The following is a 288358-nucleotide window of genomic DNA, read 5'->3' as shown; positions in this document are numbered from 1 at the left end:
GCCAGTCTGTATCTTTTGGTTGTAGCATTTAATCCATTTACATTGAAGGTAATCATTGATATGTATGTTCCTATTACCATTTTCTTAATTGTTTTGGGTTTGTTATTGTAGGTGTTTTCCTTCTCCTGTGTTTCCTGCCTAGAGAAGTTCCTTTAGCATTTGTTGTAAAGCTGGTTTGGTGGTGCTGAATTTTCTTAGGTTTTGTTTGCCTGTAAAGGTGTTAATTTCTCTGTCGAATCTGAATGAGATCCTTGCTGTGTAGAGTAATCTTGGCTGTAGGTTTTTCTCTTTCATCACTTTAAATATGTCCTGCCACTCCCTTCTGGCTTGCAGAGCTTCTGCTGAAAGATCAGCTGTTAACCTTATGGGGATTCCCTTGTATGTTATTTGTTGTTCTTCCCTTGCTGCTTTTAACAGTTTTCCTTTGTGTTTAAGTTTTGATAGTTTGATTAATATGTGTCTTGGCATGTTTCTCCTTGGATTTATCCTGTATGGGACTCTCTGTGCTTCCTGGTCTTGATTGACTATTTCCTTTACCATATTAGGGAAGCTTTCAATTATAATCTCTTCAAATATTTTCTCAATCCCTTTCTTTTTCTCTTCTTCTTCTGGGACCCCTATACTTCAAATGTTGGTGTGTTTAATGTTGTCCCAGAAGTTTCTGAGACTGTCCTCAATTCATTTCGTTCTTTTTTCTTTATTTTGCTCTGCAGTAGTTATTTCCACTATTTTATCTTCCTGGTCACTTATCCATTCTTCTGCCTCTGTTATTCTGCTATTGATTCCTTCTAGAGCATTTTAAATTTCACTTATTGTGTTCATCATTGTTTGTTTGCTCTTTAGTTCTTATAGGTGCTTGTTAAACATTTCTTGTATTTTCTCCATTCTATTTCCAAGATTTTGGATCATGTTTACTATCATTATTCTGAATTCCTTTTCACATAGACTGCCTACTTCCTCCTCATTTGTTTGGTCTGTTGGGTTTTTACCTTGCTGCTTCATCTGCTTTGTGTTTTTCTGTCTTCTCAGTTTGCTTAACTTACTATGTTTGCGGTCTCCTTTCCGCAGGCTGCAGGTTCGTAGTTGCCGTTGTTTTTGGTGTCTGCCCCTAGTGGCTAACGTTGGTTTAGTGGGTTGTGTAGGCTTCCTGGTGGCGCGTACTAGTGCCTGTGTTCTGGTGGATGAGGCTGCATCTTGTCTTTCTGGTGGGCAGGTCCACGTCCAGTGGTGTGTTTTGGGGTGTCTGTGACATTATTATGACTTTATGCAGCCTCTCTGCAAATGGGTGTGGTTGTGTTACTGTGTTGCTAGTTGTTTGGCATAGGTTGTCCGGCACTGTAGCTTGCTGGTTGTCGCGTGGAGCTGTGTCTTGGCATTGAGATGGAGATCTCTGGCAGATTTTCGCCGTTTAATATTACATGGAGCTGGGAGGTCTCTCGTGGGCCAGTTTCCTGAACTCAGCTCTCCCACCTCAGAGGCACAGGCCTGATGCCCGGCCAGAGCACCAAGACCCTGTCATCCACATGGCTCAGAATAAAAGGGAGAAAAAAAGAAAGAAAGACAAAATAAAATAACATTATTAAAATAAAAATAAAAAAATTTGAAAAGTAATTAAAAAAAAGAAAGAAGGAAGAGAGCAACCAGACCAAAAAACAAATCCACCAGCGATAACAAGCGCTAAAAAGTATACTAAAAAAAAACCCTCAAACCAAAAAAACGGTTAGACAGAACCCTAGGAAAAATGGTAAAAGCAAAGCTATACAGAGAAAATCACACACAGAAGCATACACATACACACTCAGAAAAACAGAAAAAGGAAAAAAATATATATATCATTGCTCCCAAAGTCCACTGCCTCAATTTGGGATTATTCGTTGTCTATTCAGGTATTCTAGAGATGCAGAGTACATGTGTAAGTGTAATCCACTGCCCCTGAGGCTGCTGGGAGAGATTTCCCTTTCTCTTCTTTGTTCGCACAGCTCCTGGGGTTCAGCTTTGGATTTGGCACTGTCTCTGTGTGTAGGTCGCCTGAGGGCATCTGTTCCCGTCCGGACAGGACGGGGGTAAAGGAACAGATGATTAGGGGGCTCTGGCTCACTGAGGCCCGGGGGAGGGAGGGGTACGGATGCGGGGCGAGCCTGCGGTGGCAGAGGCTGGCATGACGTTTGAACAGCCTGAGGTGCGCTGTGTGTTCTCCTGGGGAAGTTGTCCATGGAACACGGGACTCTGCCAGTGGCGAGCTGCATAGGCTCCTGGGAGGGGAGGTGTGTGTAGTGACGTGTGCGTGCACACAGGCTTCTTGGTGGCGGCAGCAGCAGCCTTAGTGTCTCATTCCCGTCTCTGGGGTCCGTGCTGATAGCCGAGTCTCGTGTCCAATCTCTGGAGCTCATTTAGGTGGTGTTCTGAATCCCCTCTCCTCGCTCACAATGAAACAAAGAGGCAAGAAAAAGTCTCTTGCCTCTTCAATAGGTCCAGACTTTTCCCCTGACTCTCTCCCAGCTAGCTGTGGTGCACTAGGCCCCTTCAGGCTGTCTTTATGCAGCCAACCCCAGTCCTCTCCCTGGGATCTGACCTCTGAAGCCCGAGCCTCAGCTCCCAGCCCCCACCTGCCCCGGTGGGTGAGCAGACAAGCCTCTCGGGCTGGTGAGTGCTGGTCGGCACTGATCCTCTGTGCACGAATCTCTCTGCTTTGCCCTCTGCACCCCTGTTGCTACGCTCTACTCCGTGGTCCCGAAGCTTCCCCCCTCCACCACCCGCAGTCTCCGCCTGCGAAGGGGCTTCCTAGTGTGTGGAAACATTTCCTCCTTCACAGCTCCCTCCCACTGGTGCAGGTCCCATCCCTATTCTTTTGTCTCTGTTATTTTCTTTTTTCTTTTGCCCTACCCAGGTATGTGGGGAGTTTCTTGCCTTTTGGGAGGTCTGAGGTCTTCTGCCAACGTTCAGTAGGTATTCTGTAGGAGTTGTTCCACATGTAGATGTATTTCTGATGTATTTGTGGGGAGGAAGGTGATCTCCACTTTTTTGTGTTTTTTTTCTTTATTTAAACAAAGTCACAAAAATTATAATCATCCTCATCAGTTCGCTCAGTCTCATGTAATTTTTTTTCATCTTGATCTTTTGTTAGCAATTTTATGAATTCATCAGTTTTCCATTAGAGTTCTGAAAATGCTTATTTATTCAGTTCAGCAGTAGTCAGTTACCATAATCCTGTACTTGTCAGAATCTTTTCCATGAATTCCTTGAAGATGAAACCCTTTTTTAGGAACATTTTTGCAAAAGCATCAGAGTACACCCAGAACTGTCTGTAAATGACAAAAGACTTAGAAATGACCACGGTTAAAGATTTGATGAAAGTTCATAATAATGCAATTGACAAGGAAATTTGGTTGTTTCTGAGATATACATTTTAACGTAATAACTAGAATTATGACATAACATTATACCAGAATATATAAGATTTTTAGAAATTTCATGTAATGTCTGAAACATTTATATTAACATATTTCCATACAAATAACCCAAAGAAAGTTTACTATTAGTTTTTCTTTTTTTTAATTTTTGAATTGTATTTACTTTTTCATACAGTAGGTTCTTATTAGTTATCAATTTTATACACATAACTGTATACATGTCAGTCCCAATCGCCCAATTCATCATACCACCATCCCCACCCCACCACGGCTTTCCCCCCGTGGTGTCCATACGTTTGTTCTCTACATCTGTGTCTCAACTTCTGCCCTGCAAACCGGTTCATCTGTACCATATTTCTAGGTTCCACATACATGTATTAATATATGATATTTATTTTTCTCTTTCTGACTTACTTCACTCTGTATGACAGTATCTAGATCCATCCATGTCTCAAAAAATGACCCAATTTTGTTCCTTTTTATGGCTAATATTCCATTGTATATATGGAATATATATTCCACAACTTCTTTATCCATTAGTCTGTCGATGGGCATTTAGGTTGCTTCCATGACCTGCTATTGTAAATAGTGCTGCAGTGAACATTTGGGTGCACGTGTCTTTTTGAATTATTGTTTTCTCTGGGTATATGCCCAGTAGTGGGATTGCTGGGTCACATGGTAATTCTGTTTTTAGTTTTTTAATGAACCTCCGTGCCATTCTCCATAGTGGCTATATCAATTTACATTCCCACCAACAGTGCAAGAGGGTTCCCTTTTCTCCACACCCTCTCCAGCATTTGTTGTTTGTCGATTTTCTGATTATGCCCATTCTAACTGGTGTGAGGTGATACCTCACTGTAGTTTTGATTTGCATTTCTTTAATAATTAGTGATGTTGAGCAGCTTTTCATGTGCTTCTTGGCCACCTGTATGTCTTCTTTGGAGAAATGTCTATTTAGGTCTTCTGCCCATTTTTTGATTGGGTTGTTTGTTTCTTTAATATTGAGCTGCATGAGCCGTTTATATATTTTGGAGATTAATCCTTTTTCCGTTGATTCATTTGCAAATATTTTCTCCCATTCTGAGGGTTGTCTTTTCATCTTGTTTATGGTTTCCTTTGCCGTGCAAAAGCTTTGAAGTTTCATTAGGTCCCGTTTGCTTATTTTTGTTTTTATTTCCATTACTCTAGGAGGTAGATCAAAAAAGATCTTGCTGTGATTTATGTCAAAGAGTGTTCTCCCTATGTTTTCCTCTAAGAGTTTTACAGTATCTGGTCTTACATTTAGGTCTCTAATCCATTTTGAGTTTATTTTTGTGTTTGGTGTTAGCAAGTGTTCTAATTTCATTCTTTTATGTGTAGCTGTCCAGTTTTCCCAGCACCACTTATTGAAGAGACTGTCTTTTCTCCATTGTATATCCTTGCCTCTTTTGTCATAGATTAGTTGACCATAGGTGCGTAGGTTTATCTGTGGTCTTTGTATCCTGTTCCATTGATCTATGTTTCTGCTTTTGTGCCAGTATCATATTGTCTTGATTCCTGTAGCTTTGTAATATAGTCTAAAGTCAGGGAGTCTGATTCCTCCAGCTCCGTTGTTTTCCCTCAAGACTGCTTTGGCTATTTGGGGTCTTTTGTGTCTCCATACAAATTTTAAGATGATTTATTCTAGTTCCGTAAAAAATGCCATTGGTCATTTGATAGGGATTACATTGATTCTGTAGATTGCTTTGGGTAGTATAGTCATTTTCACAGTATTGATTCTTCCAATCCAAGATCATGATATATCTCTCCATCTGTTGGTGGCATCTTTAATTTCTTTTGTCAGTGTCTTATAGTTTCCTGGGTATGGGTCTTTTGTCTTCCTAGGTATTTTATTCTTTTGTTGCAATGGTAAATGGGAGTGTTTCCTTAATTTCTCCTTCAGATTTTTCATCATTAGTGTACAGAAATGCAAGAGATTTCTGTGCATTAATTTTGTATCCTGCAACTTTAGCAAATTCATTGATTAGCTCTAGTAGTTTTATGGTGGCATCTTTAGGGTTTTCCATGTATAGTATCATGTTATCTACAAACAGTGACAGTTTTACTTCTTCTTTTCCAATTTGTATTCCTTTTATTTCTTTTTCTTCTCTGATTGCCATGACCAGGACTTCCAAAACTGTTGAATAATAGTGGTGAGAGTGGACATCCTTGTCTTGTTCCTGATCTTAGAGGAAATGCTTTCAGTTTTTCACCATTGAGAATGACGTTTGCTGTGGGTTTGTCGTCTATTGCCTTGTATTATGTTGAGGTAGGTTCCCTCTGTGCCCACTTTCTGGAGAGTTTTTATCATAAATTGGTGTTGAATTTTGTCAAAAGCTTTTTCTGCATCTATTGAGATGATCATATGGTTTTTCTCCTTCAATTTGTTAGTGTGGTGTATCACATTGATGGATTTGCATATATTGAAGAATCCTTGCATCCCTGGGATAAATCCCACTTGATCATGGTGTATGATCCTTTTAATGTGTTGTTGGATTCTGTTTGCTAGTATTTTGTTGAGGATTTTTGCATCTATATTCATCAGTGATATTGGTCTGTAATTTGGTTTTTTTGTAGTATCTTTGTCTGGTTTTGGTATCAGGGTGATGGTGGCCTCGTAGAATGAGTTTGGGAGTGTTCCTTCGTCTGCAGTTTTTTGGAAGAGTTTGAGAAGGACGGGTGTTAGCTCTTTTCTAAATGTTTGATAGAATTCACCTGTGAAGCCATCTGGTCCTGATCTGGTCCTGGTCGATTTCCTCTTTTATAGCTGTTAGCAGTTGCCTTATATATTGAGGTGCTCCTATGTTGGGTGCATATATATTTATAATTGTTATATCACCTTCTTGGATTGATCCCTTGATCATTATGTAGTGTCCTTCCTTGTCTCTTGTAACATTCTTTATTTTAAAGTCTGTTTTATTTAATATGAGTATTGCTACTACAGCTTTCTTTTGATTTCCATTTGCATGGAATATCTTTTTCCAGTCCCTCACTTTCAGTCTGTATGTGTCCCTAGGTCTGAAGTGGGTCTCTTGTAGACAGCATATATATGGGTCTTGTTTTTGTATCCATTCAGCAAGCCTGTGTCTTTTGGTTGGAGAATTTAATCCATTTATGTTTAAGGTAATTATCGACATGTATGTTCCTATGACCATTTTGTTAATTGTTTTGGGTTTGTTTTTGTAGGTCCTTTTATTCTCTTGTGTTTCCCACTTAGAGAAGTTCCTTTAGCATTTTTTGTAGAGCTGGTTTGGTGGTGCTGAATTCTCTTAGCTTTTGCTTGTATATAAAGCTTTTGATTTCTGCATCGAATCTGAATGAAATACTTGCAGCATAGAGTAATCTTGGTTGTAGGTTCTTCCCTTTCATCACTTTAAGTATATCATGCCACTCGCTTCTGGCTTTTAGAGTTTCTGTTGAGAAATCAGCCGTTAACCTTATGGGAGTTCCCTTGTATATTATTTGTCATTTTTCCCTTGCTGCCTTGAATAATTTTTCTTTGTCTTTAATTTTTCCAATTTGATTACTATGTGTCTCAGTGTGTTTTTCCTTGGGTTTATCCTGTATGTGACTCTCTGCGCTTCCTGGACTTGCGTGGCTATTTCCTTTCCCATGTTAGAGAAGTTTTCGACTATAATCTGTTCACATATTTTCTCGGGTCCTTTCTCTCTCTGTTCCTCTTCTGGGACCCCTATAATGTGAATGTTGTTGCGTTTAATGTTGTCCCACAGGTCTCTTAGGCTGTCTTCATTTCTTTTCATTATTTTCTCTTTATTCTGTTCTGTAGCAGTGAATTCCACCATTCTGTCTTCCAAGTCACTTATCCGTTCTTCTGCCTCAGTTATTCTGCTATTGATTCCTTCTGTTGTAGTTTTCATTTCAGTTATTGTATTGTTCATCTCTGTTTGTTTGTTCTTTAATTCTTCTAGGTCTTTGTTAAACATTTCTTGCGTCTTCTCGATCTTTGCCTCCATTCTTATTCCGAGGTCCTGGATCATCTTCACTATCATTATTCTGAATTCTTTTTCTGGAAAGTTGCCTATCTCCACTGCATTTAGTTGTTTTTCTATGGTTTTATCTTGTTCCTACATCTGGTACATAACCCTCTGCCTTTTCATCTTGTCTATCTTTCTGTGAACATGGTTTTTGTTCCACAGGCTGCAGGATTGTAGTTTTTTTTTGCCTCTGCTGTCTGCCCCCTGGTGGATGAGGCTATTTAAGAGGCTTGTATAAGTTTCCTTATGGGAGGGACTGGTGGTGGGTAGTGCTGGCTGTTGCTCTGGTGAGCAGAGCTCAGTAAAACTTTAATCTGCTTGACTGCTGATGGGTGGGGCTCGGTTCCCTCCCTTTTGGTTGTTTGGCCTGAGGCAGCACAACACTGGAGCCTACCTGGGCTGTTTGGTGGGGCCAATGACAGACTCCGGGAGTTCTCACGCCAAGGAGCACCCCCAGAACCTCCGCCATCAGTGTCCTCATCCCCATGGTGAGCCACAGCCACACCCCGCCTCCGCAGGAGACCCTCCAACACTAGAAAGTAGGTCTGGCTCAGTCTCCCCTGGGGTCACTGCTCCTTCCCCTGGGTCCCGATGCTCACACTACTTTCTGTGTGCCCTCCAAGAGTGGACTCTCTGTTTCTCCCAGTCCTGTTGAAATTCTGCAGTGAAATGCCACTAGGCTTCAAAGTCTGATTCTCTGGGAATTCCTCCTTCCGTTGCTGGACCCCCAGGTTGGGAAGCCTGACGTGGGGCTCAGAACCTTCACTCCAGTGGGTGGACTTCTGTGGTCTAAGTGTTCTCCAGTCTGTTTGTCACCCACCCAGCAGTTACGGGATTTGATTTTACTGTGATTGCGCTCCTCCTACCGTCTCATTGTGGCTTCTCCTTTGTCTTTGTTTGTGGGGTACCCTTTCTGGTGAGCTCCAGTGTCCTCCTGTCAATGATTGTCCAGAAGCTAGCCGTGACTCTGGCGTTCTCACAAGAGGGAGTGAGAGCACGTCCTTCTCTCTGCCATCTTGGTTCGTTATTAATTTCCACTTCTTACTCTTCCAGCATGTTGAAGCTCCTCCCCCATACATTTTTGTATGAGTTGTGCATATCACAAAGGTGCCACACCTAAGGTGATACCATTAATATCATAGACATAGTAGATTTGCATATTTATTATAACATCTGTTTGGCAGGTGTAGTCTGTACAAAGGTACTGAAATAGTTAATAATGGCCCTAATATAGTTGATTACCATTGTTATGTCTATGGTATTAGATTTCCCAAGGAGAGAGTGTTAAGAGAGAGGCATGAAAGGCCTAGGGTAGCTCTTTAAGGATCAAAAACAACATTTAAGGAAGAAGTGGAAACTGCAAAGGAGACTGAAAGATCGTGGTCAGAGAAGTAGGAGGAAAACCAGATGCTTATGCTATTTTGAAGGCCAAAGAAAGAGCATAATAAGATGGGCAGAATGGTAAACTATGTCAAATGGTGGTGAGAAATCAGGCAACCTAAGGACCAAGAACTGTCTCTGGATTAGGAGCCAGGACATTGTTGGTTACCTTGGGAATAGAAATAGTGAAGGAAATCTGGCTGTCATGGATGGAGAAGTGAATAGAAGATGATATTTGATTGTGAAAAGGTGAGGTGGCATGGTAACTGGAGGGAGATACAGAATTGAGAGGAGTTTCCCCCTTTTACTAGAGGCAGCAGAGTCATGAATGTATTTAAATGCTGAATATAAGAAGCCAGCAGAAAGGTCAGGTTCCAGGAGTGGAGTGGTGGTGATTGATAGAACAAGGTCTCTTGGAAGTTTGGGAGAAAATGGGATGGGACATGGGGCCTCCTCACATCTCCAGTGTCACACATGTACAACTTAACAGTGTCCTTCTGGAGGCTACTTCTCTTACAGGGCAGGAATTTCAGGCCAAGTAAGTGGAAAAAATTTTGAGAGACAGAATCTTGTGGCCTCAAATTACACACTGTAGATGGTCATCTACTCTGTGTATCGTTAGTCTTAACCAGCTGTTGTCCAATTTACAGGCGCCTTTACCTTCATTAGCTCTGCTCTCTGTGTGTCAATAACATAACTTTTTCGTTGATTTCAAGCTACAGGTACCTTCTAACGCTGCAATTATTTTTAAGTTATCTAAGTTCTCTTGAGATTTCATTGCACACTGTTACTTTCTGCCACTATTTGGTTCCTAGAACCATAAATAAAATAATACCTGGTTTCTACTTTCCAAGTACCCATAGGATATGAATCTAGATGTCTCGTGTCCCATCCATCTAATGTATTATTTCAGTCATTCTCAGACCTATGTCCTTCAAAGTATCAAAATGACATATTATCTTTCTTCCTAACATCAAAAAATATTTTCTCCTTAGTCATTTTATAGCTTGTATAACTTTCAGGATATATAATTGTTTAAAGTTCCTTTCTACATGCTGAGGGGTTTATGTGTGTAGGGCATATTCTCCATAATTCACACATTTGGAATCTCCATAATTTCTTTTAGACCATTTGGGTGCTATTTATGGAACTAGAGTTTATTGTTATTATATGAATCCATTATTCTTTAATCGATTTGAAAGAAACAATGCAGTGTGTATGAATTAAAATTTAATCATGATAGTCTTAGTAGAATAAAAAAGCATAGTTTAAACGGTGGAAGAAACTGACTCTGAGAACAGAAAGAGTTTGTCTCAGAGGTCATTTTAAGAATGATGAGACTGAAGTCAAGAAAGATTGATGACATTGGCTGGGTCACTCAGTAGGTTGTCAGCAGCATTGAATTAGAATTGAATTCAGGTCTTCTGACTCTTAGTTAGAACTGCACTTTTTGTCATGATACTTAGAAAGAAATGTTATTTCTAAAATATGCCAGTATAATCAATTTAAAAGTAAAAAATATAAATAGTATACACACATTTTTGGCTACATAATACCTATGAATAGGTTAACTAACCTTTTTTCCCATCGAATTTTTTTGTTCTAGGCTAATAAACAAACCAGTGACTTGCTGTCAGTTGATAAGATAGAAACTAAAAGTCATAAATTTCTTTCCAGAAGGCTTTCAGGGTAATTAACAAAATACTTCGGCTCCCCTGAAGTTTCACTCTATCCAATGATTTGTAATTTCTTTCATTTCACTGAAACAATATGATGTGCTATAATAAGAATTCAGTCTGTTGTGATATTATTGCCTAGGAATATTCATCAGACTCATAAACTTAGACATGATTAGGTCTGTCCTCTTCAGAGCCTTTCAGACTCCATTTTCCCATTAACTCATCCCTGTTGTGACATTTATGCCTTAGAAATGCCTTTTTATTTCCATAGACTTAAGACAGCTGTTTGTATTATTCATGCCACGATGCCATTTATTTCATGAGCAGAAATCATGACCTTTGTTTTGTGTCTTCTCTTCTGTTATTTTGGTTGGTTCATGAGACTGAGTCATTGGAATCCTGAGGGCAGTGTGAGGTGGGCAGCCTTCGTTTTGTGGACCCTGATTTGCCCTTTGGTGGGCATCCATTCACACATGGTTTTATTCAAATCCCTTTTACCACAATAACCTTGAAAATCTTAATTTTACGGTATATCCTTTAGAAAGAGGAAGCATCTAGCAATTTCAAGTCTGTACAGTGGTGATGAAGGAAGAGAAATAGGAAATTGCATTTTTCATTTGCCTTCTTTTGTTGTGATGCAGTGTAACTGTATCTGAATTTCTCAAAAATAATGCTTGCTAAAAGTTTTGAAATAGTGTAGAAATTCAGAGTGAAAGCAATAGAAATTTGTGCAAAATAGAAGCGTGCATTTTTTAAAAGCAAATTCAATAGGGAAATTTTTGTGTTGGTTGTGGTCACTCAAAACAATCATTTGAATCTCTTGACCCAAAAAGCATTTCTTATTATTGCTGATGTGTTTATCATTGACATGGTGGAGTCAGGCTGGTATTAGTCTTTAGCCATTTTATTAAAGGATGGCAGATGCACTGTGGAGTGGGAGAAGTAGAGCTGGTCCTAGAGAAGTAACAGGTGATTTTAAATTTCTTCTGCTTTTCAGAGAATCCAGTTTCTCCCTCATCTTACACTTACTTTTGTGCTGGCTTGTTAAAGTTGCAAAAATTAGAACTTACGTGAGGGCTTTCCTGGTGGCGCAGTGGTTGAGAGTCTGCCTGCCGATGCAGGGGACACGGGTTCGTGACCCGGTCCAGGAAGATCCCACGTGCCACGGAGCGGCTGGGCCCGTGAGCCATGGCCGCTGAGCCTGCGCGTCCGGAGCCTGTGCTCTGCAACAGGAGAGGCCACAACAGTGAGAGGCCCACGTACCGCAAACAAAACAAAACAAACTTACTTGACTACCTTGCAGTCGAAGTGGATATTGTGTCTTTGTTTTATTCACTATTGTTATCATTGTACTGAATACAGTGGAACATAGTAGGTGGCGCATAAATGTTTGTTGAATGAGTAAATGAATTCTTTTGAACATTGATTTACAATCATTAAACAATCTTCTTTACAATCTCTCTCTCAGAAATAAACCATAAGCCAAGTTCAGTTAGCTGAATAGAGAAGGTCATTACTTGTAGTTTTTCTGGGTTAGTAAAATAAAGGCTTATAATTATTTGTCCCTGATTCTTACAGTTACTTAACTTTCAGGAGAACCACTGAACTGAATGTTTTAGTTTTTTGTTTTTAAAAAAGGTATTAGCTGTAGGAATGGGTTTATACAGATACATGCCCATTTTCCTTTTTCTTTTAAATAGTTGTAAAATCAAGAAATCCAACCATCCATTTTTATTTTTCACTGATTAATACGCAGAGTGTTCATTTTTCTAACAAACTATTGAGATTTCAAGGTTCTCTTATTCTTATGTCCTACTGACACCCAAATTGTCTCCACTTATTTTGATTTAAAATAACTATGATCATGATAACAATGATTTAATAAAATAAGAAGTGCCCTCATATACCAAAGTCAACAGCATTTATGTTGTTGTTAACAGTCTATATTTGAAATGAAACAAAATTATTCTAAAGTGTACTTGAATATACCTTAAAAATTTAGTTGCTATTAGAAGGTTAATATTCTTAGCACATAAAAAGTGTATTATAAAATTGTAGGGTTATATTCTTTTTTTTAAGTCTAAGTTTCCTTTGTTTTATTTATTTATTTACTATTTATTTTTATTATTTTTGGCTGCATTGGGTCTTTGTTGCTGCATACGGGCTTTCTCTAGTTGCAGTGAGTGGGAGCTACTCTTTATTGTGGTGCGCATGCTTCTCATTGTGGTGGCTTCTCTTGTTGCGGAGCGTGGGTTCTAGGTGTGCGGGCTTCAGTAGTTGTGGCTCGCGGGCTGTAGAGCGCAGGCTCAGTAGTTGTGGTGCAAGGGCTTAGTTGCTCTGCGGCATGTGGGATCTTACCGGACCAGGGATCGAACCCATGTCCCTTGCATTGGCAGGCAGATTCTTAACCACTGTGCCACCAGGGAAGTCCAGGGTTATATTCTTTTTTTTTTTTTTGCGGTACGCAGGCCTCTCACTGTTGTGGCCTCTCTCGCTGCATCGCACAGGCTCCGGACGCGCAGGCTCATGGTCCCAGCCACTCCACGGCATGTGGGATCTTCTCGGACCCGGGGCACGAACCCATGTCCCCTGCATCGGCAGGTGGACTCTCAACCACTGCACCACCAGGGAAGCCCCAGGGTCATATTCTTAATGGCGTTTCAAAGAGATTTTTCAATCATGTCATTTGAATCATCTGGTAAAAATTGGGTTACTCTAGAATATATTTTATAATTTATTTTAATTATTGGGGAAAAATACTGATATTAAAACAATATTTATTTATACTTGATAAGCCTAACTCTTGTTCTTAGTGATGTAAAATGCACCTGTGTGCCTTATTCCACTATAGCTTAATTGATTTCTAAATGATGCTGTTTTTGTAGTCATGATGTGATTATTAAAATCTAAGTCCTTATTGAATAATAGATTAAGAGATATCCTTTAGTAATACAGTGTGACCACCTCTGAATATTGTCCAACGTAAAGAACGTTCCAACATAAAAATGTCTTTAAAAATTTGAACATGTTGGGGCTTCCCTGGTGGCGCAGTGGTTGAGAGTCTGCCTGCTGATGCAGGGGACACGGGTTTGTGCCCCAGTCCACGAGGGTCCCACATGCCGCCGAGTGGCTGGGCCCGTGAGCCATGGCTGCTGAGCCTGCACGTCTGGAGCCTGTGCTCCGCAACAGGAGAGGCCACAACAGTGAGAGGCCCACGTACTGCAAAAAAAAAAAAAATTTTTGAACATGTACCTTCAATATTGCCTAGCATCTTAATGTTAAAATTGCAGAGCTGTTGTAAATAAAACGTCACATAGCCTTTCGGATTATGTAGGACATTTGTCTGAAACTGTTCACAAGGAAGCCAAGTGAGAAAGTATGATAGTTCAGAATTCATCACCACTAATGAAAACTTTAAAGTTCATTTGCCATTAAAAGATTAGTAGCATATTCATTTACAAAGGAGAGGGCAGGATTATCTAGATTTTGATTACAGATTCTCTCTCTCTTTCTCTCTGCCTGTTTTGGAAATAATATTTGAGTTAACTTCTCAACTGGGACAAGGCAAAAATATTTCTAATTTAAAAATTTCCAAAATTACCATTTCTGCTCTTCTGTCCTTATATGCAAATAATATTTCTACTTTTTAAGCATTTAGTTATCACCTAGTAGTAAGCTAGGGTACTTTGTGGGGGTGGAAAATAGGTAGATGACAAGGCCCACGAGCTTACAATCTTACTAGAGAAATCTGAAGCAGTTAGAGAACGGCATCATATCATGTAAAACCACATACAGATCACATATAACCTAGGCCTTGGAGAACTGAGAAGTTAACGTGGGTCAAAGTGATCAAAGATGGAACTTGAGTGGGCCTGTGGATTGGGCTGGATAGCTTGGGGAGAAAGAGAAGTGTGTGCCTATATATTGGAGGAGGTGTGTGTGTGTGTGTGTGTGTGTCTGTGTGCGTATGTTTATATGGTATTGATAAGGAATGGAAAACAGAAAAGAAAAAGAGAAGAATATGGATAAATGACAACAGTGCTATATCATAAAATGTCTTATAATGGGGTTTGAACTTGGTCTTATGTATACAATAGAGAGACATTGAAAGTTCTTTAAAGTAAGGTCAAATTCTCAACTGCTTAAAATATTAGCCCCGTCCTTTTTTCCTATTACTTTCAAACTTTTCTAACTTTCCTACAGACGAAGATTTTTTCCCCTAGTATCACTAGTTCACATCACTGGAACAATTTTTTCATTCTCTATCATTTCTTAACTGCCTTCTGTTTGGTGATTATGTACATATGTCCTGCTACATCTTGTTTCTGCTACTAATAGTGAAATGTACTTAACTATATTTTTCTGTCTTCTGTCATAAATATCTAAGGAGAAAGTTGGGTCTGGTATTTTCTTTATAGTTCTGCCTGTTCATTATAATGAACACTCTATAATTGATAATGATTATCAATATAAGTATAGTTGACTAAAAATAGAATAGTTCTTGGTTGAATAGTTATGAGGATCTATTTTATCATGTACATAAAATTTAAGCTGCTCTTAAAATTATAACAGAGAGCACATATTCCTCAGCTAAAGTTAATATAGTAAGAACTGTCTTTCTCTCATACTGTTTTTCTTCCTAAAAATGATAGTTTTTCATGCCCATGATGGAAATACAAAGCAGTGGGGCTCTGGCACTGCAGAAAATGCTCAAGACCTTCTAGGCATAACAAATAATAGCACCACAGAGAAGAATACAGGTTCTTTCTGCATCAGGGAACTGAGTGGCATCATATCTAAAAGCACTGATGCAGTAATTGTACAGAATTCCTAGTGCAGGTTGGGTGTATAAGGGCCACGTAAAAATGGGAACATTTGTTTCCCTGAATTATGAATTTTAGCATGCATGAATATTTTCCCATGCTACCCACTAAATTCTTTATTAGTAGCTAAAAAGTTACTACCATAATAAGAATATTTTTTCCTAGTTCATTCTCTTAAAAGTCAAGCCACTAGACTCAAAATATATAAAAATGATGTATAACTAAATCATTTTGTTGCTGAAAATCAGAAATTGTAAATTTAAATGCACAGTTAATTATAGCCATTTAAACGTAAGCCTAGAGTGTGATTAAAAATAATAGCAAAACACTTTTGTACTGGGTTGAATTTAAAAGCCAGTGTTTTTATGCATGTAGAGCATAGCAAAAACAACTACAAAGAGAAAACTAGATTTGTGTTCATTTCACAAGTCTTTAAGACTAAAACCGTAGCCATACTAGATTCAATTAAAAGGTTTTTAAAGCATACAGTACAACTCGTTGTACACAGTAGATGCTTATTAAGTAAGCATGTTCAGAGATGGATCATTCTGAATTGCAAACTGTGGTGGCATACTAAAATGTCTTCCTAAATTTTAAGTTTCATATATTTGAAACAGGAACTTGAAACAAATGTAGTGGCCTCTAAAAGAAATCTATGAATTATTTATAATTGAGAATAGAACATAAAAAGGAATAACAGGGCACAGATATCCATAATTTGATCGTTCGAAATGGAAGCAGAGCATCAAGTCTGTCTGATTAAAATTAAAAGTGCTATTATGGGAGACCTTCAAGATGGCGGAGGAGTAAGACATGGAGATCACCTTCCTCCCCACAAATAGATAAAAAACATGTCTACATGTGGAACAACTCCTACAGAACACCTACTGAATGCTGGCAGAAGACCTCAGACTTCCCAAAAGGCAAGAAACTCCCCGTGTACCTGGGTAGGGCAAAAGAAAAAAGAAAAAAACAGAGATAAAAGAATAGGGATGGGACCTGCACCTCTGGGAGGGAGCTGTGAAGGAGGAAAGGTTTCCACACACTAGGAAGCCCCTTCACTGGCAGGGATGGGGGTGGGTGGGGGGAAAGCTTCAGAGCCACGGAGGAGAGCACAAAGGGCAAAGGGGAGAGATTCCCGCACAGAGAATTGGTGCCGACCAGCACTCACAAACCTGAGACTCTTGTCTGCTCACCTGCTGGGGCGGGTGGGGGCTGGGAGCTGAGGCTCGGGCTTCGGAGGTCAGACCCCAGGGAGAGGACTGGGGTTGGCTGCGTGAACACGGCCTGAAGGGGGCTAGTGCACCACAGCTAGCTGGGAGGGAGTCAGGGGAAAAAGTCTGGAGCTGTTGAAGAGGCAAGAGACAGTTGTTTCAGGGTGTGCTAGGAGAGGGATTCCTACTCTGTGCTCCCACAGAAGGCAGAGCACCTCCTAAGCAAGCTCCAGAGATGGGCACAAGCCATGGTTATCAGCTCAGACCCCAGAGACGGGCATGAAATGCTAATGCTGACGCTGCTCCCACCAAGAATCCTGTGTGCAAGCACAGGTTACTACCCACACCCTCCCAGGAGCCTGTGCAGTACACCACTCCCAGGGTCCTGAGATCCAGGGACAACTTCCCTGGGAGAACACACGGAGTGCCTCAGGCTGTTGCAGTGTCACGCTGGCCTCTGCCGCAGCAGGATTGCCCCACATTCCAATTATGACTACCATACCCCTCACTCTTCATGGCCTGAGTGAGCAAGAGAGCCCTAATCAGCTGCTTCTTTAACCCCGTCCTGTCTGGGCGGGAACGGAAGCCTGTGGGCAACCTACGCACAGAGATGGGGCCAAAACCAAAGCTGAACCCCAGGAGCTGTGTGAACAAAGAAGAGAAAGGGAAGTTTCTCTGTGCAGCCTCAGGAGCAGCGGATTAAATCCCCACAATCAACTTGATGAACTCTGCATCTCTGGAATACCAGAATGGACAATAAATGTTCTCAAAATTGATGCAGCGGACATTGAGAGCAACTGTAGACTTGGGGCTTGCTTTCTGTGTCTGATTTGTTTCTGGTTTTTATGTTTATCTTAGTTTAGTTTTTAGTGCTTGTTTTCATTGGTGAATTTGTTTATTGGTCTGGTTACTCTCTGTATTTTTAAAAATTTTATTATTTTATAAATTTTTAAATTTATTCTGTTTTCCATTTTTTCTCTTTTTGTGAGTGTGTATGTGTATGTTTCTTTGTGTGATTTGTCTGCTTAGATTTTCTTATACCATTTGTCCTAGGGTTCTGATCATTCTTTTTTTTTGCTTTCTTTTTATGAGTGTGTGTTTGTGTGTTTCTTTGTGTGATTTTCTCTGTTTAGTTTTGCTTTTACCATTAGGTTTGGGATTCTATCTGTTTTTTTTTTTTTTTTTACTTCTTTTTCTTCTGAGCCATGTGGCTGGCAGGGTCTTGGTGCTCTGGCTGGGTGTCAGGCCTGAGCCTCCAAGGTGGGAGAGCCGAGTCCAGGACATTGGACCACCAGAGACCTCCTGGCCCCACATTATATCAGTCGGCGAGAGCTCTCCAAGACATCGTGTCTCAACACTAAGACCCAGTTCCAGCCAATGGCCAGCAAGCTCCAGTGCTGGACATCCCATACCAAACAACTAGCAAGACAGGAACACAACCCCACCCATTAACAGAGAGACTGCCTAAAGTCATCCTAAGTTCACAGACACCACAAACCATAGCACTGGACATGGCCCTGCCCAACAGAAGGACAAGATCTAGCCCCACCCACCAGAACACAAGAACAAGTCCCCTCCACCAGGAAGCCTACAAAAGCCCTTGAACCAACCTCACCCACTGGGTGCAGACACCAAAAACAACAGGAACTATGAACCTGCAACCTGTGAATAGGAGACCCCAAACACAGTAAGTTAAACAGAATGAGAAGACAGAGAAATATGTAGCAGATGAAAGAGCAAGGTAAAAACCCACCAGACCAAATAAATGAAGAGGGAATAGGCAGTCTACCTAAAAAAGAATTCAGAGTAATGATAGTAAAGATGATCCAAAATCTTGAAAATAGAATGGAGCAAATAAAAGAAACGTTGTATTTTCTACACCTAGAAGAAGGACCTACAAGAACTAAAGAGCCTAGAAGAACTAAAGGACCTAGGAGAACTAAACAGCAAAAAAACAGTAATGAACAACACAATAAATGAAATTAAAAATTCTCTAGAAGGAATCAATAGCAGAATAACTGATGCAGAAGAATGGATAAGCGACCTGAGAGATAAAATAGTGGAAATACTGCCACAGAGGAGAATAAAGAAAAAAGAATGAAAAGAATTGAGGACAGTCGCAGAGACTTCTGGGAAATATTAAACGCACCAACATTTGAATAATAGGGGCCCCAGAAGAAGAAGAGAGAAAGAAAGGGAATGAGAAAATATTTGAAGAGGTTATAGTTGAAAATTCCCTAACATGGGAAAGGGTGTAGCCACCCAAGTCCAAGATGCGCAGAGAGTCTCATACAGGATAAATCCAAGGAGAAACACACCAAGACACATATTAATCAAACTATCAAAAATTAAATACAATGAAAAAATATTAAAAGCAGCAAGGGAAAAACAACAAATAACATACAAGGGAATCAGCATAAGGTTAACAGCTGATCTTTCAGCAGAAGCTCTGCAAGACAGAAGGGAGTGGCAGGACATATTTAAAGTGATGAAAGGGAATAACCTACAACCAAGGTTACTCTACCCAGCAAGGATCATTCAGATTTGACGGAGAAATTAATACCTTTATAGACAAGCATAAGTTAAGAGAATTCAGCACCACCAAACCAGCTTTACAGCAAATGCTAAAGGAACTTCTCTAGGCAGGAAACACAAGAGAAGGAAAAGATCTACAAAAACATATCCGAAACAACTAAGAAAATGGTAATAGGAACATACATATTGATAATTACCTTAAATGTAAATGGATTAAATGCTACAACCAAAAGATACAGACTGGCTGAATGGATACAAAAACAAGACCTGATATATGTTGTCTACAAGAGACCCCCTTCAGAACTAGGGACACAGACAGACTGCAAGCGAGGGGATGGAAAAAGGTATTCCATGAAAATGGAAATCAAAAGAAAGCTGGAGGAGCAGTACTCATATCAGACAAAATAGACTTTAAAATAAAGACTATTACAAGAGACAAAGAAAACATAATGATCAGGGATCAATCCAAGAAGAAGATATAACAGTTTTAAATATTTATGCACTGAACATAGGAGGACCTCAATACATAAGGCAAATGTTAATAGCCGTAAAAGAGGAAATCAACAGTAACACACTCACAGTAGAGGGCTTTAACACTTTCATCAATGGACAGATCATCCAAAATGAAAATAAATAATGAAACACAAGCTTTAAATAGTACATTAAACAAGATGGACTTAATTAATATTTATAGGGCATTCCATCCAAAAACAACAGAATACACTTTCTTCTCAAGTGCTCGTAGAACATTCTTCAGAATAGATCATATCTTGGGTCACAAATCAAGCCTTGGTAAATTTAAGAAAATTGAGATCATATCAAGTATCTTTTCTGACCACAATGCTATGAGCCTAGATATCAATTACACGAAAAAAATCTGTAAAAAATACAAACACATGGAGGCTAAACAATACACTACTTAATAACCAAGATATCACTGAAGAAATCAAAGAGGAGATCAAAAATACCAAGAAACAAATGACAAGGAAAACACAATGACCCAAAACCTATGGGATGCAGCAAAAGCAGTTCTAAGAGGAAAGTTTATAGCAATACGTTCCTACCTTAAGAAACAAGAAACATCTCAAATACACAACCTAACCTTACACCTAAAACAATAGAGAAAGAAAAACAAAAAACCCCAAAGTTAGCAGAAGAAATCATAAAGATGAGATCAGAAATAAATGAAAAAGAAATGAGGACAACAATAGCAAAGATCAATAAAACTAAAAGCTGGTTCTTTGAGAAGATAAACAAAATTGATAAGCCATTAGCCAGACTCATCAAGAAAAAAAGGAAGCAGACTCAAATCAACAGAATTAGACATTAAAAAGGAGAAGTAACAATTGACACTGCAGAAATATGAAGGATCATGAGAGATTACTACAAGTAACTATATGCCAACAAAATGGACAACCTGGAAGGAATGGACAAGTTCCTAGAAAAGTACAACCTTCCAAGACTGAACCAGGAAGAAATAGAAAATATGAACAGACCAATCACACGCACTGAAATTGAAACTGTGATTAAAAATCTTCCAACAAACAAAAGCCCAGTACCAGATGGCTTCACAGGTAAATTCTATCAAACATTTAGAGAAGAGCTGACACTCATCTTTCTCAAACTCTTCCAAAATATAGCAGAGGGAGGAACACTCCCAAACTCATTCTATGAGGCCACCATCACCCTGATACCAACACCTGACAAGATGTCACAAAAAAAAGAAAACTACAGGCCAGTATCACTGGTGAACATAGATGCTGTTCACTGGTGAACGTAGATGCAAAAATCCTCAGCAAAATAGTAGCAAAAAGAATCCAACAGCACATTAAAGGATCATACACCATGATTAGGGGGAGTTTATCCCAGGAATGCAAGGATTCTTCAATATATGCAAATAAATCAATCAATATGATACATCATATTAACAAATTGAAGGATAAAAACCATATGATCATCTCGATAGATGCAGAAAAATTTTTTGACAAAATTCAACACCCATTTATGATAAAAACTCTCCAAAAAGTAGGCGTAGAGGGAACCTACCTCAACCTAATAAAGGCCATATATGACAGACCCACAGCCAACATCGTTCTCAATGGTGAAAAACTGAAACTATTTCCTCTAAGATTAGGAACAATAGAACGGTGTCCACTCTCACCACTATTGTTCAACATAGTTTTGGAAGTTTTAGCCATAGCAATCAGAGGACAAAAACTAAAAAATCCAAATCGTTAAAGAAGAAGTAAAACTGTCACTGTTTGCTGATGACATGGTACTGTACCTAGAGAATCCTAAGGATGCTATGAGAAACCTACTTCAGCTAATCAATGAATTTGGTAGAGTAGGAGGATACAAAATTAATGCACAGAAATCTCTTGCATTCCTATACACTGACAATGAAAGATCAGAAGGAGAAACTAAGGAAACACTCCCATTTACCATTGCAACAAAAAGAATAAAATTCCTAGGAATAAACCTACCCAAGGAGGTAAAAGACCTGTACTCAGAAAACTATAAGACACTGATTAAAGAAACTGAAGACGTTACAAACAGATGGAGAGATATACCATGTTCTTGGATTGGAATAATCAACATTGGGAAAATGACTCTACTACCCAAAGCAATCTACAGATTCAGTGCAATCCCTATCAAACTACCAATGGCATTTTCCCCAGAAGTGGGGCAAAAAATTTTATAAATTGTACGGACACACAAAAGACTCCAAATAGCCAAAGCAATCTTGAGAATGAAAAATGGAGCTGGAGGAATCAGGCCCCCAGACTTCATACTACATTACAAAGCTACAGTAATCAAGACAGTATGGTACTGGCACAAAAACAGAAATATAGATCAATGGAACAGGATAGAAAGCCCAGAGATAAACCCATGCACATATGGTCACCTTATCTTTGATAAAGGAGGCAAGAATATACAATGGAGAAAAGACAGCCTCTTCAATAAGTGGTGCCAGGAAAACTGGACAGCTACATGTAAAAGAATGAAATTAGAACACTCTCTAACACCATACACAAAAATAAACTCTAAATGGATTAAAGACCTAAATGTAAGGCCAGACACTATAAAACTCTTAAGGAAAACATAGGCAGAACACTCTATGACATCAATCACAGCAAGATCCTTTTTGACCCACCTCTAGAGAAATGGAAATAAAATAAAAAATAAACAAATGTGACCTAATGAAACTTAAAAGCTTTTGCACAGCAAAGGAGTCCATAAACAAGATGAAAAGACAACCTTCAGAATGGGAGAAAATATTTGCAAATGAAGCAACTGGCAAAGGTTTAATCTCCAAAATATACAAGCAGCTCATGCAGCTCAATATCAAAAAAACAAACAACCCAATCCAAAAATGGGCAGAAGACCTACATAGACATTTCTCCAAAGAAGATATACAGATTGCCAACAAACACATGAAAGGATGTTGTACATCACTAATCATTAGAGAAATGCAAATCAAAACCATGATGAGGTATCACGTCACACCAGTCAGAATGGCCATCATCAAAAAATCTAGAAACAATAAATGCTGGAGAGTGTGTGGAGAATAAGAAACCCTCTTGTACTGTGGTGAGAATGTAAATTGATACAGCCACTATGGAGAACAGTGTGGAGGTTCCTTAAAAAACTAAAAATAGAATTAACATATGACCCAGCAATCCCACTATTGGGCATATACCCTGAGAAAACCATAATTCAAAAAGAGACATGTATCACAATGTTCAATGCAGCACTGTTTACAATAGCCTCGACATGGAAGCAACCTAAGTGTCCATTGAAAGATCAATGGATAAAGAAGATATGGTATATATATATATATATATATATATATATATATATATACAATGGAATATTACGCAGCCATAAAAAGAAATGAAATTGAGTCATTTGTAGTGAGGTGGATGGGTTTAGAGTCTGTCATACAGAGTGAAGTAAGTCAGAAAGAGAAAAACAAATGCCCTATGCTAACACATATATATGGAATCTAAAAACAAAAAAGAAAGGTTCTGAAGAACCTAGGGACAGAACAGGAATAAAGACGCAGATGTAGAGAATGGACTTGAGGACATGGTGAGGGGGAAGGGTAAGCTGGGACGAAGTGAGAGAGTGGCATGGACATATATACACTACCAAATGTAAAATAGATAGCTAGTGGGCAGCAGCCGCATAGCACAGGGAGATCAGCTTGGTGTGACCACCTAGGGGGGTGGGATAGGGAGGGTGGGAGGGAGATGCAAGAGGGAGGAGATACGGTGATATATGTATATGTATAGCTGATTCCGTTTTGTTATAAAGCAGAAACTAACACACCACTGTAAAGCAATTATACTCCAAGAAAGATATTTTTAAAAAATGTTAAAAAAATAAATAATGTGCTGTTATGAAGTTAGCACATGAATAAAGGAGAAGCCTGGTGAAATAGCATTTTAATATGCTATAGATATTCTCTAGCATTGATATCAACAAGCTGGGATTAGTTTGGACCTACAGCTGCTTGGGTAGGAACCTAGTTAGTTGAAATATTGTATGTGAGAATTGGCTCTCAGTGGGCCAGTGTCAGTCATGGGAAGCTCTGTTAGAAATAACCATGTCATTAATGTCCTGGGGACACAGTTGAACCAGATGGAGAAACCATAGATTTGTCCAAGCTGGAGGAATTTTAGAGATCAACCACTTTATTATACAATTGAGGGAACTAAGAAGTCAAGTGATTTGACCATGGCCTATAGGCAGTCAACAGCTCAGTTCCTGACACCCAGGCTGGCACCCTTTTCCACATGGCACAGGACAATTGAATAGAAACTGTATTTACTGAGACCCACACACATGACCAAACTGGAGTAGTCGTATGGCAGTGGCTGTCACTTTAGAAGATGAAATCTCCTTGGTACTGTTACTGGTAAAGTAAGAGATCAAATACAAAGAATGAAGCTGAATTGGGATGGATATAGGGGGTTCAAATGGGCAAAACATCAGCTTTAGAAAATGCAGTGAAGGATCACCAGGCATGTAAACAATGACTATGAGTTAATAGTCATACAAGTGTGAGGACCATGTGGATGCATGAATGCCAAGTGGGCAGGACTCATGAGGTAATTCTGCCATTATATTCTCAATTAATCATTCCTTTACTATGTGTAGTTTTGAATGTTATGAATGCTAGAGTTACAGAAGGCTCTGGAGAGATTTCAGAGTAGGGAAATAAGTGTAAGTAGTTGGGACGTGGCTGGGAATGGTGATCCTGAAAGGTGGACTTTAAAGCGAGACTAGGTAACAGATGCCTTGAAAGGATTTTACCCAGCTTACTATAATCATCCCTTTAAATAAAATCTCCACTTTATATAAAATGTGACAAAACTGATTTAGGACTGAAGAATATGAGCTAGATGTAGGTAAAACTCTCCACATGGTATGAGTTGTGTAGTCCGCTTTCAAAATTTGAGTGATGTAATGTGAGCAATGTCCTTCTAAACATTCATTTGAAAGATCAGATGGATTCTTGTTTCTGTGCTAATATGATCCTACATGAAAGTGGAGAGGGCTGTTAGACAACTGACTACTTACTATTCTTTGCTCCCTTTAGTGGAAAAAGGGAGAAAACAGCAAGGTGGAGCTGAAGTCTGAGGGCTGGAGCTCTTTTTTTTTTTTGGAGCTGTTTCTGCTCAGTCACTTCAGCTCCCATTAATCTCTAACCTTCTTCAGTTATTTTGCTAAAATGAACAATAGCAATAGCAGCGGCAGCATAGCTGATATTTAGTGAATGCTCACTCTGGGCTGCACGCTGTACTAAGTGCTTTACATACATCTTTTGCCTATTACTGTTGGGTTGGCCAAAAAGTTCGTTCGGGGTTTTCTGTAACATCTTATAGAAAAACCCAAATGAAAATTTTGACCAACCCAATACTTAACTTCTCTGTGATTCAGTTTCTTCATTTGTAAAGTATGGAGAATAATAGCATCTACTTCTTATGTTAATCAGATGAGTTCATATATGAAAAGTGTTTAGAACAGTCTTTAGCAAATAGTAAGTATTTAATTAATAATAGTTATTATTATCTCATTTTTTAATCTTCGAAAGTAGTGGTTGCTGCTACTTACTCCCCCATTTACAGATAAGCAAACTGAGACTCAAAGAGTTTAATGAACTTTTTTCAAGATCATATAGATAGTAAGGGACAGAATAAGGACTTAAACTTCCATGTCTTGTGCTTTTTAACCCCTCTGCCATTTTGGTCCTCCCCTTCCAGGCACCTAAGCCCCAGCCACACAACATTAAACTTCTCTGATTAGTCGGATCCTTATGTTGAACACTTCATGAGCTTTCAAGTCTCTATACAGTTTGCTCATTTTATTATTTCCTTTCTCTGAAATAGCTTTCCTAACTTTGTCAAGTAGATAAAATTAAAATTATCCTTCAAGACTGAGTTCAGCTGCCACCTTTTCTCTCACCTTCCTTCTCCCATCTTCACAGAGTTAATTGTCTTGTCTGTGTTTCTTTTACACTTATCTCACATATCTCTCTTTCAGCACTTATCACATTGTCTCATAATTTGTTTGTGTCTCTGCTGCTAAATGGGGAACTATGAGAGAACCAGTAAAAATTAAAATTTATTTAAGATGCTAGACTCTCTTCTAAAGGCTTCATAAGGATGCACTCATTGAGTCCTCTCAATAACATCAGGATGTATGCTGTATTATCCCTTTTTTATTGAGGAGGCATAGAAAGGTTAAGTAACTTGTCCAAGATAATATATGCAGTAGCCACACAATAAATGATTGTTGAATTATATTTAAGTAAAAATGCTTACTAAAAATGATCAAAATTTCTTTTTTTCCCTGGAGAAAATGAAATCTCTCAATTCAACATCTTTTAGGATGGAGGAGAAAAGAACAAACTCCTCTTTCATCTAGTCCAATTTTTTTTCTTAAAGCTATGAAAAGAAACAGCTAATTAACTTTAGCTAGTTGAAGCTCAATTATCAATTCAGCTTTAAGGTTTTTAAATAATATAATAACTTTTTCCCGTGCTGTAGTAAATGACTTACTTCCCATTGATCATTATTCCCATGATCTCGAATACCCATATAAGTTAAATGTTATTTTATTATCTGTTCAAAACTTCATAATCCAGGACATGTATTACAGTGTCAATTTTAATACTGTGTCAAGAACCTATAATTTTCCAAACATAAAGAGAAAAAAGGAACTGTTTTCTGCCTCTAAGCCAAGCTTGAGAACCTGTCTTTCTGAGGATGAGATCCTATGGCACCAGAAGGAGCTAAGGGACTAGCTGTGAATGCCAGGTGTGATTAATTTCAAACCCCAAACCACCTGTTACTCCTTTAAGATCTTTTTTCACAGTCACTCAGAGGGAAACACACTCTTTTTTACTTTGCTCTGGGGCCTTTCAGGGCTCCAGCCCTTGTATTAACTGCCTGATCTGGTGGGAGGAAGACTAGCTTTAAAAGCCTTTTAATCTAAAGGGTTTGAGCAGTTAATAGACATCATCCTCTTGGCAAAAGGATGTGATATAAAAACTGCTTCTCCATTTTAAAAACAAAGTCTTATTTATATAATCCTTTTATAAAGTTAAAGTCTCTTGGTTTAAATATATTTTTTAGAGCTTGTTACAATGCAGTAAATGGCAAAATGAGTTAGCCAAAACAATCTTTTCTCCATTGCCCCAGTTCTCAATAGCCCTTTAGCTTATTTGACGGCTTCGACTCATGGCAAAAAATAATCCAGTCATTTCCAAATGCTCCCTTAGTTTTAACCACTGTATAGACTAATTATGAACTTGTGCCTCAAAATTGAGCAATTCAATCATTTTAATATGGTATAAAAAAAGTTTGTGAGAGAATTAGGAAAGTCACAGAACACTAGCATATCCAGAGTTAAGAACAAAAGAAAAATGTCAGCAGCAAACAATTATCTTTGTAGACCTTGCAATTTCCATTAAAAACATTTATGAGACTATTAACAAACATGAAAATGATGCATTTTTGCATAGAAAAACAGACTCACATGATTCTAGAATCGTAAATAACCCATAATTCTGGTAACCATCGGTCTTGTATTTAGCCAGTACTTGAAACACTGCTATTTGTCATCTTATCTTTTTAATTTTCTTTTTAATATAAAGTTAATATAAGCTGGGGTTTTTGTTTTGCTTTGTTTTAATAACAATATAGTTTATGCTACACGTGGAATAAAGAATGGAACAAAGTAAATTTATCTAATGTAAAGTAAATTTATCTACAGAAGTGAAGGGTTTTGGTTCTGTTTGCAACTGTCCTACAGTAATTCCCATTGCAACACAATGCGCTATTACATGCCTTAGCTGAAAAGGATACGTCTCTATAATTTTAAGTACATTTCATTGTATTTGCAATAGAAGTAAATTTTGGAGGCCAAATAAACTTTTCAGCTGATGAGGGCAGGAGTAGGGAGTTTTGTTGTATCTCTAGTAAGGAATAAGAAAAACATTGAAGGAGTAGCGTGCTTTCATAATAAAAGATATGTACCCTGTTTCACAGGTTATTCCCATCTTTGCTTGAGCACCATGGGAGGCCCCCTGGGAGTTGACATCTTAGTGCCTTCCTTTGATTGCACTTTACCCAGGCATTCTCATGCTAACTTGCAGGAAGGTATGAGTATGGAAGAAAGAACATCTCCCTGTCATTTGAAGGGATTGAAGTATCTCCACATGGAAGTGGACAGTCAGGAGTGGGAGGACTTTAACACTCAGGGTTTGCTGTTACTTTGTGTAACCACTAACAATGAGGGAACTCAGGGTTCCAAAACACAGCACGGGTGATTCATCTAAATGAAATGTGAGCAGAATGGGGGAGCTCCCTGTGAATTGAGGGAGTATGATATATAAAAGATCCCAGGGAATACTGGGAAAGATAGGGGGTAAGGCATGAAGGGAAAATGGAAGAGAGTCCATTTATGGTCATTAATATCAAGTCCATTTTAGAAACATTTACTATTGTAACACTTGTAACTTGTTGCTACTACATATTTAATTCTGTTCTGCCTGTTTTCTACTGTGCTTTCAGCACCAAGCTCAGTGACCAACACATATTTGTTGAATGAATGAATAAATAAGCATTTCAGTTAGTATTCATGGATGTAGAGGCAAATGGATAAGGGGCCATAACCATGTAAAGACAAATCAGTTATTAACCTCTATGAAAAATGCTGGTGTTGAAACCCAACCAGCTAACATTTGAGAAGATAATTCAGTCAATAGGTTGTCCCACAAATTTTAAAATCTAATCACTATGGTTAATTTTGTATTATTTAAATGGAGCCTCCACGGGAAACTGAGCCAGTTACTCACCTCCTTCTGCCTCAGTTATTATCTGCATAGGGTTTCACAGTCACAGACTTAATGCCTAGCTCCAGCCAAGCATCTCACAAATAAATCCACTGTGCACAAAAGGAACCAGATGAGATTATAGACACATCCATGCAAACACATTACCACTGTTAAGGAAAACAATCTAAAGCCTGTTCAACTCAGATGTAATTAGTCCTAGAGGGACACATTATTACTGATAAAGGGTTTTTCTCACAGTGAAGTTGGACTCCCCAGTGGGAATGTATTTTTATGGGTTGAAGATTAGTAACATTTTCAAATTGAATTAGTTGCAACTGTTTTTCATTATTAAATATTGGAATGGGTGCCAAAATAGATAATGTGATTTGGTCCTTGAGTCACTGAAGCAGACTTTTATTTTATATGATTGCTACCATTACTTATTGACTTACAAATAGCAGTGATTAACTGGGGATGTATCTCACCCACTGCTTGCCCCTTGACCTGAAATGCCAAGTTAGTCAAGAGTAGGCTTAAATGAGAGTCACTACAGTTCGGTATTATTCACTGATCATTGGGGTTGATCACTTACCAAAGCTGTTGGAATATGTTGTTCCAAATAGCTAGGTAGAATCAGGCAATCTCACTTGGTTGTTGCTCTTGACTTCCCAGTCTCCTAGTCTTAATCCATGCCTCAGGTTTTTGTGTATATAATGGAGGCCAGTGTTAATAAAACCTGGTCTCTCTGGCCTCAAGATCATTGTTGAATTTTCTACTGATTGCTGGTGATATTTGAACCTTTAAGCGAAGCTCTTTATAAATATAGTCATGGTAATTATGTCTCTACTGTAAACTTTTTGAGTTGGAAACATAATGTTATCCCAATACCTTTTGATAGCATTTCCTTAATTGTATTTTAGATAATGATTTTAGTACCAAAAGGGGTCTTTATTGCTAGATTCAGTTCACTGTTGTACATTAAATTTTGTCTCAGATCCAATCAACTTTGGTATAAAGTAAAAATGAGTTCAAATAGAGTGCTCACTAAATCATGGCTTGAGCTGTCCTTATATGAGCAAAACTGAATTGTTGCATATATCATTGAAATATTTCAATGATTTATTTTTCCTTACTTATATTTATATTGATGTTTTCTTTACAGAAACACTGTAGCAATAAAGAATTCTGTTCCATTAGATTCCTAATCTTAATTTTCAAGTACCAAATAAAAATAAAAACCCCAAACAAACAAAAACAATGAACAACAAACAAAAACAATAACAACTTTTCTGGTTTTGTCATAATGTAATTGTAAACCATTCTTCTTACAAGTTATGTATTTAGAATCCAAAATTTCTACCATGGCCCAAAATAAAATGTGATGTTTATATTAAAATTCTGAACCAACCAACTAAGCAGGTTTACATCTTTAAATATTACTGGCTTTGTAAGAATAAATAGGATAAATACGACAAAAGCTACCAAATAATGCTTTTGCAGATATTATTTGTCAGTTTATCAGCTTTAGGTTCCCCATCATTCATGCATTTTCAGTTCCAGAATATAGTAGCTACAAAAATAAAGAAACAAAACCATAATAAAGCTAGTCTTCCTATTTTGTGCTTGCCTCCCAATTAAAAAAAAAATTAAGTGCCAAAAATGTAAAATTTATTCCAAGAAAAGTAACAGGCTACACAAGTAAATTTTGGCAAATGCAACTTTATATTGAAATTCACACATCTGTATCTTGAAGAATGAGACTCACAGACTCTAAAGTATTTCTGAAATACTAGAAATCATATTATAAGCTTTCACAAGTTAAAACTGAAATAATTTAAACGACCAATACACTGAATGTGCAGAAAGTATAAACAAGACTGTGCCTTCGGTAGAATAAAGGCTTTACAAATTGTGCAGGATGTCATACTAAGGCTGTGGTCTCCCCTTGACAGCTGACTTAAAATATAAACACACATCAACTGCCTCCTTCTTAGAACACACTAGAATGGGTAGCACAACTCAGAAGAAAATCTCATTATCCCAGTGATGTGCACCTTAATTTTCAAACTATGTGAGGAAAAAGGAAAAAGAGTATTAAATGATCGTCCATGCACTTCCAGTTGCATGACCATGACCAGTTACTGATTCAATTTCCCATGACTCCAGTTTGCTCCAATGCTAAATAAGATGAAAGATACTAGATAATCCTTTAAGGCAACATGTGTTTATTCTGCATTATTAGAACTGCTCAGTTGTGACCGGTTGGTACCATTAATGTTGCCTCCCAGACCAGTATCTAGTATTTGTAAAATATAGATGAATTGGAAAAACTTTATACCAAATCAACAAAAACCACATAATACAGTTCGATGCTAGCAATTTCACTAGTAGGTAAGGAAAGTTGTATTTAGAAACAGTAATGTATTAATACAAAAAAAGTAAACTCTAATTGAAACCAATATACTGCTTTGGAATGCTCCCCAAAACTTACAAGGTGATTTTTTAAAAGTGTGGTAATCCAATAATTCATGGCATGTCTTTAGTGAATTACAGTACTTTAAGTCCCCAAATATTTTAGTCCTTGCAAAACAATAATAGTATGAAATGTTTTAAAGTCTTCAAACTTCTAAAATTAGTTTTTATCAGCACATTTACCTCATGTCAACTTAATTTATTAAGATGTCCAATGCTAATTGGTTTTTTTTTGATGTTTTTTCATAAGTAGTGATATACACAGCGTTTAGCACTGATACTTAGCACCTGCTACTTTCATTATCTAGTTTTCAACCACATAAAGAAACTTAGGGCAGTGGTTCAGTCCTTTCTTAATTACAAACCTTCGCCGGCAGTCAGCAGGATCACTCTGAGATTTAAAATAGGATTATAGGTGAACTATTGCAAAGACTGCAGAATGTTGCCCAAATCCTTATAACTGCCGATCCCATTCTTGATTTTCTTCTCAAGAAATGGCTACAGGCCACAATTGCTTAGCAGAGAAGGTTAGTGTTTCACAAGGCTAAAGATGTACAGATGCTCCTTCATATAACACAGTAAGGTTCCCTTGGTAACCTGGATTTTCTGCAGTAAAGAAGGGTTGTGCTGAAACAGCGCCTCAGCTCCCTGTTGGAGAAAATGCAGACAAAAGGATTGATTCCTGCTTGGGCAAAACTCATCCAGACAGCGGCTGTTAGAAATCCCCCTGGTACTACAGGCCCTCTTGCAAAAACTCTCCAGTAACAGGCCACCAGGTAGGGGCCCCACAAGGTTAAGAAGAGAAAAGTCATTATATAGAACATTCTGCTGATTCTTTTCTCCATTTTGAACTCATCTAAGACCAATAGCCTTCTTCTGCTCGTGGTGTTTGCATTTTGCCTGATGCCCAGCAAGGTGGGTGGTGTGGGACCCCTTCCAAATCCTGCTAGCCAATTGGCAGCTGCCTGGCCACTGGCTCCAGGGCCATGAAAAGTCCAGTTCTGGCTGACTGCTGCTACAAACTGGACTGGCTTCATTTTCCTTCGGTCGTGGACAAAAAATATCAGCTTGAGGTAGACAAGCTGTGTAGCTAGGAGGATGAGGGCAAGGAGCAGCATAAATCCTAAGGAATCATTAGCCCTGAAGGAGCGGTGTTGGAAGGTACATTGATCTTCTTCCCTAATGAACGAGTAAGTGCCCACATCCAGAACTGGGGGGAATGCCATGGCCACAGACAGAGTCCACACCATGCAGATCACAGCCAGACACGTCCAAAAGGTCAGCCTCTTTGTATAGAAGCGGTGATGGGCAATAGCTAAGTATCTGGTGACACTGATACAGAAGAGCATGAAAGCAGTGTGGAAACAGGACAAAACCCCCAGAAAGGCAATCACTTTGCAAGTCAGAGTCCCATAAGTCCACGTAGAGCCATTTTTGACAGAGTTGAATACAAATGGGAAACAAATTGCAGATCTGAGGATATCTGAACAGCAGAGATCCAACAGGAAGTAGTAAGGTGCTCTATGCAAGGTCTTATCTTTCACTAGCAAAATGGAGATCAGAAGGTTGCCCACCACGCTGACTCCTATTATGAAACCCAAGGAAGTCAGTTTCAGAAAGGCTGTTAGAGGAGAGAGATTTTGCAAAATGTTGTCAGCTGCATGGCTATAGTTCGCCATAGATGGATGGAGGATAAAGATACAGCCTCAGTCAAGTCTCATGATCTAGATATAAGAACAAGGAAAAGATATATCCATGCATTTTACTGATAATGTAATCCACAAAGAGAACTGATCCGATCTGCAGTCATGCTTCCTCTTTTCTTCCATTTGATTTGCCATCAGAATATCTGGAAAAAAAAAAGAGCTATCAGTTCTAAAGTTAACAAGCAATGATGTCAGGCAGTGCTAACATAAAGCTGTTCATTTATGGGGAAGCAAATAAAGTTTTATTTTTGAATAATATTATTTGCTTTAGTATTTTTGCTTGAGATTTCAGAGAATTGGCTTGTTCAGTTTTCTGAGCTAGATGAATTTTTAAATGTATCTATTTAAAAGAACATACATTTGATTGGGCACCTTTAGGAGAGAAGGAATAAAATGTTCCCCAATTGTATGGGGAATATGCCAGTCCTGGAGTTAATCACTAGTGTTGCAATGGAATCTACAAGATTGCTAATAGGAGACAGAGAAGAGACAGCCCACATTTATCTGAGGTCTGTTAGTATCTGTCAGTGTTTTCCCTGCAGCTTCTCTGCTGATACGGATCCAAAGAACCCTTCCAAAATATATGTCTTTTGACTCAAGTGCCACTATTCATGCTGCATATTATAAGAGGAATATTTGTTGATTCATCTTAAAGCATGATTTCAACATTAGACGTCTAAATTAATAGGAACTTGTCCCAGGATTTGATGTGATTTAATCTTTTGTCTTTCCCTCCCCCCCCATTTTTGGCAAATCTTTTCTCTTTTAAATCCACATGATTATTAAAAATGGTTAATGTAAATATTGGTCAGGGAAACACCCAGAGGAATAATGCACTTACATTTGTAGACCGGGGCTGCCTGAATTCAAATGAATTTAACATGAACCTGTATTTCTTGGGCAATTAAGCTTTTCCCATTTACACTGATAATCTTCGTTGCACATCGCAAGTGGCTTCATTTTAAAACAAAATGCACATTGTCTCCTAGGTGTTGGGGAGCCCCACCAGGGAAATCGGCTTTCTCTGTTATTCCCACCAAGCATGTTTCCTTTGCCACTTCTCACTTGCCCGGAATATGCTGATAGAAGCCCAGGCAACACTGCGTTCGATGATTTTAATTTCCCCACCGGTACATCCCCGGGTAAATACCGATCGCATCATGCAACATTACGAAACCTGAAATCCGCCACCCCTGGATTTATAATGGGGGGGTGGAGGAGGGGGAGGGGGAGAGAGACATGCATTACATACGCGAAGATGGGGAGAGATTGCTTCTGTGCTGCAAGGGAACTGTTCCCGGTGATTCGCAGTCTGATATTCCTCAGTCTTGCAACGCTTTCCAGAAATGGAGCTCTCAGTAAGCCCTACTGAAGATGCATTGTCTGAATGTACTTCCATTATGCAGTTTATTGTCAAAAAACAAAAAAAACAACAAAAAAAAACTCAAGGAGGGCTCTTTCCCGGTGAACCTGCAGTTTCATCAACACTGTGTGCCCCCTCCCCCCAAACTTAACCGAGAGTATATCCTCCTACCTGTTGGTGTTGGATATCCCGACAGACTATAGCTTCTTCTTTCTATAAACTGCTGATTTTTTTTTTGCCTTAGTGCCTTGACTGAACATCCAGGCAGGGCTCGGCGGCGCCTGCGCGCTGGAGCCTCCTTGAGCTCCAGCCGCGTCCTCCCCTGTCGCAGCGGCACCGTCTCCCCCAGTAACGCAGGGGCAGCGGCGGCGGCGGCGGCAGCGGTGGCGAGGGCGGCGGCAGGGGGCTACCTCAGCCTCTGTGGAGCCAACAGGAGCCCCGACCCGTTTCCAGAGCGGGCTGGGTTTATTGAATGTCCTGTCCTGTTGAACTGGCAAAATTGGCCTGTGTCCCCTTGCGGCTGCTTCTGAACTTTTCCCTCCCTGCATTGGGAGTGGGGTTTGGAAAGGCTCGTTCAGGACCTCAGGCCCACCCTCTTCCCTTAGGGCAGCGCACCCCGGAGCCCGGGGTGCCCGCCTCCACCTCAGCTTCCGGGAACCCTCGCTTTCCCCATTTTCCTCCATGCTCTTTTAGGGCGGTCCAAAGCATTGGGAGCTTCTTTCAGCTTTCTTCTTTAATGATTTCCCCAGCTGACTGCATTTGCAGGTTAGCTTGGTGTGGGGGAGAGTGGAGGGGAGGGGAGAAAGAAAAAAGAAAGGAAAAGAAAAAAAAAATTTTTTTTTAAAAAGAAAAAAGGCATAGTCAGGAAAAATCTTGTCAATGGGGAAGAAGGGAAAGCAGGTTAGGGCAGCCCTTTGTTAGTCTTCGTCTATTCTCCAGTGCACGCAGATATGCGTTAAGTAGGAAGAAACTAAGTTCAGAGGAAAGCTGCAAAATGATTTATGTCCATTCGACTTTAACGAATATGACTATAGAACCAGGCTTACACATAACGAATATGACTATAGAACCAGGCTTACACAAATTTTAAATGACTGCTCCTTGCATTCCACCCCACCAAGCAATAGCCTTTCTTTTGCTTCTTGCAAGTAAGGCTGACCAATAGATTGGTAATGTCACAGCAGTTGTATGTATGAGTTTCCTTCCCCCCTTTGTGTTAAGGAAGAAAAATACTAGGAATATAACGATTCATAAAACTTACACCCGTCCAAAAGGTCCGATGATATCACAAGACAGTACATAGCTTGACACCTGGGTGCTTAGGGATGTCTCTGGAATCATGGATTTCCTTATTTTACCATTTCGTAAGAATTTTGTTTGTGGGGGTGGTATAAGATTTTAAACAACTCCACCTCCAAAAACGAGCAGAAATGCTTTCATTAATTCCCAAGGTAAAACGTCTGATTCTCCTCCTGCATGCTTATTGCTTTATAATAATCTGTTAATGAAACAGAAAAAATAAAGATCTTCTCTACAGCAATAATTTGATCTCCAGACAGCAGTAAAATACCTCATTGCTGGGTGGTGAGATTGTGACATTCGGGGGAACTCAAGCCAATCAGCATACAGATAATATGGATTAATTTACATATTGTATTTCTATTGGACATACCGAGGAAAAGCTTTCTCTGTTTAAAGCTTAAAAAGATTAAAAATGAATACTTCACTGTCATAATGTCACAGTCATGTTACAGTCATTACAAAATGCCCTATGTTGGTAATACTGAAATGAAGTTACATTTTCCTGATTTGTTTTGGGATGTCCTAAACCCAGTTAAGAAAAATAGATAATGATTAAAAAAAAAAAGAAGTATCTCCTCACTTTGGCGTTCCCTTAACCTAGAAAAATCAATTCTACAGCAGTACTGGAAATAACTTGAGGGCATTTCGATTCGAGTGAAACATTCCACTTTTTTGCAAAACAAATTCAGAAGTGTTCAAAACTATACGTTGGTTTGCAACTTGTAAGTGAAATGTCAAATTCATTTCTGTGAAACTACAAATCAATTCAGTTTGTTCCTTTTTACTTCCCAATTAGTGTCCCAATGTACTTTGCAAAGTACATTGAATTTAGGGAGAAAAATCTAGAAAATGTAAACTTAAAAAAAAATTTTAACTAGAAAAATTTCTAGTTAAAAAAATCTATAGAATAAGTGACTTAAGTTTCCTGAAAATTCATGATTGGCCCAATCTTAGGTGGTATGGATTAGGGAAGAGCTACTTAAAAGTAAATTAAAAGGATGACTGCACAGCCTGCCCTTGAGGCAATAATTTACTCTGCCAAAAGGTATAGGGCCAAGATCCAAGATTGATTCCTTAAAAATAAGGGAGGGGATATGTGTATGCAATATTCTTTCATATCCACAACTCACGGTATATTAGAGCTATTATTTTCCTTTGCAATTGAGTGCAGTTACATCTATTAGTTCTTCGGTTTTTCCAGCTGTTAGATGAGAATGTCATTTTCTTGCCTCGCAAGGGGGTTTAAGAAATTAGTGAGATATTTTCCATTTACTTCATTAACTCTGCTGGAGAAAACATGGAAGTCTGCATCTTTCATCAACAGAGATTTAAAAAAATATATTTAATACGTTAATGGACAAAAGCTTCATATCATCTACAGATTCCCAAATATAAAATTATCACTTCAGTTGTTCAGATCATAACCTTATTTGATCATAGCTAATTTCTTTTTGATTCCTTATATCACCAAACCTAGAAAAATTGATTTTCAGGTTGAGAGTAAAGAGACAAAGCAAACAACAAAATACTATATACCCTGGGTTTGAAGGTTTCTAAAAGTTTGAAGAAGTGTAACGGTTTTCAAGCTCTCGGCATATTACATTTACTGTATTGATCAGTGGATTAGGAAGACTGATGTAATCTGCTTAATTTGGTTCTTGTAATATATACAGTTTTTATTTCAAGCAGCAATTATCTTCTTTTCAAAATTAATTGGACATGTCAGATTTTTGCCAAATGCACAGTCTCATGATGGACAAATGCAGTATTTTTGTTCTATGCATTATGTGAAAATGTGTCAGGAAGTAAACAATCCTTCACAAATGCAGAGAATGATAGGGTAGGATAAGCTTTCTAAAAGTTTTGTGACCATTCATTTAAAGTACTATCTCTCCCACTTAACGCCTGTCATTAAACCTTTAAAAATATGTATCTTTGATAGTCCCAACTCTTAGTAAAGTCTAAAGTTATATATGAAAAAGAAGCTTCCATAAAATTTCTGGATCTTGGTAAGAATGGCTCTCACCAGGGACTTTTGCGCAGAAACATTTTCTAATAGATTATTAAAAAAAAATTCACTAACCTAGAATAAGTGACCAACAGAAAGGGAGAGTATGCATTTATATTTTGAAAATGGTTTTCACCTGCTAGTCTGTGGCAAAAAATGACTTTTTTCACAGGGACATCTAAGTAACTGAAAGTTTCTAGGGGGCTTTGTACTCATGCTTGAGGAACAGAATGGTGAAAGAATATACTATACCTAAAAAACTGCCACTGGATTTAAAAAATCATGCCTCTGGAGTTTGGAATAACCATAAGTGTGAACACCTCAAACAGTGAGATTTCTTCAGAATTTTAATGAGTTTTTAAAAGATTAAGAATATGGCATGTTTCTTTCCAAAATACTAAAAGTTCATTTGTCAGATTTTTCTCTTTACTCTGTCACAAAACAGGTTCCGATGTGTAAATATAATACATTTAAAATTTTAAAGCTAACATCTCTAAGACCTTCCTTCTCATTTTAAGATCCAGGCTTTTAAAACTTAGCAATTTACCTTTTCTGATCTTTATTGTTCACGGCTTCCTTCTCTCTGAAAACTTTAAAACTTGTTCCTTTATTTAATTCATTTGACAAACATTTGTTGAAGTTACTCTCTAGGAATCACTGTGCTAGATCTTGCAAGAAATGAAAAATCAAGAGATAGGATCAGTGTACAGGCAGTTGCATAATGTAGGAAAAGCCTGAACTGGTAGAAGTTGAGGGGGTGGAATGAACAGAAACAAAGTGATAGATCTGATTGGTAAGAGAAGGTAGAAGCTGTGTTTTTTTGTTTTTTGTTTGTTTTTTAATCAAGTGATTAGATAAGGGAAGCAAAGGAGATTGAGGAGTAAGAATTGACTCTAAGGTTTGGAGCTTGGATAACTAACTGGGAGATAGGAGATGCCATTAACTAGAGGTAGCAAAAGTTAAAAAAGGGGGAGCTGGTTTGGTAAGGAAGATAATGAGTTAATTTTAGACAGATTGAATATGAAATGCTAGTGGAACATTTAAATGCTGATGTCTTATATGCAGCTGGAAGTGAAGACCCCAAATTCAGGAAGTACTTATGGGTAGGTGATGGTGGAAATAGGTTAACTGTTGGATGACATTGCCAAGGGAAAGACTGTTGAGAGGTAAGGTTGAGGTTAAATAAATAAACAAACAGGCCCATCCTTCTCTTTCTGAACAAACTGCAAAGCTAAGATAATGTCTGTATTTACGAAACAAGACGGAACATGTAAGAACCACAGCTAGAACAAAGGAAGAAACATCAGTGTCATAGACCTTGAGGGAGGAGAGAATTTCAAGGGAGGAGTGGTTGTCAGTATAAATTGTATCTAGGAGGTTTAAAAGGATGAAGGATTAGAAGATATCATTGAATCTGGTGGTGAGGAAATCATTAGCAGCCTTGGAGAGAGCAGTTTCAGAAGAGCAAGTCACACTGAAAGGGATTAACAAGTGAGGGGCATAGGCTTAAAGGCTTATAAGGTCAGGTTCAGAAACTATTTTGCTATTAATGACAGCACTGTTAGTGATGAAGGTTTTAATGAATTCTCTTGATGTTTTGTGAACAGTGTTAGTTATTTAAATAAATATAGCATGCCTTCTTCTTCTGGAAGTCTTTAAAACTCTTCTTCTATTACGCACTGTTTAAATGTGATGCTGTGAATGAGAGCAAATGCAAGTTTCCCTACCATGCCTGGTAAAACTTTAGAGATTTGATCAAAAGCCCTTGGTCTATTAAAATATTCTAAGTTGTCTCATTCTTCTTTGTCTTTTTTTTAAAGATAAAGTTAGTCTCAACCATGAAAAAGAGAAAAGTGACCTATGTGGTATAGTTTGAGTGAGTGTGGTCTGTGGGTGTAGGGGTGTGTGTGTGTGTGTGTGTGTGTGTGTGTGTGTGTGTGTGTTGGAGCGAGGTAGGGAGGCAAAGCAAGTGTTGGTAAAATAATTAAGAATTGGGAAATTTAATTTAATATTCAGGTTAATGGAGAGTCATACATATCTTATGGATTATAAATTTTCACAGAATAAAAATGCAATATAATTTTAAAAACTCAAGAAGTCTAAGACATTTTTTTCTTTGATTATTCAGGGTTACCTCAGTAATACAGTGAGTTAAGGCCATTATTATAAGCACCAGTTATATGATAATATGAGTGGATTATGGTTATTTAAGCTTTTGTGGTGTTTAGCTTTTTGATAAATGGGCATTATTAAAACATGGCTGAAAGTAAAGAACCTTAGACTCTAATTTAAGAGCTTCCCATAGTAACTGTCCAGTCCTGCATTCTGATTTTCTGGTTAGCCCTTTCACTTTCATTTCTCCTAATTTTTAAAACTTTATAATTTTCTCTTTACAGACTAATAATTCTATAAAACAAGGACAAACACAAAATTCCCATACTTCATAAACATGGTTACTACTTTAACTTGGTTAACATTTGGTAAAAATAAAAGTGTGATATCTGCCTAATTTTACATCGGAAAGGACATAAGTCCCGGCACAACATTATTTCATTCCTTCTATAAATGTCAGTCTCCATCAGAAAAGGAACCCTATGAGAGTTCAGACAGTATCTTATTTTGCCCTTTTCTTCCTTGCTGCCCAGATCCAGCACATAGAGGGCATTCCACCCTTTTTGTTGAACGGGTGATTATGAACCTACTACATAAAGGGTGCTGTGCTAGGCACTGTGAGGAGGACATGAAAGAAAAAGAAGAAAAAAAACAGTGACACAGGCTCCAGCTGAACTCTATGTTTTCTTAATTTAATAAGGCTGGGATAATTATTTGTATTATGGGCAGAAAGTTTTCTTGGCCAAGGATTTACTCTGGATTTGGGCAAGTTTTGTTTGCTTCTTAGCCTTATTACATTAGCATTTACATGATTCCTTATTTGCCTTACTACTTAATAATTTCAAACCATTTTTTAATAACAGTGTCTGTCATGCAGATTATGAGCCAAGAGCAGAAATTTATGCTTTGAGCTCCTAACCTGGTGCTCACATACATGACAGAATATCTCAGCTTTTATCTGGCTTTGGACTTATGATCATTCCTTTTTTTTTTTGCGGTACGTGGGCCTCTCACTGTTGTGGCCTCTCCCGTTGCGGACCACAGGCTCCGGACGCGCAGGCTCAACGGCCATGGGTCACGGGCCCAGCCGCTTCATGGCACGTGGGATCTTCCTGGACCGGGGCACGAACCCATGTCCCCTGCATCGGCAGGCGGACTCTCAAGCACTGCGCCACCAGGGAAGCCCTGATCATTACTTTTTTAACAGCCAAAAGGGTGGTGTGTCCTGAAAACAAATTTAAATCTGATTTACCAATACAGAAGTGAAAACTTGATAATATAAAAAGAAAATTTTAAATGATGAATACTCTTTAATTTTGCAAATGGATTTTCATAATTATAGAACAGACAGGAAAAGGGTTGACACAGAATCTGGCCATTTACCTACTAAAAGACTTCACAAAGATGATATTACTCTTAGGTGAAAATCAGGATTATCTTTTCTTACACTTTGTCTTCTTTTTAGAAGATATTCCTTTCCCTCCTTTACCAGGCATAAATTAGAGCTGAATATAAGAGGTTCTTCTATAAAATAGTGCTGATTCATCTCATTAATTGGAATACAATAAAAAAAGCTAAATCATTCTTTAAGTCCTCCTAGATTGAACAAAGCCCACAGCTGATGATAGAGTTTGTAATCCTGGAACAAGGAGGGCATAGAAAAATGCTTCCAACAACTTGAAACAGGATGATAGCTCACTTTCAGAAGGTGGTAATGACTGAGAGTGGGTGTATACAATTTCACCATATAGAATTTGGTTGAGATTATCTTTCTCCTTTATCTGATCTAGAATCATGGCATCCTGTATCGACAGTTGGTATGTGATTTATAGCAGTTTTTTTCTGGCACAGCTATTGTTAATGGGTCATTAATCATTTCCATGGGGTATGAGGAATACTGTTGCTTGCATGTATTATGAAAAATGTGAGTCTTGTTTATAGAGATTCAAAATACCAAATGCCTTATACCTCTAAACTCTATACTGCTAACTGTTACCCACCATCTCCTTGAATGTCACTGTGCTGTAGAGAGGTGGGCAGGCTTAACAAGGTGGAAATGGAAATGGTTCCATGCCAAGAGTTCCAATATTTGAAATATTTTTTGACTGTGGATTTCATATCACTTGATCCCAATTAAAACTGTAGAGTAGAGCTATGATTGTAGTTGTTAGTTGTTTGGGCAAGCAGTTGTCTAAGAGGTACAGACCTGTGTTAGGTCCAGGTAAATAATCTGTCCTCCTGTGAGAATTCTTAGTGTGGAAATTTCTGACAGTTTTAATTGGTGTAGTGTCTCCTTCAGTCACTATGGGGTTGTGGTGTGTAGCTCCAGGACTGCTGTCCTTTTATTCTATTTGTATTAAATTCTTTAACAATCAGGAGTCTTTTTAAGCTTCCAGGTCTCTACTATCAGGTTTCTTCCAATGGAACCATGGATCTCTTGAGTTTGTTTCATAGCAAATCAGTCAGTTAATTAAAAACAACAAATCCATCATTTAAAATTTAAAATTCTCTATTCATTAGGTATTCACTGGTTCAGGTATATATACTGTGTGCAGGTCCAGGTGTATTTATTGCTTAGCATTATATAAAACAATTCCACGTACATTGGTCCTTCTGTACCAAGAAGCTTGTAAGTTCTTGAGGCAGGGACTAAAAGCCAGTTTGTCTGTACATAAGACTAGGGAATGTTTTCCACTACACCATGCAGCCTTTTCAACATTCAGCCTCTGTTAAGCCAAGTCAGCATATGCTTAATCTGCGCCCCCACTTACAACCTAAATAGTTCTAAAATTTATATTTAAAAGGCCCTTATCAACAACATATATAAAATGTGCACTTTTATCTTGGGGCTCTTCAAGATTTCACCTTCCACTTAAAAATTTTTTTTACCCATTCATGCACTGTTTTTTGCGGTACGCGGGCCTCTCACTGTTGTGGCCTCACCCGTTGTGGAGCACAGGCTCTGGACGTGCAGGCTCAGTGGCCATGGCTCATGGGCCCAGCCGCTCCGCAGCATGTGGGATCCTCCCGGACCGGGGCACGAACCCGTGTCCCCTGCATCGGCAGGCGGACCCTCAACCACTGCGCCACCAGGGAAGCCCTCATGCACTGTTAATTCCCGTAAATTCTAATGGGAATTAAGCACACAAATCCTTGGCACTTGGTTGAAAAACTAGGAATCATGCAGAGACAGCACTTTTGTATATAGCCTGCTTATAATCCACTCTATAATTGGTTTGTTTTTTGTGCCATCTGGCATTGAATTGGTGAGATTCTTGCTGGTGTTTCATGATGTCTTACTGCTGTAGAAGATCATATATACATTGACATTTGGTGAAGAGATGGACTGAAGGTTTGATTCTACTCACACACTATGTTCAGAATGATGTTTTAGTAAAAAAGTAAAAAATCAGGATTGATACATGCCAACATCACCCTCTAACTTGGGCATATACACATATACTCGATATTTAACTTTGTCTCTCAATAATTTTGATACTGCGTAGCTCTGTGAGTGCAAGATTTCTGTCTATGTTGCTCATCTTTGTGTCCCTGGTGGCTAGAATAGTACCTGGCAAATAATAGGCATTTAGTAATTATTAGTTGAGTAAATATTTCTGTTAAAAACATCATCATAACTAAGAATTAAATGCTTTTTCTTTTACATATATTTCTTCTACTAAATCTCCAAGTACGTATGGTACTTTGAAAATGAATTAAAGAATAATCTCTTCCTTCCCCTCAGGATAGTTGTACCATATATTATGGCTGAATTCTTTTTCTTATAATATGCTCAAATAGTTCTAAAGTACAATATGTTCTAGAGAGCCCCAAGTCAACTTAAAAACTATGCAGTATCAAAATTAGCAAGAGACCAAGTTAAATGCCCAGTATATGTGTATATGCACAACTTTGTGAAAAGGTTGGCATCTATCCTGAGCTTTTTTGACTTTTTACTAAAAGCTCATTCTGAACATAGCCTGCGATAGAATACAAAAAATATGTACAGTAGACTAATCTACTGATACCCTAGGGTAAAGGACTTTAAGTGCTGAACTCATGTTTATCTTGGAGGACTGAAACTTTGTAATGACCATCAGGGTTGCACAGATTTATTGACTTTTAGAGCTGAACAGTTACCAACATTTACCTAGTTTTTATGATTTATAATACATTATTTTATTGAATTTTAACTTCATCCTATGAAGTATCATTCTCCTTTCAATATAAAAAAAGACAAGTTTAGAGATAGGAATAATGAATAGTTATATGGTGTTTATAATGTGACAGGTGTTGTTCTTTGCATTCATTAACTTACTTGATTTTCACAAAACTTTATAAGACAGGTTGTATGATTCATTTTACTGGTGAGGAAACTTAAAGCACAGAATGATATAAGAACCTGCCCAAGGTCAATGGAAAAGTTGAGATTTGTGCTAAGTGACTTACCTCAAGAAGTGGTAAAACCATAAACTTGATTTAGGTTTTTCTTACACTAAATCTGACTCTAGCATCTAAACCAGTCCAGAGATATTTAATGTGAGCCAATACGTAATTTTAAATTTCCTAGTAGCTAAAAAAAAGTAAAAAGAAACAAGTAAAACTAATTTTAATAATACACATTGTTTAAATCAATATATCCCAAATATTAAATCAACATATTATAATCCAAAAGTATTAAAGAGATATTTTATATATTTTTTGTTACTAAGTCTCCAAAATCCAGTGTGTATTTTGCAGCACTTACAGGGCATCTTAATTCAGACTAGCCACATTTCCAGTGTGCAAACCGGCCCTGAGCCATCAAGCCTAAAGTCTTTACATATAGGTAAGAATAAAAAGCTCGGAGAAGTGAATTCCCATACTCAGAGTTAATCAGGTGCATAAACGTCATGTTGGTAACCAGACTTGAAGAGAAAAATCAGTTGCCAAGACTTGAAGCCCGGTGAATCCTCTGCTGCCCTATTGTGTGAGTTATGGCTCTGAGGGACCTCCTGCATGGTTTCTATCAACAGCCAGTCTTTGGACCTAAATACCCAGAATCCACTGTACTACATTCCATCTTCCACACCTTGAAGGCAAAACCAGCTGGTTTCACTCCAGTGAGACACATGTTAAACCCTATTTGTTTATTTACTGTTGCCAAGTTGCATGAAACAGGAAGAGCGAGCCAAAAAAAGTTCAAATCTCCATGGAACATAGGAGCCTTTAAACTCTCTTTTTCCTAGATTCATTCGCTGTTTAACTACAAATGAGCTGTGGAAAGCATATTGTCATAAAGTGCTTCTGTTTGGGAAAAAGGCTGGAATCCTATGGACTTCAGAATGTGTGCTGTCTTAGAGATGTTTCCCTATTTCTTCACAGATGCTGTGGACTCTTAGAGGCTTATTACACTCTCCTCCTGTTGACTGTTTGGAAACCCAGAATAACTTTTGTATTTTTACCCTAAATTTATTCAAACCCTTCAAGTTGCCAGAGCCAGAATTGATCTAAAGATGCATATTAATAAGTAGAAGTTTAAACTAGTAATTTCTTTAATTCTGTCTTAATAATTGTATTACTATATTTCACAGGACTTGAATTTTAGAGGTAAGAGGGCCTTAAAAAGTCACCTGACAGTGGTTTTGGAACTTTTTTCCTTAAGGTAATAGCACAGGTTTTTTCAGATGAGATCATACTTGGAATTCACACATAAAACAGATAATGGTGGAGCTGCTAGGAGTGAAGTAGGATTGGGGCTGGGGCCGTACTCTGTTGGTGTTTTACTGTTTGATTTGGCAGCTGCCAAGGCAGCTCTGTGGAGCCTAGATGTCTAATTAACACAGTGAAAACCACTGCTTTAGTCCATACAAACCCCCTCCCCCCATTTTTTTTCTCCTTGCCAGGCTGATGATAGCCACAGACTTACAATTCTAAAATATTTGACTTTATGAAAAATGGTCCAGGTGTGAGTACTAGAGTGATAGAACAGTCAACGGAAAAAATTGTAATGAGAAAGAACCAAGGTAAATCAGAATTATTGCCTGGGTATGAGAGTAGAACAAGTTCAAACTTGGCTGGTAGTAGATTGATGGGGACACACACACACAGAGGGGGTGGTAGGGGAGGAGAGAGAGAAAAAAAAATCAGACAAAGCATTCAGTTTGGGCAGGAAGATAAGTTTCATTTTAGCAAATGAATGTAAAGTAACAGCCAGCCATTCACATGGCGTCATTTATAAGTGCTAGACACTCTTGAACTGGAGTGAGGAGAGTCAGAGCTAGCCATATGGAGTTGTCTACTCAAAATGGAAGCCCTGGGGCCCTACTCTGAGTGAAGTAATATGGAGACAGGAATTTTCTAAGAAAGAGTATTGGCAGAAGAGAAGGCCAAAGTCTGAGACTTGAAGAATGAATGAACATTAAGGCATCAGAAGAGCAAGAAAAAACAGTTAAGAAGATAGTAAAGGAGTAGCAGAGAGGTATGAGGAAAACAGTCCCACCATTCTCAGCCCCTCCCTGAGGCTCCCTTGACAAAACAACCAGCCTTTCTTCTTAAAGGCACTGTAACAGCCTTGTAATTGGACCAAGTATCTTTTTTTTTTTTTTTTTTGCTTTTACAGCAAATAGAAGCATAAGTGAAAATTAATTTTATCCATACAATTATTCATTATAGTAAAAGATCTTTAAAATGACTATGGATTCTCTTAAATAGAATAACTTCATTCCTTCCTCCCTCCTTTTCTTCCTTCCTGCCTCCTTTTATTTTTTGAGTTCTGTCATTTGAGTACAATGAGATGTAGTCTCCCTTACCAGGCCTGAGGTAGGAGGGGAATCTCTTATTTGGAAGAGTGCTTCCATTCACATAAAAAAATATGAAAGCAACCATTTTATGCCAGTTTTATTTAGAAAAATAAAACATATAAACAAATTGGCAACAGCCAACTTGGTATAAAATCATGAAATGCTCCTTCCTTGCTTTGATTTTATATTTTTATGATAATGCTACTAATTTTGAATTTTATTTTGATTCTACTTGATTTTTGCCAGGCTACCAAAGTAGATTATATTTCCTATGAAATCCTTTGTCATTTAAACCATTTGGGGATTTTTCTATGGACAGAGTCCTTGAGTCAGTCTTCAAATGTTTATTGAGTGCTCTTTATGTTTTATGCTTTATTTTGGGTATTCTAGAATAATGCAAAATAAAGACAAGTTTTCTGCTTTTAAGACTATTGCTATTAGATTGACATGATTAATTTAACGGATGATAAAGCAAAAGTTAACCTTCTTTTAAGCAGGACCAATCCTCAGTCACATGGTATAATTGTCTATATATTCTGGGAGCATTGACCACCCCTGACCCCTCCCCACTTCTGGAAACCTTATCCTTCATCCCTCTTCCTAGTCTCAATCTCAGGAGTCTAATCCCAATTTGGATTTCCATTTGGAAGTTCTTGATTTTAGCTTAAGATGCAGCCTCACATCATGTGATCATTCAGTAGACTCAGCCAGAATACCTCTAGGCCTTTAAGACCCAGAAGAGAGGTACCATTCACGGTGGAATTGCAGGTATCACAAAAATATTGAAGGGTGTATAGAACAGAGGCATTTTGGTTTTGGGTGCTTCCTGCTGGCTTTTCTTAAATCACGTCGTCTATCAAGGAACCACTTCTGCCTTTTTTCAAGGCTGGCCCCACTTCTGGTAACCTGTTTGCCAAGGCCTTCCTTCACTTGGCACATCCTCCATCAAAGAGGGATTCTTGTTTGAAGTTCCTGTCAGTGGAATAGATATGTTGGGTAGACCATTCCTACTCATTTATATTTTCCTTTTACACATTAAGAAAATGAGGCCCACATTAACTTGTAAGTGATTTGCCCAGTGACCTCTAGCCTGTTTGCAGTGCAGCCAGAACTGGGATCCTTATCTCCTTGACTCCTCACTTACTGCTCTTTTCATTATATCACACAGCCTTTCTTAGCCATAAACTTCTGTCACTTAGCACTGACACTGAGGAAAGAAACACTTCACTGTGTGGTTTGCTGTTCATTGTTGTAATAATGATCAAATTAATATGATTTCTTGATAGCTGTCATTATATTGACCACTAACAATAATAAATGTAGGGATCACTGGACAAGTAATGCTTATTTAAATTATGAAAACAGTAAGAATAATCTTGAAAATGAATATTCAAGAATACATGATGATTTTTCTTTTCACTTCGTGTGCTCCCAATTATAGACTGCTTATTATAAAAGTATGCAATGACTCTGGGCCTCTTCTCTAATAAGAGATTTGTTATCTTTTGTCCGTGGGTAGAAACCTTTCTTTCCACATTAGATTTCAAACAGTCTTTTATAAACCTAGACCCCTAGCATATCTGGTACAATACTGTATAGTAACCTCAATTATCCGTCCACTGTTGATTGTCTTTTTTTGTTTGTTTTTCTTCTGGCCACGCTGTGCATCATGTAGGATCTTAGTTCCCCGACCAGGGATTGAACCCCCTGCATTGGAAGCACGGAGTCCTAACCACTGGACTGCCAGGGAATTCCCCAATCCTCCATTTTAGAAAACATGGCTTCTTTAGAGGTTTAAGATAACAGATACTTTACAAATACGTTTGTGTACATATATCTGTCGAATTATAATCTAAAAATTAATATTTAAACATCAATATCTACCTCACACCTGTCAGAATGGGTATCGTCAAAAAGACCACAAATAACAAATATTGGCGAGGATGTGGAGAAAAGGGAACCCTTTTGGTGGGAAAATAAATTGGTGCAGCCACTCTGGAGAACTGTATGGAGGTTCCTCAAAAAATTAAAAATAGAACTATCATATGATCCAGCAATTCCACTCCTGGGTATGTATCCGAAGAAAATGAAAACACTAATTTGGAGATACATGCACCCCAGTGTTCATAGCAGCATCCTTTACAATTGCCAAGATACTGAAGCAACTGCACTGTCCATCAATAGATGAATGGATAAAGAAGATGTGGTATATATATATACAGAATACTACTCAGCCATAAAAAAGAATGAAAATTTGCCATTTGCAACAACATGGATATATCTGAAGGGTATTATGCCTAGTGAAATAAGTCATAGAAGAACAAATACTGTATGTTATCACTTATATGTAAAATCTAAAAAATAAAACAAACAAATGAATATAACAAAACAGAAAAAGACTCACAGATATAGAGAACAAACTAATGGTTACCAGTGGAGAGAGGGAAGGGCAGAGGGGCAAGATAGAGGTAGGGAATTAAGAGGTACAAACTACTATATATAAAATGAATAAGCTACAAGGATATATTGTATAGCATAGGGAATACAGCCAATATTTTATAATAACTTTAAATGGAGTATAATCTATAAAAATTTTGAATTACTAATGTTATATACCTGAAACTAATACAATATTGTAAATCAACTCTACCTCAATTAAAAAAAAGTCAATTTCTAGGCTGGTTCAAAGGATATGAATATCTATTTGGCAACTGGTAAGAATTGCCTATTTTGCTTATTGCAGTGCAGTGTTATCAATAAATGACAAGATGTTGGAAAGCACTGCCATGTCCAGTATTATTTAAAAAATTGATTTTGAATAAATGATGGCAAATGTATGGGATGGAATATTATTTGGTTGTTAAAATATCCATTAAATACTTAAATGTTAAATGCTGGGAAAACAAAATGGTATGTGTGCTCTACCACAGTTTTGTTAAATTTATGTTGTGGAAGGTGGCCTGCAAAAGTGAGAATAGTGTATAATGTGAGAGCACAAAGCTCTCAGACAATTTGAGAATTATCTCCTCAATTGGTTGTTAATTCTGTTTCTGGTCACCTACCTTATTCACAGGGCTCAGCACTGATTTACTTCTGGCTCATTTCCAAAACCAAATGCTCAGTGGTGAAGTCTTCCCTTTGTTGGGGATATTCGAAGGAGCATGTCACAGGCCACATATGCTTTGAGTAATGGAAGCATCAATGAAATTAAGTCCACATTTTTCTAAGAGAACTATTTTATAGAGGCCCAAGCATTTGGATGATCAAGTTGATATTTGAAAGGTGAATTTTATTGCTTCTTTATACCTTTAGTCATACCTGGACACTGAATTGATTTACTCTTCGGAAGGGGAAAGTCATAGGGGAAAGTCATAAGATCCAACATAACAGCAGGGCGGAATCATAGAGTGGCTACATGATCCATTTGCCATGGCTAAGGGTGGAAAGTGGAACCCTATTTGGGGCTCTTTATTTGAGAGTCATCTTTGGAAATGTAGAAGGACTTTGAGCTTCAGTTATCTTTTCTTCTCTTTTTAAATTTTTGTCTGATAAAGGCTTCTCATCTGAATGAAATGTAGGCTTTGACATCACCTATGGTAGCATCATCTAAGAACTACAGTGTGTTGACAACTGTCTTGTGAGTACTTCACAGTGGATGATTTTCAATGGATGACATTTAGAGTAAACACGAACTGCTTTCAGATAGAGTTCACACATTTGTGTGTAAAAACAAAACTCCCGGGCTTCCCTGGTGGCGCAGTGTTTGAGAGTCCGCCTGCCGATGTAGGGGACACGGGTTCGTGCCCCGGTCCGGGAAGATCCCACATGCCGCGGAGTGGCTAGGCCCGTGAGCCATGGCCGCTAAGCCTGCGCGTCCGGAGCCTGTGCTCCGCAACGGGAGAGGCCACAACAGTGAGAGGCCCGCGTACCGCAAAAAAAAAAAAAAAAAAAAAAAAGAAAACTCCCAACCTGCAGTATTATTAAAAAGCAATTATATTAGCTTCAATATCATACCTTTTTCAGCATATAGACTTGTTTATTCAATGCTGTGTTAATTCTTCAAGATTATTTAGGAAATAAATTCAGTGCACAAATAAACAAGTATTTACTGAAACCTCTAACAGTATAGACAAGGTATGTTAGTACTTACAATGATAAAAAGACACAATCTTGATTTCAAGAAATTTAAGATAAAGGTGACAGGGGCAGGGGTCGATGGGAAGGGGAGGGGTTGGTAGGGCTGGTGGTACAAAAGGGACAATAAGTATCTAAATAACCATAAAACAAGACTATAAGAAATGCAGTACTACAGGTATAAACAATGAGCTATGGACTCTGGAGTTTAGATATCATTAACTTCTTTTGGGAAAGACTTCATGGAGGAGATGACATTTATAAAGCAAATGAAATATAAGCATGGAGGCATGGCAAGGCATTTGATTTTGGTAATTCAGGTAGTTTGGTGTTGCTGGAGTAGGAATAAGAGAATGAGAAATAAACAGGAAACATCTTGTGTTTCAAAATGGTGGGTCATTTCTAAACTAAATTAAACAAGTCATTAAACGTGTGTACAATGCAAGATATAAACAGTGTTTGCAATCATTCAGATCAACTAACTAGACTGTATCTTAAAATTTACTAAAATCATGTTCTATAATTATAATTTAGATGTTCAAGAAAATGTTAAAATCTTGCAATGAATCTCAGACCTGTCCTGGGCAAAATCTGAAAGGTTGGTAGCACTGTACTGAGGACATTAAGGGCACACACAGGCCCAGTGAGAGAGTGCCATGATCCACTGTGTATCCTGGGCTGGGGTGAGCCTTTGCTACATTTTGCTACCCTTTGCTACATTAACTCTGTATCATATATTCAGTCTAAAAAAGATTGAGCAGCAATTTCTATTTGCCAGGCATTGTGCTAGAAACTAGGAATACAACAGTGAATTAATGATTCAGTCCCTCTCCTCATAGAACTTGAGGTTGGTTGAGATACAATAGACAGAGATTCAAATACAGGGTGGTATGTGCCTGATGGGAGATGTAAAGAATACTGTGTGAGCGTACTGTAGCCTGCGTAGTTCAGAGAGGAGGGGTCAGGGAAGATGTCCTAAAGAAGTGCTGTCCAAGCCTAAGATTTTAGGAATAAGGCAGGTAAACTGGGAAAACTAGGCCAGGCAGAGGAAGGAACATGCACATGAAGAGAGCAGGGTAAGTGGGGGGAATGAGAGAGAGAGGAAAGGAACACACATGGTGCTTTTCTGGGAAGGCAATAGCTTAGTGTGGCTGAAAGCTAGTGTGAAATTGGTTGAGGGTCATGGACATAGAAGAAACTGGAAAAGTAGGGGAGGAAATAAGGGTAGATGAACAGTGCTAAGGTTTGTTAAGGATTTCATAAAACTAAGAAATCTGCTAAAAAATTTTGAGCTGTTATGTAACAGGGTCAGATTTGTGTTTTAAGAAGTTCACTCTGGTTGTTGTGTTTAGATAAGATTGCAGAGGATTAAGATGGGAGGTCAGAAGACAAGCTAGGGTTCTGCTCTGGATCTCATCCACATCATGATGGTGGTCTGAACTTGGGTAAGCCTTGAGGATGGAGAGAAGTGGGTGGATCCTAGGTATAATTTGGAGCTGGGTTCCATAGGGCTTAGAGATGGACTGGATGTGGAGTGTGAGGGAGAGGAAGGCGCCACACACCCTCTCAAGTGTCTGTCTTGGCCACTGGGAAGATGGTGTCTATTAGCTGAGTCTCACCAGTAGTGCCATAAAGGACTGAGCACACGAAACTTCAAGGTTGTTCCTGGATCCTGCCAGGCTGACTTCAATTAGCGTGTGGGCTGTTTGCTGTGAGTGGGAGTGGCAGGGCTACGGTTTGTTTTTATTCTTCCTTCTTGAGACAATCCCTAATCATACTCATTCAGTACAGAAAATGAGCTGCCCCTGCTTCACTAAATTGAAATCCAAAAATGTACCAAATTACTAGACTACAGTTTTCACTGAAGAGTTCAAAGAGGAAATCAGCTCCTCATGCTGCCATATGAAAATGGGTAATTACAATATTTTTTAACACATTAGACCTTGTTATTTTCGAAATTAGGAAAACTATATGGGGCCACACATTTTTATCACTAGGAAGTCTTTTAGAGATTAGTGACAAATAATTCTACACATGAAAAATTGTGGAGGTTAAATTATTGGCTCAAGGTCAGTCACCTGGTAGTTGATTAATTTCTTTCCAAGTTGTACTGATGTCTTGAAAAGTGTTGATTAAACAAGTGAAAGTGTGCACATGTCGTCACAGGGCCCATAAAACTGTTTTATGTAGGTATCGCAATGCCCTGGTAATTTTTGTGGCAAAGTGAAAGAGTTGTTCTGACAAATCATCTGAAATAGAATATGGTATAGTTTCTGTTCTTGGTGCTCATGCCTGCTTCTAAAGTCTTTTGTTAAGTGATTTATGCACATTTATCTGGAACATAATTATCTTGATTAATATTGAGACATATGGTATTTAAAATCCCAGTGTTTAACGAAGCACTTCATGATTAGCCGTTTAAAAATAATTAACCCTCTTGTATATAAAATTTTGTAATTTCATTTCAGATTATCAAGAGCTAACTAATATTTTCAGAGTTTTAATCAGCCATATATAGTGGATTCAGTGGAAATAATGTGTGAGAGGGGTATTGTAGCTCTGATACTACAAATCAATGAGAAATTAAACCACATTTTAGTGTTTTACAGCAGTCATATTTTTCTGGTCTGCCTTTTGCATTTAGATGTTTGGTGTATATTACTTAATCACAGAAGCGATTTAGAAAAATGAAGTTACTAAAAATTAGAAAAAAACCTTAAATATGCTATTCTGCACACATACTTATTGATTTGGACCTATTCTCACCTAAGAATAAAAATCCTGTCTGGGGTTCGTAAATCAATATAAGGGCTTTCTCTACATTCTCCACGTAGGAAACAAACATTAAACACATTTTATGGTGCTTATATCTTTATGACTTGTAATGAGATGAGATATGTTAAGAGTATTTTTCATAGTGGAATATGGACCAGATCTTCTATTTTCCTGAGCAGAGAGAAGCAAATTCCTTGCATCTCCTTAAATGACCTGGGCAGTTGCTGCTAAGCTTTCATTATGTCACTTAGTAAAGACCCATGGTTGAGCACGTTAGGAATTACTAAAACAGATTCAATTATTTTCTTTTTTTCCTGTTTCTTTTCCTCAGGAGACTCAGGTACAGAAAAGGCTTGAGGAAACTTAGGGAAGCCAAATTTTCTTTTCTTCACAGATGTCTTTGAGTTTTAGCAATTTGTAAGCCTAGAATGATGAGGGGAAAACTATAATAAAGAAAACAGACTCAAAGAAAATGTCAAAGTTAAAATATAATGAACTGTTTAATAAGGTATTTGTTTACATAACTTTCTAAAGATGTCTTCTTTATATATAAATACAGAATTGATGCTAGTAGGTTTTTCTCCCCTTGTGTCTAGAAGATATCTCCAAATACCAATTACAGTAACATCCAGCATGCCAAGTCTTTCACAGTCATTATTTCATGTATTCCTCACCCATCTATGAGGCATGTACTGTTATTTTCCCCATTTAACAGATAGGGAGACAGAAATTTACAAGATATTAAGTGACCTAAGATCACATTTTAAGTGATGGAATCTGGTTATCTATCTAGATCTATCGGATTCCAGAGCTTGGGCTCTTAATCACTATTGTGATACCATCAAAGAGGCTGATATGTATCTCTGGGAGGGAGATGGTTTGGTTCCTATGCAGAGAATTCTCCCTTCATTATGTGTTGCAGGCTATATAGCTACATCACTTTTCCTACCCTCAGGGTTGGAAATGGCATTTGACAAGCTTCTGCAGAGCTTAGAAAGCCTAAGAGGGTGAAGGTACATGTGATGTGTAGCTTCTGAGATTTCCTGGGCCTGGCTGGCTCCTTCACAGGTGGTACATTTGATAGTTTTTCAAAAAGATGCCATTGCACTCTCAATGCTGAGACAAAATATGGATACAGTTCATTTTTTAAACTTCATCTGCACTCCTGCATTCTTGATTGAGCTTATTGGGTAAGAGACAGGAATAAACAATATATTATTGGATGGGTGAAAAGGGGAGGGTAGATGTGAGCGATCCTAGGACAAAGGTCTGTGAGTAAAATTCCTTGAATGGATCATTTACCTGGTGCTTTAATCCCTCCACTCTTTAAATACACACTGAGGAGACTTGTGCTTTCAGGAGGTTGGAGTAGACATCTTTTTTCCTATTTCTCCCACTAAATACAGCTAAAAATCCTGGATATTATTTATAAGACAAACATAAGATTCTGAAAGGTAGAAAGAAGGCAGACTGGCTAGGGACCTCAGGACCAGAAGACACGGTGGTGAATTCTCTAGATTTTCTTTTTGCCTCATAGATCTCTGACTAGGTACTGGACAAGGTGGCAACCCAGAAATGCCAATGTGCTTAGACATGGCCATGGGCCAGTGGAGAACACATGCGGAGTCTGAACTCCTACTCCCACCCAGTAGCCACAAGGCACCCCACCTGCAGGGTCAGGGCACGTAGGGAACAGTAATGAGGTTCCCTCTGGACTTTTACCTCTGTCTGGCAGTGATAAGGCAGACGGAGTCCCAGAAGGAAAGAAGGAGATGTGGTTGAAAGAGTATTTGAAAAAATAATGGCTAAAAATTACCTAAATTTGGGAAAAAGACACAAACCTGTAGGTTCGAGCTGAGCAAATACCAAACAGGATAAACCCAAAGATATTTATGCCAAGACATACCACAGATCACTTTCTGAAAACTAAGAACAGAGAAAAAATATCTTGAAAGCAGCCAGAGAGAAATGACAGGAAACGCACTGATTTTTGGCATTGGAGCAATAGGCTGGTTACCAGCGCTTCCCTTGTTGATTTTGGCTATTAGTCTTCTTTTTAACCAGACTCAACCAAGCTAACATGTACAGAGCATTTACTAGTTATCTGCAAATTATGCTGGGCACCCAGGGGACATTTGCTAATCCCATTCTTCCTGTAATTGCTCCACAGTGGGTATTATCCCTCAGAGCAAATCAAGGAATTTCAGAATTGGAAAGAACCTCAAAAAAAGGAAATAAAAGGGCAGAAGTTTGTAATTTGGGATTTCTGGATGGGCTTCAGTTCTGTGAACTCCCTGAAATTAATCTAAAAAAATGCCAGCATGTATGTGCATTTTTCTAGGGAAAGGACCATAGCTTTCATCAGAGTCTCAAAGGAGCTGGTGGCTCCCAAAACGTTAAGAGCCACCATTAAGAGTTTCTGCTGTTTTCAGGCAAAACTATATAATCCAACCTAGATAGAAAAGAGCTAAAAACAGAGAAGGTATTCCCCATCATATACATCAAAATTCCTGAAAGCCACCTCATGATTCTCTACTTTTAAGGAGAAAATAGGAAAATGGCAGTTTTCTAATTTCTTCTAGGCACTTGTGGAAATACAGGTTTATCAAAGAATGTTTGCCTGTAGTCTTATTTTGAACATTTAAAAAATAGTACCTATAGGTGACTAAATAAACAGTGCACCGTGATTTAAAATGTACTTTAGATTTCCCCTACCCCTGAAGCCATTTTATGAACTGTCATGTACTACCTGAGCCTCCAGTAAAAACAAAAACAGGCTTTCCTGTTTTTAAAAAAAATGTACTTTAGGTATGATTTCTCCCAATGCCAATCAAAAAGTTCAGACATACAAGGAAGCAGGAGCAGCCTCTCTACATCAGTACCAATAGGCTGGTATTTTATGAGATAGGACAAACTGGCCCGCAATCTGCATTCCTTTTTCCATCTTTCAAAAAAAAACATGTAAAAAAGTTCTATTATAAAGCAACTAAACTCCAATAAAAATTTTAAAAAAATTCTATTGATTACACAATGTATAACAGCCAATTTATCAGAATAAAAAACTATTAGTGTTTTCTTTGGTGAAAAAACAAGTATAACAAAAACAGATCCATGTGGTTTCTGTGTCTACAGTGTGGCTGTCCCTCACTCTCTGTACCCTCTACCAAATCCCTCATGAAATCCAGGTCTGCTCACACCTGGAGAAATGCACATTAAGGATTTTCGATTGCTGCTGCCTGTTTTCTGATCAAAATTAAGGCTCCCAGTGTTACCTGGAGAGCTAGAGATGGGATAATGCATTATTTTAGGAAAAAATTTGACTACCTGCTTTCATTAAGACCCTATAGTAGTTTGATTTACTCATACAATTCTATGCTGGCTGCATCTACACAATCAAAGGAATCACTGGAGACCCTTGTTAAACATAGAATTCCAGACCCCAACCTACAATTACTACAGTGCAACCAGGAGAGGAACCTGAGAATCTAACAGTTTTTATCAAGTGCTTTGGGTGATCCTTGGGCTCAAACAAGTTAGAGCAATCTTCTTAAACTTGAATGTGCATATAAATTATCCTGGGTTCTTGAAACAAAAGTTCTGATCCAATTGGTCTGGGTGGGACCTGAGATTCTGCAGATCTAACAAGTCCTAAGGTGATGCTGCTGGTGTGAGGACACCTTAAGTAGCAAGGTCAGGGAGATTACGCCTCATCTGGCTTGTGTGTAAATCAGTATAGGCCATTACATTTTCCTTCTGCATCTGTGGATTCTCTACCAGAGGCCTCTCCCCTCCCTTGATGCTGCCCATTTCTCATTTTTTCACTGATTGTATCTCTACAAGCTAGTGTGATCAGTTAAGGTAAGGCATCCTACTCTTCTCCACTTACTTTATAAAAGTTCACACAAAGATAAAAGCAGTCTGAAATAAACACCACACAGTAACTTACATAATGGGTTTATATTTAATATAGTACTTCTCACCATGGAGATGTTAGCAGTTTATAAAGATTTTTTTGTTTTTGTTAAACGTTAAATCTTTTCTCCATTTTAGTGTCAATATAAAGTATTTTTTTACATTAAATCTTTTCTCCATTTCAACGTTAGATACATAGAATACATTTTCTAAACTTTTTCCCCCACAAAGAGATAAGTTTTAATTTTTTGACCAACTGTATTTAATATCTAGGTACAATATTAACTTGGGAGATAACAAAACAAAAATGCATTAAAAATATGGAGAAAAGACTCCTCAGTGATGCAGGAGGCAGTGATTATAACTAAACAGTGGCAATTTCCTAGGATTCTGGACAAGAGTTTTATTCTTATTGAGAATTCTGAAACTATGAAATATTACTTATGCAGAGTTCAGCCATCTCACTTCTTTGACCTTCTTTCTAACTAGCAAATGTAAATTACAGACGGCATTTTTCAGTGCATTATTTGTTGTGAAGAAAACGTTTTGTTTTCCATTTAACATATCAGTTTGTTCCTATTTATAGGGAAATAACCAAGACTATGAAGCTACCCTATTTACTGTTTCTTGAGAACTTTCAGACACCAAAGCTCAGTTCTGAACCTCAATAGCACAAAGGTTTTCAGGGCAAGGTTTGATTCAGGAGGCCCTTCAAAGTCACATCTGTCCATTTCTCTTTCGTGCATATACCCCCAAACAAGCACAAATGCCTGTAATGCTGAGAACCACACCTAACAAGAGAGCGATTGCATCTCCGGCTTCTACTGCTTCAACAACAGGCAGCACCAGAAGCAATGAAAAGAGAACTAGGAACAATTGTGTTGAAACTGAGATCATGATGTTGAGATCTTGAGGTGACTGGTTCTTAAAGGCTGAAGGTTCCTAGAAATTAAAACATGGAAACAAAAAGGAACCATTAAAAATTCCTACGTTTTCAAATGACAGTATGAATACATGACAACAGTTCATACAACCCTTTAAATCAGAGACTTTATAAATTATATTCAGACCCATCTCCTCATTTTATGGTGGAAGAAACTGAGGGAAGTAAATGGTATTTAAAGATGGTTATTTGAGGCTAATCGCCCCTTCTCATGATAATTACTCCAGCGATTTTTCCCCACTCTATAACGCCAACACCGTGTGAATCAATAAAACAAATTGAACAGTAGAATAAGACAAGACAGAAGAGGCACAAGATACTAACTTGGAAACTATCCTAGTGAATGAAAATTATATTTTCTTAGGGTCTCTCCCATCCAGGAAATGCAAACAAATCTGGCAAAGTCAAACAACATATAACTGTTAAGTCGTGGGGGAAATAGTAAGACTTACCAAAGAAAGCGGTTTTTGTTTAATTCTACCAGTTCAGGATGCTAAGGCTAAGCTCCACGTGACAGCTCCTATTATCAGAGGGGCGTAGCAGGATTTAAAAAATCGCACATTATTATTATTTTAAAGCAGCAGCTAGAGTCAGTGCAGAGCGGGGAGGTTGTACGTAAAGGAGAAGAATGGGTAATAACTAACGACAACAGTTTGTTCAAGCAGGGGAACTAGATTTAAAAGTTGGTCAGTTAGCCTATAAAGGAGAAGCTAAAAAAAAAAACCCAAAACCAAAAAAACAAGTTCGTTCGAGGACTTGATAGTAGGACTTTAAAAAGAATCCCTGCTTTGGCCCGGCAACGTGCAAATCTGCCGCCTGTTTTACAAATACCCTGGGCAATCTAAGTGGTCTTCGGGGACAAGTTCGTACATTACCTTCCAGGAAGCAGCCATTACAGGAATGGCGAGCAGGGCGGAGTCTCTAAACTACATTTCCCACAATCCCCTGTGACGACAACTCCCAGGATGCACCGGCGCGCTCCCTTGTAACTGGTTGCGGGAAGATGGTCACGCTCTACCGGAGACGCTGAGGAGCGAGCTCCCGGGGCTTCTTCACGTGGCCGAACCTGTCACTGGTGAAGTAGTTTAGTGTAGTTGTACGGAAGCTGACAGACACACAAAAAGGTAAAAAAAATGACAGCAAGTGTTTTTTTTCACCCTGTTCAAGGTTTCAAGACACAAGAAGTTATGTTCTCTTCTTTGACTGAAATGCAGACACAGCAGCCGGAAGAAATCACCCGAGCAGAGCCATCTGTTTCAGATGCATTTAAGCTAGCGGCTTGTAACATTTTTGAAGGAGGGAATCCCCTGACACCATTTTCCAAATGTGCCTTATGATATTTGTTAACTCTTAAGCAATGGGGGAAAACATGTTTAATAAGACGTTTTGGAAAATGTCAGAAACATCTGTAGGGAAAAACAGGCAGTTTGAGGAAAAACAGGTTAAGCACTATAAGAGGGTCTCTGATTCAGGTTCTAGAGTTCTGTTTCCCTATTACTTCAGGAGTGCAGTGTATGGTACGCTTTAGAGATTTCTTCTCATATGTTTATGATACCCACCCTATGTATCCCCAAATATTTATGGAAAGTTGTAAATTATTACTTTTAAGTCATAAAGATAAATTATTTGCATATGTAAGTCTTAGCCCTTTCTGAAAGGCTTTCTTGAAGTCTAATTTAATCTACGAAGTCCTTACTGAACCTTTCTAATCACCCAGTCTTCTGAACTCTCATTTACTGACTAGAGGACTTTTTTGGTACCCTGGAAATGATCATTTATTAATGATGTGGGTTAGGGGTGAAGTCACTTGCCCTGTCTGAAAGTCCCCCTAGGACTCTGAGACACAGCAGGTATATTTCAGTTCACTGCCCATAATTGGCACGTAATTTTTTTATTGTTGTTCATCTTTTTTCTTACACTTTACTAATCTCTCTGGACTGACAGCAAAGCTTTATATTCCTAGCTTCTAACACACACACAGCAGGTGCTCAGAAATGTTGGTTAATAACAATTATTTGAATAAATAAATGTGCCAGCAGAATTTCCTGAGAGACAGAGCAGTGCCAAATAAACCAAAGCAAGGTGTCTTGCAAATTGGAAGTCTATGGAAAATTACACAGTAATGTCACCATTGCTTCTCTAAACTTGATTATTTTAACAAGTTCTGTCTTTGACTCGTTTGCCTTGAGCTACTTCTGGTTTTGTACCTTTCTAATCAGTTATATTTGAAATAGCAGCTATTTAAAGATACTTTTTCGCATTCTAGTGTGAACAATTTGGGGATTTAATTTTTCCCTATATGTTTATTCAGTTGGCTGAAGTCAGCAGAGACCATGGTAAATTTAGTATTATTACAGACTTCTTTCTAGGGGTGTCAGTGTTGAAGATAATGGGTTAGTTTTAAGTTTGAAGGTCTGCTGATGATAAAATGCTTTTTCTTTATTATGTTAAGAGATCATGATGACCTGGCCTATCTGAAAAAGAGTGGCAGAAGTTTGTGCAGAGATGTTTTGGGCCCGTGTAGTTTCAAAATAAAATTGGTTAACTTTTCCTAACCAGCATCTACCCTCATCAGGCAACTTAACAAAGGTGTTGCTGTATATGCTTTTGTCTGCCTTATTACAACCCTAGTTTCCAAGTAGAATGGTATTCTAGTTCTCAGTGTTCTCTTCTTACTACCCTAACTAGTGATTTAAAAATAAGACACCAAGGGGGCAGAGCGGTGGGGGGGTGGGGGGGTGGGGGTGGGGTGTGATGAATTGGGCGATTGGGATTGACATGTATACACTGATGTGTATAAAATGGATGACTAATAAGGACCTGCAGTATAAATAAATAAATAAAATTAAATTTAAAAATTAAAAAAAATAAGTCAGATCATTTATTCCTTGCTTAAAGCTCTCCAGTTCCATCACAATAAGCAGAAGTCTATGCTCCTTATCAAGACTCACAACACCCTACACATTCTGGCCTCTGCCTGCCTTTCTGACATCAGCCTACTACTCACTCATGCTCATTCCAATCACACTCATCTTTTTGCTGTTTCTTAAGCATGCCAATTTTGTGTTTTTATTGATTCATATTTTTATTGAATCAAATTTTGTTGATTAATGTTTAGTCACTGTTACACTGTTCGTAGTAGAAACTACCTTATAAGTAGGAAGTCTGCTTTTAGGCTAAACCATGAAGGTATTTCGACTGAGATTATTTTGAGTCTTTATTCAAAATTTAGGTCTCACATATTTTCTACATAGTATTAATAGCAAGGCTTTATGTCTATGTATGTCTAAGACGCAGTAGTACCTAAAACAGGAACTACTTTGTTCAGGAACCTGTCTATAATGGTCCCTATTTACTTCCTCTGTCCACTCGGGGTGCAAATATTGATTAAGCCCATCTGGATGGTGTATTTTTTTCTTAGCAATACCTGAATGGTTTCTTTAAGTACTTTCTAATGTTGGACGAGCAATATTGGCATTTTTAGTGAGACAGTGCTTTGTTGTGCCGACATAATATTGCAGGATATTTAGCATCTTTAGCCCATGCCTGCTAAATGCCAGTAGAATCCCCTAATCGTGAAGACAATCAACTGTCCTCATGTATTGCCAGATAGTCTTTGGTGAGATACTGTCCCTAGTTGAGAACTACTCAAGATTTCATCAAGAAAATAAAAGGAGTAGTTGAAAACAATGAAACAGTACACACACACACACACACACACACACACACACACACCCCAACATCAACACTGCAGTGCTCTAATGTTTTAGATTCTTTCTTCCTTGGTTATGCTGATTTTGTTGTTAACTACAGATTTTCTTCTGTGTCCTATTAGCATCCTTGCCAGACAGTTTCCACTGGCCACTTTTTTATTCTTTTTTTAAAGAATTATTTATTTATTCATTTGGCTGCGCTGGGTATTAGTTGCGTCATCGGGATCTAGTTCCCTGACCAGGGATCGAACCCAGGTCCCCTGCATTGGGATTGTGGAGTCTTAACCACTGGACCACCAAGTACATCTCGGTCACTTTCTTATAACAGCACTGATATGCAAATTGAGGTGAGATTTCTGCTTTTATTTCTGCCACTTAGTCTTTAAGCTGTGGAGAGGTGCTGTGATGTAGTATATGGAATATTAGCTTTTTCCCTTGCTAGTTTTATGGATTTGAGTAGTTAATCTCTCTGAAATTTACTTTCCTTTTATAAAATATGCTGTGTGAGGATTAAATGAAATGTTTCTAAAGTGACCAAAAAGTTACCAGAGCTCAGTACTTATCAATTCCCTCTTATTTGTAGGTCTGTTCCCCTGGTTACTGATTAAGAGTTAGGGTCTTTGGGGTTAGACCAGTTGGTTAGAATTCTGGCCCTGCTGCTTACTAACTGTATGACAATAGACAAGTTAGTAAGCTTTTTTAAGACTCAGCTTATCCATCTATAAAATGGGGTATAATAGTACTTGCTTCATATGTATATTATGAGGATTAAAATGAGTTAATTTCCAGAATTAGTGGCTAGCATATAGTAAGCTCTCATTAAATATTAACTATTGTTACTATTTTCTGTTAAATCCATGAAATATATGGGGTCTTCAGGATGTGGCTTCTCTCCATTGTGAATACGCTCTTCTGCAGACAAACATGGTAAATAGAAAATGTCTGTGGAACTCCCTGGATACAGAGGCATTTTAGGCTTCCTAGGCTTTGGGTTGGGAGCTGACTGGAAAACACTCCCCTGGTACTCAAAAGCTGTCCCTTTATTGCCTTGATGGGATTTTACTATTTATTTCATACCTACTGGTGGTTACGTTTATGTTTAAAATATATTCTCCATTCAGTTATTGTCACATCATTGATTCATCATATTAGGTCCAAAGGGTTTTGAAAATGTGATTGGGAGGGTCTAGATATGGGTGAATAGCTCCAAGAAATCATTCAGCTGGAATGAACTCTGTGGCCACCCCAAGAAAACCCAGCAAACAAACAAAGACTCTTAATTCCTTTTGAATTCTAATTACAGTTACAACAGTGTAACTCTGCACTGCTTTTTCTATAAATTGCAGCAAAGGAAATGACAGCATTAGAAGATTTGCTAAGAGGGAATTATAATAACTGAGACTGTAGGCTCAGAGGAATGTATTACTCTTGATAGATTGTTATGGGATACTTAATTGCAGAGCTTGCAGGACAGAAGGAAATACTTTTGTATTACCCCTGAGAGATGGCACTGTGTTGAACATGGTACCAAGATTTTTACCTTACCTCCTTGGCTTCAGTAAGGTCCACTGTTTGAAGAGGATAAACATTATTCTTACAACCCCTACTTAGAACTAATTTGCTTATACTCATGGATGAAGGAACTCTATTTTCCCAGATAGCTTCAAAAAATCATGTTTGTTTCTTTTTAAAGTTTATCTTTGACTTATAAGTCAAGAGTCATATAATTGGTTTTCATTAGTTTATATTGTATACTGTAACTGGAAATGTCAACTCAGGGTTTACTAGTATTAAGTAATGTAGAGGCAGGGATTAATTTCTGGGATACAGTGAATATAATGATCTCCTCCACTCCTTTGACCTGAAGCTGCTTTTTGATTTCTGACGTGCTTGCAAACCATCTTAATGAACTGTTATTTCTTAGCTATAACTCAGATTTAGATGTTTTGTCCAGATCACTGACCAGGACAATGACTGCCATGTTGTACGTGTGCAGTTCCCTCTTCTAAAAGAGATGATCATTTCCTTAGCAGTACTAGGGAGATGAGCAGCTTCTTCTGTGCTAAGCGTCTGCTAGCTACAAGTTCTGCCTGTGAACATCTCTGATAGCAACATGAACCACAGCTCTTCTGAAGCAGTGCCACATTCCATCTCCCCTGACGTTGCCCCGCCCAAGCTGTCTGAATGCTTCTGCAGGCTTTTATATAGTTCCTCTTTTGGCATTAAGTGTCTAGTGTTATCAGATCCAAAATGTAGTCTTTCAATTCGGAAGAACCTAAGCTTACACTATCCTTCACTGAAACAGAGATCACTGGTAGCCGATGATACTCAGAGACAAAGAACCTTACTTTAGACACTTGTCTGAGTGGTGGAGGGCAAAATTTCACAAGTCAATTGTTACTGAAAAGTGGTTTCAGAGAAGAATGAAGAAGTGGCTTCTGCTTATAACTGTTAGAAGTGAGGCACTGGTAGGCCCTGAAGGAAGGCACTTCTGGTATCCATCAGAGAAGGCATGATAGGCTGACATCAAGATTTTGCAGTCACTGATTTGTGTCAGGAAGTTCATACAACCCAGACTTCCTCATTAGCAATTGAACCAAGCCAAGTGAGTGGAGACATTTTATTGGAGCTTCACAATTAAAAAAGGCCAACCCAGAGTTAATCAGTATTTCCCATCAGTAATAGGACATTCATCACTGAGACTGTTACATTAGAGCCAACTAAGCTAACAGGATGAGATACGCTGCACTTTCCAGAGCTATTCAGCTGCTGCTGAGTCTAAACACTCTGGTGTCAGTATCTTACAGACATGAATGGGCAAGCTGCAGAAGGTCATTTTTGACATGGTTCCCGGCACCATCTAGAGCCCGTTGCCGATGTAACCTTGATTTCCACTGATGAATCTCAGTAATCTGTGGGACTCAATTGCACACACACGAGCCTATGGTGTCCAGGAAGCAGAGGAACCACACCCACAGGCACTGACGGATTCAAATTTAACATTTCTGGGCTTCCAGGAGCAGGCTAAGAATACCTGGACGGGACAAATTTATAGTTTTGAAAAGTTGTGAAATTATCTTTTTATGTAGTACTTTATCCATGGTAATGGACTGATTAAAAAATTGGCTTTGGATATGTCATCAGTTGGCCCATCTCTGCCACTTACTAACTCAGTGAATTTGTACAAATTATCTAACTTCTTTAAACTTGAGTTTTCTCATCTGTAATGAGAAAATCACCAATCTTTTGTAGGACTCCCACTGTAGATTAAATGAAGTGACACATAAAATGCTCAATATGGTCAGTGTCTATAACTCTCATAGACATGAGACTAGCTGATCAGATAATATTTAAGTGCTGCACAAGGAAATTTAAAGTGAGGATTATCTTGCCTCATGGGACAGTGAAAAAATATTTCTCATGGGAAAAAATATTTTCTTAGAAAACATGGTTTCATGATACATAGGCTAGGACTGATTGATTGATTTATATTTAATAAACACTTAAATAGTGACTACTGTGTGTCAGGAACTATTCCACACATTAACAAATGTAAATCCATTTACTCCTTAAAATAATCCTGTGAGGGAGACACTATTATTATCCCCTGTTACAGGTGAGGAAACTGAGGCATGGTTAAGTAATTTATCTAAGGTCACATAAGTGAGTGGTAGAATCAGGTTATGAACCCAGGAAATCTGACAAAGACTGACTCTTAGTCATTGCCCACATGGTTTCATGTGGAAAATGTCCACAGTATCAAACTGCATTTTAATTATCTTTGAAATAAGGTGCTCTAGTGTTGCTTAGGAAGCCTAACTGTGGTGAGCCACTGAAGAGTTGTTGGTGTTTATATACTTCCCCTCTAGGCCCTAGTTTGGTGAATGAATGAATACCAGTATTCACCTAATTTGTTAATTGATTTTGACTTAGATTTAATAGGTATATACAAAAAATGTTTTTTAAAAATAAAAGGATGTTTGACTGAGGCTCAGAAGAGCACTTACTGATGGGCACAGACATCATATATCAAAGAACATAGATTGTGATGTGTTGGCAAATCTCAACTATCATGAAATCACTGAAGTCCATATAATATACAAAATTCAGAAAGGAAGAAAAGAAAGTCAAAAGAACCTTTTGAAAATCTTTGCTTAGAAGTGAAAAACTTAAACTAGTCATTGTAAAAGTATAGAGAAGCTATTAACAATTTAGTATGTGCAATTCATAAGGAAATAATAATTCCTGTGTATAGACTAGGGGCTCATTATGATTAAGCACTGGTAACCATGGAGACAGACAGCATGAAATTTATAAAATTAAAAACATACCAGATAGAAAATGCAGGTAGCATAGGAGAGTGAATCATGCCCCAACTGGTCTTTGCGTGATTTCTCTTAAGTCTAAAGACTTAAAAAATTTCTATCTGGCCATTTTCTGAGTAAAATCACTCATTTTTCAAATCCTGAATTTCTTCTTTGGATATCTTAACTTGTTCTTTGAAAATGCTTTTTATCTAGAGTCAATTTAGACATGATAGAATGTGTTGGGGTAGAGTTTTTATAGGTAAGAAATATCTTGGAAGTGGTAACGTTTAGATTGATCTTGGGAACTTATATGAGTACCTGAACCTTTTATGTAGATATTTACTGTGAATTTTCAGTTGACATGTTGTAAGTGATTGGTCACTTTAGTTTTTAAATCTGTTTCTTTTGCTAAATCATATAGATGGTCCACGTAGAGAACTTTATGGTATAACACCAGTTTCTGTCATGGAATGATTTCTTCATCCATGAAATTGTGAGCTAGAGAGCAACAATAAAGTTTCTTTACTCTTGCCTGTAATATTTTGATTGTTTATAAATCTATTCCCTGACAACGGGTTACTTGCCTGTAGATATTCTAAAAGTGGTATTGTTTGAATTTAAAATCTTCATGAATAAAAAATTATGACAAAAAGATCTTACTTTCTGGAAGAGTGACTTTACTCAAGGAGGTTGCCAGATTTTCTATTCAAAGGAAAATTCTTTATTTAAAAAATGGAGTAGATTATGTTTTAAAAACTGATTGCAGCTGGTTCAGTTGAGGAAAAAGTCCCAAACAATGCTCTTCACAGTTTCACTTGATTGTGATTTGGACCCACTTTAATGCATTTTAAGCTCTCATTTGTCAAGAGAGTCAAAATAAGTCACTGAACTCAATCTGACAGTCAAAGTGAAGCACTGCTTTTGTGAGCATGCCTATCAACACTACTGCATATTAAAGTGAATGTGGTGTGCTGCATAAGAGTGGAGACATAACCCTTTCATCTGCTCTGCTTTAGTAGGACACTTAGTAAGAATACTCAACATACCTTTTGGTCACCAGGCTTTTAAAGGGACCTCAAGAGACAGTAGAGAGCCCAGGGATGAGTGACAGAGTTAATTCAAGTGATCCAAAAATTGGTCCTGGAAGAGGGTTCTAAAAAATGTATTATGTGGTTCACTTGCATCCCAATTACATGGGGAGTTTATTTAAAAATGCAAATTTCTAAAACAAGTTCTCTAGGTAGTTCTTAGGTTCATCAGCTCTTAGAACCTTTGTCATTGGGGAGAATAAGTTATTGGGCCTGATTATTTGGGAAGAGGAAACATAGAGGCAACTGAACAACGATCTTTAACTTAATAATAAGTTTATTAAGACCCAATTTGAATTATCCATCTTGCTCTCATGGACCCCTTTTCAGCTGCTGATGAAGCAGGAAATACAAATATTTCTTGCTATTTGTTCATGTTTCAAGTGGCATTTTTTCTCATTATTTCTTATAGACTTTCTCTCTCTAAAATTTACTTTTTTAAAATATAAAGTCAATATATCTTGTGTTATCTGATACGGAAATAATAGAAGAAAGAAAACAAAAATATTTGTTTAATATATATATATATGTACACACAAATATATTCATAATAAAATAAGTAGAATACAAAAAAAAACTTTTTTAAAAATTTAATTTTATTTTTTAAATAGCAGGTTCTTATTAGTTATCCATTTTATACATGTTAGTATATATATGTCAATCCCAATCTCCCAAACTCTAAAACTTACTTTTTAAAAAAATGTGTAAAACATTCTGATGATTTCCATCTTTAGAATTGTAGAAACATCTCATCCCTCAGAGAAAACAAAGCCTTTCCTAGCAGTAAAAGGGACTCAGCCACAAAATGGACAGTATCAGCAGCTTTAAAACATAATAATGCAGTTGTGATTTTCACATGGTTACTTTTTACAACAGTCTTCTGTTAAAGATTAGGACAAAGCATTAAATGCAACTCGCGGAAGGTGATCAGAAAGGTATTATGTGGTTGGTTCCTAACATGTAGCTTTCTGGTGATTCAACATTAACCAAGGATTGAATTTTTAAAGCCTTGGACCTATCTTCCCTAAACATTTCTTCTCTCAGTAGGTGTTTGGAAGGGAAATGGATGACCTGGAGTGCTGGTATTCTAAATTGCTGGCTGAAGGCCCATCCATATGCTTTGGAACTGCGACCAGCAGGTAGCAAGATAGTTCTGAAAATTGAGTAGCTCTAACAAGTGTTCTTGCCCACACAGTTACAGCTGGATAAAGTGGGGCTTGGGCCCAGGTCTTACCTCTTTCATCTATCTCTCACTAATTTCTCATACTGTTCCAAGTATTATAATATCCTTGTAGTAGCATTACATAAATATTTATTGAGTAAATGAATAACTTGTCAACTGAAAAAAATGCACAACGTGAGAATTGTGAGTTAAGTTTTATTTGGGGCAAAATGAGGACTATAGACTGGGAGACAGCCTCTCAGATAGCTCTGAGGAATTGCTCCAAACAGGTAGAGGAGGAGAGGTCAATATATATATGGTTTTGGCGAGGGGGGATACGTGCAATCAGGCACACATTTTGGCAGAAGGTGGCTGGTAGTCATGAAGAGCAGATGTCTCTGTTAGTGATTTTAGTGCTTTTCTGGATATGAGAAGATACAAGAAACTGGGCTCATAAAATCTTCTCCTGAAAATATCTAACTATCTGAAGGCCTGTTGTGCCAGTTTTTCCCACAGCACAGAGTGCTTCATTCCTTATCTCCACCCTGAACTCCTTTCAGGGCATGTTGAGGGTCAGCGACTGCAGTGGCTAGTGACTTCATCCGTGTAGAGGCAGATGGTGAGCAGCAGTCTTTAGTTGACACACTAAGACTAAAGTTTTAGTCAACATAAAGCTCAGTTTGAATCAATATGTGTGACATAGCCATGGAAACAGTGAATGTAATCATGGGCTGCAGGAATAGATGTGTAGTATCTCGAATGGAGAGGGGAAGTTCTGCTTTGCTCTTTCCACTTTGGGCCAAGTCTAGCAATATAGTGTTCTTTTATGTTCCCCACTTTCAGAGAAACATTAATAAACTGGATATTAACCAGGACTGTGCTATGATAACACTAGAATCGTTAGTTGAAAAACATAGTTGAAAGACTATGGGATGTAAAGGAAAGGACTCATTGAGACTAACTAGTATTTTTGATAGCTCATCCCATAGGAGAGGCCCTAAACTAAAGGGAAGGAATTGGAGTTGTTCTGGATGGCCAGTGGGTGACAGAGATAGAGAGGCAAGTATTAGCTCAATATAAGGGAAAGCTTTTTAATGTTTTAAGAGAAATGGCTACCTTGGTGAGCAGTGAATTCTTGATCAGTCAGTAGGCTGGCTTAATGAACACTTTACATGATGTAGAAAGGATTCAAACTTCAAAAGGATGATTAGTTTACATGTCCTTGAAGGTTCCGTCTGAACTCAACATTCTCTCATTCTCTTATCTCCTCCCCTTACCACCCAAGTCTTATGCTAGTTGTCTGGTGCTCATTTTAAGAGTTTATTCAAGAGTCTCTGAGACACTGCTATTTATCTTTTCAAAGGCTTTATTCTTAGTATTTCTTTCTTTATTTCAAATAGGAAGGGAAAATGGACTTCTTTCTCTATTTCTGAAAAGAAAACTTTGTTAATGATTTCTTAATATTTATAAATACATAAGTATATATGATATATTGTTAATATTGTTCATATTTTATCACCAGTCTGTGTAACTGATACTGTTCCATAAACTATTGTGTAATACTAAAGTGAACAGATGAAAAGTGGGTTCTGTATATTTTATTCAGACCAGCGAAAGTTTATAATCTGAGGATCAAGATAAAAGCTTAATCAAGCTTTTGAATGTGATGTGTCCCGAAAATGGATTTGTTGTGGAATACCTACAAAATGCTTCCTGCCATTAGTCAGAATGATCTTAACAGACTTGTGGATATCAAGTCATTGTACTGTACATTTGTACATTTCTGGGTGATTAAATCTTGGGCCAAAGTAAGTTTTCATATTTCTTCTTATTCTAAATTTCAAATTGTGCTTTCCTGGGAAATGAACTATTTTGATTTAATTTCTGAATGAGTAAATCCATGAAACATTGGACATAAAAGTAAAGTTGACCCTTGGGCAACATGGATTTGAACTGCGTGGGTCCACTTATACGTAGATTTTTTCCAGTAAATGTATTGGAAAGTTTTGTGGAGATTTGTGACAATTTGATAAAGCTCTCAGATGAACTGTGTAGCCTAGAAGTATAGAAAAAAATTAAGAAAAAATACGTCATGAATGCATAAAATACACGTAGATACAAGCCTCTTTTATCATTTAATACCATAAAATGTACACAAATCTATTATAAAAAGTTAAAATTTATCAGAACTTACACATACACTTACAGACTGTACATGGCACCATTTGCAGTTGAGAGAAATGTAAACAAATGTCAAGATGCAGTTTTAAATTATAAGCGTATAGGGACTTCCCTGGTGGTTCTGTGGTTAAGATTCCATGCTTCCACTGCAGGGGGCATGGGTTCGATCTCTGGTCAGGCAACTAGGATCCCGCATGCCGCAGCTAAAAAAATAATTATAACTATAAAATCTGTAGTACATTATTGTCCTAATGTAATAATTTCATAGCCACCTCTTGTTGCTATTGTGGTGACCTTGTTTTGTAGCAAGAACCGTATTAGAAATTTTTGTGTTTTCTTAAAGTAACAATGTTTCCTATACTGTATTATGAATGTGACCATAATACTGTATGCCATGAAAGTTTTATAACAATTCATTCCTTAGCATATAGGCTAGGCTACTGTGAAGCACTCCTATAGATTACACTAGGCTACTCTAAAGCAATTATATTGCTGCTTCATTATTAATACATGAACCATTATACCTGTAAATAAAAATGAATTTCTCTTTCAATATTTATTTATTTATATGGTTGTACCAGGTCTTAGTTGTGGCAGGCAGGTTCCTTAATTGCGGCATGTGGGCTCCTTAGTTGTGGCATGGGAACTCTTAATTGTGGCATGCATGTGGGATCTAGTTCCCTGACCAGGGATCGAACCCAGGCCCCCTGCATTGGGAGCGTGGAGTCTTAACCACTGTGCTACCAGGGAAGTCCCTATCTTTTTGTTTTTGATGGTCTAGTGTTAGTATTATGTATAACATCTACAGTGTTTTATACCATATAATAGAGTATTGATGTACGTACTGACAGACAGTTCATCTTGTCAACAGTTGATGTAAACTTATAGCATCTATAAATACAGTATAGTACTGTAAATTTTCCTTATGGTTTTTTCTTTAGCTTACTTTATTGTAAGAATACAGTATATAATACATATAACATACAAAATATGTGTAAATCAACTGTTTATGTTATTGGTAGGGCTTCCAGTCAGCAGTAGGCTATTAGTAGTTAAGATTTTGGGGAGTCAGAAATTTTCAACTGCATATGAGTTGGTTCCCTTAACCCCTGTGTCATTCAAGGGTCAATAGTATATTTGACTTTTGAGCATGTGAGTACCAAAATATGTGCAGTGTGCTGATCTGGAAACATGTTGACCCTGCTTATCATACTGTCTAGGTGCTTAGCTACTCAGGGAAGCAAAGCCTGAAAAAACACCTAGGTTAAATTTTTGGTGTCTTCTTTTCTAAACAGTTCTTTGGAATCAGCTGTTTAGGTAAGAGATTTTCTCCCTGGATTGCCAGAGAGTTTGGGAAGGAAATGTTCAAATTCTTTTTAAAATTAATTTCCTCTTGAAAGTAAGAAATACAGATTTACTATTATTTATCACGTGGTTTAGCACTGGTGCCCTTACACTGCCAACTTGTCAAATAATCATGTGTTCTAAAGAGTCTCCCAGCTATTCTAGGAAGAGTGAGAGTCAACCATAGTGCCCATATTTATTAGTTCACTTTCAACATATAATTGTTTACTGTAGTGTTTGTCTTTCTGGTTATGTAGATGAGCATATCGTGCTATCTGGTTTTGATTAACTTTCAAAGATTCTTGCAAAAAAACCATGGGTTAAATATAATACTAACCACTCAAAGGATTGTAAAATGAATTTCATGATTTAATAAACACAGCCAATAATGTGCCTCATCTATTTGGATCTTTTTATCTTTGTTTAGCATTTTATTTTTAGCTTATGACAATCATAATTGAATTTAGAACCATACTTTTGAATCATAGCATCAATAAATGTTAAGCTAAGTTTGAGAGAAATGATGTATATTTGATTGCATTGATCTTTATTTTAGAATTTTTATTAAGAATATTTTAGGGGCTTCCCTGGTGGCGCAGTGGTTGAGAGTCCGCCTGCCGATGCAGGGGACACGGGTTTGTGCCCCGGTCTGGGAAGATCCCACATGCCGCAGAGCGGCTAGGCCCGTGAGCCATGGGTGCTGAGCCTGCGTGTCCGGAGCCTGTGCTCCGCAACGGGAGAGGCCACAACAGTGAGGGGGCCGCGTACCGCAAAAAAAAAAAAAAAAAAAAAGAATATTTTAGTATGAGGAAAAATTTTTGGACCACTAATTAATAAACTGAAGTTATGTAAAGTTTTAATTTCATTTTTGTTTTATTTTTATAATACTTCTATTATTGTGTTTTTGAAATGTACCTACTAGCACAGTAATGGATATAATTTATATATTATATATATGAATATTTAAAACACTTTTACTCATAAAAGTACATAGTTCAGTTGACCCTTGGATAACAGAGATTCAAACTGCACAAGTCCACTTATAAGCAGATTTCTTTCAATAAATATACATTTGGCTCTCCATATATGCTGGTTCTGAATCTGCTGGTTCTGCACCCATGGATACAGAGGGCCCACTATGGGACTTAGGCATACTTGGATCATGGTATCCATGGTGGGTCCTGGAACCAATTCCTTGTGAATGCTGAGGGACAACTGTAGAAAAATCTAGAAAAACTAGTCTAGGTTTGATACACTGGGAGTGAAAGAGAAAGACACATATCATTTTATTTTTCCTGTAAAACATAAAAGAATGGATCTCTGCCTCCACTTGCATCTTCCTTTCCCCAACAGGAATAGGGCCTTGTCATTCAGTTATAGGAAACTACTTTTAAGTTAGTGATTCTATTTGTACTTCACAGAAATTTCTACTTAAAGGAAACAGATTTATTTTTGTGGGCAAGCCTCCTTTTCTGTTTGGCAGTTTGCATCTATATATAAAAATTATATTTTCTTAAAAGGATAGCACATCAGCATTTGCTGTTGTACCGTGATCTATTTAGTTTTTGTGTCCATATGCTCTAGAAGAGAAACTTAGGTTTGTATCAACTAAGACAAATGAGACTACAGTTAGGCAGACCAACTGATTTAATTTCTACTCTTCAAAATGGTGGCACCAAAACAACAACAACAAAACTCAAAAAACAAAAAAACAAAGACAAAAAACAAAGACCTCAAAACCTAGGATCTTTTCATATCCTTTGGATTGAGAAGTGAATGGAATAAAAGAATCAGTTGATTTCATGACAACCTTTCTTTCATTTCCAAAGGAGATTTTAAGAGATTGATTGAGAACATAACAAGTAGATTCTATTCTAATAATTCTTTTATATTTTGATCAGAAAAGGCCTGAATCTTTATAAGTCCAACAAAAGTACATTTCCCCTATCTTTGAGAACATAGAGATCTACTGTGGACAAATCATTTTTATTCTCCTTTTCTTCTTATGCTCTTTTAATTAGAATTTCATCTAGAATATTTTTTCTCTTATAATTGGGTGATGATAAAATTATCCAGTAATTTTTGCCAAACATTCAAAATTGTTGAGGATAAAGGGTAAAGTAAGATAACCTATAGTACCAATGAGTTGGTTCCTAAATTTTCTTACAATCAAATGGGAACTGGAGTCAGTTAGTGGTGGATTAAATTTTAGATCTTGTCTTTGCCTCAGTTAATAGGTTGACATCTGTAACAAAAGACCAAGACTGATACCAAGACCTATGAAGTCAGCAAAATTACTGTATACTAGTATATTTGCCTTTCATAGTTACTGACTTGAGTCTTAGATTAGGCTGCCTGGAAGTAGATTCTCAGATGAAGAGGTTTTCTGAGAAGTGGTCTCCAGAAATGCATCTGTAAGGAAGTGAGAAAAGGAGGATCAGGAAGCGGGAGAACCTGACCCACAGTGCAACTGAGGCATCAGTAGAGCCTTTAGGGAGCTCTTGAGCTGGGATGTTCCTTCAGAGATACTCTATATTGAAGCAAAGATGTTCTTGTTCCTTTGTATGAGTAGCTCATTGACTGTGAGCTCTCCCCTGAGAGGGAGCTTAACTTTAAGTGAGGCAGTTCTTTGTGGCCAAGGGCATTTCTCTGTGAGGGACACAAATGTGAACTGTCAAAAGATGGTATTCCCAACAGCTGAGGGAAGGACGAGGAAGGAATCTGGGTGGAGCATCCAGTACCAATTATACTTGGTAAGGTAGCACAGTATTCTGCACTCAACCATACAGGATGTAGAATAGCAGCTTGGCTGGGAAGGTGAGTCCTTGTGGATTATGGCTTCTCTTACTGGCAAGATTAATTAGAACTGTGCTTACTGTGGACCATCAAAGCAAACAGAGAATATTCACATTTTACCCCCCTTCCTCACCCATCACACTGAAAATCAAAGCTTAGGTACTGTGTTTGACAGTTGAACCTTAGATTTTTTTATCCAAGAGATTCTTCTAAATTGGACAGATACAGAGTTTATATTGATGCTGACTGACTTATAACAGAATTAAGCTTTCACATTAGGAACCCCTAAGTCTTGGGTCACCTTGAATTTTTTGTTCTAAATTTTTTTCATTAGATAACTGGTTTCATGTTAATCATTAAGAAAGTGGTAATGTTCTTTTGATTGAATTTGCTTTCAGTTATCACATTTGTTTACATTCAGATAACACTAAGCATGTTACAGCTGTGCAATTCTCTACCCTCTGTTAACCAGGCAGTTCTTTATCACTGTGAAAAGGAAGCAGTTGATCAATTTTCAGACAGTTTTGTGTCACTGAGATGACCCTGAAACAATAAAGGTTGATTTTTATATTAATAAAACTAGAGTGAGCTCTTGCAAACTCAAACCTTGGTTTTCTGGTAAATATAAACCCATATATTTTTATATTTATAGGACTTGGCTTTAATGATATCAGGGTGTCTGTCAACCCATAATAGTATAAAGTTAAAATTGCCTAGTTTATGTGTGTTCAAGTAGTAAATGTGGGATGCAAAGCTAAGCAGCTTGGTTCATTGTTAGTTAACTTGGATCTTTATACACATATGCTACAGTAAAACCAACAGTCATGCAACAAAATGATTTGAATTAAAAATTTTTTTTCAACAAATACTTACTGATGTGTTGGGGAAGCTAAAAGTGAACACTGACTGATGATAATCAATTTCTGTGGGAGTGCCAAGCAGGTAAGGTAGAAGGCATCCTGGAGGAACTAACATCTGAGATGAATCCTTCAGATTGAGTAAGTTTCAGCCATGTTAAAGGCAGGGATATGGCAGGGAGGATTTTCTAGTAAGAGGGGGCAACAGGTGCAAAGGCCTTAGAGCTTGGCTGTAGTTCATGATCGTGAAAACAGACTATTTTTGTAAGGGTCAGTAAGGTGAAGAGGAGTTGAGATAAGCAGGGGTCTGATTACAGAAACATATATTGTGAGCATACAAGACTATCCTAAGAACATGGGGGAGCCACTGAAGTGTCTTTAACAGGAGTAACTTGACCAGATTTGCATTTTTGATTGATTACTCTAGCTGCAGTGTGGTGAGCAGACGGAAAGGCTATGAGTAGAGGCATCAAGGCCAGTGAGGAGACAAGGAAGAGATCGTGGAGACCCAGATTGTGTGGAGACATTGAGATGATAGGAAGTGGACAGATTTGAGAGTCTATTAGCAAGAATAGTGGGTCTTGGTAACTTATTGGATATTAGAAGATAAAAAACAAAGGTGACATGCCTAAGCTTTTGATGTAGACACTTAGATAGATAAGAAACAGAATTTTTTCTCTGTGGGTAGGTGATGTGAAGAAGTGACAGGTTTACTCTGGGTGATGATCCATTGGTCTTCCAATGTAGCCTGAGATAGGGATTGCGGTACATGTAGACCTACTAGCACCCATTTTTTTTCACTATTGGACAAAAGAAAAGACAATCTAGAGAGATGGAGAAAGGGAGAGAGAGGGAGGGAGGGAGGAAGGAAGGGAAGGAAGAAAGGAAGGGGACCTAATGAATTTTTTTTAAAGCCTCATTTTACTAGTTGTCAGTTGGAGGTACATAAATAACATCAGATGAGTGCGGCCAGTATAGTAGCGTTATCATTGCTACCAGTAGGGATTAGCCTGCATGACACAGAGAGAGGGAGTTCCTTTGTAGGTCATGCTTTGAGAAACTGCAAAAGCCATCCTGACTTCTGCTTCTTTTGAATCCTGTTGTTTGTGAAAACACCTCAGTTTGGTGAGAGGGCATTGTAGGGAACAGTTGACTTGTATGGTATGCTGGTATATATTTCAAATACTTTTAGCAATGGGAATAGTATTGCCTGTTTGGGGGCTATTCTGTGATAAGTGGAGTCTCTGATTTTTTTTAATTAAAATTTTTATTGAAGTATAATTGACTTAAAATATTACATTAGTTTCAGGTGTGCAACATAGTGATTCAGTATTTTTATATATTACAAAATGATCACCATGATAAATATAGTTACCATCGGTCACGATACAAAGGTATTACAATATTATTTAATTTAAAACTTTTAAATTTATTCCTTTTGTGGTGCGCGGGCCTCTCACTGCTGTGGCCTCTCTCGTTGTGGAGCACAGGCTCCGGATGTGCAGGCTCAGCGGTCATGGCTCACGGGCCCAGCCACTCCGCAGCATGTGGGATCTTCCCAGAGCGGGGCACGAACCCGTGTCCCCTGCATCGGCAGGCGGACTCTCAACCACTGCACCACCAGGGAAGCCCTACAATATTATTGACTGTATTCCCCATGCAGTACATTACATCCCTCTGGCTTATTTACTTGATAACTGGAAGGTTATACCTCTCTTAATCTCCCTCACCTGTTTCATTCATCCCCTCACTTCCCTCCACTGTGGCAACCACCAGTTTGTTCTCTGTATCTGTGTTTCTGTTTTGTTATGTTTGTTTGTTTTAGATTCCACATATAAGTGAAATCATGCAGTATTTGTCTTTCTCTGTCTGACTTGTTTCACTTAGCATAATACCCTCTAGGTGCATCCATGTTGTCGCAAATGGCAAGGTTTCATTCGTTTTATAGCTGAGTAATATTCCGTTGCATACCACATCATCTTTATCCATTCATCTATCAATGGACACTTAGGTCCCAGCATGGCTGTCTCCATGACCTGGTGGGTCCTGGGGCTGGTACTGTCCCATTGGTGGGCAGGTAAGCCCCTAACACTGATAGGCTAGAAGGAGGACTCCAAAATAGTGCATGCCAGCACCAGTGTCTGCCTGGTAGATCAAGCTCCCAAAATTGACTACCACCAGTGTTTATGTCCTCGGGGGAGTCTCAGTTGCCTCCCACCTCTCTAGGAAGCTTTCCAAGATTAGCAAGTTGTCTAACCCAAGCTCCTTTCAAATTACGGTCTCTGTGCTGGGACTGGGAGCATGTGAGCTTTTGTGTGCCTCGAGTCTCTCATTTCCAACAGCCCTTTGGCTCTCCTGTATATAAGCCCTCCTGGCTATCAAAGTCAGATGTTATAGGGGCTTGTCTTCCTGGTGCAGGACCCCCAAGCTGGGGAGCCTGATGTGGAGGTGGAGCTCAGATCCCTTGCTTCCTAGGGAGAACCTCCACAGTTGTGATTATCTTCCCATTTGTGGTCGCCTACCCAGGGGTGTGGGTATTGATAACATAGTGTCTCTGCCCCTCCTACCCATCTCATTGTGGTTCCTTTTTTATATCTTTAGTTGAGGAAAATCTTTTCTGCTAGTCTTCAGCTTGTTCTCATAGACAGTTGTTCTGTAAATAGTTGTAATTTTGGTGTGCCTGTGGGAGGAGGTGTGCTCAGGGCCTTCCTACTCTGCCATCTTGGCTACGCCCCAGGACTCTCATTTCTTTTTGTATGCTTAAGGAAATATGTAGGACAATTAAAAATACATTTTTAAAAGCAACAGAAATAACACCATCACTAAAATATCTGGTAGAATTTATTACGAGAAATTGTTTCTTTCCTGTGTTGAGGAGAAAACAATATTTTCACCCTTGAGACATTTATGAGATCCATTAATTTCCCTTTGAATTTCTTTTTTGTTAATTTGTATTTTTCCAGTGTCGAAGCTGGTCAATTTGTGCTAAAGGCCTTTTCTTTTGCATTTATATTACTTGAAATATATACACCATATGCTAAAATGTTTGTGTAAAGGTTTATGATACACACATTGTCATTGTTATATGTGACTGCCATAGATTTTTATTTTTCATTTTATCAAACCCTTTTGCCTCATGTCATCCTGACCATTACCTGGCACACAAGACACAAGCAGCAATTCACAAGCATTGTAAACCTTCATAAACTACTCAGCAAGTTTCGGGGTGAGTCATCTTTCCCAGTTGAAACTTCAGGTACTTATTTTCCCTCTGGGGAACTGTAGAAGTACAATGGGATGAATAAACATGCTACTATGTGTGAAAAAGCAGGACTCTTTAGGCCTTAGCCTACTGTCTTCTGATGTTATAACTCCAGTTTTTTTTTTTTTTTTTTTTTTTGCAGGTACTGAATATGTGACAGCTCTGTATCCATCTGTCTTCATTTTGGCATGTGGTCAGAGATTTTGATGCTCCTGAATGTGGGATTTGGACTGGGGATGGCTGGTCATGAGAAATAAAGAGTTTTTGGTTCCCGATTCCAAGTAAGTCACCTTCATATAATGAGAACCTATTATTTTATCCTGGGAGACATAGTCTTTACTAAATCATAGTAAAATTATGCCAAATAACACTCACCTTCATAGTCCCTCTGATCTGTTTATATTCTAACCATTCTCACTATGTTTCATTATAGTAAGTGGAGAACTGTCACTATAATTATTCTGTGCAATTTCATGATTAATGTGTACAACTAATTAAAATGATTTTATTAGACATTTTTTCCTCTAGATAAATCATTTTATTTTTTTAAGGAAAAATACTTCTAAACCGCTCTGTAAAGAATATTGAGATTATTCAAAAAACTAGATTTGTAGCCTATGTTGTTGTGTTGAAGACAGTATGTTAAATGAACTTGAAAGTCTGTGATCAATTTCAGCAACTGCATTTCCTTTTTTCTTGTTTAATTGTTAGGGACAGCAGTAGAAATTTGACTTTAGAAGGGAATGAATAGCCATTTCCAGAAAGATGCTTGAGATTTAGGAATTGTTTGCATAGATGTTGTATAGTAAACAGGTTAAACAAAGGTGTTCTTTTTCAAGTCTGAGAGTTTATATTCATGAATAATATTGCTTTTCTGACATTGGGCATTGCATTTAGAAAAAAATAATGTCTGTATAAACACATTTGTCAAAAAAAGGTACTTTTGTTCTTGTATAGTAAACAGGTTAAACAAAGGTGTTCTTTTTCAAGTCTGAGAGTTTATATTCATGAATAATATTGCTTTTCTGACATTGGGCATTGCATTTAGAAAAAAATAATGTCTGTATAAACACATTTGTCAAAAAAAGGTACTTTTGTTCACAAAGATCAATATTTGTGACTGAGGCAGTGAGGCTTTTAAACATAAGTTGTTATGAGGTGATTTAAAATCCTTTAGAAGAGCAGTAGGAACTGCCTGATGCACATACCCATAACTGTGAATCTCAAGATAACATCCTACAATTATAGGAAATGCTAGGTTTCAGGGTAGACCTAATAGACTTATATACTTCTCCAAGCATACTGAGCTCTGACTCTGTGCCTCAAGGTGGAGCTAGATGGAGTGTGATGATGTGGCCACAGACAGCACTATAAAACCAAAGCACTTCTTGTAGTTTTATTGCAGATCACTATCTTGTTCCCCACCTTCATCTTTTTGTGACCTCACTTTCCCACTTGTGCTTTGGTGTTTTAATGGAGGAACTAGCAGCTAACAAATTCCTGGTCTACTTTTGATACCTTCAGGGGTCCACATATTTATCTTGCCCCCCCTCACCTCCTCTGCATAATTCATTGAAACTATTTGTTCTGTTGTGTTCCTGCCACACTACACTGGAGAAACATTTACGTCAAGTAATACATGATCCACTGGAAGTGTCTGCTCATTTCTTCAGATTCAGTTTGGGGCATCTTTTCCTTCAACCCTTCTTTGATCTCCCGAGGTTGGGGATAACTATTCCTGCCTTGGATCCCCAGAGCATGTTGTACCTGTTTCTTTCATAACCACATAACCCTTTATTGCGCTTGTCTTGTTCTTCACTCCCACTCCAGACTGCAGGTTCTTCTAGGATGGGAAGTGTGTCTTAATCATTTTTAATGCTACTGGGCCTAGCACCATGCGTAACCAGTTCAGAAGGACAAATGCATACACTTATGCTTTCTCTTTTCCTGAATAAATTATTTTAAAAAGGAAATGCTGATGGGCAGGGAGGCAGGCATATTCAGTTCATCACCAAGTTCTGCCTATTTTGCCATTTAGACATGTCTTATTTCCTAGTTTTCCATCTTGTTCTCTCCACCCAAGTTCAAGTTCTCATTCTCTTTCTGTTGCATATTAAAATGGTCTCCTTACTGTACTGTATACTTACAAATTATTAGAATAAATTTATGTTGTTTTTTACAGTAATAATAATAACGACGACTGTCTCCTAATGGACTCCCTTCCCTTTAGTCTTAACTGACATTCATCCTCCAAATAGCTGGCATGATCTGAAGACATTCTTCCATAGTTTATAGGATAAATTCTAAGAGCCTAGCATGTTACACAAGACCTTTTGTGGTCTGGCCCATAATTCTCTAATTTCATCTCTTGTTATTTCCTGCTTCAGTCATACTGTACTTATATGGTCCCATACAGGGCAGTTTCTTGCCTTTGCCTTGCTCTCAATTTTCCTGTTGCAAAAAATGCTCCTCTTCAGTCTACTTTTCTGGCAAACTCCTACTCATATGCAGTATACTGTAGAGGTTAAGAGAGAATAGGTTCATATCCTGGCTCTACCACTTGTTTATAAACGGTTTAAGTTGCTCACTTCTCTGTGCTTCAATTTTTCTCAACTGTAAATCAGGGCTAATAATAGTATCTGCCTAGTAAGTACACAACTGTAAGCTATTGTTGTTTCTTTTATTCCTTTAGACTTAACAAAGAATTCTGCTCCTCCAGGAAATCTTCCAGGATTTTCCAGGATGGATTAGGTTTCCTTCCTATGTACTCCATAACTTCTGCAAGTCTCTATTCTTGGACTCACCACATTTGGTTGAAATGGTTTCTTTCTATAACTGCCTCCTCACCAGACCAGAACTACTTGAAGGAAGAAATCATGTTTTATTTAGTTTTTTTATCTTCAGCACAACACTTGCTAAGTAAATGTTTGATGAATGAATGAGTTGTATAGTGGGAAGAATTCATGCTTTGGAGTCAGACAGATGTGTTCAAATCCAGTACTTACTATCTGCATCTGTAGAGAAGTAGCTTAGTTTCTTTCACACTGTTTCTTTATATATAAACAGGGATTATACCACCCCCTCCTTTTTTTTAGATTAGTGATAGTATGTAGAGTCTACTGCAGTGCCTGAAATAATGTTGTTATTAGTATTATCTTGAAAATGTATAATAATTTTATCTCAGAGTTAGTAGGAAGATACATTTTTTTCCCCTGAAGAATCATCTTAACTCTAAAGAATATATACTCTATTGCTTGTGTTTTTCTAAAGCTCATCTCTTGTTTAATTTCCCATGAAGTATCCATGGCCTCTTGAATACCTGCATTGTCCGTAACACTCAGTGGACACTTAGCTTTTTTTCCTTGCAATTTTACCAACCTCTGTATGTCCTTGCAATTTTACCAACCTCTGTGTATGTTTGTTTTGTCTGTGCAAATAGATTGTAAGCCTTTTGAGGACAATAATCATATCTTACATATCATTTAGTTCTCTTCCTACCTTCCCTGTCCATTGCTCTTACCCCGTCTTTCTAACAGAGATCTCTATGTAAATAACAGGTCAATAAATGTTGATCTATGATGATAGAGGACCAAGAGCAGGCAGCAGCAACTGGAATGTTTTGTCTCTGGGAAGGTGCATCTCATTTGAAGTAGAATCTCAGCCAACAGTTAATGCAAAGATTGCACTGGATGTGAAGGGGGGAACATTAAAAGAAGTATAAGATATGGTCCCTTCTCTGCAGGAACTGACAATCTATTTGGCAAGATAAAACATGCCCAAACTGAAATGTTAAGGAGTAACACTGGACAGAATGTAATTAGGTCTACACAGTGTTCAGAAGAAGAAAAATTAGTAATTCATGCAGGTGAGGCTGAAGTCAAGAGATTGTTGGGAGACTCAAAGGCAAAAAAGGCAGAACCTCATGGATATTTGAATACCTGTGATGTGCCAGACATTGTGATGATTCTGTGTTGTGCGTGTGTGTGTGTGTGTGTGTGCCTGCACGTGTGATAGGAACTTTATATTCATTCATTCATTCATTCAGTAAACATTTTTTTAAATTGTGGTAAACAACACAGGACATAAAATTTACCATTGTATCTGTTTAAGTGTACAGTTCAGTAGTGTTAAATGTATTCACATTGCTGTGCAACAGATTTCCAGAACTTGTTACATCTTGCAGAACTGAAACTCTATACCAACTAAACAACAACTCCCCATTTCTTCCCTCTCCTTGAACTTGTGTGGTTTTTTCTAATTCCTACAACAAAATGTGAGATAATGTTAGGGATTCCATTCCACAAGGAATTAAGTGAGGCTTAGAGGTTTAAGAAAATTTCCCGAGGTCTTAGAGTTAATAAAGGTAGAACCGCATGAGCCATGGTCTGGAAGGGAATGAACTATTAGGAACCCACAATTTTAGGCAAGATTGTGGAAGAGCTATATTTTGATTTTTTGTAAGAGTTGGTTTTTATGGGCCATTCAGGGCCACGGTGGCTCTTGCCTCTAAAATGTGCCATAACGCATCTGATACTGCTCTGCTTTCAGTAATTCTTCCTAGGCCTTAGGTGTCTGATGTCTGGAATGTTGCTGAGGAAAATGGCTGCTGGATAGAGAACATCAGGAAAATGATAGTGAGTTCCTATGTCTGCTTTTTGGGCATGTGATCCTCCTGGCCACAAGGTATTGAAGACAATTCTTTGGGGTGAAAGGTGTTGGATCAAGTTTGAAACATTGCTAGAACTGTTTGCGGAGTGGAAAGAAGGAACTTGAACGTGTCTTAATGGAAAGCCAGCCTATTGGATTGATGGTGGCAAGGGCAAGGAAGTGTGTAGGTGATATTTTTTGCCAGATTTTCAGGATGACAGGGAGGAATGGAAGTGAAAATACAACAGCCAAAATATGGTCCCCAACTTAGAAGATTTCCCTGTTGATTGAGGCCTTATAAATAGACTTTTCCTGCTGAGATATATTCTGGCAATAGATTAGGCCACACATGGGGTTCTACAATGTAGTTGTTTAAGGAAGGCACCGGAGGTGGCAGATGTACTTGGAAGGATGAATCAGGAGTGGAAACCATTAATTGTGAAAAAATGCATTTTATTTTTCAGGCACTATGTGAAGTACTTTATATATATTTTGTCTAATTCTCAAAACATCTTCTTGTGGTAGGCATTATTGTCCTTATTTGACAAACTGTGTCTCCAAAAGGTAAAAAATGTGCGCTAGATTGCTGGGATGGTTATTTAAACTATCGTCTCTCAGTTTCAAAGCCACTCTTCTATATTTTGCTTTTTGATACTGGGGCTGGGCGTCTGCAAATCACATTTCTGCTTTGTCAATTGGTTTAACTCTGTCATTGGGGGTGCTAGAGGGAGACTGCAAGCAGGAGGAAGTAGATGGAACATGCTTCTTCCTCTTTGCTCTTATTTTCTGTTTTTCTTCCTATTTGTTTTCTATTGGCTTTTTTTTCCCCCGTGAGTGTCACCCCAGCAGTGCTTCTTTACCTCTGTAGCAGCAGTTTGTTCCAATAGCAGCAGTTGAGTCCAATTTGCAGTTTTTTCCCAACACCCATAGAGCCAACCCTTAAAGACCCCAGTAGCAGCTAGATAGCTCCCCAGTTTCAGAGTTCTGGGACATCTCCTCCCCAGGTCTGGGATGCCTCCTACTTCTGAGCTCAGGGACCTAGCACCATCTGAGTATCTCCTCTTCTCAGAAGTCTGAGTTTCAACACCGTGGGGTCTGTCCTCCAGGCTTCTAACTGTTAATAATTCCCAGTTCTTCCTTTATTTCTCCAAACTCAGTGATGGCAGTTGCATCTTGCAGTTACTATCTCTGTGATAACTTAGAGTTCTCTTTTTGTCTTTTCAATAGCTAATTAACAACTTTTACTGAATTAACAATTCTTTTTTGTACAGTATAGTGATTCACGATTTTTAAAGGTTATATTCCATTTATAGTTCTTATAAAATATTGTCTGTATTCCCCATGTTGTACAATATATCTTGGTAGCTTATTTTATATGTAAATAGTTTGTACCTCTTAATCCACTACCCCTTTATTGCCTCTCCCCGCTTCCCTCTTCTCACTGGTAACCACTAGTTTGTTCTCCACATCTGTGAGTCTGATTCTTTTTTGTTATATTCACTAGCTTGTTGAAAGACAAACTATATGATATCAGTTATATGTGGAATCTAAAAAATACAACAAACTAGTGAATATAACAATTCTTTATATTACTTTCTGTTTAAATAAATGATGTGATTTCAGTCTCTTGGTTGGATCATGAAACAAGTATATAACTACTCATCATCATCATCACCTTGTCCTCCATTTATTATTTAATATATGTTTATAAGGTGATAGAACTACATTTCTTTTCTTGCTACTGATCTGGCTGCCTGTGGGCTGGAGCAGAATTTTTCATGGGCACAGGCAGTTCAATCTTGCTAACACTGGTAGTGTCCAACAGCCCTGTCTTGATGAAGTTTTTTAACCTAAATATTCACCACTACTCAAGCCCCGAAGCAATTCCAGCAAAGCTCTTTACAAGGGCAGGGATGATGCTTGTTTTTCCCTGTTGAATCCATAGGGCCAGGAACAGTGTCTAGCAATGTTTTGTAGGTGTTTAGTATGAATTTGTGAACAAAGGATTGGATAAATGAATGAATGAGCAAGGCTCAGCTAGAACTTTGTCTTTTCTAGTGGATAGATTCTAGAAAGTGACTTCCTGGATTTCTGACTTTATACCTGATTTACACTTCTGTTTCCATCTGGAGCCCAGGATGTTTGACTGAGGCATGACTGCCATTCTATAATTTGTCCATCTCACACTTCTTCCTTTCACTATTTACACCTTTGAGCTAGTGGCTGGGGATTTACTTCCAACCAGGTAGACCTTCCTTGAATCATGGTATTGCTATGGTCGCTGCCTGCTGCTGGGCTCCACTCGAAATGTCTCTGTGGAAGTAACCTCACCCTGAGCACTGGGGCAGTCCTCTTTGTCATTAGGATTTGCATAGTAGCCAACCTCTCATGCTGTATACTTCCAGCTGCGTGAGCTCTATCTGCCCCTGTCCCAACCCCAGCCTCTTGCCCACCCTTAGCCCCCCTGGGATCCTGGCCCATGCTCTTCTCACTGCCCGCCTTTGGAGATTCTACATGTCATGTGGTTAAGCCTCTGCAGTTTAGGATGTTTATATTTCAGATATTTTTTTCACTGGTGCTTATTATATGCAGCACAAGCCAAGAAAACACTTTCTCCTTAACCTCACCTCAGAGATGAAATAAAATTCACTTTTGTGTTTAAATGTTTCCCGGTCACTTTTATGCTTGAATAAACTTTTCCTGGGTATATGACTATTAAAGCAAGGGTACATTAATATACATCCCTATGTTTATATTTAAACATGACTTAATATTATTTTCCCTCAAATTGGGGTCAAACATGATTTTGTGTAAGATTTAAAAATGAATATCTCATGTTTTGTCTTCACTTTTTATTGTCTCTACTGTTTTTACTTTATCATGCAGAGAAGAACCATTCATGGATGGTTCTTCTTGGTATCACCTTGCTGACTTCTTTCTGGTTTTGTCTTCTCTACCTATAATATCAGAGAGTCGTAGAAATTTCTGCATGACTCAGAATGTTAGAAAGCCTCATATCATAGTAATACAACATAACAGCATATCCTGAGCAGATTTTTCTTTTAATAATCAGAGTTCTGGTTGTCAGGTTGTACTAGAAAGCTTTTCAGGGTGGGATGCCTTTGAAGTAACCACACAACTGCTTCTCCTCTCTTTCCTCTGTGATTACTGTTATTTTGGAATGAATAAATAGATGATTGATTTCATGGCCAGATGCAACAATGAGACCTCACAGAACAGAGTTAGTTGGAACACAGAAGTGGAGTAGAACCACAAGGTTCTACCCACAAGAGCAGACAGGGGAAGATATTAGCAGGAAATTACCCAATGAAATCTCAACAAATAGATTATGGTTAGCTGGGAAGTGTGTAGCAGGTAGTGGGGACCCAACAGTGAGGTCTGGAGAATAGGCACTACTGCCTAAGAAAACTGTGGAATGGTAGGAATACAAGAGACCTAGGTCCTGGAACAAAGTTTGAAATCAGGGATTTAAGAGCTCAAATTCATACAGACTGACTCAGTGCTGGGTCACTGAGCTATGGCCTAAGGCTCTGTAAGTCTTTTTACCAGTAACTGGAACAAGCAATCATGAACAATAATTTAGGAGTTAAGTGGGATACGTAGTGAGTTCGGTCTGATTTCCCTGTGTGTAAAATTTAGAAATGGTAACATTGCCATTGGGCAAGGGTTAGATACTGCTTAGGATTAGGACAAAGGACTAAGACAGTAGTAATCCTCCTCCAGATAATGTCCCTTGCACTTTTGTTCTCATTGTCGTCTGGGTGATTCTGTGATGTATTGGGATGAGGAAGTAGTTAGTCAGAAGGGATCTTGGAAGTCATTGTAATAAAATATTTGTGAATATCAGGTTGGGTCTGGGGTACCACTTGACTCCTGAAGTGTGGATGATGGTTTATGGTTAATTCTATATCTTAAGTTTCTGTAATCCACAGGTTCTCAACCAGTTGTGATTTTACCCTTTCCTCCCCCTATCTAGAACATCTGTCAGTGTCTGGAGACATTTTTGTTTGTCGTGACTAAGGGAGGAGAAAAGGAAGCTGCTGTTACTCCATCTAGTGGGGAGAGGCCAGGGATGCTGTAAACTATCGTACAATGCACAGGAGCTCCTGACGACAATTATCCAGTCCAAATGTCAGTAGTACCAAGGTTGAGAAACTGCTGTAAACCACATGAGCTCTGTCATTCTTTTTATTATCTTAGGATTCTTTGTCACTATGGACATATTTCTTAGGCAGTTGTAATACCCCCTACAATTTTTAAAAAACTTATTTTGAATGTCACAGAATCATCTTTCAGCACACAGTTATCTACTTGTTCTCCACAGATGAGCATTCTCAAGCTATGGTCCCTCTGTGTTTATATTTGTATGTGCGTAATTCATAGTGGTGGAACAAGATGAAACTGCAGACCTTCATAGACATTCACAAGGGATTAACACATGACCTTGACTTTTTTTTTGACCTTGACTTTTGAGGCTTTCACCACCTGAGCTACTCAATGAAATAGGTACTCTATATAGAGATGAAAAATGGTTCTCTTTTTTTTCTCTAAGTTTGAAGCTGCAGTGTGACCTAATATTTGTTTTAATGCTGATGAGTTCTTTCAGCGCAGTCAAAAGCAACAAAACCTGGAGTGAAATCCTATTATTCTTGTAAGCTCATGTGCATATTCTCCCCTCATCCAGAAATAACTTAGAGACTTGGCCTGGATTTTTTAGTGTCTGTATACCCTGGGCTACCAATAAAATGTATGCTGACTGACCAGAGTGGAGGGACCTTTGTTAATCTTTTAATCAGCTGGGTTTACTTAGGTCTACTTGATTTTTTCAGAGGAAGTTTTCAGTAATGGGGAATTTCTGTGCACGTTTAATCCTGGGTTATTGAGGGGCTAGATGAGTTCATTCCCTCTTCTGGTGTTCAGGTGCCTTATATGTATCTAACATATAGAATCATAGATTTGAAAGAGCCCTGACAGGGGTTGGTAAGCTGCTGCACAAAGCCAAATCTGTCCTGCTGCTTGCTTGTTTTTGAAAATAACATTTTATTGGAACACAGAAATGCCCACACATTTACGTATTATATATGGCTGCTTTTGCATTGAAACTGCAGAGTTGATTGGTTGCTACAGAGACTCTATGGCCCTCAAAGCGTAAAATACTTATTATCTGTCTCTTTACAGAACAAATTTGTTGATCCCAACACAATCCAACTTTCTGATTTTACAGATGAAGAAACTGATCCTAGAGATATTGACTAGCCCAAGGTCAGAATTGAGGTTTTAAAGCATGATAAATACGTTTTGAGGGAGGATGATGAATATCAGACCAGTGACAAACTATGTTCTAACAGCAAAATGAGGGAAAAAATAAATATGCTATAGGTCATTTACCTAAAGATGAAAAAACCTGGCTTGATTGATTTATTTCCCCCCACGGAATCGATCAGTCATCTTTGTGTCATGCAGATACAGCTGAAGTAAGACTTGAGTCAAGTGATATCACAGTTTTATGCAGTTAGGTCCCTGTTTTCCAAAGAATAGCAGCATATTTATTGGTCAGCCTCCTGTGTCTCAGTATTATATTCCTCAAAAGTTGAATTATTGATGGTAAGTCAGGGAAGACATTTTGGTAATTGCTGAAATCCTGAATGTATTAAGACTGACTAAGTGTCCCTGTGTTCTGCTGTGGCACCAGCTGACAGTGATGAAATCTATAGAAGTAGGACACATTTCCATAACATGAATATTCAGGGTTGGTGATGCAAGAATTATTATTAAACCACTGAGAAGGAACACGTTCTCCTTATTATTTGATTGAATACTAAACGCTGCCTTTTTAAAATAATTCAGTATGAATACTTTGATAATGAGGAAAGAGAGATGCATGGGGAAAAAAATCTCATACAGTTTTCTCCTGATACGTAAGAAGGAAATTAAGTTAAAACATATAGCATGTCTAGAGGAACTATTTTGGAATCATTAGCTATATATATATATATATTTTTTTTTTTTTTTGCTGTACGCAGGCCTCTCACTGTTGTGGCCTCTACCGTTGGGGAGCACAGGCTCCGTACGCGCAGGCTCAGCGGCCATGGCTCACGGGCCCAGCCGCTCCATGGCATGTGGGATCCTTCCAGACCGGGGCACAAACCCGCATCCCCTGTATTGACAGGCGGACGCTCAACCACTGCGCCACCAGGGAAGCCCCATTACCTATATTTTATCTAAATCTGTCTTACAAATATTGAAGTATAATGCAATAGAAGTCAAGATAGAGTTTGATTTAAATGATTTATATAAAAATAGAATATGTAAAGAAGCATGCTTAACCATAAATAAAGACCCCTGAAAATAAGTAAAATGCCTATTACAAATGACAATAATTATCACCCAAACAGTATTTGTTAGATATTGGACATTACAACATTTCTGAGAAAAGATATTTGCTTTTCTGTAAATGAAACAGTTTATACTTTTCAAAGGGCCTTAGCACCTCTAAGAATCCTGAGTATACAGCTGAAGTGCCACCATATATGAAGTACATCTGGTTCTTCATAGCAAGGATTTTATGTGTGAGTAATAGAAAATAAAGGAAACTGATTTCATTCATTTACCCTTCAAACATGAATTGAGCCTCTACAGTGTGCGAGGCGGTGCACCAGGCTCTGGTCCCACACAAATAAAATATATACAGAGTCCCTGCCCTCTAAAAACCCATGACCTGGAGAAGGGTGCAAGCAAATAAATCGTTTCTACAAAGAGCGATATGTGATACTTATTCTGTAACGGAGATAAGCTCAGGAGTCTGTTGTGCCCAATTTACCTCTGCTCTTACTAGTTTCTCATTATTTGTTCTAGCTCTTTTCCCCTAATTAGTTTCCATGGGTTTGTCCCTTAGGCCAAAATTGGGTTTGGTACCCTTCTATTTTTCTCTTCCTACCGCCTCCTCCTGCCTTGAGGGTTTCAACTCTACCCTGATTGTTACAAATTGGGTTGTGTTTCCCCTTGACTGCCCTCCCCAAACTCTCCCTACCTCAGTGCCTTGGACTTTAGATTTTCCACTTCCTCCATCTTCTCTTCCTCTTTTCCCTCACCAAAACTAAGCTATCTAATGCTCCATTACTGAGGTTCACTCTGTTAACTAGTAAATTAAGTAAGTATTCTATTAATTCATCTATTAGGTGTTCCTATCAGGTATAAGCAAATATATCTCAGAATCTATGTAGCATTTCTAAATAGGAATTCTTGATGACCACAAATCCTTTATCCAAAGGGAATGGAGGGAAGTGAGGCTAAAGTTTCAGGCATTGTCTTCAAAAGGTGGAAGGACATTTTTTTGTTTCTTAGATCACACTATGTAGGTAAAAGGTAAACATATACGAGACTTGGTGAATCAAGGTTAGTGAGAGACTAGAACGCCATAGATGTTTCACAGGCAGTTCTTTTTAGCACAATGGCCACTCATCCCATACTTTTTTCTTCCCCAGTTTCTTAAAAATATACCAGCTCTGTATGGGGCATGGCAGCATGATGCATTGTGAAGAGATACGGATTTAGTGTTTCAACAGTGCTCAAATCAGACTCAGTTTCTGCAAAAATACAAATGCATGTGCAAACACTTAACGTATGGTGTGGCTTCAGATGTCAGTATATGTGTTCAGCCCAATATATGTGTTACTTTTTTCATTATTTTTTACCCCTTCCTTTCTTTACTAAGAGGGATAATAAGCAGCAGCTATTTGCACAAGTCTGAGTAAAGAAGCTTTGTAGAGAAAGCAAAAAGTTTTTCTGGAACTGACCTTCGCAGGGCAAATTCGGAAACTGGCAGATCTACATTATTTTTTTCAAAGAGAGAACTGCATCATAATCACACTCCTGGATGTATGGTGTGAATGAGTGACAGCTGAATACCTCAGTCAGGTTGAGATGGCAACCGGAAATGAGTGCCTCTGAGGGAAGGGGCAGGGACCTCCTCCAAGGTTGCACAGAAGCAAGACAGCAGGTGGCATTGCAGGGAAGGCAACTGCTGGGAGATGAGCTATTATGGGATGCCTCTCTCTGAGATAGGGTAACAGGGTGTATATGCTTCAAGATGCTGATCCTATTCAGTGAGCCACTCTGGAAACTCTGGTTTTGACCTTATTTTTTAGGCTTTTAAAAAGCAACACCCTGAAGATAATTTGTTTGTTTTGTTTTGCTTTAATGACTTATAACATTACAACATGGTTTAAGTGCAAGAGAGTTTAGAAAACATTTAGAGAAATGGAAAGTCACCGATGTAAGCAAAGTTGAAAAGGAAACACGAGTCTTCTCTTAATTTTACCAACAGGACTCAGGGCAGAACTGGCTGAACTTTTTCACAGAAGGAGTAGGGCATTGCTGGAAGGTATTTCGTGGCCCTGGCTGAGATAGTGAGGGTAGGGTGTGAGCCAGGAACTGTTATCCTTACTAGGAAGAGGGGAAGAATGTCTGAAACCACTTCTTTTTTGAGCAGAGTGTCGGAGATAGAAACAAAAAGAACCAAATTAAACTCAGTCATTACAATGCATCTTCTTTATCTCTGCAGGCCCACAGCAGAGTTGGGGTAGGGGTGGTCCTGGGGATGAATGGCTATTGTCCAAGATACCGTGGTGGGGCAGCTATGGAAAGATGACATCAGCAGTGATTTCAGGAATAAGTATATTAATTGTGAGTATTTGGACACTACCTGAGTCACTTGTGAGACCAGGAGGACACACTGGATAACCTTCAGGGATCTGAAAGTCAAAAAAAGGGCTAGGAAATGGGCCGGAGAATGGTATAACCTATGATGTAGTCATGAGCCCAAGATGGGAAGACAAATAGGAAGCAAAATATGTGGGGGAGGAGCAGGTGCTGGGATTAGAGGCAATTCTAGGATAACTTCCAAAGGGTAGAGATGTGCCAACAGTAGCTTGATGATAATCAAGTATTTTGTCAGGGCAGCTTGGTTCTTTCTCTGGTAACCCACCCCCAAAACTGCTGTTCCATCAAAACTATAGCTTCTTTGGTCTAGGAGTTTCCTGAATCTGTCTTGGGAGGCAATAATACCTTCTGGGTAAACTGGAGACTTCACCAGAGCCAGATGGGAGCTGACTCTAAAGAGTCTCCATGATAACTGCTATTGGTCACATTCCTTATGTCTGGGCTCATATATAGAGAGTTTAGATTGGGTCTCTTTTCTGTCTTTTCAAGGAATGGAAATCATAACTGCATATTTCATTTTTTGTTATTGTAAGTGATAATAAAGTCATTGCCAGTATATCACAGGATTAAACAAAAATGACCAGAGAAAAAATGACCTTTCAGAGCATTTGTTTCTTGATGTTCAGTATAGCCAACCTTATTAAGGACAGTATGTCAATAGTATTGTTCTAATTTGTAGCAAAATTAAAATAATATTTCTGCCTCATGTAAGAATATATAAAATAAAAAATTGTCATTTTCTGGTATAAATGCAGTGATAGAATATGTAGGAACTTGTGATAACTTACTGTTTTTTAAAGGATGGAATTCAGTTTTTTGGTCCTGAATTAGAGTTGTGATTTGCTAAGTTTATTGTAAAAAAAAAATGAACTCATTAATCTAGAGCTAGAAGCAATCAGTGAGGCAGATAAGGAAGTTTCCCTGAGTAACACTGCTAGGATGTGTCTCAGTATAGAGACTGTGAAGTCAGGGGGAGGCATAAGGAAGCCCAGTAAGAAGAATCTAGACTAGGAGAGGGATGGAGTGGGCTGACCCCGAGGACCAAACACTTCTATCATTCTTATTAGGGAGGAAATGCAATATTTCAAAAAACTCTTCTAAAGGAGAGGAATAGCTATATCTTCTAGGGCAACCTTCTCTCATAAGATCTGCTTGTGTCCTGCTGCTGGGTCCTGTTTGCCTTCTATTGATTTGCTCTCCTCAGGCATGTTCAATACTATACCCAGAAGAAGACTGGTCATACAGGGAAGAGTGACTGTTTGGAGGGACTTGGGTCTCATCTGGAGAGTGAGATCATCTAATGTGCGCTTCAGCACATTCTTGCCAATTGACAATGGATGAAAATTGCTCTTCATGTTGATCTTTGGAACTTCATAGGAGCGGAGCAGCATCTCAACATGAAGAGGAATTTTGACACCAGTGACTTTCTCACTTTTTTAAAATGAATGAATGAATGAATGAATGAATGAATTTATTTTTGGCTGTGTTGGGTCTTCGTTGCTGCACATGGGCTTTTCTCTAGTTGCAGCGAGTGGGGGCTATTCTTCGTTGCAGGCTTCTCATTACAGTGGCTTCTCTTTGTTGGGGAGCATGGGCTCTAGGCAGGCAGGCTTCAGTAGTTGAGGCCCGCAGGCTTAGTTGCTCCGCAGCATGTGGGATCTTCCTGGACTAGGGCTCGAACCCATGTCCCCTGCATTGGCAGGTGGATTCTTAACCACTGCACCACCAGGGAAGTCCCAGAGTTTTTCATTTTTACTTCTTATTCGTTTACTAGAACTGCCATAACAAAATACCACAGATCGGGTGGCTTAAACAACAGAAATTTATTTTCTCACAGTTTTGGAGGCTGGAAGTCCAAGATCAAGGTGCCAGCCAGTTTGGTTTCTCCTGAGGCCTCTCACCTTGGTTTGCAGATGGCCTTCGTCTTGCTGTGATCTCACATGACCTTTCTTTATGCATGTGCCTCCCTGGGGTCTCTTCCTCTTGTAAAGACACCTGTCCTATTGAATTAGAGCCCCACCCATATGACATCATTTAACCTTAATTACTTCTTCAAAGTCCTTGTTTCAAATACAGGAGTTAGGGTATCAACATTTGAATTTTGGAGGAGACAAGTTAATCCATAACACTTCTCATGCAGCTTCTGTTGGTGGAGAACGTCAGTAGAGATGTAGCATAAGCAAAAAATAAATACGATTTTTTCTGAGCCTCTGAGATTTTAGGATTGCTTGCTAATTCAGAACAACACAGTCTATTCAGATTAATAACTGTGGTTTATATTTTCTCTGAATTGAGCAGCAGCATATTTTTCCATTTAATAAGACAGGACAACTTTTAGTAGTTCCTGCGCTGCTATGCCCCTGCATATAATCAGGTATACTAGACTCCCCAGAAAGGATGCTTGAGTATGGTGACATTTAGGTGAGAAGCACCAGGTGGCATTGCAACATTACTTAACAACCATTTTTTGAGCACCCACTATGCCAGGCCTTAGAGGTACAGTACAATAACTAAGACACTATATCCCTCCCACCCCAGATAGACCAGGGAAGGAGAGATAGTAAACAAACACATAATTTTATTAAAATATAGGTAACTGCTAATAAAGGACTCTATTTCAGTTTTTATCTTTTCATTTTTGGCTTCAAAGATGACTGGTTTCCTGTAAATCAAATCTGGTGTATCTGGAAGTTAGGACACAGGCAAGCACTGAAAGGGTAGTGTGGTAGGTAGGATGACTGTGAAATTGTTTCAACTCTTTGTGGTCAGAGTTGAGAGTCATCAGCACAGAGACAATAATTGAAGTTGTGAGAATGGATGAGATCACTCATGTTGGCTGAGACTAATGAGTGAGCAGAAAAGAGGAACTAGAGAAGGAGCCTGAGAACACCACCATTTAAAGAACAGATAGAGAACAAGGTACTTTCAAAATGACTGAGACAGGACCTCTTGGAGAGGTAGGAAAAAAAGCCAAGAAAGTAGTACTACAAAGTCAAATGAAGAGAACATTTTCAGGAGTAGGAGGGAGTAGACAGTCCTGCTAATAGTTAAGTAACTTGAGAACTAAAATATGTACAGGGGATTTAGCAATAAGAGGTCAGTCATTGGTGAGTTTAATAAAAATGGTTTTAATTGCACAGTGAAGATAAAACCAGATCCAGTAGGTTGAAGTATTAATGAGAGTTGAGGAAATGGCCACGGGAATGTACACATCTCTTTTCAAAAATGTGGCTGTGAGAGGTACGAGGCAGAGTGATAGGAAGAAATAGAAATGGGAAGGTTAAGGGCAGGTTTTAATGTTTTAAATTAGGAGAAGCAATTACAAATTATGAGAAGGGACAAGAGAACACAAAGTGTTAAAGATACAGAGGAGAGGGAGTAGTGTATAGAGCTGAGTCCTGAGATATCAGGGGCAGAGGAGGGAGGGTAAATGTTAGTCAGGAAGGAGGACTTCTCTTGTTATAGGAGGGAAGGATGAGTAGGTGGATGGAGGAAAGTTTATAGATTTGTAGCAGGAAAGTGAAGGAATTTATGTCTGGTGGTGTGGTAATCATTAGTACTTCTGCCAGTTATTTCTGGTTTCTCCAGCAGGCATTTTGGGATTCCTGCCTTCTTGGAGTGATCATGAGTCTTGCTTTGGTCATTAAAATGTGTGCAAATCTTCTAGGTTGAAACTGCTAGAGCCAGTGGGTGATTTATCACACTCTTTCCTTTTCCCTTTGCCAGTGTGATTAGGAGCATTCCAAAGAGTGGCTGCTCTATTAGCCAGCATTCTAGTGAGGACAGCACAGAGCAGACCCAGGTGATGTACAGTGAATGGGTAGCATGAGTGAAGAATAAATCTTGGTTTTTTTTTTTGGAGCTCCCAAGATTTTAGGATTAACTGTTGATGCAGTGTAACCTAGTCTATTGGAACTATAATTGCGGCGTGTATTTTCTTTGAGAAGCGAGAAGGGAAATCCTTCTAAGATGAGCCCTGAAGTGAAATTATTTTTTTTAAAGTCTATCTAGTTTATCAATCACATTTATCAATTTTATACAATTGGTTGAAAACAGAAGAAATGACTGACATGTTCATTTATTTCAGGATTTTAATTTTTTTTCACATAGAAGCAGTAAAGACTCACAGTTATAATATCACAAAACCACTTTTTTGAAATATGCAGAATAGGTATATTGTATTGAATAGTTTTAAAAAAGTAAAGGGCAAGCAGGCCATTGATGAAGGAAAGCTTCATTGCTAAACACCTACTTTAGAATATCCCCTTTCTAAATTATCATAGAATGAAAAAAAGCATGATATGGAGAGATATACAAAATGAGGGACTTGTGGGTTCCTGAAAACATCAAGAAGACTTGCTTTTCTACCAAAACATCAAGGCACAGTTAGGAATTTAAGGACAGAAAAAGATGGTAGAAAACCAGATCTCGATTCATGGTAAAAGTATGTGAAAGCTAGTGGTTTTATAAAATCTTTTCAACAGATAACTAGTGTCCAGTTAAAAACAATTTCAATACATAGGGCTTCATATACATATATTTTACATGAATATGTGTATATATTATATATAAAAAACACAAAAATAGAAACACATTTATATATAGTTTAAAGAGGGTAGATAGTTTTCAATGCAAACCTTATAACAAGAATTTGATAATAAGAGGCTTTATTGTCTTTGTTCCACTTTAGTTTAACAGCATTTAAAAAAATTCCTAAGTGAATGGCTTTGCAAGATGGAGGAGGAAAAAAAATTCTCTTTTACCTTAAACTCAGTCATCACCCAGAATCATGCTTGTGTATATTTAATTGCTCAGATTGTTTAAAAACAAATGAAAAAAAGAATAATGCATCATCATTTATTCTTCCAATTTCTTACCTCTGATGAAGTTCTAGGCCAAGATACTGCTACAGCTTAGATCCTCAGAGATGTTTTGGGATGAATTTGGGTAGGTTCAGAGGTTCACTGAAGCTGGAATTCATAACAATATGCTCAAAAAATAGGAATAGATAAACAAGTCAGTTTATCTGAAAAGAAATATGTTTTATTCTAAATAATTTAGAAATATCCCATATAGCTACAAAGATTATGGAAAATGATGGTGAACCTCAGTAGAGAATGGAAATGCCAGGGTGTCCTGCTTGTGTTTTAGTGGGGCAGTTGGTATTTGGCTTATCTAGCTTTTATTTGGTGAAGGTTCATAGTTATTAAAAATTGAGACAGGGCTTCCCTGGTGGCGCGGTGGTTGCGAGTCCGCCTGCCCATGCAGGGGACATGGGTTCGTGCCGCGGTCTGGGAGGATCCCACATGCCGCGGAGTGGCTGGGCCCGTGAGTCATGGCCGCTGAGCCTGCACGTCCGGAGCCTGTGCTCCGCAACGGGAGAGGCCGCGGCAGTGAGAGGCCCGCGTACCGCAAAAAAAAAAAAAAATTGAGACAAAAGAAAAATAAATGAATCAGCAGCAACAGAAAATCCAGCTCTAACTATCTTAACACAGAAAGTCGTTGGTCCCATATTTCTAAGTCAAAAGGTGTTGTGGGCTTCATAGTTGCCTTGAGCAGTGTTTTCTTCACATACTTTCCTCCACGTGTATGATTCATCCATAGGCTATAAACAAGATGGTGGCTACAGTTCCTGGCTTTACAATCACCTAGGGAAAAATTCCAAGGAAAAAGAGGAAATGCTTGTGTATCATGGTCATATGACACTGAATCAGTAATAAAGGCGAGGAAAAGTGAATGTTCTGTTTGGTTTAAGCCATATACAGTCATAGTGGGATTGAGTCATATCTGTTTGTGGAAGAGCTAACTGACAGAAACGAGGAAGTAGAGAATGAAGGTTGGTTACAGTCAGGCAACAGTAGTATCTGTAACATTGGTTTTTATGATTGACACAACCTCTGTTTCTTTCTCTGCCTGTGACACAATCTCTGTTTCTTTCTCTGCCTGTGGTAGGATTTGCTATAGCAAATTTAAGGTGTTATTCTAGCAGCTGAATCCTGCTAGAGGGTCAAGTCAGTGATATAATTGGGGTCCCTTAGAGAGACTAATTTATATGAATGTACTTAACTTTATTGCTAAGGAATGCATTTCTCAGTCCTTCCCCCTCTCTAAGTGCTCAAAGTTATTTGCTCCAAAGGGAACTTTCATAAGTAGTTAATGAAGTTTCAGTGCCTGCACTACAGGGTATTTGGTGATTGGGAAATCTTCACATTTATCCCAAACTCTCTCTCAGCTCTCTATCATTAAAGGCATCTCCTCATTGGTCAGGTTATCTCCACTGATATTGATCTTGCTGCATCTATTTACAGACCTACCCCTGTCTCACTGTGAAAATGGAAGGCTGTGGAGAATGCAGTACAACCCCTTTCATTCCTCTATTTCACACACACACATAATGCTTTTTCTTGTGGGGATCAGTGAGTTTAGAGCAGTGGTCCCCAACCGTTTTGGCACCAGGGACTGGTTTCATGGAAGACAATTTTTCCACGGACAGGGGTTGAGGGGGTCGGAGGGGTGATGGTTCAGGCAGTAATGCGAGCGATGGGGGGGATGGTTCAGCAGGCAGTAATGTGAGCGATTGTTCAGACGGTAATGGGAGCGATGGGGAGCGATAGGGAGCGGCAGATGAAGCTTCACTCACTCGCTTGCCCGCCGCTTACCTCCTGCTGTGTAGCCCGGTTCCTAACAGGCTGCGGACCGCTAATCGGTCCATGGTTGGGGGCTGGGGACTCCTGGTTTAGAGCATCACAGAACCAAGTGGGTTATATATTATTTGGGGCATAATTTTGTTGTCTTATCATTTTTTCATTGCTTTTACTAAGGTTACCGTTTTCACACCCACCAGGACTTGACATTTACATCTCACCTATAGTACCATTTTGCTGTCATGTGTGGAAAGTCTGTGTGGATCAGACACGTCCCTATCATTGTTTCATATCTTCTCAGCTTTACCTCTGATTCTAACCATAGCCATGGAGAACAGTTCTAATCAGACAACCATAGCCATGGAGAACAGTTCTAATCAGACTTCCTTTTTTTTTTTTTAATTTTGCCAGTTCCTCATCACAAGCATGAACTGTGCATCTCCTGATTTCTGCCTTGAGGCTTCTCTTAGTCCATATGGTGGACACCTGGGGGACACATTGGCACTCATGCACATGCAGAGAAATTAATGCTGTATCAGGCAAACCTCAATCAATAGGTTCTGGGATGTGATGGTTAAGCGTTTATCCCTTTCATCCCTTGGGTAAACAGTTTTAAGGTTCATTCCAAATAATACCTTGAAGATCCTGGCAGAATTAAACATTTATTACCTACAGTGTTGGTCAGCTCAATAAAGTTTTTTTTTAAAGATTTTAAAAAATTGAGGCAAAATTTACATAAAACTTCACAAATCTTAGATGTATAGCTTTATGAATTTTTACATTGTATACATGCATGTAGCTACTACCAAGTTCAAGATATAGAATATTTTGAGCACCTCAGAATGCTAGCTTGTGCCCCCTCTGTTTTAAAATTTTATATAAATAGATTCATATTGTATATCCTGTTTTGGGTCTGACTTCTTATACTCAGTATTATGCTGGTGGGGTTCACCTATGTTGTTTGTAGGTGTTAGTGGCTGGTTCTTTTTCACTGCTGAGTAGTATTCTATAACAAACCATTCACTAAGCATTGTTATATTGGCTTTCCTTCCTTTACTCTCCATGGTTCCTCACTTATGTTCTCTGGGATCACATCTCATAATACCTGTACCCATTTTTCCTTCTCTCTCTCCAAACCCCTCTTACAGGCTCCCAGTGCTATTCCTGTGAGTTAGGAGATAGGGATTCTTATTTAGCCCTGTTCTTCACTTGATATTTTTATCCTAGGGAAGCCACTTCCTCACTTAGGGGCTGAACTTTCCTCATCTATAAAATATGAGGATCTCTGAGATATGTTCTTGTCTCAAATTTCTGCACTTCAGATCTGCAGTTTAAAAGGTGTCTTCTAGGGAAGACAATGCTCAAAAAATGGAAATAAATGGTAGAATTTCATGCACAAGAGACCATGGGGTGAGAGGTAAAATTTTTATGTAGAGACTTTCCTGTTGCCCTAAAGTCTCACCACCTGATTGGTTGCCTACTCTGTGGCTTTTCCTGAGGTGAGTCTGTCATCTACAAAGGAAATCACTGGATGGAGAAATCAGTACTTCTGTGTGAGGCACAGCCAGAAGGAGGCAAAGATCCTGGAATGGAAGAGCAGTGCATAGGCTATGAATTGCCTTATTTCATTTCCCATTTTTTCTGAGGATGACTAAATCTATGGACCACTTCTGAGATGATTTATATGACAAATTTATCCAAAAGAAGCATACATTTTAAGTGGGTGGCTGATGATAGAACTTACCTGAGATTGTAGGAGTAAAAAAGTGACTACACCCTCTCTCATGCTATGATATTTATTTTACATTAGATCAGATAACCCTTTCTAAGTAACTCATAAATTGCACAGCCATTATATTAATTGATTTCATATTTCATCACTTGTGGATATCACTGAGGTTTCCCCTTAGTTGATGACATTATTTCCATGGTAACTAATGCATTTTAAATGATTAGAAATGTGACGAGTAAAAAAGATCAATTATAAATACATAAATCCAATTAATATATTGCAATGTAAATGTTTGAGGTTACAGATGTGAAATGCAATTTTTCAAAAGTGAACAAAACAGTCCAACAGTTGTGGTTGGACACTGGTAGATAGTGCATATACTGGTGATAAAGAAATCTGTACTCTATTGCACAGATTGTTTGACCATGCCACACTTTAGGCTTTTATGTAAATGAGCAAATGGTAAAGAGATAATCATACAATCAGCCATTAATTAATTGTGGGTTTTTTTTTTTTTTGCGGTACGCGGGCCTCTCATTGTTGTGGCCCCTCCCGTTGCAGAGCACAGGCTCCGGACACGCAGGCTCAGCGGCCATGGCTCACGGGCCCAGCCGCTCCGCGGCATGTGGGATCTTCCCGGACCAGGGCACGAACCCGCGTCCCCTGTATTGGCAGGCGGACGACTCTCAACCACTGCTCCACCAAGGAAGCCCAATTAGTTGTGTATTATCTTTATGCCTCCTGCCTCCCTCCTCTTATTTTTCTGCCATTTCATTCTTTATTGGCATTTCTATCGTAAAAGAAGGAAGAGAAGGTAAAATTTAAATGATTTTTATTTTGCTTCTCAATAGCTCTGTGAGGATGCATTAATTAATTAATTAATCAAAGGTTTATTGAGCACATACCAGAACTAGTCCATGCTTAGATACCACAGATACAAAGATGCATGGTTCTTAACTGCAAGATGCTCATTGTCTGTTGACAAATAATTTTTTATTTGTCAAATTAGCAAATAACTGCAGTTGGGTAAAATAAGCCATTTGAAGTTGTCTTTAATCTGTATTTTTGCCTCTTGCTATAGTTGCATAACCAAGGAAGTGCTAGAACTTCCCAAATATTTAGGGAAGTACTTATAGTTACTAATTTAGATAGAAAACATATAACTTACTGGAATTAAAATGCCATTTAAAAATATTAGAGTTCAAAAGAGGAAGAAAGCTGAATTGGATTATGGGATTTCATGTAAGTGTCTTTATCCGATGGTTCCCTCAGTCTTACTAACTATAGTACCACTTAACTCAAAACTGCCAGAATAGACTTCCATATAGAAAATATTGCTTTCCCAAGTAGACTTATCAGAGAAGGGCATGCTTTTGACCGAGGTGGTCTCTGCTGCTGAGGTGGACCCTAAAGTAGCTGACAGCTGTGACTGTCTGCTGCCCATGCTTCCTTAAACTGGGAAGCAAGTCCTTCCTTGAAGGGGGAATTTGGGTGGTGCATTTCCATGGTACTGTCTTCGTCATGACTGTGTTTCATCTGCTCGTTTCTCCTCATCTCCCAGACATCTAAACCTTGGCAAGCTCTGAGTCTCTGGACCTCTTCTCCTTCTACAATAATGTCCTTGGTAATTCCATCCTGTCTGTCTTTTTGAATATTACCTATGCTATGGCTAATCTTAAGTTTCTATTTCCAGTCTGGACATCTTCTCTGAAGTTCAGAGTCATAAACATCCAATTGCTTCCATGACGTTCCCACTTGGATGCCCGATAGCCATCACAATTTTTGTCCAGCACTGAACTCCTGATTCTTCCCTTGCGCTCACCCCAGACTAATTCCTCCCATAGTCTTCTCCACCTCAGTAAATTAAAAACTGTTTAGTTTCTCAGGCCAAAAATTTTGACTCCTCTCTATTTTTCATACCCCACATGCAATCCATCAGCAAGTCTTGTTGTGTCCACCTCAAAATATATACAGAATCTGATAGCCTTTTACCATCCTGTCTGCTACCAGTCAGGTCCACTCCACCATCATTTGTTGCATTTCATTATGGCAGTTCCCTCCTAACTGGTCTCCTTTGTTTACCTTTACCCTCCTTCCATCTGTTCTCAGTTTTGTAGCCACAGTAATATTATTAAAACATAAGCCAGATCACATCCCTCCTCCAGTGGCTTCCCATCTCATTCAGAGTAGAAGCCAGAGTCATCACAATGGTCTGCCAGACCCTGCATGAACAGCTCCCCCTTCTCTTACCTTTCTGTGCAAATTCCTATTCCTGCCCTTGCTTCCTCCTCTTCAGCCACACTGGGTTCTTTGCTGTTCTTCAATCAGGCAAAACACTTTGTACTCAAGGACGTATGTGCTTAATGTTCCTTTTGTCTGGAAAGCTCTTCCTGGATATCTATGTGGATCACTCACCATTTCTTTTATGTCTTTGCTCAAATGTCACCTTCTTGGAGAGATCTCTGTTATCATTTATAAAATATCAACCCTCACTCCCACCCCAAAACCCTCTGTCCTATCTACCTTATGTTCCTTATTTCTTATTACCATGTAAGATAGTCTGATTTTTCTTATTTATTTATACATTTATTCTGTATCTCCACATAAGATCAAAAAGGCATGTGTACAGAGAATTCACTTGTTTTGTTCACTGCTATATGCCCAGTTTCTAAAATAATGGTATTTAGTAGGAGCTTAAAAACTATTTTTTGAATGACTAAATGAATATAAGGGTGAAAGAGACTCTGTCCCTTCAGGGAACTTATACTGGGAGACTGATAGCTAATAAACAAGCGATTATAGAAAAGAGTACATCGTATCAGATGTACTGGCCAGATTGGTCAGGCCAAGAAGCATATTGCTTTGCTATTCCATTTAGAGCAGAATGTATTCTTAGCCATATTTTATGTGATTGACACATGATTTAAAAAAAAATTGAATTTGAATGTTCTTACATGGGATGTGCCCTCTCTAGTTAACCCCAGGTTCCCCCACTCCTGATTATATTATACTCCATAAGATTTATGTATTAAAATTACCTGCATGGACCCTCTAGGAATGTGTCGGCAACCTCTGATTCAGAGGATTCCAAGGATTTGGAGGTTTCCTGGAGTGTTCAGAAGGATGTATGCTGAGCCTGAGGCCTTGTAAGACTTTAGTGTGAATCAGAATAATTGATCTTATACACTAATGCTATTTTATGGTTTCAGAATACATTGGATAAAGTGTCATATCTTGGACTTTTACAAAATTCAGAGTAAATTTTTAAAATGAATGCATGTCTGACTGCTGTATTTTTAGGAGGTAGAAATATGAATCAAAATGGCACAACCATATACTATTCAGAAAAACGTAAGATTTTAAAAATATGCATATTTGAAATGGGCTTTTACTTCCTTCACTGTTCATTTTTGGGGGTGAAGCTTGTGGGGGTAGTGGTTAGCATAGCTTGCAATGTAACAGGAACCAATACTGCAGTGTTTACCTTCATCAGACCCTTGTCTGATCACAGGTGCATCTTGTTTGTGGATAGCCAGGCAGCATGGCCTAGAATTTCAGAATGCAGACTCTGGAGCCAGACTGCTGGGGTTTGAATTTAGGTTTCCCCAGCTACCAGCTGTAACTATGGGAAATTACTAAACCTCTCTATGCTTTAGTTCCTTCCTCTGTAAAATGGGAATAATAATAGTGCCTACTTGGTAGGGTTGTTATGAAGATTATGTAAGTTAATTTATGTAAAGCACTTAGAATGGTGTTTGTCATTAGTAATCTCACAATAAATGTCAGCCACTATTACTACTATTATAATAATTATTGTAGAATATCCAAGAAAATTCTGGAAGCTGTTAAACTTTTCTGGAGAAAAGATATATTGTACTGATCATGTTGCTCTTAGGAAGAAGGTAAAATGTAGAACAATAATCACATGACTGAAAATAAAAACATTATAGGGACTTCTCTGGTGGCACAGTGGTTAAGAATCCACCTGCCGATGCAGGGGACACAGGTTTGAGCCCTGGTCCGGGCAGATCCCACATGCCATGGACCAACTAAGCCCGTGCGCCACAGCAAGAGAAGCCACTGCAATGAGAAGCCCGTGCAGCAATGAAGACCCAACGCAGCCAAAAATAAATAAATAAAATAAATAAATTTAAAAAAAAAAGAACATTATTAAGGCTGCCATCATTTAATTTAACAATATGGCTGTCAACTTACGTAATTTGGAAAAAGAAATGCAGTGTTGTTTTAAGATGCTAGGAAGGAAGAACTCTTGCAGAATTTGCCTATCTCAAGATCTTATAAGTAGCTACTTTTAGAAAGAAATATCTAGTAGCCTGAAAAATACTTCACAAAAGCAATCTTGTTATAATCTTACAAGGAGAATCCTACAATTCAATAATGCTTTTGTGTACTTGCATACCTCAGGTATGCCTCATAAGGATAAAGTTGCAAGGGTCTTTTGTGTCCCACTTTTGAGTCTTCGGTAACATCGAATTGGGCAATGCAGCTTTTGGCTGTGTGCCCCATTCTTAGGTTGTATAACATTTCACCCCATACCTCAAGAAGGATGAAACAGCAGTTCTTGGGGAGTGCATCTGGGCCAACTGCTGGAGGGAAACACCAATTTCTCTCCCATTCTTTAGTACAGAGTTGCCAGTGGAGGAGAATGGGAACAAGGCAGCAGACTATTTCCAGGCTTGGGAAATGGGAATTAACCCTGTCATCTAATTGTGTCTACATTTGCCTGTCTTATTTGTTTCTCTCTAATCAAGATCCACTGAGAACATGGTTGGGGGCCTGCTTGGGAGGACTGGTAATATTAGAAGGCTGGCTCACAGTAAATCTGTCAGAATGGAAAGGGGGTGTACTATAGCCTCTGCAGACTGCCATTCATCTGTGTGACTCCTGCCGACATTTAAAATTTTAGAAGAAAGTATTTCCAGGCATTTTTAAAGGTATTTAAAAGAATTCAGACAATTAGATAAAGTTGTTTGTTTTTAAACAGCTCTCACTTAGTGTAATATGTTTTGCATTTCTTTTTTAAGATAAAGACTAACCAGTGTAACATCATGTGTGAGCTAATGCACAACTACATTATCTATTTGAGGGGAGTGGTTATAATAATACTTCAGTAAACACTTACTGTGTGGGATGCCCTTTACCTGCATTCTCTTAGGGAATCCACATGAACAATAAAGTAAGCACCACTATTAACTATGTAACAGATGAGGAAATTGAGTCTTAAGTACCTTGTCCAAAACACACAACTAGAAGTTGCTGAGTCAGGATTTGAAGCCAATCCTTTTGATTCATAGAGTTTTCTTGTTTAATCATTCGTGTTTAAAAACACCAAAAGATATGTAGGTCAAGAAGTGAACACCAACTCACAAATTGGTTAAGACTGAAAAAAGATATCTACAATGTAATGAAAAGAAAGAATTCTTAAGTAGGTTAAGGTAAAATTAAGGTTCAAAAGGGAGCTACATTTCTTATAGATTTCTGTACAACAGAGATTTGTTTGGAGTGAAAGTATGTAGCTCAATTCTATAGGAAAGCTTAAAATAGTAGAATAAAGGAAAAATAACTGGGATTTAAAGCCAGTTTTATTATTATTTGTGCATATATTTCCCTATATGGAAATGGATTCTACGCCTACAATTTTAAATTCATGAGTTAGGGAATTCCTTGGTGGTCCAGTGGTTAGGACTCTGTGCTTTCACTGCTGAGGGTGCGGGTTTAGTCCCTGGTTAGGGAACTAAGATCCTGCAAGCTGTGTGGTGCAGCCAAAAAAAAAAAAAAAAAAAGAATGGTAGAATTTAAGTTCATGAGTTGTTCATTTGTTAATTCTCATGTTTAAATATAACTTAGCATTTGTGAATAATTAATGCTTTTACTTATACAGGATTGTAATAAGGAAGAATAAATCTGACTCCATAGTGGATCTGTTTCTTTTAATTTAACCTTTGTATTCTATTGTTTTTGCTATAAGTTAAGAATGTTGCCTACAGCTTGAAATATACTGGATAGCCCATTCTCAAGGCTGACTTTTAAAGGTAGCAACATAACACTTTTCCATTCATATAGAGGTAAAAAGTTATAGAACAGAGAATAACATTTGTCTTGTTGGAGGTTTACATGAACATCATGACCTGACCTAAGTGGACAGATGCAAGAACAAAGGATTCTGACACCAAGAAGTTTGCAACAACCAACCACACCCCCTCCCCTTTTAGTATAAAAGCAGCCTGAATTCTGACTTGGGTAAGATGGTTCTTTGGGACAGTAGTCTACCATCTTCTTGGTCTGCTGCCTTTCCAACCTTTCCAAATAAGGTTGCTGTTCCTTGCCCCAACAACTCGTCTCTTTATTTATTGGCCTGTTGTATGGGGAGCAGTACAAGCTTGGGCTCCGTAACAGGATGACACTATTTCAGGATGTTTTCAGGAGTTCTTTTTTCTCCTAGTTTTCCTACCTGCCTGTCTGCCATGTTGCACCCCCCAGGAGGTTTGTGGCAGTGTTGTTAACCAACTTTTAGTGACCAGGTTGAGAAATGCCATACAGCTCCCCCAGAGTGCTAAAGGAACAACAAAACAACAACAGCAACAAACAACAGTACTCACAGGTAGCATCCCTCTCTGCTTCAGGTGTCAAAGCATGGGATTTTAGGGCAGAGGCTTCCCATATATGCATCAATACAAACACAGAACCTGAAGATTATGGTGAGTACTTTTTACACTGTGGTTTCAGCTTCTTATCTAAATTAAAAAAATTTTTCCTCCTCTGCTAATGGAGAGGAAAAGAGTGGTTAAAATATAAATAAGTTTTAAAGTAATAGGCATTAGTGACAATCAAATGAGGTACACATGTGCTATTCCTCCCTTCTCGTGCTACAATCTCATTCTTCATAGAGAGTCTACCTTAATGGTTCATAAATATCCTTCTAGACTTATTCTAAACATAAACACATAAGCACATGCACATATAGGCTTGTTAGCTTTTTTTTTCAAAAAAATGGATTCATATAGAACATCATTTGCAACTTGCTTTCCCTTTATTTAAAGCTATATAAGGGATATCATTCCATGTCAGTACACAAGCTTAGCCTCATTACTTTAAATCACTACATAGTATTATATGGTATGTGAAATGTTTTATTTAGCCATTCCCCTTTTTTAAAAGATCATAATTCAGATTATTTCCAGTTTTGCTATTAGAAACAAAGCCTAAATGAACAGCCTCTTGTTCTGAGAGATGATGTAAGTAGGATGAATTTCTAAAAGTAGAATTACTGAGCAAAAAATATATGCATTTAAATTTTTGGTAAATATTGCCAAATTCTCTTCCTAAAACATTATCTAAATTGTTTGCTCCTACAGTAATATATGAGACCTTGTTTTGGTCATATTCTTAGCATCTAGACATTATCAAGTTTGAAAAATGTTATCAGTGCAACAGGTGAAACATGGCATCTTACTGTTTAAAGTCACATCTTTTTACTATAATAAGGCTGAACATCTTCTGTGAATTATCAGTTTATATCTTTTATTTATATTTCTTTTGGGCTATTATTTTTTTCCTATGGATATACATACAAAAGGATTTTATACATATATATTTATCAGTTAAACATGAAAATCTTTCTTCCTAATCTATCAGTTGAAGAATAATTTAGCTAACCTCTTTTAATTTTCCTAGCCCATTTTCTCATGAGCATGTTATTGAATAGTAAAAAGTGAAATATTAAGCAGCAGGACTGAAATGGAGGAGAGATAACCTATATAGATAATCCATATATTGTACCACAAATTGTTGAATAAGCAAGTTGATTGGGTCTCTCTGTCTCCCAACTAGCTGGTCAGCCTTGTTAATTTAGTAAAATATGAGATAATAATTACAATGGCTCATAACAGTTTTTACTTAACTGTAATAAGAATTCTTGAGGTTAGAGCCGTTGTGCTTCTCTCTATTATTAGTGCTTAGCAGAGTGCTTGTTACATAGCTGGCTCTCGGTAATGATTGATGAATAAGTGGAGTAAGAAGAAAACCAGGCAAAACAGAGGTCTTTTGTTAAAAACCATAGCAATTCATTTTTAAATGACATTTAAACATTAGTAACTGATGTCATAGTCATACAGCCAGTATGATGCTTTAAGCCTACAATAGTTCCTAGGTAGTTTCATTTTTGCCATTTTTTTTTGGCCAGTTTTAAGTAAGATTATTTTTCCCCCATGACTTGTGATATAAATATGTAAATTATTTAAACATATCTGACTACCTTTCTGCCTATTAAGAACTCATATCAATCCTTGTAATTGCCATTTAAAACCATTACCTTTTAAATGCAAACATCCATATGGAACTCAAGGCAATTTATTACCAAATGGACAGACGTCTTTTATTTACCTTTTTTTTTTTCCTCTTGAGAAAACCCTTGGCAAGAGAAACGATCAGATCATTCAGGTGCCTGGGAAATGTCATGAAGGCATTACGACACTAGAAAAAGTCTCCATTTACCTTAGAAAGAAGCTAATTTTGTTATCCCAGGGTCCACTTTTAGTTCCTTCCACCTCATGACTCATGACATATCCTCAAAAGATGTTAGTGACAATCCTTGAACCTCTAAATTACAGGTTGATCACTCTTGCCTTTCTTTTGGAAAGGGCAGTAGCAGAAGCCTATAGTAAGTCAGCTTGATTGGTGAAAATTTGGAAAAATTGTTGGTCTAATGTTACCACTTGAAAAATAAAGTCAGGCAGGACTGTGCTACCATCCCCATGGCATTTAGCTTAGTTTGCAAATGCCTGAAAGTGTCACTCATTTATTCTGTCCATCTAAAAACATTTACTGAGCATCTACTCTATGCCAGGGGTGGGCTAGGCCTTGGGGATTAAAAGCAATTAAGACATAACACTGCTCTCCAGGGTCTTACAGTTTGAAGTAATAGTTGCTTTACTCTTTTCAATAATGGTAAATAACATTTTCAAATCAATTCTAAGAATAGCTATAGATGTAGTTTAGGTATGGCCAGTTATTGCCTATCTACTGTAACAGGATAGTGCTGTATAGGAAGAATAGAAATCTGAAATTAGATTGAACTATAGGAATAGAGCAGGTGTTTGGAGTACATGAGCAGTTGCAGGTGCTAGGAGGAAATCCAGAAGGAGGCAAAAATGATATCCAGAATTTCTGTCAATGAGTAGGCAAAGAGTCCTTCCTGGAGGGTCTAACAGTGATCAGTGAGAATGTGCAATGAGAGATAATTCAACATCAGTAATCTTAGATGTCCAGATAGGCAGGCAGTTCGCAATCCAAGAAGTTTGTCAGCAGATATTGAAGTGAGCAAGACATGGTTTCAGAGCTGGATTGTAGGGGAGAGTTTAACCTGAGGCAGGTTGGAAGGGAAAAGAATGGAAAGAGTGTGGAATGTTTCTAGTTCTCAGAATATTTTTAAGGTAGATACTTAGTCATAATAGAAGAAGGCAGAAAACTGGTTAAGCAAACTGGGGCATATAGACCGGTAGGGGGACCCCCCGGGCTCTGCTCTTTGCTATTCTTGCCCTCCACCTCCCACCTCACCACCCCCCCACCCCTTTCCTGCAACTCCCTGCACCCCATATCCAGGCACATATTTCCCCCTTAAGGAGGAATGCTGTCAGGGATAGGTCAAGTTCAAAGGCCCTCTTTAGGTCCTAGTACTAGAAGGTGGAACATGCTAAGTGTACTTCTGCCCCAGGGCCTTTGTAGTTACTGTGATACTTCTGTCTATCAGGGTACATGCACAGCTTGCACCTTCACTTTATCTTTTTGCTCAAATGTCGCCTTCTCAGAGAGACCATCTTGGCTTTGCTATATAAAATAATACTCCAACTCTAGGAACTTCTACTGTCCTTACACATTTTTAGTTTTCTTCATAACACTCATAACCATCTGATGTGAGTTTCCTCCAGACTTTTATCTGTTTTATTGATTAGAGCAGAGCTTGGCACAAACAGAGCTTGTGCTCAATTAATACATTTTGAATGAAAAAGTTGATGAATTAATGAATAACTCTTAAATATCTGTTTATAACTGAGACTGCTTTCCTCGGCCCGAGTCCTGTGAGCCATGAAGAGTAGAAGTTAAGATGACGGACCTTGGGGCCTGACCATCTGGGCTTAGTTTCCAGCTCCATACAATTGTATGACCCAGTTACTTATTCTCTCTGTGCCTTAGTTTCCCATTTATAAAATAAGGATAGTATTAATAGTATTTACTTCATAAGTTGTTTTAAGGGATAAATTATAATGTAAGTGATAGATGTAAAACACTCAGAATAGTAGCTCTTATGTAATAGAAGTGCTCAATAGTTCTTAGCTATTATTATTATTGTTGTTATTACTATTAAAATATCTGGCTACCTGCTTATCTACTGGGTTGTCAAACAGGCATCTCAAACTTAATATGTCCAAAACAGATCTCTTGGTGTTTTTCCCCAGACTTATCTCCCCTCCAGTGTTCACTGTCTCAGTCAATGGCACTATCCATTGTTCACAAAATTAGGGGAAATATCTTTGATTTTTCTCTTTCCTTATCTACCACATCCAGTCCACCAGTGAATTCAGGAAGATTCTGTCTTCAAAATATATCCATGTCTCTGTAACTCCATTGCTGTCACCCTAAGACAAGATACCATGCTTTCCCCCTTTAACTCTAGTGCTATCTGTAAACTGGTTTCTTTTTTCCTCCTCTTGCTCCCTTACAATCCGTTATCACATAGAAGCCACAGTAATTTTTCATAAAGACTCCCCTGCTCATGTCCTTCGGTGACTTCTCATTGCTTGTGGAATAAAATACAAACTCTTTACTGTGGCCTGCAAGGCCCTGACTATCTGAAACCCACCTGCTGATCCAGCATCATCTGTTCCACTTTCCCCTTCATGTACAGTAATTCAGCCAAACTTGCTGTCTTTTTTCTTCCTTGAAACTGTTCTCTACCCTTTACTGACTCAGGGCTTCTGCACTGATTATTCCTATGGCATGGAATGCTCTTCCCTGGATTCTTTGAATAGTTGTTGCTTTTCATTCTGCACATCTTAGATCAAATGTCACTTGTGCAGAAAAACCTTCCCACAATACCCTTGGTAAAATTTAAAGATTATATGTGCATAATTATATGATATTTTAACCTGAGTAGTTTGCTTTAGTGAAATAATTAGCAGCTACTTTCAAGCTTTGTTTGTTGTTCTTTGGACAACAGTATATTATATTGAACCTGTCAGTAAGCTATTATATTGAACCTCATTATGTAAAAATGATAAAATCAGAATTGCTTTGCTTACACTGGGATGGGGTAAGGAATGAGGAACTAGATTCCTAACTGCACATCCTTTATGTGGTCCCCCAGAATGATACTGACTTTTTAGGAGCCCAGTTCGAATACCAGCAGTCTTTATAATCTACACATAAATTGATTTTTGAATTAGAAAGTTGATCACAAAAGATCAACATATCTGGTCAATGTAACAAAGTCTCTAGAATAAGAGTTTCTTACTGCATTTTTAAATAATTTTTTTCTCATGCATTTGTTCCTACAGCTACATTTTCCACCCTCTGAGGTCAGTAAATAGGTATCTTTGGATTCCTAGCACCTAGGAATCCTTCCACACACAAGACACTCAGTAAATGATTATTGACTAAATGATATGCATAGATGAAGACAGAGGTGAAATGTGTAACTTTGGCTTTATATTCTTTGTGGCCTTTATGAAAGCTCCATGTCATACTCTCATTTCACAGTTTATGCCAGTAATCTATTCAAGCAAGATACACTTTTGGCATGCCTGCTAAGTACTTGGAAATGCTAAGTGCTTGCCTGGGTCATGAGGTTTGTTTTTTTTTTTTTCCTCATAAAAATTCTTGAAAGTTTAAGAATTATCCTCACTTTACATATGAGTATTATCCTCACTTTACATATGAAGAAAGTGAGGTTCATAGAGGTTAATTAATTAGCACCTTGTTAAATGGAAAGGATAGGATTAAAATATGGTCTTTCTGACCTCAAAGTCCATTTTCTTTCCTTTACATTATGAAAAATCCAAAACTTAATTCCTTGATCAGTACAGAAAAATCCTGAAAGAATCATGTTAGTTTTGGAAGTAAAAATTTAGAAGCTCTATAATGGTCACAGACAATGGGAAAGGGCAAGTATGATGCCACCTGGCTTCCTCAAAAGATTTTATCTCTTTATATTAGAATTTTAAAACTATAAGAGTTTTAAAATAACACCAGAAGTGATTATGGTGAAAAACAGTATGTTCCTTTATTGTCCATCCAATTTCAATCTCTAGGTCAGTAGTTTAGTTCTTTCTTCTGTGATTTACACATATTTCTATATGATGTTTTTACTGCTGTGTATTTACTGATCAGTTTTGGTAGTTATATATTGACTGCTTTTTATGATATGTGTGTTTGGCTCCCGTGTACTTCTACCTCCCTTTCCCCATTCTCTTAATGTAGTTCTATTACTATTTTTAATTAACTCTATAATCTATGTGTACATCATCATGACAATGTAAATACTGTTTGCTGAGTTAAGTACACTATAGTTACAGTAAATAATGGCCTTATTTTTAGTTGCCTACTTTTAAAAACATATATATCCTTATTTTTCCATATACTCCATTATATCATTTATCATATAATCTATTTATCAAGTCTGTTATTTCCGGTAAAGGCGATCTTGAAGAACTCCTTCCTCCTGCCTGAATTGGACTTGTTGCTTTCTGGGACTGCTGTGATGCATTGCTGTCAAGCTGTAGATTTTCTTTCCTACTGTCCTGGTTTGAGCCATCATTTCCTGAATCCCGTGCCTTTTGCTTTCTTGGTTTGCTCTTTTGTTTTGTTAGAGCACATTTCTCCAGTTGCTCCCCGAAAGAGGTTGTATGGTGGTTCTACCATGTTAAAGTGTCTTTTATTCTGCTTTTGGGCTGGGTTTAGTTTGAAAAAAATTCCTCCAGAATTTTGAAGGCATTCCTCTATTTTCTTCTACCATCCAGTGTTGTAAAGAAATCTAAAGCCATTCTGGTTCTCTGATACTTTCTCTTCCCTCTAAGTTTTACCCATCCTTAAATTTCTCATGAATTTTCATGAATTATTTTGTATTTTATCAAACTCTCCTCTTGATCATATCCTTCTGTGTGATCCAAGCCACTCTTGATTTGTGGTAGCCATTTAACTCTTCTCTCTCCTTCAGCTACTGATTGTTTTCCCATAGTAGTGAGACCTATTCTTTTAAAGCTGAAGTCTTACCATGTTGCTTCTCTGTTCAAAGCCTCTCACTGGCTTCCCATCTAAGAGTAAAAGACTTCATATGATTTGGCCTTTCTTAGTTCTTTCTACCCTCCTCCTCGCCTCCTTGCTCCTTCCACTCTTGCCTCGCTGGCCTTTCTCCATTGTCACCTTTCAGTTGACTACCATGTTTAAAATTTGTTAAGCCCTCTCATGTTCAATCCTTCTTTTTTGTCTTTATTTTTCTCCATGGCACTTACCACCATCTCATATATGGGCATACTTCAGATATTGTAGGTTCGGTTCTAGACCACCACAGTAGGGTGGATATTACAATAAAGTGGGTTACATGAATTTTTTGATTTCCTAATGCATATAAAAGTTATGTTTATACTATACTGTAGTCTATGAAGTATGCAGTAGCATTATGTCTAAAACAACAATGTACTACCTTAATTAAAAAATACTTTTTTGCTAAAAAATGCTAACCATTTTCTGAGCCTTCAGCATATCATAATCTTTTTGCTGGTGGGAGGTTTGAAATATTGTGAGAAGTACCAAAATGTCATACAGAGGCATGAAGTGAACAAATGCTGTTGGAAAAATGGTACCAGTAGATTTGCTTGATGCAGCATTGCAGCATTGCCACAAACCTTCAATTTGTGAAAAATGAATTATCTTCAATTTTATTATTAAGCATAATAAAATGAGGTATGCCTGTGTTATATATCTTGCATATTTATTTTCAGTCTTTTCTCTACTGGAATGCAAATTCCACAATGACAGGGATTTTTGTCTGTTATGTCTTCCCTGTTGTATACTCAGCACTTAGAAGAGTGCTTGGCTTATCCTAGAAATGCAGTAGATAATTTTGATTAAATTAATAAAAAGTTAAAAATAATAACTATGAAGTAAAGGTAGAGCAGGAGACACAAGCATCAACACAACTGGTGATGAACAGTAACACAACTGAGTGCGAAAATGGGCAAACAGAATAAATGGGGTTGCATAGTTTTGTTTTATTGTGGTAACAAGCGTAAATTTCTTCATAAGAAACAACCTTTATTTCTGGACATTGTAAGAAAAATTTATCATGAGAAATTTTGTGTGAGAGTATGGAGTAAATTTTATAATTATAACCTTGATATCTGTTTTGCCAAGAAAAGATTTCCCCAGGTAATTATTATTTTTTTAAATCAATTTTATATAATAAAAGCAATTCTTTGGGAGGTCAGAGTGTCATTATTCTGGATAGGTAGTTTCATACAAGGATAAAGTGAAGAATTTTGAACAATAAATATTTATCTACCCTTCAGAATGTGTTTCTTAAATATTAGCTCTCTCAGCCAAGCTTTGGAAACGAGTCAGATAGCAGGTTAGTGATGACTAAGGTCTCCAGTGAGAACAGAGCATAAGTAATCCCAGTTTGTATGTGAAAGGAGATTCACATTCTCTAGATATGTGTGTGAGTGGCCAAGACAGGAAATTTTTTTTTTTAACAGAAAATGATATTTGATCTGAAAAAGAACCCACACTGAGACTTGGTTGAAGTCCCACAATAGCCAAGCCAGAGGCACAAATTTGGGAGCCTTTGGTATGCAGGTGGGGTTTGATTCTGTTAAGACACATAAGATTATTAAGTAAGAAATTTTTGAGGTAAAAAGATAGTCAAAATGAGATAGTTGCAGGTGTAAGATGTGATAGGAGAAATATGGAACATTTGGTTGCCTTTTGGTTACTCGGCCTGTGAAACCTTTTCCTGTGTTTTAGGTAATCTATTTTATGGGGCAGGGTCTGGGACCACTGTTGAGTTGGCGTTAGAAGCAGTAGCTACACGCAGGCCACAGAGGCAGCAGTTACCCTTGTTCTGTGAAGTGTCCAGAAAGCTAAGCTGGTAGTGGTGGCACTGTAGGTTCTGTTGTCTGTACCCTAGGCCGGTGATAGAGGTGTCTTCATAGGAGTAGCTTTTCAGCACGGTTTAGGTGTTTTTTCCCTTCATAGTCCACAAATACATTTCTAAACAATTTGCCAGAATGATGTTACCAATTAATATTTCCATCAGCCCTGCAAGGAGAGTTGCTCTTCACTCTCACCAGCACTTGGTATTATCTCTGATAATACATTTTTAGTAAATTGTTCTCTTTAAATTGGCCAAAATTTGTTTATTTGTTGGTTGGCTGGTTGGTTGAAACTCAGAACCACGTTTGATGCCAAAGGGGTGGCATAAAGATACAGGATCAAGGAAATGTGTGCAGGAAGTATGAAGAAGAAAGGGAAGACCAAAAATATGAGAGAAGTTAATTTGTGTAAATAACAAATTAACTTCCTCTATATTTTCATGTCACTGAGTGACGATATGGGAGCAAAGACACAAGAGAACCCATTGGAGAAGACATGAAAATATAGAGGGAAAGTAAAAATGGAACATTTTCATATAGAAGCTTATAAAATGATAAAGTTTTAAAACATTCAGAGTAACAATTAAATTGAAAGTACCTGAAACTTGAAATTCATTTGTTATGTATAAGTGTTAACTGTCTGTGTGAAGTTTAACCTTAGATAAATAAGCCTTTGCATTGACAATACATAGACTGATGATTAAAGTGTAATTTTCCTTTTAAAATACATGTTCTCACATAAAATTATAAATTTATTTAATTTTCCCAAATAGCCATAACTCCAAGAAACACCTTTCTTTTCTCATGGTTACCATTTGAGGAGAAGGCAAACTTCTGCAGTTATTTTCCTTAGGACTTTTATTAGTATCCTCCTTCAGTGTAAGAATTGCTTCAAATTACTACAAACAGAGGCTTAAACAACACAAATTTATTATATCACAATTCTGTGGAGGTCAGAAGTCTGACACAGGTTTCACTGGGTTAAAATCAAGATGATGGGGTGTTGAGTGCCTTCTGGAGGCTCTAGGAGTGAATCTGCTTCCTTGCTTGTATGCTTTGGGTGGCTGCCTGCATTCTTTGGCTCATGGTTTCCAATCCATTTTTAAAGCCAGCAGTGTAGCATCTTCAATAGTCTCTCTAACTGACTTTCCTGCCTCCCTATTTCACTTATAAGGACCCTTGTGATAATACCACTCAGACAATCCAGGATAATCTCCCCATTTTGAGGTCAGCTGATTAGCAAGTTTGACTCCATTTGCAACCTTCATTCCCACTTTGCTGTGTAACTTAACATATTTACGGTTAGGCATGCATTCTTTGTGTGGCTGTTATTCTGCCTACCATGCACAGAGGGGAGAGGAAAGCAGTATAAGTAGTGAATTTTATCTGCTACTATAAAAATGTGATGGTCCTTTTCTTGTCACTTCTTGTAAGGACCTTTCCTATAATGACTGGAAAAGGAGAGATAAGCCAGTGAACAAAAAATTCATGTTTTGAAGCTTTTATTCACAGGCTGATTCTTTGTGAAGTTTCATGTAAATATTCCAGAAGTAATATTTATCTACTGTGATTATTAAAATCTACATATACTTTTTTAAAATTAATTTTTATTGGAGTATGGTTGCTTTACAATGTTGTGTTAGCCTCCACTGCACAACAAAATGAATCAGCCATACATACACAGATATCCCCTCCCTTTTTTTTTTTTTTTTTTTTTTTTTTAGTGATATGCGGGCCTCTCACTGCTGTGGCCTCTCCCGTTGCGGAGCACAGGCTCCGGACGCGCAGGCCCACAGCCATGGCTCACGGGCCCAGCCGCTCCGCGGCATGTGGGATCCTCCTGGACCGGGGCACGAACCGGTGTCCCCTGCATCGGCAGGCGGACTCCCAACCACTGCGCCACCAGGGAAGCCCTTCCCCTCCCTTTTGAGGGTTGCAAATTATGAACTTTCACAGTACACTATAATTACCTTCTGTTTTATGTATGCCTTACTATACCTTAATGTACTTGGCAGTACTGATGCTGCTCTCGTTGAAGGGAGAAATAAACATATATATATATGTTTATTGAATCGTTTTGCTGTAGATCTGAAATTATCACAACATTGTGAATCAACTATATTTCAGTAAAAATTAAAACAAAAAATAAAATCCTGGGCAGGCACAAAGTGTGCTATTGGCACAGATCTCTAGTAAAACTGACTTAGCTCGCAACTTTGAATGGATGTGTGCTGACATTGACCTTAATATTCAATGCCTGGTATTAATTTTAAAAGCTAGTGTTATTGTGAATTCTGGATTCTTTGTTAAATAGCACCAATTTTCATATCGAATTTGTTGGCTACTGAAGACTTTCTACCAGGTCGAAGTGAAATAATTGCCATAAATGAAATGAACTGCAGGATTCTATTTCATTAGAAAATCCAATTTCTCTTTTTACTCACTTACTACTATTAACTTTGTTTTGTCTCATAGGTTTTTTTAGAGATAGTTATAATGAGATTTGACCTAATATGGTCTATCCATTTTCAGTTCTTGCTCTTAAAACTTATCTTTAGAATATGCAATGACATCTATGTCCATGGAGATCAAATCATTTGTCTCTGTTACAACTCCATAGAGATTAGATGTATGATTTTTCCTAAGATTGGTCACAACCATAGTAGATTAATTTTAGCATATTGAAAAGAAAATAATATCAACACACTGAGTACTGAAAATTTTATATGCTTGTTTAGAAAATTGTATTGAGGGTAAGACGTTTAAAATATACATCAGCCAGATCTAAACTTTTTTAAAAAATGATTTGACATATAGAAAGTATATTTGGTCAGAAATTTTGCTTTTCTCAGATATATTTATGCAGTTATTTCTCTATTCCTTTACTTTCTAATTCTCTCTGAATTTTCAGAGAAGTTATTATTGCATGTCACCTCTCATTTAACCACATATGGTAATATACTTAGTTTTTGATACTACATTTTACACATTATACTATTTTGTGAACTTTTTTCTATGCCATTTAAAAATATTTAAAAATATGTTTTAATATTTGAATAATAACTCTTGCCTTATTTTTGTTATGCTGTTTCAATTTTTAATATTACAAATAATGCTGAAAAAGCATTGAAAACTTTGAATTTATGTCTGAAATCAGACCTGGAAATCAATCACAGGTTTTGATATTATGGCCCCATTTTTATTATTTTTCAAGTAGTCTCTCATTATAGATTGGCTTTGAATCAGTGGTTATTTAGGAGAATGTTAAGAGTATTTTCAGTTACCAAGATTTAATTTTTCTCCGTTAAACATTTTTAAAAAAAGGTTTCAAGCCTTAGTGGATTGCAGTTAGAAAATGTGAACTGTGCAGTTTCTGCTTTTTGGAATTGATTGGGACACGGAGGGGGGCAGTTCTTTGAAGCTATATTTATCTAGTTATCAAAGTCAGGAATGAAATAGGATCTTTGAAGTCCCCTGAAAGTGAGATAAAGAATTTTATTAAACATTTTGAAGTTGCATCTGAAACCCTCTCCTCTTCTCTTTTCCTTACAACATGTCTAGTTGATTAAAAACTAGAGGTTTGGATACAATTTATCATTATTAATGTATGCATTATTCACCATGTTTATTTTATTTTAAGAATAGTTTTTACATTTCTATTTAAAGGAAATTTCTGGATTATCAGAGGATTTTTATTTCTGTTGGTAACTCAAGAATTTACTCAGGAGTGTTTGCATGTAGAATACCTTTCTTAGATTTTATTTAGATCTGGTGAGCCACATCTATTTGCATATTCATTTTTTTTAAATCAGAAAAGTTTTCATCAATTATAATTTTGATGTTGCTTCTGTTTAATTGTTTTGCTTATTTTAAAGGATATCCATGATTGTTATGTTGAGTGTCCATTTTTTATTCTTAGTATTTGCATAGCTTTAATGCCTTTCCTTTTCCTCTATATTTTTGATGAAGCTTCTCAAGTTTGCCCTATATATTTCAATAACAGGTTTTTGCAGTGTCTATTCTTCCATTTATTGCTTCCAATAGACATATTGATCCTGTGTTGTACTTTTAGATTTCTTTTAATTCTCCCTTATTTTACTCAGTTCTTTTTCAGTTTCATCTAGGTTATTGCCCTCTTAGGGCTTTCTGCTCTCTTGTTATAGTGCTTCTTCTTGTGTTATAGTGAGGATGGCCAAATGGTTTTCAAAGATTCATTTCTATTCTAACTGTATATTCTATTCTAGAAACCTTGGAATCTCTTGACAGCACTCTATCATGCCTCTCTTTCCACATTTCTAATGAGTTTATCTGTTTCCCTTCCTCATTTATTCAGTATTGAGCACCTATCATGTGCTGACATCATGCTAAGTGCTTGAAATATAATGAATGGTTAGCAAAAGCTAACCCCTAAGCCCAGGGGGCTTGACTCATTGAGTATAAGAAATTATTCAAATAAGTTGTCAACAATTGTAAATTTGCACCATTGATAATATTATAAAGAAAAAGTACACAGAGATTGTGAGAGCTCATAAAACGGGATTTTTAACTACTATTCTATTTTAGTCTAAATAATGATATTTCTCAGATCCCTGTTGTTGCCCCTCTTCTCATACTATACATTCTTCTTAGAAGCATAGTTTTAACCACTTTTATATTTCAAATGTGCATGCAGGTGAGACACATCTGGGACCTAGAGAGTAAACCGCATGCCTGAGCTCAGCATGTCTCCTAAACTCTGACTCATACATCCTCTGACTCATAGGCACTGCCCCTGGATGTCTCGCAGACACTAAAATTCAGTATGGTCAAAATCTGGCACATCATCTTTCTTATCTTCACTACATCTTTGCTTCGCTTCTCATATTCAGTTTTCTGTTAGGGATATTACCACTTACCCAGAGAAATTATTGTATTTAATTTCTCTCTCTCTCTCTCTTTAGGTCTCTTTCTGTAAGTTTCCCTCTCCTAACAGCATGTGTGTCATCTGAAATATTTCTGATACTGCAATATTTAAGGATGTCTGCTCTGGAGTCAGAAAACCCTGGGTTCAAGTCTCAGCTCCATTGTTTACTAGCTATGGGTTAATGTTAATTAATCGCACTGTTCCTCAGTTTCTAATTTGTAAAGTTGGGATAATAATAGTACCTATCATATAGGATGTCAAGAGGATTAAGTGAGATAAGCATAGTATATTTCACCTGCCTTGCTGCTGTTCTCATTGCTATTATTATTTAGAACTTGATTAAAGTGTTTCTGACTCTATACATACTATTCTGATATTTTCTGGCAGAATTGATACTTTTTCCCCTTGTATACTTCTGATACCATGTGGATACTTATATGTACAATACTCTCTTTATTGCATTTGTTTATTTATATGTCTTTCTCTCTTTCTAACTACATTGAGATAACCTTGAAGATACGTGATACGTTTTTAAAATTTATATATATTCTAAGTGACAACAGTACTTAGTACACAGTAAGAAGTCAATACATATCTGTTCACAGGAAAAAAACAGCATAAAAAACACTATTGATATTCTGAAATGAGTAGGGCCCTGTTCCTGGTAATCTCTGATTTAGCACGGAGATTGCCCTGAGAAGTTAGATATTTTGAGCACTCAGGCTCCGGAGGTCTGGAAATCCTCAACTGCAGGTTTGCAGGCAGCTTTCAGAATTTCTATGTGCTGTCTTTGAAGGAAGTGTCAGGTATAAATTTTATTGAAGGTGTGATTGAAAATAACACTGAATGCGAGATTGGTTCAAGATGGCAGAATAGAAGGATGTGCTCTCACTCCCTCTTGCGAGAGCACCAGAATCACAACAAACTGCTGAACAATCATCGACAGGAAGACACTGGAACTCACCAAAAAAGATACCCCACATCCAAAGACAAAGGAGAAGCCACAATGACATGGTAGGAGGGGCGCAATCACAATAAAATCAAATTCCGTAACTGCTGGGTGGGTGACTCACAAACTGGAGAACACTTATACCACAGAAGTCCACCCACTGGAGTGAAGGATCTGAGCCCCACGTCAGGCTTCCCAACCTGGGGGTCTGGCAATGGGAGGAGGATATCCTAGAGAATCAGACTTTGAAGGCTAGCAGGATTAGACTGCAGGACATCGACAGGACTGGGGAAAACAGAGACTCCACTCGTGGAGGGGACACACAAAGTAGTATGCGCATCAGGACGCAGGAAAGGAGCAGTGACCCCGTAGGAGACTGAACTAGACCTACCTGCTAGTGTTGGGGGGTCTCCTGCAGAGGCAGGGTGTGGCTGTGTCTCACCGTGAGGACAAGGACACTGGCAGCAGAAGTCCTGGGAAGTACTCCTTGGCATGAGCCCTCCCAGAGTCTGCCATTAGCCCCACCAAAGAGCCAGGGTAGGCTCCAGTGTTGGGTCCTCTCAGGCTAAACAACCAACAGGGAGGGAACCCAGGCCCACCCATCAGCAGACAAGTGGATTAAAGTTTTACTGAGCTCTGCCCACCAGAACAACAGCCAGCTCTAACCACCACCAGTCCTCCCATCAGGAAATTGGCACAAGCCTCTTAGATAGCCTCATCCACCAGAGGGCAGACAGCAGAAGCAAGAAGAACTACAGTCCTGCAGCCTGTGGAACAAAAACCACATTCACAGAAAGATAGACAAGATGAAAAGGTAGAGGGCTATGTACCAGATGAAGGAACAAGATAAAACCCCAGAAAAACAACTAAATGAAGTGGAGATAGGCAACCTTCTAGAAAAAGAATTCAGAATAATTATAATGAAGATGACCCAGGACCTCAGGAAAGAATGGAGCCAAAGATTGAGAAGATGCAAGAAATGTTTAACAAAGACCTAGAAGAATTAAATAACAAACACCTAGAAGATTTAAAGAACAAACAAACAGAGGTAAACAAAACAATGACTGAAATGAAAACTACACTAGAAGGAATCAATAGCAGAATAACTGAGGCAGAAGAAAGGATAAGTGACCTGGAAGGCAAAATGGTGGAATTCACTGCTGCAGAACAGAATACAGAAAAAAGAATGAAAAGAAATGAAGGCAGCCTAAGAAACCTCTGGGACGGCATTAAACACAACAACATTCACATTATAGGGGTCCCAGAAGGAGAAGAGAGAGAGAAAGGACCCGAGAAAATATTTGAAGAGGTTATAGTTGAAAACTTCCCTAACGTGGAAAAGGAAATAGCCAGCCAAGTCCAGGAAGTGCAGAGAGTCCCAGGCAAGATAAACCCAAGGAGAAACATGCCGAGACACATAGTAATCAAATTGGCAAAAATTAAAAGCAAAGAAAAGTTATTGAAAGCAACAAGGGAAAAATGACAAATAACATACAAGGGAACTCCCATAAGGTTAACAGCTGATTTCTCAGCAGAAACTCCACAAGCCAGAAGGGAGTGGCATGACATATTTAAAGTGATGAAAGGGAAGAACCCACAACCAAGATTACTCTACCTGGCAGGGATATCATTCAGGTACGATGGAGAAACCAAAAGCTTTACAGACAAGCAAAAGCTAAGAAAATTGAGCACCACCAAACCAGCTCTACAACAAATGCTAAAGGAACTTCTCTAAGTGGGAAACACAAGAGAAGAAAAGGACCTACAAAAACAAACCCATAAGAATTAAGAAAATGGTAATAGGAACATACATTTAGATAATTACCTAAAACGTGAATGGATTAAATGCTCCAACCGAAAGACCCAGACTGGCTGAATGGATACAAAAACAAGGCCCATATATATGCTGTCTACAAGAGACCAATTCAGACCTAGGTACACATACAGACTGAAAGTGAGGGCATGGGAAAAGATATTCCATGCAAATGGAAATCTAAAGAAAGCTGGTGTGGCAATACTCATATCAGATAAAATAGACTTTAAAATAAAGAATGTTACAAGAGACAAGGAAGGACACTACATAATGATCAAGGGATCAATCCAAGAAGAAGATGTACCAATTATAAACATATATGCATCCAACATAGGAGCACCTCAATACATAAGGCAACTGCAAACAGCTATAAAAGAGGAAATCTACAGTAACACAATAATATGGGGGCTTTAACACCTCACTTACACCAATGGACAGATCATCCAAACAGAAATTAATAAGGAAATGCAAGCTTTAAGTGACACAATAGATGAGATAGATTTAATTGATATTTATAGGATTCCATCCAAAAACAGCAGATTACACTTTCTTCTCAAGTGTGCATGGAACATTCTCCAGGATAGCTCACATCTTGGGTCACAAATCCAGTCTCAGTAAATTTAAGAAAATTGAAATAATATGAAGCATCTTTCCTGACCACAGTGCTATTAGATTAGATATCAATAACAGGGAAAAAAATGTAAAAAACACAAACACGTGGAGGCTAAACAATATGTTACTAAATAACTAAGAGATCACTGAAGAAATCAAAGAGGAAATCAAAAAATACCTAGAGACAAATGACAACAAAAACATGACGATCAAAAACTTATGGGATGTAGCAAAAGCAGTTATAAGAGGGAAGTTTATGGCAATACAAGCCTACCTCAAGAGACAAGAAAAATCTCATATAAACAATCTAACCTTACACCTAAAGAAACTAGAGAAAGAAGAACAAATGAAACCCAAAGTTGAAGGAAAGAAATCATAAAGGTCAGAGCAGAAATAAATGAATAGAAACAAAGAAAACAATAGCAAAGTTCAGTAAAACTGAAAGCTGGTTTTTTGAAAACATAAAGAAAATTGATAAACCATTAGCCAGACACATCAAGAAAAAGAGGGAGAGGACTCAATTCAATAAAATTAGAAATGAAAAAGGAGAAGTTACAACTGGCACCGTAGAAATACAAAGCTTCCTAAGAGACTACTGCAAGCAACACTATGCCAATAAAATGGACAACCTGGAAGAAAGGGACAAATTCTTAGAAAGGTATAACCTTCCAAGACTGAACCAGGAAGAAATAGAAAATATGTACAGACCAATCTCAAGTAATGAAATTGAAACTGTGATTAAAAATCTGCCAACAAACAAAAGTCCAGGACCAGATGGCTTCACAGGTGAATTCTATCAAACATTTAGAGAAGAGCTAACACCCACCCTTCTCAAACTCTTCCAAAAAAATTCCAGAGGAAGGAACACTCCCAGACTCATTCTTTGAGGCCACCATCACCCTGATACCAAAAGCAGACAAAGATAGTACAAAAAAAGAAAATTATAGACCAATATCACTGATGAATAGAGATGCAAAAATCCTCAATAAAATACTAGCAAGCAGAATACAGCAGCACATTAAAAGGATCATACACCATGACCAAGTGGGAGTTATCCCAGGAATGCAAGCATTCTTCAATATATGCAAATCAATCAATGTGATACAACATATTAACAAACTGAAGAATAAAAACCATATGATCATCTCAATAGATGCAGAAAAAGCTTTTGACAAAATTCAACACCCATTTATGATAAAAACTCTCCAGAAAGTGGGCATAGAGGGATCCTACCTCAATATAATAAAGGCCGTATACGACAAACCCACAGCAAACATCATTCTGAATGGTGAAAAACTGAAAGCCTTTACTCTAAGATCAGGAACAAGACAAGGATGTCCACTCTTGCCACTGTTACTCAACATAGTTTTGGAAGTCTTAGCCACAGCAATCAGAGAAGAAAAAGAAATTAAAGGAATACAAATTGGAAAAGAAGAAGTAAAACTGTCACTGTTTGCAGATGACATGATACTATACGTAGAGAACACTAGAGATGCCGCCAGAAAACTACTAGAGCTAATCAATGAATTTGGTAAAGTTACAGCTACAAAATTAATGCACAGAAATCTCTTGCATTCCTATACACTAATAATGAAAAATCTGAAAGAGAAATTAAGGAAACACTCCCATTTACCATTGCAACAAAAATAATAAAATACCTAGGACTAAACCTACCTAGGGAGACAAAAGACCTGTATGCAGAGAACTATAAGACACTGTTGACAGAAATTAAAGATGATACCAACAGATGGAGAGATATACCATGTTCTTGTATTGGAAGAATCATTATTGTGAAAATGATTCTACTACCCAAAGCAATCTACAGATTCAATGCAATACCTATCAAATTACCAATGGCCTTTTTTTACAGAACTAGAACAAAAAAATCTTAAAGTTTGTATGGAGACACAAAAGACCCCGAATAGCCAAAGCAGTCTTGAGGGAAAAAAATGGAGCTGGAGGAATCAGACTCCTTGACTTTAGACTACACTACAAAGCTACAGTGATCAAGACAGTATGTACTGGCACCAAAACAGGAATATAGGTCAATGGAACAGGATACAAAGACCAGAGATAAACCCACGCATCTATGGTCAACTAAGCTATGACAAAGGAGGCAAGGATATACAATGGAGAAAAGACAGTCTCTTCAATAAGTGGTCCTGGGGAAACTGGACAGCTATATGTTAAAGAATGAAATTAGAACACTCCCTAACACCATACACAAAAATAAACTAAATGGATTAGAGACCTAAATGTGAGACTGGACACTAAAACTCTTAGAGGAAAACATAGGAAGAACACTCTTTGACATAAATCAGCAAGATCTTTTTTGATCCACCTCGTAGAGTAATGGAAATAAAAACAGAAATAAATAAATGGGACCTAATGAAACTTCAAAGCTTTTGCACAGCAAAAGAAACTACAAACAAGACAAAACGACAACACTCATAATGGGAGAAAATGTTTGCAAATGAATCAACAGACAGAAGGTTAATCTCCAAAATATATAAATATCTCATGCAGCTCAATATTAAAAAAACAACAACCCAATCAAAAAATGGGCAGAAGACCTAAATAGACATTTCTCCAAAGAAGACATACAGATGGCCAAGAAGCACATGAAAAGCTGCTCAACACCACTAATTATTAGAGAAATGCAAATCAAAACCACAATGAGGTATCACCTCACACCAGTTAGAATTGGCATCATCAGAAAATCTACAAAACAACAAATGCTGGAGAGGGTGTGGAGAAAAGGGAACCCTCTTGCATGTTGGTGGGAATGTAATTTGATACAGCCACTATCGGGAACAGTATGGAGATTCCTTAGAAAACTAATAATAGAATTATCATAGGATCCAGTACTCCCACTATTGGGCATATACCCAGAGAAAACCATAGTTCAAAAAGTCACATGCACCCCAATGTTCATTGCAGCACTACTTACAATATCCAGGTCATGGACGTAACCTAAGTGCCCATTGGCAGATGAATGGATAAAGAAGATATGGTACATATATACAATGGACTATTACTCAGCCATAAAAAGGAACGAAATTGGGTCATTTTTAGAGATGTGGATGGATCTAGAGACTGTCATACAGAGTGAAGTAAGTCAGAAAGAGAAAAACAAATATCATATATTAATGCATATATGTGGAACCTAGAAAAATGGTACAGATGAACTGGTTTGCAGAGCAGACATTGAGACACAGATGTACAGAACAAATGTATGGACACCAAGTGGGGAACGTGGTGGAGTGGGTGCTGGTGGTGTGATGAATTGGGAGATTGGGATTGACATATATACACTAATATGTATAAAATGGATAACTAATAAGAACCTTGTATATAAAAAATAAAATTCAAAATAAAGAAAATATCACTGAATGCTTTAAATAGTATAGAGTTGTAATATTACAACATGTCGGGTGATAAGAAATTTTTAATTAACCTGCATTAATGAAATATATTCTTTATAGAAAAAGCAGGGGTTTTTTGGTTTTTGAAAAAAAAAAATCACTGACTTCTTTGAGCAGTGACACAGATGAATTCTGCCTCCTACCCTTAGTGACCTGCACCTGTCCTTGCAAGTTTATGGAACATAAATTAAGGTTTCTTTTTCTGTTCAACATTATCATCAGTTACTTTGATGCAGACATTTGTGACATACCCATCAAATTTGCAGATAACATAAACTTGGGAAGAGTGGTGAATATATCAAAATACAAAAAGACCAAGAGCTTAACAGTATTTAATATAACATTCTAATATTTGCTCAGGTAATGTGTGAACTTTTAACTAGGCACATAAAACAAATTGTACAAATGTACACATAGCCCTATGTCTTTTTTTAAAACTGAATTTTTCACCCAGGGAATAATGACCCAGAAAATTTCTCATGCTGGTTTGATCTGGATGAAAATGAAAATGGCTTCCTGATTAGGCAAGTGGTGGTGGTGGTGGAGAAGTGGTTCAAACTGGGGTTTTGAGCGATGGGTGCTGAAGAGTGGAGTGAAGTAGGATTCTCTGGAAGATTCATTTGCTTTTCAGAAGAACAGATTTCTGAATAAGTTGTTTTCACATTCCCCCTGTGGTAAGAAGGCTTGCCTGTGCCTGGTTTGGTGGGGGGTGGGTAGATAAAAGAGATAGATGGAGTTCTCTCATCTCATTATCAAAGAGTTTATTATGAGCCTACACAGCTAGAGACTAGGGGACAAAGTAGGATATTGGTATAAATTCATTATAACAGAAATATCAAAGAAGCAGTTAGATAATGGATTTGGTAGACAGGAGACTGAATTAGTATAACAACTCATGTTAACTATTGATTTGATATTGATATAGAAAGAAAATTGAATTGAAGGTCATAAGTCCTGAAGTATATAACTTTGCCGTTACTCTTTATTTGACTTAGTCATTCTGGGTCTTTTAGATGAGGACTGACTTTCTTGTCCCTTTTTTCTAGAACATTCAGTTACTTTATTAAAATATTAATTCTGTCAAAGGAATTGCCAAACAATCCTTTTTCTAAACAGCTGATCTAATTTAGAATTGACCATCAAAATAACTATGGGATTGATTTTCTGTCTTATAAGCCTGAGTCAGGTAGTCTATTTTAGGCATGGACAATAGGAGTTGAACTGCCACTCACAATCCAGGTGATTATTCCATCTACCTGAAATCATCAAGTGATTTATTATCATAATTTTACCTGGCTCCCTAATATTCAATGTCTAGTTTTACAAAGGACAGTGTATTTTGATAGAACATATTGAAAAAAGTAAGACAATTCAATGAAATAATAAGCAATAAATTAGCTAGCTTAGTTACATAAAAGATTAAAGGAGAGAGAAGGTTGCAAACTAAGTGTGTAGTAGAAAATCTGTATTTTGAGGGTTTCAGAGAGACATTCTGAAATATGAAATAATTTCTTTGTTTATTCATTCAACAAATAATTGTTAAGTGCCTAGTGTGGTGAAGAAGATGTAGAGTTTACAGTCTAATGGAAATATGAACAAATAAATAATTGGTTGATAAAGCAGAGTATGAAGAAGTACAAGGAGAGAGAAGAGTGACTGAACCCAGACATGGGCACCTGGGCAGGTGTCCCAGAGGACATAATGTCTAAAATGAGAAGGTGTTAACAACAGAGAGTGGTGGGGAAGATGGAAAAGGGCAATGTTTTCAGAGATGTTTTGTGTTTAGAACTTAAATACCTTTTTTAAAAAATAGGAATATAATAGAGTAATTTTTAAATTAATTAGTTTATTTTTCCAGCTTTATTGAGGTATGCTTGAGAAATAAAAATGGTATATATTTAGGTTGTACAATGTGATGTTTTGATGTATGTATACATTGTGAAATGGTACCACAATCAAGCTGATAAACATACGCATCACCTCACAGAGTTACATTTTGTGTTTGTGTATATTGACTCTGTTAGCAAACTTCAAGTATACAATACATTATAATTAACTATATTATAATTAACTATATTAACTGTAATATAACTATAGTCAGTATGCTGTACATTAGGTTTCCAGAATTTATTCATCTTGTAACTGAAAGTTTGTACTCTTCCACCATTAGCTCCACTTTCCCCCTACCTGCCTCTCCCCGCCCCTAACTCCCCAACCTCTGGTAATCTCTATTCTACTCTCTGTCACTATAAGTTGAAACTTTTTTTTAAAGGTTCTACATGTAAGTGATATCATGAATCATTTGTCTTTCTTTGCCTGGCTTATTTTGCTTAGCATAACATTCTCCATTTTTATCCGTGTAGTCACAAATGGCAGGATTTCCTTTTTAAAAAAAAATTGAGATATAATTGACATATAATATTATAGTAGTTTTCAGGTGTACAACATAGTGATTAAATATTTGTATGAACTGTGAAATGATCACCACAATAAGTCTAGTTAACATCCCTCAATCCATCACCACACGTAATTACAATTTTTTTCTTGTCATGAGAACTTTTAAGATTTGGTCTCTTAGCAACTTTCAAATACGCAATACAGTATTATTTACCATAGTCACTATACTCTACATTACATCTCATGACTTATTTATTTTATAGCTTTAGGTTTGTACCTTTTGATCTCCTTCACCCATATCACCTATACCTCCCACCCTCTGCCTATGCCAACAACCAGCGTATTCTCTGTATCTGTGAGTTCTTCTTTTTTTGTTTTTGTTTCGTTTTGTTTTAGACTCTACATGTAAGTGAGATCATATGGTATTTGTCTTTCTCTGTCTGATTTAGTTCACTTAGTACAGTGCCCTCTAGGTCATCCATGTTATCTCAAATGGCAAGATTTCCTCCTTTTTTAGTGCTGAATAATATTCCTCTGTGTGTGTGTGTGTGTGTGTGTGTGTGTGTGTGTGTGTGTATACTGCATTTTCTTTATCCATTCATCTGCCAGTGGATTTTTAGGTTGTTTCCACATCTTGGTTACTGTGAATAATACTGCAATGAATATGGGATTGTAGATATCTCTTCGAGATAGTCATTTTATATCCTTTCAAGGTACACCCAGAAGTGGGATTGCTGCATCATATGTAGTTCTCTTTCAATTTTCTGAGGACCCACCATACTCTCTTTCTTACTGGCTGTACCAATTTACATTTCTACAAACAGTGCACAGATGTTCCCTCTTCTTCGTACCTTCACCAGCATATGTATCATTTGTCTTTTTGATAATAGCCATCTTAACAGATGTGAGGTCATACCTCATTATGGTTTTGATTTGACTTTTTCTGACAATTTATGATGTTGAGCACGTTTTCATAGTCTGTTGACTATTTGTATGCTTTCTTTGGAAAAATGTCTATTCAGGTTCTCTGCCCATTTAAAAAATCTGTTTTTTTGCTGTTGTTCTTTGTTTTGTTTGCTATTGAGTTGTGTGAGTTCTTTGTATATTTTGGATAGTGCTCCTTATCAGATATATGGCTTGCTAGTATTTTCTCTCATTCTTCAGGTTACTTTTTCATTTTGTTGATCGTTTTCTTTACTGTGCAGAAGCTTTTAAGTTTGATGTAGTCCCACTTGTTTATTTGTGCTTTTTTTGCCTGGGTTTTTGGTATCATATCCAAGAAATCATTGTAAAGACTAATATCAAGGAACATTTTTCCTGTGTTTTCGTCTAGGACTTTAACAATTTCAGGTCTTATATTAAGTCTTTAATCCATTTTGAGTTCATTTTCATGTATGGTATAAGATAAAGATTCACTTATAATCTTTTACATGTGGATATTTGGTTTTCCTAACACCATTTATTGAATAGGCTATCCTTTCCCCATTGCATATTGTTGGAACTCTTGTCAAAGACTGACTATATGCATGGGTTTATTTCTGGGTTATCAATTCTGTTCTCTTGGTCTGTATGTCTTTTTTTTTTATATACATTTATTTATTTTTGGCTGCATTGGATCTTCATTGCTGCCCACAGGCTTTCTCTTGTTGTGGCCGCGGCGTGCTTCTCATTGTGGTGGCTTCTCTTGTTGCAGAGCATAGGCTCTAGGGCTCAGCAGAGCACAGGCTCTAGGGCTCAGCAGAGCATGGGCTCTAGGGCTCATGGGCTTAGTTGCTCCCTGGCACATGGGTTCTTCCCGGACCAGGGCTCGAACCCATGTCTCCGGAATTGGAAGGTGGATTCTTAACCATTGCACCACCAGGGAAGCCCTGTATGTCTATTTTTTATGCCAGTGCCAAACTATTTTGACTATTACAGCTTTGTAATATAGTTTGAAATCAGGATGTGTGATGCCTCCAACTTTCTTCTTCGTTTTCAAGATTGCTTTGGCCATGTGGAATCTTTTGTGATTCCAAGTGCATTTTAGGATTATTTTTTCTATTTCTGTGAAAAATGCTATTGGAATTTTGATAGGATTACACTGAATCTGTAAATTATTTTGTGTAGTGTGGGCATTTTAACAATGTTAATTCTCCCAATGCATAGACATGGGATATCTTTCCATTTATTTGTGTCTTCTTTAATCAGTATTTTATAGTTTTCACTGTAAAGATCTTTTATTTCCTTGGTTAAATTTTTTCATAAGTATTTAGTTGTTTTTGATGCTGCTGTAAATGGGATTGTTTTCTTAATTTCTTTTTGAGTAACTCGTTGTTAGTGTATAAAAACACAACTGATTTTTTATGTTGATTGTGTGTCCTGCAACTTTACTGAATTCATTTACTAGTTTTAACAGTTTTTTCCTGTCGTCCTTAGGGAAGTATGAAAAGAAATATATTCATGTTATCTGCATAGAGACAATTTCATTTCCTCCTTTTTGATTTGAATGCCTTTTATTTCTTTTTTTTCTCTAATTGCTCTGGCTAGGACTTCCAGTACTATGCTGAATAGAAGTGGCAAGAGTAGGCACCCTTGTCTTGTTCCTGATATTGGTGGAAAAGCTTTCAGCATTGAGTACGACGTTAGAGGTAGGCTGTCATTTATGGCCTTTATTATGTTGAGATATATTCTTTGTATACCTAATTTGTTGAGAGTTTTTATCATGAAATGATTTTGAATTTTGTCAAATGCTTTTTCTGCATTTATTGAGATGATCATAAAGATTTTTATATTTTATTTTGTTTATGTGGTATATCACAATGATTGATTTGCCTACGTTGAACTATGCTTGCATTACAGGGATAAATCCCACTTGATTGTGGTATAGGATGCTGGATCCTTTTACTGTGCCATTAAATTCTGCTTGCTAGCATTTTGTTGAGAATTCTTACATCTATGTTAATAAGGGATATTGACTTGTAATTTTATTTCTTTAGTGTCCTTTTCTGCTTTGATATCAGGGTAATTTTGGCCTGTAAAATGAGTTTGGAAGTGTTCTTTCCTTTTTTGGAAGAGTTTAAGAAAGATTGGTATTATTCTTTGTTAGATGTTTGATAAAATCACCAGTGAAGCCATCTGGTCCTGGACTTTAGTTTGTTAAGAGGTTTTTGATTACTGATTAAATCTCCTTATTCATTATTGAACTGTTCAGATTTTCTATTTCTTCCTGATTTAGTCTTGATAGGTTGTGTATTTTTAGGAATTTCCATTTCTTCTAGGTTATCCAATTTGTTGGCATATAGTTATTCATAGTAGTCTCTTAGGATCCTTTGTATTTCTGTGGTGTTAGATAATACAATGAAGTAATAATGCAAATATTCTTCCATAATAAGAAAGATTACATATTTACCCAAGGCCTCCAATATAGTAAATGGTTGAGGTAGAATTTGTATCTAGCTCTATATGATTCCATATTCTCCTTTCACTTGATTCACTGCCTCTCTCAGTATTTATAACAAGGCTCTTCAAAGTGTGCCTTGATGAGCAAGCACATTCTGCTTAAAGTGACCTAGAAATAGAAATTTACTATGGATGAGTGATAATGTAGCTTTTATTCATTTTGTAACTAAAAAATGTTTTGCTAGGGCAAGAAAGGTGAATAGACAAGTTGGTGACTTAAACTCCCCAAATTGTTAACCAAAAACAGAGTCCTTAGCTACCAGTGATTGTTTTTCCTCTCCTCTTTAGACTGCTTTTGTTTGTCATCTGATTGTTTGTAAAGGCTGGGCTTGATGGCAGATAAGTAAATTCTGCTCAGGCAGCTATTGAACAGAGATTTTTACCTGGGTAAACCTGGTGACTTAATTACTCCAATGTGACTATTTTTCTTCCCCAGTCTTTCCTATCTTCATATTGTCATCATGTATGTTTGTACTTATAAAATATTTTATTTCCCTATAAAGTATCCTCAAGTAGATGTTCAAAATGAAGTCTTTTAACAAAACATCTGATTTCTTGACTTTTATATATCTACAGGTTTTGTTTAATAGTAAGAAGAGCATCTACTAAACACTATGATTCTAGTGGGGTATGGTAGATAAATACATAGGATTCTCTTTTTATTTTTAAATATTGTACTTGCTTATACACTCAGAATAAAGCATCCTTTTAAAGCTCTCTTTAAATGGAGACTATACATATAATAATTGTCATGGTCTGAATGTTTGTGTTCCCCTCAAATACTTGTGTTGAAACCCTAAGCCCCAGTGTGATGGTAGAGATGGGGCCTTTGAGAGGTAATTAGGATTAAGTTAGGTCATGAAAGTGGGGTCCTCATGATGGAATAAGTGCCCTTATAAGAAGGGGCACTAGAGAGCTTGCTTTGTCTTTCCTTGAATAAAAGGAGAGGTCATGAGAGCACACAGGGAGATGGTAGCCCCCTAGAAGCCAAGAGAAGGGACCTTAGAATGAAACCTGCCTTTCAGGCATCTTGATCTTGGACTTCGCAGTCTCCAAAACTGTGAGAAATAAATTGCTGTTGTTTAAGCCACCCAGTCTATGGTATTTTGTTATGGCAGCCCAAACTGATCAATAGAATGCTGTCACACAGATGTTATGAGAGCTAAACTTAATATCTAAGACTTTGAGGTAGTCATTTCTTTTAAATACCCACATTTGTATTGAAACTTGTTATTTCTCACAATGTAAGAAAGATTGTAACAGATCCATTGTACTATATAGGTTAGACATTACCAAATTCATTACCTATCTGAATAATAATTGTCAGCCTTCCTCCCTATTATCTGTCTGATTTCTTTACCAGCCTTTTTTCCTTTTCTGACTTTGTGTTCATAATGAGAAATGTTAGCAATAATAGCTTTAATAATGGCAACACTGTCTTGAATTTTTATAGCACATTTCCTCTGAGAGGTTTAAAGTGATTCAGATGAATTTCCTAGTTTTCACTGGCAACTTTCCATTGAGTTTAGCACATCAGAATGAATGCAGCCTCAGCTTCACAGCTATCCCTGTTGTCCTCTTCATGACTGCTTGTATTTTATACAAACCTACTCTTTTTCTCACCCTGTCTCCAGAGTCACAGGAGCCTATTATTATTCTCTTAAGTATGGGTGGGATTGTATATGTGTGTGTGTGTTGCTTTCCACACCTCTCTCCTCCTGCCCCATGCACATCTGGGGGGTTAGCAATGCTCTGGAGTAAAGAATATAAAATGGAAATGAAATGCAAGGAGCTTAACAGAAGAGCCAATTCTGTTTATCAGAAATGTGACTACTTTAACCTTAACTCATGGCAAATGGCAATTTTCACATCTAGGCAAGAATAGGAAAGACTAGGATTCACTAAAACCTAACATAAAATATTCAGTTTTAGAATGAGTTGGATAAGAACACTGAAGCAGGCATTAAAGGCTGGGAGATGCAGGATAACACTTGTTGCATGCTAAGGGCATTTGATTAAATAACATCTCAGTGGTTTTTTTTTTGTTAATAGCTAGTCACTGGTGTCAGTGCTGAACGTGCGTTTATGAGTCTTGGGGATCACAGTAAGTCCCCTACATAGGAACATTCAAGTTGCGAACTTTCGAAGATGTGAACATGCTACTACCCAGACATCACTGGATTGTTTTTTCAAGAGGGTAGATAGAATTGAATCTAGCAAGGAACCAGAACCCGTGCCATCAATGTCAGACATGAGTGAAATTGCAGCTTGCCCTCCGTCTCCTATTGCTGACGATCCTTCAGCTCTACCATCTCCCACCTCCTCTCCCTCCTCCAGTCAGTAACTCTTCTTGCCTGTATGCCAGCTGTTGTACTGTACTACTGTACTTTCCAAGGCACTGTACTGTAAGATTAAAAATGTTTTCTTTATTTTTTGTGTTTGTTTGTTTTTTATGTATTATTTGTGTGAAAAGTATTATAAAACTTTATAGTACAGTACTCTATAGCTGGTTGTATTAGCTGGGTATCTAGCCTAACTTTGTTGGACTTATGAACAAATTTTGGAATGGAACTCGTTTGTATGTAGGGACTTACTGTATATTGCAGTAATATAGACTGAGAGAAAGAAGAGGAATTCTTGGACACAGACATTAATTTTCTTTCTCGTTATCTTTATTCTAATAATGATTTTTAGTTCTTACATTTAAAGACATATGTAAAAGTAAAAGAGAATCTCAATTCAACCATATTTTTACATCTCAAAATCTTAAATGCATACTGGAAAAACAGTACACAAAATAAATATAAAATCATGAAAATAGTCATATTTTAGTCAATCTTTTGAAAAATTTGTAATATGATTAAGAAATGACACTAAAGTAATTTATATTATGAAAAGGGTAAATATTAAAATATCTATATTTAATTCACTTATAAAATGTTCAATAGTTTTGAATGCTGTTCTACAGTGAAAGTTGGATACCATTTTCCTATGATGCTTTAGTAGCTACTCATTCTTCACTTTTATAACAAGCTTTTTATTTTCATGTCATACTATAGTTTTTTGTAGTTAAGGTATATATTAGAACATTATAAAATGCTGAACATTTAGGTTACTCTATAGATTTGTACAAATATATGTTTTTAAAATTACATATAATAATTATAATGTGTTATTAAGCACAGTGTTATGTATTACAATGTTATATATGTTCATATTTTTTTCTAGAGAATAAAGCTCTGGAATCAATGAAAAACCTGTGACATATATCCCTTCAAATTCTAAAATTAATTGAAATATTCTAACTTATTTAAATACACAAACCAATTAGACCCTTATGGAGAACCGCTTTGTTTTGACTGGTGATGTTAATTCGTTTGTTACATCTCTCTGATAACGCCTCAATTCAACCTATGTGATGGTGAGTCTATTATGTCAACTTGGCTCGGCTGTGGTCCTCAGTTGTTCAATCAAACACTAATTTAGGTGTTGTTGTGAAGGTATTTTGTAGATGTGATGAACGTTCATAATCAATTGAATTTAAGTAGGGAGGATTATCCTAGGTAATCAAGGTGGTCTGCTGTAATCAACTGAAAGACCTTAAGAGTAGTACTGAGATTTTCTGGAAAGAGAAGAAATACTGCTTGTGTGTAGCAGCTTTAACTCATGCCTTACTTTCTAGCCTCTTCTTCCTAACAGTATGCCCTATAGATTTCACACTTGCCTAGTCAGCCCCCAAAATTCCATAAAGCAATTTTTTTACAATAAATTCATCAGTGTATATCCCCTACTTGTTTTGTTTTTCTGGTTGATCTCTGACTGATACAACCTATTGGTCAAGTTTGACCTCCAACTGCCTTTTTTTTTTAACAGTTTCACGCAAACCATCTTTTAGAAATCACTATAAAGAATTACTGAGTTGTTGGTAAGTGAATTATAAGAGCAACCTCATCATTTTAATATAAAGTCTCTATAAATTGTCCTTGGTTTATACCAACATTTACTTCATGTGCCATTGCAGCTTGCAGTCTGTTTTGCCACATTCCTCGTTCTATCTGTTGACCAAGATTGCCTTAATATTCCCCTCAGCTTGACTAAACTTTAGCCAGGTTTATTCCTATCAGCTCTTGACCTCCCTTTTGTTAGAACTCTTTAGAAAACTTGCAACTGTAAATTATTTCTTTGCTCCTTTAAGATGTAAATCTTCTCCCAGTCATTTGCCAGTTTTAGAACCCAGGAGTGTCTTTCTCAAGGAGCAACCATTCTGAAAAGTAATCATCAACGCTAGATAGAACCTCTCTCTCCAAGTCTATGAGGGAGGTAGGAGCTTAATTTCTAGAATCAGTTAGCACATACAGTTGGCCTAATCACATTGACAACCTCCCCACAAACGTCCTCCAGTACTTTTCCACTAGCTCACCCCACTTTTGTTTTAGAGGAGTAGATTTCAGTCTCTCTCTCCCCTTTGCCATAGTCTTGACCTCTACTGCAATACACTTGAAAAAAGTCTTCCTTGTCTGTTTAACTACATCCAGTGCAGTTTTTCTTTGACACTGTGTAGGATGAGATTAGAGTATGCATTTTTCAGTTATTTGATTATTTGGGGAAGTATAAATTCATTTAAATAGAAGTTTGTGTATGATTATATTGACTTTGGCATAAATATTGATATTTCAACAATATGTACTATTTATCAAAATATATTTTAGAAATTGTACACAATATTTTGTATGTATGAAAACTACAGATTATTACAAGATACCTATTTTAAATTAGTGAAGGTCAGAAGTAGTTTGTGTAATGCTATCACTACTATGAAAGTTAGGGTAAATATTGACTTGCTAATTATCACCATCATTTCCTTCTGGGCTTTTTAGCACTCTTTCGTTTTCTCTTCCCTCTCAAACCCTGTCTGGAAGACTAGGAACAAAAAAACAGTGGCCATCAGTATTTTTGTGACTTCACACAGAGTTTTTGTTGCTATCTCAAACAGAGAACATTTGACTGCAAAATTCTAATCTGAGTCTAATTGCTCATCTTTTGAAAACAGAACTTAAAGTAGAAATTGTGAAAAACCGTAGAGAGAGGTTCTGTTTGGATTTTCTGTTTGAGAAACTACTAAAAAACTTTCCATCTTTCTTCAGTCTCCTTAGAATATAATCATTTCCCTGAAATCACAAGGCTTTCTAGTTTGCGACCATTACTGATTATTGAGTTAACCAAACCAAGGTGGCCACTGATCCATATAATAAGAGTTCAAGGGAATTGTGTGGAGGACAGCTCCATCTCAAAACCTGTATTTTAGAGGCAAAGCATGCCAAACATAAATAGCTTCTATATGTTCATCTGAAATTTTAAGAGCACTGTCTTCTTGAAGCAAGGTGGACATTGTTATTACGGACATTGTTTAAGTTGGAACTTAACAAATAATAACTCTCAAGAATTATCTGTGTTTAATAATTTTCATACATAGGCTGTTCTTTTGAATACTTCATGGAAAAAGACATTATCAACAATTTCCTTATGGGGCAAATATCTTTTGAAACTATTTTTCATGAAATATTGTAATCTTATTCAACTATGATTCTAAGAAAGTAAATGACAGAGTACTCTGTTTAGAATCCCCCAAAGGGAGTTAACATAAATATTTCCCCATATCTAATAATAGAGCCTTAACATTAAAAAAAAAATACTATATAATAGCATGCTGGCATTCATGCCTAATAAAGAGACATTCAGGTGTTCCAATTAAAGATATCCAAAAGCAGAAATCCTATGTTTGTTCTGAGTTAAAATGAGTTACAATTTATTATGAGGATCTCTGCTTTTCATTAATTAAAAGTTTAATCTGTAGTTATGTCAAAATAAATGACATATCACTTTCAAAATATCTAATAGTATGTTTGCAGGAGGTATATGTAAAAGTGGGTAGAAAAATTTTTAAATATTAACCAAAAGTTGGACTAGGAAAATGTCTGACTATCTGTCTAAGCATTTAATGTAAAAACACCAAGATATAAAAAAAATATAACTAGGGAAACAAAAAGAGAAAGACCTGTAATTTAGTTTAAGAAGCAAACACTTATTAAACCAAGATAATATTGTGAATGCTCTGTCTTAGTTCAAACTGTTTTATACCATAGACTGGGTGGCTTATAAACAACAGAAATTTATTTCTTATAGTTCTGAAGGCTGGAAGTTGGAGATCTGGGTGCCAGTAAGGTCAGGTTCTGGTAACACCCTTTTCCAGGTTGCAGACAGCCAACATCTCATTGTATTCTCACATGGCGAAGGGTCTAGAAAGCTCACTAGGGCCCCTTTATAAGGGCACTAATCCCACTCCTGAGGGCTCTACCCTCAGACCTAATTACTTCCCAAAGGCCTCACCTTGAATACTCTCACACTGGGGGTTAGATTTCAACAAGTGAATTTTGTTGGTGGTGGGGGACACATATCCCAGCCATTGCATAATCCACTTCTGGACAAACTACTTTTTGAAGAATGTCTATAGAATAAAATTCTCCTTACTTAATATCCTTCCTTAGTTGACTTCTTTTTATACATTGCACTATAACTGTATGTACAGAGTCCCTGACTTCAGTGTTTTGGTTAAAACCCTTGTGCCGGTTAAAGTCAGCAACAGTAAAAAAAAAAAAAAAAAAAAAGTCAAAGGTGAGAAAACCTTCAGTTACTTTACTGCCTATTCAGCAGTATTCACTTAAAAAATATTTGACATTTAGTTTATTCATTTGTTCATTTACCCATTTAACAATATTTTTTGTAATTGTACTTTACACCAAACCTTGGGCTAGGCATTCAGCAGTGATCAAGAGAAACACAGTTACGTACCTCATTTAGTAGAACTTTAGTGGAAGAGAGAGAATTTAAATAAAGAACAACACACATAACTATATGATAATGATTGAGTTATCATTCATTCATTCATTGAGTTATCTAGTACTATGAAGGAAAAAACACAGGAATTGTATTTATAGAGCTATTGTTTCTTTTTTCTTAAAAATTTTCTGATAGGGTAGTTCCTCCTGTCACTTACGGCCAGCTCCAGCCAATAAGGTAGCAGAATGGGTGCCTGGACTGTGAGTGTACAGAGATGAGAGTCTCTTGAAATACCTCCTTTAACTTGAGAGGGAGATTGATTAGGGGTCCTGGTACAGAGGCAGCTTGGATGATCGTGCTCATTGTCACTAGTGTAGCCAGGGCAGAGATGATACAGTCCTCCTTGGCACTCCTGCAGCCTGGATCCTTGTGGGCTCTTACAAAAGCAAATGAAGATTGGTAAACTTGTAGCAAAGTTAAAGGTTAAGATGGACTTAAACTAAAAATTAAGACTAAGTAGAAAGTTGAGAACTATCTTATATATAAAATTTAAAAGAAGGAAGACTAAAAGACCCAGTAAAAAGTATGGAAGTAAAGAAAGTTAACTAGATGAGGTAAAAAATGAGCTACATAAATGCCAAAATTAGTAGAAAAGTGAAAGAAAAAATTAGAAAATTGGGGAAATGCACTTTTAAAATATTTTAATAAAACAGGTAATATTAATATACATGATAGTATTTTAATGTTAAAAAGCCTCTGTTAATAGAAAATTTTAAAGTACTATACCATTAAATAAAGCTAAGGCCCACAATATTAAGCGCTAACCAAAAAAATATGGGGAAAATAGGAACAGGCTACATAGAAGTTATTTTAGGTAAAAGTGTGTCTGTGGTGGAGTCAGGGTGTTGAGGACAAGGATGGCAGAACCAGAAATGGGGCCTCTGACAAGGCAGTGGCTGTATCCAGAGCATTTTTTCGGTTTTTTTGTCTGTTTTCCTGGGCAAAGTTACAGGGACCATGAACAGCCCATTGTTCCTTTTTCTTCCAGAACATTCCCAGCGAATCTTGCCTCTTGGAGTCTGTATGGAGAAAGACTGATGCTACAGTTGTTTCGTGCTGAGTTGATAGGGTCCTGTAGTCGCTGGAGAGATAGCCAAATTATTTCCATTTGTATGTAAATGTAATGAATCTATAATGAGAACTAAGCCCCAGATATGTAGCATTTTACTTAATGTTATAGAATGTTTGCCACATAGTAAGAGGACATTTATAAACCACACAGAAAATTAAAGAGTATTTTCACTATGGGAAGAATCTCTAAAGTATTTGGGCAGTTGTCTTCCTGTAATTCCTAAGTTTGATGAGCACTATCATCAGCAAGTTTACATATAATCTCCTGAGTATGCTATTGCTCTGCATTTATGAGTTCCTTCAAAGACACTCTCAAAACTTTTCCAAAGTTGCTTAATTTCAAAATGCTAAAAAGCAAATCCCTGATATGCCAACAACAGTGTCGATACTAATGAAATGTTTTTGTTGGTTTTTGCCAAAATGCTTAGGTAACCCTTAATGTCTGCCTCAGGCTTGCAGGAAAATACAGTTTTTTAAGAGCCTTATTGGGCTCCCAACAAGGCAAACCGTTTCTTTCTAGAGTGCTGAGAGAACTATATTAGCAGTGAGAGGGAGTATGTGGCCTAGTAGGTGTTGTAGGACTGATTCCTGTAACAGACTTAGAGATGAAGACCTATAACTATGTTCAGGAAATTTTGGGGCAAGGGCCCTAGGAATAACACCTGTCATAGAGGGAGGGAAGCAAGGTGGGCAGACAAGGATTTCGACGCAGCAGTGACAGTGGTCTCAGCCCATCCTGCAGAGAGCTCTGACCTGGGAGTCCCTTCTGACCTCCGCATGCGGAAAAGTTTCTGTCTAGCACCACACAGGCAACTTTGACTGGCATGTGGAGGCATTGCAGTTAGCTTTGCCACTTTCAGTTACAAGGATACCCAGAAGCATAGTTTTCTCAATAATTGTTTAAATAAATTTTAAAAGGTCCTATTTTTTTTCTCCTTCAAAAAACAAATATTATGCCAATACATTGCTAAGTGCTAGAAATCTGTTATGGCATTTCAATTTCTGTTCTGATCTAATTCAATTCTGGTAAAACAAATTTTGACCTGAAGAACATTGATTTTTCTATCTGGTGACCTCTTAAAAAATTACTTGAAACTGGGTTGATATATCAACAGGAAGATTCTATTTCTTCTACCTTCTTTGGCATCATTGTCAGTGCACAGCGAGAGACTAGAGAGGCTATCTTTGGATTATCTGTGCTTTTCTATCTAATCTTGTTTGAGACACTTTTTTGTGAAAAAAAAATGAGAGGAAAGGTGTGAAAAATGAAAATTTCTTGAGATACTTCAAAGATTTATAGCTCTTTTTTCTTTAAATATATTCTTCAGTAAACATTTTTTTCTGTTTCTATGTATAAGTATACATAATGTAAGCAATGAAAATATAAGATAATGATTTCATGCCAATTCCAGAGTTCATATTATAAATTAGTTTCAAATTTAAAAATACGTAAATGATGTTTTATAGTTTATGAGACTGACATGGCGCCAGCTGCACCAAGAGGGCAGCTTTGATATTTTATAGTTTAGGAAGAATTTTACCCCTACGGTATTTTCAATTTTTACCTCATTAGTTTAGTAATGAGCAGGTGTCAGGTATGACGCTAGACCAAGGACTAAAACTTTCCATCTTCAAAGGTCCTACAGGGTAGTGGGACAATGGATAAGAAAGATTTACAATATGGTGTGATAAGTGCCTGAGTACATTTATTTCCCAATTTTTCCCATATTATAAATGATGTGGAAAGAAAATAAGTGTGGCTTAGGAAAAAGTCTGGATATTTTTGTCTGGTTCTAATCCTGATTTTCTTACTTTGCAACAGATACAAATTTTGTTCATGGGTAAGATGGGGATAACCACAATCAAATTAGATGGTCTATATACAACAATTTTTGAAGTGTAAACATTAGTATAGGTAAGTTGATATTAATGTCATAGGTGAAACCTTCAAAAACTGTAGTGAGAATTTAAGAATTTACACACATAGAAAACAAATATAATGCAAATTAGATATATGTTTATGCAAATCACTTACAAAAATAGTGTTGTGCAACAGTTTTTGAACATTGACTTATAATTAATTGCAGTTAAGAGTACTCAACAAAATCTTGAAATCCATCAACAATCCTCAGGCCTGCTGAGTGTTTCTGAAATCTCCAACAGTTTTGCTTAAATGAAATAGAAAGTTAAAAATGAAAGAGTGTTTATCTCCAAGAGTCAAGGTTAGCTAAGAATGCAATCTTAGCCTAATCCATCCGAGGTCACAAATTTGCACTATTATTCTCGATATGATAAAGAAGTCCAGGGTATTTCCTAATCTTTCAGTGTTGGTGGAAGAGGTAGTGTGGGGTGGATGTTCACTTCTAGGCTGAGACTATATAAGAAGGTTGCCTACTACCTCCTTGGCTTAGCAAAATGTTTTTTCCTAAGGTATAGATCCACCAGCTCCTCATGATTCTGGACTTCCTTACCTTCTTATTTGAGCTTGCTTCTGTCAGTTTATGCTACTTGGGACTGAATTTGTAATCCTGTAAGAGGTGTCTCAGTTTTTTGGCCCTACATCAGAGTCTCTGAAATATCAGCCATGAAGTGCCACTTTCTCATACTCATCCAGGATACTTAAGTCATACTGTGTTGGTAAATCCACTCTCATGCTTCATTTGGGGAAGGGGGATCATAGTGGGAGAAACCAGTTAGTTTATCCATTAGAAACAAACTAACCAATACTAATGGTAATACTATAGATTCTAGACAGATAAACCTTTTTACATATGTTATTTCATTTAATGCTCACTACAAATATAACACTATTACAAAATTCCCACTTTACAGAAAGTAAAACTGATACTTGTAGAGGTTAAAAATCATACCACCAGTAATCTTAGGAGAATGTACATTTTTACATAAAGAATTTAATAAGCAGTACAATATAACGTTTCATTAGTGTACAAAAAGAAAGATTTACTGAAATGCCTGATTAAAAAAGAACATAAACCTTTATTAATATGATCTTTTATAATATGACAGAGAAATAATTTTAGAGAGTCCCACTTTAGGTAGGCAAGAGAAGAGAGAAAGGTAAACTTTGTAGTTTATAATCAATCTGAAAACTATAAAGGGGGAAAAAATGAGCCAGGCTTTTTAGAGAAGCTTGTTGAAACTTTTTAGTAATAGAACTTGGTGCTGATGACAGCCTTTTTTATTATATGAACATTTGTCGAAGATTAATGCACCTTGGTCACAAAGTCCTGTCAGTAAATTCCTATAGTGCAGTAAAGACCATGTAGAAGTGCCAACTAGAACAGATGCCATTCTTAACTTCATTTTCTCAAACAGGGAAATGCTTGAGGATTTAAAATTGGAACAAATCTTCGGATAAGCAACCATGAATTGGCAGAATTAGGAATTCTGAGAGAAGGCCTGAAAAATCCTGAAAAATTAAATGCATGTTTAGAAAGCTGATTTTGACAAATGTAAAATTATAAGGTAGACTTTCAGTCCATTTTTTAACACCCCTGCAAAGCTGTAGTCGCAGATGTTCTTCATTCCAAGCCCAGACGTGAGCAAAGCCCTGAGTCAATTCTACCAGAGCAGGGTGTACATGATGAGCCTGAGATGCTTGATTGGAATCAGGATAGACCATATTCATTCATCAGGGTCACACCTGATGTAGCCTGTGCCTAACAGATGTCCCTGTACTGGTAACACCTTCATTGCAGTACCTGCTTTGTTTTCTGGCTAGGATGAGTCCCACTCCTAGTACTTTCTGCAATTGACTGAGATCTTGTTCAGAAGTATCTTATTTTTCATAACTGGGATGATAACATTTACTCAATTTTGAGTATTGTTTATTGCGTTGTATCTCTAGCCTCGTACCCAGATATTATCCTTCCTGCAGGTGCTGTTAGAAGTAAGCTGGAATTTGTTGTGACTTTTTGCATACCTTGGACAGGACCTAGCTTTTATGCTAGTCAGCTATTCTCAGAACAACTTGACCCCTTCAGACTTCTGGGCAGAGTTCCCAGCATATCTCATGGGCTTGCCCATATTGTCATGTGGTTCTCATGAAATGGAATTACATTAGGGTAAAAAAGTTCCAAGGAAACAATATTAAGGATGTTAGAAAAATCTAATATTATGACTCATGGTATAGAAAAGTTGACTTAAAAAATAATTCAGTAAAAATCAAGTACAGTTGAAATAAGATATGTGATAGGAGCTAGGCTCTGGGTCCAGTGATGAATATAAAGTATAAAATTTGTAGAGTCTCAACACTTGAGTGAGAAAAGCAGGGGTTTTTGAACTTCCAGAGACAAAAGATGGATGCTAGAATCATTAAACAAATGTGATCTTAGCAATTATTAAGTAAAATTCATTATATAATACAGGAATTCCTTTCTATGACATTGCGGAAACTGATCACCCACGACTTGAATTTTTGCAGCTCTGGGGAACTTATTACTTGTAAGTAGGCCACTCCATAAAGGAAAATAATAAGGGAATATATTTTCTTCTTAATAAGTGGAAAAGGGCCAATAACAAAACACTGAAGTTTTTTTTTTTTGCGGTACGCGGGCCTCTCACTGTTGTGGCCTCTCCCGTTGTGGATCACAGGCTCCAGACATGCGGGCTCAGCGGCCCAGCCGCTCCGTGGCATGTGGGATCCTCCCGGACTGGGGCACAAACCCGTGTCCCCTGAATCGGCAGGCGGACGCTCAACCACTGCGCCACCAGGGAAGCCCAACAAAACACTGAAGATTTTTAATGGCTAAAAAGACTTTTAATATTTTTTAGCAGGGAAAGCTGAAATCTACAGTGTGAACTAGACTGGGCATGACTCTGGGCCTCAGGGCAAAAATGCTACAATAGGGAAGAATAAATAACTATTTCCTATTTACATTAGCTCCATTCAAATGTGCAGATCTGGATCCCCTACATCTAAGGGGATCTAAGAATATGCTTTAAATCACTGCAGCCACACTGTTATCCTGTTATTCCTTTTTTGATACTGAATAATGGCAAATGCCTAAGATGTGAGAGTCATATTGGAACGCATATTTCTTTCACCATAAAAAGACAAGTTATATATTTATATATAAATATATAAAAATATATGTATAGATTTATATCTATATATATTTATCTGCATATATATGTGTATATATATTTATTTCCATTGACTGAAAAGACCAGTCAGATGAAAGAAGGAGTCATGTTTTCAGACTAGCCTTTCCCATGCTAATCTGAGAATCACAGACTAGAGAGAATATCACAGAATCACAGAGCAACAAAGCATTAGTACTGGAAAGGGCCATGGAGATGTATTCTTCCTATAAGTGGGCCTACAGACTGCTTTTAGTCTCAGAACTTCTTTTTCCAACAAAAAATTATACATGAAAATTCAGTGTTAAAAAAGATGAGAACCTGTCCCTCTCCCCACTTTCCTCCCTCCCCCTTCATTCCCTCTGCCCCTTTCTCCTGCTGTCCCTCTCTTCCTCCCTCCTGACCAGCACTGAGGCACCATCATTGAAGCCTATGACTGTATTGGCTAGACTGTCAAACAAGCCATCCTCTTCTAAAGGGCAGCGCTTATTTACTGGGGCATAGGACCATAGAAATAATTTGAATTACGCTCTTAGAACTACAAGAGGGGGAAAGCAAGACTGAGAATTTCTATCATTCAAGTAACTCATCAGGAATGATGATTTAAAACAAATCAAGAAATTCAACTTGTAAGAGCTTTAGCCCACAAGGACACCAAGACCCTAACTTTGCTTCTTAAAGGCCCTCTCGCAAAGGAATGTAAATTTGGGGGGACAAAGCTTATCAAGAATCAAATTATCATTCTTGAAAGATATTGAAATCAATTGGAATCTTTCTCAATTCATAAACTTGATCAGTTAGATCAAACTAAAATGGTGGTGTCTTTTTTGACATTAGGTAAAAGAATTAATTGAAGATCAGGTAGAAATCCTTAAATTAAAAAAGAACAGACAAGGTAAATATATATTGCACATATTTTTGACCAGTGTGATATATGTGATTGATAGTTTCCGTACCACTGAGGAAAATCTAAACTTGTTCACAATTTTGGATTTTCATGATTTTTCATGATTATTAGATGGATTGTCACCCCAGCTCTTGGTGAGGCAGGCAGCATCAAGCACAAATACCCTACTTCTCATTAACATTGAATAAGGGCCTACCTGAAGATTATGACTTTTCAGAGAGTACTGCATTCATTTGATCTCAATTAATAGAATCAAGAAAGTGGAATGTGATAGAAAAGCTTTAGGAAAATCTAAAGCACCAGGGGTTCTTTAACATTGACATGTGACAATTTTTGCTCCTCATAAGTCACAATAGAAATGTGGCCGTTATTCATAAGCAAGGTATTGCAGAGCTTTGTGTGTCCCTTTTCAGAAGGCTAAGTTATACGTAGTGCAATAAGAGAGGAGAAGCTGTAATGCCTGCCAAATTTGTAGAAGATATCCCTCTTTACTCAGGAATTATGCTTACTTGTTGATTAACATTTCTGTCAGGGAGTAGAGAGGGAATTATCTCTTAATGTCCTAAACCAGGTAAGAGACTCTGCTTGGATGTCACCTCAGGTCCACTATTTTTGTCTTGATAAAGTAATAAAAAGGTCATATGACCCTCTCCCTCTTAAGTGGTTGCTTGTTTTTGTTCATGGAGTTTGACTACCAGCTTTGAGCAAACTGCTGTGAGTGACCCCTTGTTCAGATGAGCTATGCCAGCTCTGGTTTCCTGGATATTCTGGTGTTGAAAGAAATCTTACCCTTGGAAAATGGCTTAAAGTTGTGCTTAATTACTTACTATTTTCTTGAATAGGAGATAGCTAACACATGAGACTGTGCCTTAAGAGCATTACCTAATGTAATTCTTATTTTGCTTATATTTCTAGTCAATTATACTAACGGATATTCATTGAATGAGTTAATATTCAGGGTTAATAGAGTAGAATGAAGAAATGATTTACATGAAAAAGACTACAAGAATCTAAATTTGTAATTTAACAGAGAAAATTGGGTGCAAACAGAAGGGGTGAAAATGAAAACACATTACAAAATATTCTACAGAGATAGAACACTCACAAAAACATACCTAGCAGTTGCTGGACTGTGACCAACCAATGGTATTTGCAGGGAAAATATTCTTAAGTAAAGATGTCTAACGAACTTCATGGATGTTCTATAAAAGGTCAGAGATAATAAAACTTCTTGGGGCATTTCACTGGAACCACTATAGTGTTTTCTGCTTCATCATGACCAGACTGGCTGCTTTGGATTATAGTATAACTGTTTTTACAGAAGAATGTGGTGTGTGTGTGTGTGTGTGTGTGTGTGTGTGTGTGAAAGAGAAACTATATCTCTGAATGAAATTAGGTCATTAATGCATCTTTTGAACATTTATATTCCATGTCTACTGATATTTTGTTTCAGAGTATTATAGAAATGAAACTAATTGATTATCTCATATGGGAAATTGGGAAAATACTTTTCTTTTTCCACTCCTTTAACTCTGCATCTGATTGGTCATTAGAACATGTTGAGCTTCTTTTATATCCTTCTGCTCCTCTCCTCAATTGCTGACCCTGCCTTAAGTTTGGAGCTTACAAACTTTACTAGGTAATGGAATAGCTTACTCCTAAGTCTCTTGCCTCCCATGTGTTCTCCTTTCACTACATCTTTCACATTGCCCCTGAATTCTTCTGAAAAGAGAGATCTGATCCGATTGCTCCTTTTAAAAGCAAACAACTTAGATGGCTCCCCAAGGTTGACAGAAAAAGTTTAGCATTCCTTTTTTTCAACTATGAATTCCTCTAAGAAACATTCTTTGACTATGTTTGCTGCCAATGTTCCATACTCTTAAAGATTTTTGTCTTTTCCCTGTCATAAGATCTTAACCAAAATGTGTTGGAAATCTTGATTTAATTATTGACCTACTATGACCTACTATGACCTACTATGCTTACATGGTCAGCCTTGTTTCCAGTTGTATCAGTCTTTCTAATAGTCACTGCTATATAGTATGTGCTCATTAAATATGAAAGTTAAGTCTTGGAACATTTGGGCCTTAATTCGGTTTAGTTGTATACTTCATGCCCTTCTTATGCCTACTGCAGTACATCTGTTCCTCAACACTTTCCAAAAGCTCTTGGCTTTTCCCCTTGGCACTGTCTCCATGTAACGTCACCTTCCCATACATAGCAAAATCTTACCTGTTTTTTAAGGCAGACTTCTATTATAATTCCACATTATCTTTGAGGACTTCTCTCATCTTTTTGGCTTATTTCCTTTATTTTTTTAATCCAATTGCATGCTCTTTTGGACCTCTACTATGGCACTAAACTCTTTCTGCTTGGGAATGCAGTTAGTTTTTGATCTCTCATTTCTTTCACTTCTTTGAAAGTGTCTTGAGGGCACAGGTGATGCTTAACTCATCTTAATTGCCTCCATAGCTTGGATAAATAAACCAATAACTTCACGAAGAAGAGGCTTACTAAGTTTTTATTAAGTGGAGGTTTGATAGATCAGTATATTTCTATGAGTATTCTTCTGAACTCATTGCTTTAGGATGTCAGAGATACTATATTAGATGAGTTCTTTGGCCAAATAGGTTTGGAAAATACTGGGTTAAACAGAGTCAAACACATTAAAAAAAAAAATGAGATGCTTATCCGAGCCCTAAATGCTGAAGTTTTTTTTTTGTTTTTGAAGAAATATTGTACCTAGCGTTTCCAAACTTACCTGGCTACAGAGTCTTCAGGCACAGAATGATGTGCTATGTATGAGTCAAGTGAGATCTGGCTGGTTCCTGTCTTAGAGGTGAGAACAGTTGCAAATTCCAAGCCAGATAGCCTGGGAGTTAAGTAGATGAGGGATTAAATCTTTAACAGAATTTGGCGCCTGAAGATGCTCTGATCTTCCTGCAGCTGCAGCCACTGACTTTTGAGCATTTTAGGGATACTCAGCAGGTCAGGCATTGTTAGAAGATTTTTTTAACATTCTGAATGTATAAAGTACACTTAGGTGTTATAGAATGTCTCAATATTATGTAATTTATATGTGTATAGGATATTATATGAACATTCTCACAATGAATTGTTACGTGACTTCTCTTAACATATATATATTTACATATTTTCTATAGCATGTGAGGACAATGAAGAACAATTTTATAGGTGCACAATTGTGTGGGCTTCTTTTTTTTAATTTTAACATCTTCAGTGGAGTATAATTGCTTTACAATGGTCTGCTTGTTTCTGCTTTATAGTAAAGTGAATCAGCTATACACATACATATATCCCCATATCTCCTCCCTCTTGCGTCTCCCTCCCACCCTCCCTATCCCTCCCCTCTAGGTGGTCACAAAGCACTGAGTTAATCTCCCTGTGCTATGTGGCTGCTTCCCACTAGCTATATATTTTACATTTGCTAGTGTGTATATGTCCAGGCCATTCTCTCACTTCGTCCCAGCTCACCCTTCCCACTCCCCGTGTCCTCAAGTCCATTCTGTATGTCTGTGTCTTTATTCCTGTCCTACCCCTAGGCTCGTCAGAACCACTTTTTTTTTTTTTTGATTCCATAGATATGTGTTAGCATATGGTATTTGTATTTCTCTTTCTGACTTACTTCACTCTGTATGACAGACTCTAAGTCCATCCACCTCACTACAAATAACTCAATCTCATTTCTTTTTATGGCTGAGTAATATTCCATTGTATATATGTGCCACATCTTCTTTATCCATTCATCTGTTGATGGACACTTAGGATGCTTCCATATTCTGGCTATTGTAAATAGGGCTGCAATGAACATTGTGGTACATGACTCTTTATGAATTATGGTTTTCTCAGGGTATATACCCAGTAGTGGGATTGCTGGGTCATATAGTAGTTCTGTTTTTAGTTTTTTAAGGAACTCCCATACTGTTCTCCATAGTGGCTGTATCAATTTACATTCCCACCAACAGTACAAGAGGGTTCCCTTTTTGCTATACCATCTTCAGCATTTATTGTTTGTAGATTTTTTGATGATGGCCATTCTGACTAGTGTGAGGTGATACCTCATTGTAGTTTTGATTTGCATTTCTCTAATGACTAGTGATGTTGAGCATCCTTTCATGTGTTTGTTGGCAATCTGTATATCTTCTTGGGTGTAATGTCTATTTAGGTCTTCTGCCCATTTTCAGATTGGGTTGTTTGTTTTTTTGATATTGAGCTGCATGAGCTGCTTGTAAATTTTGGAGATTAATCCTTTGTCAGTTGCTTCATTTGCAGATATTTTCTCCCATTCTCAGGGTTGTCTTTTTGTCTTGTTTATGGTTTCCTTTGCTGTACAAAAGCTTTGAAATTTCATTAGGTCCCATTTGTTAATTTTTGTTTTTATTTCCATTTCTCTAGGAGGTGGGTCAAAAAGGATCTTGCTGTGATTTATGTCATAGAGTGTCCTGCCTATGTTTTCCTCTAAGAGTTTTATAGTGTCTGGCCTTACATTTAGGTCTTTAATCCATTTTGAGTTTAGTTTTGTGTATGGTGCTAGGGAATATTCTAATTTCATTCTTTTACATGTAGCTGTCCAGTTTTCCCAGTACCACTTAGTGAAGAGGCTGTCTTTTCTCTATTGTATATTCTTGCCTCCTTTGTCAAAGATAAGGTGACCATATGTACGTGGGTTTATCGCTGTGCTTTCTATCCTGTTCCATTGATCTATATTTCTGTTTGTGTGCCAGTACCATACTGTCTTGATTACTGTAGCTTTGTAGTGTAATCTGAGGTCAGGGAGCCTGATTCCTCCAGATTCGTTTTTCTTTCTAAAGATTGCTTTGGCTATTCGGGGTCTTTTGTGTTACCATACAAATTGCGAAATTTTTTGTTCTAGTTCTGTGAAAAATGCCAGTGGTAGTTTGATAGGGACTGCATTGAGTCTGTAGATTGCTTTGGGTAGTAGAGTCATTTTCACAATGTTGATTCTTCCAATCCAAGAACATGGTATATCTCTCCATCTCTTCGTATAATCTTTAATTTCTTTCATCAGTGTCTTATAGCTTTCTGAGTACAGATCTTTTACCTCCTTAAGTAGGTTTATTCCTAGATATTTTATTCTTTTTGTTGCAGTGGTAAATGGGAGTGTTTCCTTAATTTCTCTTTCTGATTTTTCATCTTAGTGTATAAGAATGCAAGAGATTTCTGTGCATTAGCTTTGTATCCTGCTACTTTAGTAGTTTTTTGGTAGTATCTTTAGGATTCTCTATGTATAATGTGTCATCTGCAAACAGTGACAGCTTTACTTCTTATTTTCTGACATGGATTCGTTTTATTTGTTTTTCTTCTCTGATTGCTGTGGCTAAAACTTCCAAAACTATGTTGAATAATAGTGGTGAGAGTGGACAACCTTGTCTTCTTCCTGATGTTAGAGGAAATGGTTTCAGTTTTTCACCATTGAGAAGGATGTTGGCTCTGGGTTTGTCATATTTGGCCTTTATTATGTTGAGGTAAGTTCCTTCTATGCCTGTTTTCTGGAGAGTTTTTGTCATAAATGGGTGTTGAATTTTGTTGAAAGCTTTTTCTGCATCTATTGAGATGATCATATGGTTTTTCTCCTTCAATTTGTTAATATGGTGCATCACATTGTTTGATTTGCATATATTGAAGAATCCTTGCATTCCTGGGATAAACCTGACTTGATGATGGTGTATGATCCTTTTAATGTGCTGTTGGACTCTGTTTGCTAGTATTTTGTTGAGGATTTTTGCATCTATGTTCATCAGTGCTATTGGCCTGTAGTTCTCTTTGTTTGTGACATCTTTGTCTGGTATTGGTATCAGGGTGATGGTGGCCTCATAGAATGAGTTTGGGAGTGTTCCTCCCTCTGCTTTATTTTGGAAGAGTTTGAGAAGGATAGGTGTTATCTCTTCTCTAGTTTTTGATAGAATTCGCCTTTGAAGCCATCTGGTCCTGGGAATTTGTTTGTTGGAAGATTTTTCATCACAGTCTCAATTTCATTGCTTGTGATTGGTCTGTTTATATTTTCTATTTCTTCCTGGTTCAGTCTCAGATGGTTGTGCTTTTCTAAGAATTTGTCCATTTCTTCCAGGTTGTCCATTTTATTGGCATGTAATTGCTTGTAGTAATCTCTCATGATCCTTTGTATTTCTGCAGTGTCAGTTGTTACTTCTCCTTTTTCATTTTTCATTCTATTGATTTGAGCCTTCTATCTTTTTTTCTTGATGAGTCTGGCTAATGGCTTATCAATTTTGTTTATCTTCTCAAAGAACCAGCTTTTAGTTTTATTGATCTTTGCTATTGTTGCCTTCATTTCTGTTTCATTTATTTCTGATCTGATCTTTGTGATTTCCTTCCTTCTGCTAACTTTGGGTTTTTTTTTTTTTTGGTCTTCTTTCTCTAATTGCTTTAGGTGTAAGGTTACGTTATTTATTCGAGATGTTTCTTGTTTCTTGAGGTAGGATTGTATTGCTATAAACTTCCCTCTTAGAACTGCTTTTGCTGCATCCCATAGATTTTGGGTCATCATGTTTTCATTGTCATTTATTTCTTGGTATATTTTGATTTCCTCTTTGATTTGTTTAGTGATCTCTTGGTTATTAAGTAGTGTATTGTTTAGCCTCCATGTGTTTGTATTTGTTACAGATTTTTTTCTGTAACTGATATCTAGCCTCATAGAATTGTGGTCAGAAAAGACACTTGATACGATTTCAGTTTTCTTAAATTTACCAAGGCTAGATTTGTGACCCAAGATATGATCTATCCTGGAGAATGTTCTGTGAGCGCTTGAGAAGAAAGTGTTTTCTGTTGCTTTTGGTTGGAATGTCCTGTAAATATCAACTAAGTGTGTCTTTTTTAATGTATCATTTAAAGCTTGTGTTTCCTTATTTATTTTCATTTTGGATGATCTTTCCATTGGTGAAAGTGGGGTGTTAAAGTCCCCTACTATGAATGTGTTACTGTCGATTTCCCCTTTTATGGCTGTTAGTATTTGCCTTATGTATTGTGGTGCTCCTGTGTTGGGTGCATAAATATTTACAATTGTTATATTTTCTTCTTGGATTGATCCCTTGATCATTATATAGTGTCCTTCTTTATCTCTTGTAATAGTCTTTTTTTTTTTTTCTTTTTTTTTGCGGTACGCGGGCCTCTCACTGTTATAGCCTCTCCTGTTGTGGAGCACAGGCTCTGGACGTGCAGGCTCAGCGGCCATGGCTTATGGGCCTAGCCGCTCTGCGGCATGTGGGATCTTCCCTGAGTGGGGCACGAACCTGTGTCACCTGCAACAGCAGGTGAACTCCCAACCACTGCACCACCAGGGAAGCCCTCTTGTAATAGTCTTTATTTTCAAGTCTCTTTTTTCTGATATGAGAATTGCTACTCCAGCTTTCTTTTGATTTCCATTTGCATGGAATACCTTTTTCCATCTCTTCCCTTTTGGTCTGTGTATGTCCCTAGGTCTGAATGCATTTCTTGTAGACAGCTTATATATGGGTATTGTTTTTGTATCCATTCAGCCAGTGTATGTCTTTTGTTTGGAGCCTTTAATCCATTTACATTTAAGGTAATTATCGATATGTATGTTCCTATTACCATTTTCTTAATTGTTCTGGGTTTGTTTGTAGGTCTTTTCCTTCTCTTATGTTTCCTGCCTAGGGAAGTTCCTTTAGCATTTGTTGTAAAGCTGGTTTGGTGGTGCTGTATTCTCTTAGCTTTTGCTTGTCTGTAAAGGTTTTAATTTCTCTGTTGAATCTGAATGAGATCCTTTCTGGGAGAGTAATCTTGGCTGTAAGTTTTTCCCTTTCATCTCTTTAAATATGTCCTGCCACTCCCTTTTGGCATGCAGTTTCTGCTGAAAGATCAGCTGTTAACCTTATGGGGATTCCCTTGTGTGTTATTTGTTGTTTTTCCCTTGCTGCTTTCAATATTTTTTTCCTTGTATTTAATTTTTGATAGTTTGATTAATATGTGTCGTGGTGTGCTTTTCCTTGTATTTATCCTGTATGGGACTCTCTGTGCTTCCTGGACTTGATTGACTATTTCCTTTCCCACGTTAGGGATGTTTTGAAGCATAACCTCTATAAATATTTTCTCAGTCCCTTTCTTTTTCTTTTCTTCTTCTGGGACCCCTATAATTCAAATGTTGGTCTGTTTAGTGTTGTCCCAGAGGTCTCTAAGACTGTCCTGAATTCTTTTCATTCCTTTTTTTAATTCTGCTCTGCAGTAGTTATTTCCACTATTTTATCTTCCAGGTCACTTATCCGTTCGCTGCCTCAGTTATTCTGCTATTGATTCCTTCTAGAGAATTTTTTTTTTGCGGTACGCGGGCCTCTCACTCTTGTGTCCTCTCCCGCCGTGGAGCACAGCCTCCGGACCCGCAGGCCCAGCGGCCATGGCCCACGGGCCCAGCTGCTCTGCAGCATTGGGATCCTCCCGGACCCGGGCGTGAACCCGTGTCCCCTGCATCGGCAGGCAGACTCCCAACCACTGCGCCACCAGGGAAGCCCCTTTTAGGGAATTTTTAATTTCATTCATTGTGTTGTTTGTCATTGTTTGTTTGCTCTTTAGTTCTTCTAGGTCCTTGTTAAACGTTTCTTGTATTTTTTCCATTCTATTTCCAAGATATTGGATCATCTTCACTATCATTACTCTGAATCCTTTTTCAGGGAGACTGCCTGTTTCCTCTTCATTTGTTTGGTCTGGTCGGTTTTTACCTTGCTCCTTCATGTGCTGTGTGTCTTCTCATTTTGCTTAAGTTACTGTGTTTGGGGTTTCCTCTTCACAGACTGCAGGTTCGTAGTTCCCATTGTTTTTGGTGTCTGCTTCTAGTGGGTAAGGTTAGTTCATTGCGTTGTGTAGGCTTCCTGGTAGAGGAGACTAGTGTCTGTGTTCTGGTGGATGATGCTGGATCTTGTCTTTTTGTTGGGCAGGTCTGCGTCCATTGGTGTGTTTTGGGGTGTCTGTGACCTTTTCATGATTTTAGGCAGCCTCTCTGCTAATGGGTGGGGTTGTGTTCCTGTCTTGCTAGTGGTTTGGCATGGGGTGTCCAGCACTGGAGCTTGCTGGTTGTTGAGTGTAGCTGGATCTTAGCATTGAGATGGAGATCTCTGGGAGAACTTTCACTGTTTGATATTACGTGGAGTCAGGAGCTCTTTGGTGGACCAATGTCCTGGACTCGGCTCTCATTCCTCAGAGGCACAGGACTGACACTCGGCCGGAGTACCAAGACCCTGACAGACACACAGCTCAGAAGAAAAGGGTGAAAAAAAGAAAGAAAGAGAGAACGAAAGAGAGAAAGAAAGAGAGAGAAAGAAAGAAAGAAAAAATAAATTAAATAAAAGTTATTAAAATAAAAAATAAAAGAAATTATTAAAAATAAATTAAAAGTAATAAAAAAAAAGGTAGGTGAGAGCAAGCAAACCAAAAAGCAAATTCACCAATGATAACAAGCTCTAAAAACTCTACTTAAAAAAAAAAGGACAGACAGAACCCTAGGAGGAATGGTAAAAGCAAAGCTATATAGACAAAATCACACAAAGATGCATACACATATACACTCACAAAAAAGAAAAAAATATATATCTATATTATATTTAATAAAAAGAGAAAGAGAGCAACCAAATCAATAAACAAATCTACCAATGATAGTAAGCTCTAAATACTAAACTAAGATAAACATAAAACCAGAAACTAATTAGATGTAGAAAGCAAATCTTAAGTCCACAGTTGCTCCCAAAGTCCACCGCCTCAATTTTGGGATGATTTGTTGTCTGTTCAGGTACTCCACAGATGCAGGGTACATCAAGTTGATTGTGGAGATTTAATCTGCTGCTCCTGAGGCTGCTGGGAGAAATTTCCCTTTGTCTTCTTTGTTTGCACAGTTCCTGGGGTTCAGCTTTGGATTGGCCCCGCCTCTGCATGTAGGTCACCTGAGGGCATCTGTTCCCTTTTGAGAAGTCTGAGGTCTTCTGCTAGCATTCAGTAGGTGTTCTGTAGGAGTTGTTCCACATGTAGATGTACTTCTGATGTATTTGTGGGGAGGAAGGTGATCTCCACGTCTTACTCCTCTGCCATCTTGAAGGTCTCCCTGTTTGGGCTTTTCATAAAAGGATTGAATTCTCATTTTTTGGAGTCAAAATGAAAGGGGGCTTGATAAATAGTTTTTAAAAAGGGGATTCGTTCTGTTAAGTTTTAATACTGTTATCAGTAATATGCATTGTGACCTTCCTTGACAGATCACATATGATCCAATAATTTCTTAGCATTAATGTATGCTCAGTTTTCACTTGGAATCTGTACTTAGACATAATAGCAGCAGTTGCCTTGGGAAAATATGCTTCAGTTTCTGTGTGTCATTCTCTTCATCTCAAGTTCAATCTTTTAAAGAGCTGAGCTGTATCCCTTGTTTCCTTTGTATTTTCCTCTCACTCGAGTACTGTGCTGTGTACCCAGCAGGTACTTCAAAGACATTGTTAGGCTGACTCTCACAGTCATCATCTTCATTAAGTTTTACATGAAAGAACATCTTGATGATAAGGTAGGGTGGAGTGTAGGGGTGGTGGTGGGCAGAAGTACCAGCCCTCTGGAGACTAGGAACAGTATTCAAAAGACCTTGATGAGCAAGAAACAAATATAAGGCCATTCACTAGTACACTCAAAGAACAAAAACCACATTGTACAAATGTAAAATGAGTAATGAGGAGCTAGATCCAAATACCTCAGAGAAACATCTAAAAGTCATAATGAATTTCAAAAGTCTCCATGAGTCAGCAACATGGTGCTTTTAAAAACAGAGCATTTTCCCCAGGATGTGTTAAAAAGGAGTATAGTCTGCAACATTGAGGCTTGAAGTCTATCTCATATTAAATGGCATAATTACATGAGATAAGTTGGAAGATATGTTGTGAGCTAAAGAAGTAAAACTCAATTTATATTTTAATTTTGTTAGCCTTCCTTGAAAGATTCCTGAAAATATGGTGCCCATTAAGTCCCTTTATAAATAATGGTAGCATTCATCCACAAGCTAAGATCTCAGGTTCTCAAGTAAATATTAGTTACAGTGCAGATGAAGTATCCACTGTGTTTTTAACCATAATGAAATGACAGTCACCATACTGGGGAGACATTCCCATGCGAAGAAGAGTGACTTTTCCCTGTCTTTGTAATACCTCTGGTAGTATTAAGAACAGTATTCGCATACTGTCAACCTGTACGCAGCTCTGATGCTGAATATTCATTTGAGTTCAGTTATGCATGCTATGGGATTTCAAAAATTTGTAACAATTTAAAAAATTCACATATCTGTTTTGGAAAATTTATGTTGAATATTAAAGATGAAATGAAATAAAATGATTCTTTCTCTGCCATTAACTCATTAAAACTATTGTCTAACATGTTTAAGAATTTTAAATAAATTATGTAACTGGAAAAAATTAAAGCAAACACAGAGTTTTACCACAGTTTATAAGCAGTGTGTGAAAGGGCTCACTTTGTCATCAAATGGGTTTCATTAATGGGGAATGTACATATGAAATAAATTCTAAAGCTGAAGAGTAGAAATTCCCTGTTTTATACAGGCCAGCCAAAACAGAAAATATAAAGAGGTTTTGGATAGTATAGTTGATACACTGATAAGAAATATCAGCTCAGCTTTGTACTTCATAAAAAAGAATACACATTTTCAAATTGTACCTCTGTGAAAACAAGCCATCATGCTGGGAGAAGCCCAACAAGGCCAAAGAGAGACCCACATCAAGAGATATTCAGTCCAGCCACCCTAATTTGCCAGTCATAGGAAAGGAGTAAGCCATCTTGAAAGAGGATCTTCCAACAGCCAGTTGAGCTGTCTACGGCATGTTAGGTTTTCTGGAAGCAAACACTGAGATGGAGCTGATGATATAAATGATTAGTAGACTTCAACACTTGTGTAAGGAGGGGCAACAGCAGAACTGGGCAGAGGAAGAATCTAAACTTCAGTGAAGGTCTGACAAAGCCTTTGCCAACCAGTTGTGAAGATCTACAGTGAGTTTTGCTCATCAGATTTGTTCCTGGTCAATCTGAGATGGCTGGACCTTCATATTGCTGCCTTGTGCAGTTATCAGATGTGAGCTGTTCTGTAAAGGATGTGACCTCAGATGAAGCAGCTCTCTGTAGCTGAGGCCAGACACTGAAGGAGCTGATCATCCCCCGCCCTGCCCTGTAGCTGGACAGCAAGTCCTTCTTTGAAAAGAGGATCTTGGTAGTGCTTCTCCCTGCTGCCGCACTGCCCTACTTGGAGCAGAGATGAGTTGCCCTGGTGTAGTTTATTATACAGAAATATTAACTGTAATACATCAAGAAAATTTGGGGGAAATTAAGTTATAAAATGAAAAACAAACAGCAAAGTCTTTTACTTAATTTAGGCATTTATTTGATGTCCATATGAGTAAGAATTGTTTAGGTATTTACTTATATGGTCTCTGTATATAATGGAAGGAATCAAAAGGAGAAAACATCAAGGGATAAAAAACTCTTTAATGTCAAACTGTCATAAAATGAAAGTTTGAACAATAAATGGGACAATATTTGTAACAAAAAATAGGCAAAGGATTTCTATCTCTTAATATATGATACTTTCAAATAAAAATATATGAGAATTTTAGTAGAGAAACAAGACGTGAGAAAAGATGTATGTACAGATAATGAACATATGAAAAATGTTCAATCTCATGAATAAAGAAATGTAAATTAAAACTATAAAAATACCATTTTAACTTATCAAATAAACAATATTAAAAGAAAGTGGTGCATAGCACAGGGAGATCAGCTTGGTGTTTTGTGACCACCTGGAGGGGTGGGATAGGGAAGGTTGGAGGGAGGTACAAGAGGAGGGGATATGGGGATATATGTATACATATAACTGATTCACTTTGTTTCTGTGTTAGCAGAAACTAACACAACGTTGTAAAGCAATTTTACTCCAATGAAGATGTTAAAAAAAAAAGAAAGTGGTACTTATTGCTTATGCTGATGGATAAGGTCATTCACATAAATCCTGGTGGGAGAAGAATTCCTTAAGACTCTTGTAGAAAGCATTTTGGCAATATGCATTAAAAGTCATAGAACCATACATTCTCTCTCACCCAGCAATTAAATTTCCAAAGCCCTGCCTTGGAGAAATGTTTCAATATTTATGTATTAAAATATTCATCCCAGCCTTTTATGTTTATTAGTAACCAAATGGGATAGTTATAGTAATTTGTTGGGATAGAACATTATATGGCCATTAAGCATGCTATTTGGTAAAAAATTTTTTTAGTGAGACAAACTGTTTATTATGTTCAAAAAATTCATAAAATCTATATACAATAAAAATTCAACTCTGAAGCATGTTTATACATGTTTGAAAATGTGGCAGTGTGTCTATTGTTGCTTCTATGGCTAGGAAGATTCTCAAATGGTATTGATTTCCATGCACTTGGACAGGGGAAAGATTTTCATGTCAAGCTGCCTGACACCTTAATACAAGGCATTCATGTCATCACTGTCTGGCACTTAAAAGTATCCAGGTTCTGTCAGACATCGAGTGGTTCCCAGGCCATGATTAGCAAGCGGTTCACCCTCAAGTACATCCAAGTGCTGAGCTTTGTCCTCTCACCCTTTGATTCTTGTAGCCTTTCCTCTATTGGACTTCCTTTCTCTCTCTAGCTTCTCTAGGTCCAGTTACCACTGCTTCTTCTTACTCATCTTATCCAATCACAGTTTTCTCCCACGAATTGGATTCAGCCAGGGTTAGAATGATGTTTAAATCTTTGTTTCTGCTCTAGTGAGAGCATCAGTTGCTACTGAGTAGTGAGAGAGCAGAAGATACGGAAATATACATCTACATGATTTGGGCTAATAATTGTTTTGTCTTGATATATCCATATTATTGTCGTACGACTTGTGCTGGCCAAAGGAGACTAGATGAATTGAAAATCTGCTTGAAATCTTATAGTTGCTACTTGAAATCCTATAGTCTGAGAACTTTTGGAAAGTGTATTATATTTAGGTTTTAACATAGTTCTTATTCAGGGAATTTATAAGACTTCTAGAGAGCATTGAAGTCACACTGAAGATTTGTCATCTGAGATGTAGAGGAATTTCTCAGTTACATCATGAGATCTCTGTGCTCAGTTTTTCCTCTAATCTGTTTCATGGCAGAAGCAGGCAGTGCCATAGTCTGTTACACAACTGATAAGTAGTAGTCTTGTCTTATTCAGAAATTTCTCTGTTCTTGGCTCAGACTTTCTTTGTGAGGAAAATAGATTGTGTGTGGGTTTTCATGGCTATTTTAGGGGAATTTAGTGACTGTACCAACCTTTTAAGCAGCCTCTCTGTTCTTACTTCTTTTCCAGTAGAGGAGAAAAATCAACAGAAGCTGTGTTGACATCAAAGAAAGCATTTCTGCCTGTGACAATGTGTCTGAGACACAAAGCATTGACCTTGAAGCACTAGTCTATTCATTTGTGGATGGTTTAATCAGTGAGTCCTTTTAACAGCTTGGCTATTTCTCCCTGGTATATAACCCAGTGGCTCACTCTTGCTCTTATTTTCTATGTCTATCTTTATTACTCATCAAGAAAAAGGAAGCTCTAGACTTCCACTTCTAAGGGTATTTCCTCAGTCTTACAAAAACATGGAAGCAATGGAGCAAAATTTGAGAATAAAATAAACTATCAAACCATGCAAAGTATTTGTGAAAATACATTCATAGACACAAAGAACTAGAGCCTTGCGTATATAATATGGTGAAGATAGTTCTCAGTTCCTATTAAAATCCCTGCCACTTTTTGTAAATAATCTGTGCTCATCAATTAATTTCTTCTGAGCATCTGGGATAAGTTTATGAAATTGTCTAATATGGGCCTTTAAGAAAACAGTTATATAAATATCCCTACCAGCAGTGTATATTCCCTAAAGTCACTAAACTTTAAATATACAATCATCACTTAAGCTTTTATGGAGAAAAAAACCAAATGACCATCATAGGAGCCAAAGTAAAAAAAGTTGGATTTCCTCTTTGCACCAATCAATAAAAGTTATAATGGAATAATAACTTTAAAACCTTCAAAGAAAAAAGAGTGTTCTAATTAAGATCTTCAGCTGTGCCATCATTCATAGGTGAAGTCTACTGAAACACATCCTCTGACTTACAACCATTCGGAATACTTACTACACAAATATCTTTTTTGTTGATATTACCAAAGGAAATTTATCTGCAACTACAGAAAAAAAATTAAATGGAGGTGAGGTAGATGAGTATGTGGAGAAGGAGAAAGATAAGGAGGTTGCTTGAAAATTATGATTAAAAAAGAAAAGAACCATCCAGTTTTAGAGATAATATGATAATAAAAGATGTGTGTGTGTGTGTGTGTGTGTGTGTGTATGATGAGTTGATGTTTGCTGAAATGACCGTAGTAAAGGAAGTGTATTATTTCTAATTCACTTATCTGTGAAAACAAAAGCAGAACATAAAAGATAAAAAACTTATTTACTATGGAAGTACTGAACCTCTGTACAAAGTAATAAATTTGAAGTAGGGAAAGTTTCAGAAAGGGAAAAAGGCCCCAATTTTTACAAAACTTGAAGGAAATTTAAAAAAATATGTGCTTGATTATGTGGTTATGAATTAATATTTATAGAATGAGTAATGTCTGTTAAATTTGCTATATTAGTCTCAATGTTATAAAAACCTTCAATTCATTCTAAAACATAAAAAGAGAGAAAGTGATCCATATTTCAAAACCATGTCAGAAAAATGGCAACATATTCAAAAAGAAAAACTTGAAGGAAAATAGCATATCTTCGAGCTATTATTAAAATTATGAACACTACACTACATAAAACTATTGAAAATGTTTGAGTAATATTGGGTAAAATATAACAATACTGAAATGTGTGAATTATATAAATTATGTAAATATACTGTCATGTGGAATATAATATGTTAGGATAGTGGCACTAATACTATAATTACTATTAAGTTATTTTAATATTATTTTATTCTTTTTAATATTCCCACAGTTCCTTATCCTGAAAGATCAATTGCTTTTATAATCATATACTTGAAATAAAATGTCTCTGAATAAAATGCAGGGCTCTTCAAAAATTTTGCAAAGAAAATGTTTATTTTTGTTTTGTAAACAAGTTTAATTATCCTGTATTATTTTTAATATCTAATAAGCTAACCATTTATACAAAAGCATCACATATACAGTTATTTTAATGAATCTATGTTTTTGGTCCATGATAGAATAGAATTTTGGTTCAGATAATTATCAAATACTCAAAAAAATGACTCTTAAAAAATATTCTTTAATAACCTTGTATGTTTTCCTCATTTGAAGCTATTGCAACATCACTGGAATAATCTGACTCATCTTCAGGCTGTTTCAGTGTATGTTATATTTCCCAGGATTAATAGTCTTAGTGTACATTTACTAGAGCAGAAATGGAAAGTGCCATTAAACAGAGCTCATGAGACTTATTTTTATTGAAGTCTCCCTGAGGACAGGGAACATTCCTATTTAAGGTTGTTCATGCTATTGCTACCACAGCCCCAGTAAGTCAAAAAACAGTGAAGTAGCCCTGCAGTCAGGGGTGCATAAGGAGAGGCAGCAGGATTGGTCAGTGATGTGATGTGTCTATCCAATTAGCAGCATTGATAAGTATGGTCCTAGTAGTGGGATCCAAAGATCTATTGAGGAATTGTGCTATTGCCTGGACTCAGTTTTTGATAGAATACATTTTCTTTGAAAGGAGACATTTTTTTCCCAGTAATATAATTGTTTTCAAATGATAAAGTTCTAAATTAGGAAGAAAATGTGGGTAGTGAGTAGCACTCATATTGTTCAGTCATGATCAATTACCCTATGTCCCTGGCACAGTCAATGGTTCTTTTAACACAGAATAAACATTGAGGTCACTGGAACTCTGCTGATGCCATGCAGAACTCAGAGTGATCCATCTTAGACTCTCAGTGAACCTTCAGATCCAAAAACGATGTGAAAATAGAGTGTAGATAAAGTTGATAAAATACCATTAATTCATTTAACCCTTTTGATAACCCTGTGAGGTATGTAAAGAAGCATGGCTTGAGAAGTAGAACCTGAAGATCCTTTGCTCCGCCTCCATTAAGGCTGACTGAAGTACTTATGTTCCCTGCAAAAAGTAGTCTTATCTGAAATATACTTGCTACTCCTGCTAGAAAAAGTTACCCTGTTTCCTAACGATACAACAAAATATTATAGGCATGAGTGTTGTGGGCATGCCAGCTCCCTTATTCCCAGGTCTCTAAAATACAACTTTTAATCTACAAATTTTGGGGATAAAATTTAGATGCACCTAACCCTTAGATGCTATGGGTTAGAAATTTATTCCTAGGTGAGTATTTATCTCAATCAAATTCTCTTTTATCAAAAGTATTTATAGCTCTTATAGAGTTCAATATGTAATGATTCTGTTATTAGAATTATAAATTAATACTTCTTACATCAGCACAGGCATCACACTTGGATGTAGCAAGCTATATGAGTCTGATATATTTAATCTCAAGCCATAACTTTTTACCATAGAATATATTTATAAATATGGCATGTGTGGACATACACACACACAGGCACACAGACACAGCACATATATGTGTGTATATATATATATATATATATATATATATATGTATGTATATATACATGTATAGGTGTATATCACTTAGTCAATAAATATTCTTTGAGAACCTATCACATGGTAGGCACTGGTGATAAAGAAGATCCCTGTCCTGAGGTTGCTGACATTCCAGTAGGGAGAGACAGACAATAATAACGTCAAAAACAAACAAGATAGTTTCAGGTACTGATAGGTGTTCTAGAGAGGACAAACATGGTGATATCAAGAGTGACTATTGCGGTGCGGGGGTGTTACTGCTGGTGGGGAGCCAGTGAATAATACTTTTCTGAGGAAGTAGAAGGAGGTCTGAGCTGGGATCTCTGTGGAGAGAAAACAATGGTCATGCAAGTCTGGGGAAGAGGGTTCACAAGCACTAGCAAGTGCATAGGCACAGAGATGGGAAAGAAAATCCAGTATTGCTGGAGATTTATATTAAAAAATTGGAGAGCAATGAGGTTGGGGAGCAGTGAAGCTGAGGAAGTAGGCAGGGGCCAGATTTTATGAAGCCTTATAAGGCAACGGATAGAGTTTAGACTCTAAGTGTATTGGGAAGCCATTGGAGTGTTGTAAGCAGGTGAAAAATATGAACTTACTTCTCCTTTAGAAAGGTAATTCTGAAAAAATTCCTTCTACTCTTTGTACCTCATGTTCACTAGTTTGTAAGGCCTGCTAATTTTATCTCTGTCCTAGCCCTTTCATCTGCCTACTCTTCTCCATTCCTACTGTCACTACTTTAATTCAGGTTTTCGTTTTCTTCAGCTATTACTATCACCTACTAACTTGCCTCCCTGCCTCCAGTCTTTTTCCTTTTTGATCCATTCTAATTTCTGCCATTAGAGTTCTTTTACTTAAAAACTCATCAGCCTCTCAATGTTTCCAGAGTTAGGTCCAGAATCCCTATGTAGAAGGGTTTCAGAAAGAAGTCCTGTGTTTGTACCCAGACGTCTGGCAGGGTGGATCTAGCATTGTTAAATTTATTTGAGGAACCAAGTTTCTCAAAGGAAAAAACTCATTTTTAAAAACAATTTCAGCTCACTGGCTTGGTCCAAAGATAAGGGGTCAAAATTGGAGCAAAAGACTTATTTTTGAATGTAGTTAGGCATGCCACACCAGTTTCCCTAAGCCCAGTCTCATGGACTGAAGCAAAATGTCCAGGGAAAGTTAGATGTAACAAACAGAGATTCTTTAAGAGAAAATGAAGAACACAATGTAGCAATAGTTTGTGTCCTCATAAAAGGTATACCATGAGCTACTCCCTTATTTAGAAAACCCATGAATCCCAAAGACAAATACTAGTAACAAAAGTGAGGTTACTAAGCATCTAGAAAGATTAGACAGTGGGGTCCTCAAACTATTTAATGAAGAAAACCATCAGCATCCATTGGAATGATTCTAACAGTTCAGGTTTTAGCTTTATAAGATACAAGCTTTATTCAAATTTGGACTAATCTTGTAAAACTCAATGAGTTATTCAGGGCACTATTTGGCCTTTAGTGGAAATCATCACAGACAGGCTTGTAGATAAGTGGGTGATATCAGTGGAGAACACATTGTGCTGCGGGTTTATATTACAGCAATTAATCCAGCATCTGGGAGGAACACAGACTTAGGCCTTAACATCATCTCTCCATCAGAATCATTCCTCATTTAGCTCATTTGGCAAGCCTTGCTACTGCCTGAAAATAAAGGATCACAGATGAAAGTTGCCACATCCTGTTGAGAATGGGCAATTATCCTTTATTTGGTTTCCAACTTTCCTTGTAAACATGCCAACAGATAAAGTGTTGGTTTGAATGTAGTGCCATTAGAATTAACTTTTTCTCACCACATGAGTGAGGCATGTCCTCAGGTCTCATTTCCTGGAGATGGCTGTGTTCCTACCAGGCATTACTTTTCAGTGGCTATGTTGTACGACAGTGAGTAATCATTCTAAAAGGGAATAAAGTGGTCAAGTCAGTGGACCAATGGCCTATCTTTGTGATCACGCCATACCGACCACTTGTTTTTAGGTAAAAAAAAAAAAAGATAGTTTTAATGTTTTCCCTTGGAATATTGGGTCCAAGTATGGCAAGATGGGAACTGCTTCCTCAGGCTTTGTCCTGCAAGGGCCTGTGCTTATTCCCAATTCTTGTCCCACAAAGGATTGCTGATGCATGATTGCAATGGGCTTGCAGTCATGCAGGTGATATAGTCACCTATTATTTGGGGGAATAGTTCTTACAGGGGAATTCAGGGTAAAGAACACAAGATTTTGAATCACAGCCTAACTCTTGAACACGAGATTTTGAATCACAGCCTAACCAGTTTTATATATCTTTGAAATTACATTTATTTTTATTGTGGTAAAAAACACATAATATGAAATTTATCACTTTAAATATTTTCAAGTGTACAGTTCAGTAGTGTTAAGTACATCATACTGTTGTGAAACAAATCTCCAGAACTTTTTCAAATCTGAAACTCTATATCCTTTACACAGCAACTTTCCATTTCCTTCTCCTTTCAACCCCTAGTAATCACCATTCTGCTTCCCGTATCTATAAACTTGACTATCTTAGATACTTCATATAAGTGGAATCATGTAGTATTTAGCTTCTTTTGACTGCCTTTATTCCATTTAGCATAATTTCCTCAAGGTTCATCCACATTGTAGCATATGACAGGATTTCCCTCCTTTTCAAGGCTGAATAATATGTATACACCACATTTTATTTATCCATTTATCCACAGAGGTTACATTTTGTTATTTGAAAAATGGGAAATAATAAGTCATTTGTAGCTCAAAGAGTCACTGTCATCTTCTAGTGTAAACTTTGAAGCAGTACATGTTTGTTACTGTTACATTGGAAAGTTATGTTATAGTAGAAAGCATGGTAAAAGATTCATGAAATCTGGGTTCTAATCTTGACTCTGCTACCACTTTTGTAAATGTATCAGCAGTCTACATGCTCTGGGGCTGCAAGGTACTCATCTGTAAAATCATTTCTATTAACTACTCGACAGGATTTTTGAGAGGTGAAGGAGGCAGATTCATTTCTCAGAGATCTCTCAGTAATTTTTGGTGCCAGGTACTCAGCTGTTAGTTCTGGATGTGGACTTTTTTATCATTCAGGAGGGACAAGCTTGTACCAGAGCCTCAGTCTCCTGATCTATGAAAATGATGGAAGCTAATCCAGAGCAATGAAGTCACTGAACTTTAAAACCACCAATTAAAAAAAAAAAACGCTTATTGATAAACATAGACATTTTGTGTCCTACTCCAGTGTTATTGTAACATTTTAAAAGATGCTATGTGACAAAAAACAAAGTACTTTAGTTATAGAATGTGCTTTTTTCAAAACTGTATGTTCCAACCACTCCCTCCTTTTCCTCTTGAGAGTCTAATAACAACACTGTCCAGCACATACCCTCAAAATATCCTGTAGAATTGAAATAGAAAAGTTTTAAGGCACAATTTAGAATTTTGTGGCTTGTATTTTTGAACTTAGGTAGTTTTCCATTGCCTTGGTTCTTGCATTTGCAAGTTCTTTCTGTGCCACATGTGTGGCTGGCCTTGTCACTAATGACTTCTGGCAGTGTAACTCTTATCAAAATGACAGACTTAACAGTAGATGGAGAGAGAGATCTATATTTTGAAGGACACTGGATACTAGATACATAATATTAATAAACATGACATTCATTTTTGTCTAAATTGGGTAAAATAAAGCAATAGTAACATGTTTGAAAAGTGCCAGTCTAAGAAATGTGCTGCCTGGCTAAACATTGAGCAGTAGGAGGCAAGGACTAAGAAGATACAGAAGTTCGCTGAATCCTCGTTCTCCTCTGTTCCAGTGTGCCACTTAATCACCTTGTCACCAGGTTAAGTGTAAGCTTTGTGTTGGAGGTGGAGTGGGCAAAGGGCATCAAGGGAGTGTGAAGTAGGAAACCTGTCAGAATAGAAGGAGCTTTCTGATTACAGTTAGAATTTTATTAGCTTGATTATCAACATCTCAGGTTAAATTAAATTCAGTTAGATAAACACTGATTCTCAAAGGTAATGTTTAAGATCTAGCTATCTTAGAATAACTTGTTAATTACATATTTATACCATTTAAATTTAATACTGAAAACTTCTTTAATAAAAGCCTAAACAATTAACAATATATGAAGTATGAATTATGTCTTATTGTGAATATCTAAATGTTTAGTCATCAAGAATCTTAAAAATAATGTCATATATAGTTTTTTACATATTACAAATTAAGACTGTCTATTTATCCTGTTGATAAGCAATTATTTACATTTTGGGGTATTATTAATTGGACATGAAGCTATTAAAAACACACTTTGATAAGTATGTTGATGAAATGGAATGAAAGCCAGAACAAAGAACTTTAAAGAGCTATTTTAGACAAGTCTTTTTATTGTATCTACCATAACCACTATCCTAAGTGAACATGATAGCCAGTGCTATTCAATTATAAGTGATGATTTTAAAAAACAAACAACCCAATCCAAAAATGGGTAGAAGACCTAAATAGACATTTCTCCAAAGAAGATATACACATTGCCAACAAACACATGAAAGGATGCTCAACATCATTAATCATTAGAGAAATGCAAATCAAGACTACAATGAGGTATCAGCTCATACCAGTCAGACTGGCGATCATCAAAAAACCTACAAACAATAAATGCTGGAGAGGGTGTGGAGAAAAGGGAGCCCTCTTGCACTGTTGGTGGGAGGTTATTTCTTTAGAAATAAATATTAATACCAGTTTGAGGGAGTGTCAAATTATTGGTCAGCTCTGAAGATGAACATGTTCTAGTCTGGTTGCAAGGACTTTTTATGGAAATCATGTGGTTTTGTCTATGCATGGGAAGAAGGCTGATCAGGCAGTTACAAAGAAGCATAGATGAAGGAGTGATTAATTGTACCTGGTAGTAAGGATGTTTATTCAGGAATCCTCTATATAAAACACAGTGCTTGAGATGAGCTTTGAATTCTGACTTGGTGTTCACTGGGCAAAGGGGATATGTCCATCACAGAGGATGCAGTGTGAGTGCAAGGCACAGCATGTTGAGCAGTGTGGTTTGTCTGGGGAACTGGAAAGATTTCAGTGTGTACACAGAGATGAGGCCGGGTCAGAGATCGAGGAGACCTTAAATGCTTGCTGAATGATCAGAGGTGGAAGAAAGAGAAAATGGGATCAAAGATAAGGCTAAGGTTTCAAATCATATTCATTTTTCCTTGAGAACATTTTTGATTGCTATGTACATAGGTACTACAGTGTTTTTGATCAAAATCTTGTAAAAGTATTTACAAACAGGAAATCTCCTTGTCATGAAACATTAGGAAAAAAAAGTTTTGTAACAATGATAATAATCCTGTTAAATAAAATATCTTCCTGAAACAAAAACACAAATCAATTTTAAAATAAGGAGTAAACCTCATTTAACCTTGTGACTTTTATGCAGTGTTAGAGATGCTGTCTAAAATGTGGCAATTAACAAATCCTGCTCTAACCCAGGGAATGTAAAACCAATCTTTAAGCCTTTTAATGCTTTATTCAAGTGTGTGTGGGGGGGGCGGGGAGAGAGGTTTTAGAAATATTAAGAAGGACATATCAGGCAGATACAACGTGCATGATCTGTACAGCGTTATAAATTTAATTGTATATAAAAGCAATAATTATTTGACTGGTTAAATTATAAATGAAGTATATAAACAACTGAATTTATTTAGAATTTTTTATACAAATAGACGCCCGTGATATGAAGTTGTAAAATAGAGCAGACTGCATTATAACATTGTTTTTTCTTCATTGATGATGTCAGATGTAGCAAGGGTTTATTGCTCCCCCATTTCCTGGTTAAGGTAGTACAAAATTCACCACCACTCCATAAATACACTTAGAATGTCCTCAACTGTTTCTGCAAGACAAGCTAGTGTCTCATGAGTGTTCCTGAATAGGTCCTCTCAGTCACTACATGTTTCTTCCTCTTTTGGCCTTTGTTTCTTTTGGAGATGTCACCAAGAGGATTCATCAAGATGTGTTTCCCTCTCCTTGCTTCTCAGATTGTCTCCTATTGCTTCCTGTTAATAACCACTGTGCCGAAGTCTCACTGGACTGAAGTTGTTCTTTTAAAGAGGAGAAGATACCTCCAAACACACACACACATCTATGTGCCAAATCCTGTAAAGAAGGTTTCAAATATATGTCAGTTGTATTCCCTGAAACTTACTTAGATCATGCATAAACCATTATTTCAGCATCTGCTTGAGCATCTCTCTTCTTTGGGCTTAAACAGGAGTTCATACGAACTGGCCTGGAAGCTATCAGTCAACACAGGGATTGTTTTTTATGCTAAATCTTTTCTTTTCATTGAACCGTAGTTTAGAATTAACAAATAATTATTTGATTTTAAACTTTTAAATAATCCTATTAGGTAGGTAGGACAGGTATTATTATCACCATTTTATAGACCAGAAACCTGAAACTTGGAAAGCTGCATTTACTCAGCAAGTACGTTGTAGAGCTGAAACTCAAATCCTGGTTATCTGAGTTCAGATCCAGTGTACTGTGGTCAACTGTCTCCACAAAGATGGAGATATGCCATCCTCTAATGTTTGCTGACTAATCACAGAATGTCATTCCACTCTTAACTGAAAGTAGATTCCCCTCATAGGAACCTCATCAGAGCCATGATTCCTCTCCCCAGAAAAATCCATATTAGTGGGCAACCCCATGCACAGACACACACTTCACATCCTTTTGTAAGTAGTTACAAGGGTTTTAAGGATGTTGTGAACCACAAAGCCACATTTAGAGAGATGTCTCCCCTGTAGATGCTGATCCTGTCCTCCAAGGCTGGTTTTATAGAAGAAGCTTTACCATGTATATTTTGGTGCTAGTGCTATATATTTCTTTTGTTTTCAAAATTCTTTATCCAAGGCATATGTCCTCATTTAAAAATAGGTAAACATGCATACAAGTGATTGGGCCTACATGGCAAAAAAGAAATTTAAATACTCAAGAGTTCTGTTTTCCTGGAAGTTGTCGTAACACATTATGGTTTCTTATCATGTTTACAGTATTGAATTGAACTGTTAAATAATACCTATATATTTGAATGTAATTTTTTGTTTATATATATACATATATATATATATATACACACACACACATACATATTTAATTACTTCTTCAAATTACTTAGAGCAGAGTTGAACAAAAGCTTCTTGAGCAAACACTTAACTAAATATTTTTAATATCTTAAGTATGTCTGCATGACCCTTTTGGTCAATTGAGTGGTTGACTGACTAGTATCTGATCAATATCAGTAATGTATGCGAACACTGTCAAGGATGGTAGCGGAGGCAGGGGCTCAGACTCAGTGGTTCCCAACCTTGGCTGCACTTCTAAATCACCTGGGGGACCTTTAAAAAATGCTTTAGACTGTGGCTCCAATTCCAGGGATTTTGATTTAACTGTATGGTGCATGGCCTGAGCAATAGGATTTTTTAAAAGTTTTCAAGTGATTTCAGTTTGTACCTAAGGTTAACAATCACTGCCCTAATGTATTTGTTTCCCCTCAAAGTGGGACAATTGTCAGAAAGCACAGGAGAGAGTATATTAATTATAATCTGTCAAGCCAGGATAAACTGATATTATTTTGAGGAGAGGAGCTGAATTTAACTGGAGTATAGTAGACCAAAGTGATAAATTCAGCCCACTTTTTCATAAATCAGTCTTTATTTTTCCCTATTAAAAGTCACACAGAACATATAAAATCTGAATCTATAAACTGATGACATAGTCAATGTAATTAGCCTTTCCACTGTGCCTAAAGAATCATAATCCATGATTGTGTTTCATCAGAACCATGGAATGTAGTATCTGTAAGTCTCACCTGAGCTGTGATGCATTTCTTATTTTTAACATACTGCAAAATATCATGTATACCCGGTTACATTTGTGAATCATAGTTTAATAAACCCCATCAAAAGTTTTATTGAAAAACCTTCAAGGCTGAATTCCTGTCATCAGAGGAACTTTCACTTTTTTTTGTCCCATATCTAGAGTGGTTTAGGGAGTTGGAATACTAGTGAAGGGGAAGGAAAGGAAGAGCTTTAGAGGAGCCCAGGGAATATGGGGCCAGCTTAATAATTTTAACTCATATTTATAATGGTGTCTTTCCTGGAAACTTATTCCTCCTGCACCATCATTTCAAGAAATGTAATATAAACAATTGAAGATGTGCAGTTACCTGAGGAGCAAGAAGAGTAGAGTTAGAAGGATGATTTCAGGGCTGACTCCTGTTAGATTACCTTGTGCCTCTTTCTACTCCTGCATTTAGCCTATGCAATAACTAGCAGAACTCTACCTGAAAGGACTGGGAGCAAAGAGCAATCTCTGGAAAAGCTTTAGCTTTTAAATGTAGATGATTAGATAAAAAATGGAGTGAATGGGAAAAAATGCAAATACATCTGCATCATTTTTCATATGCCTCCATTCTTCTTTCCTTCCTTCTCCATACTCTCTCATAATGCTAGTTTAGCAATGCAGTCTTTTTCTTAAAGTATAGTGTTCCATTTAATGATGGGCAACAGATACCCCTCCCTCCCCTAAATGATGGTATAAATCCAGGTTTACAACACTGATAAAAATGATTAAAAGAGAAAATATCAAAGACTATAAAATCATGAGATTAATAATAATGGAAATGTGTCAACATCCTGCTCGAAATGTTAATACCTATGTCTTTTTATTCTATGTACAATTCAAAACAAATATTTTAAAAATGAGAATAGTAAAGGGCACTTCAGCAATGTAGGAAAGTTCTAGTTGCTCCCTGTCCTCATTAATCCTTGGTGCTGTCTTATTTTCATTTTAGTCATTCTGATATGTGGGTAGTAGTATCTCACAGTAGATTTAATTTGAATTCCTCTAGTGAATAAAGAAGTTGATTACTTTTTCATATATTTATTGGCCTTTGGGATATCCCTTTTTAAACAAGGTATTAAAGTCTGTTACCCACTTTATTATTGGGTTGTCTGTCTTTTTCTTATTAATTTGTAGAATTTCTTTATATATTCTTAGTACAAGCCTTTTGTCAGTTTCATGCGTTGAGAATATTATCTTCCACAATGTGGCTTGTCTTTTTATTCCATTGATGATATCTTTTGAAAGTTTGGATCACCCCACCACTTAGGCCAACAGAGGCAATATCTGAGGGTGGGGGGGTATTTACGGTGGATAGTGGAGAAAGGAGAGCATGCACGCTAGTAGGGCCCTGAGATTAACGGTGTGACAGGGATGTGGTTCATCCCACTGACCTTCCTTTTATGGATTTCTCCTCAGGAAGAAAAGCCTGTGAACATGGCACGAGTGGTGGACTGTGGCAGCCATGAGATGTGCCTCGCAGACCTCTAACTGCAGGGAGTGTGAGTAATGATGTTAAGCACCTTTTCTTGTTTATCGGCCATTTATAAATCTTCTTTTGTGTAGTGTCTGTTCAGTTCTTTTGCTCACTTAAAATTTTGGTGTCTTTTTGTCTTATTGACGTACGCTAGTTTTTTACACATTCTAAATATGAATTCTTTGTTAGATAAATGTTATTTTTTGGATGATTTTCATTTTAAAGAAGTCCAATTTAACTTTTTTCTTTTATGGTTAGTACTTTTTGCATCCTGCCCAATGAATTATAATCCATCCTAAGTTCTTTTTTTTTAACACCTTTATTGGAGTATAATTGCTTTACAATGGTGTGTTAGTTTCTGCTTTATAACAAAGTGAATCAGTTATACATATACATATGTTCCCATATCTCTTCCCTCTTCCATCTCCCTCCCTCCCACCCTCCCTATCCCACCCCTCTAGGTGGTCATAAAGCACCGAGCTGATCTCCCTGTGCTATGCGGCTGCTTCCCACTAGCTATCTATTTTACGTTTGGTAGTGTATATATGTCCATGCCACTCTCTCACTTTGTCACAGCTTACCCTTCCCCCTCCCCATATCCTCAAGTCCATTCTATAGTAGGTCTGTGTCTTTATTCCCGTCTTGCCCCTAGGTTCTTCATGACCTTTTTTTTTTTTCTTAGATTCCATATATATGTGTTAGCATACGGTATTTGTTTTTCTCTTTCTGACTTACTTCACTCTGTATGACAGATTCTAGGTCTATCCACCTCACTGCAAATAACTCAATTTCGTTTCTAAGCTCTTGAAAATATTCTGTTAAAGGCTTTAGATTTTAGCCTGCACATTAAAGCTATGGTGCATCACAATTACTTTTATACGTAACGTTAGGTAGGTGTGAAGATTCTCTCTGATATGTAGATGTTTCATAATAATTTATTGAAAAAAACCCCTCTACCCCCTCACACTTTGCCATTGAATTGTATTGGTCAAAAACTGTTGATCATGTGTGTGTGGTTTTTAAATGGTCTTTGTTTTTTTATCTTGACCTGTTTATTTTCTTTGCATCAGTACCAAACTGTCTTATTTACTATAGCTTTATAGTAAAACTTAAATGTGATAGTATAAATCCTCCAACTTTGTTCTTCTTCAAAATTTTCTTGGATTTTCTTGGTCCTTTATATAACCATATGAATTTTAGAATTAGCTTTTCAAGTTCTATAAGAAAGCCTACTAGGATTTTGGTTGGGATTTTACTGAGTCTTTAGATCAGTTTGGGGAGAATTGACCTCTTAACAAATTGATAATTGTCTATTCCTGCCTTAGAGGCAAAACTGACACAGTAGAAAACCAACTCAAGGTTACTCAGAACAGGCTGGAAAGAGTCTTATGGATAAAGAGGTGATTGTCATCTGAAAGAAGACGATATACATGAAAAAATTTTTCAGAAGTACAGCATATGGCAAATAAAATGCTAAAGGGGAGAATGGAGCTAATGGGACAGAATCAACATTCAAATTTATAGTAGAGCATTTACTAAAGTAAAGCATCAATAAGGCTAATTATATTTTAGGAAAAACTAATAGAGTATAGCTTCATGAAGATAAGATTTAGGGAAGTTACTCAATTTCAAGGACAGAGAATAGTATATTAGATCTCTGGTCAATATGGTGTGCTAAACTAACATAGAAAATGCCACCCCTATCTAAAACACATGTTGATAAATTTAACAACAGACTTTCAAAAAAACATGTCAGTTCTTAAAAACAACAAGGAAAGTCCCTAGGAAGTAGAAATAAAGAAGGATTGGAAAGCTATAGTTACAAGTGAGGGAAGCTGAAGCTGAAAGTTTATTAGAACTGGACATGTGCTGCAGTGGCTAAGATTCCAAGACCTGGACTCAAATCAGAGTGAAACCTAGGGCTGTGGTTGGCAGGGGACTAGAACTGAACTCCTTATATAAAACTTAGAACCATCAAGTGTTGTCTAGTCCTTGAAGTAGAGGCTACAAAAACTTAGAGACTAGGAAGCACCAGCATGGTGTGGTGGGAAAAGAACCACCATGAGAAATCACAACTCCAAATATGAATTGCCAGACTTGAGTGTGGAGTTCAAATTTGCACTTCTCATACATTTTAGCAATTATCAGTCCAAAAATAAGCACACATGAGTCTAAAATTAGTGAAATACATGAGGCTGTAGTAGAGCCATATGAAAAATCCCATGAAGAATTTTCCACAACCCAGCACATGTAGACTTCCCAGGAAATAGCACTAAGGGAATGATACCACAACAAATAATAATATATAATAGGAAGTAATGAACAGAGAATGAGAGTAAATGTACAAAATAGCTTGAATGACATGCCAAGAAATATCTGTATGAAATGACCAAAGGACTATTTTCCATATGTTAAAGAGAATAAAAGAAACAACATCAACTATTAGACAAAATCAGAACATTATAGAAAAAGAATAGGGAAATTTTAAAATACTAAAATATAAATTCCAGAAACTAAAAGCATGTGATTTTTGAAATTGAAACCATAGTATATATGACAAAGAAAAGGCTAGCTATAGTTGAAGAGAGGAAGATATTTAGAATACAACAGAGAGAAATTAAGTGTTGGAAAATAGGAAGAAGAAATGAAAAGACATGGAAATATGGAGTGAAAAGACCAATATACAAGTTACAAAAGGATAGATAGAGAGTTAGGGAGAAAAAATGTTTGAAAACAGGTTTGATGGTCTAGAGTTTTAGAAAACTTGTGAAAACATAGATTTGCAGACTGAAAGATCCGTCTCAGTCCTGAAATGGAAAAATAAAAACAAATCTATTCCTAAATCTATTTCAAGTCAGTAGAGATAAATAAAGGGGAAAAAATAAAGAAGAAACATGTCAATTAATTCAGTGCAAGAGCAGAAAAAGAATGAAGCAAAGAAAAATCATTATAAAAATAAAACACAAAAGAAGATGGTGGAGATAGGATAAAACGTACCAGAAATCATCATAAAAAATAGATTAAATTCACATATGTAAAAGAGACACTCAAATTTGTCAGATACTATGTAGATATATTCCATTTGTACTAGATACAAAACATTATATAGTAACCCAGAAATGTAAAATACATTTTTGGAAAAAATGTACCAGGAAGTGCCAGTCAAAGAAATACTTGTTGATTAATAAAAAATTATTTAACATGTGAAACATTAATAGGGATGAAAGCGTTATCACATACAAGATAAAAGGACTATTCCACCAAGAAATAATAAAATTAAACTTTATGTATCATGGCTTCAAAATATTTGAAGCATATTTAAATATTTTAATATTAAATATTTAAAGAGTGAAGGTGTTCAAAGGTACAAACTTCTAGTTATAAAATAAATAAGACCTGGGGATACAGCATGGTGATGATAGTTAACAATACTGTATTGTATATTTGAAAGTTGCTAAGAGAGTAGGTCTTAAAAGTTTTCTTCACAAGGGAAAAATTTGTTAAAAAGTATATATTTAAAGCAAATATTTAAAGCAAATATATTTGTTAAAAAGTATATATTTAAAGCAAAAATTGACAGAGTTATAAAAAGAATTTGACTAATCCATAGTTATGGCAGGAGATTTGCACATGCCTTTTTTAGTAACTAATAAGTCAAGCAGACAAAAAAATTTTCAAACATACAGAAGGTCTAAAGAATTCAGTTAACAAACTTGATCTAATAGATATTTATGATACCTGACACATACGGGTTCTGACCTTAACAAATAGAGAACCCATGTTCTTTCCAGGTACTCAGAGATTAATGACCTTGATTTCTAAGTTTGTTAAAATATTTCAAAAGTGACAGATTTCAAAAATAAAGTGTTGTATATATAAAGTACAGCATGACTATTATATATGTATATTGATCTGATGCAATGCAAATTTAAAATGGTATTAATGTATGTAATAACACATAGAAACCTGAATGAGTTGGATGGTGGTTGTCTCCGAGAAGAAAGGAAGCAGAATGACTCAAACAAAGTCTCAAAGTCTGGAATGGTTAGTTTTTTAACAGTAATTAAAAAGAGATCTAAAGCAAAATGTTGTTAGCATATTAATTCTGGGTTGTGATTATGTAGGTATTTGTTATTTTTTTCTATATGGATAATTTTTTTAACATCTTTATTGGAGTATATTTGCTTTACAATGGTGTGTTAGTTTCTGCTGTATAACAAAGTGAATCAGCTATACATATACATATATCCCTATATCCCCTCCCTCTTGTGTCTCCCTCCCGCCCTCCCTATCCCACACCTCCAGGTGGTCATAAAGCACCGAGCTGATCTCCCTGTGCTATGCGGCTGCTTCCCACTAGCTGTCTGTTTTACATTTGGTAGTGTATATATGTCCATGCCACTCTCTCACTTTGTCCCAGTTTACCCTTCCCCCTCCCCATGTCCTCAAGTCCATTCTCTACATCTGCTTCTTTGTTCCTGTCCTGCCCCTAGGTTCTTCAGAACTATTTATTTATTTTTTTCAGATTCCATATATACGTGTTAGCATATGGTATTTGTTTTTCCCTTTCTTTCTTACTTGACTCTGTATGACAGACTCTAGGTCCATCCACCTCACTACAAATAACTCAGTTTCGTGTCTTTTTATTGCCGAGTAATATTCCATCGTATATATGTGCCACATCTTCTTTATCCATTCATCTGTCAATGGACACTTAGGTTGCTTCCATGTGCTGGCATTGTAAATAGTGCTGCAGTGAACATTGTGGTACATGACTCTTTTTGAATTGTGGTTTTCTCAGGGTATATGCCCAGTAGTGGGATTGCTAGGTCGTGTGGTAGTTCTATTTTTAATTTTTTAAGGAACCTCCATACTGTTCTCCATAGTGGCTGTATCAATTTACATTCCCACCAACAGTGCAACAGGGTTCCCTTTTCTCCACACCTTCTCCGGCATTGTTTGTAGATTTCTTGATGATGGCCATTTGGACCAGTGTGAGGTGATACCTCATTGTAGTTTTGATTTGCATTTCTCTAATGATTAGTGATGTTGAGTATCCTTTCATGTGTTTATTGGCAATCTGTATATTTCTTTGGAGAAATGTCTATTTAGGTCTTTGCCCATTTTTGGATTGGGTTGTTTGTTTCTTTGATATTGAGCTGCATGAGCTGCTTGTATATTTTGGAGATTAATCCTTTTTCAGTTCGTTTGCAAATATTTATCCCGTTCTGAGGGTTGTCTTTTCATTTTATGGTTTTGTTTGCTGTGCAAAAGATTTTAAGTTTCATTAGGTTCCACTTATTAATTTTTGTTTTTATTCCCATTTCTCTAGAAGGTGGGTCAAAAAGGATCTTGCTGTGATTTATGTCATAGAGTGTTCTGCCTATGTTTTCCTCTAAGAGTTTGATAGTGTCTGGCCTTACATTTAGGTCTTTAATCCATTTTGAGTTTATTTTTGTGTATGGTGTTAGGGAGTGTTCTAATTTCATTCTTTTACATGTAGCTGTCCAGTTTTCCCAGCACCAATTATTAAAGAGGCTGTCTTTTCTCCATTGTATATTCTTGCCTCCTTTATCAAAGATAGGGTGACCATACGTGCATGTGTTTATCTCTGGGCTTTCTGTCCTGTTCCATTGATCTATCTTTCTGTTTTTGTGCCAGTACCATACTGTCTTGATTACTGTAGCTTTGTAGTGTAGTCTGAAGTCTGGGAGCCTGATTCCTCCAGATCCGTTTTTCTTTCTAAAGATTGCTTTGGCTATTCGGGGTCGTTTGTGTTTCCATACAAATTGTGAAATTTTTTGTTCTAGTTTTGTGAAAAATGCCAGTGGCCGTTTGATAGAGATTGCATTGAATCTGTAGATTGCTTTGGGTAGTAGAGTCGTTTTCACAATGTTGATTCTTCCAATCCAAAAACATGGTATATCTCTCCATCTATTTGTATCATCTTTAATTTCTTTCATCAGTGTCTTATATTTTTCTGCATACAGGACTTTTGTCTCCTTAGGTACGTTTATTCCTAGGTATTTTATTCTTTTTGTTGCAGTGGTAAATGAGAGTGTTTCCTTAGTTTCTCGTTCAGATTTTTCATCATTAGTTTATAGGAATGCCAGAGATTTCCGTGCATTAATTTTGTATCCTGCTACTTTACCAAATTCATTAGTTAACTCTAGTTTTCTGGTAGCATCTTTAGGATTCTCTGGTATATTATCAGGTCATCTGCAAACAGTGACAGCTTTACTTCCTCTTTTCCATTTGGAATCCTTTTATTTTATTTTTTTCTGATTGCTGTGGCTAAAACTTCCAAAACTATGTTGAATAATAGTGGTGAGAGTGGACAACCTTGTCTTCTTCCTGATGTTAGAGGAAATGGTTTCAGTTTTTCACCATTGAGAGGGATGTTGGCTCTGGGTTTGTCATTTATGAGGTAAGTTCCGTGTATGCCTACTTTCTGGAGGGTTTTTATCATAAACAGGTGCTGAATTTTGTCGAAAGCTTTTTCTGCATCTATTGAGATGATCATATGGTTTTTCTCCTTCAATTTGTTAATATGGTGTATCACATTGTTTGATTTGCAAATATTGAAGAATCCTTGCATTCCTGGGATAAACCTGACTTGATGATGGTGTATGATCCTTTTAATGTGCTGTTGGACTCTGTTTGCTAGTATTTTGTTGAGGATTTTTGCATCTATGTTCATCAGTGCTATTGGCCTGTAGTTCTCTTTGTTTGTGACATCTTTGTCTGGTATTGGTATCAGGGTGATGGTGGCCTCATAGAATGAGTTTGGGAGTGTTCCTCCCTCTGCTTTATTTTGGAAGAGTTTGAGAAGCATAGGTGTTAGCTCTTCTCTAGTTTTTGATAGAATTCGCCTTTGAAGCCATCTGGTCCTGGGAATTTGTTTGTTGGAAGATTTTTCATCACAGTCTCAATTTCATTGCTTGTGATTGGTCTGTTTATATTTTTATTTCTTCCTGGTTCAGTCTCAGATGGTTGTGCTTTTCTAAGAATTTGTCCATTTCTTCCAGGTTGTCCATTTTATTGGCATGTAGTTGCTTGTAGTAATCTCTCATGATCCTTTGTATTTCTGCAGTGTCAGTTGTTACTTCTCCTTTTTCTTTTCTAATTCTGTTGATTTGAGTCTTCTCCCTTTTTTTCTTGATGAGCCTGACTAATGGTTTATCAATTTTGTTTATCTTCTCAAAGAACCAGCTTTTAGTTTTATCGATATTTGCTATTGTTTCCTTCATTTCTTTTTCATTTATTTCTGCTCTGATCTTTATGATTTCTTTCCTTATGCTAACTTTGGGGGTTTCTTTGTTCTTCTTTCTCTAATTACTTTAGGTGTAAGGTTAGGTTGTTTATTTGAGATGTTTCTTGTTTCTTGAGGTAGGATTGTATTGCCGTAAATTTCCTTCTTAGAACTGCTTTTGCTGCATCCCATAGGTTTTGGGTCGTGGTGTTTTCATTGTCATTTGTTTCTAGGTATTTTTTGACTTCCTCTTTGATTTCTTCAGTGATCTCTTGGTTATTAAGTAGTGTATTGTTTAGCCTCCATGTGTGTTTATTTCTTTCAGATTTTTTCCTGTAATTGATATCTAGTCTCATGGTGTTGTGGTCTGAAAAGATACTTGATAAGATTTCAATTTTCTTAAATTTACCAAGGCTTGATTTGTGACCCAAGATATGAGGTATCCTGGAGATTGTTCCATTAGCACTTGAGAAGAAAGTGTATTCTGTTGTTTTTGGATGAAATACCCTATAAATATCAATTAAGTCCATCTTGTTTAATGTATCATTTAAATCTTGTGTTTCCTTATTTATTTTCATTTTGGATGACCTGTCCATTGGTGAAAGTGGGGTGTTAAAGTCTCCTACTATTATTGTGTTACTGTCAATAAAATTTATTGTGTTTGGGGTCTCCTTTTCACAGGCTGCAGGTTTGTAGTTCCTGTTGTTTTTGGTGTCTGCCTCCAGTGGGTAAGTTTGGTTCAGTAGGTTGTGTAGGTATTCCTGGTGTAGGGGGTGGTGCCTGTGTTCTGGTGGATGATGCTGGATCTTGTCTTTATTGTGGGCAGGACCATGTCTGGTGGTGTGTGTGTGACCTTATTATGATTTTAGGCAGCCTCTCTGCTAATGGGTGGTGGTGTGTTCCTGCCTTGCTAGTTGTTTGGCATGGGGTGTCCAGCCCTGGAGCTTGCTGGTCGTTGAGTGGAGCTGGGTCTTAGCATTGAGATGCAGATCTCTGGGAGAGTACTTGCTGATTGATATTATGAGGGGCTGGGAGGTCTCTGGTAGACCAGTGTCCTGAACTCGGCTCTTCCACCTCAGAGGCACAGGCCTGACACCTGGCTGGAGCACCAAGACCCTGTCAGCCACACGGCCAGGTTCGTAAGGAGTTTCTTGCCTTTTGGGAAGTCTAAGGTATTTTACCAGTGTTCAGTAGGTGTTCTGTAGAAGGTGTTCCACATGTAGATGTATTTTTGATGTATTTGTGGGGAGGAAGGTGATCTCCATGTCGTAGTCCTCTGCCATGTTGAAGGTTCTCTGGTATCTGTTATCTTATACTGTAATTTTCTGTATGTTTGAAAATATAAAAGTATTTTAAAACGAGTGAGAAAATCTTGTGGAAAAATTAACTGGTAGGTAAAAATTTGCTTTTGGGATGTTACATCCTAAGTCATATCTTGATATGTTGATATAAGCTTGATATTATGGGCTCTGATAAAATGCAATGTTAGGAAGATCTTTATATTAGCAACAGGGTTTTAGCAAATTTCTTGGCATTTGTCCAAAAACGTTCTGTAGAAGTGGAACAGTTTTGGGGCGGTTTATCCGAAGGACCATAGAATCTTGCTTCTTTATCGCTAAGACCAGAGCTGATCACTTTGGATGTGTTGCAGTGAACCTCAGATATCATAGAGCTGTTTCAATAATTAAAGGCAGTAATGTATGCCAGGTACATAATACAAATAAAAAACAAAATTATGCTGTTAATATTAAGTATCCAATCAGAAGAAACAATTTGCTCAAAAATATGTAAAAAATCAAGCTAGCTTCAGTATTCTCTTGGGGACCTTAGATACCAGTAGTCAACCAAGCAATACATAAATACATAAAGAGTCAATAAGGACAGACTAACATGCCCCCAGTGTTTCACATCAGCCATGTTTTCATTCATGTATGAATGTAACCTAAAAACAAATATGCAAGGAATCCTCAGATATATCAACTGTGTGTTCTCGCTAAGAAACTTACCTAAACAAAGAATCCTTCATCAAAAAAAAGGAGCACCTCTCTTTGTTTTTGTTTAATGCTCTGTATATTGTGTTCACTTTTGCCCAACATTGATGTTACTCCATTTGTTCTCTTTTTATTTGTATACTTCTGGTTTTCCTTTGCCTACTCTTTTATTTTCATGCTATGAATTATAGTTTAGATATATGTTTAGATATTTTAGATATCATCTTGTGTACAGTATATGTTTGAGACATTGTTTGTCTTACCTCTTCTCAATTTTAGTCAATTTCTCTTAAAAAGTGATTTTTATCTCACCTTCATTGCTGTGATAAATGTTTGGGCTTAATTCTCTTGTACTCATGTTTCTTTATGTATGATCTTATTTTTGTCTTTCTCGCTATGTCCTGTTTCCTTTCTGTTTAAATATAAACAGGGGGTACCTGTTTCCTTGGTACCCCCTCCCAACTCCTCCGTCACATCCCAGTAACTTGAAAGTATATACTGCAGCATATTTTTAGGTCTACTAATAATTAACTCCATTAATATAAGTTCTCATTTTACAGCTTGAGGAATAAAATGATACATATTGATCTCCTCTTATAATAGGTAAGGAATTAGCAAATGTGTAGTTCTGTTTTCTTTTTTTATTCTCTGGTATCATTAATCTTTTTGTCTTTATCTTACGTAGCTTTTGTTTAAATAATGATAACAATTGTATTCTCATTTGTAGAGAGCTATGTATTATATCAGTAATTTGGGCCTGACAGGGCAGGAAGATTAAAAAATAGACAAAATGAATTTGAACAATGATTATAAATATATTCATTAATAGAATGTACCATACTTAATTCCCTTAAAAAAAAAACCAAATAGTTTAAATGCTATGATAAATTTACAAAAATGACCATACATTAGTCCACAAAGAAAACCTTAATAAATGCTTTAGATTGGAAAGAGTGCAACTATACCTTCTAATCACAGTGCAATAAAAATTAGAAGTCCATGACAAAGAAAAGGAGTAAACAATGAAAATTATTTTCAAACATTTAAGAAACTAAGTAACATTTAGAAAAATAAACATTTCAAACATTGAGAAGAGTAAATAAATATAAAGTTTTAAAAACTTTTACAAAATAACTTTTTTTTTAAATTGGGGTATAGTTGCTTTACAATGTTATGTTAGTTTGTGTTGTACAACGAAGTGAATCAGCTATATGTATATATATACCCCCTCCCTCTTGGACCTCCCTCCCACCCCACCCCTCCATCCCATCCATCTAGGTCACCACAGAGCACCAAGCTGAGCTCCCTGTGCTATACAGCAGGTTCCCACTAAGCTATCTGTTGTGAAATAGAGAAACAAAATATTCACTAGCTGTGTGACTCTGAGTAAGTTATATTTCATCACTGTGCCAGTGTTTCTTTATATGTAATATGATTATCGTGAGGATTAAATAAGTTAATATATATAAGATCATTAGAACAGTGCCTGGCACATGGTTAAGCACTCAAGCAGTGAGGCTGAGATTCAAAATCAAACAGCCAGCTGCCCCAGCCACTGCTCTGAGCCACTCCACTGTGCTTCCTTGGTTTTTGGAGGGCAGATACTGTATGTTTGGCTTTCAACCTGCCAACAAAATCGATTTTTAAAAATTTACTGAGAGCCACCTATGTGCAAGATATCATGAAGACTTTGTAGCTGATAAACACATGAATATGACATATTTCTTGCCCTCAGGAACTAATTCTCTAGCCAAAGAGACAATACCAGTGAATAACCAATTATATTTCAAGGCTGGATGTAGGGTGTTTGACTGTGGCTGTGGGTAGGTCAGAGCTCCTCAAATTACACTTTGGGGATGAAGAGGCAGAGAACCTTCTTTGGAATATCCATGCTTTGGGAGTTCCTTTTTTTTTTTTTCCCTTATGGGCCACAAATCTATGGTGATATTCTCTGAAGTTTATGGTGAGTTCTATACTTTCAGTGTTTTGATTGCATGTCCTAAAAAGACAATGAGACTTCCCCACCCAGGCATTTTGTTACTCATATGGCCAAGGAAACGACTTTGGGAGAAACTTAGTAAGTAAATTTATAAATAAATATGACTAAGTAGAACGCAACTTTTGAGCCTCTCCCCTTTCAGAAAACGAAATGAGTGATTACTATAAAAAGAAAGACACTATAATTTATTCTCTAATTTGGATGACCAACTGGGAAAAATCTTTGATAGTCATAGATAGGAGGGTGAGAGAAATCAGTCCTGCTAGAATTGCTCTTTCAGTTGTCAGCACATTTTAATGAAATGCCACTCTTTCCATGCCAAATTCTGAAGGAAACCTCTGGGTATGATTGATGAAATGATTTCACTCCCAAATGGAGTCTAAACTAAAATAAAGCCTCTCACATTTTGCAAAGGACAGCACTCTATAAGTTCAAAAGGTAAGATATCCTTTCAGTACGTATAAACTGTGGAGTACATTTGAAAATAAAATTTTTAATTATGTTTGACATCTCAGGCCCAGTGCTGTCATCCTATAAGAAAGTAAAATCTGTTTTGACATTTCTAGTGGTAGAGACTTTAAATCAGTTTCCACATTGCTTATCTGTTGGCTAATCAGAATGGATGTGGCATTCTTACCAACTCATTCACAGGGAAAGAAAAAAAGATACAGAGAGAAGTAAGGTTGGGCTCAAACCGATATGATGAATTTAAATAAAAAATCTAAACTCCTTTGAATATGCTACATCTAACATCTAAGTTTTATTTTTTTTAACATCTTAATTGGAATATAATTGCTTTACAATGGTATGTCAGTTTCTGCTTTAGAACAAAGTGAATCAGCTATACATATACATATATCACCACAGCTGCTCCCTCTTGCGTCTCCCTCCCACCCTCCCTATCCAACCCCTCTAGGTGGTCACAAAGCACCGAGCTGATCTCCCTGTGCTGTGTGGCTGCTTCCCATTAGCTATCTGTTTTACATTTGGTAGTGTATATATGTCCATGCCACTCTCTCACTTTGTCCCAGCTTACCCTTCCCACGCCCTGTGTCCTCAAGTCCATTCTCTGTGTCTGCATCTTTATTCTTGTCCTGCCTCTAGGTTCTTCAGAACAAATTTTTTTTTAAGTTTCCATATTTTATGTGTTAGCATATGGTATTTGTTTTTCTCTTTCTGATTTACTTCACTCTGTATGACAGACTCTAGGTCCATCCACCTCACTACAGATAACTCAATTTCATATCTTTTTATGGCCGAGTAATATTCCATTGTATATATGTGCCACATCTTCTTTATCCATTCACCTGTTGATGGACACCAGGGTTGTTTCCATCTCCTGGCTATTGTAAATAGTGCTGCAATGAACATTGTGGTACATGACTCCTTTTGAATTACGGTCTTCTCAAGGTATATGCCCAGTAGTGGGATCGCTGGGTCATATGGTAGTTCTATTTTTAGTTTTTAAGGAACCTCCATACTGTTCTCCATAGTGGGTATCAATTTACATTCCTACAAACAGTGCAAGAGGGTTCCCTTTTCTCCACACCCTCTGCAGCATTTATTCTTTGTAGATTTTTTGATGATGGCCATTCTGACTGGTGTGAGGTGATACTTCACTGTAGTTTTCATTTGCATTTCTCTAATGACTAGTGATGTTGAGCATCCTTTCATGTGTTTGTTGGCAATCTGTATATCTTTTGGAGAAATGTCTATTTAGGTCTTCTGCCCATTTTTGGATTGGGTTGCTTGTTTTTTTTGATATTGAGCTGCATGAGCTGCTAGTATATTTTGGAGATTAATCATTTGTCATTTGCTTCATTTGCCACTATTTTCTTCTATTCTGAGGGTTGTCTTTTTGTCTTATGGTTTCCTTTGCTGTGCAAAAGCTTTTAAGTTTCATTAGGTCCCATTTGTTTATTTTTGTTTTTAGAGCCGTTTCTCTAGGAGGAGGGTCAAAGAGGATCGTGCTGTGATTTATGTCAACGAGTGTTCTTCCTGTGTTTTCCTCTAAGAGTTTTATAGTGTCTGGCCTTACATTTAGGTCTTTAATGCATTTTGAGTTTATTTTTGTGTATGGTGTTAGGGAGTGTTCTAATTTCATTCTTTTACATGTAGCTGTCCAGTTTGCCCAGCACCACTTATTGAAGAAGCTGTCTTTTCTCCATTGTATATTTTTGCCTCCTTTATCAAAAATAAGGTGACCATATGTGCGTGGGTTTTTCTCTGGGCTTTCTGTCCTGTTCCATTGATCTATCTTTCTGTTTTTGTGCCAGTACCGTACTATCTTGATTACTGTAGCTTTGTAGTGTAGTCTGAAGTCTGGGAGCCTGATTCCTCCAGATCCGTTTTTCTTTCTCAAGATTGCTTTGGCTATTCGGGGTCTTTTGTGTTTCCATATAAATTGTGCAATTTTTTGTTCTAGTTCTGTGAAAAATGCTGGTGGTAGTTTGATAGGGATTGCACTGAATCTGTAGATTGCTTTGGGTAGTAGAGTCATTTTCACAATGTTGATTCTTCCAATCCAAGAACATGGTATATCTCTCCATCTATTTGTATCATCTTTAATTTCTTTCATCAGTGTCTTATAGTTTTCTGCATACAGGTCATTTTGCTCCTTAAGTAGGTTTATTCCAGGATTTTTATTCTTTTTGTTGCAGTGGTAAATGGGAGTGTTTCCTTAATTTCTCTTTAAGAATTTTCATCATTAGTGTATAGGAATGCAAGAGATGTCTGTGCATTGATTTTGTGTACTGCTGCTTTATGAAATTCATTGATTAGCTCTAGTAGTTTTCTGGTAGCATCTTTAGGATTCTCTATGTATAGTATCATGTCATCTACAAACAGTGACACCTTTACTTCTTCTTTTCTGATTTAGATTCATTTTATTACTTTTTCGTGTCTGATTGCTGTGGCTAAAGCTTCCTAAATTATTTTGAATAACAGTGGTGAGAGTGGGCAACGTTGTCTTGTTCCTGATCTTACAGGAAATGTTTTCAGTTTTTCACCATTGAGAACGATGTTGGCTATGGGTTTGTCATACATGGTCTTTATTATGTTGAGGTAAGTTTCCCCTATGCCCACTTTCTGGAGGGTTTTTATCATAAATGGGTGTTGAATTTTGTCGAAAGTTTTTCCTGCATCTATTCAGATGATCATATGCTTTTTCTCCTTCAATTTGTTAATATGGTTTATTACATTGATGATTTGCATATATTGAAGAATCCTTTCATTACTGGGAGAAACCCCACTTGATCATGGTGTATGATCCTTTTAATGTGCTGTTGGATGCTATTTGCTAGTATTTTGTTGAGGATATTTGCATCTATGTTCATCAGTGCTATTGGCCAGTAGTTCTCTTTCCTTGTGACATCTTTGGTATTGTTATCAGGGTGATGGTGGCCTCGTAGAATGAATTTGGGATTGTTCCTCCCTCTGCTATGTTTTGGAAGAGTTTGAGAAGCATAGGTGTTAGCTCTTCTCTCAGTGTTTGATAGAATTTGCCTGTGAAGCTATTGGGTCCTGGGCTTTTGTTTGTTGGAAGATTTTTCATCACAGTCTCTATTTCAGTGCCTGTGATTGGTCTGTTTATATTTTCTATTTCTTCCTGGTTCAATCTCAGAAGGTTGTGCTTTTCTAAGAATTTGTCCATTTTTTCCAGGTTTTCCATTTTATTGGCATATAGTTGCTTGTAGTAGTCTCTCATGATTCTCTGTATTTCCACAGTGTCAGTTGTTACTTCTCCTTTTTCGTTTCTAATCCTGTTGATTTGAGTCTTCTCCCTTTTTTTCTTGATGAGTCTGACTAATGGTTTATCAATTTCGTTTATCTTCTCAAAGAACCAGCTTTTAGTTTTATTGATCTTTGCTTCTGTTTCCTTCATTTCTTTTTCATTTATTTCTGCTCTCCTCTTTATGATTTCTTTCCTTCTGGTAACTTTAGGGTTTTTTCATTCTTCTTTCTCTAATTGCTTTAGGTGTAAGTTTAGGTTGTTTATTTGAGTTGTTTCTTGTTTCTTGAGGTAGGATTGTATTGCTATAAATAACTTCCCTCTTAGAACTGCTTTTGCTGCATCCCATAGGTTTTGGGTGGTTGTGTTTCATTGTCATTTGTTTCTAGGTATTTTTGACTTCCTCTTTGATTTCTTCAGTGATCTCTTGGTTATTTAGTAGTGTATTGTTTACTTCCATGTGTTTGTATTTTTTTCAGTTTATTTTTCCTGTAAGTGATACCTAGTCATATAGCATTGTGGTCGGAAAAGATACTTGATACGATTTCAATTTTCTTAAATTTATCAGGGCTTGATTTGTGACCCAAGATGTGATCTATCCTGGAGAATGTTCCATGTGCACTTGAGAAGAAAGTGTAATCTGCTGTTTTTGGATGGAATGTGCTATAAATATCAGTTAAATCTATCTGGTCTACTGTGTCATTTAAAGCTTGTGTTTCCTTATTAATTTTCTGTTTGGATGATCTGTTCATTGGTGTAAGTGAGGCGTGAAAGTCCCGCATTATTATTGTGTTATTGTTGATATCCTCTTTTATAGCTGTTAGCAGTTGCATTATGTATTGAGGTTCTCCTATGTTAGGTGCATATATATTTATAATTGTTACATCTTCTTGTTGGATTGATCACTTGATCATTATGTGGTGTCCTTCCTTGTCTCTTGTAACATTCTTTATTTTAAAGTCTATTCTATCTGATACGAGTATTGCACCTCCAGCTTACTTTTCATTTTCATTTGCATGGAATACCTTTTTCCATCCCCTCACTTTCAGTCTGTATGTGTCCCTAGGTCTGAAGTGGATCTCTTGTAGACAGCATATATATGGGTCTTGTTTTTGTGTCCAGTCAGCAAGCCTGTGTCTTGGTTGGAACATTTAATCCATTCACATTTACGGTAATTATGTTTATGTATGTTACTATTACCATTTTCTTAATTGTTTTGGGGTTTTTTTTGTAGGTCCTTTTCTTCTCTTGTGTTTCCCACTTAGAGAAGTTCCTTTAGCACTTGTAGAGCTGGTTTGGTGGTGCTGAATTCTCTTAGCTTTTGCTTGTCTGTAAAGATTTTGATTTCTCCGTCGAATCTGAATGAGATCCTTGCTGGGTAGAGTAATCTTGGTTGTATGTTTTTCCCTTTCATCACTTTAAATATGTCCTGCCACTCCCTTCTGGCTTGCAGAGTTTCTGGTGAAAGATCAGCTGTTAACCTTATGGGGATTCACTTGTATGTTATTTGTTGTTTTTCCCTTGCTGCTTTCAATATTTTTTCTTTGTGTTTAATTTTTGATAGTTTGATTAATATGTGTCTTGGCATGTTTCTCCTTGGATTTGTCCTGTATTGGACTCTGTGCATTTCCTGGAATTGATTATTTCCTTTCCCATATTAGGGAAGTTTTCAAGTATAATCTCTTCAAATATTGTCTCAGTCCCTTTCTTTTTCTCTTCTTCTTCTGGGACCCCTATAATTCAAATGTTGGAGTGTTTAATGTTGTCCCAGAGGTCTCTGAGACTGTCCACAATTCTTTTCATTCTTTTTTCTTTATTCTGCTCTGAAATAGTTATTTCCACTATTTTATCTTCCAGGTCACTTATCCGTTCTTCTGCCTCAGTTATTCTGTGCTTGATGCCTTCTAGAAAATTTCTGATTTCATTTATTGTGTTGTTCATCATTGTTTGTTTGCTCTTTAGTCTTCTAGGTCCCTCTTAAATGTTTCTTTTATTTTCTCCATCCTATTTCCAGCATTTGGATTATCTTTGCTATCGTTACTCTGAATTCTTTTTCAGGTAGACTGCCTGTTTCCTCTTCATTTGTTTGGTCTGGTGGGTTTTTGCCTTATCCTTCGTCTGTGTTTTTCTCTGTCTTCTCATTTTGCTTAACTTACTGTGTTTGTGGTCTCCTTTTTGCTGGCTGCATAGTTCCCGTTGTTTTTGGTGGCTGCCCCCAGTGGGTAAGGTAGGTTCAGTGGGTTGTGTAGGCTTCCTTGTGGAGGAGAGTAGTGGATTTGTTCTGGTGGATGAGGCTGGATCTTGTCTTTCTGGTGGGCCGGACCATGTCCAGTGGTGTGTTTTTGGGTGTCTGTGACCTTATTATGATTTTAGGCAGCCTCTCTGCTAATGGGTGGGGTTGTGTTGCCGTCTTGCTAGTTGTTTGCCATAGGGTATTGAGCACTGGAGCTTGCAGGTTGTTGAGTGGAGCTGGCTCTTAGCTTTGAGATGGAGATCTCTGGGAGAGCTTTCGCTGTTTGATATTACATGGAGTTGGGAGGTCTCTGGTGGACCAATGTCCTGAACTTGGCTCCCTCACCTCAGAGGCACAGGGGTGACACCTGTTTGGAGTACCTAGACCCTGTCAGCCACAAGTAAGGAAGGGAGGGTGGGAGGGAGGGAGGGAGGGAGGGAGGAAGAAAATAAAGCAAAGTAAAAAAAAATAAAATAAAAGTTATTAAAATAAAAATATTATTAAAAATAGAAAAAAGTTAAAAAGTATAAAAAAAGAAAGTAAAAAGAAGAGAGTAACCAAACCAAAAATGAAATCCACCAATGATAACAAGTGCTAAAAACTATAAAAACAAACAAACAAACCAAAAACACGGATAGACAGAACCCCAGGAGAAATGGTAAAAGCAAAGCTATACAGACAACATGACACAAAGAAGCATACACATACACAATCACAGAAAAAGATAAAGGAAATAAATATATAATCTATATATATATATTAAAAAAAGGAGGAGAGCAACTAAATCAATAACAAATCTACCAATGATTATAAACTCTAAATACTAAACTAAGATAAATATAAAACCAGAAACAAATTAGGTACAGAAAGCAAACCCCAAGTCTCAGTTGTTCCCGAAGTCCACTGCCTCAATTTTGGGATGGTTTGTTGTCTATTCAGGTATTCCAGAGATGCAAGGTACATCAAGTTGATTGTGGAGATTTAATCCACTGTTCCTGAGGCCGCTGGGAGAAATTTCCCTTCCTCTTCTTTTTTCCCACAGCTCCTGGGGTTCAACTTTGGATTTGGCCCCGCCTCTGCATGTACGTCACCTGAGGGCATCTGTTCTTTGTTCAGACAGGACGGGGTTAAAGTAGCAGCTGATTAGGGGGCTTTGGTTCACTAGGCTTGCGGGGAAGGATGGGTGTGGAATGCTAAGCGAGCCTGCAGCAGCAGAGGCCAGCATGATGTTGCAGCACCCTGAGGTGCGCCACGTGTTCTCCTGGGGATGTTGGATCTCGGGACCCTGGCAGTGTCGGGCTGCACAGGCTCCCAGGACGGGAGATATGGACAGTGACCTGTGCTTGCACACAGGCTTCTTGGTGGCTGTAGCAGCAGCCTTAGTGTTTCATGCCCATCTCTGGGGTCCGCGCTGATAGCTGTGGCTTGCGCCCGTCTCTGGAGCTCATTTAGGTGGTGCTCTGAATCCCTCTCCTCATGCACCCTGAAACAATGGTCTCTTGCTTCTTAAGCAGGTCCAGAGTTTTTTCCCAGACTCCCTCCCGGCTAGCTGGGGCTCACTAGCACCCTTCAGGCTGTCTTTACACAGCCAACCCCAGTCCTCTCCCTGTGGTCTGACCTCCGAAGCCTGAGCCTCAGCTCCCAGCCTCCACCTGCCCTGGCGGGTGAGCAGATAAGCCTCTCAGGCTGGTGAGTGCTGGTCGGCACCGATCCTCTGTGCGGGAATCTCTCCACTTTGCCCTCTGCACCCCTGTTGCTGCGCTCTCCTCTGTGGCTCTGAAGCTTACCCCCTCTGCCCAGCTGCCATCTCTGCCAGTGAAGGGGCTTCCTAGTGTGTGGAAACTTTTCCTCCTTCACAGGTCCCTCCCAGAGGTGCAGGTCCCATCCCTATTCTTTTGTCTCTGTTTTTGCTTTTTTCTTTTGCCCTATCCAGGTACATGGGGAGTTTTTTGCCTTTTGGGAAGTCTGAGGTCTTCTGCCAGCATTCAGTAGGTTTTCTGTAGGAGTTGTTTCACATGTAGATGTATTTCTGATGTATTTGTGGGGAGGAAGGTGATCTCTACGTCTTACTCCTCCGCCATCTTGAAGGTCTCTACATCTAAGTTTTAATTCAGTGCAAAATTTGAAAATGTTCATTTAGTCCCTAAATGTGTAGAGTTTTTTTTTCTTTATTTCTGATATATGCTTTTTATTGGACTTAAAACTTAGAGAACATTAAAGTATATTTTACTTCTCAAACCAGTTGGTTTGATCTCAAGTTCAAGATTTTACTTGGAGAAAGTTGATTTGCTATTATCAATAAGAAGTGCTATAAAAATGGCTGAAATAGATTTTTTTTAATGTTTTGTGTTTCATATTGCAGGCATTTGAAAGGCATTATGTTATACTGTTTCCTTGATGGTTGTGTAGTCTTAACATGTCTTGGCTCATCATGTACATTATATTTAAAAGCATAGTCAGAACAGATTCTTATAGGAATCATTGCTTCCATATCTTCCATGCTTATGGAGCTTTCTTAAAGATATGCTAACAACTTAACTTTAGATATCTCTTTTGAAGAAAAGAAAAGATTTCTACCTGAACAATTTGGGATTTCCCTCAAAATTTTATCTCTATTATTTGGGTATTAATCATGTTGCCTCCATTCTCTTCTTTTTATATGTATAAGCACAGACTTCCTATTTTTACTTAAGCACTGGACTATTAATTGTAAGCTGTTTGTTTGGGTTACAGAGCACACACACCAAATTATTCAGTCCAGCTGGCCAACTCTGTTAAGCCATTTTGTTAGTACAGATGCAGCTGTAGTTAAGAGAGAAGCTGGGAGAAGCTTACAGAAGATTTTATTGATAAATATGTGGGAGGACAGTCATTTAACTAGATTAATACTAAGAGAGACTTGTGTGTTCTTCAAAGAAAAAGGCAGAATTTAAACTAAGAAACCTAAAAATAATTGAAATAATTTTCACATTAAATGTACATTTATTGGAGGATATATTTGAATGAGTAAAGATGTGCCATATTTTAAGATCTAATTTACCAAACAAGCAAACAACAGACATGATTGCTTGGATACAGGATGATTATAAATAATTACCAATACTCATTAATAATAAAGTAAGTTTTAATAGCTTTTCATTGCCTTTGACTCTGTTGATAATGCTTATATAAGCCTGTATTATTTAATGCTAGTGTGAAGGTCAATAACAATAGTATTTTGGCAAATCAGATAATAATTTCTAATGGATTAAAATAGGGAAATGGTTGAGACTTTTTAATTTATAATTATGATGCCATGTTTGGATAATGAGTTGTAAACATAATTACTTCTTCTCTCATCACCACATCATAGAATTCTATATTGTTTCTTCAAAATACAGAACTTATGTAATCATCATAATTACTTAAATTAATATAAATGTTTTAATTCTCAGTGGACTCCTAGTGCATGCACGTACCCATAAGAAAGTGTATTATCTAAAAATTATTTAGAATTTGAAGCTACATGGAAAGAATCTTACTTTTAAATTATTGGTTGTTTTTTCTTGTTAAATGTAACATATTTATTGACTCAAGGAATAAAGGAACTAGCAATCTTCTATGTACAAATCATTTCATTTTATCCTCATAAAGTAAAAAACAGCTTTAATTCTAACTATATTGCTGGAAGGGAGTACCACAGATAAACTTTGAACCAAAAAGTCATTTTTGGTAGATGTCATGCAACTTTAGTAACCTTGTTCTGTAAGGTATTTAATTTAGTTTGTAATAATTTTATCTTGGAGGATACAATAGGGAGTTACACTGGTGAAGACTAGACATTTTGTGGGTCTTTTATTGGGTAATTTTTTCATAGCTAGGGTGAATGTTGGATATATCTTCTTAAATATATCATTAACACCACTACAATTATAGCAATAATAGTAAATAACTGGGTTTTCTCCAAGAATTGTCATGAGTTGGTCTTAACCAAATTTCCTTGTCTACAAAATCTGTGTAAGCAATGGGTCAGGAGTGTTGCTGATATTCTAGGTCACATACTCTATGGAGACATCAAGATTTCCAATCCTCTTTCTATAATATTTTTCTGATATTATTCAAAGACAAAATTAATTTGTCAATAACTCAGAAATTAATAATTTTCCTGGGGGGTTGAGTCTTTATTAGAAAGAATAATGGAATGATTAATTAATGAATTGTGAGAACAGCAGATTTAGCTGTTTATTTCTTTTTACCAGCCTGTGATTCCAGTAGTGTGGTTGAGGACCTACAGTTTCCTCCCATTTCATAAAATTCTCTCCATCTTGAAGTTCAGGTGGGACAAAAGTGAGGAAGACCAAGAGGAAAGAAACATCAAGTATCAGACTTAGGGCATTTTTAGTAGGAGGAAAGACTCTTGCAGACTTCATTTTTTCTACCCTTGCCATTTGAGCGATAAGTTTTGCAGGGTCAGAGTTTTGGAGAGTCAAAGCTAAGACAATGCCCAACAGAATGGACATAAAATGATGTTTAGGCTAGATTTTGGTTTAGACCTTGTTAGAAAAGAGCCAAGGGGAAGTGTCCTCGAGGTCTTGAGTGAGAAAAACTCAGCTTTCCTGAGAAAAACTCAGCTTTCCAGGTTTGATAGCTTGTAGACATTTGGGTATAAAATCCTAATTAGCATTTTCATGGACTGAGGCTGATGGAGGCTTTGAAGATCTGAAGAAGCTGTCCATTTCATACTGTGGCCTTGATGAACAAATGCGTGAAGGCCAAAAAGTGTTGTAGGAATATATAGCGTCTGGAGTTCACAGAGCCTCAGAATTGCTTTTGAGGGTTACTCCATCATATTTTCCTCAAGTGATTGTGATTGTAGACAGTATTCTATGAATAGTTGATTTAAATTAGTTAAAATAGAAGTAAACAACCTATAACTCCTCATATGTAGTGCAGTGAAGTATGAATGTAAGTTTTGGGCACATTTTAGCTGTTCGTGTGTCTCTTCATTAAAAAAAGATATCCCATCTCAAGATTAATTTGGATTCCACATGCAATTTTATGTAGTAGGAAAATATAAGTTAGAGCTTTCTTTTCAAATTTTAGGCATTTTAATTATAAAGGAGAACCAGACTAACATTAGTAGCTTAAAAAAAGGTCAACAATATAATTATTCCTTCAATGTAATTTCAAATTCTGAGTCAAGCAATTAATTTTTTGGTTTTACGCCATTTCTCTTTAGGACACATGACTATGTACTTTGAAACAAGTGACACTGGCAATTTTGTATTAATTTCTGTCATTTTATACCATAATATGCATTTGCACTTGATCTATATAGGCTATATTTGAAATAAATAATAACACAATGCTTTAAAGTTTTCTGTGATTTTTTCATACGTGTATTCTGTTTGATATATTATTCCTTTTTGGAATCATTGAAGTTTCGTTGTATTCAAATGTGATTAAATAGAATTTGGACTGTTGCACTCTGTTAAAATAATTGTTTTTAACAACTAGCAATTACTAAATGAACTTGATTAATAAATAAGCAAAAGCAGTCTCAAACCTCCATTCTGAACCTTGAATCATGTGTTTTTCTTCCTGATTGGATTTGCCAGATAATTTTTGAATCTCCACTTTGAGCTATGTATCTTGTATCTCCTGGCTTTCTTATTATATCTTATAAATATTAAATAGTAGCAAGAGTATTTTTTTATGAGTTACTTGAGATTAGTTTTTCCTCAGACTTTCTCCCAGCATTTTTAAACTTGAGTTCCTTAATGGTATCATTTTATGTTTGTTTTTTTCAAGGACAACTTTTACTTTTGAAACCTCAAATCCCTTTTTTCTATGGGAATGATGATATAAAAATTGCATCTGCATCCCTGAGTCCATACTGATATAAATTAATGCATAAATTTTTTAAAAGGGAGAGAATGGAGAAATCTGTGTGGAAGAATTCCAAATGATTATGTAGATACTCCACTCTCAAGGAGGGGGACCATGACTTCCTATGCCTTAAACATGAGCTGTGGATAATGACTTTGTTCCTAAGAGTAAAGAGGGAAAAATAATAACTTTATAGAAGAGAAATGTGATAAACAGTATCTCAGCCAGGTGGTCAAGGCTAAAAATCAACATAATAAGAAATATTGAATAGTATGTGCCCTTGATATGATGTATTGAGAATCGCACTTTACTTCTGTAGTCTTCCTCCCTAAAACCTGTAGCCTAAGTCTAATCATAAGAAGAACATCAGAAAAATCCCAGTTGAGGGAAATTTTAAAAATTACCTGACCAGTACTCCTCAAAACTGCAAAGGTTATCAAAAGCAAGAAACTCCGGAGAAAATGTCACAGCCAAGAGGAACCTAAGGAGAAATGACAACTAAATGTAGTGTGATATCCTGGAACAGAAAAAGAACATTAGGTAAAAACTAAGGAAGTATGAATTAAAACAGTTTTAGTTAATTAAAAAATGCATTTGCTAGGCAATCCCTTTTGTTGATATATGAAAATGTATTCCTAGACTATTTATAATGCTTTCTCAGGCATTCAGTTTAATTCAACACTATGCTAGAAGAAAGAAAATGACACCATGCTCGGATAAAAGACAATCTGTAACAAATTGCATTTTTCTTTTTCTTAATTTCATATACCAAGAAAAATTAGCCAAAATACCATATGGTATACTGGAATAAGAAAAGGACCAACTATCTGAAAACTTAGTAATGGGAAAAAGCTGAAATAGAAGCATCTCTAAATTAAAGAGGGAAATATCAATACATACATTTATAAAATATCAGGAATAACTACTTAGAATATAAGTTACTTGGGATTCTGTATGAAACATCTGCCTTGGAGACAATCTGTATTTGAAGATATGTCAAAAAGGACATGTAATTATAGAATCGTGCAGTTTTGGAAATTACATCTGCTATGATTCAAAACAAACTATTCGGTGATACCTCCCATACAGGAAAACTTTTACCAAATATGTAAGTTATGATTCTAATTTTTCTTTGATTTCCAAGCTTTATTAGGACTTTGATTAAATTTACCCATGACCCTGGGATAAATGAAAATACACACATTTTACATTTTGCGTCACCAGTGGTATCATCTTAAGAAGAAGAGCACCTTTTTTGTGTGTGTGTGGTACGCGGGCCTCTCACTGCTGTGGCCTCTCCCGTCGTGGAGCACAGGCTCCAGACGTGCAGGCTCAGCGGCCATGGCTCACAGGCCCAGCTGCTCCGTGGCATGTGGGATCTTCCCGGACTGGGGCACGAACCCGTATCCCCTGCATCGGCAGGCGGACTCTCAACCACTGCGCCACCAGGGAAGCCCCAGAATAGCACCTTTTTGGAGGAACCTTATGACTGAAGCATAATTATTTTTATTCTCTATGGACTGTAGTGCATATATTAGTAGGCATATTCTCTGGTGAATAGCAGCATAATGTAGAGAAAGAGGACTCTGGAGAACCATATGGAGGTTCTGTGTTCCCATAGCAACTTGAGCATACATTGAAAGGATCTGTTTATATGACTATTCTCTATCTGTTGTATAATGAACTTAGTACAGGGACTGTATCTCGTTTTTCTTTCCTTATTGTCTACACAGTAATTAAGGTGAGACATTCTGCTCTTAACTGATTTTAGAGTCAGATAGATGGACTACAACATAATATATAAATATAATCCCAACTCTACTACTTAGTATCAGTATGGCAGTAGAAAAATTACATTTTCTAATTCATAGAAATGAGGTCATCAGTTTGTAATAGTTTAACCTAGAGTAGATGCTGAATAAATATTTGCCTCCCTCCAATCTAGGTGAGGTTATGGACATTTTTCAATATCATTTCAAGCATGTTTTTATTTCCATTATATAAAAAAAAATTTGCTTCTATTACCATTGTTAGAATCAAACCTTATTTTGAAAGAAATGCCTCCATACAGGACAACTGATGGACTAGATGGCAGAGAATATTTTTAATGGTCGATGATTCCACCTTGGGCATAAAGGGAGAATGGGTTGTAATTCTTCACTTGGTTTCTTTCAGGAAATGTAACTGAGTACGGTCATTGGCCTTATTTTCGTAACTTTATAGGTTTTAGTTCCCTTTCTTTTTTGATTTTCCATTTATAACGGTAATAAATACAAATGAGAAATATAAAATATAAGTAATAGAAGTAAAATATGGAAGTTATGTATATAATGACTGCCTTCATTTTAATAAATATGGGCAAAGTACAAAAGACAATTTGTAACGTTAGGATGATAGACTTACATTTTTCAATATTTTCTTAAGTTTTACTATGCATTTTTAAGTTAAAAATATTTGAATTTTCTGTTTGTAATTTATTTCTAAGAAAGAACTGACATAGAGAAGATCAGTTGTCGCTTCAATCAATAACTTTCTGAATTGCTGCTCAGCCTTCTACTCTTAACATTAACACGTGTATTTACTCTTGTCAAGCTGCCTCCCTTGCTATTACCAGACAGCATTACTCCAGGGTTCCACATCATTCTTCTGGAGTAGGGATCTCACACTCAAATATTTCAGGGGACTTCTGCAGGGAAGGCATCCTGTGACGTAGGGAGTGATGGTCCTATTACTGGAGTATGACGAACTGCCTAGAGGCATTAAAATGTATTTCCTTTTTAACATTTTGGTACATTCTGATATACAAAGACAAATCTCTGGGCTACATTCTTTTATCAGCTGGCAGTTTGCTAGTTCTGCTCAATCTAGAGTACATGTTCTTAACCTGGGGTCTAGAGACAGAATTCATCTTTATTTAGATGGAAAAAAATTTTTTTACTCTAATTGAAATTAAGTATTTAATTTTGAATGAAAATAATCACAGTAATATTGGCAGTAATTATGAGTTTGTCACCGTTATAAATCAGAGATGTTTTCATATCACATTATAGCTGGTGTAAATATCTCAGTATGTTTACATTTGCTACTACTTTGAAATGCAGTACTTATTAGACTCAGCATTAGGTCTTGTTACTTAATGTCTTACTAAGGAAGATGGATATCTAATAAGGAAGATGGATTGATTAAGACACAATTTGGGATATGGAGGCTGGAAAATGAGATCAAGAAGCACTTTCTATTGTATTTGTAATATTCCATTTCTTAAGTTAGATGGTGAATTTATGGATGTTCATTTATTGCTGTGTTTTATAACCTACTTAATATTCTCTGTGTTCTTTTGTATGTAAAAATTTTATAACTTGTGAATCTTTTTATAATATCTCTATTAGATGCCAATATTGCCTGCTCTACTCTACCCCTTTCTGAAAAATTCTCACCCACTGTCCTTATTGAGCTGGTAGAGCACCATGTGAACCTATCCTATGGGATAGTATGTTGGGCCAGAGGTGAACTCCTGACCTATGGGGTAACCTGTGAGGTACTATGGAGTAATTTTGAGGATGTGGTTTGAAAAGAAGAGCTGACTGGAACTGCCTCATGATCAAAGTCTTGAACTAAGACACAGAAAATTTACCAGTTATTATAGGTAATTGAACCTGAAGGCTTATACCTAATATAAGATACAGCAAAAGGGCCCATGGTTAGACCTTGTAGGCCAATGAACCCCTAAAATTATGTGCAGATTTTTAAGTGTATACTTCAGGAGAATCATGGCTTTCACCTGGGGTTTCTGATCTAACCCAAGATAAGAACCACTGGGGCAAAGGCTATAAGGAACCTAAGTAGTTAAGTGAAAACAAAGTAGATAGTAAGAGGAGATAGAGAAGCTAGGAGGGACAGTTGAGATAAAGGTGAATAGGCTAGTGCTCAGAGCTGTCTCTGTTTCTGTCTTTCCTGAGATCTTTTTTTTTTTTTTTTTTTTTTTTTTTGTGGTATGCAGGCCTCTCACTGTTGTGGCCTCTCCCGTTGTGGAGCGCAGGCTCAGCGGCCATAGCTCACAGGCCTAGCCGCTCCGCAGCATGTGGGATCTTCCCGGACCGGGGCACGAACCCGAGTCCCCTGCATCGGCAGGCGGACTCTCAACCACTGTGCCACCAGCGAAGCCCTCCTGAGATCTTTTAAATTCTTTGGACTAACAGAGTCCTGTTTATGAAAATGTGGAAATGACACTCAATAATTTTTAAATTAATTTTCAAATTTGCAAGTTGTTTGGAAGAGCAAATTAATGTATGGTTTTTGAAAAACTGTTCATAACTTTGGAGAATAGTTGCAGTGGTTAATTCTTGGCAACTAATTAGCACTTGAGCAAGAACCAAAGGGAGATTTTTTAATTACAGAAAATAGTACAGAGAGAATCCTCTAAGTCACTCTAGGAATATTAGCTGGGTTGAAATACTAGCAGGAATTCTTTTTTCTCATCAGTCATTGGTCTGGGAAGCACTGCTAGTCACCTTTCAAACTATAATGTACTTGGCTGGGTATTACTTTTATAGGGTGATTTGTGGTTTCAAAGAAAACTCAATGCTTCTGATCACACATACTCAAAAACAAAAATCAACAGGCAAATCACAACAAAATAGTTCTTTCTGAGTTGCAAATCCCTATCTTATTCAACCAGAATGAACTCTGTCCAGTAGAAATAGAACCATGTTCTAGCTTCTAAAATGTATTTCTTTATTGCACATCCTGCTACTTGCTATTGTCCTTGCTGTTTCATTTTTAAAAAATTGTTCATGAGGAAGGGGAACTAGAACTTGCAAAAATCTTTAAAATGTTTTTCTTACCATGTAAAGAATTTATTGGCTTTGTATCCTCCAACCAGTATTTCTGAAGTCCCTTTGGATTTGTACACTTCTATAATCATTCAGAGGAATTATTATCTTACTCATAAAAAGTATTTTTTGTTTTATGATGTTAGGAGACTTTGTCATTCAGCACTTAAGGAGGCAGTCATTTTATTTTTCCAAGTGGCAAAAGCTGCAAGAAAAACACATGACAATTTGGCACCCTCTTGTAATATAGGGCAATGTCAGTCAGTGGCCCTGGACTGCAGATCTCTCCTTAAGATAATCTAGTAGAAAACAAACCAAATAGGAAGTTAATGGTTTTCTTCTTACCTTTTTCTCTGATTTTAGGCACTCACTCTCAAAGTTGTTGTTTTGGTGCTATTTGGAAAGTAACCAGTTGTGTACTTCACTGTCACACAGTTTGAAGTTAAACAAATGTGATTTCTGAACTTTCATGCAAAGAAGTGTTACTAAACTGCACTTGGGTACTCTCACCTGCCACGCAGCAAAGCCAATCCACTGACACCAGGTTGTGGTAAAGGAAATTATAACGTTTATTGCAGGGCACCAAGCAAGGAGAATAGGCAACTCGTGTTCAAAAGACCAGAATTTCTCAATGGCTTTCAGGGAAGGCGTTTTGTTTGTTTGTTTTTGCCTCACTATGCGGCTTGTGGGATCCTAGTTCCCCAACCGGGGATTGAACCCGGGCCACTGAACTGCAAGTGCCAAGTCCTAACCACTAGACCCCCAGGGAACTCCCCGGGAAGGATTTTTCAAGGCAACATTTGGGGTGAGGGTTACAGGGTATATGATTTTCCTCTGATTAATTGGTAGTAAGGTAGCAGGGTGATGTTTTGGGAATCTTAATCATTACCCTTCTGGTACCAACCAGTCTGGGGTCTGTGTGCTTGTGGTCAGTATGTAGTCACTGTTATCCACGTGGGGGGTGGTGTCTTAGTTTCTGCAGAACAACTCACAGATATGAGTCAGATTGTTATGTACATCCCATGAAGAGAAACCAGGACTCAGTTTTTTTGCTGAACTGTTGTTTAAGATATCATTACTTTTCTTGCTTGACTGCTTTTCTTTTGTTTCTGCATTCCCTCACTTCCCTAATTAGTTAACTGCTTGAGCCTGCTGGTTGGAACTCAGGGAAGGCCTAGGAGACTAAAGCCTTTTTCTACAAACAAGAAAGAGGGAACACGAAGGAGCTTCTGTACCCAGGAGGGCCCCGCAGGGTCCTGCTCAGTTTCAGAAGTAATAAAAAATGGTACCTTTTAAGTAGGTATAAGTACTATTAAGCATTTTATATCATACATGAACAACCCACTGTAAAGAACATACAAAAGCCAGTTTTTGGTGGTTTTAAGTGCAATTCAATTCAAATATATAGGCATCTTCAGCTATGCATGGTTTAATCTGATTTTTCCTATCAGTGAAAAATTTCTTCTTTTGATATAGTAATATATATAGTATCATACCTGTGATCTTGACTTCATTCAGATAATGTAATTTTGATATATAACCTATGAATTTTATGAGGCTCAGTTGAAAAAGCAGCTTAAAGCGAACAGGCCAGGTGAGTAAGGTGACCAAATGATTCTAATGTTCTGAAAAATTGTCGTTAAAAAATATCACATATGGGAAGCACAAGAAAGGAGCATTGTCTGCATATCATTGGAAAGACTTATTGTAGGTTAGGGATAAAGGCAGTCTGAAAAATGTAAAGGAATGCTCAGCATTGATTGCTGTTGCATCTTTAAGAAAAAGAAAGGAGAAGTCATAATGCTTGACTGTTAGAGAAGGTATCAGGATTTGGGAATAATTCTGTAATGGGAATTAGCAAAACAAACAAACTGAACACAAAGAAGAAGAGATAGCTTTAACTAAAATTAAAAACTTGATGAAAATTGTGTTTGTGTAATGTTGTAGTTTGACTCTAGTGGTACATACAGAGTCATTACACTTAAAAACTTGCAGAATGCTTTTACATACACAGTATTTAATTATGTGAAAAAGTAGTTCATTATGTGAAAAGTAGTTCAGGTAATATTTTGAAAAGCCACACAACATTTATTACTGGATATGACTCTATTTATGGGTTGAAATGTGTTCCCTCAAAATTCGTATGTTAAAGTCCTAACTTCCAGCGCCTCAGAATGGGACTTTATTTGGAGAGAATACCTCTAAAGAAGTAATTAAGTTAAAATGAGGCCATTAGTGTGGGCCCTAATTGAATCTGACTGATGTCCTTATAAAAAAATTAGCATACACAAAAAGACACCAGGGATGCGTGTGCACAGAGAAAAAATTATTTGAGGACATAGCAAGAAGGCATCCATCTGCCAGACAAGGAGAGAGGCTCTCAGATGAAACCAAAGCTGCCAACACCTTGATCTTGGACTTCCAGCTTCCAAAGCTGTGAGAAATAAATTTCTGTTGTTTAAGCCACCCTGTCTGTGATGTTTTGTTAGGGCAGCCCTAGCAAACTAATACATTCTATCTTATATAAGATACTGAAAGAGGCTAGTTCTAAAATGGCTATTGTAAATGAGCAAGAAACTGCTGCTCACTTGTGTGAGCTTGTTACTTGAATCGTCACAGAATTATAAGAAAAGTCAATACCAACTCAGATTCAAGAAACCTAAGAATAAATGAAATCAATTATAGTATCTCAGACAATATTTAAATGGAAACGTATATATCTCTTTAAAAGATATTCTGAGTATAAAATGTCCATTTCATAATGCTTCATGTTAATTCACATCATTTTATAAATTTAAGAAGAATAACAAGTTTATTCAACAAGAAAATTTTTAGATGCTGCACTGGAAAGGATTACAACATATTATGGAATTGGTTCAGAGGAATAAAACCTATTACAGAATATTAAATGATACCTTCTTTGAGTACAAATTGGTAATAAATCCTTTTGTTGCCCTCAGTTTGACACTGCTTTATTTTAAATGCACAAGAAGCTTCCTTTTTTTGTATTATCTTAATTTTAGATGAGTCTTTCATGTAGTTAATTTATCAGTTATTTTTGGTATTAGAGTCACTTAAATGACCACAGACCACCATTTCTAATTGAAATGTCTTTTATCTTCCACTGCAGCAGTGATGTTTGTTGTAGCTTTGATAGCATAGGTTATGCCTGCTTCATCAGTCAAGGCATCAGATCGAATGGTTTAAATAGTAGACTCAGTAAACCTCTCTACCCTAGCTCCTCCACTCTTTTTTTTTTTTTTTTTGCGGTACGTGGGCCTCTCACTGTTGTGGCCTCTCCCATTGTGGAGCACAGGCTCCAGACACGCAGGCTCAGCGGCCATGGCTCACGGGCCCAGCCGCTCCATGGCATGTGGGATCTTCCCGGACCAGGGCACAAACCCGTGTCCCCTGCATCGGCAGGCGGACTCTCAACCACTGCGCCACCAGGGAAACCCCCTCCACTCTTTTTTTGATGTGTGACTCAGTTCATCTTAAATGTCAAACTGTCTTTATTTATAAAAAATATCTTCTTTCACATTATAATACATTTCTCAAGGGCTATTTATAAGATATACAAAAATGTACTGTTCCTATATGAGTAAAAATGATGATCTTTGAAGAGATTATGATGCTCAGTGGTTGCTCTAATAATAAATATGAATCTTCAGTTAATATATTTCTGTATGATAGTCACTTTTTAATTAGGGTTGATCAACTAGTGTGTGAAGTATTTTGCTTCATTATTTCTCCTCCATTCATTTGTCTGATCATATATAACCTGTAAAAAATGGTGGGGAAGCGTTATTAAAAGTAAGAAAATTTTAATCAGCATAGTAGTTGTGGTAAAGGATGAATGATTGGAGGTTTTAACTATCGATTAACATTAACTTTATAGGTTATTTATTAAATAAATGTTTTCTATTATATGATGGGAATATATTAACTTTACAACTAAATTCAAGTAATATAGAAAGCAAATTATTATAGTGCTTTTTATCATTTTACAGAGGGAAAAATAACTGAAAAATAGAAATACAAAGTAACAATAATAATTAGGGTTAAACTAGACTCATAAAAGTGATCAAAGGACCCAGGATTTTGTGTCACTTATAATTTGTCTTCTTCTCCCTGGAAAAGTGTAAAATAATTGCAGATCATACTAACAACTATGAAAATGCTTTAATACTTTAAAAGCGGCTAATATTGTCTTCAGAAACTCATGCAAAAGAACACAGTTCCCTGTTCTTTTTATATTAGTTGTAAATATATTATGTATGAAATGCATGTGTATTTCACTGATGATTAAGATGGTAACCGAATTCACATGGAATGCTTTAGCCATCTTACAATATACCCTCAAAAGAAAACAAAAACCAAGATAATGATATAACCTCCCCACCTCAAATCTGATTGTCAGGTTCCAAATGTATAGGGGTTAACGTGTCCATTTCTTCCTTCTCAACCTTCCTATTTATAGACTTAAGAAAAAAAATTGGCATGACTGGTATAAGAAGAAAATGTCAAAAGGTTATAAAACACTGCAGAGAAGATGTTTTTAATGAGTCTTTCAAAACTCTGAAATAAGAAAGATCAGAAATAAGGTTATTATAATGAAACCAGATAATGAAACTAGTGTTCAGGACATGTTTTCTTGTATTATTTCTGCCTATCTGTACTGCATAATTAGTGGTAGGCAAGTTAGGTTATAAACTGTGAGAAAAACAACATATTTTCCAACTCTGGCTCCTAGCTCTGCTGCAGGCAGCTGGGAGTGTTTTCCAGAAATAGAAGATGGCTGTAACAAACAATAAAATATAGGCAGTGAGAGCCACGATGATCTCTTTATCACATCTGTCATCACTGCATATACTAATGGATTTATCAGAATGCCATGTGAATCTGAAAGCTAAGTGTCACAATCTGTGGATATGCCTAGTCCTGAAGGATTTATTGCTTCATTAGGGAACAAGGGAAGAACTTAAGTAAAACATTTAAGAATGAATTCATATTCCCTGATAACCTGGAATAAGATTTTTTTTTTTTTGCGGTACGTGGGCCTCTCACTGTCGCAGCCTCTCCCGTTGCGGAGCACAGGCTCCGGACGCACAGGCCCAGCGGCCATGGCCCATGGGCCTAGCTGCTCCGCGGCACATGGGATCCTCCCAGACCGGGGCACGAACCCATGTCCCCCGCATCGGCAGGCAGATTCTCAACCACTGTGCCACCAGGGAAGCCCCCTGGAATGAGATTTTGAGTGCTGTAAAAAACATGTACTTCAGTTGTACAAATTTACTTCTGCCTTTACTAATTGCTTTTTTTTTTTTAAGTTAAGTTTTAGTTTCTTATAAATCAGGAATACAAAGGCTTGGCTGTTTATACTTAATAGTTTGATGATGCTGAAGACTGCAAAACCCAAATGATAAAACTGGCTGGAGGCTCTATTTTTTTTTTAACTGTCTCTTTTTATCAAGTCAGCCAGAAAATTAAACCACTTGTCCACATTGCTCAAGCCTGAGGTCTTTTCCCATCATATAGGTTAATTATATGACCTTAGGTCTAAATAGGAATGTGTCAAAAAGTGTGCAGATAAAGGTCAGAAAACCTAGGTTCCAGTTCAGCTCTTTGGAACCGTATGACCTTAGAGACTCATTACATTTTACCTCAGCGTGTTGTGAGCTTAGTAGAATAGAGTATTGCAGGTCTTTTGTGAGGTAGAAAATGATATTTATTCATTTATTTGTTCATATATCTACATATTATTAAGGCAACCAAATTTTCCCAATGAAAATTATTGGACTGTAGTCAGAGAATTGGGGCTCTAGATCCAATACTATATGTTCATTAAGTTCTTCCAGTTGTGTGGGATTTACCTGAATTCCTGTTTGGAAGTATAAGACTGCTTTGTTGAAGATCTGCTAGTATCCTTTTTTTTATTTCTAAAGATCGTACCTGTATGACCTTGGGTTAGTCACTTAACCTCTTCGGAAAAATAGCTTACTTTATAGGAACACAAAGGGATTGGAGTTGATGATTATTAACGTCCATTCCAGTCTTATAGTATTCTACCACATTCATGCTGCTTATTCTTTGTTGTGAAATCTGGGACACCAGGCACAGAAAGGACCTTCAGACTCAGCATTTCCTGTTTGCATGTGGGTGAATGGAACTGAGATTGTCTCCATCATTGGGTTCCCTATCCAGTTTATCTTCACATTACAGATTCTGTTACAAAGTACTCACTATTTTGGTCATAGGGATTCTTGCTTGTTTTTGCCTGAGGCTTGCAGAGTTATGAGTAAATATTTCATCAGTCAAACTAACACCTAAACTAACCTTTCTTTTTCTTTTTTCCCCCCTGTTTTCATGAAAGATGGTTCACAGAAACCCCTACGTACTATTGTTGTCATGGAAACAGACCATCAGTAATTCAAAATTCAGAACCATAGATTCTGGACCGATTGTCAATATTTTGAATTTAATTTTCTGCCTCGTTTGTGATTTTGAATCATGTTAAATCAGTTATCCCTTTTACCCTTTTTAAAATCAGCTTGTGTTCATCAGGGTTCTCCAGAGAAACAGAACCAATAGAATGTTTATATCTCTATCTATCTCCCTGTCTATCTGGAAAGAGAGTTTTAAAAAGGAACAGGATTATGCAGTTGTGGAGGCTGGCAAGTCCAAAATCTGAGGGTTGGCCAGCACATTGGAGAATGGAATTGTTGCAGTTTGAATGTGAAGGCAGTCTGCTGGCAGAATTCCCTCTTCTTTTGGGGAGGACAAGGTTTTTTTTTTTCCTACTAAGGCCTTCAACTGACTGGATGAGACCCACCCACAATATAGAAGGCAGTCTGATTTATATGTTAATCTCATCTAAAAATACACCTTCACAGAAACATCTAGAATGTTTGACTAAATATCTGGGTACTAAATATCTGCCTAGCCAAGTTGACCCATAAAATTAACCATCATACAACTCTTTACATGTGCTTTATTGTTTTCTGCAGCATACAGTTTTTAGCCCCCCTTGGCAATCTCCAAGGCTAAATTACCACATAAAACCTTCAGTTCTCATCTCTTATCATAGTTCCAGCTGACTCTTGAATATCTCCCCCCTGCATTCTCTTCAGGCCCTTTTGTTCCAGCAGGTTTAAAGCAAAAGCTCATGATCTTTTCTCCCTTATATATCTTCTGTTTCCTTTTATTAATGATGACATTGTTCAATCTAGAAAGCTGGGAGTCATCTTTGAATTAATCCCCTTCATCCTTTCCTCTAATGAAATTCCACCTCACTCACTCAAGATAACATCCTAGGCAATGTAAACAAAATAGTGAGAAGGCAAACAATAAGCAAATAATTCATCAAATAATTGTAATTGTGATAAATGCTATGATGAAAAAGCATAGGGTGCTAGAATATTGTATAACTGAGGGACCTCATGTAGTGTGAGAGGGTCAAGGAAGACTGATATCAGAAAGATACATATGAGTTAGTCAGGTGAAATTGGGGAGTAAGGAGATGAAGAGTATTCCAGGCAGAGGAAACAGCATGTGTAAAGACCCTGATGCAGGAAAAAAATGAGAAAGTATATGATGTCTCAGAGTACTAACTCTGAGTCAGGAACTTTTATTCTCACAATGACTCTATGATATAGGCATTATGATATAGATACTAATTTCGGTAAATTGTAGGGGTTCAATAAATGTTTGTTGCATAAATAAATAAATCTTTATTTTAAATGAGAAAAGTGAGACTCAGAAAGATTAAGTAAGGAGTTCAGGTTTAGTCAAGATAAAGTGGCAGAATGAGGATTCTGCTGTTTGCAGGAGACACAGAGAAGAGAACCACTGCCTCTAATCACTCCATTATTGCCCCATCAGCAAGACTAAGAAACACTGTCAAACTTCTAAATTATTGGTAAATCCTGGTAAAGCAGTGTACAATATTCTGAATTTGCTAGACCAATTTTTTTCTAGTGTTTGGTTTGCATGATCTTGATAACTTTGGAATATATTCACATTAAATAATCCTAGAGATTGATTAAATGATTTGGTTTCTCTTCTGCTCTTTTTTTTAAATTTAATTTTATTTATACAGCAGGTTCTTATTCATTATCTATTTTATACATATTAATGTATACATGTCAATGCCAATCTCCCAATTCATCCCACCACCACCCCCACCTCTACTTCCCCCCTTGGTGTCCATACTTTTGTTCTCTACATCTGTGTCTCTATTTCTGCCTTGCACACCAGTTCATCTGTATCTCTTCTGCTCTTAATCTCAGCATTAGTTTATTTCTTTCTTTACTAAAAGTAATAATGACTTTTTTTAACCTACCAAAATATTTGCTTTAATCTCATAAAAATGAAGTGATTATGAATTTCAGATTGGCTAGATTTCAGAATATTTAGTACATCTTTTTTTTACTTGCAGTAATAAATAACACTTCTAATATAGAATACAGCATCTTGTAAAAATAGAATTAAATTTAAGAGAACTCCATTAACATCCCTTTTAATTTGCAGTTATAGGCTTCACCAAAGGAAGAATTAGAATTCTTATAAAGAGAATCACTTTGAAATTAAGAAATTTGTCATAGATTCCCAGCTTTAATATCACTGTGGTGGTAACAGAAAATTTGAAACAGATATGGAACATTCTCTGAACATGAAGATTCATTGCCGATAGGGATCAGAGCTATTATCATTCTCTTGCCTGTGGCTACTTTTCAACTCATTACACTGAGGCTCTGGCCCCATCACTCCACTAAAATTGTTATTGTTCAGGGCCCCAGTGATGTCCAGGTTGCTGAATTCAGTAGAAACTTCTTAGTACCATTAGATACAGCAGACCTCTCTTCATTCTTTCTTAATTGTAAGGACATCAGCCACTTGTGGTTTTCCTTTTGGCTTCTCCTAGTGACTCTTTCACCATGTTCTTTGCTGGCGCTTCTCCTTACTTAACCTCCAGATGCTGGAAGGCAGGCATATTGGTTCCTCTTCTTGAGCACCATGTCCTTTCTAGGTGATCACATTCATCACCATTACTTTAAATATTATCTGTGTGTCAAAGGCTTCCGAAGTTATCTTTCTAGTCCAGGTGTTTAGAGCTTCAGGATCATTTATTCAGTAGTCTCTTTGATATTTTCATTTGGATTTCTCTTCCATCTCAAATTTAAAATGTCTAAAAACTGAGCTGCTCATCACCCCTCACACCCAAACCTGCTCCTTTCATTGTCTTCCCAGTTCATTTAACACCTATCCAAAAAACTGTTTCATCTTTGATTTAGCTCTTTCCCTTCCAGCAAATCTCATTAATCTTACCTTCAAAATATATGAAATATTTTCACTTTTCTTCTTTTCACTGCTACCACTCTCATAAAAGCAACCATTGCCTTTTGCCTAAACTCCTTCAATAGCCTTGTAACTGGTCTCTTTGCTTTTACTCTTGCCTTTAGTCTGTTCTCAATACAAGGATCGTTTAGAAATATAGGTAATCATCTAATGCCACTGCTCAAAACTCTTTTCATTGTACTTAGAATGGAATCAAATGTTACCATGGCTTCCAAGGCCCTGTGCTATCTGGCCCTGTCTACTCCCCTTACCATATTGTAAATCTCTCCTTGCTCACTATACTCTAATGTTGCTGATTAGCCTTGTCAAGGTAATTTCTGCCTTGTTTCTGTTTCTCAGACATGTAAGGTCTTTCCAGCTTTTGGGTTTTGTTGTTATTGCCCTGACTAAAAAACTCTTTCCTCAATTATTTTTTTGAGTTTTGTTTTTCTTTTTTATAATGGCTGATCCTTTTTTATCCTTTAGGACATTTCATGAAAGTTTCCCTCTCAGTAAGATTATTTCCAGACTGCCCTACCTAAGTGCTTCTTCTAGTCCCAGTCATACTCTTATGTTGTTCTGTTTAGTCCCTGCCATCACTTACCCCAGTTTGAAAGTATCTTGTTTGTTTATTGCCTTATTCCTAAAGCTAGATTGTAAGCAGTTTTTCTGTAAATTTTAAACTAATCTTAAATATATAGAGTTGTTTTTTTTTTCTTTAAGGTGACTGAGCAGACAAAAAATACTTTAAAGTGAGTTGATGATCTGACAGGAAGCTTAGGAATTTGCAGAGGTCAAAAATGAAAGCAGGAATTCCTGAATTCATTGTGATTGCTACATTGGAAGAATGGTGTCTTTTCTTTTTTCTGAGAAATTATTTTTATGTTGGGATGAGCTGTTGAGGGTCTGTTTGCTCTGGGCCTCTTGTGCATCTGCTTGTCTTGCTGAGTCTTGCTAGGCCAAAATTGCAAGTCCTTGATTGAGCCACTTATCAGAACTTCTTTATGCCGAAGACAATCTTGAAAAGTGAGGTTCTTGCACTACATCAGGTATCCCCCTGGACAAAGAAGTTGTGCTTACTTCTTGTTACAAAAGCAATGGATTCTCTAAGTTCAAGTTTCCTCTCTTGTAGCACATCCTCATATGTTTGCAGATTTCCTCTGGCTCTCCTCGTTGCTCTGTAGAATTTGGGAATCAGTGAACCAGTGCAAGTAGACTGATAATCCTTGTATTGTTCTTCTGCAATAAAGTCCTTTTCTGTGGCCCAGGAGTCTTGCGTCTTCTGTCAGCTTCTATGGAACTGTAGAAGGCTTGTACAGAGATTTTGGTGGGCATTCTCTTGGTTCTAGCCCTTCTCAAAACTGTTATATTTATTTAAGCAGCATAAAATCCCAAAAGAATGTCAATTTCCAATTCTTTCTTCTACTCCAAAACTGTGATTAAACATATATTGTCTTACTTATTATATTCTTCAGGTTTTTTAAACATCTCTTTTATTTCTTCCATCTCTTTGGTTCCCTGTGTCTCATTATCTCAGTTACTAATTCTCTTTTCAGTTGTTTTTATTATGCTTATTTAAATTGTCCATTGAGTGTTTGATATCAGCAATTATGCTTTTTTCTAAAAATTTCATGTTTTTAAAAAAAATCTGCCAGACAAAAGTCTCTTGTCTCTTATTCATGTTTTCAGTTTCATCTTTTACTTACTTTAAACATTTCAAAACACATTTAAAATTTTTGTTTTTGATAATTCCAATATCTGAATTCTTTGAAATTTCATAGTGTTTTCTTTGCCGTCTCTTCCTCATGGTGCCTTATTTTCTCATGTGTTTGGTAATTTTGGAATGTAAGCACACGTTCCATTAGGCCTGCTTCAGTGACCTAGTTTGAGATCATACCTATAGAAAGGATTTGAATTTGCTTCAGCCAGGTACCCTGGAGGACCCCAATATGAGATCCTTTAAATTAATTACCATTAACTAAAGGTGAAACTATTGCCAGAATTATCAAGGGTGACTTCCTTGCCTGCTGAGCCAGATCCTAGAATCCAAAGCCCAGGAGGAGACTGAAAAGTTTTCCTGTTACTTTTACCTGTAGGTAGATATTTTTCTAAGTTCATCATTTCATTGAGATTGTAGCTTTGAGGATCTCTACCTTACCCAAATTACTGTCTCTTTTTCACCTGTAGATTGTTGTACTACGATCTTCTTTCTTCTATTGTACACATAGAGCTTTCCTCCTTTTCCTATTTTTACAGTCCTAGCTTGGAAGTTTTACGTTCCATTTGCATTCTTTTGTTGTCACTGTTACCCTTAAATTTTATTATGCATACTTAACAATATTTTAGTCTTTCTATCCTCATTTAGAATAACACAAGCACATTATATCAGTATAACTGTAAATCTTCTCTTCCTATCTTCCATGTATTTTTATTTAGCATGTTAAGTGCTATCATTTTTCTTAAACTTGTAATTGCAATATAACATACATAGAGAAAAATAAACTTAATGTACTTGCTCAATGAAATTTTACAAAGATTTTACAAAGTGAACACAGCTGTGTATTCACTATTCAGATCAGAAATAGAGTATTTCTGAAAAAGAATATTTATAGCACTCCAGAGACCCTTGTATACCCTCTCAGTCATTACCTCTCTCACATGTAACCACAGTTTTGTCCATTGATTAATTTTGACTGAGTTATGGTTTTGAACTTTATATAAGTAGAATAAATAAAATATTACTTTTTTATGTTTGGCATCTTTCACTCAGTATTATTTATGAGGTTTATCCATATTTTTGCATGTGGCAGTAGATTGTTTATTTTCATTGTTGTAAAGTATTACAATGTATGGATATATGTTTTTATTTATCCATTTTATTATTGAGGGGTATGTGTGATGTTTCCGGTTTTTAGCTGATACTAATAACACCTATGCTGATATGATACCAATGATTCTGTGAAAATGCTATGAAAATTTTTATATATGTCTTTGGTTGCATATATGTGTGCATTTCTGTTGGAGTAGAATTACTATAACATGAGAAAACACGTTCAACTTACCAGACATTGCCAAGCAGTCTACCAAAAGTGATTATTCCAATTTACACTCTTACATAAAGTGTTTGAGAATATCAGTTGCTCCACATCCTTGCCAATATTTGGTATTGCCAGTCTTTTTCATTTCAGCATCGTGTGTGGGTAGTTGTATTTTACTGTGCTCTTAATTGGCATGTCCCTGATGAATAATAATATTGAGCACCTTTTCAAATGCCTGTTGACCATTTGATTATCTGTTTTGTTTTGAAGTCCCCTTTAAAGTGCTTTGCCTCTTTTATTAAACATTTTTTTTTTTAATTATTGATTTGTTGAAGTTCTACATATGCTCTGGATACAAGTCCATTTTCAGATAAATATATTGCAAATATATTCTCCTTGACTCTTCATTCTCTTAATGGTATCTTTTCACAACAGAAGTTCTTAATTTAACGTAGTCCAGTTTATCATTTTGTCTTGTTTACAAAATCTTGGCCTACACCAAAATTTTTATCTTCTAGAGGCTGCATTGTTTTAACTTTCACATTCAGATCTACAATCTACCTGGAAGTGATTTTTTTACGCATGGTATATTACATGGGTCACTTTATTTTTCTGTTATGGATATGTAATTAATCTAATTTTTTTAAAAAGATCGTCCTATTCTTCACTGTACTGCAATGCCATCTTTTCCATAAATCAAGAGCCTATATAAATGTAGGTCTGTCTCAGGACTGTTTCTTCTGTTCCATTGGTCTTTTTGTTTATCCTTGCACCAATACCACAGTGCCTTAATTACTATAGCTTTAAAGCAAGTCTTGATAACCAAGTTAATCCTCCAAGTTTGTTCTATGTATTATTTAAGATTGTCTGGTTATATTTACCTCTTTGCTTTTCCACCTAAAGTTTGAATTGTCGTGCCGATTAAAAAAAAAGTCATGCCAATATTTTGATTGGTATCTCATTAAATTTATAGGTCATTTTGGGAAGGCTTAAAATCTTTACAAAATTGAGTTTTACAATTTATGAACATGACATATTCCTCAATTAATTTAGGCCTTTATTTTCTCTTGATAATGTTTCATGTTTCTTGGCATTGTACTACCCTCACCTTTTGTGCTATTGTCATGCCACCTTGTTTTTAACCTCTCCCCAATTAATAATTTTTATACTTTTTATATAATTATTTAGATCTACTAATCTACTTTGTAATTTATTTACTTACCACTGATTTTTGTATTCAACTCTTTCCATCAGGGATTAATTTCCTTCCTGTTGAGTATTGTCTTTCAGTGTTAATTTGAGAATGTGTTCATGATGTGTAAACTTTCTCAGTCCATGTTTGTCAAAAACAGTTTTTATTTTGGCTGTTTCATGAATTTCTTTTTTAACTAGATTTATAATTCTAGGTTTGATAGTTATTTTTCCTCTGTACTTTGAACACCTATTTCTACTGTCTTCTAATTTCTTGATACTAATGCAATGTCTTCTGTCTGTTAAGAGCTCTGTTAGAAGGAATCTGTCTTTTTCCTGCAGATGGACTCTTTTACAGTATCCCCTTGTAATTGATACTCTTCAGATACTTTATGTTCTTAAGGTTCCATCAAATTCTCTTTGCATTTTGTTTTCATCAGTCCTGCTAAGTATGTGGTGGTTTTCTTCAATCTGAGAATGTTTTAAAATTTTAAATATTTCATTTTGTTAAACCTTAATCTACTACCCCTGTAAACAATGACTCTCCTTAATTATCTGTTCTTTCATTTCAGAATCCTTGTTTGAACCAATTGTTTCCTCTTAATTCATACTGCATGGCTTCCAACCTATCTTTCCTATTTTATATCTCTTTAAATTATTGTGTGGCATTCCAGATAACGTCCTCGGATATAACTTCTACTTACCTTACTTCTGCTTTAGCTGTCTATTCTAGTCACTAACGTAACTATTGAATTCATCCAGTAGGTTTTTTAAAAAAAATTTAAGTAACTATATATGCAATTTTTGCAATCTCTATCTGGCTGTTTTTCAGATGAGTCTGCTGTTTTCATGTAACTGTAATTGCTTTACAGTTTTTGTTCTTTCTTTCATCTTTTTGAAATTTATATGTGCTAATTAAAATTAACCTTTCAGATTATATTATTTTGTTTTATTTATTTCTTGAGGTTAGAATTTTTCTATTTGTATTGTTTTCTATCTCTTCCTCTTTGTAGTATTCATATTACTTATACTTTGTGACTTTGAGCTCATTTTTAGCAGTGGTTAATTTTAGTGGAGGACCTGTTGCATCCTGGACTACAGAAGCATGAGTCTCTTGGTGTTTCATTAAGTTCTCTGCTGGAAATTTTAATAAATGTTTACTCCTTTTCTTTGGTTTTCAGCAGCAGGCAAGCATCAACGTTTTGACCTGTTTAGCTTAGAATTTCAGTTTCTTGGAAAAACTGTGTTTTCACCCATGTTGGGAACAGATAGCAAGCTTTAATCATGTTCAAAGAACCAGGGAACAGAATTTTTCTAGTTTCTATGCATGGTCAGGGTTGCCCTTTATGGATCTTAGCTTTATATATGGGCTTGAAGTTCACCTCTCTGCTTTATACTGTCTTGAGACCTCTGTTGCATTTATGTGCAAGAATTAAATTTTCAGCCCCTGCCACTATGATCCTAATGAACCATTTGGCTTTTGCTCCAAATTATTGTTGTGAATAGATTTTGTTTCTGGAACATGGAATTTTCTCTTCCTTCCTTTCTTCTTTCATTCATTCAAATTTGACCATATATTAAAAATATTTTGAATACAATTTATTTACATTTTTATATGTTTGGAGCATGGCAGATCAAACATATTGATCAGATGTCTTAGCCAAGACTCTTCATATATAGGAAACTATGTGTTGCAGTAGATAACATCCTGTCCCTATAATGTATATAATAAAGAAGTATATTTCTTGTTCTTAAGTTATATCATTATTTTATTAACTTTTTTATATACTTACAAATTTATTGAGAGGTCACTTGTGTTAGACACTGTGCTATATACATTTCACATGAATTATGCTCACTCTCATAGAGCTTATTGTCTAGTTGGGGAGAAATACATAAATAAATATTCTTACACATAAATGACTATTACAGAATGTTTTGAGGGACTGATTTTACATTGGAGAGATTTATAGGAAAGCCCTCCCTCAGAAAGTAATATTTAAGCTGGTGAGAAGGAACTCATCAGCTTAAGGGGGAAGAAAGAACATCCCAGACAGAAAGAACAGCGTATGTAAAGATAGGAGAAATCTTGATACCTCTGAAGAACTGAAATAAGACCAATGTTATTGGAGTGTCCTGGGAAAGGGGAGACTACCCAAAGGTGAAACTGTAGAAAAAATTAGGGATCAGGGCATCCAGGGCCTTGTCAACTTTGTAAGGAATATGGATTTTGTTCTGAATGCAATGGAAAACATTTGAAGGATTTTACGTAAGTGGTGATGTGACCTTATAAAATATCACTTTGATTGCTGTTTGTAATAGATTTGAAGGAAACAAAATTAGAAAGAAGAAAAAAGTTATTATAGGAGCCTAGATACAAGATACAATAAATAGTGACTTGAACTAGAATGGTGGGGAAGATGGGCAGAAGTGGAAAGTGGAGAATGGCATATTAAACAATATAAGGAATTCTATAAGTGATAAGAATAATGACATCTAAGTATACAACTCTTTGAGGCTTGATCTAGGGGTCAATTTTAGCATATATATTTAGGGGTTCTTAGCCTGGGAACTATATGAACTTCAAAGGGCCTTCAAGACTTTTGAAATTTAATGTAAATTTTCGGTCTATAGATGTACGTGTGAAGTTTTCTAGGGAGATGGTCCACATATCTTACTAAATTCTCAAAGTATCTGTGTCCAAAATACCAAGAACTCCTGATATAGGGGAATTATTTATAAATATTGTTTTTCTAAAGTAGGCTTTTGATTAGAATTTTCTAATAAGGCATAATTGTACCCCTTGGCAAGAACCTAGAAAGAATGTCCCATGTAGGTATGATATTAAAAATATTTAACAACCAGTTGGCATATACCAATCTGAAGATGGCACAGACCAAATGGATGCTGGCCACAATAAATGACTGTTTCATCACTGTGCATTGAAGCCCAGATTCTACATTGTTAATTAAGGGAAAGGTTTGTTTGTAATCAACCATGAAGAGTATAGCACTAAGATCCATTTATGAAAATTGAGAGAGGATGCCTACATATAGAGTAAAAATAAACCCATCACCCTTTATGGTAGTGGGTCATGGTTCCATATTAAGTAGCTTATTTTCTAAAACAATTTTGAATTATAGAACATGAAAACTGTTTAAAAATAGTGTAGCTAGTAAGAAGGTATGCCATTATTTTTTCTTTGAGCTTCAGATTCTATAAGATTCATCCAACAGAATAGAAATTAGACTAATATTCAAGTAACTGAAATATTTTAAAATAATGGAAAATAATTTTTTAAACTGATTGACAACAGTAGTTGTTTCTAAGCTTTGTTCCGTGGAGATATGAAGTAAATGACAATTAGAGCACATGAAAAAGAAAGTGTTGTTATGCTGGATATAATTTTTCTTCATCAGTTCTAGACTCTTCCATTACCTTGAGCAGTGTTAAGGTCTTAAGTCATGAAAGTAATACACGGAGTTTTATTTTACAACCCAAGCAAATTGAAAAAAATACATAGCAGAGAAACTAAAACCAGGCAGATGTTTTAAGACTCAAGATTTTGGACTAATGGAAGGAAAGACTACCCCGTATTCCTAAAAAGCCTGAATGATAGACTATTTGTGAAGACATGCAGTCTTGTTTTTCTTAAGAACACATGGTTATTTAAACAAGTTGTTCTCAAACCATTCCAAGCAGAGCTCCTATGGGTCTTCTTTTAAAGAATTAATGAGAGTGACTTGTAATTAAGAACATCCATTTATGTAAACATTTGTTAAAAATCTATAAAAAATGATTCTTAGCCTATTTAGAAACCCAATATCATCTCCTATAATTTTGTCTACACTGTTAATTTGATGAACAATAGCTTTTTCATAGTACATACTCCAGGTTTAATTATCATAAATCTTAAATTTGTGTAGTCCAAATTAATGAGGTTTGACTTATTTTAAAATAATGCTTTTGGACTTCCCTGGTGGCTCAGTGGTTAAGAATCCGCCTGCCAGTGCAGGGGACACAGGTTCGAGCCCTGGTCCAGGAAGATCCCACATGCCACGGAGCAACAAAGCCTGTGTGCCACAACTACTGAGCCTGTGCTCTAGAGCCTGCGAGCCACAACTACTGAGCCTGTGCACCACAACTACTGAAGCCACTCACCTAGAACCCGTGCTCCGCAACAAGAGAAGCCACCGCAATGAGAAGCCTGCGCACCACAACGAAGAGTAGCCCCCACTCGCCGCAACTAGAGAAAGCCTGAGCACGGCAACGAAGACCCAGTGCAGCCAAAAAAAAAAACAACAGCAACAAAAAAAATAGAAAACACAACATTGTAAGTCAGCTATATTTCAATAAAAGTTATTTAAAACTTTAAAAAAAATGAATGCTTTTTAAATGTAAACAATATCTACAAAAATTGATGAAACATAGATGTACAGAAATTCTAAACATATTTTTGACGTAATACTTATTATTGTTTTAAACTGACTTGGCTGGGATAGAGTTGAGAGTTAGATATACCAGCTAGGTGGACTTAGAAACACCTTTCCTTCCAAGTATATCTTTATATTCATTCATTCATTCATTCATTCAATACATATTAATGATGTCCCTTCATACATTTGTAGTACAGTTAGATCCTTTTGTCACATTCTACACTCCATTCTGAGATCCTCAGACCTCCTAAATGTTTCGTTATTTTTAATTAGCATACATTAAGGTGTTGCAAAGTTTTATGGGTTTTGACAAATACATAGTGTCATATATTCATCACAATAATGTCATACAAAATAGCTAAAAATCCCCTGAGCTTCATCTCTTTTGAACTACAGAGTACAGGCTTTAAGTAATCATCTTACTCATTTGTATTTGTGTTTAAAAGCTACCTTTTTTTACAACTAACATTTAATGAGCGCTACAACGTGTTAGGTGCCATTTGCAAGGATTAACTCTTTTTTTTTTTTGCCACACTGTGGCTTGAGGGATCTTAATTCCTTGACCAGGGATTGAACCCATGCCCCGTGCAGTCCTGCGATGGAAGTGCGGAGTCCTAACAACTGGACCACCAGGGAATTCCCAAAAGTTACTTTAATAAGAATATAAAGAGGAGGAGTATGATTACGACTGTTCTAGTTATATAGTGCTGCTTAACAAATCACCTAAAACTCAGTCATGTAAAAGAGCAATCATTTTTCCTCTCTTCCCTTCCCTTCCCTTCCTTTCCCTTCCCTTCTCTTCCCTTCCCTTCCCCTACCCCTGGGCCCCTCCCCTCTCTCTCTTTCTTATTACAAACTTTCAATTCATGCAAGGCTTACTGAAGAAGGCTTATCTTGATTCCTCTACTATGTGATCCAATTTTATTTCTTTGGTGACTGGTCTGCTTATATAAAGATGTTATGTAATGAACATTTGGAGCGGTATGTTCAGTGCAACAAGTATTTATCGAGTACTCATTATGCATAAGGCATTCTGCTAAGCAAGATGATGAATACAAAAGATTCAAAAAGAAGATGTGATTCCTGCCCCTAAGGAATTTGTAGGACGTATTCATTTTAATGGAGATTTAGGTTTAACAAATCTTTGCTTTAACAAAGACCAAAATAGCAGTGGATTCAATAAAATAAAATAGTATTTATTTTTCAGATTATAATATAAGTGATTCAGGGTTGATATGGTGGATCCATGATGTCAAAGACCCAGGTGTCTTCTAGTTGTCTATCTAGTTGCTTCACCATTTCTAGGACTAGAGTGTTTCACAAACACCACCACATCCTGGGGATAGAATGCTGGAAGAAGGGACAGAAAGACTAATACATCACTCTTTTTAAGGCGGTGATGTGGAAATTGCTCATATTACTTCTGCTTGCCTCCCCTCGATGAGATTTTTATCATATGAACACACCTACATTCAAGGGAGGATGGAAGATTATCTAGGAAGCAGGTTCAAAGATTATGTTACTGAATGTAGATGGGGAGAATATTTCCACAAAGAAAATACAAATCATTTTGAAAAATGTGTATGATATAAGGAAGAATGATACAGACATTGTTTGACTGATATAAACAATGCAGTTTGGAAATTCAGAGGAGATAGAGATTAATTCTGGATTAATAAACAGGGAATTGGAGATACACTAGTGTGAACATTCAATTAGCCATAAGAATACGAAAGACAATTCTCATCAGAGTCTGAAAGATATAAAGTTGAATTTTGGGTGAGCAGAAACTCCAGTCTAGTCTAAGTCATGCTTCAGTAAAAGTATCAATAGCTGAAAATAAAGCTAGAATGGAGACAGTAACCAGTTGAAGAGGACCTTTAATCTTAGGATATATTCTGGAATGAGGTTTGTGGATGGACACTGCTTAAATGTATAGCACATTATAGATTATTAATAAATACATTTTAATAAATATCAGATATCCTTTCCTTTAATTCAACATTATTGAATGTGTTATTTTTAAAGGAAGTGACATATAACCTTACTTTGGAGAAGTTGCTTCAATAGTGGGTGTCAGTCCCCCATGGCCAGTGGGTCTTTCCCAGCGCAAATGAAGGGCAGTTGGCCTATGCGCCCCCCTCTCATGCTGTAGTGGAAGGAGCATGTGTGCTCTCCACAGAGTACAGATATAACAGTGGGGTTGGCCACGTGCTTACGCAGAAAAAAAGAGCATATATTGGGCTTGTAACAGGGAAAGATATTCTTACACAGGTGATAAGCCCAGCACAGACTGTGAGGCTGTTCATCTCTTGGTAAGGAAGTGTTCCAGGCCCAAGGCCCATTCTTAAGTGACTGATTGGGGGTAAAAAGACTCCATGCATCTTTTCCAACACTACTTCCTACCATAATTTTAGAAAAGGTATAAAGAAGCTGATAAAAGATAAATTACATAGAGGTACTCTCTTTCTTTAAAATAATTGCTTGGAAAAATGTCAGGAGATAATACTGCAACATAGATGTTGCAGAAATGGCATATTCTATTATATGTGGAAATTATAAATAATTAATAAACATTATGTCATTTAATCTTCTTGATTCTAATAGTAAAGTACAAGCTTGATTTAAGTACTATGGCATTGAAAAATTATTTTTATAGCATGGTATGATTCACTGAGTTTTTCTGTTTGGTACTGCATTGATTTCTGCTTTTATCTTTATTATTTCTTTCCTTGTACTTATTTTGAATTTATTTTGTCCTTCCTTCTCAAGGTGAAAACCTAGATTAGTTATTTGGGCTATCTGTTGTTTTTTTAATGTAAAAATATGTTACTATAAATTTAATGCTTTTATGGCAGCCCACAAATTTTGTTATATTGGGTTTCTATTTTCATTATATTCAGAACATTTTTCTCATTTCCCTTGTGATTATCTCTTTGACACATGGATTATTTACAGGTGTGTTATTTAATTTCTGAATATTCGTTTTTTTCACATTATTTGTAGTTTAATTCCACTGTGGTCTGTAAATATATCTTGTATGATTTCAATTCTTTTCAATTTGTTGAGGTTCATTTCCTAGCCCAAAACATTGTCTGTCTTGGCGAACATTCCATTGTATTTGAAAACAGTGCACATTCTTCTCTGATTGGGAGAGTGCCCTATAAATATCAGCTGGGTTAACTTGGTTGATAGTGTTCTTCAGGTCTCCTATATCTTTATGAATTTCTTTCTACTTTTTCTGCCTTTTACTGAGAGAAGAGTGTTGAAGTTTCCAGCTATAACAATGGATTTGTCTATTTTTCCTTGGTTCTATCAGTTATTCTTTGATGTGTTATAAAATTTTGTTTTTAGGTACATAAACATTTAAGATTGTTATGATCTATATAATGGTAGTGAATCTATATAATTCAACAATTCTTGATGAATTGATTTTCTTCTAATTATGTAAGTCCTGGTACTATTCCTTGTTTTGAAGTCTATTTTTATTTGACACTAATACAGTCACTTCAGTTTTCTTCTGCATAGTGCTTGCATGACATATCTTTTCTATCCTTTTACTTTTAACCTCTGTGTGCGTTTATGTTTAAATTGTTTCATAATTTCTTTATTTGGTTCTTATCCCATTGTCCAATCTGACAGTATCTACCTTTTGATTGGGATTATCAGATCATTTAAATGTAGTGCAGTTATTGTTACTTACGTTGTTTTAAAAGATTTATACCCACCATCTAGTTGTTTTCTATTTGTCTCATCTGTTCTTTGCTTTTTTTAAATTGAGTATTTTTATGATTCTCTTCTGTTTCTACTATTGGTTTATTAGTTAATACACTTAAAAACATTTTTTAGTGAATGCTCTAGGATTTGCAGTATACATTTGTCACATATCACAACCTCCAAATATTACTATATCACTTCATGTAAAGTTTAAGCAGCTTGTAACACTACCATTATATCTACCCCCTCTCATTTTTTATGCTATGGTTGTCACACATTTTACTTCTGCATATCTTATAACCCCACAATCATTTTACTATTTTTGCTTTAGACAGTTAATTTATCTTTAAAGTGATCAAAAATAAGAAAAAAAATCTTCTGTGATTATATTTATTTTACTATTTGCGATCTTCTCATTTCTTTGTGTATGGCCACATTTGCTTCTGGTATCACATTTCTTTGGCTTGAAGAACTTCCTTTAACATTTCTTGCTGTAGGTGTGTTATTGCCAATGAATTCATCTTTATTTTATCTGAAAAAAAAAAAGACCACTTTGCTATCAGTTTTGAAGAATACTTAGAATCAATAGATTTTTCTGTTTCAGTGCTTTAAAGATATGCTGTTGTATTCTGACTTGTTTAAGTCTGTGGTAAACCTTATCTTTGTTTTCCACTATGAAATGTTTCATTTTTCTTAGCCTGCCTTCAAGATTTTCTCTTCATCTTTCAGCAGTTTGACTAGGTATGTTCAGTTTTGTTTTGTTTTGTATTTGGAATATATATTAGGTTGATGTTTTCCAACAGCTCTAAATTCTTTATTCTGTGTTTTCCAGTCTTTTTTTCTCTTTTTATTTTAGTTTGGATGATTTATTTTGCTCTGTCTTCAGGTTTACTGATTCTTTCCTTAGCTGTTTCTGCTCAGGTAATGAGTACATCAAAGGAATTTGTCATCTCTGTTACCATGTTTATTTTTATTATTTTTAGCATTTCCATTAGACTCTCATAGTTTCCATCTCTGTGATGAAATCCCCTATCTGTTCATACATATTGTCTATTTTTTCCTCTGGATCATTTAACATGACTATTATAGTCATTTTTAAGTCCTTATCTGATAGCATAGACTTACAGGTCAACTCTAAGTATGAATCTGTTGATTGCTTTATCACTTCACAATGGGTCATTGTTCTTCTTTTTTTTTAATTGTCTCATAATTTTTTATTGAATTCTGTCATAATTTATAGAATAATAGAGACTGAGGTTAATTAGCAGTGTTTATTCTAGAAATTCCTCTTCTTCAGTATGTATTCAGTACGTTCGCTATGCATCAGATCATTAGTATGCATCAGTCTAGTCAGGAATTGAGCATGGTTTAGGATTTGTTGTTGTTATGATTACCTTCAGGGCAACAGGGGCTTCAAATTTATCCAGTGGTTGGAAGGAGTTACCTTGTCTTTTTCTCAGCATTCTTGCTGTACTTCAGCTTTAGAAATTTCTGCACACCTGAACAATAGAGTGGAGCCTTTGTCTATGCTCTTGCCCTTCTCTAGTGTTAGGCTGCTGTTGCTTGTTACTTGGTGTTAGTCTCATGTTAAGGATCAGGAGGGGTTTCTTCTTTTACTTCTTTTGTGTGTGTCCATCTTCAGTATTTGGCAGGCTCTGTGTCCCTGGGCCTCAAAGGTGGACCTTTGCTTTCATTCCTTCTCTTCCTTCCCATGATAGCCAGACTCTGAGTTGTAGCTGCGGTTGGTCTAGGGCAGAGATAATTTCTTGCCCCTTATTTAATGCTAGCTAATCTCTGCTTGCTATTGGTATTGAATCCTGGGTTCAGGAGGCTTTTCTGCATTTGCCTCATGAGTGTAAGGCTTTTGCTTATATACCTCTCGCAGCAGCAAAGTATTTTTGCCTGTGTCCTGTGACTGGGGAGTATTTCTATCCCAACCCTAATGGGTTTTCATTCTACCCCTGTACCAAAATAATGGATTTTTTAACTACGTCTCAGCGAATGAGAGAGTTTGCTGCTCTTCTCCCAGTAGCTTAAAACTTTTGTTCATAGAAAGAAGGGTATAGGGAAATAGAAGAGACTTTGTGCAATAGCAGGTTATATCCTGAATGCCTGTGCCAAGTGGGGAGAACTCTCTCCAGTCTCCCTCCCTGTACCAGACTTTCTCAGGATCACTAGGGGAAAGCCACAGAAAAGAGCTTGCAAGTGAATTCAAACTCCCCTTGTTTCTGGCTTCCCAGATATGACAACTGACAGGTTCCCCATAGTTGTCCTTTAAAATTTTGTTAAAATTTTAGCTTATTTATTTTTATCTGCTTGTTTGATGACCACCTCCTTCTCGTTTGTTCTGTCATAGGTGAAACAGTCTATAAGTCCTGTCTCTACTCTTATAGGCTTGTCACTCTGTAGAATTCAGTTTCCTTGGTTGTCTGGAGAACTCAGCTCTCTGATGGGCTCTAGAAAAATTATGATTTTATAGATTATCAGTCTCTCATTATTAGTGTGAGAGCAGCATTCTCTTGTGGCCTTCTACATCTTTGTTCTAAGTGGAATTGAACGAATTATGGTGGATTCTTATTCTTATTTTCATGCTTCTTAATGAAGCATTAAGCATATTTTTTTCCTATTTTATCCATAATTTTAATTGTTTTCAATGGAAAGGTCTATACAATGTTTAGTATTCTATGCCACTGGAATAATATTAAGTCTTTTTTTTTCCTTTTTTAAAAATTTTATCTACTTATTTTTATTTTTGAAGTAGCCTCAGGCATTTTTAACAAAACATTTCAACTTACATAAAAGTTTAAAACTTTAGAACTATACAAATGAAAACACATATTTCAAACATATATATAAATTGGAGGAATAGTATAATGAACCCCTGTGTACCCATCATCCAGCTTCAACACTTATCAGAGAACACAGCAAATCTTGTCTCATCTCTTCATCCATCCCCCTTCACCCACTGGATTATTTTGAAGCAAGTTCAGGAGGTCATGTAACTTCATTCATAAATACTTTAATATGGCTCTCTAAAAGGTAAGGACTCTTTTTAAAAAGATATAAGACTGACCATATGAAACTGTCATTTTTGTAGGTTGAAATGTTGTAATATCAGCAATTCTATATGTTTCAACCTAACTACAATACCATCAGCACACCTAAAAATTGAAGAAAATTCCTCTAATATAACCAAATTCAGTCATCGGCCAAATTTCACCACTGGCCTCATAATGTTTTTTCGACAGTTGGTTTGAATTGGATGCAAACAATGTCCACACATTGTATATGGTTAATATTTATCTGGTTATCTCTCAATTTTGTGATGTTAAGATTGGCTGAGACAATCCAACCATTCATTGTAAAGTTCCTCATCCTCTTTCAGTCAATGATAATCATTTTCTGCATCAATTATTTCATTAGGAATTGCAAAATGGTGATATTCTAACATTTCTTCAACATTTATTAGACACTTTATAAAGAATAACTTTTCCTTGTTGCCTGTTTGCGTTCCCTGCAAAGGCAGAGTAAATGTTCACTTCTTTCCCTTTCCCTTAATTATCAGTTCTCAGTTGGTTTCCTGGTTTCTTCCAAAGGTGGAAATATCATTATGAATTCATGAATTTTTACCATATTTGATGAGCTTTCTTTTAATATCTTTATTGGAGTATATTTGCTCTACAATGTTGTGTTAGTTCTGCTGTATAACAAGGTGAATCAGTTATACATATACATATATCCCCATATCCCCTCCCTCTTGTGTCTCCCTCCCACCTTCCCTATCCCACCACTCTAGGTGGTCACAAAGCACTGAGCTGATCTCCCTGTGCTATGCAATAGATAGCTTCCCACTAGCTAGCTATTTTACATTTAGTAGTGTATATATGTCAATGCCACTTTCTCATTTCGTCCCAACTTATCCTTCCCCCTCCCTGTGTCCTCAAGTCCATTCTCTACATCTGTGTCTTTTTTCCTGTCCGCCCCGAGGTTCATCAGAATCATTGGGTTATTTTGCTTTTTGTTTTTTTAGATTCCATATATATGTGTTAGCATATGGTATTAGTTTTTCTCTTTCTGATTTACTTCACTCTGTATGACAGACTCGAGGTCCATCCACCTCACTACAGATAACTCAATTTCATATCTTTTTATGGCCGAGTAATATTCCATTGTATATATGTGCCACATCTTCTTTATCCATTCATCAGTTGATGGACAGCAGGGTTGCGTCCATGTCCTGGCTATTGTAAATAGTGCTGCAGTGAACATTGTGGTACATGACTCCTTTTGAATTACGGTTTTCTCAAGGTATATGCCCAGTAGCGGGATTGCTGGGTCATATGTTAGCTCTATTTTTAGTTTTTTAAGGAATGTCCATATTGTTCTCCATAGTGGCTCTATCAATTTACATTCGCACCAACACTGCAAGAGGGTCCCCTTTTCTCCACACCCTCTCCAGCATTTATTGTTTGTAGATATTTTGATGATGGCCATTCTGACCGGTGTGAGGTGATCCCTCATTGTAGTTTTGATTTGCGTTTCTTTACTGATTAGTGATCTTGAGCATCCTTTCATGTGTTTGTTGGCAATCTATATATCTACTTTGGAGAAATGTCTGTTTAGATCTTCTGCCCATTTTCGGATTGGGTTGTTTCATTTTTTCATATTGAGCTTCATGAGCTGCATGTAAATTTTGGAGACCAGTCCTTTGTCAGTTGCTTCATTTGCAAATATTTTCTCCCATTCTGAGAGTTATCTTCTCTCTTGTTTATGGTTTCCTTTCCTGTGAAAAAGCTTTTAAGTTTCATTAAGTCCCATTTGTTTATTTTTGTTTTTATATCCATTTCTCTAGGAGATGGGTAAAGGATCTTGCTGTGATTTATGTCAAAGAGTGTACTTCATATGTTTTCATTTTTCTGTTTTATAGTGTCTGGCCTCACATTTAGGTCTTTAATCCATTTTGAGTTTATTTTTGTGTATGGTGTTAGGGAGTGTTCTAATTTCATTCTTTTACATGTAGCTGTCCAGTTTTCCCAGGACCACTTATTGAAGAGGCTGTCCTTTCTCCATTGTATATTCTTGCCTCCTTTATCAAAAATAAGGTGAGCATGTGTGTGTGGGTTTATCTCTGGGCTTTCTATCCTGTTCCATTGATCTATATTTCTGTTTTTGTGCCAGTACCATACTGTCTTGATTACTGTGGCTTTGTAGTATAGTCTGAAGTCAGGGAGCCTGATTCCTCCAGCTCCGTTTTTCTTTCTCAAGATTGCTTTGGCTATTTGGGGTCTTTTGTGTTACCATACAAATTGTGAAATTTTTTCTTCTAGTTCTGTGAAAAATGCCAGTGGCTGTTTGATAGGAATTGCATTGAATCTGTAGACTGCTTTGGGTAGTAGAGTCATTTTCACAATGTTGATTCTTCCAATCTAAAAACATGGTATATCTCTCCATCTGTTTGTGTCATCTTTAGTTTCTTTCATCAGTGTCATAGTTTTCTGCATACAGGTCTTTTGTCTCCTTAGGTAGGTTTATTCCTAGACATTTTATTCTTTTTGTTGCAGTGGTAAATGGGAGTGTTTTCTGGATTTCACTTTCAGATTTTTCATCATTAGTGTATAGGAATGCAAGAGGTTTCTGTGCATTAATTTTGTATCCTGCTACTTTACCAAATTCATTGATTAGCTCTAGTAGTTTTCTGGTAGCATCTTTAGGATTCTCTATGTATAGTATCATGTCATCTGCAAACAGGGACAGGTTTACTTCTTCTTTTCCGATTTGGATTCCTTTTATTACCTTTTCTTCTCTGATTGCTGTGGCTAAAACTTCCAAAACTATGTTGAATAAGAGTGGTGAGAGTGGGCAACCTTGTCTTGTTCCTGATCTTAGTGGAAATGCTTTCAGTTTTTCACCCTTGAGGACGACGTTTGTTGTGGGTTTGTCATATATGGCCTTTATTATGTTGAGGAAAGTTCCCTCTGTGCCTACTTTTTGCAGGGTTTTTATCAAAAATGGGTGTTGAATTTTGTCAAAAGCTTTCTCTGCATCTATAGAGATGATCATATGGTTTTTCTCCTTCAATTTGTTAATATGGTGTATCACATTGATAGATTTGCCTATATTAAAGAATCCTTGCATTCCTGGCATAAACCCCACTTGATCATGGTGTATGATCTTTTTAATGTGCTGTTGGATTCTGTTTGCTAATACTTCGTTGAGGATTTTTGCAACTATGTTCATCAGTGATATTGGCCTGTTGTTTTCTTTCTGTGTCACATCCTTGTCTGGTTTTGGTATCAGGGTGATGGTGGCCTTGTAGAATGAGTTTGGGATTGTTCCTCCCTCTGCTATATTTTGGAAGAGTTTGAGAGGGATAGGTGTTAGTTCTTCTCTCAGTGTTTGATAAAATTCGCCTGTGAAGCCATCTGGTCCTGGGCTTTCGTTTGTGGAAGATTTTTAATCACAGTTTCAATTTCAGTGCTTGTGATTGGTCTTTTCATATTTTCTATTTCTTCCTGGTTCAGTCTTGGAAGGTTGTGCATTTCTAGAATTTTTCCATTTCTTCCAGGTTGTCCATTTTATTGGCATATAGTTGCTTGTAGTAATCTCTTGTGATGCTTTGTATTTTTCCAGTGTCAGGTGTTACTTCTCCTTTTTCATTTCTAATTCTATTGATTTGAGTCTTCTCCCTTTTTTGTTGATGAGTCTGCCTAATGGTTTATCAATTTTGTTTATCTTCTCAAAGAATGAGCTTTTAGTTTTATTGATCTTTGCTATCGTTTCCATCATTTCTTTTTCATTTATTTCTGCTCTCATCTTTATGATTTCTTTCCTTCTGCTAACTTTGGGGTGTTTTTGTTCTTCTTTCTCTAATTGCTTTAGTTGTAAGGTTAGGTTGTTTATTTGTGATGTTTCTTGTTTCTTAAGGTAGGATTGTATTGCTATAAACTGCCCTCTTAGAACTGCTTTTGGTGCATGCCATAGGTTTTGGGTAGTCATGTTTTCATTGTCATTTGTTTCTTGGTATTTTTTGATTACCTCTTTGATTTCTTCAGTGATCTCTTGGTTATTAAGTAGTGTATTGTTTAGCCTCCATGTGTTTGTATTTTTTACAGGTTTTTTCCTGTAATTGATATCCAGTCTCATAGTGTTGTGGTTGGAAAAGTTACTTGATGTAATTTCAATTTTCTTAAATTTACCAAGGCTTGATTTGTGACCCAAGATATGATCTATCCTGAGAATGTTCTATGAGCACTTGAGAAGAATGTGTATTCTGTTGTTTTTGGATGGGATGTGCTATAAATATCAATTCAGTCCATCTTGTTTAATGTATTATTTAAAGCTTGTGTTTCCTTATTTTCATTTTGGATGATCTGTCCATTGGTGAAAGTGGGGTGTTAAAGTCCCCTAATATGATTGTGTTACTGTCGTTTTCCCCATTTATGGCTGTTAGTATTTGCCTTATGTATTGAGGTGTTCCTATTTTGGGTGCATAAATATTTAAAACTGTTATATCTTTTTGGGTTGATCCCTTGATCATTATGTAGTGTCCTTCTTTGTCTCTTGTAATAGTCTTTGTTTTAAAGTCTGTTTTGTCTGATATGAGACTTGCTACTCCAGCTTTCTTTTGGTTTCCATTTGCATGGAATATCTTTCTCCATCTCTTCACTTTCAGTCTGTATGTGTTCCTAGGTCTGAAGCGGGTCTCTTGTAGACAGCATATATACGGGTCTTGTTTTTGTATTCATTCAGCCATCTATGTCTTTTAGTTGGAGCATTTAATCCCTTTACATTTAAGGTAATTATTGATACAGATGTTCCAGTTACCATTTTCTTAATTGTTTTAGGTTTGTTATTGTAGGTCTTTTCCTTCTCTTGTGTTTCCTGCCTAGAGAAGTTCCTTTAGCATTTGTTTTAAAGCTGATTTGGTGGTGCTGAATTCTCTTAGCTTTTGCTTTTCTATAAAGTTTTCAATTTCTCTGTCAAATCTGCATGAGTTGCTTGCTGGGTAGAGTAATATTGGTTGTAGGTTTTTCTCCTTCATCACTTTACATATGTTCTGCCACTGCCTTCTGGCTTAAAGAGTTTCTGCTGTAAGATCAGCTGTTAACCCTATGGGGATTCCCTTGTGTGTTTTTTTTTGTTTTTCCCTTGCTGATTTTAATAGTTTTTCTTATATTTATTTTTTGATAATTTGAGTAATATGTGTCTTGGCATGTTTCTCCTTGGATTTATCCTTCATGGGACTCTCTGTGCTTACTGGACTTGAGTAACTATTTTGTTTCCCATATTAGGGAAGTTTTCAACTGTAATCTCTTCAAATATTTTCTCAGTTCCTTTCTTTTTCTCTTCTTCTTCTGGGACCCCTATAATTTGAATGTTGGTGTGTTTAACGTTGTCCCAGAGGTCTCTGAGACTGTCCTCAATTCTTTTCATTTTTTTTCCTTTATGATGCTCTGTGGTAGTTATTTCCACTATTTTATGTTCCAGGTCACTTACCTGTTCTTCTGCTTCGGTTATTCTCTTATTGATCCCTTCTAGAAAATTTGTAATTTCATTTATTCTGTTGTTCATCACTGTTTCTTTGCTCTTTAGTTCTTCTACGTCTTGTTAAATGTTTCTTGTATTTTCTCTATTTTGTTTCCAAGATTTTGGATCATCTTTGCTATCATTACTCTGAATTCTTTTTCAGGTAGACTGTGTGTTTCTTCTTCATTTGTTTGGCCTGATGGGTTTTTACCTTGCTCCTTCATCTGCTGTGTGTTTCTCTGTCTTCTCGTTTTGCTTAACTTACTGTGTTTGGGGTTTCCTTTTCACAGGCTGCAGGTTCTTAGTTCCTGTTGTTTTTGGTGTCTGCCCCCAGTGGCTAAGGTTGGTTCAGTGGGTTGTGTAGACTTCCTGGTGGAGAGAACTGGTGCCTGTGTTCTGGTATGTGGGGCTGGATATTGTCTTTCTGGTGAACAGGGCTGCTTCTGGTGGTGTGTTTTGGGGTGTCTGGGAATTTAGTATGAGTTTAGGCAGCTTCTGTGCTAATGGGTGGGGTTGTGTTCCTGTCTTGCTAGTTGTTTGGCATGGGGCATCCAGCACTGGAGCTTGCTGGCTGTGGGTGGAGCTGGGTCTTAGCATTGAGGCGGAGATCTCTGGGAGAGCTCTTGCTGATTGATATTACATAGGGCCAGGAGGTCTCTGGTGATCCATCGTCCTGAACTCGGTTCTCCCACCTCACACGCTCAGACGTGACACCTGGCCGGAGCACCAAGTCCCTGTCTGCCACACGGTTCAGAAGTAAAGGGAGAAAAAAAGAAAGAAAGAAAAATTTTAAAAATAGAATAATTAACATCAAGATATTTTAAAAATTATTAAAATTAAAAAAGTAAGAAGTAATAGAAAAAAAAGAAGAGAGCAATAAACCAATAAACAAATCCACTGTTGATAACAAACGCTAAAAACTATAATAATGTTTTTTATAAAAACATAAAAATCATAAACAATTCAGTCACAGACAGCAAACCTCAAGTCTGCCTTTGCTCCCAAAGTCTACCACCTCAATTTTGGGTTAATTTCTTTTCTATTCAGGTATTCCACAGATGCAGGGTACCTCAAGTTTACTGTGGGGATTAAATCTGCTGGCCCGGAGGCTGCATGGAGAAATTTCCCTTTCTGTTCTTTGTTCACACACCTCCTGCCGTTCAGCTTTGGTTTTGGCCCCACCTCTGCATGTAGGTCACCCTCAGGCTTCTATTCCCTGCGCAGACAGGACGGGGTTAAAGCGGCGGCTGCTTAGGGAGTCTGGTTCACTCACACCGGGGGGAGGGAGGTGTACGGTAGTTATAATTGGAAAGCGGGGCAAACTTGTGGTGGCAGAGGCCAGTGTGATGTTGCAACAGCTTGAGGCACACCGTGCGTTCTCCCAGGGAAGTGCCCCTAGATCACGGGACCCTGACAGTGGCAGCACAGGCCCCTGGGGTGGTGGACGCACATGTGGATAGTGATGTGTGCTTGCACACAGGATTCTTGTGGGCCACACCAGCAACATTAGCGTTTCATGACCGTCTCTGGAGCTCTTTTAGGTGGTGCTCTGCCTTCTGTGGGCAGACAGGGAAGGAATCCCCTCTCCTCGCACACCCCGAAACAGTGGTCTCTTGCCTCTTCGGCATGTCCAGAGTTTTTCCCAGACTCCCTCTCAGCTAGCTGTGGTGCACTAGCCCCCTTCAGGCTGTGATCACGCAGCCAACTCCAGTCCTCTCCCTGGGATCCGACCTCTGAAACCCGAGCCTCAGCTCCCAGCTCCCACCCACGCTGGCAGGTGAGCAGACAACCCTCTCAGGCTGGTGAGTGCTGGTGGGCACCGATCCTGTGTGCAGGAATCTCTCTGCTTTGCCCTCTGCACCTCTGTTGCTGCACTCTCCTCCGTGGCTCCAAAACTTCCCCCCGCCACACCTATCCCCCATTTTCACAGTGAAGGGGCTTCCTAGTGTGTGGAAACTTTTCCTTCTTCACAGCTCCCTCCCAGATGTGCAGGTCCCATCCCTATTCTTTTTTCTCTGTTTTTTCTTTTTTCTTTTGCCCTACCCAGGCACGTAGGGATTTTCCTGCCTTTTGGGAAGTCTGAGGTCTTCTGCCAGCGTTCAGTAGGTGTTCTGTAGGAGTTGTTCCACATTTAGATGTATTTTTGATGTATTTGTGGGGAGGAAGGTGATCTCCACGTCTTAATCCTCTGCCATCTTGAAGGTCCCCCCTGATTAAGTCTTAAAAGTGGTAGCAAAACTCTACTCTTAAATATGAAAGTAAAATGTTTAGGATAATCACTAAAGCTTTATAACTAGCATATATAATTTGTAACACATTAAAGGGGAAAAATACAGAATTTGACTAATTTAACTAAAGGTAGAGTATGTAATGACACTACTTTTCATCAGAAAAAAAAGTCCTGCATGTATTATTTCAGAGAATCCTCTTGACTAGGAAACATTCTGCACATGTTATATTTTATTTATTTTCTGAAGTCAGAATTTTTAGAAAACAATATAAAAGTATCTTCTCTGAAGAAACAAATGGGAAATTTTCATTTCTCTTAATGTCTATGCTAGAGAAATGGACTTGCATTTTGATTAGGCTATTTATTATTAGAGTTGTTTTTCGTCATTAGCCCTCCAAGAGCATTTATTAAAAATAAAGAATCCAACATTAGGGACAGATTATTCTACTGAAAGGTGGGATTTTCAGTACTTCTTCTCTGCAACCCTTCCCCTCGGGAAAAAGATCTTTTCTGACCTTTGCTTTTAGTACTAACAGAAATGTCTTTTAAGTGATGTGAAAATGTATTACACTTTCATGTTTGTGCTACCCAGCTCAAAAATGTAGTCAGTGTTATTTCCCTCTTTGAGGTCATTTTGTATGGAAATAATGGAGAATTGTGTTACTGTAGTACCCCAAAGTCATCTTTATATAGGTGAGCTGGTAATGGTGATAAATCCCTTGAAATGCTTAGTTAATTCTCATAATTTACATACAGGTGGTTTACATTGACCACTCCTGCACCAGATAAAGGTGACATCGTTATCTTTTTTTTTCCTTCAAGTTCTGGATTTTCTTAAGAAAAAAATTTGCTGGAAACTTGCTCTTCTCTCATGGAACCCCTCTAGCTCTAAAGTTCAATAACTCTCTAGTATCAGTAATTAAAGAGCTTAGTATAATGGTGAACCTGTCTTAGACCCCACCCGAGATTTTCTAACTTAAGTTTCAGTATATGATAGTTCCCCAACATGGAACCAAGAATAGTGAGATATGATAAAGCTTATCTGTTGTAGCATACTTCCTGGAAAAAAGAATCATCTCTTTATTGTACAGTGTGGTGAACAATTTAAAATGATACTGTTTGCAAGCTCTCTGATTTCGAATTCTAAACTGAATTCATGTCTATAAATTGCCTTTAATATGTAAATGTCTTGAGGAAGCATTTGTAGAACATTCAATTTAGAGACTGTGTTTAAATCCATTTGTTAGGGTAATACTCTGAGTTAGGTTGAGTTTATTGCCATCTTACAGAGAAAAAAATAAGTATAGAAGGGTTTTTCAGCTGTCCTAGCATAATCATTAATTAAGTAACAATGAGACCTCCATTCTTTCATTCATTCACTACATCTTTATAGAGGATCTCCTTTAATATATAGGCACTCTGTTAAATACTGATAACACATAGATGAAACCTACAACTCCTGATCACAAGATGATTATGTAGTCATAATCCTTGTCTGGTAGGAAAGTAAAACCTAAAGTAAATAATGAATACAATATAATAATTGCTGTAATGAGAATATGGACAAAATGCAATGAGAGCATAGGCAAAGGAGAATCTAATTGTATTTGGGAGTGTTAGGAAAGACATCACTGAAAAATTACACAGAACCCTTGAATAGCACCTTGAAGAAGGAGTAAATATATGCTAATCACATATCGGGGGCTAATGATTGGGTGGTGATAAGAGCTTTTAAGGTGTATGAAACAGCATGTCCAAAATTTGGGGTAATGTGAGGGTTTGAAACATTTGGATAACTTCCAGTGTTTCCGGATTCATGAAGCAGAGATTGAGTGCAAAGATGGAAGAAAAGGAGGCTGGAGATAGGGATAGGCCCAGTAATCAAAGATTTTGCGTATTTTCCAAAGAGTTTTAGGCTCCTGCTTTAGGAAGTAGGAGGCCATTGGAAAGTTTTAAGTTAAATCGAAGGATTTGATTTGCATTTGGACAAGATTTATTCATTCTTTCTTTATGCCCCAAACAGTGTTAGAGAATGGGTGCTGTGTTAAGCACTGGGAGTGTAATAATAAAAAAGGATAGCCAGTGGAGCTTACAGTCTAGTGGAGGAGATGCACAAAAATCAAGCAAATATATACCCTTTAGGAATTACAAACTGAATGAAGGAAAGGGCTTCAGAACAGTCAGAGAAGGAGACTGAGAACTTTCATTGCTGTAAACAACATATATACTATTAGTGACAAACCTTACAACTGATTACAGCAACTAGGTTGTCATGGCACTTGAGCTGAAAGCACTAAGGAACTCTCAGGTGACATTCAGTCTGGAATTTGCTCTCTTACTTCCCAAATCCAGGAAGATTTATAAAATCTTTTTCACTGCAGTTGTACACAGAAAAAGTTATTTTTGTAATCTGTATTTTTTAAGACTTGAGTTGGAAAATAGCCACACCTCTGGAAGTTACTGCATTGTTTGAATCTTTGTATAGGAATAGAAATACTTGAAGTCTGTATTTTAAAGATTTAATTTTGTGCAATTACAGAGGTATAAAAAGATGCTGCACTGTAGTTAGCATATGAGGACTGATATAACAGAATAACCAGATCTGTGTGAACTGGCAGAGATAATGGTGAGCCACGGACTGGTGTGATATACTGAAGTGGGTCAGGGCATAGCAGAGAAACAGCTGTCACAGAGAAGACTCCCTTAGGGAGTAGGAAAGACATTTCATAAGCTCCTTTGGCCAGTGATGGGGATTTGTGATTCAGAACAAAACCACAGTCTATTGCTTTTTATTTGATTACATGTGAGATTTTAAAAATTTTATTATACATATGCATATGTATGTCTATTAAAGTTATATATTATATAACTATAAAACATGTATTTTATAATGTAGGTTCTGTTCTTCTCAACTAGAAAATTTTAAATAATATTCCAAGTGATCTTTTACCTATGTACCTGGGTTGGTTAGATTCTCCAGCAATTGTGGAGAATTACATGAAGTAAGCAACACTTCTTACCTAATGACATACAACCTAGGCCTCCTCCTGTGTGGTATATTGGCAAGTAGTTGATACTTGTTACACTAAAGGGATGTTTATGTCTTTTGGGAAGTGTCATGTTTTAGTGACTAAGAGTGATGACTCAGGTCTCAGATGGACTGGGTTCCAATCCTGCATCTGCCATTTGTTAGCTTGAACTTTAGGCAAGTTACCTAATCTTGTTAAGTCTCAGTTTCTTCACATTTAGATTAGGGAGAGAAATGCTTCCAATACATAGGCTGGTTTTAAAAGTTCAACAAGATAAGCCACAGTCTCTGCCATATGTTAATTGCTCAGTGTTTTAATTTATGATTATTTAGCAAAAACTATACACACAGTCTCCCTAAAGAAAATAATTTACTGGCTAAAATCAAAAGTGAAGTTTGGGCTTCCCTGGTAGCACAGTGGTTGAGAATCTGTCTGCCAATGCAGGGGACATGGGTTCGAGCCCTGGTCTGGGAAGATCCCACATGCCGCGGAGCAACTGGGCCCGTGAGCCATGGCCGCTGAGCCTGCGTGTCCGGAGCCTGTGCTCCACAACAGGAGAGGCCACGATAGTGAGAGGCCCGTGCACTGCGATGAAGAGTGGCCCCCGCTTGCCACAACTAGAGAAAGCCCTCGCACAGAAATGAAGACCCAACACAGCCAAAAATAAATATATATTAAAAAAAAGTGAAGTTGGAAGATATGAACTTATTTTGCTCTGAATAAAGTAACAAATTTATATATAATTATAAGGTCATCTCATGATGAAAAGGAGGAGGAAAAAAAAAACCTAACCTTTATCCATTTTAAGAAGTTTCATTAAAAAGCTTTCAATAATCCAGGTTTCACAATGTGGGTATATAGATAACATAGTATTCATAAGGTATTCATTTTTAACAGGCTTATCTAGTTGATACATTGTTAGTTTTTATTAGTATTATCAGTTGGCTGGTCATGAGTATCTTGTTTGAAGCCCAAAATCTCTTAGCATGTTTTAAGTATTTCAAGAAATGTTTCAAAAATCAAAGCTTATATTTATAAACTAAAATGCTAATAAAAGAGTAGAAGCAATAATATAATAAATGAATTGCTGTTTAGTGAAGTGCTCCCATTAAAATTGATGTCTTATTTGGGGCAAGAGGTGATGAAGAGAAAAGAATAAAGTTGAATAAAAATTCTCCTTGGTTTTTCCAGTATGCAAATGATGTCAAAATGCAAAAATGATGACCACTATTTTATTCCACTCCTAGGAATGTTTGAAATGTATCTGAATATTCATAGGAACACAAAGAAATCTTGCTATTGCCATGTCTAAAATGTTTGGGCATTATAGTTGAAAACACTCTATAATGAAATTAACATTGTTATTTAAAAAAATTATTTGTACTTTTCTTATATCTTTAGAATATTTTCATCTAAACATCTTGAGAGCAGGGACTATATTTTTCTTATTTTGTGTTTCCTTCAGGGTAAGGCACGTAAAAGTTTGTTTAACCATCATAATGTTTATAACATATTTCACTTGTACCAAGTTTTACTCTAAATAGGATGTGTTCTAATTAGATTCTAATGTAGTCATCAAATATCTCCACTTTGAATTTCACTATGAAGTAGATTTTCTGTCACTGTTAGGGCTTACTGGGAAGATGAAAGTACAGAATATTTTTAGTCTGTACTGACAAGTTTTCTAAACTGATATTTATTGACCTTTTGCAGATACACTAGCTATTAGAAATGTTGAAAAAATACATTTCAAAGATCTGTCGTATAGATTGGAAAAGAAAAGAAACAACTCAAATTAATTTTGATGGCTATAAAATAATGAAAGCCAAATTTCATTTGAAACAAGGCATAAATTTTATATTTGGAAAGTAATAAAATTAAATAGATATACAATTAAAAACTTGATCTTCATGTGTAGTCTATATTTTTAGAGAGAACTGGTGCTGAGGTTATGTTTGGGAAAAAAATCTTTTAAATGAGGTGTGAGGGTCTACAGTGAACATTTTGATTGTATTACTTGTGTACAATAGAAAAAAATGTCTAGAATATGATTAATCTGGCCGTTATTTCAAACAGAAAAGCTGAACTCTTTTAGTTTTATTTTTTCTTTTTAGTGTAATAATACCTTTATTTTGCAGTTGAAAATATCATTAGTAATGTTGAACTAGCCCCACTAACAATGTTAGTGCTATGAAGTTTGGTCTAACTCTCTTCCTCCAAGCTTCCATTTTCTTTTTTAAACTATTTTCCAAAAGCTAGCAGTTCATTAAAACATCATGACTTATACACTCCTTTTCTCAACACTTTTCTCTTGGCAATGGAGAATAGAATGTTAACCAAATTTTTGATTAAGTGGATATAGAAATTAATCTAATACCTTGCCATTTTTGTTTTATTTGGAACCTGTTAAGAGTTTGGAGTTTCATAATACATTCTAAGTGGCTTTTATATCTGAAGAGTAAAGTCCTTTAAGGGTGTTCCTAACATCCTACTTCCACTTTTTTTCTACAAAATGTTTGACTCTACATGCAGCTTAAAACAATATTGTGTCACCGGGCTTCCCTGGTGGCGCAGTGGTTGAGAGTCCGCCTGCCGATGCAGGGGATGCAGGTTCGTGCCCTGGTCCGGGAAGATCCCACATGCCGTGGAGCGGCTGGGCTCGTGAGCCATGGCCGCTGAGCCTGCGTGTCCGGAGCCTGTGCTCCGCAACGGGGGAGGCCACAACAGTGAGAGACCCGTGTACCGCAAAAAAAAAAAAAAAAAAAAACAATATTGTGTCAAATGCTGAATTTAAACTAACATTATCATTGACAGATATTTCAATATTGCCTTTTCTGTGAAAAATGCTAGTGTCATGTAGAAAGACAATTACATCTTTCAGCCTTACCAGAATCAATCCTTATATTTCTTCTGGGATTTTTTTCTGTCTCTCTTAATTCACTTGTGAAAGTAGATACTGCAACTAAGACCACAAGTAAGATATAATTGTACATCCTGCTGCCATAAGAGAGTTTTATTTTTAAGGAGACATTCCTTTCTGTTTCAGGGTAGAAGTAGATATTTTTTAGTGGCATATTTGTCCTAAATCCAACTGTGCTACCTTGGTATCTGGTTTTAATTATTTTTGGTGAGGAAAGCACTGTCCTAAACTCAAAATAAGGACATGTGAATACATTTAGTTGGTGTTACAACTCAACACTTTGTGCTTATTATTAGCTGCGACTATGTACAACCTGGAGTTCACGTAATTTGACATCTCTCAAATCTGAACTAAGACACACAGAACAGTTCTTTAAACACAGACACAGAAAACCTCCATCCCAAAATGATTATTTTAACCAAATACAACTGGAACTCTGCAGTTTTGAAATGTATCATTTTCCCCCAAAGGAACTTCTGGGAACAGTGCCCAAATCATACTTTTATCTTCTGAAATGAAACTTGAAATTTAGCAAAGATGAATTTCTTACCACACATACATATCATTATATGAAAAAATTAAGGACATCACATCATCCCTATACTGCCTGGATTGGTTGACTTACTGTTTAATTTTAAATGAGAAAAGGAAATTTTCTTAAAACTGAGAGTTTTCCCCCAAAGACCTAGTTAAAAAGCCTTCCAAAGGTAAGGGGGAAATGTCATTAGATGACAAATAGAATTTTCTTCAGAGAAAGAGATATTCATGATCATTATTTCTTAACCTTACCAAAAAGTCTCTTAATTTTTATCCAGATTTAGATAAGCAAAGATAAAAACTAAATTAGGAGACAGTTTACTTCTTTCATTTATAATGATAATTCTGTATAAACAACCATATTTGTATGTATTTATGTCTTTATCCATATTAATCTTTGTGTCAGTCAATACACCTTTGAGCATTTTGTAACAATCTCATAAAAGCAACATGAGCATTTTGTAACAATCTCATAAAAGCAACATGAATAATTTCTATACCTTTAAATACAAGTATCTTTGGTCATATGTAATCTGGGAACTCATAGGTGGTAATATCATTAAAATGAATTATTTGGAAACTTAACATTTGTAGATGAATTTCAGGGAAGGCTCAGTTTACACTAATTCTACTGCATGGAAGCTATTGAAAATTATTATATGTAAATTCCAGCATATATGATTCTTTTAGGTTATTTCTGATTCATTAGGGACAAAGATTGATGTGTACAAAAGTCCTAGTGGAAATAGGTTATGTTCTTATGGATTCTGTGAATTAAAAATAATTCCCACAATTTGTACTCTATATTAACACAAATTAAAATTCTTAAAGTACTACTTTCATCATGCTGTACCTCTGCTCAGAAAAAAAAAATTGCTAACCCCCAAGATTCTACAGAAAAATTATTGCCCTGTATTGAAGGAACTTATTTTACCATATGCCCCAATTTGTCTTTTTTATTTAAACTTTGACCACGTTCCTACATAAATTATCACAAGTAGTCATATTTGTTTATTAACTTCCAAACATTCAGTCTCTTCATTCCTGGTCCTCCAGTTCATCATCCCTGGTGAATCAAGTGTAGAGATTGGCATTTCAGCACAATGGATAGTTTTGTATTCTTGAAGTCCTTGGCCTCCTTTGATAAAAAATCAGTCTTGATAACTTTATCTTTAAGCCCTTCAAAAAGCTGAGCCTTGTAACTCTGAGGGATGCTCATGGTCATTATCACTGAATATAGATAATGTTAACATTCTTGAGAAGGATATGAGTCTACTCTATGGTGTCCTGAGCTCCCATTCATTGAAGTCTTCTTCTCTGAGGTTTTGGGCCCTATTGGACCCCAGGAAATAAGTGTAGACATACATTAGGATTCAAGTCCCTTAATTTTTAGAAATGACTCTCTTCACAACACCAAACTAATTTAATAGGTTTTCATCATTCTTATGCCTAAACCAGAGACTCAAAATGAGATGAGGATGGAAATGGGTGAAGCTTCGTTGAGAAGTTGGAACTTTAACCATTTGCCACTTCTCTCTGCTTTTTCCACAGTAGGCAGTTGTAAATATCATAACACCCTGAATCACACAGAAAGAAGAATCATAAGTTACAAACTAAAAATGCATGGAAGGGACTGTAAAATTACATACTTATGTAATTAAACTTTGTATAAATTCTGAAGTAAGTTTTAGATTTTTTTTTTATTTCTGGATGGCTCTGTTCAGTTGCCCAAGGCTAAGAAATCTCAGTCCAGAACTTTTGTGAATCCCAAAAGTCCAATTTATTTTCTTCTCTTTACCTTGAGTTTAATCCATGAATGTCACGAAGGCCTATTTTTCTTGGTGTTTGCATTTTAAGTAATCTTATCAGTAATGTGTCCCTTTTACACACATAATGTCTTCATCTTCATTGCAATCTCTGTCATTTTTTCAAAGAGATCTATAGTTTATAAAACTTTATTAATTTATTGGGAGAATCCAATTACATATGTGTAATGTTGGACATAACTGGATCCATTTTCCTGTTTCAAGATGAAGAATTTACCTACACAGCATTTCTCAGTTTTCCAGTCTGTATTTACATCTAACCTGGCTGCATCCATTTTTGTAGTCGGTTTTGGTTGGCTAACAACTCTTTATTTATTTATTCCTCCTGATTTATCTCTTCTTCTTCTTTTTTGTCTTTTGTTTACTTTATCCCTTTCACTGGAACCTGGATTCAATCTGGTATCCACTTATTTTCTCTTTTCCCCAGTCACCCTCTTAATTAGAACAAGTTAGCAATTAGAAACAGGTTTTGACATTAAGAATTATCAAGTCTTTCCTACAGCCAAAATCATATAAATAAAATAAAGACTTTAAAACTTCATACATTTTAAACTAATTTTACAATAGCAATATCAGGGATTTTAAAGAAATATAAAGTAAATGATTTATCATTCAGTAACTTGCAAACTAACCAGAAATATAAGGAAGCAAGCACATGGATAGACAAACAGTAACATAAAGCAGAATAAAGACTGGATATTATTAATAAATGGCTCTTGGGTAGGTCCTTTTTGATAATGGAAATTTTTAGTTCTCTTCATTTGCTGAAATTTCTAATATCTGTCTTCCCTTACATGGAACTGATTAAATTAAGCAGGCTTACCATTCAGGCTTTAAAACCAAAGCCTATATATAGGATTTCAGAAGTAAAAGAGAAAGAGTGCAGTTCTGCTTTTCTCATCTTCCCCTGTCCTATTTCACACCTACTCCCTGATCCTAGACCATTAGGACTCCTCAAGATGATGGCTTTTAGGCATGTGAATCCCACAGATAAGGACACTGTGTATATAGAGAGATTTAGTTGATTTAGATGTGAATGGATCTCCCTTGGCAAGTCAGAGGCTTCCATATAGAATCCTTCTAATTGGGATCCTTCCATACGGGATCGTCCCATCAGCTTGCATGGGGTCTTTCTGTTTGACTGCTCATTTCTTTATGTCAAAGGAATTGTGTAGTACAGATAAATTTACAAATTGTCCATCTTTTACCCTCTCCAAGTTTTTCTGTGGAATCTGTTACATATTTACCCATTATTAGGCAACTGGATCATATTGTACCTGGACAGAACAGGGCCTCTGAACACACTGCTCAGGCAAGACATTACAAGATAGTTGATGGTTCATTTTTATTATCACTGATGAGTTTATGTTTGCAACTAAAACATCTTGTGGTTTTCAGTCTTTAAAAAAAGCCTTGTATCAGGAAAGTACTTATTAAAAAACAATAGTGAGGGGCTTCCCTGGTGGCGCAGTGGTTGAGAGTCCGCCTGCCGATGCAGGGGACACGGGTTCATGTCCCGGTCTGGGAAGATCCCACATGCCATGGAGCGGCTAGGCCCGTGAGCCATGGCCGCTGAGCCTGTGTGTCCGGAGCCTGTGCTTCACAACGGGAGAGGCCACAACAGTGAGAGGCCCGCGTACCGCAAAAAAAACACACAAAAAAACCCAATAGCGAGGTATACCTTTAAAGGTGAACTTTTTGAAAGATCTTAGTGCTTAGTATGTGAGGTGATGCCAAGTATTAAACTTAGAGTTAGCAGATATAAAATTAGTTCTGCACAGTAGCTCATCTTTACCTGAATGTCATATGAGTGCCATAATCTTTAAGTGATTTTAAACTATAGAGTGCCATAAATGTAAAACACTGAAATTATTGTTGGTCATTGATAGTAATACGTTTTTATTCAGAAAAAGCTATTTGGTGCAAAGTATATTGGTAAGATTTAGGAAAATCTCATTGTGGAAATAGGTCTTGACATACGCTGCAAAGGAAAATAAGAGTTGGATAAGCCATTCAGAATGGAAAGATATTAAAGACAGAGAAAACAGGATGATCACAGTCTCATAGTCTAAACTGAGCGGATTGAGCAACAGCGAGATATATCGTCAGCTGGTATGAAGAATGTGTCAAAAGAAGTTAGAAAACATATACCATACCTCTGATTAAAGAGATCTTTTTTTCTAAAGAGATTATAATGTTACATTAGATTGCTATGGCCAAAAATAAAAGAGGGATGTATGAAATATATATTAAATTGTTCCTAATATCAAATATCAGTCAACATTTTAAAATGCTTTCTTTTCCAAGGAAGAGAAGCCATTTATTGCCTCTTGGAGCACTTTTAACAAACCTAGAATGTAACGTATATTATTTTCCCAGATTTACATATAGACTAAAGCTTAAAAATGTTAGTTAACTTGCTTAATGTTACAAAAATGGTTAGGTATAGAGCTGGAATTTGAACTCTGACGTTTTTAGTTTGGAGTACAGATTCTTAATCATAAAGCTATACTGGCTCTCTTGGCCAAAAAACTAAATGATAGTATGCAGGAAACATGAATATTTAGCAGAACTCCCAAACTAACATCGCTTTAATCATTCTTAGGATAAAATATTTCAAATGCATAAACAATAATATAGAATATTTTAACAATCACTCCCATACCCAGGGTTAAGAAATTTTAGTATTGTACTATATTTGTTTTATATCATTAAACTAAAGAAAATATTATAGCTATAGTTAAGGCCTCTGGGAATCTTTCCTGATGCTAATTTCCTCACTTCCTAAAAGAAAGAACTACCAAGAATACAGTATTTATTATTCCCATGCAAGATTATTTTCTCTTTAAAAATAAATTTATTACATAAATTATTATATAAAAATAATATATGATAACTTTTACAAGTTTAAATATTATATGAATGGCATACTAAACTCAGTAATTTTGAGGATTATACATGATTATACATATAGCTTTTGTTCATTCATTTTAGCTTCTGTTGAGTCTTCTATATAACTTCTCTTAACCACTCACCTCTGATGGATAACTAAGCTGATTCCAACTTTTCTGTTTTATAAAGAATTCGGTCATGCATACAAGGAACGCTGCCAACAAAATTTTTTTTTATTGGCAACATTTGCAAAAGCTTCATGGACGCATATACCAAGAGGTGAAACCCCTGGATCCTGGAATATGAGCATCTTCAGCTTTACTACATGTTGCCAGATTACTCTTCAAAGTGAGTGGACCTATTTACACTCCCATCAGCAGTGTATGAGTGTTTCCATTTCCCTAAACTTTAGTCAACACTTCCTATTTTTAGCCTTTTATTTTTTAATCCAATGTAATGGGTATATTATATCACACAGTTTGCATTTTCACTTTGACTAATGAGATTGAGAATCTTTTCATATATTTGTTGGAAGACAATTATCCATGGGTCTTTTATGTTTTTGAACATCCTGCAAGTGAGGCACTGACTGCTCTTTATTTAGGACTTTAAATCGATGTTTCTAAAGATCATTATTGGGCATTAGAGACACCATTTCCCTCTGGAGCAAAAGAACAGGTTTTCTTACTTTCCAGTATAATGTCTCCCTCTAGAGTGAAGGGCAGGCATGTTTACTACATACTATAAGAATTTGGGTTCCCTAAGCTCAGGGTTCCTCTCCTGTAATGCAGTCCATTGTATGTGTAAGTGTCATCTGCTCCTCTTTCATTACCTGTGGAAATTTGAGCTCAGGGAATTAGCACAAAAATACTGGCATTCTGATACTTAAATCATTTTCTAAACTTTCTTCCTGTCCCTTCTGTCATGGTCCAAAAGAAATGATATGGAATCCCGTGAGAACAAAGGAAAACCTTTATTTAATTAGTGTTTCTGTTAATTAAGAACTTAAAGGCAAAGAGAAAGTGAGAAATGCATATCTTAATACAGCCACTTAAAAAGACTAACAGGAGCTGGAGGCTTATAGTGGTTTATCACCAATAGTATTCAGTTGTATCTCCCAATGCCCTGGGTGTTTAGACACTGAGACTGTAACTTTATCTATTGCAGAGACTGATGGCACTTGTTACACAGTCTTAGACATGGCCAAAGTGACTTCTTATTTTTTCCTATCTCATTAGCACCTGTTTACGTGGCAAGATGCCAATGACATATATGTTTTCAGTACTCCCTGGGAATATCCAAATTCCCCTGCTCTTTGCCACCAGTGGATAGTTGAGGGTTTAGCCTCTGGCTTCATGCATGTTGATCTGTACCAATGATAGGAGTAGAACTTCTGGCAAACTCTGCTTGTTTCGGAATTCTAAGACTCACTGGCTTTCAGGTCCTGTCTCACACAGTGTTTCTGTTCTATGTCTTGACCGCAGAGCTGCTTATCTTTTATTTGATCTCAGTTATGTCTTTTAGTTTTCTCCTTTTCTAGTTTGCCCATCCTTGCTATGTGATTATAGCATAGGGGAATATCAAAGCATAAACTTATTATATTATCTTGATCAGAAGCTACCCCAAATATACTTTTTATACAAGGGATATGTGGTTGAAATAACTCCAGTCAATTCTGAAGACAAAGGAAAATAAATTACGAAAGGGGAGTCTGAGGGGCTTTGTGACTATTAAATGAATTTAAAGTCCGTAGACATGTCAAACACACCATCTGAAATATGGAAGGTATTTGGTAACTTTTTGTAATTTCTCTTATTCTTTTACCCCTCATTCCCTCCTTTCTACCTTTCTTTCAGTAGGTTGTAATGGCAGAGGGAGGAGGAAGTGGGAGGTATGCCTAACTGGAGATATATTAACCCCAAGACTCTGAAAATTAGGGTTCTTCTTAGGATTAAATAAAATAATGTAGGTGTATAATATCCACTGTTATTAATTTTTATTTCTGATGCTTCCTTTCTCATTCCCTTTTCAATTCCATCTGATTCTATCTCAGCAAAGGCCAGGTGGATCTTTTCCCCTAAAAGGCAATTCATACCTGAAGAGTAAGTCAATGCCAAGTTGTAGGTGTTCCCTTTGTCTCTGAGGACCTCTAAATTGGGTTGCTCCACTGGATTCCTGTTCTGCATGTAAGAAGCTTGAAGTCACCACTTCATCCTAACAATAAGTAAAAAGCTGAACAGACAAAAATCAGCAACTCCTCTTGGATCTGGAAGAGAGGGGATGACAAAGGGTAAATCCTTGTGTCCAAGACTGGAGAGACAGACGGGCAATACAAGGAGTTACAGCTTCCCGGAGCATAGACACATGAGTGGAAACTGTGTGGGAACCAGTGTCAGGGTAGGAAAACCTGAACTGTAATTGACAAATTGCTGGAGGCTCAGTGTAGACAACTCTAAGAGTTAAAGACTGTAGAGGACCCTGTCATAGGGGGCCTCTATTCTATTGTGGGAATTACCTCCAAGAGCTTGATGCTGTTTTCAATAGTAAATACTGGAGAAAATTCCCCATATGCTTTCAGCAGGGAAAGAGGAAAAGGAACTATTATGAAATACACCAGAGCACTCTGTTCTTAACAAGGCCTGCCCTCACCTGGAGCTTGTCCTGCTGGGGTTTTATCAGAGCCTAACTTACTTTGCAGGAGGGAAATAATTCAATTCCAGTCAGCCCTAGATTCCATGTGAGAGAAGAGAATTATCTAACTTTAGCCCACTCCAGCAATCCTGTCCCACCTGAGGGGTGGGGGAAGGGAGGATTGAGAAGCATTTGTGAAGTTCGTAGTCTAGGGTTACAACCTCACTAAAAGACTGAGACCTAATTATGGGACTATCGAATGATTACCCTCCTGCCACAACTTCCTACCACATTTCTAAAGGCCTATTTACAACAGTTCCTTTTACCCAGTACATCATGTCCAGCTATCAAGAAAAAATTGCAAAGCATACTAAAAGGAAAAGCAACATAATTTGATGAGACAGAGCAAGTGTCAAAACCAGACATGGCAGGATTATGGGAATTATCAGATTGGGAATTTAAAACAACTCTGATTAATATGCTAAGGACTCTAATGGATAAAGTAGACAGCATACAAGATCAGATGGGTGATTTAAGCAGAGAGATGGAAATCCTAAGAAAAGTCCAAAAAGAAATGCTAGAGGTCAAAAACACTGTGACAATAAAGAAGAATGCCTTTGATGGGCTTATTAATAGACTGGGTTACTTCTCTGTTTATGTGGTCTTTATAAAGACTTGCTGTAAAGACCCGGACATTTCCTTGTTGACAAGATGTACCAGAGGAATGAGGTAGTGAGTGCCAAATGTGTGTCGGAGGGACTTATCCTTGAACACTGGTATATGTTAAGGTGACCTTTCCATCCAGTGTCAGAACTGCAGTGTAGGGTGGCTGTTTAAATACATCATGCTTTTAAAAGTCCTTTTTAAAAGTCCTTCATATTGGGTAAAGAACCTTTGAAATTGTGAGCAGCTTAACTTTTATTCATGTACTCTGGGGTAATTCATTTCCCAGAGAATTTCTAAAGTTGATAATTCTAAGAATTGGTGCACTTCTATTGGACTAAACCTTGATTACTTGATTTCAACACTATGCTTTGAGTTTGTGAAGAATGAATGCAAGTAAAGCAGTGAAACCTTGAGTTTCTCTCATCACCCATTTGTAGCACTTCTATCTGACCTGAGCCCAAGTGAGCTGTATAGCTGGCTTTCTATGCTTTTTATGACATATAATGTGTACCTCAATGGCAGCATCCTTATCTCCTCAACTGACCTTGAAACTTAGAGGAAATGTTTCATATGCTTATCTTGTCATTTCAAGACTTTGTTGCTTAAAAATTACTTAACTGCTTTACAGAGTTGGCTTGATTTTCTTTATTCACTAAGATCTAAAGACCTGCCAAGTTTGAATGTTATGGCTTTAGAAGATTTTATGTATATTTTTTCTCTGCATTCTAACAAAAAAGGTCAATATTCTTTCCTAAGTTTACATATTTGATAGATAGTTGAGTGGCTTAGTTAAAAATTATAGATAAACATAGGTTGAAACCACAAAATTCTGGAGTAATCACATTAGCTAATTTCTGAAAAAGCAAATCTGGGAATCAAGCTTTTAAACTTTAACTATTGTCATTTGCTTTCCATATTACATAATAATTGGGGTAGGGTGAGCCTTAGACAGTAAGAAAATAATTGGATTCAGTCTTATAGAGTGGACTAGGGAAGATACTAAGAATGATTTTTTTTTTTTACTGTGCTTCATTAGCATATGTGATTTATAAACAATTGTATAATGTTGATGTGATTCACTTTCTTTTATGCTTCCCCATGAATGTAACTAGTCATGTGTTGGTAAATATTTAATATTCGACTCTTGGGGTGGGGGCAACTTTGTTTTGTAGAATTTGCCAATTTCTGTGGTGTAAATACTTTTACCATGGCTGATGTCAACAAGTTTGCAAAAGTTCTGAAAATTTATCAGTAAGCTCTCAGAAGCTAAGCACACCACTAAGTGTAACTGGTCTACTTCCATGAGGTGATATAAATCTGTGAAGACATCTTATTTGGTAATGTTATTTTTAATGACATGTTTGTAGATCAAAAATAAATTTGAAGTATTATGAGATCTTTAAAATGAGGTAACTTAAACTCAAAATAAAGCCTAAATTGTATCTCAGTCTATCATTATCTTATTTTTTTGTTCAGTAAAGACAAAGAGATTTGTTTTTTATCCTCACAATGGACTTATTTTATGTTAAAAATGACTTTAGTATAGAGATCAACTTTTTAGAAATTTATATTTAATCTTTTAATTTGGTAGATTCTGTATAATTTTGTGATTCAAAATATTGGAGAAGAAAAGAGGACTCATTGTTTTTTGAGAGATAAGAAGATTTGGAACAAGGCTCCTTAGACTGATCTAGTTGTTTAATGGTAGGCTGGCTCAGTGATTCTCTAAGGGTCCAGAATTTTAAAGAAATGAATCAACCCATTATCTTCAGACATGTTCATATTTAGTCTGTACCTCTCAAATTTCTGTATCAAGATTGAATGAACATCAGTAGGACTTGATTCCTTTGGTCAGTAGGTGATTGCAGATGTGGCTTTATTTTCCTCCTTTAGTACTTGCCCAAGCTTTGGTCCCTTCCTAAATAATTATAAGAAAATAATTTTATTTCTTGAGCCAAGGAAGAATTACTTTAGCAGTAAAAAGCGTTAGCTGTAGTAGCCAGTAGGATATGAAAAAGTTGAATTTTCTCTACTTCCCTCTACCTCCCTGGTATGGTTGCCTTGTTCTTTTTTTTTTTTCTTTCAGTATAGTAGGACATAATCCACCAAATATAGTAAAAGCCTGGCTGATCCCATTTTGTGAATTCTTTTAGGTTCTAGAAGTTTCCTGATTGTACCATGCTCCCTAGATTCTAGGCCTTTGCATATTCTATTCCTTCTTTATATACAATTATCCCTTTTCCTTGGTTGGCTAACTGTAATCACTGTTTATTTCTCAGCTTTGACATTGAAAATTTTTTGAAAAATTTTTCTAGGATAGCTTCTTTAATTCTATAATTCCAAGTTAGATACCTATACTGTGTGTTCCCATTATTTCATGTTACTGCTGGTATTGTTATTGCCTATTTGTTTGTCTTTCCCAACTAGTCTCACCTTTACTGGAACAGAAACCATAATCAGTCTTAGTTTTGTTATTCACCCAATATCTTGCATCATGCCTGGCACATAGTAAACTTTCAAAAAGAATTTGTTAAATAAATGAATGGAGATCTGGATAAATTATCTTGGACATTACTTTGAAAGTGATATAGCTTTCTTGATCAGTTATGAAAATTTGTTTCCTTATAATTCTAACTTTCCCTCAATGAGCTTTACCAAATGGAGATCCTCTCATTGAGGATTCCTTATAATTAGACTGCTGTTAACTGAAACTTATAGATATATCTTAATTTCTCAGAAGACCATATTTGGGGAATCAGTTAACTCAGTTATTTCCCAGTTGAGAGCTGATGACTTTTTAAACAGTGGTTTGGTAGGAAGGAACAATATTAAATGACAAGGTGAGAGAAAAGTAGCTTCAATTTTGTCATTTCCTTGAGATGTGTCAATAAATAGGAAAAAGAAACTGAGATAGACTCAACTTGATAACATTTTCTGAGATAATGTTATCTAGAATGTATTTTACAATTTAAAATATGTTGGGTAACATAGTCTTGCAATTTTGGTAGCCAAATTGTTTTAGAAAAGCAACAAAAATGAACTATGAGATGGTCATATCTATATGCAAGTCATTGATCTAGAGAGTTCCAGATTTTCTTGAGTGGAAGATTTTAAATAAAATAGCATTCAGTATCTCTACTATACTGTCTGGTTTAAATTATTACATGGGATGGCCTATGTGACTATGTTGTCAAATCTCCTTTGAAAATATTGTAAAAATAAAAAATGCATGTGTGTGTGTAGTTTCTGTATAATTTTTAAATTCAATTCAATCTTGGTAGGAAAGTGTAATTCCAGCAAAAGCTACAAGCCTCAGTTAATGGTTAATGCAGCATCTTGCAAGAATAGGAGTCTGTGTTCATAGCTACTTTAAAGAGATAAGGTGTGTTTAAGGCACTGCATCTTATCATCTAAGGTTAGACAGTTCTAGAAAATATGTTCTGTGTTTCACACTTCTCTTTGTTTGAACTATTTCTTCCACTAGAGTGCCTTACTCCTCAATCATGCAAGCCAAAATATCTTCATGCTCATCCTTTCAAGGCCTTTTTCCGATTCCTTTCCAGAACAATACAACCCCCATATATCCTTGTGTTGTTCTGAACTATAAAATAATTATTTTATTTACCATTATTTCAGCAATTGTAAATTAAAATCAATGCATGATAAATCAACAAATATTCATAAAAAACAAAACATATGTAAGACTTTACCCTCCATAATTGTAATTGTTCACAATATTTTTGTTACATCACTCTTATTGACTTCTATTGTTACTACTTTTCATTGTTATTGTATTGGCTACTCTCATAAAACTTGTAGTTTCCTCCCCAGCATACATTTGAGCCTTCTGCCTTTGTATGGTATCCATGGGATACAGGTGATATTAACTCCACCTCCAGCCTCAGTGATTAACTCTGATTGATTTTTGTGTCATTATAATCTTATTGATTGGTTCAAGGATGGGAAGTAACTGAAGCTTAAGCAGATCAGTACACAATATATTCATAGCTGTAGTGATTGTTTGGGTTTGGTCAGATCATGTCCAAATAGGACTTTGAGGGTTGAATATGTAGAAGCCCTCTTTTTTGTGACGTGCGGATATGAATCTGGAACCACTGCAGCCATTTTACCACCACGAGAAAAGCCAGCATGAGAATTAAGCCAACCTAGGTCCCTGATCAAAATTGAAATCTGCTTATACTCTCTATTGGTATTAATCAATAAATTATCTTAATTTTTAAGCTATATGAGTTTTCTGATTCTTGCAAATGAAAACAGCCTAATTGATACAACTACCAAATGGACAGTAGGTAGAACAGGGTCTGTGTCTCATAGTTCTTTATGTCTCCAGCACCTAGGAAATGTCTACTTACCAGAGTTTTACAGTAAATATTCAGTAAAAGTGAGAATATTGGTGAGTTCCAGGCCTCCAGTTTCTAAGTTTATCATAGCTGACATCATTTGGGAAGTTGTCAATTTCCAGCAGCCAATTTCACAAATTTTTCAACTGAAAAGTTTGCCATCTTGCCTGGGACATGTGTGATACAACCTGAGATCTGAGAGAATCTATCTCTAAACAAATTCTGGGAATGTTCATTTCATGTTTTTCATCGTAGGATTGACAAAAAGAAAAAAATTTGTTGTGATTCAACCTTAATGTATAACTTTCTTATTATGAAACTATGAAGATAAATTTAGTAAAAAATTATGAGAAGTGTGGCCTTTAAGAAGGAACTAATCTTGCCACTTCTAATGAACATTTCTGGTTCACCAGATAGATTTTGACATGCTCTCCTTCTTGAAATCCTTTTAAGGTATTTTAGGTACTTCAGTTTGGGAATGGCAGGCTAGAACTAGCTTATCTTTTTGAGAAAATAATTTAAAAAGAGTAAAACCATATCCAATGACATATTTTTAAGACTAATATTTAGAAACAGTAACATTTTCAATGTTTCAAAAAACATTGTGTTAGAGACATAACGTTTTCATTGTAAATGTAATATATCTATGTTAAAAAATAGAAAATAAAGAGAAAAGGAACCACAGTGAAACTAGCATTATTTGTGTATTTTCTGTTTTTCTTCCTACTGAATATGCTTTTATTGCTTTCTTTTTTTTTTTTTTCAGTACGCGGGCCTCTCACTGTTGTGGCCTCTCCCGTTGCGGAGCACAGGCTCCGGGCGCGCAGGCTCAGCGGCCATGGCTCACGGTCCCAGCCGCTCCGCGGCATGTGGGATCTTCCCGGACCGGGGCACGAACCCGTGTCCCCTGAATCGGCAGGCGGACTCCCAACCACTGCGCCACCAGGGAAGCCCCTTTTATTGCTTTCTTGTAATCAGAGGTAAGTTACAAAATTTAGGTTATATTTTTTGATGTAATCATTCATGTAAATGAATTGTGGTACCAGCAAATTCTTTAGGTCGTCAGACTGCAGATTTTAAGTATGATAGCCTTAGAGGTGAAATCTGAGAAGGACATTTGTTTAGACGTATGAAGATCTTGTTTGCCTTGAGCAACTTTATGGAGCTATGGAGGCTGAAAAAAAAATGGATGACTGGAAAATAAAACACAGAGCACCTCCTTATACAGGTTGCAACAAAGGAAGAAAGCAGAGAAGGCTTTAAATCCTAATAGTCCATTTTTAACTAAAACACGATTTTTATTCCCTTTTCCAAATTTAAATTAAAATAAGCATGCAAAATTATTTTTATTAACTGTATTTTGGTATGAAAATAATTCTATATTTGAAAAACTACCTTCAGGTGGCTATTATATTCCTCCATTTCAGATTGTATAATTTTATAAGGCATAGTAATACTACTGACAGTTTTTTATCCCTAAGAATTCTAAATCTTTATTTAGAATAGGATTAAAATACTTTGTGCTGTATGTTCCTTGTGATGATCTGAACTTTGAAGAAGTACACACACACGCACACAAACAAACAAGTAGGAATAAAAATTTAGTAATGCTGGTATTGTTGATGAAGTAGTAACCTTAGGACTAAATTTGATTGTTCTTTGTACTGGATCACAATTAACTGTTGTTCTTCCCTGTTATTTCCAAGAGAAAAGTAGGACTGTGTATCTCTAGTTTTTTTTTTTTTTTTGGAATGTTAAATCAGCATCTCAAAAATTCCATGGTTAGTTTTTCAATCTTTTACTGACCCCTCTTGTCTTTTGCTGGTTAGTCAGTTTTTTCATGAAGTGACTGATAGGTTCAGCCGATTAAAATAATATAAAAATAAAATCAGTGTAATGATTTGGTGTGTCAGCAGGAATGATAAATAAGTTGTGCTGTGCGTTTACTATTACTCTCCGCTCCTGAGTTCCTGACAGACAAAGATTATCAGTTATGGAGCGTTTTTCAACTGGGCTTGAATATTGAGACATTTCAGTTGGCACTTGAGTCAAGACATATTTGCTGGCTTGATGTGAACCGCAAATTGCCTTTCCAACCCTGGTCAGCTGTCTTGCTTGGGAGAGAAAGTACAGCTGGGGTTAATATGAATGTATTGCCTCTACTAGAAAAAATCAATTCAGAGAGCATGTACGGATGATATATAATCAGAACTGCTGCTGCGTATATAAAGGACACAACATTATTAATGACCTAAACTGAGGGGGCTCTATTGGGGCCAGCATATATGCATGAGCCTAACTGAGAGGACTCTTAGCTAACCTCACTCCTAGCTCTGGCAAAACACTGGGTGAATGCCAGGGAGCAGGGATTTCCCCAGTTATCAAATGATTATATTGAGATTTGAGGCAAGTTATTGAAGTAGAAGAATAGAGAATCTTTATGGTGACTAAGGTCAGTGTCTGAATTCCTTTTTAACCAGAAAAAAATCAGCTTAATACTATACCAGATCCCCTTTTTAATTAGTAATATTTTACACTCTTGTGCTAACGGTACCTATGCCCTTATGCTAATGGTGACCATACTCAATAGACATTTAAAAAATTTTTTATTGGAGTGGAGTTGCTTTACAATGTTGTGTTAGTTTCTACTGTACAGCAAAGTGAATCAGCTGTACGTAGTCATACATCCCCTCTTTTTTGGATTTCCTTCCCATTTAGATCACTGGAGAGCACTGAGTAGAGTTCCCTGTGCCTTACAGTAGGTTCTCACTAGTTATCTATTTTATGCATAGTATCAATAGTGTATATATGTCAATCCCCATCTCCCAATTCATCCCACCCTCCCTTCACCCTTGGTTTCCTTATGTTTGTTCTCTATGTCTGTGTCTCTATTTCTGTTTTGTAGATAAGATCATCTATACCATTTGTTTAGATTCCACATATATGCGTTAATACATGATATTTGTTTTTCTCTTTCTGACTTCACTCTGTATGACAGTCTTTAGGTCCGTCCACGTCTCTGCAAATCACCCAAATTCATTCCTTTTTATGGCTGAGTAATATTCCATTATATGTGTGTACCATATCTCCTTTATCCATCCACCTGTTGATGGACATTTAGATTGCTTCCATGTCCTAGCTATTGTAAATTGTGTTGCAATGAACATTGGGGTGCATGTGTCTTTTCAAATTATGGTTTCTCTGGGTATATGCCCAGGAGTGGGATTGCTGGATCGTATGGTAGTTCTATTTTTAGTTTTTTAAGGAACCTCCATACTGTTCTCCACAGTGGCTGTATCAATTTACATTCCCACCAACAGTGCAAGAGGGTTCCCTTTTCTCCACACCCTCTCCAGCATTTATTTGTAGATTTTTTGATGATGGCCATTCTGACCGGTGTGAGGTGATACCTCACTGTAGCTTTCATTTGCATTTCTCTAATGATTAGTGATGTTGAGCATCTTTTCATGTGTTTATTGGTCATCTGTATGTCTTCTTTGGAGAAATGTCTATTTAGGTCTCCCACCCATTTTTTGATTGAGTTGTTTGTCTTTTTGATATTGAGCTGCATGAGCTGTTTGTATATTTTGGAGATTAATCCTTTGTCCGTTGATTTGTTTGCAAATATTTTCTCCCATTCTGAGGGTTTTCTTTTCATCTTGTTTATGGTTTCCTTTGCTGTGCAAAAGCTTTTAAGTTTAATTAGGTCCCATTTGTTTATTTTTGGTTCCCAACAGACATTTTAAAATACTTTTCCTTTTAGAAATGAAATCTCAGGACCAAGAGCTATCTGTGACTTAGGTACTTTATGGCCTTTATTTAAGTCCTTACTGGTGAAATTTTACATGTTCTGACCAGATGATAGTAGACTCTGTGTACTTAATTTGGATACCTGAAAGAAAACAATGATAGTACTGTACTCATGTTCACTTCCTTTTGGCTTCATGCTTTCCTCTTCATTAAAGCTTTAGCACATTCTCCTAGATCAACTAACCAGGACAATTGCATTATCTACAATCATTAGTTTCTCCCTGATTCATTGCTTTTAATTGACATCACCACATTTTGTTAAATTAAATTTGAAAAAGTGTTGTGATTAAAAATAACCAGTTAAGTGAACCAGCTAGAATGAACAGTGATTAGTAATAAAAAAGGTAATGATATGCATTGTGACAGTTATTGCAATGCTTTCTTATCAAATGATCCTTTTAATTTCTCTCCCCCCCCTTTAAAAACTAATTAGCATTCTTTCTGTATTTTTAGAATTGAGTGTTTATTTTAAAACTAGTTGAGTCAACCTGGTTGTGACATTCATTTTTATTGATCCTGACAATGAATTGAGACAAATGGATTAAGGAGCTGTATTTGTAAAAAAAAAAATGTAGTCTTCCCCCAGCCCCCGTCACAGTTTCCATTCCCTCTGTGAATCTCCCTGATCCCTAAACATCACCTGGCAGTTTTGGCATTGGCCCATAACAAAATTTTCCACAATTGATCCATCTCATCTTCCAATGAAATATTAATAACAGAGCATAAAGCCAACTCAATAGAATATGTCCTTCCATAAAATAAAGTTTTTTTTTATCATTTTTCAATGTCATTATCAATGTCATGGATGTGGCTTACAGCTACACTGCAGAACTATTTGTGATATCAGAATATAGCATTCTTCTCAGGTAACCTACAAAAAGGCAACCTGTCTTTGTTATTCAATCTAATTTTCTGCTTTCAACCTTGAGTCCATCTAACAGTTGGGCTGTTATTGTTAGGCACAGTTATTTTCAGAGTATTTTCACCCATTTCGTTTAATTTCTCTCACAGTATTTCTGTAAGTGTTAGCAACTTCGGGATTTTACAGTTATTCTTGGCATTTTAATTTGATGGCATTAGCTATGTCCCACAAGATCAAAACAACCTACTAGTAAATGAATAATACCTGAACTTTGAAAACTGGTTCTAAAGTCCAAAGACATGCGTTTCCCTCTGGATTCTTACAATTACTGGATATGTGACTTTGGATTGGGTTCGTTGGGCCTTAGTTTATTTAGGTTTAGTAGTATACATTTAAGAAGGTGATTTTGGGACTTCCTTGGTGGCACAGTGGTTAAGAATCCGCCTGCCAATGCAGGGGACACGGGTTAGAGCCCTGGTCCGGGAAGATCCCCCATGCCCCGGAGCAACTAAGCCCATGAGCCACAACTACTGAGCCTGCGCTCTAAGAGCCTGTGAGCCACAATACTGAGACTGAGTGCCACAACTACTGAAGCCTACGCGCCTAGAGCCGAGCTCAACAACAAGAGAAGCCACGCACCACAATGAGAAGCCCGCGCACCACAACGAAAAGCAGCACCCGCTCGCCGCAACTATAGAAAGCCCATGCACAGCAACGAAGACCCAACAACGAAGACCCAATGCAGCCATAAATAAATAAATAAATAAAAGGTGGTTTTGAGAATCAGTTAAAATAATGTGAAAATGCTTTGTAAAGAATTATGTTTAGCAGCTTTGTTGACTCTCCTGCATTTCACATGCATATGCTCATCTGAGGAAAATTGAGAGAATTCCCAATAATAGATTTATAATTTGTCAGAGTTGCAAACAGTTGTTCTAATGGTGATATACTGATATAAGATTTTGGATTTTTTCCCCCTCTTTCTGAAAATTGGTTTCCATGTGAATTTCACATTTTTTCTAAATATCCTGATTATCTCTATGTTTACTTCTGGTAAAGATTAGGGACAAAAGAAGGGACCATTTTCTAGGGTAAATACTTACAACAGAGTACACATGGCTAAGCCTGTCCTAAGCTTCCACTCCCAAATTGTATTTTTTGACCAGGATAAAGTAGTTGAATTGAGGTGCTCTTCACTTAACTGGTACCTTAGGATTTGATCCCAGAAAGAACCCGAAAGATCAAGGAGTGCCTTCCAGAAACATAAGAGCATTCCCCTGTGGGGCAACAATAAACCTGCTACAAAAGAAAAAAATTTACAAAAGTTCAGTATATTTACGTACTTAAAATAGTGGGGGGTGGGGGGAGGCAACCAGAAAATGCAGTAGCCCTTCAAAATATTACTGATTTTCTATCTAGTCCTTGCAATTAGTTCTGGTCATGGTTCCCAACTTGACCATGCAATTTAGAGTTGTTACTCATTTTGAGAAACATGTTTGCTTCTCTTCCTAGAGTACCTTTTATCCCTCTTACCAATGGCAACGAATTATCTCATCTTTGATCACTTGTGTCAGCATTCTAACATTTTCCAACTCTGCCCTGAAAAATAGCCCCCGTACGTTCAGGATTTTAAAATCTCTTCTCTTTTTCATTGACTAAACTCAGAGCACTTCAGGATTGAATGCTGTCTGCTCTTGTGACTGTGATCCCTTTCATGCTAAGTATGTTCAAAGAGCTTTAACATACATATTTAAAACGTTGTTACTCTAGCTTTTAAGAGGGTATGCAATATTTTACTGTCACTGCAATGAATGCAAGCGTCTTTGAAGGACTACCAATATCAGTTACTTTTGTCAAGACATATTTATGCACTTACTCTGCTTATGAGAGTCTGTTATGCTCATTCTAAAAAAAAAAGGTCATCTACAAATGCTTTTATTTTTTCCCCAATGAATCAAGAAATTTTACCCCCATTTTAAAGGAAAACTCTGTTAATATTAGAGGTGGAGAGAGGAATAGGTCATTGGAGTGTGTCCCTTGTGAAAGCTGGACAGTGTCTTAGTTTGCTATTATTTCTTCTTTAAAATGGGTGAAAATGGTACATACAGATTGGACTTTTATTTATATGACTGATACAGATGATCCGAGCATTTATGAAATTAAGCTAGGTAAAACTATCTCTCATGATATCTCTAGTTATTTTGCCACAAATATAAACGCTATAATATTTTCCTAGAAATGTGATGGCAGAATTCATTCTTCTATTAAAAAGTACTGATGGGCTCTGTAGAATGTGACCTGAATAAACATAAAAATATATCCACATTTTAAAATGCTGAATATGGTTGTGTAAATTTCCTATGGCTGCTGTAACAAATTACTATAAATTTAGTGGCTTAAAGGAACACATTTATTCTCTTACATTTCTGGAGGTCAGAGGTCTAAAATGGATTGGCAGGACTGTGTTTTTTCTGGAAGCTTTAAGGGAAAATCTGTGACCTTGCCTTTTACAACTTCTAGAGGCTGCCTGCATTCCTTGGCATGGACTGACCCACGTCACTCCGACCTCTGCTGCTATTGTCTCATCTCCTTCTCTGACTTATTCTTTTGTCTCCCTCTTGTAAGAACCTTATGATTTTATTGGGATAATGCAGAATAATCTCCGTACATCAAGGCCTTTAATTACATCTGCAGAGTTGCTTTTGCCATGTAAGGTAACGAATTCACAGGTTCTGGAGATTAGGATGTGGACATCTTTGGGGGTCATGTTTTGTTTACCACAATGGTAATTTAAACATATGTGTTTATAAAAGATAAAAACACTAAATCTAAGAGGGAAAATGTTTTTGGTCCTTTTTGTGAGACCATTGTAGTAACCAGTTTAGACCGAGGCAATTTTACTTAAATCAATCTTGATTTAAAACTAGGGGAGAAGAGACATAATCATGGCTTATTCCAGGTGTTGTAAATCAGAAGGAGAACGACTTGTCACTTCTTTTAACAATGACTAGTAGCAAAGTGCATTTTTACCGGATATCTAATCTCCAGGTGGAAGGAAAATGTACATGATTGGGGTTTTGTGAAAGATTGCGTTTTTCTGACTTAATGGAGACGCATGAACATGAACTATCCCCTTCATAGGGCAGGATTGTGTTCACCTCACTGACCACTAAGGAAGCATTTGCCTCCGGTAATTATATGAATAAAAACACACATTCAGTCCTCTGAAAATATCTCCAATAGCGTTTTTAAGATGATTCAACTATATCTTATAGTTGGTATTTTTAAAAACCTGAGTATTACTCTGCCACTATGGCAACTCATTGTGGCACCTCTAATAACGACATCCTGAAGAACATGATTAATGAGTTTTATTTTTTTCCTTTGTCTGGAAGGAACATAGTCCAAAGTTTTAGATCTGTTTCATAAAAGCATGTAGAGTGATTACTGTCACTGTTCAGTTTTGAAATGATATTGGTAAGGAATGAACTAAAGTAATTCAGTGATATTTGGAACCCTAAATCTGAGCATTTGATCATATCCCTATCATCATTCTAAAAGATGAAATATAGATGTACCAGTTAGATTTTCATTATAATTTTTGATCAGAGGAGGGACAAAAGATAGAATTTTAGATATTTGAACTATTATTTTGAGAGAGATTTTTGTAGAAACTTAGGACAATATAAGCACAGTGAAAAAAAACATGAGATTGATGTGTATAGGGTGTGAGGTTCATCTTGCTGGAGGCAGTTGGGTCAAGGTGGTCAGAGGAGGTTAGCCTTCCCTTGATGATGCACAGTGACACCCCACCCTGAATCTCTTTTCCACTGGTGAATAATGTTCCTGACACATGAGATGCAGTTAATAAACACTTCTGAAAATAAAAGAAGGAAAGAATATAAAATTAGGGGATGGAATTACTGGAGCTTAGGTCACTCTCAATTTTATTTTTATACAAATATGAGTATATTAAGCTGAAGGATGAGAATGAGCATGTTTAATTTGACTAAAAATGATTAAACCTCTAAAATTATGTTATTAGGACAAATTTGTTTCTAATTTCTAAATCTCTATATGAAAGAGAGGTAAGATTAGAGGCTAGATGGAGAAGGATGGATTTAAAAATAAATTTAGTATGACTTATTTTTTATTTTTAAATAATATTACTAGATATTCTGATTGGACATAGTCACAATTGATGAACATAAATGAATTATATCTGCTTGTCATCCTGATATTGGGTATACAAGTGTTTGTATAATTCAAATCTGTAGTAGGTGAGACAGTAATGCTACAGATATTGGGTGTTATGGGGTCACTCAGATGACTATCAAGGGGCTCTGGTCCTTAAAATCCAAATGAAATGTACCTGAATCCCAAGGGGGCTGTTTACCTTTTTCCTAGATGTCTTTGGCTACAAACTCTTTTCCTAGCAAATTAGTCTGTTTCTGTATCTACTTTGAATTCTCACATATGCTGATATGCTCAGCAAGGTCTCTATCCCTTTCCTTAAATCACACGCATTTACAGTCTCATTAGGTCAATTTTCAAGTGTAGAGAGTGAGCCTTGATGTTTTTGAGCTATGGAAAGGATTTTAAATCACAGGGCAGAGAACTTGTAATTGAATATTAGACGTGCCTGTTCTTAAAAAAGTGTTTTAGTTATTTTTGCCAACTTTAGTCTCTAGCCTCATTAATTCTTGTCAGATCAATTCAGAACCCTTTAGCCCAGTCTTCCAGCTCAGTTTTGGACTTCTCTTCTCAATGGCCCTTTGGCCCTGAATCTCACATTTTCTTTTTCTTTTTTTTTTTTTTTTTTTTTTGCGGTACGCGGGCCTCTCAGTGTTGTGGCCTCTCCCATTGCAGAGCACAGGCTCCGGACGCGCAGGCTCAGCGGCCATGGCTCACGGGCCCAGCTGCTCCGCAGCATGTGAGATCTTCCCGGACCGGGGCACGAACCCGTGTCCCCTGCATCGGCAGGCAGACTCTCAACCACTGCGCTACCAGGGAAGCCCTCACCTTTTCTCTTTTTCCCACTCATCTCTCCAAAGAAAAAGGAGCTTGTTTTCCCATTGATATGAATTATGTTTTCCCCCACAAAAAGAATCACTACAGGCAGTTTATGGATTGAAATAACATTTTTGTCTGTATCTTGTCTACTATTTAAAATATTAGTTGAAAAAAAATAATAAAATAAAATAAAATATTAGTTGAAGGTATGGTACTGCTGTCAATGTTAGATTATAACCGGTAGAGATAAGAAAAAAGCCTGGGAGATTCAAATGGCTTAGAGCTTGTGACACATGACAGCTCTTTCTGTGTTCCTTAAATAGAGTAAAGATTAAATAAAAATGATTTTGTTCATAACGCTTGGGAAATTGAATAATAGAATATATGTGCAAGACTAATAGAGAATCAAGTTAGAGTTGTTTGGCTGGGAGCTCTCAGGAGCCTTGGTTGCTCGTATTCCTCCAAATATATGAACAGGATGATCACCTTGTACAGAGAGCTCAGCTCCCTCCTAGCTAGTAAAGGAAACACCACAAAAACTCAGCTTCATGCTCACAGAAACATTGCTTTGGGTTCCATTGTTACCAAGGCAGCAATGAGCTGGGACCTTTCTTTAGGTACGTGAAAACATCTGCCACTGAAAGTTGGTATTTGAGAATTTCACAAGCTTTTCGCCAGAAAGGGGTTAACATGGTATAGATACACAATGAATCAAGTATTAGATTCTCTGTTCAGATACTTCCAAGGAGAGGTAAAGTAAATTACTTCTTCAGTATATTTACATGTTAAGTGATAGTCCTTAGATCTTGAAGGAGTTCATGCAACCTTCATAGGAACGTGAATTCAAATCCAAATAGCTGCTTATTGAAATGAGAAGTTTTTTTCAAGTGATTGTCCATTTGTGGCCTAGAAAAGGTTTTGCCTACACAGTTTCAGATTATGCAGTAATTTGACTCAATTCAACAGCCTATTTGAAATTAGGTAGAAAAGATTGATTATTTGAATAGTTTTCAATGCATTGTTTTGGTGACACTTGAGATTAACCTGAGGCAGAAATTTAACCCATAGTCAAAGCCAGTGAAGATAGAATAGCACAGTAGACACAATGCCAGACTTGGGAGCCAGACAGCCTGGGTTTGAACCCTTCTTCTGTCATTCATTAGCTGTTTGAGTTTGGGAAAATTAACCTCTTTTTCTGACTTTTTCATCTGTAAAATGGAGATGTTACCCAACCAAACTTGGGTCTGCTTGCCTGTGCACAGTAAAGCCAATCAACTGACACCAGGTGGTGGTGAAGGAAAGTACAGTTTATTGCAAGGCCAAGCAAGGAGTATGGGCAGCTAATGGTCAAAAGTCCCAAACTCCCCAATAGTTTTCAGGGGCAGGTTTTTAAGACAGTGTGAGGGAGAGGCTTGTGGGTTGCATGATCAGCTCATGGACATTATTCTGATTGGTTGGTTGTGATGTGGTTAAGAGTCAACATCATCAACTGTTTGGTTGCAAACAGTCTGGGGTCTATGTGCTTGTGGTCAACATACAGTTAACTTTTTCCACCTAGTAGGTGTTTCAGTATCTGAAAAATAGCTCAAAGATATGGCTCTGAATATTATCTATAACCCTTGAGGAGGAACTAAAGGTCCTTGACTTTGTTTAATGGCTATATGATTATTATTTTGTCTCGTTTGTTTTCCTTTCCTTTTGCATTTTCTCACTTCTCTTATTAAATTTGTTCTTTAGAACTTGGGGAAGGCCCAGGAGGATAAAGTTTTTCTACAAACAGGAGGCAGGTGAAGGACCAGGTGGGGGAGGTCTGTCCTGGGAAGGCCCCATGGGGTCCTGCTCAGTTACAATCCCCCCTTTTCTTTGGTACTCCTCAACTTTGAGGGGGAACAGATACAGGGCAAGAAAGGGAGTAAGTTTTTAGACAGAGCAGTTAATCATAAACTTGTCAGAGGAACTTGGGTTTAGGGGCAATCAGTTTCACAGATAATAACAGATTCCTCTTCAGATAGTTGTTGTGAGGAATAAATGAGTTACTAAGTAAAGTGACTGGCAGTAGAAGCTTTAAAAACATTTTTTTAATTTATATAGTATTTTATCTATGAAACAGACATGCAAAAACATGTATGGAGAACATGCTAATCTTAAGCTATTTAGATTTCAAAATGCTCATTTCTTTTAAATATAAGAAAGTGAGTGTTAATATGGAATTTTAATTAGACTGTCAGTTGAGTGAATTTTTACCTTTTGGTTATATTTCTAGTTGGAGTAGCATATAAAGTACCTATTAATTTTAACAAGCATTATAGTATAATAAACACTGAATATAGAAAATCTGTCTGTTAATTATCCAGGGCTAAATAAATTCACATAGCAGTGAGTAGAGTTCAGCCTTAGGTTGTTTTCCTGAGACTTACACTGTGTAATAAAGTGTTGCTCATAGACTGTATTTTTGTTGGGAAAAATATTAATTTAAGAAATAGGAGAATGAAAGCTTTTAATGGCAATAAATAGTGAGAAAATTGGTTTTGCAGTCTTCATGGAAGTGAAGCTGTTTTTTCTCTTTTAAATTCTTTTTACATTAACACAACAATTCATCTGTATTTAAGGGATAGTTGGTTAAATCTTAAAATAGCCTTGAACTGTTGAGATAAAACTGACTACAGAGTTTCCACGAAGGTTAATTTATCTTGTAAGATTAACCTTGTGACAACCACTATAAAATTTCAAACCTATTAATATTTTTGCTGTTTAAACTAAAATAAAACATAGTATGTCTTGAATAGCATTAAGTTAATAAAAATGCAAATGAAAGAGTTAAGTCAATTAAACATTGTAGGTATTCTTCATTACTGCTGAATCATTCAAAAGAAAAACAGAGGCTGATCCTACAAACTTAGTTATATATATATATATATATTTTTTTACATCATTATTGCAGTATAATTGCTTTACAATGGTGTGTTAGTTTCTGCTTTATAACAAAGTGAATCAGTTATACATATACATATATTCCCATATCTCTTCCCTCTTGCGTCTCCCTCCCAAACTCCCTATCCCACACCTCTAGGTGGTCACAAAGCACCGAGCTGATCTCCATGTGCTATGCGGCTGCTTCCCACTAGCTATCTATCTTACATTTGGTAGTGTATATATGTCCATGCCACTCTCTCACTTTGTCACAGCTTACCCTTCCCCTTCCCCATATCCTCAAGTCCATTCTCTAGTAGGTCTGTGTCTTTATTCCTGTCTTACCCCTAGGTTCTTCATGACATTTATTTTTCTTAAATTTCATATATATGTGTTAGCATACGGTATTTGTCTTTCTCTTTCTGACTTACTTCACTCTATGTGACAGACACTAGGTCCATCCACCTCATTACAAATAGCTCAATTTCGTTTCTTTTTATGGCTGAGTAATATTCCGTTGTATATATGTGCCACATCTTCTTTATCCATTCATCCGATGATGGGCACTTAGGTTGTTTCCATCTCCGGGCTATTGTAAATAGAGCTGCAATGAACATTTTGGTACATGACACTTTATGAATTATGGTTTTCTCAGGGTATATGCCCAGTAGTGGGATTGCTGGGTCATATGGTAGTTTTATTTGTAGTTTTTTAAGGAACCTCCATACTGTTCTCCATAGGGGCTGTACCAATTCACATTCCCACCAGCAGTGCAAGAGAGTTCCCTTTTCTCCACACCCTCTCCAGTATTTGTTGTTTCTAGATTTTTTGATGATGGCCATTCTGACTGGTGTGAGATGATATCTCGTTGAAGTTTTGATTTGAATTTCTCTAATGATTAATCATGTTGAGCATTCTTTCATGTGTCTGTTGGCAGTCTGTATATCTTCTTTGGAGAAATGTCTATTTAGGTCTTCTGCCCATTTGTGGATTGGGTTGTTTGTTTTTTTCTTATTGAGCTGCATGAGCTGCTTATAAATTCTGGAGATTAATCCTTTGTCAGTTGCTTCATTTGCAAATATTTTCTCCCATTCTGGGAGTTGTCTTTTGGTCTTGTTTATGGTTTCCTTTGCTGGACAAAAGCTTTGAAGTTTCATTAGTTCCCATTTGTTTATTTTTGTTTTTATTTCCATTTCTCTGGGAGGTGGGTCAAAAAGGATCTTGCTGTGATTTATGTCATAGAGTATTCTGCTTATGTTTTCCTCTAAGAGTTTGATAGTTTCTGGCCTTACATTTAGGCCTTTAATCCATTTTGAGCTTATTTTTGTGTATGGTGTTAGCGAGTGATCTAATCTCATACTTTTACATGTACCTGTCCAGTTTTCCCAGCATCACTTACTGAAGAGGCTGTTCTTTCTCCCCTGTACATTCCTGCCTCCTTTATCAAAGATAAGGCGACCATACGTGCATGGGTTTATCTCTGGGCTTTCTATCCTGTTCCATTGATCTATCTTTCTGTTTTTGTGCCAGTACCATACTGTCTTGATAACTGTAGCTTTGTAGTATAGTCTGAAGTCAGGCAACCTGACACTTCCAGCTCCGTTTTTTGTTCTCAAGATTGCTTTGGCTGTTAGGGGTCTTTTGTGTTTCCATACAAATTGTGAAATTTTTTGTTCTAGTTTTGTGAAAAATGCCAGTGGCCGTTTGATAGAGATTGCATTGAATCTGTAGATTGCTTTGGGTAGTAGAGTCATTTACACAATGTTGATTCTTCCAATCCAAGAACATGGTATATCTCTCCTTCTATTTGTATCATCTTTAATTTCTTTCATCAGTGTCTTATAATTTTCTGCATACAGGTCTTTTGTCTCCTTAGGTAGGTTTATTCCTAAATATTTTATTCTTTTTGTTGCAATGGTAAATGGGAGTGTTTTCTTGATTTCACTTTCAGATTTTTCATTGTTAGTGTATAGGAATGCCAGAGATTTCTGTGCATTAATTTTGTATCCTGCTACTTTACCAAATTCATTGATTAGCTCTAGTAGTTTTCTGGTAGCATCTTTAGGATTCTCTATGTATAGTATCATGTCATCTGCAAACAGTGACAGCTTTACTTCTTTTCTGATTTGGATTCCTTTTCTTCTCTGATTGCTGTGGCTAAAACTTCCAAAACTATGTTGAATAAGAGTGGTGAGAGTGGGCAACCTTGTCTTGTTCCTGATCTTAGTGGAAATGCTTTCAGTTTTTCACCCTTGAGGACGACGTTTGTTGTGGGTTTGTCATATATGGCCTTTATTATGTTGAGGAAAGTTCCCTCTGTGCCTACTTTTTGCAGGGTTTTTATCAAAAATGGGTGTTGAATTTTGTGGAAAGGTTTCTCTGCATCTATTGAGATGACCATATGGTTTTTCTCCTTCAGTTTGTTAATATGGTGTATCACATTGATTGATTTGTGTATACTGAAGAATCCTTGCATTCCTGGAATAAACCCCACTTGATCATGGTGTATGATCCTTTTAATGTACTGTTGGATTCTGTTTGCTAGTATTTTGTTGAGGATTTTTGCGTCTGTGTTCATTAGTGATATTGGCCTGTAGTTTTCTTTTTTTGTGACATCCTTGTCTGGTTTTGGTATCAGAGTGATGGTGGCCTCCTAGGATGAGTTTGGGAGTGTTCCTCTCTCTGCTATATTTTGGAAGAGTTTGGGAAGGATAGGTGTTTGCTCTTCTCTAAATGTTTGATACAAGTTGCCTGTGAAGCCATCTGGTCCTGGGCTTTTGTCTGTTGGAAGATTTTTAATCACAGTTTCAATTTCAGTGGTTGTGATTGGTCTTTTCATATTTTCTATTTCTTCGTGATTCAGTCTTGGCAGGTTGTGCATTTCTAAGAATTTGTCCATTTCTTCCAGGTTGTCCACTTTATTGGCATAGAGTTGCTTGTAGTAATCTCTCATGATCTTTTTTATTTCTGCAGTGTCAGTTGTTACTTCTCCTTTTTCATTTCTAATTCTGTTGATTTGAGTCTTCTCCCTTTTTTTCTTGATGAGTCTGGCTAATGGTTTATCAATTTTGTTTATCTTCTCAAAGAACGAGCTTTTAGTTTTATTGATCTTTGCTATCGTTTGCTTCATTTCTTTTTCATTTATTTCTGATCTGATTTTTATGATTTCTTTCCTTCTGCTAACTTCGGGGATTTTTGTTCTTCTTCTCTAATTGCTTTAGGTGCAATGTTAGGTTGTTTATTCGAGATGTTTCCTGTTTCTTAAGGTAGGATTGTATTGCTATAAACTTTCCTCTTAGAACTGCTTTTTCTGCATCCTATAGGTTTTGGGTTGTCATGTCTCCATTGTCATTTGTTTCTTGGTATTTTTTGATTTGCTCTTTGATTTCTTCAGTGATCACTTCGTTATTAAGTAGTGTATTGTTTAGCCTCCATCTGTTTGTATTTTTTACAGATCTTTTCCTGTAATTGATATCTAGTCTCATAGCATTGTGGTTGGAAAGGATACTTCATACAATTTCAATTATCTTAAATTTACCAAGGCTTGATTTGTGACCCAATATATGATCTATCCTGGAGAATGTTCCATGAGCACTTGAGAAAAATGTGTATTCTGTTGTTTTTGGATGAAATGTCCTGTAAATATCAATTAAGTCCATCTTGTTTAATGTATCATTTAAAGCTTGTGTTTCCTTATTTATTCTCATTTTGGATGATCTGTCCATTGGTGAAAGTGGGGTGTTAAAGTCCCCTACTATGAATGTGTTACTGTCGATTTCCCCTTTTATGGCTGTTAGTATTTGCCTTATGTATTGAGGTGCTCCTATGTTGGGTGCATAAATATTTACAATTGTTATATTTTCTTCTTCAATCGATCCCTTGATCATTATATAGTGCCCTTCTTTGTCTCCTCTAATAGTCTTTATTTTAAAGTCTGTTTTGTCTGATATGAGACTTGCTACTCCAGCTTTCTTTTGGTTTCCATTTGCATGGAATATCTTTTTCCATTCCCTCACTTTCAGTGTATGTGTCTCTAGGTCTGAAGTGGGTCCCCTGTAGACAGCATACATATGGGTCTTGTTTTTGTATCCATTCAGCCAGTCTGTGTCTTTTTGTGGGGGCATTTAATCCATTTACATTTAAGGTTATTATTGATATGTATGTTCCTATTCCCATTTTCTTAATTGTTTTGGGTTTGATATTATAGGTCTTTTCCTTCTCTTATGACTCTTGCCTAGAGAAGATCCTTTGGCATTTGTTGTAAAGCTAGTTTGGTGGTGCTGAACTCTCTCAGCTTTTGCTTGTCTGTAATGGTTTTAATTTCTCCATCAAATCTGAATGAGATCCTTGCTGGGTAGAGTAATCTTGGTTGTAGGTTTTTCTCCTTCATCACTTTAAATATGCCCTGCCAGTCCCTTCTTGCTTGCAGAGTTTCTGCTGAAAGATCAGCTGTTAACCTTATGGGGATTCCCTTGTGTGTTATTTGTTGTTTTTCCCTTGCTGCTTTTAATATGTTTTCTTTGTATTTAATTTTTGACAGTTTGATTAATATGTGTCTTGGTGTATTTCTCCTTGGATTTATCCTGTATGGGACTCTCTGTGCTTCCTGGACTTGATTAACTATTTCTTTTCCCATATTAGGGAAGTTTTCAACTATAATCTTTTCAAATATTTTGTCAGTCCCTTTCTTTTCCTTTTCTTCTTCTGGAACCCCTATAATTCGAATGTTGGTGCGTTTAATGTTGTCCGAGAGGTCTCTGAGACTGTCCTCAGTTCTTTTCATTCTTTGTTCTTTATTCTGCTCTGCAGTAGTTATTTCCACTATTTTATCTTCCAGGTCATTACCCGTTCTTCTGCCTCGGTTATTCTGCTATTGATCCCTCTAGGGTATTTTTAGTTTCATTTATTGTGTTCATCGTTGTTTGTTTCATCTTTAGCTCTTCTAGGTCCTTGTTAAATGTTTCTTGCATTTTCTCTATTCTGTTTCCAAGATTTTGGATCATCCTTACTATCATTATTCTGAATTCTTTTTCAGGTAGACTGCCTATTTCCTCTTCATTTGTTAGGCCTGGTGGGTTTTTATCTTGCTCCTTCATCTGCTGTGTGTTTTTCTGTCTTCTCATTTTGCTTATCTTACTGTGTTTGGGGTCTCCTTTTTGCAGCCTGCAGGTTCGTAGATCTCGTTGTTTTTAGTGTCTGCCCCCAGTGGCTAAAGTTGGTTCAGTGGGTTGTGTAGGTTTCCTGGTGGATGGGACTAGTGCCTGTGTTCTGGTGGATGAGGCAGGATCTTGTCTTTTTGGTGGGCAGGTCCACGTCTTGTGGTGTGTTTTGGGGTGTCTGGGAATTTAGTATGCGTTTAGGCAACCTGTGTTCTAATGGGTGGGGTTGTGTTCCTGTCTTGCTAGTTGTCTGACATAGGGTGTCCAGCACTGTAGCTTGCTGGTCATTGAGTGAAGCTGGGTGTTGGTGTTGAGATGGAGATCTCTGGGAGATTTTCGCTGTTTGATATTACGTGGAGCTGGGAGGTCTCTTGTCGGCCAGTGTCCTGAAGCTGGCTCTCCCACGTCAGAGGCACAGCACTGACTGCTGGCTGCAGCACCAAGAGCCTTTCATCCACACAGCTCAGTATAAAAGGGAGAAAAAGAAGAAAGAAAGAGAGAAAGAAAGAAAGAAAGAGAGCAGAAAATAGAAAATAAAATAAAGTAAGGTAAAATAAAATAAAGTTATTAAAATTAAAAAGTAATTAATAAGAAAGTTTTTTTAAAAAGTAAAAAAAATAAAACCAGACGGATAGATCCCTAGGACAAATGGTGAAAGCAAAGCTATACAGACAAAATCTCACACAGAAGCATACACATACACACTCACAAAAAGAGGAAAAGGGGAAAAAATAATAAATCGTGCTCTCAAAGTCCACCTCCTCAATTTGGGATGATTCGTTGTCATTTCAGGTGTTCCACAGATGCAGGGTACATCAAGTTGATTGTGGAGGTTTAATCCGCTGCTCCTGAGGCTGCTGGGAGAGATTTCCCTTTCTCTTCTTTGTTCTCACAGCTCCCAGGGGCTCAGCTTTGGATGTGGCCCCGCCTCTGCGTGTAGGTCGCCGGAGGGCTTCTGTTGTTCGCTCAGACTGGACGGGGTTAAAGGAGCTGCTGGTTTGGCATCTCCGGCTCAGTCAGGACGGGGGGAGGGAGGGGTACGGAGTGCGGGGTGAGCCTGCAGCAGCAGAGGCCGGCATGATGTTGGACCAGCCTGAGGCGCGCCGTGCGTTCTCCCGGGGAAGTTGTCCCTACCCGGACGGGAGGTGTGGAGAGTGACCTGTGCTTGCACACAGGCTACTTGGTGGTGGCAGCAGCAGCCTTAGCGTCTCATGCCCGTCCGTGGGGTCCGCTCTGTTAGCCGCAGCTCGCTCCCATCTCTGGAGCTCCTTTAAGCAGCGCTCTTAATCCCCTCTCCTCGCGCACCAGGAAACAAAGAGGGAAGAAAAAGTCTCTTGCCTCTTCGGCAAGTCCAGACTTTTTCCCAGACTCCCTACCGGCTAGCCGTGGTGCACTAACCCCTTCTGGCTGTGTTCACGCCACCAGTCCTCTCCCTGCGCTCCGACCGAAGCCCGAACCTCAGGTCCCAGCTACGCCCGCCCCGGCGGGTGAGCAGACAAGCCTCTCGGGCTAGTGAGTGCCAGTTGGCACTGATCCTCTGTGCGGGAATCTTTCCGCTTTGCCCTCTGCACCCCTGTTGCTGTGCTCTGTTCCGCGGCACTGAAGCTTTCCCCCTCTGCCACCCGCAGTCTCCGCCCCCGAAGGGGCTTCTTAGTGTGTGGAAACCTTTCGTCCTTCACAGCTCCCTCCCACTGGTGCAGGTCCCATCCCTATTCTTTTGTCTCTGTTTATTCTTTTTTCTTTTGCCCTACCCAGGTACATGGGGAGTTTGTTGCCTTTTGCGACGTCTGAGGTCTTGTGCCAGCGTTCAGTAGGTGTTCTGTAGGAGCTGTTCCACGTGTAGATGTATTTCTGATGTATCTGTGGGGAGGAAGGTAATCTCCGCGTCTTATTCTTCCGCCATCTTCACCCTCTCCCCAGTTATATTTTTGTATCTTGTCTTTGAGGGCAGGAACTCCCTCTCCTATTCCTATTCTGTTTTGACCTCACCTACAGGATTCTTGCTACCAATCTCTATATTTCTCTGAGACTTTCTCATCATATTCTTGCACCTTAAATTTCTTTTTTTCCTTTTTTATTTTTCAGCTTCAAAAGCTGCGAAAGACTTTTTGGCAAACTTCAGTAATGTATTTCTAGTTTTGTCTATACCTCAAGGTACCAAGGCAACTCCTTTCTTTTCTCACCTGCCAACCACTTTAATGGACCTTCTACACACTTTCCCTCTATTTTCTCACTTCTCATTTGCTTCTTAACACAGTTTGATTGATTGCCCCCCAATCACTCTCCTGTCACTGCTCTTAAAAGTTACCAGAGATCAGCTTACGTCAAATTAGATGGTCTTGTATAATCTGAAATCTACCAATTCTCTCTGCTGCATTGAACAGACTTTTTTTTAAATTGAGGTATAATTGGTATATAACATTGTGTAAGTTTAAGGTTTACAATGTGTTGATTTGATACATTTATGTATTGCAATATGATTACCACCAGAGTGTTAGCTAACATCTCTATTATATCATGTAATTATCATTTCTTTATTTTTTTGGTGAGAACATTTAACATCTAGTCTCTCAGTGACTTTGAAGTATGTAATGCAGTATTGTTAACTGTCATCACTATGCTGTGCCTTAGATCTCCAGAACTTATTCACCTTCTAGTTGCAAATTTGTATCCTTTAATATCATCTCCCCAATTCCCTGACCCCCCAGCCCCTAACTATTTCTATGAGTTTAGCTTTTTTAGATTCCACATATTAGTGAAAAACTTTTTACATGGTTTCTCTGCTGAGATCTCGTTTGCCTGTTTTACTTCTGGCAACTCTTTCAGTATTTCTTATTCCTCCTACTGTCCCTAAAATATTACTGTCCCCTGGGAATTTACCTGCATGTCTTAGAGGACACATAGACTTTATGTAACTGAAATTAAACTCATGTCTCTCTATTGCCCCATTTGTTTCTCTTCATTGTGACCTCATATTCTATGCTGTTCATTAAGCCAGCAACCTAAGCAGAATCATTGTATGCGTTCTTCTAGTGGGTCATGAACTTTTGGTATCAGCTCTTCTCTTCATCCTCTGCACACTTCACCCTTAATAACAGCCTTCCACAATTTGCTCTGTGTCTGTGGTGACATAGATGAAGTTCAGAAGTTTTTCTGTGACCCTTCCCAGTGGTCTTCTAACATTTTGGCTGGTTCTCTGATTCACTGACTTTTTTCTGATTGCTGTATTTGCCCTCTAAAGGTCCTTCAGAATCAATATTCAGACTTTCTCTTGCTTCTCTAGCTATCAATATCCGGAAGAAGTAAATACCAGCATCCCTTTGCCAAGGACCTCTAGGCCTACGCTCTGCCAAGGTCAGACTTTAAGTGTCTGCCTGCAGAACAAATGAGAGGGTAATGGGGCTATGATTAAAACACACAGTTGTCTAACTCCCCCAAAGATACTGCCTCTCTGAAAGCAAAATTAATTATTTTCACTGAACAAAAAATTGGGCCTAGTGAAAAATTCTCTACATCTTTGTAAAGATTACATATGTTTAAATTAGTTTCTAAACTAATTTTAGTTTCTAAAGCCATGTCATTTTGACTCTTTAAGATAAAAATGTTCAAGTCACTTGTTTAGATACAGGATATCCTATGTTGGAGAAGAATTGTTAACATGTTAATTTTGTATAGTGATGGTAGGGTGATCTACTCTGTTTTTTTGAGAGTGAGAAGAAAAGACAATATTTCTTAGTTGTCTACTTTTTTTGATCCTTGAAAGTTAATTGTTAACTTGTGTTATCTTCTGAACATATTAACATAAGTAAATGATTACCTAACAAGTATCATATAGGGGAAAAACTGCAAAGGTGCTTTTAAAATCATATACTAGAAATGAGAATAGCTGCTGCTAAACATGCATAAAATCATGTTCTTTTAGATTATTTTAGGAGGCCTTCCTGTTGCCTTCAGGTCTGATTCCTATGCATCCAATTTTTTCCTTTATGAAAATATCTGAGTTTTTAATAGAAGTATTAGGAATAAATAGAAAGAGCCATTTTGATTATCACAATGGGACCAAGACTAATCCAACATTTATCCCCAGCTTTCAAAACTTTTTTTTTAAAGATTTTATTCTCTTCCTTTAGAACTTAGAACTCAGACAACATTGTTTGTTATTGTCAGTGTTTCTAGGGAGCAGTTTTAAATGCAGTAAATATATTTTCCATATTAATGTTCCTACTATATTTGTCATAATTTTCATGATTGCACAGGGCCAGTTAAAGATTTTCTGTTACTCTCTGGAAATTTATAATTATATAAATATATATGATTTGTACTTAAAGATGAAAAATAAATTTTTTAAATACATTTATTCATGTGACAAACATTTCATTTTATAGGACATAATAACAGAGAAAAACATTTTAAACTAAGAAAGTCGATTTGTAGGAGAGAAAGATCTTTCTGCACCCTCATTGCCTCTGATGATCATCAGGTGTGCAGCAACAGTTAGTGCTGAACTCAATACGTCTTACTTATTGATTCATTTATTAATTAATTTATTCCTGCCAACTTTGGAAAACTTAGTTGTCCAAGAGAATCCAATTCTCTTATATGAAGCTAGTATATATTTGTCATTATAATACATTTACTATTTTTGTTTCACTTTTTGGATTCATATTTATCAGTTCACTTATTGACATATATATGACATATACATACATACATATACATATATATATATATAAAACGGGGTAAGTCTTGACAGATTTCAAACTGTATCTTCATGGAAATAGGGAATCATTAAAAGAGAATAGCATTAAGAGAACATAATTATAGTTATATTTTAGAAAGCTCAAACTAACTTCAGTGGGTGAAAGAACTAGTTGGGCGTAAGAGAGGAGGGTGAGTAGCCAATTAGGATTTATTGTGATACAGGCAAAGAAATGGTGGGAACTAATCTTAGAGGAGTGATAGTGGGATGCAAGGAAAATGGAAGCTACCTTGTGAGTACAACCAATGAGACAGTGTGAGTAGATATGGGACTGGAAGGCAACAATGCGTATTGTGCAGCTGGAGAGACTGCTCTTCACGTAGACTATGATGGCAGCCAGAGTGGACCCTCACAGATGATACCCAGGTTGCTGGTTTGAGTAATGGAGTGGATAGTAATCCTATTCACTGACTTAGGGAAAAAAGGAAGAGATATTCTTTTAGAGATATAGAAATATTGGGGAGGAGGGAGATAAAGACATAGAGATATTGGGGAGGATAAAGAGTTCAGTCTTGGATATGCTGATTTTGAGGTGTCTAGGATATCAAAAGGTTCAGGACCAGTAGGAAGTGGGATATAGGAGTCTGAAGTGCATAGCAATTTTGTTGACATTAGCTATGGATCCGACAATGTCAACATGTAGATAATATACAGGAATTGATGAATATTTTCAGGGAGAATAGGTAGTGTGAGAAAAGTTGAATGGCAGGACACCCATTTTACAGATAAAATTGGAGCAAACTGGCCCCTGTCACAGTGGTGTTAGGAGTATCTGCCCCTAAGGTCCATGTTATTTTTTATGAAGTCTCTTAGAAAATAGATTGGTAGCATCAAGCTTCTTCTCTTAATATTTAAAATAATTGGGTCAACTACAGTACTGGTTTTGAATATCTGTACTTACGCATAAAAATCGCTCACACTTGATTTTTGCTTTGCTTTGCAGAAAATGGCCTATTCTAGATTAAGTGTCCTTTTTGAAGTTTGTGCTGTGGACATTGAATTATAAGGGAAGATGTGGAACGAAATGATACTGTGTGACCTAGATTCTATCAAGCTACTTTCAAGAGTTTAAAATTTGGCAGCAAATTTTTGATTTAGGCCTTACCATGGCATGTGAAAATTTTCCTGCAGGGCAGATGTTAAAAATTAACTCATAGGGGCTTCCCTGGTGGCGCAGTGGTTGAGAGTCCGCCTGCCGATGCAGGGGACGTGTGTTCGTGCCCTGGTCCAGGAGGATCCCACATGCCTCGGAGCGGCTGGGCCCGTGAGGCATGGCCACCGAACCTGTGCGTCTGGAGCCTGTGCTTCGCAATGGGAGAGGCCACAACAGTGAGAGGCCCGCGTACCGCAAAAAAAAAAAAAAAAAATTAACTCATAAAATAATTTGTTTGACTTCTATTAAACTCAAGGCAAAATGTGTCAAGATAGGTCATGGTTGTTTTTTTTAATTAATTTTTATTGGAGTATAGTTGCTTTACAATGTTGTGTTAGTTTCTGCTGTATAGCAAAGTGAATGAGTTATATGTATATATATATCCTCTCTTTTTTAGATTTCCTTCCCATTTAGGTCACCACAGAGCACTGAGTAGAGTTCCCTGTGCTATACAGTAGGTTCTCATCAGTTATCTATTTTATACATATTAGTGTATATGTCAATCCCAATTTCCCAATTCATCCCATCCCCCACTTACCCCCTTGGTATCTATAAATTTGTTCTCTACATCTGTATCTCTATTTTGGCTTTGCAAATAAGTTCATCTGTACCATTTTTCTAGATTCCACATATAAGTGATATTATATGATATTTGTTTTTCTCTTTCTGACTCACTTCACTCTGTATGATGGTCTTTAGGTCTATCCACATCTCTGCAAATGGCACTATTTCGTTCCTTTTTATGGCTGAGTAATATTCCATTGTATATATGTACCACGTCTTCTTTATCGATTCCTCTGTTGATGGACATTTAGGTTGCTTCCATGTCCTGGCTATTGTAAGTAGTACTGCAGTGAACGTTGGGGTGCTTGTATCTTTTTGAATTATGGTTTTTCTCAGGGTATATGCCCAGGAGTGGGATTGTTGGGTCATATGGTAGTTCTATTTTTAGGTTTTTAAGGAACTGCCATACTGTTTTCCATAGTGGCTGTACCAATTTATATTCCCACCAACAGTGCAAGAGGGTTCCCTTTTCTCCACACCCTCTCCAGCATTTATTGTTTGTAGATTTTTTGATGATGGCCATTCTGACCTGTGTGAGGTGATACCTCATTGTAGTTTTGATTTGCATTTCTCCAATAATTAGTGATGTTGAGCATCTTTTCATGTGTTTGTTGGCCATCTGTATATCTTCTTTGGGGAAATGTCTATTTAGATCTTCCCCCCATTTTTTGATTGGGTTCTTTGGTTTTTTTGATATCGAGCTGCATGAGCTGCTTGTATATTTTGGAGATTAGTCCCTAGTTGATTGCTTCATTTGCAAATATCTTCTCTCATTCTGAGGGTTGTATTTTTGTTTGGTTTATGGTTTCCTTTGCTGTTCAAAAGCTTTTAAGTTTAATTAGGTCCCATTTGTTTATTTTTGTTTTAATTTTCATTAATCTAGGTGGTAGATCAAAAAAGACCTTGCTGCAATTTATGTCAAAGAGTGTTCTGCCTACGTTTTCCTCTAAGAGTTTTATAGTGTCCGGCCTTACATTTAGGTCTTTGATCCATTTTGAGTTTATTTTTATGCATGGTGTTAGAGAGTGTTTTAATTTCATTCTTTTACATGTAGCTGTCCAGTTTTCCCAGCACCACTTATTGAAGAGACTCTCTTTTCTCCATTGTATATTCTTGCCTCCTTTGTCATAGATTAGGTGACCATAGGTGCATGGGTTTATCTTTGGGCTTTCTATCCTGTTCCATTGAGCTATATTTCTGTTTTTGTGCCAGTACCATACTGTATTGATTACTGTAGCTTTGTAGTATGGTCTGAAGTCAGGGAGCCTGATTCCTCCCGTTCCGTTTTTCTTTCTCAAGATTGCTTTGGCTATTCGGGGTCTTTTGTGTTTCCATACAAATTGTAAAATTTTTTGTTCTAATTTTGTGAAAAATGCCATTGGTAATTTGGGGGGTCATAGTTTTATACATATGATGTAGCAAAGCAAATGTTAAACCATTGGCAAACTACTCAATTTATTTTTTGACTGACCAATTTGAAGTTAGGTAAAAAGAATGGGTTTTCTGATGGGTCAAACTGTGCTGAATATTTTAGTTTTTATTGAAGATTTAAAAGTAATGGGATTGAAGAGACTAAAGAATTGAACTCTTGATTTACCTTTGATATTGCTTTATAGTAAAGGGGACAAATTCATCTGACACAGGTAGAAATAGGAAATATGCCTATCGTAACCTATTTGAAGTATTGAACTGTTTCCTTTTTTGAAATGCTAGTCAAAATAATTAGATTTAAGAAAATCAGCATTTGGGTATTTCTCTAATATTACTCTATAATTTTGTCAAAACTTGGTACCTAAAACTCCTCTCTGAAACTGAGGGTTATACAAGGGTTACCCTCATTGATGATGTTCCCCAAAGCAAACTATTTGTTCCCTCTAATCTCTGGATGTATCTTCCTTACCGTTTACCACAGCTGCCCTTTCTTTTCTTCTGCCAAGGTTAATTATTTCTATTTTTCCAAATACTGATAAGAACGTATCAGTTCTTATCCTAATCCGTTTGTCCAAAATGTATATATTTATTTACTAAGCACATATTCAAGCTGGTGACAGAAAGAGGAAATGCACAGATTCTGTCTTTTAGAAGCCAGTGTATAAGGAAGGACAGACAAGAGTAAGGAAAATTATAACAAATAAGATGGGTAAGAGCCATGACATAGACCCCTGCACACAAAGTTTTGTGGTTGTACAGAGAAAACATGCTCTCCACGAAGCTTTCCATAATTTATGCAAATGATGATAAAAATAATAGTATATATTTATTGATATCTATTATGTGTAAAGGTACCTGGTAAAAATACTCTCCAAAGTGCCTTATGTACATTATTTCATTTAAATCTCACAAAAACCTGGGGGTTAGAAACTATCTACCTCCCTTTTATAGATGAGGAGTCTGGGGCTCAAGGAAGTCAGAAGAGCTTCCCTAGGTCACACAGTTAGTGAGTGAGGTAAGTGTGAAATAAGCACAAAAGGATGCAGGTTTGTCATCCCCAAAGGCTGACCTCTTATCATAGGCAGAGCTGCCTCAAGACAGTGCTCCTTAGTTCTATAGCCAGTGAAGAAATTGCTCTGTTCAGTGCATGACATTTGATACTGGGTTTTCTGTACATTTCTTTGTATATCTTTCTTCCATTATGTTCTGCTGCTTCTCTTCAACAGTGAACTTCTTGAGGACATCACACATTTATTCTGGTCAATTGATTTTGATTACTAAATAAACCTGGACAGAGAAGGATAACAAAAGGAAAAGAGATCAATTATTGGTGAAACTGACTAAGCGAATGAGAAAAATGTGAAGTTACTAAATTTATAAATTTTAGAACTTAAAACGGTTCTCATTTTGGATCAGACTGATGTTTTATCCAGCTCTAGTTCTGCCTTTAACACAGGCACTTTATGAGCCTGGTGCATTAGGATTTTGTGGTAGGCAGAATTCTAAGATAACCCCTAAGATTGTCTGTACTCTGGTGTACACACATCTTCTCCCAGTTATTCAATTAGACATGAATCTAGGTTCCACTGTGAAGGGATTTTGCAGAAGTAAAGTCTCAATTCTTAAAATGTTCGTAGGATTGGGAGATTATAATTAGCGAATGTAATCACATGAGCCCTTAAAAGGGACTGGACTCTCCTTGGAAAGAAATTGGAAGTGTGAGAGGGATTTGAGGCAAGGAAGGTTTTCTGTTGCTGGCTTTGAGGATGGAGGGGGCTATATGACAGGGAATGGTGGGTGGTATCTGGAAGCTGCGAGTGACTTTTAGACTACAGATAGCAAGAAGACAGGAACCTTAGTCTTACAACTGCAAGGAAGTGCATTTGCCAAGAACCTGAATGAGTATTGAAGCAGATTCTTCTCCAGAGCCCGATAAAAATTACAGCCTGGCCAATACCTTGAGTGTGAGTCCCTGAACAGCAAGCCCAGCCAAGCTGCTCCTGGACTTCTGACCCACAGATGTAGAAACAATAAATGAGTATTATTTTAAGCTACCAAGTTTGTGGTATTTGTTACACAGTAATTAAAACATATACAGATTGTTAAAAAACACAGAAAAATCTCAGTCTGTGCTGCTTATTGTGATGATTTTTTTTAACTCCACACTATAGAAAACTTAGCTCTTATTTTCAGTTCATGTGATTACCACTGATGACTTAGGAATTTGGTAAATGAATTATTCATAGTACTTAATATATTTGTTAAAACTTTGTATTTTTAAGCCCAAGAATTCTAATCACTTTAGTCTGTTTGCATACATCAGTGCATCCATCTCCTGGATTTTTTTTTTTTTGCTGGTCTTTTAAATTTCTATTTTGCTGGTCTTTTAAAATTTTATTTTTCCTGAAGAGCAGTGATTAGACCTGAATAGGAATGCATGTGGTAGACAAAACAGGATTCTATACAAAAGGCAGGATGGTTTTTCTGAATCAAAGAAAGAAATGGAGGTTTAGGAGATTATGTAAAACATAGATGGCATACCACTTCCTATAACAAGCACATTTATTATTACATTTACTACAAAAGATATGTGTTTTACATGTACATATATTTTTTATATTTACTATTGTGCTTTTGGTAGGAAATGGTCTATATATGTAAGTTTTCTTCATTAGACTGTGGAATGATTATTTCAAATCCAAAGACTAGTGTTAATGGCAGATTCTAAAAACCAATATTGAAACCTTGAGAAGATACCTCCTTACTCCATGTCTCAAGAAAAAAGAAGTCTAATCTGTGTCAAGAACCTCCCATTTGTTCACTTTCAAAAGCTGTAAAGGAGTTACAGTGGAGCTGGCTCTGAAGCCTGGATGCTCTTGGCTCTCTTTCACAGGGTTTATTTCTTCACCATTTCTATCATGTGACTGTGCCTTGAAGCACTTCCTGATAAGAGGAGGCCTCTGTAGAAGGAGCCACGGAGCAGGCTTCTTCAGTTGGAGAAAACCCTAGGCCTTAAAGGAGAGGGGCAAAATAAATAAAGCCCACAAGCTCATTTATGGTCTATCTCAGTTCACTAGGGTTGAAGCTTATAATAAGCATGCAGTAAGAGTTCAATGAGTGACCAGATCAGGGGCCCCCAGGACCCTTCCCAGCCCAGGTTAGATGATTTGCTCAGAGGGCTCATAAGACTCAGCATATAGTCATACTTCTGGCTACTATTTTTTTTACAGTGAAAGAATGCAAGGCAAAATTAGCAAACAGAAAAGGTGCATGGAGGGAAGTATAGAGAAAACTAGGCATGAGTTCCAGAATTCTCTCCCAGTGGAGTCACACAGGACAAGCTTAATTGCCCTAGGGGTGAGTTGTGTTAACACATGTGAAATGTTGTCTACTAGGGAGGCTCATTAGAAACTCAGTTTCCAGGGTTTTTCTTGGAGATGGGTCACTTAGTCAGCCTTTGCCTGGCAATCCAGACTTCCAGAAGGAAAGCAGGTATTCTGCATAAACCATACTGTTTGCACAACCAATTTAGGCACAGTGAACCACTCTTTTCAATTAGGGTGGTGAGAAGTCTCCCAAAATCTAAGTTCCCAGATGCCAGTTGAGTGTCAAACTTGCAAGCAGGCCTTTCTAAAGATAAGTCTCAGGCCTGCTGTGTTAACTCTTTTTCTGCACAGTGCCAAAGTAGAGATTTGGAGCCAAGACCTGTCTAGTGTATGCTTGGTCTGTACCCTTAGGAATAGAGCATATGGATTGGTAGCCAGAAAAGTATTTGAATATTTTTATGTTTTAGCCACCTACAGCAATCCAAAGGCCAATAAATATATTTCAAAGGAAAATATGGACTATGGGAGATTAAAATAGGATATATTCATAATGTAGAGTGTCCCTCAAAGCTCTGAATAAGCCTATTCAACTATTTTTTCTTGTCGTGTGCCTACTACGTGTTAGGCATGTTCTTGGCACAAAATTATGGCTTGAGCAAGAGAAAAAAAATACCTTGCCTTCTGGAACTCATAGTGAGAGAAGGCAGACAAATACAAATGAATAAATAAGCAATAATTACTAAGAAAAAAAATAAGGCAGCGAAGAAGGATGGGGGACTGTAGGATGGTAGGGGGTAAATTTTTAAGTAGTTTATTTTGGAAAGACCTCACAAATAAGGTGAAATTAAGCAAAGACTTGAAGAATGTGAAGGAGTAAGCCATGTAGATATATAGGGGAAAAGCATTTCATGTAGAAGGAACCATGAATGCCATTGCAAAGGTTTTGAGGCGTGAGCATAAATGATGTGTTCAGTGAACAACAAAGAGGCAGTATAGCTGAAGTAGAGTGAGCCAGGGAGATAAGAAATGGTGGAAGGGCCAGAGGGTATAGAGCCCTGAAGGCAATTATAAGAGCTTTGGCTTTTACCTTGAGTAAGATGCGAGGTCTTTAGAGAGTTTTAAGTAGAGAAGTGACATGACCAAACTTTGTTTAAAAGAATGCTCTGGCTGCTGTGTTGAGGATATATTGTTGGGAGCAGTGGTGGAAACATAGAGACCAGTTCAGAAGCTAATGCACTGAGATACTGATGACTTGGATCAAAGTAATCATTTGGACATAGTGAGATGTGGTCATATTTTGGATATATTTTGAAGGTAAAGTCAAAATTCTATATTCTGCTTGACTTCTCAGCATTCAGTAGGGTTGAGCACTCTTTCCTCCCTCAAATATTGCCTTAATTTGTCTTCCAAGACACCACACTCTCTTGGCTGTCCTCCTCTCGCACATGTGATTCCTTCTCAGTCTCCATTGCCAGTGTCTCTGGCTTTCAAACAAAGAATGCCTAAGGTTGGATCCTTGGTCCTTTTCTGTGTTTACACACACTAACTTGGTGATCTCATCTGTCATGGATTTAAATACCATCTATTGGCTCACAATTCCCCAAATTAGACCTTCTGCCCAGACATTTTCCCTGACTCGCAGGCTTTTATTTCCAGCTGCCTACTTGGTACTTCCACATGTATATATCTAAAAAGCATCTCATATTCTTCAAAATTAAACTCCCAAGTTTCAACCTGAAATGTGCTGCACTGGCCCTTTTCCCCATCTAGCAAATGGAAGTTCTGTCCTTCCAGTTGCTCATACCAGAAGTCATGATATCATTCTTGACTCCTCTCTTTTTCTTATACCTCATATTCAGTTCCTCCCCACAAATGTTAGAATGTTTCTTTAGTTTTGCTTGTGTTGTACCAAATTGACCAAATTACTTTTTAGTCAAGTTTTTATAGCACTTATCTTCTAAGTTTAAGGACTATGTTAAAAGAAGAAAAAAATATATGACTTTTATAGAGAGTAAGATTGGATGCCTGTTTCCTTAATGCTATATGAAACACAGACGCAGGCATGGATGATTGGCAGAAATCACTTTTAAATAATTGTACAATTCAGTTAGTGATTGGAACAGATTTAAAGGCTTTATATCTAATGTTAAATCATAATAAAATTTTAATGTTTTAATAAGTTGTTTAGAAAGAGTTCTTTTATTAGTTACATTTGTAAATGTTAGCTTCGATTATCTAGATGGCTTCTTACATCTTCATTGTTAGACTTTAACTTATTATAATGTGAGTCTTCTTCTAAATTGTAACCTTAATTGTCATGAGAACATTGATTTCTTAAAGCCTTTGGACTATAATTGACCTTTACATTTAAAAGAGAAATTTCTTCACCTTCTAAGAAGAAGGCGATACAGAAGGATATTAAACTACAGGAGAGAAACTTTAATTTGAAGTTCCTATATTAAATACACACTCAGAAAGTTAGTTGTGAGGCTGCATCATATATCTCATTCTTGTTTTATACAATTAGCTGCTGTTTATTTTGCTGACTAAAGTTTAAAGAAAAGGAAAGCCTTAAATATGCATATTGTTCAACACTGATTTTGTTTTTGCTTTCTCATGCTGAGAGATTCTTTAGTTTTAAGGAAAAGGTCCAGTTATTTTAACCATTAACATTGATGTTTTGGTTAGAGTAGCTCTTTCTATGCTGTCTAAACTAAGGAGTAGGAGGAATCATTATCTAGTAAATTAGAAAAGATACGTAGACTATGTGAATAGTCAAATGAATCTGACTCCCTCCTTTTGAAGATTGATGACACATTTTGTACTCTTCACTAGACTAAATCGTAGACTTGAGGAGGATATCACCTGTCTGAATATTTATAAAGGGTTCAGACAAGGCACCCTTATAGAATCACAGAACCCAAGAGTTTTGGTGAGGAAAGGGTCTTTTGAGAGCACCTACTTACTCAGCTCCTCATTTCATGGGGTGAAGAAATATGCCCTAAAGAGATTCTGTGATTTCCTAATCTCATATATTAAGTGGCAGGGAAAAAACCAAAAACTGATCTCTTGATTCTTAGTCCAGCACTCTGTTTACTACAGAGAAAGGCTGTTGTTGAGGCTGGAAAGAAAAGCTTTAGGTCAAATTTTAAAAAGCTGTATTTTCTATCATAGAGAGTAATCATTTGCTTCTCTGTAAATGCATGCAGACATAGAATAATGAAAAGAAATGTATATATTAATGTAAATAAAGTAGAAAAATATAAATTTAAAGTATTTATGAGACTAAAAATTAAACAGTAACTGCATATTCATTGATATTGTGGAATTAATGTTAATTTATTTTAAGTACAAGTAATGGTATTGTGGTTATGATTAAAAAGAGCCCTTATAGAGATACATACTAAAATATTCACAGATCAAATGAAAAATAAATATAAAAAGTGTTTAAGAGAAAGTTTTGCAGGAGAGAAACATAATGCTTGACTGAGAACTTGGCAGTTAAGAGCTATGTGCCTGCTGTGTAGGCAGAGACTCAAGGGAAACCACTACCTTGGTGGGCTCAGCAAGGGGTCAGGATCTGGTTCTCAGCATTCCATGTTCAGGAAGTTATTTTTATATACAAGATTCTGGGGACTTGATTGAAACTATCCAAGCTTACCAGTTTATTCATTCATAGTGAGATGCTTCATTTCCAGTGGTAGAAATAATTATATCTGCTACCCAGGGCATTACCTTTGCAATATCAGAGTACCTGGGAAACTGATTGGAAATCAGAAAGTTTCCTAATGAATATGATGCTAGAGCCAAAAGAGTTGAATAGATGGTGGGATGTTTCAGTCATAAGTTGAACTGCTGGAGACTTGCTCTTGCTTCATTCTATGTCATTGCTTTCTTAAAAAGTATTCCTTTATAAAGATGTTTCCCCCTTAACAAGCCTTTGAATATGCTGAAATGATTATTCTTCACTTCTTGTTGTTGCTTATCAAGATTAGCAGGACTTCATGCTAAACTTGAATGAACATAATGCAAAATTTTCAAGATTACATCTGACTGGTCTACCTAAAGTTAATCCTTGGTCGAGTAAAAAGGATTTGGTGGATACCTTAGTCCCATCATCACCACCTTTACAAAACTATCTTCCTCACTGCGGTCTCTCCAATGCCTGATGTTTAGGAGACCAGGGTCTCAGAAAACTATGGTTAGATGCCTGCTTTGTACAGCCTGTGGGCCAAGAATGGTTGTTATACTTTTAAATGATTGAAGAAAAGCAAAAGAAGAATATTTCACAGCACATGAAAATTATATGAAGTTTAAATTTGTGTGTCCATAAATAAAGTTTTATTGGAATATAGTCATTTATGGTGGAGTTGAATAGTTGCAACAGAGACCATATGGTCTGCAAAGTCCAGATGTCTACTGTCTGGCCCTTTAGGGAAAAAGTTTGCTGACCCCAGAGTAGATAATTAAAATTTATTTAATAAATTAAGGCATCTTTTGGAGTGGGCTACTCTTGCGAATGGCTAACCTCATTTAGATGTTGGTTCACAATTTCTTATTATAGAGGATGGGTGTTCTTATTTACAATATCTGGAGGGTATTATTTATTTTATTCATTCATTTAATCATCATTCCATATTCATTATATGCTTACTACATGAAATTATGGCTTATTGTCCCAGCTAGAGAAATTAGGGAGGTCAAATTCAGTCTCAAATTTTAGAGGTCAGTGTCATAAAGGAAAATATTCCCTTTGCAAATTATTCTAAATAGGACTGTGAAAGTCAGCATTAGACAGGATGGACCATAAGTTTGACTTGGTTTGTCTACAGTTCCTGAATTCATGAATAAGTTATGTAGATCCGTTGTGCTAATGATGCCTGCTCCTTCATTTTTCATTGGCTAAATCAGAGGTAGGGGTAGGGAGAAATTGGAAACAAAGAGGGATGTCTGAATCTCTAGTAGAGCTCAATTATGTGAGTCAGGTCCATAAAGGCTCTGACAGAATCCCATCAACACAGAAAATCAGTTGACACATGTTTGGTGCTCCTGGGTGTGACTGGAATAGTTTACCATTGCATTTGGTTTAATATAGTCAAATAAACTTTTAACTTTAATTAAAGTTTCTATACTTTTATCTTAGGAGACCAAATGCAAAGTAAATTTCCATTAGGGAAAAAATTCCTATCTTACATTTATTCCCAATTCTCTAAACTCCCAGTCACCTAATCTATATTTCTTAGATCTGAACTCTTTTAAAACACTTATATTTTCCAAAGTGAAGATTGAAAGATTGACTCCATGACTGCGGACCACTCTTAACCCCATCCAATTTACCTTCCTTAGAGCTGCTGGACTTTCTTTCTTTTTTCTTTTTTTTTTTGACCCAAACTAGGTCATATTTTTCCTTTGCTTAAAGCTTTTCAGTGGTTTCCCAACTCTTGCAATAAATCTAAGCTTTCAACCTTGGCCTGTAAGCAGTGTGACCTGGTCCCTGCCTGCCCATCAGTCTTACACCACTCTCTCTTCACTCCCATGTCACTGTCACCCTGGTCTTCTGGGAACATGGCGAGCTCTTTCCAGCCTCAGGGCTTTAATGCTTCTGGCTTCATCTGCCTGAAGTTCTCTTCCTTGATTCTACACATTGCTGCTGCTTTCATTATTTAGGTCAGAGCTTAAATGCCATCCCTTCATGGATGCCTTTCCTTCACTCTACTTAAAGTAGATGGCAGAGTTTCCCTCTTATTCATTTAATGAATAAGTATTAAACCACACTGAGTGGGAAAAATAATACAACAGTACATTTAATTAGTTCATATCATTCCTTTGTGTGCTGTTCCATATTCGTCCATGGCAGCTATGCTGCTAAAGTGAGACCTTGTACTTTTTATATCCATGGTAAACATGTCCATTCCAGGACTCAGAGAATATTAACATAATCAAATACAATTAAGAAAGA

The 288358-nt window shown here is 36.9% G+C and overlaps 2 protein-coding genes and 1 long non-coding RNA gene across 3 annotated transcripts; 1 reads left to right on the top strand and 2 right to left on the bottom strand.

The window, feature by feature from the left end:
- Positions 1 to 29179: 29179 nt before the first annotated feature.
- Positions 29180 to 32707, bottom strand: GPR85 (G protein-coupled receptor 85). The gene has a single exon (XM_022589722.2). It carries the CDS (start codon positions 32549 to 32551, stop codon positions 31439 to 31441), a length of 1113 nt encoding a protein of 370 aa, XP_022445430.1. The 5' UTR covers positions 32552 to 32707; the 3' UTR covers positions 29180 to 31438.
- Positions 32708 to 53529: 20822 nt separating this feature from the next.
- On the bottom strand, positions 53530 to 58835 carry SMIM30 (small integral membrane protein 30). Its single transcript, XM_022582881.2, has 3 exons — positions 58785 to 58835; positions 58362 to 58429; positions 53530 to 57908 (listed from the first exon to the last, which is right to left on the bottom strand). Exon 3 carries the CDS (start codon positions 57861 to 57863, stop codon positions 57684 to 57686), a length of 180 nt encoding a protein of 59 aa, XP_022438589.1. The 5' UTR covers positions 57864 to 57908; positions 58362 to 58429; positions 58785 to 58835; the 3' UTR covers positions 53530 to 57683.
- Positions 57590 to 179801, top strand: LOC149748379 (uncharacterized). Its single transcript, XR_016394293.1, has 3 exons — positions 57590 to 59033; positions 78762 to 78900; positions 174114 to 179801. It is a non-coding gene; the product is annotated as an uncharacterized LOC149748379 (long non-coding RNA).
- The last annotated feature ends 108557 nt before the right edge of the window (positions 179802 to 288358 follow it).

The sequence above is a fragment of the Delphinapterus leucas genome, chromosome 9 (genome assembly GCF_059928025.1).
Source record: "Delphinapterus leucas isolate spDelLeu-1000000601 "Yukka" chromosome 9, BTC_Dleu_Yukka2, whole genome shotgun sequence".
Classification (NCBI taxonomy): Eukaryota; Metazoa; Chordata; class Mammalia; order Artiodactyla; family Monodontidae; genus Delphinapterus; species Delphinapterus leucas.
Note: the sequence above shows the minus strand (reverse complement) of the source record. Positions and strands in the feature narration are given on the sequence as shown.

Excerpts from the sequence above, each read along its gene's own strand:
- SMIM30 (XM_022582881.2), bottom strand. The coding sequence starts at position 57,863 with ATGATCTCAGTTTCAACACAATTGTTCCTAGTTCTCTTTTCATTGCTT.
- GPR85 (XM_022589722.2), bottom strand. The coding sequence starts at position 32,551 with ATGGCGAACTATAGCCATGCAGCTGACAACATTTTGCAAAATCTCTCT.